At 40.8% G+C, this 288,358-nt stretch overlaps 4 protein-coding genes across 11 annotated transcripts in view; 3 read left to right on the plus strand and 1 right to left on the minus strand.

Moving 5' to 3' along the window:
- The first annotated feature begins 19,533 nt into the window (after positions 1-19,533).
- Positions 19,534-165,679, plus strand: ARVCF (ARVCF delta catenin family member). 2 transcript variants are annotated; one of them, XM_084297219.1, is made up of 17 exons: positions 19,534-19,960; positions 68,477-68,515; positions 76,427-76,585; positions 86,304-86,911; positions 94,547-95,046; positions 103,391-103,574; positions 116,254-116,371; positions 117,654-117,825; positions 124,131-124,202; positions 149,018-149,145; positions 150,124-150,274; positions 151,649-151,841; positions 152,932-153,043; positions 153,650-153,740; positions 154,899-154,952; positions 159,033-159,124; positions 163,173-165,679. In XM_084297219.1, the coding sequence occupies exons 1-17, from the start codon at positions 19,940-19,942 to the stop codon at positions 163,176-163,178; spliced, it is 2,700 nt and encodes an 899-aa protein (XP_084153345.1). In that variant the 5' UTR covers positions 19,534-19,939; the 3' UTR covers positions 163,179-165,679. The 2 variants fall into 2 exon arrangements, with proteins under 2 accessions (XP_084153345.1, XP_084153346.1); XM_084297220.1 differs by lacking the exon at positions 68,477-68,515.
- A 6,220-nt stretch (positions 165,680-171,899) lies between these two features.
- COMT (catechol-O-methyltransferase) lies at positions 171,900-199,698 on the minus strand. 5 transcript variants are annotated; one of them, XM_084297382.1, is made up of 5 exons: positions 199,566-199,698; positions 180,195-180,477; positions 178,242-178,435; positions 176,056-176,187; positions 171,900-173,618 (listed from the first exon to the last, which is right to left on the minus strand). In XM_084297382.1, exons 2-5 carry the CDS (start codon positions 180,475-180,477, stop codon positions 173,439-173,441), a joined length of 789 nt encoding a protein of 262 aa, XP_084153508.1. In that variant the 5' UTR covers positions 199,566-199,698; the 3' UTR covers positions 171,900-173,438. The 5 variants fall into 5 exon arrangements, with proteins under 5 accessions (XP_084153508.1, XP_084153509.1, XP_084153510.1 ...); XM_084297383.1 differs by lacking the exon at positions 199,566-199,698 and adding an exon at positions 199,103-199,243; XM_084297384.1 differs by lacking the exon at positions 199,566-199,698 and adding an exon at positions 191,299-191,393.
- On the plus strand, positions 198,905-232,585 carry TXNRD2 (thioredoxin reductase 2). 2 transcript variants are annotated; one of them, XM_084297379.1, is made up of 17 exons: positions 198,905-198,988; positions 200,101-200,166; positions 200,876-200,932; positions 201,534-201,678; positions 201,992-202,066; positions 202,891-202,969; positions 204,006-204,068; positions 205,192-205,262; positions 209,044-209,063; positions 209,447-209,538; positions 212,066-212,240; positions 218,799-218,935; positions 224,222-224,317; positions 224,527-224,619; positions 225,454-225,525; positions 227,366-227,463; positions 229,705-232,585. In XM_084297379.1, exons 1-17 carry the CDS (start codon positions 198,913-198,915, stop codon positions 229,826-229,828), a joined length of 1,539 nt encoding a protein of 512 aa, XP_084153505.1. In that variant the 5' UTR covers positions 198,905-198,912; the 3' UTR covers positions 229,829-232,585. The 2 variants fall into 2 exon arrangements, with proteins under 2 accessions (XP_084153505.1, XP_084153506.1); XM_084297380.1 differs by lacking the exons at positions 198,905-198,988; positions 200,101-200,166 and adding an exon at positions 200,664-200,745.
- Positions 232,586-273,928: 41,343 nt separating this feature from the next.
- The window catches only part of GNB1L (G protein subunit beta 1 like), a 21,548-nt gene continuing 7,118 nt past the window's right edge, over positions 273,929-288,358 (plus strand). The window contains exons 1-5 of one of the 2 annotated variants that reach the window (XM_084297622.1): positions 273,929-274,026; positions 278,363-278,490; positions 278,732-278,857; positions 280,866-281,028; positions 284,821-284,919. In XM_084297622.1, the coding sequence (XP_084153748.1) occupies positions 278,375-278,490; positions 278,732-278,857; positions 280,866-281,028; positions 284,821-284,919 (504 nt within the window). In that variant the 5' untranslated portion in view covers positions 273,929-274,026; positions 278,363-278,374. Of the gene's footprint in view, positions 274,027-276,487; positions 276,608-278,362; positions 278,491-278,731; positions 278,858-280,865; positions 281,029-284,820; positions 284,920-288,358 lie in introns of those variants that run through there. The other variant, XM_084297621.1, reaches the window with a different exon arrangement.

Below are 288,358 nucleotides of genomic sequence, written 5' to 3' on the forward strand. Positions count from 1 at the left end.
CAGCAGATCTGGAGGTTCTCTAAAACTCAGTTTCCTTAATCACAAGGGCTTTCTGACAGCTCTTGACCATCAGCTATATTAGCAAAATTAGTGTGCTGAGCTACTCACTTTTTTGCAGAGGACCAAGTAACCCTAATGTTTCTAAGAGCCTTCAAACCTGGTCATGAGTTTGGGTATTAGCTGTGCATAGGCCCCCATTTTGGCCTCTTTGCACAGGGGTGGTGTTCATCCCTACTGAGCACTAAAGCCCTGTTGACCTACAGGAGGCCATTTGATGCATTAGTTCTTTATATGAATGGTCAGAAAAAATAGATCATCTTACTTTGCTCTCAGTCTAATGCAACACAATATATTTAGAGTCACATAGACAGAAGGGAGAAGATTCGCTGCTGTCAGCGTAGCCTTTGACACCATGTAGACAAGTGTTTGCTGTGTTTAGAAGTGCAGCCTAAGGAATAATCTTTACCTGGCTGCTATAGGTCTAATATTTTCATTTAGTTGTAGGCTTTTCAATGCACTTTAATTTAGTTACAAATGGTAGCAAATTGCAAGTGGCAGCATGAATAAGTAACTCATGAGTCAGTACTTTTGTTTTCTTCCTCTGGTCTAGACTGCTGATAATGTAAATTGTCGAAACCCTGGGTAAATAATTGGGAGTGCAATCAACAGCAAGCAAGTATTTATCTGTTAATAAATCATTTGAAATGCAGAAGTCGGTCTTTGTCCAACCGTTCTTAAAAGGCAGTTACTGGTTCTGCTGCTGTTTCTGCATAGGAATTAGGATTTTAATGGTCACTAATTGTACATCTGAAAATTTATACAGTTTATTTTCTGCCTATGTTTTTCATTTCACAGAGGAAAGAACCACAATATTTATGGTTGTAAGGAGGTTAACATTATATTTTCTGCATGGAGATCTCTATAGCTCTCTAGAGAGCTGTACCATTTATAGAACCCAAATTTTCTAGGATCTCTCATGTGTGGCATCAAGTTCTTATACCTCATTAAGAATTTTCAGAATGGGATCTTTGTCTCATTCTCAGAATGTGACTTGAAAGTTATACATCAGCTAAGTCATCAACTGTAGCTTTTATTATTCAAGCTGTTACTGCTTCAGAATCAGTATTAGAGGAGGTGTTTGTCAGTTTTACATGCTGCTGTTAGTAATACTCTTCCCTGGAACAGAAACTTGCAATATATATTCTGAAAGGAGTGTGTTTTTCTGAATTTAGTTATTGTGGTTTACATCCTGCCATCTTCTTTCTACATTCCGAATTGATTCATGTTTTGAGTTAGTACATGGAAATATCCAGCTGCTTGGGTTCCCAAAAGATAACAGCTATCCCTTCTCATAGTCACAGGTGAGAGAAAGTTGTTTTAGCTGCAGACAATGAATTGCCTGAATAATCTGAAGGTACTACAAAAGAGGTTTGCAGTTACATATTGTCAGGTGAGGTTCGATTATTTTCTTTTTTTTTTTTTTAAGTGGGAGTTCTTCTAAATCCTTACACTGAACTTTAACCGAAGGCAGATTAATTTATAGTGTTTTTTTTTCTTTTGAGGTGAAACTCTGGTCTCCATAAAGAAACACAGTAGATGGGTACAGCACACATGATTGGCTCTGCAGTGATAACTTTCTATTAGAGCTTAGTTCTGACCTTCTCTTGAGGTGAAAAACCTGGAGGAATGCTGAGAACTTCTATGCTTTGCTTTTATTTCTTTCTGTTGTGTATATATGGGCTTACCACTGTGACATATAAGCTATTTTTTTTTTGACCTGTGGATTTTTTTTTTCTCTTGAGGGAAATTCTATTAGCCAAATCCACTACTTATTAGGATTTCCAGAGGGGTCTTCTGATCATTTCATTTACAACAGAAGCATTTCGTCCTGCCTTGGATCTTTGTCAAAGGTTCACCTGGTACAAATACATCCAAGATAAAATTTAAGCTCAAGGATTGCTACACTGCGCGTTGGAGGAGTACTGTACTGCAGTGCTTATAAGAGATTGGCATAGTAAAGGCTGGAGAAAACAATAGAGATCCTTTCTTACCAGATGAACTACCTACAGTAAGCAAGAGGAGGTGACCCTGCTACTGAGTAGCATTACTGAGCCCTTCTCATCTGTGCACCGGGAGCACTGCGCGTGGCTGTGCTGCACTGGGCCATTAGCATTTAAGAGGACTAGAAGAATGGGGTGGTATTTTTCACATTCTGCATGTAGGGTTTCAGTTCTCTTCAATGTAATGTTTCCCATTTAATACAGATTCTTTGTTGATATTAAAGACTGTTGGTCTTGAGTTGATAAAGCATTGGATGAAAGGACCAGTCGTTTATACCTTCCATGTCATCACAGCACCAACTATGAGACGGCTGTGGAGTTCAGGCTGTTCCTGATGCTGGCATGGCCTCTTGGCTCAGCTGGGGAGAACACGCGGATACATCCTCTGAGTTTGGAACTGAGAAAGCCGGAGCTTTTCTCAGGCTGAGAATGGACCCAGCACCCTCGTCTGCTCAGAGCTAGGCCTTGAAAGTACAAGCCACTTCAAGCTCTTAAACTTTACTCAGTACATTGTGATCTGCTGGAAAAGAAAAAAACAAATGCAAGCTTTAGTAAAGAAGTTGGACTTCTGGGGGGTAATAGCTAAAGTCATTTATTTTTGATTTGAATCCGAGAATGATTCCACCTCTAGTATGCTCACATTTTATAGAGAGGTAGTCATGACTGTCCTAGACTTCTGCAGTGATTTGTACCTTTGATCCTTTAGGATCTTTTTCCCTCTAATTCTGTCATCTAACTTAGCCAAGCTAGTTTGGCCTCTGAGGGCTCCACGGATAGTTGGCTGATAAAGGTGGCCTTGTGCAGAGAGAGACTGAGGAAACCTGAGGTCCTGCTCTGCGGTGCTTCTCAGGAGCATCTCTCTGTTCATTAATCCCTGGCTCATTCTGATACATTCTCCTTGGGCCTGGAGCTTCCCTTCGTCTGAGGTGAGTTTGGGTCAGTGTGGCAGTCAGGCTGTTCCTCTGCTGAAGTGTGAAGGCCACGATAATGTAGTCAGGTAGCTGTCTTTTGGAATATGTTTAGAAATGTCCCCCACCCCAGCCCCCACATGTGTTTTTCCCAAAATACAACTCGTGCCTGGGGCTGCAAAGTCATCCCCTTTGGTCTGGGAGCATGTCTGCGCTCCAGAGAGGAAGGACAACAAACTGAGCTGCCTCCATCTGTGCAAAGCAGGGAAGCACAAAAGCAGAAACACGCAAGTAGGCTGCACGTGAGCCAGCTTAGATCTAGAAAGCCTGGCTGTGTTTGTGTGTAGCTGTGCCAGGGCTAAATCATGCTGAGATGTAGCAGGTGAGTCACGCAGTACCATCCTGCACCGCATGGACTTCTTGAGTTACGCTGTCCTTCTAGATGGTGGGGATTCTCTGTTGCAGAAACCATAACACACTGATGGTTTTGTGGTCTCTTGATAAACTGGCATTGCAAAATAAGATTCTCAGTGGCAGACCTCTGAAGTTGACAGCTTGGTCTGTGTTTGACTAGGATGTGGCGTCTGGAATATCCTGTGGTGGTTTTTGGTTTCCTTTCAGATTCTCAATAGGAATTTAGTCAAAGCTTAAATAAGAAAAGTCTTTAGATTACGTAACACTTGCTTACTGGTCTGAAAGCATGAAAGGCTAAATCATGGTGGTAAATGAACACTGTGAAATTAATACATAGTAGTCCTTGCGACATGATTTCTTACCACCCTGATTCCTTTCAAAAGCAAGTGCTTAGGAGTAAACATTGAACCACACTGCTTATGGCAGGTTATTTCCTATGAAATCAAATTATATATCGTGGGTTTGGGGTCTGGTACTGCTTCTTCAGCATCTTTTGGGCATCTTGGATTATTTCGACCAAATATGACAAAAAAGGGAGACATCAGGGTTACTTCTGAGTAACCCTGACAGAAACCATGTTTCTGTCAAACTGAAAATATGCAGCTTAATATCTACTAACACCTCTCTTTTGGGAACACCACAGCATGTATATAATTGTATCATTAACTACCAAAGAATCAACACAGGAGAAAGACCTGGTAAATAATGTGCCAGTCGTGGAAAATGAATCAATTCAGAGTATGCACCGAATGACAAAATGCAAAGCTTCTGAAACTAGGGTTTAATATCACCAGTGGTCATGGAAATCCTGCGTAATAGTTGGGGAAAACAAAGAATCTCTGGCAGCAGGAAGTATTGCTCCTGATTTGCATATGAAGGGATAATTTCTAGGCAGTATAACTCTTAGCACAGAGTATGAACTTCTCTTGAATTACAGCAGCTGAAGAAAATTTGGCCTCTGTGCACTCAGTTCAGAGGTGCCTTACATAGTTTACTAGTACACAGAAGCAAACTAGTCATTTGTTTAGCTTTAGTGAAAGGATTCTGTTGAAGCCACTATTTAAGCTTATATTACATTGCTGATTTTATACTCTCATGAAAACATTTTAACTGATGTTCAAATGATAGATCTGTGGAACCAATGAGGAGTTTTGCTGCACGCACTATACAGAGGGAAATAGGGTTTTAAATTGAATTCTTCATAACCCTACTAGAGAAGAAATGAGGGAGATGTATCCCAACTATATGTTTTCTGATTTTTTTTTCCCTGCACTGAGAGACAATCAGTCCTGTGTGTTTTCCATTGAAGAAGTTTGATTTGGGCTTTTTCATTTACATTATTAGCAAACAGCTGCATGATGGGCTGCTTCATTGGCTACCATGCTGAAATCATCAAGCACATTTCAACTGCAATTGCACCGTCTGTATTTTAAAATATTTTCCATATTACAGTGTATTCCTGTAATTTCAAAATTTTCAGCTACTATCTGCTAAATCTGGGGGACTTTTGTTTACTTGGAAGCCATGGATGCAATCGTTTTCACGTAAAGTTTGTCTTTAAAAAATGCTAGACTTCACATTTATGCTGTTTAAGTAAAAAATTACAAGTGCCTATAGCAAGAAAGGTTGTGTTCGTCACCCCTCCTAGGTCATATTTCTTTAATATAATTCTTTAAAGTACATTACTATTTGCACAGTGAAATTAGCTCTGCAAGAGGGATGAAAACCTCTGTCAAGCAATTTTAGCAAAAAGATCAAAGGAATTAAATATAAATTCTATCCAAGGTGGGCATGTATTTCTTTCTTTTTTGAACAGGGAAGCATTAGATTAATTATTTTTCATTTAAAATCAAATCAATGAAAAGAAAGGAAGTTTTTTCAAAGAGCATTGGAATTTGCTTCTTAGAATGAATGCTGTTCTATTAGGGTGACTAACAATGTGCGTTTTTATTCTTAACCTCTGACCTGTGCCCTCCCCACCCCTTTACCTAACCCTTTCCATTTGCCCATGTCAGTTAACAGGCAGGAGCATTTGAAAACAATCATGGATGACTATGATATCAGGTCTGCTGCCAGCATTTTAGCATCTGTTAAGGAGCAAGAAGCTCGTTTCGAGCGGCTTACCCGGGCACTTGAGGAAGAGCGGCGCAATGTCTCCTTGCAACTTGAGCGTGCCAATCAGCCAGCAGACCGAATGAGCATTTGCAACATTGGCAATGGTCAGCCACTGGCAACCGCCTGGCAGCAGCTTGTCCTGCAGGTAACAGCCTGCTCATTTTACCTGTTGCTAGAGTTCACCTATTGCAGAATTTCCCATTCCTGACAGTCAGGTGCATCGTGTTTGTCACCCGCATTTCATTCCCTAGGTTGTCTTCTGATACCCCGGAGTCGGTGTGTTTCATTGATTAGTTTCAGAGCTCAGATTTCAGAGCCTTGGCTTGGATGTTGCTTTACTTCTTAGCTCGTGGGATATTTGTGTAAATGTATGCATCCTTGAGTATTAAACCGTCAATAGAAATCTTCTCTGCCCCCTTTCAGTCTGTGCCCTTGATGTGAGTATGGTGATGTTCTGGTGATTGGAAACCAATACTGAATCAAAATCTCTAGAGCAAACAAAATTTCCGTTAGAAATGGTTGGGCTTTGAACAGGGCAAACAGCATGAAAAGCAGGGATTGTCCTCCTGCAAAGTCTCCTTGTTTGTGCAGGGAGGATTTCATAATTTGTTTTCCATATTTGTTGAAATGACGGTTTTTATTTTAATGATGCAAACTTAAGCTTTGTGGTAGCTTTAGATTTCCAGATACTGTTTTGCCTGATTTGTGTTCTTTAACTGCGATGACAAACTACTTACATCTCTAAATTACTTTAACTAGCAAATTCCGCTGACATGCAAGGTAAGTCATGCAGAAGCAATAGAACCATTTGCGAAGGTCTGTTTCCTCAGAAAACACTGTTCAGACAGAGAGACTCCAGGCTATGGGGATTCTGAAAGTTGTTTCCCAGTCGTCCTAGACTGCTTTACAGTGATACCTGCATTGAGCTGCATTCAGGCAGGCTTGGCGTTCTATGAAGTTAGCATAGCTTTTCTGCCAAGCTTCTGTACGTGGTACGTGTAGATGCTTGAGTGTGGGACTTGATGTGAAAGGAGCAGCCTGCACTGGTTAGCCTGAAAGTATGACAGTAGCTGGTAGGAGCTGTAGGTCATTATCTCCTCTTGAGTAGCAGCTGGGCTGGGGAGGGGGGAGATGTGCTTACAGATTTTTTTATAGAAAAGGACAAGCTCACCTTCAGTTTTCTGAATGACTTTGTGCAAAGTACCTGATTAATAGCTTCAGAATGAAATTCCTTATCCACAAAACTGATGAAGCATGGGTTTTCTGCAGTTATGGCTTAAGGTCTAACCACTTCCTAGAAAACTTAATAAAAAGAGTTTAAGTTACAGGCGTCTACGTGACTCTTGTGGAGAAACAGCCCCTGGAGGTGACACCAATCTGAATCTGTGTATGCTCGGCTCCTTGTCGCTCTGGAGCAGGGTGGTGGTGAGGAGAGAAGGCTTTAGTTCATGAACATTGTTGAGGTTTTTAGCGTAGCTTGTATATGACATAGAATGGTTGATTAGCTAAATATGCACAGTTAAGAATTAATGTAAGGTTATTTAAGGGAATTTTCCTAAAATATTCTGAGGGCCAAATTCCTTCCTGACTTAGTAAAATTAATTAAACAGTGTTTAAATGAAGGAAGAAACCAATACCTTCAGTCTTACGCAGGATGTATAGTGATTACATTTTTACTGTTATATGTTGAACTTCATTGTCAAGAGTACAGAGAGCAAAAGGTACGGTATGCTCTGCTCTCTGCAGGGATTGCTCGTGCACTAGTCAAATACAGCTCTCTCTGAAGCTGTGTTTTGGTAAAGACTGACTAATCACTGCCTATCACCCTATTCAACCCGATGTTGTATACGGTATTACAAAATCCCTTCAGTAGGAGCTTTTCCATTTGGAAGTGGTGAGGGTAATTATACATAATCTAGTTATTCTGTGTAGAATTTGGGCAAGAATTGAGAATTAACTCCATTTTATGAGGGTGCTGAATAATCTTTAAAGATCTGCACAATTTGACCTCAGTTTTCCATGTTGTTTGCTGGGATTGTATACAACGTAATGTTTTGGCCTTTCACAAGAAATGTCAAATCTTCAAATAAGGTCAGGGATGTTCTGTAATTGCCAAAAGACTTGGGCAGAGATTTATTTATTTTCTTAATTGTAAGTTAAGAAGGTGTGAAGGATTTTATGAAAAGCATCTTGAAGTTGTTTTACTGGGATAATTTCATTGTTGGACAATCTAAACAAATCATAAGTGGTTTGTTCAGATATTAATTAGAAATAACAGGGACTGTTCTTTAATAAGATTTTTTCCTCCAGAGGATGGATTTCAGGGAGATACTGTCATCACAATTAGAGGTGCTAAATGTTGCTGAAATGTCTCCCATTAATATCAGTGAGAATCTTTTAGTGATAGAGCAGCTGAAGTATTTGTGTTTTCGTAGCCCTTTGTAGAAGGCAGTGCCTGCCAAACCTTCAGACTGTGCAGATGTTTTGTACCCATCTCCCCTGCCTGCAGCAGGCTGTAATTAGCTACTGCTATGTCACAGCTAGCTTTAACCAGTAATTGCTTCTGGTTAATAGCAGCAAAGTGCTGTATTTTGTTAATGCTGTTGAACAACTGGGTAAATCTGTCCTGTGTACCTTACATGGACTTTAAGCATTGCTTCAATTATCGTGTATTGCTGTGTGTATACCTAGTGACATAAATTAGGGTGCTTTAACTCTTAAACTTCTGGAAGACGCACATTGTAGTAGGAACACTGATCTAAAGCCAAAACTGGAAATGTGGACCCCAGCCCTGTGCTTTCTAGGGAAATCTAACTTATTGCAGATTTTGAAGTGGGCAAAGAAAGTGCTTTTCCAGGCTAAGAACCCATTGGACAAAAGGTTGTTGGTTGCTTACTAAAAACTTTTCCACTAGTCTGAAAATGTAACATGTAATGATCTTTTAACCTGAGAGCTTTTATCAGGTTAATAAAAATCTTCTAAAAACCCTTCTATTCTTTAATTATATTCTTGACTTTGCTCCCCACTCTGGCTTCGAGTGCTGGGAGCCATGTAGCTGGCCATCACTCTTAGTTTCTGAAGCTGAAAACCTGGCTATACTAAAAAAGAACAGAACTGTCTGTTAACGTGCCTGCATTTGCTTCCCTAAACTTTGCACTAAACCAATGTAAAATAAATAAATATATTTTTGTTGTTATAGTATCCCAAGCAGTGGGAGTCTTGGCAGCACAGATAGGCCGATAAGCTTTTAAGTCACTGGTGAGTAGCACCTATCATGTGTCTTCTACATATTCAAGTCTCTGGTTGATGATGTTTTTTATGAGCTTGATAAATCTTAATACTCTTCATGTGTGAGGGATTTAGTTTAATCTGCCTGGTTCTGTTTCACTTCTTTTCAAATCAGCCTTCTGCTGCTCTTCACAGTGGGAACTAGAGTTGGGCAGGGAGAAGATATGAAAGTGCCTGGGTAGGGTATGTGCTATAGGAGGCTGAATGCTCAAAGCTGCAATATTATCACTGGATAGTTATTCTGAGCGTAACTTTTTAATAATAAAGAATATTGTCTTTTCTTTTATTAAAACATCAGACACATGACACTTATTAAACACAAGGCTATATCCTGAGTTGGTTTAAATTGGCATGGCTCCACGCGTTGTAGAGAAGCTCTGTCAAATCTGGTCAGCTGGGGAGCTGAACAAAAATGTTTGCATTCAAAGACTGTTTCCCCGTTGGTACACATTGACAATTTCCATTCCTATTAATGTTTCATAACCAAAATAAAGTACAGCATCCAATAAACCTGTTTTGCCAACAAATACAATAAATTTCTGCTTTCAGTGATCTTGAAGTGATATATCATGATCTGAGAGGTGTTCCCAATCACTGTTTAAAAAATAGATAAATAAATAAAAGTAGTTGTTATCCCCCTTCCTGTAGGTAGGAAACCTATGGGTGTTACCAGATCTTACATGGTATTAACAACAGAAATCAGACCCTTGCAATGTGGTGCAGAGTCTTTTCAAACTGACCCTTATGCCTGTAAGAACTACTATAAGTTCATCTGACAAGTCTTTGCACTGACAAAATTATCCAATAATTTTAAAATGTATTCATTTGACTGTTATTCCCCCCCCTTTTTTTTAAGATAACAGGGTATATTTGTCTTAGTAGGTACTTCAGTAGGTACTTGAATAGATTACACCCAAAATTGAGGTTCTCTGTGTGCATGTATTACTATAATATATATTTTAACATGTTTATTACAAAGCTAGTTATTAAAACAAAAAAATGTCAGCATAAAATCACCTTGGTGTACATTTTTTTTAGAATTATATATTTTTTTAAACTTACTGGTGTTAAGCTGATAGTCTTGTTGCAAGTTCCACAGAACTCTGCTGTACTTTATGGAGTAACTTTTACACTTACCAGTCGAGCCCGCTGGAAGAAAGCTGCATTACAGTGGTGCCCCAGAAGTGGCAAAGGCTGCTGAGGAGTCAATAGCGGCTGAACGATGGCTGTAGGTTTTTGATATGCATTCTTAGAGGGTCTGTCAGTCAACAGCACGTGTCAAGAGACCGTGGACAGTAACTCCAAGTTGAATCAGTTTAGGAAATTTTAAATCAGTGACCATTTTCTTTCCCTAAGAGGAGTGTTTAAGGAGCTTATGTTGTTTCCAAGAGTGAAATACAAGCTTTGGATCATGTTTTGACTTCAAACATCAATCCAGCCAGCTTCACTGATAAATTTCTGACTCAGGCCAGCAGCTTCATAGGTTTCATCCTGTCAGTCTCATGTGCTTTTTCACGCCGCATAAGAATCAAGGCTTGCTGAGATTCTTAGTGGTTGTGTGTGTGTGTTGTATGGGCTGAAACATCTAATAAGCAGACCAAGCTGGATCAGCATGATGTGATACTGGTGAGTATAGCTTAATATCTCATATTTCTCTAGCTATTAGGCCTAGTAATGTACATTATTATACAAGCTTCTCATTTGTCACTTGTAAAGCCAGCCAGCCCTGGGTGTGACTGTGCAATTGCAGTAGTTAATAGGGCATGAATATGGTGTTGGAGGCAGATCTGAGCTTGTTTGTACTTTGTAATAGCGTGCACAATTATTTGGTCCCTTAGATGTGACTGAGACAGATTTGTCCAAAATAGGGCTTGTGGGTATGACATCTATAAAAGCTTATTCAGAATTCACCAAAGGCTGCTCTGCAGTTTTCTGGTACTAACTTGACCATTTCAGTACAGATTATTTTTTTGTTTTGTTCAGTTTGTTTTAGCTGCTGTTCTTTAAACCGAAATAACATAACTAGTATGATGCCTGGTGAAGTCAGATATACCATTACAAATGCATCTTGTGTAAGTCGTGTTAGTGGCTTGTGCCCTTTAGAGATGGGCGTCCTCCAAGTGGTGAAGTTAGAATGATGCAAAAGCTGTTCTTTCTGAACTAAGGAAACACACAATAAAATACTGTTTAAATACAGACCAGGAGAAAACAATTTAAATAATTCAAGTGTTGAGGTTTTTGAATCAGTCTCTTTTATTGCTGCCTAGATTATGTGTTCATTTTGAGGTATGGTAATAAACACAGGCTAAAAATTATCTATCTTGTTTAATTAGTGTCCTAACTCTATCACTGACAAATGCTTTTCCGTATGTTTCTCCCATACATATATATGTGTATGGTATATCTATGACCATGATTCTTCATGAATTGATGCATAGTTTTGGTGCAGATGCTCCTTAACTTTGTGTTAGCCGAGGTATTAACAAAACAGAGGTGAAAGGAAGGCAGGCAGTGGGGAAAGAGTGGGAATGAGCAAACTTGAAAGAAATTGCATACTGTTTTTTTTTTTTTTTTTTTTTTTTCTGTTAACACCCTTGTGAGGAGAAAAACCCACAGACATCCTTCCAATAAATAATACCCCAGAAGGCCATCTTGAAATGCCAATAATCCACCAAGTTAAAAATAATACAAAATTAGGCTTTCTTCACTTTGCAAATGTGTTTATAGCTGTTCAAGGAAAATCAAGTTAAGGAACAAAGCTGCAGAATATTTTCATAGTTAAGATTTGGATCCTTTATATTTCAACTTACTTTCCAGAAAAATAGCATCTCTTTTAAAACTGTCAAACACTTTTTCCTTTATTTATATATTTATATTATTTTTAGAGTTATTTCTTAGCCATAACTAAGCACCAGTATTCTTCAATCTGTATGTTAATCTGAGGTACCTGTGACTTCTGCCAAAAATGACAGTTTGTGAATTGAGGGTCAGTTTCCAGTAAAAGGTGAACTCTAAAGCACACCAGAACACATGGTGAGAGTAAAGGAAAATACAAGATTAGCTCAAGTTGCATTTCTAAGAAAATATCGTCAAGTTAACCATTCTAAGTTACAGTTTGGGCAACAATAACTCTTCTGTCTATATTTTATTAGATTTATTTGAGATTCTTTGCTCCACACTGACATAGTGCAGACTGTTAGAACATAAAGACTATTTCCAGTGCTTTGACAGTAAGAACATGGGTGCATTAGTATTGTACGTATGTTGGAATATATGCAGAGAAGAAAGAAAAATGGGATATGAGCTGCACTGAGTGCTCAGCTTCCCCCCCCCCCCCGCATACAGCATGCAGTTTCATCTCTGCTTAAACTTCTATTTAATTACTTGGTTTGTAGTGCCTCTTGGCTGTAGAGCATTTTTTCCTTGGTTATATAATGTATTTGTGCTCATGTTAAGGGACTGACAGCATGGAAGATGACATGCATTGCTTGCCTTACAGGTAAGGTCAGGTACAGGCAACAAGGCTGTAGGTTCATGACAGCTTCCTGCTATTTCCCGATACGATGCCAAATACCTGGAAAAAAATCGTCAGTAGTTAACCTGTGCACATTCCACTTGTGCTGGTACTGAGCAGATCGCAAATGTGAAAGACTTTCTAGGGGTAGTCCTAATTCTTTTATAAATCCATCTGAGACCATTGAAATGTAAGTTCTGATTTGGGGGTGTGGTATGGATGGGACAGACCTCGGTGTCAGAGATGTGCCATGACTGTTCCCCAGCCAGCTGCTGGTGCCCCATCTCTTTGCTCCCCTAGCTCTGTAATTCAGCTCCTGTTTTCTTTCGGCCTGCAGATCACTGTGCAGTTATGCATGCACTAGCTATGCCGTTAGCCTGATCCTGTAAATTCAGTACGTATGAGTAGTCTTACTGAACTTCTAGGAATGACCAGGGTCAGGTTTCAGGTTCTGCCTGTGTGCAACTATTCAAAGGATGCAGGGGGTGGGGACTTGGGAATATGATTCCCATGGGAGAATGAGTCTTTGAGTTCTTGGGTCAGAACTCAGTGTGAGTTGAGGGGGAATCGCTGTACCTGTGAATCCCAGCACAGTTAGGAACCAGGTGCCTTTACTCAGCTGCCTTCCAGGGGAGCATGGTTCTTGCCATGCATGAGGCATGGTTCTAACCCAGCTTCTGCTGTGCTGGGAACAATATCATCAAGTTTAGCTTGGAGGTCAGAGCTTTTGTCTCCTTTTTTTTTTGTTTTGTTTTGTTTTGTTTTGTTTTGTTTTGTTTTGTTTTGTTATTATTATATGGACGTTGTCCCGTCTCTGTGAAAGCAGCAGCTCCAGGTTTACAGTGAGAGTCAGGATCTTTTGTTGATAGCTCAGCAACAGTAGAAACTGGGAGCATCAGATGCTGCTTCTCAGAGGCAAAGTACTGCTGATCGCTTACGACAATGTTGCTAAGCCAGCCTGCATCTTACAGGAATTCAGCCAGAGCACTAGCTCTCTTGGAATTAGTACAGGTGTTCTAAAGAAAGAGCTTCCAAAGTGACAGTAAAACTACTGCACTCCTGTGAGCTCAAGAAGCTCCTGCTGTTTGCCTTTCTTCTGGGATTAGCCAAATTCCAAGAGAAGTCATAGAACCTGCTTCCAGTATTGCAGGAGGAATGTGATGGGACAAGGCTACAAAAGAAAAGGGGTTATGCAGCCTTCGTCATGGTGTATATCAGTTGGAAGCCTTGGAAAGATGGAATCAAGTAGTATTTCTGTGAGAATTTATAATTTCTGGTTCTTCTTTTTCTCATTATAGCTTCTCCCTTATGATTGCTCTTCAGTCTTCATGTGTAAGGCCTTAGATGGCAAAAACATGGATATAAAAGTGAATGGGAATATTAGCATAAATTTCAGCTACAGCTAAGAAGATTTGACCAAATCCATCAGAACCTGTGATGTTCCTTCCCGAAGGGATTTGATAAGGGAACACCTAAACCCCACTTATTAGAGTTATTTGAGACTCAGCTCTGTTGGCATGCAGCAGAATCCACTCAAAAGCTGATGCATTATCTGAGAAGCGTTTGTTTAAAACTTTGTCTGTAAAGCTAATTTAAAAAGTAGATCCCAAAGGAATCATTTGAAAATTAAAACAGGGAACCAAGCAACTGAGAAACTCATCGTCTGTCTGGTGAGGAAGGAATTATTTGATTATTTCCAACAGAATGATTTTTTTTCAAAAATCAATTTCATATTATTTTATAGTTTTACATGTGTGGTTGAAAATGTGTTAGCTGAAAGATGCATGCCTTTGCAAAACACCTCTTTCTTCTCTCTATAATCAACAGTAGCCCACCTTCACATCTCACACTACCTCTCTGAAGTGTGTGCTCTGAAACTTTGTATGGGAACTGCAAAATTCCGAAGTGCCATCTAATGTCTGTCAGCAGGAGAGCAACTGCCTTATGCTAATGATTACAATAGTGCAAAGCAATGACCACATTTTCCCTAATCATCTCAGAAATATTCTTGCAGTTTCATTTGACTTGGAAAGCCTCACCTTCTTTTGTTTTGTGTGAATTTTTATTGAATGAGGTTTTGGAAGCAACTGAAAGGCAAAGATTTTCTTGCTTTGTTTGCCAAGAAGTGTGCAAGTGAGAATAATTTTCCACACCTTTTGGGCCTGGAATTTTGCAAGGTTTAAATCAAAATCATTTAATTTGAATGACAAATTCAGTTTCATAATAATTTTCCTTAATTTTCCATTGCTCTACCAACAGGACTATGTTTTTTTCTAGTAGTACATACAACAGAAACACTAAAAAAAAATTCAGCTTGCCTTGTGCACCTTTGTAGGTAAAGGGGCATCTCAGTTGTTCTTTGCACGATGTGTCTGACTGTTGCAAGCTCAGTCAGTATAACGTCAGGTAATTATTAAATATGTCTTTAAAAGGCAGGAATATTCAATTGTAAACATTAAAACATTAAAGAGTAATATCAGGCTTGACAGGATTTTTTAGAAATACAACTTTCTAGTCACATTTAACACATTTGCTTCTTGCTAATTAACATGAAAAGCATCTTACCTTCTAAGTTGTGATTTATTTTTCATGTTCTGCTGCTGGTTTATTTTTCAGCTCAGACAGCAGAACATGATTAATTGTGCTGGCTTCTTAAGATTTTTATTTCTTCTACATTTCAGTTCCCAAACATACTACTGTAGTAGTTCAGCTAGGAAAAAAAAAAAAGGTTTTAAATCCTCACAAAACCCTTTTGAACTCTCTCAATTTTATGAAAAGATTTTGTTACTAGCACAGGCCTTGATCCTACACATATGAGCAAGGCAGACCTTTATCCCTACAAGACATCGCGCTGTAGTCAGCCGGTCTTCATAAGCTGCTGCCGTTGCTGCTCCACATGTAGCAGTAAGAATGTTTTGGAGAAACTTTAAAAGCAACTTGCAAGCAAACTGGTGATTTCTTCTTCTTCCCCTGAGCCCCTTGAGCTTTGGACCTGACGAGGCTTTTAAAACCCCAAATTCTCTACAATTCCATTTCTGCTGTCTCCGGTATCTATAAGCTCTGTGAATTAATGCTGAAAGAGTACAAGAATGAATGTTGGATTATGATGACATTGATAAATTGCTGAGCCTTTTGCTAGTTTAGGCCCATCCTGTTGATGGTTCAAATTATGCTCTTGTTCGCTTTGTCCCAACTGTGGAGTAATTCACTGAAGTCATCGGTGTGACTGAGAACAGAATGGCCAAAGATGGCCACAGGCTGCCTGAGGCTGAGTGCCAGCTACAATTATAGCCTTTGATTTAAGTGAATGTTAGAATTTATGCTTTATATATACATATATATGTATAAAAGCTGCTTCCCTTTTTAAGCTACCAAATTACTATCTGAAAAGGATATTTTTAAGGTTACTGTCTGAGTTCAGTTTAGGGACTTAAGCTAAAATGTATCTTCAGCTGCTGGCAGAGTGGCATTTTTAGAATTCTGTCATGAAGGATTGAGAAGAACTATACTCTCCTTGGTTCTAACCCATCTCAATTAGCTCTTCTTTCTTCTTACAATCTTATTTTACATATATTTCAAATACAAGAAGCTTCCTTTGGAATAAGGTTTCTTTGTATTTGACATCTTAATTCTCTCTTCAGAAAAAAAAAAAAAGGAAAACAAAAAACAACAACAAACAAATCTTCAGGTTTTGGTTTGAGAAAGATCATAATTAAGTCAAAAACTATCATAAAAAGGGTTGACTGTACAGACATTTATCAATCCAGTAACGACAAAGCGCACCTTTTCCCCTCTGAATGAGAAAATGCCGTAAGTTGATCTTACATCTTCTGAGCAGGTAATGGTAATATTCAGCTTGAAATATGGCACAAATCATCCAGAAAATCCAGGGGTAGAAGGGGGGGTCGGTGGGAAGGGGGATAATAACAACAACAACAACAAGTAAGGAATGAAAAATACTTAATCCTGAATCTGTCTTTCATACATTTCAGTGTCTTGGTATTCCTTTCCAGTAACTACATTATGAAATTAAGGCCACAGTACCAGCCTTAAATTTGATTTGTTTTCCTTGCCATTGTCATTCTGTTATAAATGTAAAGATATCTTAATTTTTTTTTCATAAAACAGGAAGTGATTATTTTTTTCTAGTTCTAAGCCTGTAAAATGTGGTTGATTCTTATCTAAACAAAGCTGCTGGAAAGAAACATAGGTCATTCATTCAGCTGCGCCCTATATGCAGTGACATGTAGCTTCCTTTGTCCTTTATTTCTAATGTAAGCAGTGCTGTCACCAGACTGTCCTTGTTCTCATCCTGTCATATGACAACTTGGATGAAATGGAGTTGACTGATATTAGATGTAGCATGATGGAAGCTGTTTGTATACAAATGAAAATCCTCTGAACTTACTGAAGTGCCTTAAGTCTCCCTCTACAGAATGTGGCTGCTTCCTCTTTGTCATACTGGTCTTCAGCTCTGTGATCCTCTAGACCTCCTCTTTATTACTAAGTTCTTAAATAAGAATGACATAAACCCCTCCATTTATACACAACCTCCTCCCTGATTAAGGCTATCTGGCTTGATCTCTGTTTCTAACCTTGCAGTATCCTACTAGGGTAATGCAACAATTTTGGACCAAGTACAGATGCCCTGAAAAGGTTAATGTAATTTGTAAAACATTTAAAAATGATGGAAATGCTAACAGAAGATGATTTCAAGATTTATGTTTGAGATATAATTTTCTGTTTTCATCTGCCCCTATTAAAACCATTACAGTATGGCAGGCACAGTGACACATCGTGATGTACTCTTCTTTAGTACTCTCATTACCTTGTTCATTTGCTACATGAAATTCATAGAACAATAAAAATATCCTTGGCATGGAAGGTACCTATATGAATACAGGCCAGCTAATAGTGGGAATTGCAATGGGTGATCATTGGGCCTTTGCCTATATGGTTATCTGGGACTCTTGATTCATCTTGTGACTCCTTGCTCTGTTGGCTTTATGGAAGTTACATATCACTGAAGCCATATGTTATGTTTCCAGGCAGAGCTGTAAACCATTTCGTTTTTACTGCCGCTGAGAGCAGATCAATCTATAGTGCAGCACTACTGATAGAAAATTTTTAAGGGTAATGGAAGAAAATAAAAGAGAGAACTTGGAAGATGGACTGGCACAGGATCTCAGCCAGAGAATTAAATTCCTTCCTACTTATCAATTGTTAATTTTTCAGAGAGCAAAAAGATGGTTTTCACCCTACTGTTGCAGCTGGGAAAAATGTGACAAATTATGAAATTGAAGTTCAGCTAAAAAAAATACGGTGGTGGGGAAAAAAAAAGAGTTTAGGATGTAGTCAGCAGTCTGATACTAATGGATAGAGCGTTTGTTGCCAGAATTTGGAAGTTCAGTATAACCTTAGGGATCTAATCCATAACTCTTATTTAGATAATTAGTTCTTTTACTTCAGCATTGCCAAACCCTAGCGTTCAAAATCACATGAGCTGTAAAATATTGCAAGTGGCTAAGAAATAAGGGGACTTGAAATGTACCTTTTTTTTTTTAATAGGGAAAAAAAATCTTTGGCTTTGAGTCCGAACATTTTCAAAACTTACTTTATAGCCAGAAGGCCTACGAGCATCTATTATATTTTTGAGAGGAAAATGATCATTTTAAATAACAACCTGAATCCAGAAGGTGGGACCCTAAAATTCAACAATGCTAATCTTGCATGGCTTGCAAAAACACCTGTGGGTTTACAACGTGAGAGACTTCTCATGTGAGTAAGAATTGGCAAGTCCATCCAGGAAGGTTTTCAGTTTCATCATTTTGCATTCAAGAGTAGCTACTCCAGTGCCCTATGGATATAGACTTTATAATGTTTTTTTCTTTGACAGCGTATAAAGGTCTGGCACATGTCCATGTGCATGCCTAAATTGAATGGTACTTTTCCATGCCAGCATGGCCTCAACAAAAGTTGAGCTATGTTAGTTAGTTAACCGAAGAAAAGCTGGGCAAGGAGAAGGGGGGGGAGTGCTGGACAAGTACAGCAGCCTCATACAAAACTGCATTCCATTCACTTTGCTTTGACTTTTAAGTATTTCATTAAGGGCCGCTACCGGTTGCCTCTAAATTATTCCACTTTAGATAGACTCAGAGCATGTTTTTTACCCTCCACTGGAGCAAATACTTTATTCAGCTAAACCTTGTAGGTTTTGTCAACCTTTACAACGTTTATTTTTAAACAAATTAGGATCAGAGTTGGGTAACACAGTCCTGCCCTTTCCTCTGTCCCTAAAATACAGAGCCCTAGCTCTAACACTCAGCTAGAACTCTGACATTGGCAGGGGTAGGAAAGCTGAAATTAGGGTTAAAAAGGTCTGACACATTCCTGCCTGTCTTGAATGCCCCCCTTTGCATGTAGTATTTTTTTCTGTGGGATTGATATTAAGGACACAGTAATTGCGTTGACCCAGGGCGCGTGTTTCAGGGAACCTGAAGCTGGATGCCAAGATCCTTTTGTGCAAAGGCGCCTATTCTGAAAATTACAGAAAATTTGATTGTGATCTACCTTCCTTTTTTTATTTTTGGCTGGTCTGACTGTCTCTGACCATCCCTGCTTTCCAGGGACAGGCTCTAATTTGATTCCAGTAGCCTTCAGTCCCTAATTACCACTGTTCAGCCACCAGCTGTTACAGGCTCGGATTTATTCCTTGCTGGGGCTCGCTGCTGGCACGGAGCATGAAGGAGGGAGAGGGGAGGCAGCCACTGCCCCGTGCCTGGTCAGGGCGAGCAGTGCTGCTCCCTGACCTGCGGCAAGGCTTAGAGCAAGAAAAAGCCCGCAGGTTGGGTCAGGGCTGCTTTACACCCACCTACCTCGGTCTCGTTGCTGCCCCCCTTGCCGTCCTACCCTTACCACCACCTCCCCGTTTCGCTAACCAGTAATTTACCAGGGCCCTCTTGCAGTGAAGGTGGGACAGGTCTGAAGGCAGGTGAACGACTTGAAAAATACATAAATAAGGCGGCTGGAGTTTGAGCCGTAACCTCCCCGTGGCTGGGTAAGCTCTGGAAGGGAGGAGGCTGTGCCCGCAGCCCGTCCTTCCGCGCCGCTGCTGCAGCGGGGCTGGCCCCGAGCTCCCACAAGTGCCCCAAGTGCCCGAGCCGCCGCCCGCCCTCCCCTTCCTCGCGGCGCCACGTGAGGGGTCCCCTTCCCCTCCCCTCCCCTCCCGGGCCCGGCCGGGTGACATTTCATTTTTCCTCTTTTGTCTCCGGACCGCGGCAGGACGGAGCCCCCGGCGGGGTTGGGCAAGCTCCGGGGGCCGCCGCCGCCCTCCTCGCCCGCCCGGCGGCAGCGGGCACGGAGCGAGGCCGCCCCGCTCCCCTCAGGCGCCGCCGAGCTCTGCCCGCTCCCCACGGGCGTGGCCGGGCCCCGGCTGCCGGGTCCCGCCCTGGGGAGCGCCGTGTGAGGGGCCGCGGCCCCGCCGGGAGGGCCGGGGGGCTCTGCTGCGCTCGTCTTCTGCCCCGGCTCGGCTCGCAGGGGGAGCTCCGCGCAGGGAGGAGGCTCCGGAGCGGGAGGCTGTGGCCGCGGGGGGCCGGCGGGAGGCGCGCAGTGCCGGGCTGGGCGGCCGGCCCCTCGGCTCCATGCCGGCGGAGCTCCAACAGGTGAGCGGGGAGGGCGGCTCGGGCTCGGAGCTGGGACCAGGAGGGGACCAGGAGGGGACCAGGAGGGGACCTGCGCCGCCTTTTGTGCCGGGGCGTTCCGCAGAGATCCCGCTTTTGTCTCCGGTGGGCGAACTGATGAAACGCGAAAAAGGCAGCTATTGTTTGCTGTGACCTTCTCGTCCTGCTCAGTGCATCTGGAGAACTCTTTGACAGGGCATAGCTACAAACGGTGTTTTTTTTTTTAAAAACGGCTTTGCAGTTGTGCTTCTGCTAAGTGTTTGCCTTTCCCATACAGCATGCCAGTGCTTTCTCTCTGATTTTCTTGTTGAACATAGGAGGGAAATAACTTCAGTTTCTGACTCAAAACGTTACCTTAAACAGAAAGCTCTCCTTGCTGTCCCCTCGTTAACTATAACAGACTTAGAGCTCTGTGGGAAAAGATTTCAAATATTATTCCTTACCTTGGAGTGTCATTGGGCATTGCAGAGTGAAGCTGTTGCAGGCTAGATGTAAATAAGCAGAGATCAGGGAGGCTCCCGGGATGTAGCGGGGCTCACCTGGGGAACCCCTGCGCCCACCGGTGAGCCGGGGGAGCCCTGGAAGTGCAGGGGGCAGCAGGGGACAGCTGCTCCTCAAACTTGGCTGAGGTGCTGTAGCTTTCCTTAAATGTTCTTTTTCTTCTCCACCTTTTTAATTTAAAACTGTGTGTTTTGGGAGAAGAAAGTAAAATGCTGTGATAGTACATCCATGGATCCGTGTAAGTTCAGCACGCTGGGATTGCCGGAGGTGCTTGTTTGCTTTAATTGTGGTGTGTGCAACTTGGCCATCTCGGTAACAGGAGGCTGAGCCATTTCTCAATGCAAGGAGGATATTGGTTTCTCTGGAGGGGAAAGTAGCCCTTTCAGCTGGGCCCCTGTGTGGTCATTCCTTTGTCTGTAGCTGGTCCCTGTAGCTGCTGCCCTGCTGCTGGAGGTTACCGAGCACTGGGGTGGTTTGGGTGCCTGTCTGTGTGTTGTGCCACCTGTGGGCTTCTTAAGGAGGAGGGGATTTATCGGTGTGTGGGGGCCTGGTCATACTGCCTGGCCTGAAGTTACTGTACCTGTCAAATTGCATGCAAAGGCTTGTTGATTTTGCATACATAAATAATTAGCAGATTTCTTGGATTTTTTTTCCCTCAATAAAAGAAGAAGAAATGAGGCACAGAGCAGAATGCTAGCTGTGTTAAAAAAAAAAAAAAAAGCGTAATGCATTTGGCATGTGCAGTAGAGCTGTGTTCTTGTCTCCTGGCTTTTCGGTTTGGATAGGAGGAAAAGCTTGAGTGAGTGGAAGATTACCGTTAATCACTTCAGGTCGTGCATTTCAGTTAATTTGTAAATTCTTCCATATCAAAACAAAACAAGAAAAAATCTCATGGTTTTAATTTTCCTGCTGCCTGTCATAGCAGAAGATCAAACAGATGTGTTATTTTGTCTTTTCTGACGGTTCTGGATTCGTTCTGAGGTTTTTCTGCAGTATAACTTATCAGGTTGAAGCTGCAGTAGCATATTAGAGAAGGCTTTGCGTAATGAAAGGCAGTAGTTTTAAACTGTGTTGTCAGAGAAATTTATTGTGCAGTTACAGAGCCTTTAGAAAGTAATCTTTTAGCTTTAATGATCACAATTAAGTAAAACTAAGCCAAATGGATAAATGACTGAGGTGAATGACAAATCTACACAGCCAGTATAGACAAAAACTGAGGGAGATACTGGAAGGGATTTCTGCCACATTAACAGAAGACCCAACGCCTTCAGAGACTCCTTGCATTAAAATCTGAGAAAAGACAGTTATTGAAGCATATTTAAAAAGAACCAGTAACTTATAACTATCCTTTCGACTTCTCCTGAGAATAGTTAGACTTCCTAAAGTTCTGGGCTACAAGAGCAGCTATCTCAGAAGACCGGTAGAAGAAATACGTGCTGAAAAAATACTGTTGTGGCCAAGAGAGTAAAGGTTGGTGTCTCCTTCTTGGTGTTATCCCATGGCTCTTTCCTCTTCTACTGATGAGCTGTCCAAGGATCTGTCCTTAACATCTGCAGTCTGAATTCTTCAGTGGCCTGAATGTAACTACAGAGTTCATGAAACTTTGAAGGATCTCTAAGTCTGGGACTGTTCAGGATATTTTGGTCCACTATATGACATACAGTTTTGATCTGGAACTTTAGCTACTGGCTTGCCTCAGGGCCCTGAAGTTGTGAAGAGAGGACTCTCATAGTGATTTTTGCCAAAAACTATTCAGTTCGATTGTGATTTCTGCTTCAGAAAATATGCTTTGTGAGCATTACTAATTCATGCACCGTGCTGCCCCTCCTCAGCACCTTGTCCCTGAAGCATTGTGCTAGAGGATGATACTGATGTGAGCAAGTACGAGATCTTAGATCTGGCAGGATGAAAAATTGCATAATGCGTTAGTGACGTACCTGACGGAGCCTGTACCAGTGATGGAAATCTTCTGGAAGAAATGTTCTCAGAGGTGCAGCATGTGAAGGCATCATCGCTTTCCAAACAGCTGGGCAAATCGTACTGGAAAAACCAAGTGAGAAGGGAGCTTACTTAGCATGGATGCTGTGTGGATTCACACGTGGACTCGCATAGAACGGGCTGCCCAGGGTGAGGGTAGGCCTGAAACAGCTCTGCTGTGCTCTGGTACCTGGGAGTGAAGGGATGCAGCAGGCTGACGCTGACTCCTCCCCGCTCCCCGAAGTAAAGCCTGTGCCAGCAGTTGTGCAGCAGAGCTGGGCAGAGGGACGTGTTGCCGTGACTCAGTTGCAGAGGCATTCGATGTGCTGGAGCAACTGAGTGCAGGCACGCGCTGCTTTCTGTCAGCCCTGAGGCAGAGGCAGGCGTTCCCTGCCAGAGGGGGGGTGCTGCAACTCCTCAGGCACTTGCTGGCAGGATGGCTGGGGGCTCTGGTGCATGGATGTGCCTTTGCCTCGTAACGCAGGCGTTGCCCAGCCAGGTCCTTTTCCATGACTGCAGCACAACACAGCGTGGGCTGGGAGCACTGAGGTGCTCTCATTCTGAGCATGCTGTGACATGAGCTCTTTTCTTATGAAAGTGCTGTTGTGTGCTCTTGGAGCTGTTGGGACACAAAGGTTTGTAATGTCCAAGTTGTGTATCTGTCTGTGTGAATGCAGCTTCATAACAGCAACAGGTGTCTCGAGCAAGCATTCCAGTGATCGTGTTTCCTAAGCCACCTGTCCCAAAGGCCATGAGGTGAGCTGGTGCACGGGCAGCACTGGGAGAGCTGCATTTTTTGCTTAAGTAGCCCTGCAGTTGCTAAAAATACAAGTTTTAGTGTTTTTTTTTTAAAGGCACATACACTGAATGTCTTTCATAACTTAGAAATATCCGTTATTGTAGATGAAATGGGAAAGAAAATGCTTGGAGTTAAATGAAACTGATGGGCTGGGCATTTCTGACAAGGCTGTTCTCAAACACAATCTGAGGGGTTTGGTTCTGCCTCCCGGGGTTTTAATACTGGCTTCAGCGGGAGTGGGGTCAGGGCCACTGGATGAATGTGGCTGTGTCATGTATAAGGTGTGTCTGTAGCTGGATGTTAAATGTCGTATTTCTCTGAATACGGATCCTGGTGTGTTCTCCACGTGTCTGTCCACTGCTGCAGCTGTTCCTCTGTTATTCTAAGGTAGTTTCTTCTGTGATACAAAACTGTGCAACTATATGCAGGGAAACTTCTTCCAAACTCCTGTTTTGTATGAAGTAAGCCATAAAGATGTAGTATGTGTATCATAACATACTTCTCTTACTGTGTCCTCCTCCTGCAGACCTTCTGAGTAGCCTGTGCTAATTCAGGGCAGTGCTCTGCCCTCCTCCTACCCCCCGGGATACTGCTCTGAGAGGCGGAAGTAAAATTGTTAAGATAATTTGGATTTTACTCGGGAAACAAAAATTTCACAATCTCTGCCAGTTGTTCTTTCTCTTTGCCTGAAACATTTGTGGGTATGGCTGGGGGGACAGGAGTTTTACCTTCACTGGGTTACGAAGGCCCTGGCCTTCACTGCTGCTGGCTTCCCAAGCTACACAGCAGGTTGCCCGCAGTCCTGCAAGCACAGATGTTTTCAGGGCCGTTCTGTGGGTCAGGCCAGTGAACTGGTCCAGCTTTAAATCTGAAATGAGCCATACACGCTTTAGGAAAAGAAGAATTGTCTTTAATGCCAGTGGGTGGCAGAGTATTAAGTAGATTGGGAGGGAGAAAGAAAAGGGCAAAAGCATGCACATCGGATCTCATGTAACTACTCCTGATTAAATATTATCTTGATGTTGTTTCATATCTCACGTGACTTGCCCTGGGAGTTCTGCATATGTTTGGTTTGGTCAGATTTTCCCAAGGACAGAGGGGAGCGTTAAAAACAGCTTGTTCTTCATGGTCTTGAAAATTGCTGTTGTTCCAGAGGTGTCCTTTGTGTGACTGATGTTGCCCAGCAAAGCTCAGCAGTGTGCCGTGGTGACTTGGAGGAAAGTGGCAGAAGTTAGGGTTGCATGTGAGGGTTGATAGTGGATGGTTTAAGTAATTTTTATGGGAACTTGCTTCTTTTTAACTCTGCTTTCCAAGATATTTTTAATAACAGGAGTCTTCCTCGTTATTTTATATTAGGCTTCAGTATTTGTCATAGCAATGCACAGACTTGTTTATGCTACAGAACATAAGAGAAGGAAATTAGCATTGGAGTAGTTTTAGCAGTAATAAGGTTAGGATAGTAAGAGGTGATGTTTAGTTTATGTTCAAAGGTTTTATTTCTAGTGAAGAATGGAACATAGGATTTTGCTTGTAGGTCTCCCTGGTTTTTGTTTCCCCTTTTAAGGATGAGGGGAAATGATGGTTCTACCCTGTGTCCCAACCGGAATAAATAGCAAGAGAAAGGGTTCAAGAGTGAATGGAGTCCCTGAGTTAAATCTTGAGATTAGAGAGGGTATTACAAATGACTGATTAAAGGAAAACTGAGACTCAAATTTCGATAGTTTTAAATTTCACAGCGTCCTTTGTGCCTCATGTATTTCATTAGGTTGCTACCCAGCTTTGTTTTTCTTTCGTTCGCTTGTCTGCATGCCTAAACAGTGAACCGATGTAACAGTACCCGAGAGAGGCTTGGTGAGCACACAGAGCCTAAAGTTTTGCTTTCTCTGGGGAATCGTAATTTTTTATATCTACAAATGTGCAAGCAAGATCTCGTCTGCCTTACTAAGGGGTGGTGTTTCCATGGACTCGGTGCTCCCTGTATACTGCAGTAATGTGAAAATTCATTACTTCCAGTGGTGTTCTCTGCCTCTTTGATGAGTCAAGCCCACACCTGCTTACAGCAGGAAATTGAAATGCCTGAGTTTTCCCTTTTGGCTAATCCCACGCATCTATCCTTCACATCACAACTCTTCTCTTTGGCATTCAAAAAATAAAGTGAAAACTGTTCTAAGTAAATGTGGAGAATGTTTGAGCTTGGGAATTTCTGCCTCTGCAAGCTAAATCTCCTGGCACAGCTCTGAACTCTTATTTTTAGTAAAACTTTCACAGCCAAACTATTGTAATGTTCAGAGAAAGATGTTCCTGAAAGCCTGAAATGAAACCAGAATGTGAGGGCTTAATTTTGTATTGTAGATAACGTCTTTGCTTGGGGAGTTGTGGCTGCAGCAGTATATATTTAAGTAGCATTAATCTGGATGTATGCAGTGTAGCAGTGATCAGAATCATCCTGAACATGCAGAAGACTTTTCAACTTACAAACTTGCCATTCATTAAGGAGCTGATAGGATATGCAGCACAATTTGTTTGTGGATGGTAGAGCCCTGAGATGTAAACAGTTCCATGGTTGATCAGGATTATTCTGCTGTTTGAATTGTAAACTCTTTCAAATTATTTGAGCAAGTTTTGCATCTGAAGCTATTTGCATTTCTCTTTGAAATGATTCTCAGGGGAATTCAATGTTCAGGGAATAAAAGCCCTTTTGGCTTCCAGGCACAGCAGCATGTGGACCTTAGCTGGTTTGTTTTGTGATGCATTTAACCAAGAAATAAACCAGTGTTTGTACCAGCACATTATGCAAAAACTTGAGCTTTCCAAGCTCGAATGAGATGGAGTTAAAGTCCAAGTAGACACGGAGAAAGGTTGGATAAGAAAACCAGTATATAAGACTAAAAGCAATATATAAGACTGCACAGTACTGCATTACAGTAATGCAAAACAAACGGTTGTTAATGGACAAAATGACTTATTTGTAAAACAGATTATGCAGGTGGCTGCATTTTTCTGTGAACACCTCCCTGAATCCTTGTTAATCACCAGCACAACAGACCCTAGCTTTTTAAATGGAAGTGGTGGTCAGAAGTCCCCCTTTCATGCGCCCACTGTTTTCTGTTGGCATAAATTCTGTAGGGCAAGTGCTCTGGTTCTTCATAAAGCCCTGCTGGTGCTCTCCCAAGTATGTGGTTAGTTAATTTGTGTTAATGTGTTGTCCTTCCTAAACCTTTATCTTAATGGAAGCAACGTTCACCAACAATGGGAGGATTATCCTGGTCTACTTTAAATTAGGAGAAATGTGTTGTCATTTAAATTGAATCCAGCAGATGTTTTATGTTACTAACATCAATTACACCGGTTATCAGCTCATCTGGAAGAGCTTGGCAATATGCTTTGGGATGCCAGCGTTGCCCCGTTGGGCTCTTTTGGTGATGTCTTTGCCATTTCAAGTCTCTCATGGATCCTAGATAAGGTTTTCACTCTCTTAAGAGTGCAGCTCTTTATAAATCATTTTTATGACACTGTAATGAGGCAATGGTTATAAATACTCTTTTCCTGGGTCGTAAAAGATTTCAACCTAAATGCTAGATGTTGTGAAAGAGTGACTTTGTAAATAGCGGTGTTTTTATTTATAAAGTACATGTTGATGCTGCTTAAGACTGTAAAATATAACTCTCACTGCTTTCACAGCATCTGTCCATCCGATGTCCCCTTGAACTGTTGGATTGTTGGCAGACCTTCTCTTTTTTAAGAGCAACTAATAATATTAACAGTTGCCCTTAATGAAAAGCAAATGGTTGTTTCTGTGCTTGTAACTTCAAAAGCGGTATCGTTTTGTTACTTGCCTGAAGTGCTGCTTGGCTTGTGCATTCTCATGCCTTAGTTGTTTTCTGTTGTCTTGATAATCTTTTGCAGCACCTAATTTAAAAACAAATAATTTACTGTCTAGTTGCTTTTCTTTTTATTGCTACTAGATAAATACAGGCTTATCATCAGTATTTGAGGAGAAATTGCATTCATATTTTATGAGCATTCCTGCGATTCTTGAATGCTCCTGAGAGAGGTGATTGGACTTCAGGGGTGAGGTGTTTCCCTCTGTAGGGTGTTCTTCTTTGGGTGAGGAAAGGGAGCAGCTGGAAGTCCCTCGTGAAGCCGCAGTTGACTGTCCTGTTCCCGAGCAGCACAACGTGGCAGCCCTCCCACCTCCCTGGGGCACAGTGATGGCAGTACTTCAAACATTCCCCAAACTTAACAATTCGAGATGTACATAATATCTTTTTTACATGATTAGGTCTTCAAAACCAGTGCCATTTGTAGTGTGCTGTTACAGGTGAAGCAGTGCCCACCCCGAGAAGCAGCGTGGCTGTTTGGAAATAGGAGGGGAAGCAGAGTTGTGCTCTGGAGGAAGGGAAGCAGCAAGCTTGGGCTATGGGATTGGTTCCAAGGAAGACTGGGTGGTTGGGTGAGGTTAAGTACACGGAGAGTTGTGGATGAAATTTTAGTGAATCTGTTAGGTGGAAACAGATACCTTAAAGGAGGCTGTAGCGAGGTGGGGGTTGGTCTGTTCTCCCACGTGCCTGGTGACAGGACGAGGGGGAATGGGCTTAAGTTGCGCCAGGGGAGTTTTAGGTTGGATGTTAGGAAGAACTTCTTTACCGAAAGGGTTGTGAGGCATTGGAACAGGCTGCCCAGGGAAGTGGTGGAGTCACCATCCCTGGAGGTCTTTAAAAGACGTTTAGATGTAGAGCTTAGGGATGTGGTTTAGTGGGGACTGTTAGTGTTAGGTCAGAGGTTGGACTCGATGATCTTGAGGTCTCTTCCAACCTAGAAATTCTGTGATTCTGTGAAACCTTGTCCTTGCTTTCTCACGCCGGCAGGCAGGTTGCTAGGTATCGAACAAAATGTATGGAGTCTTTCTGAAGTCTGATAGTTAGGGCATTAATTCACTTCTGCACGGTGATCGTGTCCTAGTAATAACACAGTGTCAGAACCTAGTGCTGCTGCTCCCATCTTCTTTTTTTTTTTTTTTTTTTTTTTTTATTCCTTCTTTGGTCGTGGTTTTAATAAGCTCATTGTACTTTCTGGAGCTTCATTCTGCCCTTTGCCCAAAAGGAATGGACTAAGAAATGTTTACAAGATTTCTGAAAAACTGTGTTGCTCACATTAGCATATGTAAATGGCAGTGAAATTATGTAAATGTATGCATGATGAGGAACATTTCATATTTGTCCTTAGCAATTTCATCTTATCTGGGTCATTCTTTCTCTTCCGATCATGACATGGTGTTGTACTACCTGAGGTTAGAATGTGTCTTAGTTGCGGCGACACATTTATCTTGTTTTTTATGATGTGATCTTATCACATCCCATCTCTCTTCTTTTTCCTATTCAGCATTTCAGCCATCAGTGACAGTCATGCCACCAGCTAGTGGCACAGGAATACCAGGGCTATGCAGTAGTGCATACCTTTGGCGATTTTTAAGGGTAATGTTTTGCTTCTAACGTATGATATTCTTTTTAGCAGGTTATTTCCGGAGGGAAGAGACATTTGTAATTACATCAAAACCAGCCGCCATCAGTCATTTTAGATGTAGAAGATAGCAAAAAGGGCTTCCTTCAATAGTGTTCAGTAAATATGAAGCTGACACTGTTCTTCTCCCTTAGCTACAACAGTAGAAAGAGGTGCAAAGAAGTGCTAATTTGTTATTTGTGTAATAGCAACAGAAAAATCTTTGTACTTGCAGTTGTAGCTTCGATATTTTAATCCACAGGAAGTATTTTCCATTAACTCTGTGAGAATGTAAAGAGAAGGAGAATGCTGTTCAGCTATTGAAAATGTCATCACCCTTTTTAACATGTTGGATTTGAAATATACTCTTTTATACTATTTGTTTGAGGACCGAATCTTTGAAAACTGTTGCTGTACAGGCAACCAAAAATGAGGAGCAGATTTCAAACAAGCTGGCGTACAGGAGGGTTGCAGCAATCCGCTGAACACTTCTGAAGATCTGGCTGCTGGTTTTGGTGCATATATAGTGTTTTTTTTCTGCTGCTTGGTTTTTGGATCTCCAAATCGTCTTTGTGTTTTTGTTACATGGGATCTGTTTATTTTATTTCCTTTCACTAAGCTGACACTTCAAAAATTCAGCTTAATAGCACAAGTTTTTAATGCTCAGATAAAACGTGATTTTCTTCCTTCGCTGCTTCTACCAAGAGGTATAGCAAATATTCCGTAATGCCTGTTCCAGGGCTGGCTGCATTCCAGAGGCTTTCCAGAAGAGACCCTGGCAGAATCAACATCTGCCATGTACAACAAAATACTGAAGGAAGAGTGTCCGCAGCAGCTGAAGTGCTATGTGTGCTTGTATAAATACACTGCAAATGTGTGGGTGTGTTTTGTGAATTGTTGCTCCTTGAATTTTCTTGTTTTCAAAGAAACTTGGCGGAGGTGCATTATGCGGATACTGTTTTGGCAATTGGAGTTGCAAAAATATTTACGAAGACTGATGGGTTCTTCCCCCATGCCCTTATCCCTCCTTCCTGTACTTAAAATTCCCTGAAGTGTTCTATTTTATTTTTTGAAATCCACAGTTTTCTTTTAAAGGGGCAGAGAATTAGCTTTCTTTTGGGTATTAAAATGTAGGTAACTGCTTTTATAAGAAGTCTTTAAAATCTTAAGTTAATGATGGAAACATGCCACTTAAACCCATTTATTTACATTTTTAAGTTTTTGCAGTGGATCCCAAAGACTATACTGCTGGGTGGCTAAGCAGTTGGGAAAAGGTACTTTTACTCCTTAAAACTCCACTTCATATTCTCCTGAGGAAAAATACCAAGGTAGCTCTGGCACTTCATGCAGTGTGTACTCAGCAGAAATGCTATTTTGAAGTTCTGATGCGTTGTACATGTATTTACCACAGCAGTAGTGGGAATGCAGCACTGAATGCCCGCAGACCCACGGGGGCTTGGGGTTTCACCATGAAAGAGTGCAGTTGGTGATCTCCTCGTGAACTGTGCTGGGAAGTGTGGTTGGCAGTGGGCTGCAGCCAGCGTGTGGAGATGGTGTGTGGTGATGGAACTGACTTCTTTGTTGGACAAAATAGCCTAAATATTGACACTGGCAAATGGTGAGAACAAATTCCTCATAAATTTTCGCTCAGGTTGACTGGTTGTAACAGCAGACTGTTAAATGCACTTTTGGATTTTCTTTCTTTCTCTCTTTTTTTTTTTTTAAAAAAAAAACTGGTCCCTGCAACTCTAGATTGAATCCTGCTAACAGCACTCATGGTAATTTAGAGCTGCTGTGCCTTTCGGGCAGAGCTGCCATCTTACCAATTCTGGTAGAAGCGCTATCGCGGTCTGGGCTTCAGGCAGATAACGGGTCCTTCTAATCTCTCTTTGAATTTAGTTGAGAATTTGAAGTGGAAGAGAAGACTGTCACAAGCTGATCCCTTGCATTGGAAATGAAAGAGTTAAGAAGGAAAATCTGATTGCAGAGCTGAAATCTCAATTTGAACTTGTCTCTTGAAAGAAAATGCCATTCAGCACCGTTGCACAGAGTTATTTCATTCTTAATTTTAATTGACATGTCCCAGAATGCAACCTTCTCTTATGAATCTCTTACAGTGCAGGGATGGTTTGTGAGTCAGTGTGTCTGTAATGTGGGCAATTGCTGTGTTTTAAATTCAGGTCATCATTAATTTCCCTTTTGATACCAACATCCTTTCTAGTTAACTTATTCACTCACTAGGTTTATAAAATTTGAATGAATCTTTCCCTAAATAAGATGTTGGTCACCTCTGGGGATTTCAGCTTAATGACCTGAAGCTGCTCCTTTTTTCCTCTGTCTGTCTCTCCCTCGGTGCTGTGGATGCCAGCTGAACTGTTAGTGATGCTTTCATTGGAGTGTTTGCGCCTTGCCTTAGAGACAGGGGTGTCCTGTAGAACTCTGGTAACAGAAATGTGATTGTTTTATTCATGGCTGTAGAAATGGCATCACTGCACCACCTTTATTAGGGAAAGAAGAAAAAATAAGCGGAAACTTGTGCTGGTGAAACATCAATTTTTCATTCCTCTTCTGGGTTTAATTAAAATCCAGTTATTTCTAAATCCAGCAGTAACAGCAGAGCTGTGCAACTCCATCTTTAGGTAGTTATTAAGAGAAGAGATACTCAGCAATGTTTCATGGAAGTATTTTATATCTCCAAGATATATTTCCCAGATAAGTTCTATGGTTGTCCCACGTTGGGTTTTTCCCAGAAATTAATTACCATTCTTACAGGTGTTGACTGCTTTGTATGAAATGCGTGTCAGCTTAAGAAACACTCAAAAATGGCAGAGCCTCAACACGTACAATAATTGCAAGTACAGTGGAAAATTTGTGCTCCAGAACATGAACTTGTGTTTTAGATTTGTTTTAACCTGCAGATGAGGACAACTGCAGGTAACTGCTCACCAAGGACCATTGAAAGTTTCACTGCAATCCAGACTGTGACTGCCACTTCTGCTTTGAAAGGGTAGGGTTGGAGTTACAGGTCTAAATGCCTAAAAAGTGGAAGTCTCCAGTGTAGAATTTGTTTCTAGTTATTTTTTTTATATGGCTTATCTTCTGTGTCTTCGTAGCTGCTTTTGTTGGCACAGTATTCTGCCAGTGTATAACGTCGTAGTTATCATTTTGGAGAACTGATTCTTATTATCTTGCAAATTTTTGTGTAACATCAACTCCATCATTGAAACCATGCATTATAAGCATAATGATCAGGCATACTGCATCAGTGCAAGAATATTTCTGTCTAAAAGACAGTAATTGAAGTCTCCTTAAGGCGTTAGCTTTTTAAAATCATATCCAGTGTTCATCTCTTCCAGATTGATTGGTGGTAATGTAGGTAGACTAAATAGGAAATGACAGGTAAAGGGCATCATGTGGTGCACTCTTAATTTTTAATTAAGTGTTCATTTTTTCCATCTAAGCCTAAATAGGATTTGTATTGTTTTAACATGGGAAGTGGCTTTGTATCATTATTGTTCCTATCTTATTGAAGTTGAAGTAAGCTTTTGTGTGTTACCCATCCTAGTGAGTCTGCATTGCTCCTCACATAGATTTCCTCACTTGAACACAAAATGAGATTGTTCAGCAGGAGCCAGAAGGGGGGAGACTAACCAAAAGGCTTAGTGTTGTTTTATTTTATGGCTATTTTCCGATAAGACTTGAACATCCCTAAATATAAGGGAACAAACCTCCCTGGTTTTGCACATAGAGCTGATGGATCAGCCATGCAGTTCTGTTACATGGACTTCTTGCTTGTGTTCTACTTCCATTTGAAAAAATAAATGTTTTGTTTGAATTATACGCAGGTGAATTAAAAATACTGCATTTTAGTGTGTTTGTACTCTTGTACAGCTGACTGACTGCCTTGGCTAGGGTGGGATCTTAATCAATTATTAAAGCACAGACTTGTTTGGCTTCTGCACTGATGCTGGACAAACCACACTGCTGAAGTTCCTGGCTGGAGGGGTGAGTAAGAGAGCTTTGTGCTCAGCAGCATCATCTCTCCTGTGTCTGTTTCCTCAAACAATGAAAGGATTCAGAATCTGTTAGCCTACCTGTGTCTGTGTCTCAGGAGCTGTACCATAAAAACTTGTAACATCTCCTTGTGTGTATGCTTTGATTTACTTCTTAAATCTACTTTTTCTCTATCCCCCGTAGATACACATATACTAGAGATTTTGGGGAAAAATCATTGGTTTTGTGCTGCCTGTTGTTCAGTCAAGGTGCATATTACCAATGGTCACATGTTCTGCTTAAATATTTTATAAGATCAGTGTGTAGAAGGCTAACGCTGCCTTCCTTCTGTTGTCTGATTTCCGCTTATACCTAGCTAGTAATCTAGACAGGCTTGAAATGTGTATGCTTTTTAGCAGATACTTAATTTCAGGTGTGCTTTGTTCTGAAAGTTCCCTTTTGATGTGCTGAAATGACAGAGCTTTGAGTAATAAGAAACTTTTTTGTCCTCATAAACAGCATACAGTTGTGAAGTTTGGTACTTCTGGTCTGACAGCAGGAATTACCTGACATCTCTGCAGATGGTCTGCTTTCCACTTCTCTGCGGAAGTTTCCAATCAAGTATTGCAGAAATTTACAGGAGCTTTGTCACTAAACATGGCAGAAAAAGGTCTCTGGACCATATGCAGTCCGGTAGGCCTTAAGACTCCTCGGGTACAGGTCCACAGTGGCTGAAGTTGCCACCGATAGTGATTTTCCCAGGATTTTTTTGTCTGAGTTGCACTTCATTCTTATTTGGGCTAATGAAGAACTGCTGCTTGTTATTATGTTGGGGTCGTTACTCTGAGGGCAAGCGAGAACAGCTTATTGTTTGAGTTCGACCTCCAGAGTTTCACAAGTCTCTGGAGACGGTGGTTTTCATGGCAGTGGTTTTCACTTTTCTCCCTTCTGCCCATCCGGGCAGATTCAATAGAATGGATTTTTGATTCTTTTGCTTAGTTGAAGTTCTTCTAGGAATGTCAGTCATTATCTCTGAAGGCAATTTAATTTACAGGAAATGCATTCAGCTTCTTGCAGTGTGTGAATCAAGAAAATTTGAGTAGATAATTAATCTAAGGAACTGGAAATTAATTGGGAGGGAAATTGTTGCTTTAAAGATGTGCGAAATAATCACCATTTTACTATATTTAGCTGTCTATTAAGATTTAGAGAAGATAAACCTCTACGGTCTGGTGCCCCTTAGTTTGGAAGGACAACACAATGCAAACAGCCAAATATTTCTACTTCTGGTTCATTGGATTTTCTGACGTGCAGAAGGTTAGCTGGCAGCTGTCAAAGTTTGACAGCTATTGGGTACCTGCCTTGCTGTAATATACTTTTTAAAATTTCATTTCTCTTTATAACCTTCCAGAAGTGGAAGTCATCCACATGACTACATAAGGACTTTGGAGCTCTGGAGCCTGGAGGCTCTGCTGGTCCTCACATTCAGTGGGGATGTTTGAGGAATGACCACAGGAGTAGTGTGACCCTTCAGGACAGCTGGCTGTAACCCTGCTGGGTTGTCTTTGGGAGGCAATTGAATCCCTAGCAGTGGCAAGGTATTTCTGGGCTGTGTCTTCAGGGGTAAAACGTAATGATGAATCATTTGAAGAAGCGTTTCCTCAGTTTTCTTCTGGACTTTGAAATGGCTGCCCAGTGGGAACTGCCACTGGAATTTGTTGTGCCTTGAAATCACCACTGAGTGGAAAAGCTGATGTTGGAAGCACATGTGGCAGTGCTGCTTAAAGCCTTTTGATGAACAAAGTCTTTTGAAGCCATTCTTTTTGCTTGACATTGCATGATCTTAGCAGTCCAAAAGGCCCTTTATGTGGCTTAAATGCGACAGCCTGTCAGAGGAGATCCAGGCTCTGGGTTATCTTTGGGGGCCAGTGAGTTGCTACCAAAATAATAGCAGGAGGCTGTTAAGAGGAAGGTGTTGATGGCACAGCAAGTTATTTTTGCTGGTGCTGAGTTGAACTTTCAGCCATCTTGCGATAATGGTGCCACTCTTGAATTCAGCCCTTACTTATTAGAGAATTTGGATTGAAATGTGATGAATGAAGGTTGTATGCAATGTATCAGCTGCGTGTTTGTGTCTGACAATGACAAGGAGCAATTTAGTCAGAAGCAAGTTAGTAGTCATAATATGCTCTGATTTAAAATCTAATTGAGGACCTTTTTCCTCATGAAGCGGCTGAGAATGCCTGCTTATGGTGTATAATAATATAGGGCAATGTGTCAATATCATGGAGACAGCCTGTTAGAAACGATAGGGGATTAATTGTAGAAAACTGTGATGTAAAGGTTAAACATGCAAAGAAGTGTGACAGAGCAGGTATTGGTTACAACCTTAAGAATATATTGCAGACTGAAGGAAATGAGACCATGCCTCCTCGCCCACAGTTTGGCACCATGTGATTAAAGGCACCTGATTTAAGGGTCTGATCTGTAGAACTGCGGCCTCTGAAATCTGTTCTCCAAATAAGTCAGGTCAGAGGGTGGAGAGGGTTTGTAATGATGATTGATGAACTGGTGGATTTTAAGGAGCTTTTTGAAATAGAGATTGCAGAGCGTATGCGTGCATGCTTTGGCTCCTTACAGCAATCGTGTTAGCAGGATCAGAGCAGCGCGAAGGTGTGCTGAGACAGCTTCTGCTGGGCCGCCCGACGCAGCCGGGGAGAGCGGAGATAAGAAAATGGGCAGGCTTTGAGGCAATCTCCACTTTTCTGGACAGCTGGTAAAGATAACTTAGAAAAATCCTTTTGCTGTTTCAGCCAAGGGAATGTGTTCTGGAGGGATTGTCAACACCTTGTTAGGGAGAGTGCTGGGGTCCTGGGGGCTGCGCCCTGCAGTGCGGAAATAAAGGAATGTAGCTTCGAGGTTATCTGAGGCAAAAATTCAGTATTTTTGGCTTTTGAGAAATCTGACTTCCAGACCCTACCTAAAGCGTATAGAAGGAGTAAGGGATGTGCTTTAAACTGTGTGGAACAAGTATTCAGGTGAATTTAATGCCTTAATCCATAGCATATCAGTTTATAGCATGTGAACGTCATTATTTGGACAGACGTGTTGTGGGTTGAGTAGGTATCTTGAAAACAAACTCTTAGAGTATTCCTGCCTAATTTTTGATCTGTATTTAGCTTTATGATGGGCAAAAGGAAGCTCATGGTCTTTTTGTGTCTCTGTAAGAAAGCATTACTGAGTCTTTATTTAGCCCGAAGTAAAGATGATGATTGTTTTGTGTGCATTTATAGCTGCTGCAGGTTGGAATGTAGGGGAAGCAATTCAGAAAGCCTTTGAGGTTGTGTTTTTTTTTTTTGTTTGTTTGTTTGTTTTTATCCTGTTGCTTTGCCTTAGGTGGGGATTGTCTCAGGAGGAATTAAAATGCAGATTTATACTTTCAAAAACAGTAGGATATATTTTGGTGGCTAAAACAGAATCACAGCATGACCAGCTGGCTGAGTGGAAGGGACCTCTGGAGGTCACCTGGTCCAACCTCCCTGCACAACCAGTGCCACCAAGAGCTGGCTGCTCAGCACCGTGCCTGGATGACTTTTGGGTACCTCCATGGAAGGAGATTCCCCAGCCTCTCTGGGCAGCCTGTGCCACTGATCAGTCACCTGCACTGTCAACAATTGATTCCTGGTTCAGCTGGAACCTCCTGTGTTTCCAGCTGGTGTTCACTGCCTCTTGTCCTGTGATGGGGCACCACTGCAAAGAGCTTGACTCCTCTGCACCCTCTGTTCAGGTATTTATACGCATTGATGTGATTCCCCATGAGTCTTTCCCAAGCCGAACAGTCCCAGCTCTCTCAGCCTTTCCCCACAGGAGAGGTGCTCCCGTCCCGTAAGCATCTTCACGGCCTGTTGCTGAACTGTCTCCAGTATATCCACGTTTCTCTTGTATTGGGAAGTCCAGAACTAGACCCAGTGCTCCAGTGTGGCCTCACCAGTGCTGAACGGAGGGGAAGGATCGCTACCATTGACTCACTGGAAATGGTTTGTGTGATGTAGCCGAGAATACTGTTACCTGTGTTTGCAGCAAGGGCACGTTGCTGACTCACACTCAGTGTGGTGTCCACCAGGGCTCCCAGGCACTTTTCAGCTGTGTGGCCCCAGCGCCTTCCTCCCCAGGGGCAGGACTTGGCATTTCCCCTTGTTGAACTGAGACTTAAGGTAAAACTTGCTGAACTTGAAGTGAAATTAATTCGGCATATATTTAGATGTTGTTTTTAAGCAATAATATTTGGCTTGAAACATTTAAAAACAATGCTGTGAACATGCCAAAAATGCTGAAAAAATTCAAACACGGTCTAATTAAAAACTAAAACATGCACACCAGATATTTTTAAGCTCAGCTGACATTGTTAAAAACAATAAGCTATTTTAGAAGGATGCTTGTTTATTTCATGCCACTTGGAGCAAACCATTTACTAATTTTGATAGTTTTTATGTTTGTTTCCAGAACCTTTTGTTCTCTTCCTGTGAGATATGAAGACTTTTAATGCAACACCATGAGGTGAAATAGCTCTGGTGTTGCTGCTTCTTCTCTCACCTGGTACAAACAGGGAGAGTATGACTAATTCTGGGACACAAGAAACCTCACTAACTGTTTGTAGGTGTGTGAAGGAGCCGCAAGATAGGAAGACTAAATTACTAACTTGGGAAAACTGCCGGCTGTTTAATTATAAATCCTTGCAGGATGCTGAAATTTCTTTCTAGTTCAACAGAATAAGAAGTCAGTGCTTTGAACACTGTCGTTGTAGACTTCCAGGAAAAAGGTGCAAATGAGTGAAAATGCAAAATGTAAACATCATTCTCAGATTCTGCTTCCTTTTATCTTGATGACAAATAAAATGAAGCTGCATATTTGATAAGGTTTATGCTTGGTTCTTTATCATCTAATCATTGAGTGACTTTCTGTGAAGGTGGATGTCATCAGTGCCTTAAAGTCTGATGTGGAATACTTGTTTTATTTGAATATGGATAACTAGCATGTGTATTTATCAGGATTCCTGCCCTCCCAAATAAAACAATGTTTTACATACTGTTTTAGAGAATGATAAAGAGAACTTTAAATCTGGATTTGCTACTACCAAAACAGGCTAGAATAGCATTGTAAAGTGTGGTTGGAAGCCAAGGCAGAAAATTCAAGCTAAGTTCTACTTCTATTTTTAGTGACAATAAGAATTAAAAGGAGATTAGTCTTGAGTTTTCAGTCCTGAAATAGTGTAACTGACAGAAAGAGTTTGATTTAAATCCATGAGAGTGGTGTTTTCTTTAAAACCGAATGCTGCCTTTTGTTCTCGTAAGGAAGATGTGGAGTGGCAGGGTAAGCCATTTCACCGTGCCTCTCGGATAGACAGAAACCTGTTGGACTGTTTGAGTGAGAGAAGAATTGTTGTCCTGTTAACTAAAGCTTTCCCAAGTCGTATTTTTCACTGCATCTTGAATTCTTTTGGCATCTATCATGTTGACCCCATTTTGTCCTCGGCAGACTATTCCATGGCCCATCTCCTCAGGCTTTCACAGGTTCTCGCTGAAGGCTATCAGGTCGGCTCTGATGCTTTATCGTGGGGGCAGAATGAGTTCAGGTGCGAAACCCTTAACTCTGTGTGAATGATAAGGCACCTTTCTGTTCAGAAACGTCTCGATTAAATTACCTGAAGCTGAAACTGGATCAGAATTGCCATGGGTTTTACAGAGACAGGTTTAGTATGTCTAGCAAAACTTCCCTGTTTCAGTTCAGAAAGCGGTGCCTTTAGTTACACCCATTGCAAACTGCCATCCCCGCAACTGGGGCATGCGCTGTTGGAGGGGCTTTTTTTGCAGAGGGGGTTGTTAAACAGTAATTGGAGAACAAACATTTCATAGTTCAGCAGTGTGGTTGAGTACAAGCCAGCTTTTTAATTGCGGAATGCGAATCCCACTGCTGTTTCCAGAGGCATTTGGAATGGCAGCAAATGAGTTAGCCAAGTGTAGGAGGATCATTTCTGGGGAAATGCTTCCTGTGAAATTTCCAGAGTTTAAGGGAGCGGAACGTATTTTGTCTTCTTTAAGATGTGACAGATGCTGGTCAGGTGGAGAAATGTTGGACTTACTTTGCTTGTTGCTGGAACTGATGTGAGATTTCCGTTCCAGTGGTTCTGAATAATTCCAGCTCCACATTTCTCATCCGACATGATGAGGACGTAGCGTGATGTTGATGTAACCGTAAGGTACCTGAACTGCACCATGGCTGTTGGAATGTGCTCATACGCATTGTTACCGCCCAGATGGATGTCCTTGTTTTTCTTTCCTGTACTTGGAAGGTCTACAAAGAACATTTAGAGCCTCCTGTGCCATAAGGCTCCCTGGTTTTATTTATTTTTCTAGAGAAATAATCTGAGAAAAGGATCCTGGGCTTATCTGGTTTCTTCTCCCTCTCTCTCCATCCTCCATACTGTATGTCTGGTTTTGGTTTGGAACCAAAAAAGAAGGTAAAAAGCCCACAGGTAGTTAAGAGTAGAGTCCGTTTTGCTGCTGAGTGCTAACTCTGAGAGCCTGTTATGGGGCCAAAGAAGGATTTGGTACCAGCTGTCATCCTGGGGAGCCCTGCTCTGGTGTGTTACTGACGGAACAGTCTGTGAGGGTGACTGCGGGGAACTAGTTCGGCATGTTGTGTATTTGTTGACTGTCCATGAGAACAGAATATCCAGGAAAAGTTACCTTCTGAAGTCTGGGATAAATTTATTTAAAATTTTCTTTCTCTTTCCCAATGAGTGATGTGATTTTTCAAAACATTTGCAAAATCTGAAATGAAACAAGTACCAAGAGTGCCGACTTGAATTTCAGATAACACTCCAGAATTCCCAGATAACTTAAGAAAGTAGAAATATAAAGAGGGGGGTATGTTTGTACATCCCATAATGCCAGCGAGCTGGACCAGGAGAGGTGTCCCTGCCATTCATTGCCCCTGCCAGTCACCTCTGGCAGCGCCGTGTTGCTCCTGCTGGAGCTGTTCAGCCGGGCAGGATCCTCACGGAGCCAAGAGGAAGAGGAGCTGCGGGAGCCGCCTGGTCTCTCGCCTTTGTGCTCGGGGAGCCTGAGGCTCGGCTGCTTGCTGTCGCCTCCCTGCTAGGGAGGCAAGCTGATAGAGGGCAGTCCTCGGGCAGGTTCAATGTCTCTGAACATTCTGGCAAAGGGAATAATACCTTCCTGCTGCGGGTTTGGATGAAAGCAGGCGATATGCCAGGAAGCATGGCTCTGGGGCTGGAGATTGGACCTTTAGTTGCAGCTGTGTTGCCAGCATCAGTGATGCTTCCAGATGCTTGTTCCTGTGTATTCACTGGGTGGTAAGAGACATGGCAAGTGAAATGCATGTAGTGAGCATTGCCCACAAAGCACAGATCTAAAGAGCTTTTGTATGTACATGCAGCTGGAGCATGACCCGACTGCTGGCTAGTTTTAAAAAATAAATCCAAACTCATGCTCTTCCAGTCATTAGTCTTCCCCTAATCCCTTTGGAGTTCTTCCACTGTTTTCCTGCCACTCCTTACTCTGCTTCCCCTTCATCTGTTCTTCCCCCAGACTTTGGCTTCTTCCCCAGGCTGCCCTTGCGCAAGCGCTGGCTGTCAGGGCTGGCTTGTGGCCCCTCTTGGGCTCCTCTCGGCTGGGTGCCGTGCCTCCCTGCGCCTTGGGATGCAGTGAGATTCCTCCTTGGAGTGACGGGAGGGTGAATCTGGCCTTCAAGTATGGTGATAATCATCAAAAGGCCTAGTGGGAAGCAGGGAAAGGAAACGCTCACAGGCTGGAAGGCAGGGGGATTTTGAAGGCAGTCTCACAGCCCTGGCCTGGCCTGGCAGTGGGTGGCACCCCGGCTTGTGTGAAGGTCAAGAGCACACCTCTTCTGTGAGCTGCTAGTTTGTCACCTGAACGCTGGGGAAGATTCAAAAGGTGGTTCTGGTGCCCTGTTCTGTACAGCATTTGTAGGTACCCTACTGGAGATGGTGTCAGGCTGCAGTCCTGACTGCTGCTGGCTGGGCTTGTTCAAAGCACCTTGCATTGCCACTCAGCTGAGGTCATGTCTTCTGTACCTACTGCTGTGGGGACTGCTGACATTGTCAATGGTATTGAAGTTGTAGGTGTGTTTTTCTTTTACACGTGCACATCTGAAGTACGTGAGCCAGCAGTGGCGTGAGTGTAGGGTTTTCTCTTCTCTATAAAGGGCCGTGATGGCATTTGACATGTGGCAGCTGCTCTGTACTACAGTGCCTCTGCCCTCTCCATTCTCCTAGTTTATTCAGCAATACGTGTGTATCAGAGCTCCAATGCCTGGGGCTTTGTTTGCATGATCAGATGTTGCCATGCTAGGTCCCCGGGCAGCTCGGAGCCCTGGTTTCCTAAAAGGCATGCCTTGGACCATGAGGCAGAAACAGGAACGCTGCAGAACTTGTAGGTACGCAGGTGAACCCAGTGAGCAGATCGTGACCCTTCCTCCCTGGCTGTTACGGAGCTTCTGCGTGCGACTGCTGCTCCCAGCCTGATGGGAAGGAACTCCTCCCTCAAACACAACTGCTTCCCATGTCAGGGTCTTTCCTGGGGCTCAGCCTTCTTTCTTTGCTGACCAGAAGGGGAAAATGTGGCATACATGACTTGTTGAGGGAACTGGTCAGTGGAGAGGGACCTGCCAGGGAGGTTATGCATCTGGAACAGATTCTTGCCCCCGTGCTCTTTGTCACTAAAAACGCGATAGCCACCCTGTATGGAAGAGGATAATCTGCTGGTGCTGCACAGCTGGCTTCATCCAAGACATCTTTTTGTGGAGCTCCTTGAAGCTGTGGGATGGGGTGATGTTTCTGGAAGCCCTCGCTGAGAAAGGTAGAGTTATATTAAAAAAAGCTGAGGGGGGAAGTATCAAATGCTCCCAGTTTGTTGCAAACGGAAGGCATTGTTTTACACAAGCCCCTTTTCTGTCTATTGCATAATTTCTGACAATTTTTGTGTGCTTAATATAGGCAAAAATAACTAAAGTGAAGAATTTTCTCCTAGTGATGATTTCTAGAAGAGTTCAAAGATGTGTCCTTGATACTGTATTTTCAGTACGTATAATAAACTTGGTGGACTGTTGGAAATGGATTGGTTAGGGTGCTGTTTTCTGTGTAGTGGCATGTCGGCTTTATACATATTCTAATGCTCTTGGCTAGGGCTGAATGGAAGTTACTCGAGTGAGAATTTCCCAATGACACTGGAGCCTGAAAATCGGCATTGTGTAATATGCGTGGTTACAATGAAGCAGCTTTACTGGAATACAACAAAAAGACTATGTTCTTAGTACAAAATAAATAAATAAAAAGCAGCAGATTGGATTGTTTTCCATAGGTGATTCAGAAACTTGAACTTTCCTTTACGTAGAGGCTATTAAAGCATCCTTTTGAAATCATTGTAATGAGTAATTCTTACACTGCATTAACAGTCATCCCAATGAGCGTGCACAAACTAAAATGCATTTTTTAAATGCCTGCATCAATGCTATTTCTGCAATAATGAGAGCCTGTATTTTCCGGAATGGACAGGCTTCATCTGTACAAAAGATAAATGGCTACCAAAAGAAAAGCTAGAAAGAGCTTTTAATAAGAAGATGAAAAGATTTTTGTAAAAGGATCTTGCCTGTTCTGTGATCAAAAACATGTGGGATATAGGAGGAAGAAGCAAATGGGGATCCCAGCACAATGGAGCACTTGGGATGGAGTGTTTTGGTGCAAGATAAAATGGAAAGAAATGGGAATGCTTCATGGGAGGTAATTCCAGTGCCTATAAACTATTACATCTCCATCTGACCTGAGGGCAGAGATGTAATTCGATAACCAGTCTCTGTGGGTTTGCGTGTTCTTACAGCAAGTCCTGCTAAGTCTGACGTGTTTGCTACAGAAAACCCGATGGCTGTTTGCATATTCTTCCTCTGAGAGCATATGACATATATGATGCCTTCCCATTATATGTGTTTTAGCTCATTAGCTCAGGATGTTTCTTTTACCTAATATGTCTGTAAGATACGGTATGGGATACTTCCAAGAGATTTCAGCTTAGTCCCAGTAAACCACTGGATGTCACTCTGTTTCACAGGAACCCACCTGCTCTTGTATCTGTCAGGCTTAATTTTGCAAGCACTGGCATTGTGTGTTTAATTACAAGTTAGGCAACAGCCATTTTTCAACACCCCCAGACACTGTTAAGATTGCATGGCTGCAGTTTGTACACCTCACTCTGGGTGTTGTGCTGGAGCAGGTCCATGGTATTTGGTAGGGTTATCAGGTTATGGGTTCTGGGCCCCTGTTGCACGTCTCTGACTCTTAGATCTGCTGGCGTAATTTATCATTTTTATATGCTCTTGAGAAATACTTGCTTTCTTCATTGACTTTTAGATATTTCTCTGGCATTATAGCTACTTGCAGACTCGAAAAACAAAACCAAAACAAAAGAACAGACCTTTGCTTTAAGGCTAAAGACATAAGGTCATGATTTCCAGAAAGATTGGATGACTTTAAAAGTAAGCAGGGAAGCTTTTTCTTTCATCGGGATGGTCAGCAATTTAGAAAATTCAGCATCGTTTGTCACATCATTTCTGTATGCCTATAGTTTCTACATGGGAAAACAAAACAAAACCCTTCTCTAGCTGAGAGGTAGCCTTGTGTAGCCCCTGGATTCCTGAAACATCCTGGGCTGACTTTTTGTTGTTCTGTGAGATGGCCTCAAAGTGCCAGTCATTGGTACGTTGTGGGCTAACTGCTGAGCAGCAAACCAAGCTAGAGAGAGTGACAAACATCTGAGCCCTGCCTGTCTTTAAGCAGGCTTGGCTGTTGAGTTCCATCTGTTTACCCTCAGGAAGATGGGTATGAGTATCTACGTGGCTTGGTGCAGCGTTTATTCCTTTTTAGAATGCCTTTGAGTAGGTATAAATAACCGCCGGGGTGCAGTGGATCCTGTAACTTGCTCAGCTTGGGATGTTCTGATCACGTTTTTGTAGATAGGTGCACGTAAATTTCTTGTAATCTTTAAAGAGGAAAGTGGCCATAAATAACTGAAGTGCTATTTTGAAATACACGTCTGGTTTGCAAGGAAGCTGTTCTTTGGGAGCAGTAGTAAACTGCGTCATAAGGGAGTAAATTATCAGCAGTTTGTGGTTGGTGGCTTTTTGTTTTGTTTTGTTTTAGTGTAATGAAGAACTCGTTTTGTTTTTGGCTTCCATGAGTTGCTGCCAGGCCCTCCACATTTGTGATGATGTTAATTTTTGTATGTGTGGTTTAATTTGGTTAATTTCCCATTCTCTTGCCATGCTGTTTGATTCCTGCGTTTTCGTGCAGCCAGCTCTGATTACTGAGAAGGCACAAATGATAGCAGGGTTCCCTGCTGTCAACAGGCGTTCTTCCAGCACGATGCTTTTTTTCTGGAGTGAATGCATCTTTGCTAGGACAGGAAAAGCTTTGCAAGACCTGTTCTGCTACTTAATGACCAAGCACTACTACTGCTGAAATCTGGAAGCCAGCCATGGATCCCATGAGCATCACACAGTGTTTTCATGCATTTAAATGCATCTATGAGTTTCACAACTCAAGCAACAGTGAAGTTGAGCCCTGGAACTGGTGAGCTATCAGCAGCCGTGTATTCAGGAGAACGTTGTTTTCATTAGCTTGATGGTTTGGTGTTTGCTTCACTTAGAGGCCTGGCTCTGTGCTTGTTCTCTTGTTCTGACCAGTCAGGGTCACTCTGGCTTGGGCTGGCAAAGAAGCTCTGCGTTTTTGTGAGCTCCAAAGGGCTGTCAGAAAACAACTTGTCACTCTGGGGGACTGCGGGAGAAATTCTTCTGACAATTCTGTTAGGGATGAGAAACTTCCAGGGGAAAAGCATGTGTTTATTTCCAAAAGCATGTTGGTATCCCCAGGGCTGAAGCAATGTATCCTATTTTGCTGGAGCAGCAGAAGGGTTATCGCCTTTGTGTACTGATGGGAGGGAGACGAGGCTGTCTTCATTGTGCTGGCGTTACAGCTGAGCTGCACATCTCCAGTTCGTGGCTGTGCCTGTGTGATGGAACTCCTTTAGCAGACAGCTTACAGAAAGACGTGCTCCTTCCCTGCTCTGAGACTTCTTGTAAAAGGATAGGACCCACTTCTGTTAAATTTTTTAACTTTTAAACATGTTTTTATTCCCCTTGCCTTCTGTCTTCCTCTTCCAGAGGTGGCCCAAGTGTTTTAGAAACAACATAGTCAACTGGAGCTCATTGAATAATTCAACTGTTGCCTGAAGTGATAATAAAAAGAGGACGACCCATTTAATAAATCAACCAGAGCTAAAAGCTCTGTGGTTTGTAAAAATGTTCCTCTGCCCTGCCTTTCAACTATCTGAAATCCTCTTCTGAAGCACGTTTTTCCCCCCACGTTTGGGTTTTGCATACTCAGGAAGGACACCTTCCTGCCCGCTACCTGTGGGTTATCCATGGGAGTTGTTTCTGGTCAGCAGAGCTCTTCAGAAGCATCACCATGGGGTGTTGTGAACCCTTATCTCTATCCAAACTGCTCCTATCTAGCTGTCCTCTGCCATAGTTGCTGCTAGGTATTCTTTCATCAAGGCCACTGCTGCAGCAGGAACTTCTCCAAGAGCTGCTAGAATCACTTATGGGCTTCCTTGACCACTGTCACTTAACCCAAGAAATAAATCTCTCTGTGGCTCCTGATGTGTGCCTTCTAGAGCAATGAGAAGTGGCCTTTCCTTTTCATAGATGCTTTTGCTTTTCTTTGAGTAAGAGTATTTTCAAAGTACTTCTTGTTTCTGCATTGGAGCTCTGTTACCTGAAACAGATCTAAATGCAAACTAAATGCAAAATACTGTATTTAAGGGGCATTGCACAGAAATGTGAGCATCTAGGGAAGCTCATAAACCTTTTGTTGAAGACGTTTTTCTGTCTGTAGCTTGTGTCAGACTTTTTATTTAATCCCTTTGGACAGAGGCTTGGCAGTACATCAGTGTGTTACTGTATAAATTGCTCTTTTCATTGTAACTGTAATTGTAAAGCAGCCTGGCTATCACAGCCACCCAATGATGGCAGCATTATCTTTCTGCAGAGCTGCAACATTTTGTGGGGTGCAGTGGGGTCCTGCCTGTTGAAATGAGAGGTGTTTAATAACTTGGCTTCTCAGTTGTGGCTCAGTTTTAAAACTAGCATAGTGATCAGAGAGCCTTGCGATGTGCCTTGAAACATCATCGTGCTTCTTGGAGCTTACTGCCTTGTTTTTTTTAAATGGGCCCTACTTCAATCTGTGTATGGAGGCTTGTGCTGGCCGTATTCGATTACTGAGCTTTGTGCTTCAGAGGCTGCTGGGGACAAATGTGTGAACGCTGATGTGTATAAATAAATGATTGTAGGTTTAAAATCAAGGTCTAGGGATAAACGATCCATTTGTCTCTCTTGCCTGTTTTGACTGGAGAGCTGAATTAACAGCTAAAATAGGTGCTGTAGCGTGTTGAGCAGCACTGAATAGGAGGCTACAAAATTAATCCCCGGGGGATGGGTCGCTGGGGTTGAAACCTTTCAGCACTGAACCCTGTGCGGGCTTTGCTGTTCTTGCTGTGAGTGCTGAGGTGGTGGCTTTTTCAATAAAAAGTTTGTACCCTTTGAAGCATCCCAAACCTCTTCCTTAATCAAGAGGGAGAGCAAGGAAACATCATGCTTGATAGTTTTCAAGAGCTTTTGGCTATTTTTGTACTCTGCTGTGTTTATTTTTTTATAAATGGTTTGATTGCTTTCTCTCTAGCTGTAAGGCAAAAAGCTTCGTGTTCCAACGTGAAGCTTATTCCTCACCCTCTTCTCACAAGTGTATTCACAATTAAATAAAAATATTAATAATAAAGGCACTGGTGTTCTCATTTGTTTCTCTTGAAACAGTCACATTCAGATGACTTACTCCAGATATAAACTAGAGAGACTGAGCAGCGTGTCTGGATTTCCTTGTGCCCTTCCCTTCTCCCCAGGCAGAGATCTCCTGTGTGTAGGTTCGTGTGCTGTGTCGGCAACCTGGGAATTCAGAAATGACCTGGGTCCAAAAGAAAAGTTGACCTAAGTCATAAGAGTTAAAGCAGCACAAAGAAATTAAAGCATCTGTTCTCTCTCAACATACTTTCTGCACTTGAGCCTTGAGAGATCTTAAGTTTCTGTTTTTGAAGCTTTTTGATAGAAGCACCAAATAATTCAAGTGAGTACTGAGCCCACCTAGGAAGGGCAGAAGGTTTTCCAGCTGCAGCAAGTTGCTTTGTCCCTGACTATGCAAAACTTGCTGCAGAAGTTCTCAAGTTGTCACGGTGGTGTCCTGGCTATGTGGTGGGCAGGGATTGGGAAAATATGAAAAGTTGTGTATTACAAAGCCAGTGATCATGTACCTGTGATTTAAACAGACTTCTTGGCTTGCACGTGCCCACCACCCAAGTAAGTTAGTGTCTACTCTCTCACCCCCAAACAAAATAGTGTGGCTTTTCCTTTTCCAGAGGGAGGTAATAAATAAGGCAAACTGACACTGGAGGAACTTGAAGTCCTAGACCTCTTTCAGTTGTTTTGAGAGCTTCTCCTGTCAATGAAACTTTAAAGCAAGCACGAATAATTTGGAGTTGGTTTAGGGTGTATTTTTCAAGGAGAGGTTCAGGGACTGAGTTTGTTTTTAAGCTCCATTTAGAAGTAAGCCTGCCAGTTTCCACTGATCAGCTTTAATTTTATTTTTCCCACTTGCCATACAAACAGCAAAGTACGTTATCAAATGTATGCCCAGGCCAAGTCAATAAATTCTAAATGAGTCCTCAATTATTTTCTGTCCATCTTGCACATTTTTATGCGGTTATTGAAGAGCTCACTTGATGCATGCTTAGATGAGCAGGGGAAATTAAACTGTTTTTCCTCTTCCCTTTCTCTTCCCTCCCCATGATAGACTAATGTGCTTTGGCTTGAAATTACAAAATGCCCTTTAAAGGTCTCTGAAGTAGACAACAGAAGTGCTCTCCACTATCATTTTTCATAAGTATTTATGTAAATGGTTGTTTTTTTTTCCTATTTAGAAACTGAAAAATTATACATATTTTCCCTTTGAAATCTTACTCTACTACTGGAAGGCAGTTCTGCCTTCATGGGAAGTACTTGGTGCTACTATAGGACAAAGTGGCCGGGTTGTTTGATTAACATGGTTGTATCAAGATGATATGGTGTGAAAAAGGCATTGTCCTCTATACTATTTGTGTGTGGCCATATTGAGCAATCTGGCCCCTGTGGGGTTGGGAACAACAAAAGATTATGTGTTTTAGTAAGTGGTTTGCTGTTGGATGTGTTTATACAGAAGCTGGCTGAAGCACAAGCCATCCTTATGCTGATATTGTTGGGTGCCAGCCACATGTTTGCTTGTGCATATGAATCGCTGGGGGCTGCTGTTGTGTAAGCTCGTTCCTAGACACTCTGCTCCATCTTTTATCACTTCCTTAGACTGTAGTTGCCCTATTCGTGCCCTGTATTGTGCGTAGAAGATGAAATCTCTCATTGCTGTAAGGTTTCTTTGGTTTCTTATTCCAAGTAAAATAACCCTTTTGTGTTGTGCAGGACTGTGTTCCTTCCAGACGTGCATCTCTCAACACTGGTAAGAGAAATACTGGGCATCAGCAGAACTTAGGTGCTTTAGAAAACGTTGCTCAACAAACGAGAAAAACAATAAATTAAGCTTCAAAAAGACCAAGCCAGTAAAACCAGGTCTACCCAGTGACTATTTCATCTGCATCAAATTAGCATCAAATCCAAGAAGTTATACGTGCATCATTCTGCCACTAGGTAAATAACTGACTTGTACAGCCACCCCTCCGAGCAACAGAACAGCTCTTTGCTGTGCACAGCTGGTGGTGGCCCGGGAGCCTGTCAGACTGACTGCGGCGCTGCCCTAGGCTCTCCTGCTGCAGCACAGGAAAATTCACGGGTAGGCTTCTGCATGTAGCCCTTGGCTTCTCCTTTACGTGCAAAACCAGCTCGTTTCAAACTTTGGCATACACCTTTGTGCTAAGGTGGCAGGCTGATTTGAGTGTCCCGCCCGGCCAACAGTTGCTCTGTGTTTGTGGGAGGAGGATGCGGTGTCTGTAACGGGGAGGGATGGCGCTGTTGGCAGGCCAGCAGCGAGCTGGCTGCGTGCCCTGCAGCCTGCCAGCAGATCCTGTTGCACAAGCCAGCCTCACCAGTGCAGCAGATGGCAAGACCAGTGCCACGGCGAGCCGTGTAGTAGCAAGGAATGACTGCTTAGAGTGAGCCCCAGCTATTGATTAATTAATACAGAAATCAGCAGTGAGGATGCGAAGAGGAAAAATGGTGTTGTGTTGGTTTTTGTGTTTTTTTTTTTTTTTTTTTCCCTCCAGAAGGATTATTGTAAAGGAAAGGCACCAGTGAGCTGGTGAGCTATGAAAATAGCTAGAAGAGTCTTCATAGGAGAAGTGCAGAAGCACGTGTACGACATGCAGTCAAATTTAGCTGTAAGGCTAGAAAAATCTACAGAGTGGTGGTGTGTCTTCCAGCTGTTCGTCTAAGCAGGATTCACGTGACTGGGAGAACTCTTTAGGGTTTGTATTTGTGAAAACAGCCATACTTCTCTTCGTGTCAGTGTGAAGAAATAGCAGGGTTTGAGATTTGACCTGTGGGTGTGGAGGGCTGGCTTTGGTTTGGAGACTAAAGGAGAGCTTTCCAGTTTTTGGAGGACAAGATTTTTTTCAAAGCACAGGGATGATCTGCAGGAGGAGAAAATACTTTAGAAGCTCATATTAATGTGGAGGTAGAACTGCAGGATTTTAATCCAGTAGAAAAGGCTTCTCTCAGTATGTAGGCATAAGAAATTTAGGACAGGGAGTGTTTCTGAAATACTTGATCTACCTTTGCAGGTGCGGAGTTTTCATTTGCTTGCCAACCGAAAGGTGAGAACTTCTCTAAATTAAATTGTTATTTCCTTTGTTGTTTGCTGTTTGCCTTTCTTTGTTGTTAGCTCGTATTCCGGAATCTTAGAGGTGATTGTGTTGATACTTCCCAGGAGGAAAGAAGCTGTTATTAATAGAGCTGCTTCCAGCAAAAATCAAGGTTAGGCTTTGTGGAACTAAGACATTACAAATAACCTCAACTTGAACTGTGCTTTTCCAGTTACAGATCATAAAGCTTCTTGCAGAGAAGATAAGTGTAGCTACTTGCCCTGTGTTGGGTGATGTTGGGTCAGTCACCCTTTGTCCCTTTTCCCCACACTCTCCATTTTGCCATCGGTTGAGACAGGGGTCCTGCTTTGGCATCTTGTTCTGTACACCTTAAAATGAACAGTCCTCACAGTACAGCGGAAAGAAGACCCAGGTATGTTAAGAATTGTGATGGACAGCAGGTTGCAGGAGTAATACGTGAGATGGTTTATTTTGGCCTGGTGCCTTAGATTGAAAGGGACTGTTAATAAAAACTGTGAGGCAGAGCTCCTTTGAATTGTATTTGATGTTTGTAAAAGATTGTTGTGAAAGGGGAGGAAGGAATGGCTCATGCTGATGTATTGGTCGAGGAGCTGGCTTTTCAGAGTTACTAAATGGGAAGCTGAGTGCTTCAGGCACGTCCTGAAGGAGATGGATGCTGAGCATCAGATGCTAAGGTAGGATGGGCAATAAAGAAGCAAAGAGCGGATGCTGTTTGAAAACATTGAAGGAGATTACAGCTGCTGTGCTGCAGAAAGGGTAGCTCATGGGGAATCTGAGAAAATCATCTAGATACTGAGGAAAGCAAGGCTTTGGCATGGGGAATGCTTAAGAGAAGTAATGAATATGTCTGAACTGTAGCTAAATGGAAGGGAAAAAATTATGGGGGGAAAAGGACAAGATAAATAAAAGGCTTAGGGGCCCTAGGAAGGTGTGTCGTGCCATAGAGTTGTCTGCTCTGGGTCTTTCACTGCTTAATGCTGCTGTGTTCTCATTGCCCTGAAAGAGCTGTGGTCAGTGTTCACGGGAGTTCTGCAGTCTGAAGCCCTGTATAGTTAATCCATCATATTTTACTCCAACGAGATTTTGCATTACAGCAGCAGCCTAAAATGATACACAACATCTGTGCAGAGCATTGCTGAAATTCCTAATAAATGAGTTCCAGAGGCAACCCTCCATTTGTGGGATGTTTTCTGTACTGCACGTTTTGTGAAGAATTTGACCAGCCTAACTCTTCAGTGGCCTGCAAAGGTAAAGAACTGGAGGCTCCTATTGGGATCACAGGGCAGGCTGGAGGCTGTTTCTGCCAGACACTGATGTTCCTGCATCTTGCTTCGCTGTTGCTGAGAGCTGCTGTGTGCAGTGAGCTCAGCCTAACTGGGGGCACTGACACACTGGGGGACAATCTGTCACCAGTCTGTGCCTCAGTTTCCTCTTCTGTGAAATATGGACCTTTAAAGAAAATACTTCCTGAAATTCTCAGGATGTAGATCTCTACATCCCGATTGTGAACAGCAAAATGTTATTGCAAAGTTATTGAATGATTGCAAGTTATACAGTGTGAATAAAAACAGGGCCTTGGTTTGCATGGGATGTCTCCTGCAGGACTGGAGAGCTGTTGCTGTCCCTACTTTGCAGCAAGGTCACTTGTGTCAATACCATCCAGATGTGTATCCTCAGGGTTCGTCTAAACACAGTTTTCACTGCATGGTGTTAATAGCTCTTACGCTGGCTCCCAGCGGGGTCCCACCCCTGTGCTTTCACCTCCATGTTTATTCTCTTTTATACCCTCCCACTGCTTTCTATTTTTTTCCTTTCTTCAGCTGTCTTATTTTAAAAGTTCTGGGCAGTAAATCTTCTCTCCTTTCCTTCTATTGGAAAGAAAAAAAATATCTTAAAAACCAAGGAGCTAGAAAGCCCGTTGCAGAAAAATGGTGCGTAGGAACAAATCTGAGAATTCCTACCCCTGAGAATCCTTCTAGCAGCAGTGAATCAGTGTGAACTTGGGAAAGGTGAAACAGTGCAAGGGTAACCGCACTGGGAAGTCATCTGGTATTAAGGCACTTGTGGATTGTTGGAAGTGACTTCGTGAAGTGCTGCGGGAAGCTCAGGGCTCCATTCGTGTCTTGTGGTGGAGCGAGGCAATGCCTGCGCTGGCAAAGTCAGGTGTTGGAAGAGAGGAGGTTGGAGTCAGGCTGGGCATGTGCCTGCCCGAGGATGGCATTTCCCTGCTCTGTTCTTGCTTCTGTTGACAGCTACCAGGTGATTTTAGTTAAGCTCAGGAAAAGGTTATAAAAGGTTTTTCCTCTTTGCTGGTGGGCAAGCAAAGGATGCTGTGCATGTGCAAACGCGAAGGGATGAAAGCAAGCACATCCCCTTCCAAGTGCGGAACGTGATAGTGTCACTGCTCAAGGCGTTTAGTACTGAAGTCAGCGTAGAAGATAACTGCTTCAAGCTAGCGTGGACATAATCCAATCAAAACTTCATTTTTTGCCTGATTGTGTTGGCCTGAGCAAGTCAAATGTTACCCAGTTTTCTGACCCAGTTCAGTTCTGTGCCTCCAGGGCAAACTCCGTGATATGCTTCTGTCTTCTCAAATATGTTTTTCAGCGTGTTTGTGTGAGTTCCTGAACCATTTCTGGGCTGTGGGAGAGAAGTATCACATGAAAGAAAAAATTAGAAAAGCATCTAGTTAGATTTCTTTTTTTTTCCCCCCTTCACTTTTGTTTTCGTCTGGTGGCTTTATCCCAGCAGAAGCAGCGATTTGTTACTTCAGTTGTACCCTGGTGGTGATATGGATATAGCAGAGCTGTGCCTGGTGCAACCTAGCATAGGTCAGAGCTAAATGAGGTTGCCTGTTGAAAGGTATCTTGCATCCCTTCTGTTCAGGTTAGGCTTTTCATTTTAGGGTAACTGCTGTGGTATTGGCCATGGTTGGGTTGTTAGAAGTTACTAAAGGACTTCTTAAAATGAGAACTAGACTGAAAGAAAATCCCTTGAGTACCATAACATTTAGCTTTTTGGAAAGGCAAAAATGTGGGGTACCGGAGTGGGTCAGAAAACCGAGAGCTGCTGAGGCAGCATGCGGTGTGCAGCTGCCCGTCTGCAAAATGGGAGCCGATGGTGGTTCTTTTTCTCAGTTTTGTGCAATGGTTGGGAATCTATGGCTTCAGTGTGGTGGAGCTGTAAGTCAAAGATGCCCCTTGTCACTGGGGTTTATTTATTCCAGTTTATAACATTACATCTAGAAAATTCTCTTCCTTCCAACATTCAGCTCTCGTGTAATTTAATTGTGTGCCGGCTGCATGAGCCAGACCTGGCTCTCGAGTTAAATGGAGCCACATCCATTTAATAGAGTTATGCTGTAGATGAATTTTCCTCTCTGTGCTAAATCTGGGACGCTAGTCAAGTAGGTTCTGCTGGCCCAAACATACGCTGAGTCCTTCCCTGCAAGTTCAAAGGCCTGCCTAGAATTGTGTGTGCATAAGAGCTTTTTTTAATAACACAGCTACTCCAAATGATGTGCCTAAAAAGCAGTTGGGAGGCAAAAATGTACAGACCAAGATGGTTAGCTTTTGTTTAATGTTTTAATTGGCATTTGGTGTGCTGTGTGAATTCTCACAGTTGTCCTATCAATATCTGGCCAGATTTTAGTCTTTGCTCTCCCACACCCAAATGGCTGCAATTTCTGAGAGGAGCATATTGTCTCGTATCAAGCTGGCACACGTTGCACGGCTGTGTTCTTGTGGCTGTATCACAGCATCGGTTTTGCTTCCTGTGTAAATCTTCAGGCTGGCATCCCTGGTGCTGGCTGGAAGTGCTGATCTGCAGCCTTTCAGGTGCTCAGAAAACAGTCAAGAGCAAACTGTTTGTTACTTCCTCTACTGTCGCTAAGTGGAAGATGCGTTTCACTGCTTTTTTCGTGCTTTAGTTCATTATTAGCTTCAGAAGCTTTTATTTGTGAGATGCAAAGAGTGGTGCTAGGAACTGCGCTGTAATTGCAGTCACAATGGTGCATGTTCACCCCTTCTGAGAGCACAAATGCTTCCAGGGCTAAAAACCTCTATGCAAAGGAGGACATTTAAGAGGAGCACATTTAAAAGAAGAGGAGTTTATTTAAATAAGCAGGCAGTGCTGAATGCTTAGACTCCTCGTACCCACCCACACTGACTGCTGTTTGGAAACACTTCAGGAAAACGCCACTCCCTTAGCAGGAACTCAAGTGGGGCTGGGGCTTTGTTCTGTTTCGGTTGTTTTTCTGTTCGGAGTGATGCTGTCATGGGGTTGTCCAAGGCAAAGGCTCGCAGTCACTGTACTCTTTATTTTTCTCCAAGCTCCAGCTATTGTGCTCTACCTGAAGATTAGGGTGCTTCTCAGTAGTGGAAGAGAGCAGTGAACTGCTGATGCAACTTCTCAGGCCAGTGCATTTGCTAACTTTAATTACTGTCTCCAATAAAGGATTAAGTGCACCTCAAATTGGGGCACTTTCACGTATGTTAAAATTACCAGCAAAGAGGTAGTTATCTTCTGAGTCTATGTAAATGCCAAACGGAGATGAAGCATAGAAAGGTGAAATGAACTTTGCCTTTTTCTTAAGGAAATCACAAGAGCCGTGCCCTTTTGAAAGGAGTGGATGGAGAATATAACAGAGGGTGTACTCGCAATTCCTCATGCTCTCTTGAAGGTGCATGGCACTTGTTTCCCAACTGAGGTCTGCTGTGTATATTTAAAAATCCTGGTTTCAGAGGAATACCTGTAGGAATAGTTCCTACAGGTAGGGAAGAAGAAAGTGGGTTAATAATAATAATTTATGTCCTCTCCCTTGGATAATGTTGTCCATGGTAGATGGCCAGTTGTTATCCTGAAATAAAATTGGGATATCAGAAGTAACAATCCCAAAAGCATGCACGAAGGCTACGGAGGAGCTAATGTTTGAGGAGACAGGGAACTTCACAGGTCCCTGAGCTGTGCACAGGCTGAGCAGTGTCCAAGGGGCCGGAGCCCATCAGGCTGCGGTGTGCGGCTGCAGGGCACCAACCTGCAGTGAGCAGCGGGCTGGGTTCTCCGAGCGGGTGGATTCGGTGTCTTTGTGAACTCGGCATACGCTGAATGAGCTTATTTGGATGCTTATAATGAATTGGATGAACAGTGAAATAATTAACAAAGTAGACACTTAAATGGTTATTGCAGGTTTTACAGCTGACTTTATTTAGATGAATGAGGTAGCTCATTCTGCTATTAGCTGCACCTTAGCAAAAGATTTTTTTTCTTTTCTCTTTAATGAATAAACACCACTAATAAGGAAAATTAGCGTGGCATTCATTGGAAAGACAGCATAATGGTCGGTGTCCTTTGGATGGAGAACATCAGACTCTGAAGTGACTCACATGCAACTTCTGAAAATATTTTGTTGGTTTTTTAGATGAAGAAATGTTCCCAAGTTCTTTGATACAGTATTAGAGATCATAAATTCATCGAATGTCAATATATGACTTACTGTCCAGTTAGATTATACCCATAACAGTTTTCCCAGGTACTGCGTTAGAGTCCATGTAGAGGCCAGGCCTGCATTTTTGCTGTTCTCTGGCTGCTGTTTTTATTCCCTCAGTCAGCAGAGTTGCTTACACTTGAATGCTCGTGGATTCCTCTTGTATTCCCCAGTCAGCTGTAGGGCTTTCAGATACTTCACCCCAGTGACTGGCTCCTAAACTGGAGAGCCTTCATGCCAGGATTTAGGGCAGGATTTTAAGGCCTTTTCCTGATCAGTGTAGATCAGTATAACTAAACCTAATAGTCAGCCTCTGTGGGTTAAGTGGCTTTTATGATTCTTACTCAGTAGAGATAATTTAGCAAGACTTGCAAGCTGTTTAGTTTAGCTTTCATTCTGTTACAGATACCACATGTAGCTCCCTGACTTTCCCGATGAAAAAGAATAGCAGCTAGCGGTGAAAACCTCTGACCTCAGTTCTGCAGGTTTTCTCTTTATCTGTTGCAATACAGCAACCAATCTGTGCAAGACTCTCATATGTTGTGAGAAACTGCAAGGGAATTCAAGAGGAGTGATTCAGATTACTGCAAAAGCTGAGTTTCTTATATTTTAAAATATGCAATGAATGTATCCCCCCCCCCCCCCCCCCCCCCTTTAAGAACAAAGAGAAAAGACTTAGACAATAGCCTGTGACTACATGTACTGGGACTGGATGCTGCTGTATGTAGTCTACTCGTGGTTTGGTTTGGTTTTCTTTTAAAGGTGTTACCAGAGAGATAAAATGCAGCTGAGATGTGAAGCTTATCTTGTAAAAACATTATTAGTAAGTCTTTAGTTGTGCATTGGTTTTGAGCCTTGCTGAACCATTTTAACCAAGGTAATTTTATCTCCTTCTGTTTGCATTCTGTGTGTACATTTTCACTTGACTTTTTCTTATTGAAACCGTCCTTTATGTGCACTCCAACCATTTGGTACCTGGCATTCCCTAGTCACCGAGCTATTTCTGCCTAAGATTGTTACCTTTCAGTGTTCCCAGCACATCTCAGAAATCTGGAATGGTAATTGGATGGGAAAAACACTTGGTCATTTGTCCTCCTGGATTGGTCCATGAGGAGGCAGATTTCAAGCAAGAAGCAATGCATTTAAGCATGATCGGTAGCACTGCTTCTGGATCATTTTGTTTTCTTCCAAACTGAATTTGGTGTTCGTAATGTGTTGTATTAAAAGCCAATATTTTGATACATAGGATACAGAACATCATACTATGGAAGATTTGCCTGTGTATTCTGAATTCCTATCGCAAGCCTTACTTTGCAAGCTTTGTCCTACTGTTGCATTTGGGGAGATGCTAAGGAAAAATCCTGTGACTTTGGAGAAAGACAGACAAATTAGGATAGCTGTGCTGATCTGTATTTATTTCAGTGTAAATTTTTTACATTACAGATGTCCTTGGATGGATTTTATTATTATTAAAAGTGGCTTCCCTCCAGAATAATTGCTCTGTTCTACCAGCGGTTTAATTTTCTTCCGAAAGAGCACTGTTTTCTCCTTCAGGACTGAGTATTTGCCTGAGGAATTACTCTGAGAAGCTGTAGTTGTTTCTTTCTGTACAGACAGCCTCCAGGTGATCCACAGCTACAAAAGAAATCAAGAACTCATCTGACAGCCTGTACTGTGAAAGCAAGAGCTGGAGTCAGAAACTTTTTGAGAGGTTTCGGTATATTTATATCTTGCAATAAGTCACTAGTCACTTTTTGTCTGGGGAGATCTCTGTGGGAATTTGTTTTTAACTCTGTCTTGAAAATCCTGAACAATATTTTCTGTTTCAAGAGCAGAGAGACTGATAGGGGAAGTAAATCTAAATCAAATGGCTGATTCCACTGACAGCACCGAGCATGGATTTATAGAAAAATGAAACAGTAACTGTGGCCTTTTTCCTTTTCAAAAATCCCTAATTGGTATTTTCCCCCCTCCCTTTGTCAGATGCTTTCATGCTTTGGCGGTTGAGATGCATTAGCTTCTCATGGACTGCTTGGGTTGGTTCCTCTGAAATACCTTGAGAGCACGAGCTGTCTGTAAGGGGCTGAACCTGCTCTTAATGAAGTGAGTGTGCTGCTTCTCTTGTCAGTTGCTTTTTTGGGCTATATTTAGCAGTTCCCCAGAGCTGTGTTGCAGACATGAAAGAATAAATATGACATCTTTCTAAGGACTGGGTGAGGAGTCATGGTGGATGTAATCTTTCACCGCCAACTGAATTGTGTCTGGGTGCAGAGCCTTCTTCAGCATAGATCTCGGCTCTGCGCTCGCTCCTTGGTGTCTGTGCTGCTGGGGGTGAAGTTGGCAGTACAGATCAATGCTTAATATCTTTCCACCCTGTCTGATTTATATAAAACCCAGGTAAAGGAAGGTTTGCAAATTAATCCACTGTGTAATGGTCACCTTGTGTGGGAGAACACAAAAGACTCCATCGGATGTGATTTGAGCTGGTACGTGCTTTGTGTACTTCAAGTCATTTGTCTGAATCCATGGGTTTTGAAGAGAAACTTTGACACCCTGGCTATTGAATGGAAAATGAAAAGTACTGCTTTTTTTTCGTTGTTGTTCAGCTGGATTGTACATGACGTTTCTGTTCCTTTCCCTTAAAGAAAATAATGAAGATACAGAGGAAAAATCCAAGAGCTGTCTGTATTCGATTTGCTTGGAAATTAATCGTTAATGATATCCAGGTGGACAGCAAATGTGTTATGAAGCCTTACGTATTTGCGTGCAAGGTAGTGAAACAAAACATAGTGATGTGCATGGAAAGGATCCCATCAAGCCTGAATCCTCAAAGAGCAAATTGGTGCCTGTAGGAGCAGATCAGTCTGTGTGCAAGGGGATTACTGAGGTTATGCTGACTTGATGTTGTGGGTACTGTGGTTTCTGCTTCTTGAAATCCTGTGTGTAGGCTCATGCTATATCACAGTGGCTGGAAACTGAACCTTTATCATTTTTGTTGTCTTATGCATTTTACTAGCATTTGGAGTAGAAATACTTGCTCCTAAATGAAATGTCAGACAATTTAATCATTGGATGGGGCACACATTATGACTTGAATAGGAGCGGTTCATAGCTTTGAGAAAGATTTGCCAGCTCTTGGGAAGATGAAGTGCCGTAGCCAGTTCCTCATGGCACATTGCAAATCTTTCTGAAGCTCGTCTCCCAGACAGGAGAAATCTTCCCACCTTTTTTATTTGCTGCACTTCCAAGCGGTGCGTTGCACACTAATGTTTTATACTGATCGCTTCAAAAGCCTTGCTTGTCATATGCCCAGTATAAAATGAAAATATGTTTGCCAGACAGGTAGCATAGATCCTGCTGGCTTTAATTTGCAGCCTGCTTCGTAGGAAATGTTATTTGCTGAAGCTAACTTTAATATTTTATAGTTGTCATATACTTGCAAAGAAACAATTATAAGCAAGGGCTCTGATTTAGGAATGTGGTTTTGAGCCTCTTTACAGTCCCTTCTGTTTCTTTACCAGCATGGCCCGGCGGCAGCTCCCTCCACAGGCAGTAAGGCTTGAACACGTTATAATCACACCTGGGTATTCTGACGAATGCGGTGTGCCTCAACTGCTTCCTGCAGCACAATTGCCTTGAAGTTCTATACTTTACTGTTTTCAGCTTCATTTTTTGGCATCTTGAGTGCGGTGCTGTAGCTGCCCCAGAGCTTTGTGATGCTGGGCGAGCAGTTTCTGCCTAAGCAGCGGTCGCACATCTGCTCCTTGGGCCCGCGCAGCTTGTGGCAGACAGCGTGTTATTACACTGGCGGCACAGTAACAAAACCTTGGCACGCAGTGTGTTAATTTAGCTGGGACAGTGCTTTTCTTCTGTCAATGTTGACTTTAGATTATTTGCCGGGGAGCCGGGGAGCTAGCTTGGGCTGCGTTAGGGATGCTGCTGCGCTGCTGTCGCTGCAGTCTGCACTTACCACTGGGTGTGGTAATTATAGTTGGTGTGTTCGGGTTTCTAAGTGGGTATTGTGTACGTGAGGGAATGCTGAAATCGGAGACCTGGACTAAATAAGCATCAAACGCCTTGGAATCAGCCTGCTAGCCTGCCATAATGGGTGCTCGTCCTCCCTTATGCTGGCAAGGGGCTTGTTTGGCCCTGTCACGGTGTAGGTGTGTGTGTTCATGGAGGGGCTGGGAGAGGTGGCACCACAACTGAGAGACAGGGGGGACCTGGTGAGTAACGTGCCCGCATGGACGGGGAGATAACCCGCACTACTGCGAGCTCACTAGAGGCTGGCTGTGGGATGGCTCTCCCGGCCCTCTGCTTCTGCGGCCTGGGCTTACAGCTGCTGAAGGACGGCTCCTGTGCAAGCAAATGAGAGGAGCCACACACCCTGCCTCTGCTGGGGGGGTGAGGAAGGTCTCTCAGGGAGATCAATAACACTGGAAAATTGATGGCACTGTACAGGCTTCTGCCAGGTGTAGTCAGAGTCCGAAAATACCTTTCCTGTCATGATGAAAGGGAGTAGGAGGAGAGGATGTGGTGGATGTTAAGATCAGCTTGGTAGGAGTGGCACCAGCTGCTAGGACAAGTTTGTTGGAGGGAGTGTGAAAGGAGCACCAGGGAACCTGCAGGTAATGGGCTTGCCAACAGGCGGATGGCCTCAGACGGGCATTTTCTTTCCTTCTGCTTCTCTGCTATAAGACGTGCTTACGTCTGAAATGAGAGCACATGCAGGCTTTTTTTGTTTTACATCATTATGAGTTGGGAGTTTTAAATGCAGTTTTACATGACGGTGCGTTGATGGACACACTTGGAATTTGGTGAAGTGGAAGCATGAATTAGTTTGGGATTAATGGAAGTGTCCCAGAGAACTTCCTGAGTAGCCAGCGCACCTGACACCTTTCAGGTGTATCAGTAGGGCCGCAGTCTTAGAAACACAGCAGAGCATATGGGGAACCAATTAATTCAGAAGATATTAATTAAACACTTGTCCTCTGGGGAAAACCTTTTAGCACATCAGCTCTTTGGCCCAAGATCACACATGCATGAGTGGACAGTGAACATGCCTGCCTGGATTGTCACTTGTTACTTCTCTCGATAGGCTGGGGAGTTGCCTCCTTTAGACTACTGCTGCCAGGCTTTTAGGGAAGTAGACTGTAGTTAATGCTTAAGCTGTGTCTCAGCCACCAGCTTTCTCGCATATAACTGATGTTAACACATCCTGTTTTTTCACTGTTGCCCCGTGGACTGTCTGACGAGCTCCTGGCAGTCTATGGGCTCTTTGTTTTGAGAAGCACACTTCATCTGTGGCATGCATGTGGAATTATCGACGCTGAATATAGCTATTTTGTCTGTTAAAGCATACAGAAACGCTTGCAAAAAAGAGCTCTTCCATGAAAGGGTAACGCATTGTGAGTGTGCCTTCCTGTTGATACCAAACAGCTTTGTTTGTGTCTGGGTGGTGCTGCGCTGACTTGAGCATTGTAGACTGAGTGGGTAATAGACACTGCAGGGAGATTCAGCTGAATGACAAGGCTCCACTTAATTTATCTGCTTTTAGAAAAAAGTCCACTGGTCTGTCATCAAGATCATGTAGCTCCATTAGAGAGAACAGTAGAGAAATGCTTGTGTTGTAGTATAGTGATTGACAGTGAAGATCTTTTTTTTTTTTAAAAAAAAATCTCTCCACCTGGTCCTGACAGCTAATTAGTTCTCTTGTGAATCTGTTTTAGTAGTAACAAGATGCAAACGGTTTACAAAAGGTATTTACTACTGACCATTTGAACTTGCTTGATTGCTGAAACTGCAAATAATTCTTGATGTTATAAGCAAAGGATTACACTGATGGTTTCTTCTGCCACGTTGTTGCTGCAGGTGCAGCTCGCTCGTGCTCCTGAAGCAATTCCTTCAGTGATTTATTCTGAAGGTGCTTTTTTAACTGAGAAAAAAATCCTTTAAACTCCTTATGTGGATTTGTATTGATATTTGCTTACCTTCTGCTGAGTGTAAAGATAGAAACCTATTATTGGAATGCAAATATCTGATGATGGAAAATCACCTTCATTGTAAAATACAGCAGTGCTTCAGAATTGGCAACGTGCTGGAGATATGACCTTAGTGGTAGAGGATTCGGCCAGCAATGTTTAACTCAATCTCTCGTTATGATTTCTTATGTTCATCTCATTACATGAAATATTATACTCTTCTTTTTTAAAAAATAAATAAATAAATAAAAGATCTTGTTTCTTGTGGTATGTGTACAACTGGAGAAATTTCTCCTTTTGTGTACAAAAGGAGAAATTTCTTCAGGAAAGACTGCAAAGAAAACAGAGGTTTATCTGAGGATCTCCCTCCTACTCGGAGAAATCACGAGTACAAAATGTTAATGATAACAAACCTATTTTATCAATTATAGCTTTTAAAAGGCAACAAAATTTCCAAAAGATTAGTATTTAAATAGCCTATTTGAACGTGATGAAAGAAATAGTGAAATGCCTCTTCAGGGCTTGTGTGCTCTGTCTTTATATGGCTTTTGTTGTCAGCTTTTCTTTGGAGATTTTTTGAACGTTGTAGGACAGGACAACTTGGTCTTCTCTTGCTGGTAAAATTAATTGTTGTTCTGACAGTTTTCCTGTATTGTAAATGACTGACAGAGTGACTGGAAGCAGTAGGGCTGGATGCAAATACTGTATGAAGGGGCACATTGCCCAGCAGTAGCCGTACGTTATACCTCCCCTGTTCTGAGGTGCCTGGGCTGACATGAAGCTGTGCCACTACAGCATGGCTTGAGGTTGCTGAAGATGGGTCAGAGAAAGTAGAGAGCTCAGTTAAAATACTTCATCTTCGAAAAAACAGCAGGCAGCTGGGTTGGAGAAGGACTGAATTCAGCAGCTTGTCAAAGTTTGGAATTTATGAAGTTAATTAGTTGAGAATAAAGCATCTTTTATTAATGTTTGACTATCTGTGTTCATGTATAACTTAGTATGATAAAACAGCTGATGCATGCCCAGTTTCCCTTTCTAAAGCAAAAACTCTAAATAAGCTTATAAATAGTGAATAGTAAATAAATAAGGAATTATTTGGTTATTTCAGAACATAATTCAGTGTTCTAAGCGGTGCTGTGCCATATTCAGTCACTTCTGGCTTGTTTATGTACTTTTCACTCTTTAATGAAGGACCTTGGTTTTCATTAGTATGATTTATTTAGAATGTCTTTATGGCTATAGTCAAATATCACCTATTAAAATGCCACCAGTCTTTGTCAGACACAGGCATAACCTTTTTCTACTTAGTATTTGCAGCCTATATCCTTAGCAGGGAAAATTATTAATCCCTTATGAATGCAACTGAAATGATACATGAAGTCAGCAGAAATCCTTCTATCCAGTGAGCCAGCAGGGCATGCTTATAAGCCAGCAAACTGCAGTGCTTTGCAAAATATTATGGATTCAAAAGCATAGTGAGTTATGTCTACAAGGTTTACAAAGCTAGGATTAAGACTAGCTAACGTCTACTGCTGAGGGTATATAGAACAGGTTATCTGGCACATTCTCTGGGTCTCCAAACACATTTTAGATACATACTGATGGCCTGCTAGAATAAGTTGGGTAGCTTTTGTTTAGTGAATGACACAGTTACCCTTAAGTTTTTAATTTTCTAAATAGAGCTGTACTCAATTTAAATTTCTTGGCAAGCAAACTGTTCTGTTTGGTTTTGGTGATTTGAGCTCTTGCTGATTAACTTTTCCTTGTTCAGAACAAGTTGATTTAATTTATGCACATGTGAACTGATAAATGGTGGGAAGATGGAGATACTGAGGTGTCTGGTCACTTGACATGGATACCTGTACTAAGTGTAGAATCAGTCTTGTCTTCCTTCCCCCTGTGCAGTATGAAATGTTCATTGGTGGGTGTTGTCCTTTTTTTATTTTTCATTATAGCATTTGCTGTTCAGGATGGGTATCTTTGCTTTCCACCCAGGTAGCTAGATTGCTACGTTTGGTTTTCTGACTTGCTGTCATCCCCTGTAAGCAAGATTTATTCATTTGGCTCTGTCTGTGGTGTCATTGCTGCACTTGCCTGGTATTTGTGGCTAAGGGCTCTTCCTCGATCCTGAGCCCGTGTGTCAGATGCAGCGAGCCGGCCCGCTGCAAGGCTGGAAGCAGTGTCTGGCACATGGCCCTTTGGTGTGGCAGATGTGTCTTGATTTGTGCTCCCTTTGTAGGGTCTGCAAAAGACCCTTTCTCACCTCTCTTAAATGAGTTGCTCACGCATTGGTACGGAACAATTCAGGCACAATTAATTCATCCACCATCAAAATTGACTTGGTGGTGCCCAACAGCCCTGTAATTCAGGGTGGGAGTCTGACTTCAAAGATACGGTCAGGCTTGGTGAAATGGAAGCAGGTCTTTCTACAGCCATGCACCCAAAGGCATGTTTGTGGAAGCTCAGAAAGCTGGTTGTGTTTTGGAGCAGCACTACTGAACAGAAAAGAGCCTTCTCTCTTTCTCATATTCACTGAGTGCAGCTCAGTAGGCCTTTTGGGGCATATGTTACAGCACACTAACATATATAGAAGAAATACCACTAAGTTGCAACCCAGGCATGTCACTATTGCTGATGAGTGTTCACTTGTGTCAGACTGAATGCTGGGCTTGTGTTTAGGTTTCCTGTTTTTTGTGTTCTCTCTCCTGTCTGTAAGTACCAGGACAAGATACGCATCTAATGAGTCCTGAGCAGCAGGAATGTAGGCTAGGCAAACCAAGCAAAAAGCCAAAGAATGACATTGCGTTCTTTGGGAAGTCTTTAAAATAAAAATCTTCATGCTGTAGTATGTGGGGAGAACTGCTATTTATCAAATGATTTATACAGGGAACTAAAGCAGTGTTAACACGCTGGAATTAAAGATTGAAATGTTTCTTGCACATATGGATTCTGTCTTCTCTCCTTTTTTCCTGCGCTCCCCCTGCTCCTTCCCTGCCGTGCTTTTTTGTTTTGTTTCTCCCCTCTGTGATTAGACTTATGCCTTTTGTAATGCTCCTAGCTGTCCATCTCTTCTTGGTGTGCCTCTGGCTCCCTGCATCGCTTTTGGATCTCCTTTCTGCCAAACGTGCTCTCTTCCATGCTTATGTTAGCTGTTGATAGCTATGCTGCTCACAGATTGAACACATGGAGCTGTGGAATATTATGCATTTCTGTCAGACTGGTTTTGAGGATGCCTGCGTTTTTTAAGAATATCATTACAAGTGATGGGTCAGTCCAAACCACCAAGCCTGTCTCACAGCTCGGTGGTACCTTTCTGGAGGTATTTTTGTCCTGCTGGGGACTCCAGGAAGGCATTAAAAGGCACCGTTCTCTCCCTCTCTCTCTCTCTCTCTCTGTCTCTGTCTCTCTCTCTCTCTCTCTCTCTCTCTCTCTCTCTCTCTCTCTCTGTCTCTCTCTCTCCCCCTCTCTCTCCCCCCCTTTTTAAAAATAAATAAATAACTAAATCTGAAAGCTACAAATCAAATGCGAATGAGTCCTGGAGGCAGGCACATTGTTCATTGCGGGCTGTGGGCTCGCTGCCGAGTTGGTGCTGACTGGATCTGTCCGACTGGGTTAAGGGGGGTGAGATGACTTTATTTTCAGATTGCTCATGAAGAGTTGGAAGAAAAATGCAACAACTTCATGTGAACTCTGAGAGAGACAGCTGTGTGTATAGCTGATGGAAGAACTGCTAATGCTTTCCAGAGCGGGCTGGTCCTCTGTGATGCTCTTACGGGAGCCGTGCTGGAAGAATCGGCGTCCTTCTGCCAACGCCTTAGTGGGGGAGATGGGTCTGAGGGAGGCAGTTCCCTTTAGAGAAAGGCAAGAAGGCAAGGCTGGGTACCTGGCTGATGCTTATACTGCCAAAACAGGTGAAAAAGGTTCATTCTCTGCGATCCTAAATAACAAAGGAGGCTGACAGAGGAGGCTTGTTTGAATTAAAGCAAGGCAGTCGCTGCTGCCAGCATGTACACAGGGAATTACGCGCTTTGAAAAGCTCTGGCCAGGGTGTGAGCAAGCTGGCTAGGAGTTTGCTAACACACTGTATGCTATTTGCAGCCTCAGCTTTGCAGGGTTGGTCTGGAAAATTAAAGATTCCCTTTCCTGGCATAAAACCACAACAAAGAGTGAGAGTGAAATGCAGCTGGCCTGTTCCTGGGTTGGAACAGCAGTGCTGCAACTTGTCTTTCTAACTGTATGAAAGTGCAGCATTCAGAACCTGGATCTAGTTTTCTGGCTGATGCTAGGTAATAGCAAGTCCTTAATTTCATCTTGTATCAGGTCTTGTTGTTATCTGGATGCTTAATTGAGAAATGGCTCTGAAAAGCCCTCTGAGAACCTGTTTGAGAGAAGTGACTTAGATCTCTAGCTCTAGGGCTGTGTCTTGTCTTAATCTTTGTCGTATTTGAATTCTATTGTGACGTGCCAAATGCATGCACAACAGAAAGAATAATAAAAAATATGTAATGTAAATTTTTGGGTGGTTGGCAAAGCATTTGAATTGTAAAATCCCATTTAATCCAGAAGTGCTGGCTGTATGCTCAGTGCCAGTAGGGGTGGCCACAGAAAGATGCTCGTTTCCAGAAAGCATGTAGAACGCTTTGCCACAGCTGATGTAAAGTGGGGAGGGGCAACAAAACCCACATTTAATTTAAAAAGAAAAAAAAAAAAGAAAGAAAAAAAGCTATTTTAGTTTGAAGAAGATGTTACATCTGGGCATGTGACTTCCACCTCAGCTTAAATAAGTTTCCCTTTCTGGGACCCGTGCTCATCACACAGGAATAGCAGTCCTTTTGTGTTCTTATTTTGCCACTGAGTGTACACAGTCGTTTACAGTGAATTTTCTTGATGGCAGTGCCTGGATGAACAGTGCTCATTTCTTCTTTTTTCCCTTCAGTCACTTGTTCCTGCTGTTATGCAGCCATCTCAGGCTGACGCGACAGGTTTGGGGAGCTATGATGTAGATAGCGAAGGCTGGGGAATGGGACAGACAGCGATGTGATGCCTCGCTGGCAGAAGGTTCCCAGCCAAGTTCGCACAGTGCTCTGGTTTGGAACTTGACCTTATCTGAAGTGCTGCTGGCACGGCTGAGAAGGGGATTCCCGATGGCTCACCGCTGTGGGGAGAGACAAGTCCCCGAGGCAGAACCACTGCTGACCAGGAAACCTGTTCTGAGCTGCTTCCTTGGCTGACAACGATCCCTTTATTGCATTTAAGTATGATTTTTCTGGGGCTGGGATGGAAGAAGTCTTTCACAAGCTTTAAATGATTTGCTCTTAGACTGGAAAACCTTCAGAGGGGTGGAGCAGTGAAGTCTGAGTACTTGTGTGCAGAGAAGTGAGCACCTCTCCGCCATCAGGTTTCTGATTAAAGAGGAACATGTTGCTTAAAAGGTTAGAATTCTTAATTTTTAATCAGTGAAGGAAAATCTAGCATGAAAGTTTCTGTCATTGTGCTGCCTACTCTTGCTTTCTAAAAATTAAACCAAAATACGTATCTTGCAGATCCTCAGCTTCCTGTCAGTAGCACTACTTAAACCTTTACCTGTGAGTCTGAAGGGTTCTCTTTCAGCTTTCCCTCACTCCTTTAGGCACTTGAGCTGTGATCAGATCACCCCTTGACCTTCTTTTTGAGGTGAGCAGCTCGGACCTTAGGGCTGGATGTGAGATGTTTCTGATCTCTCAGCTGTTCCGTGCTGATGTCTTCCGATGGCTGTGCTGCCAGCTGTGTTCTGAAGCCATCGCAGCACAGCCGCGTCCTTCCAAGCAAGTGCGTACAAGGCCCAAACAGAGTTCTTCCAGCAATGGCCATGCAAATGCCAAAGAGAGGTGATGAAATGTTCTTCCTCAGCGTTTTCCCTGTCTAATATTCAGGATTTATGGGTGTGTTGTTTTTTTTTTTGTCCTTTCTGTTAAACAGGGAGCTCACAAGATGTGCACTGGGAGTCTCCCCAGCTTTGCTTTAGGAATGCTCTTTTTCCTCCCCAATGTTTTGTTTTTTTTTCCCTTCTCTGTCTACAGTTTCGTGCTAGTTTAACACCAACTTAGTAACTCTACCTGCCATCTTTCCAGCCTGTGCCAAGACTGTCCATGTACAGGGGCGTAAGCTCAGTCCTAAGAAATGCACAGAGAATGCGTGAAGTAAACAGACTACTGAAAAAAAGCTGTCAGTGAACTCTCTCAGGCAGTTGAAATAACACAGTAACTGCATCACACTTGGGAAAATTTGCCTTTCTGCTGGAATCTCTTCCGTTGGGAAGATTTATGGTAGATGGAGCAGCCTCTGGCTTTGTTGGCTTGTTTTTGGCTTTTGGTGTTCACATGGAGTTGTACTCATCAGAGACCTCCTGCAAAGTTTTTCCTGCTGTCATGTTTTTAGTTTCTGGGGATACGTAATATTGAGAGCCGGGCCTGTGTTAGGAGCCACTCACAGGTTTCCTGCTATGTTTTGCTTCGAGAATAGCTTTTGGTGAGGGGCTGGAAGGGAGAGGGACAAGGTACAGAGGCAAACAGAATTGATTTAACGTGGATAATCTCGTGGGGAGTTGTTTGGACTGAAGCACTCCTGCTGTCTGGATGCCAAACAAACCTGCTTTTTGGTGCCTGATACTGGGAGATGTTGGCAAGCACGTTCCTATGAGATGGGTGATGAGGTTTATTGTCAATCACTTTTGTATTCCCTAGAATGTGAAATAATTTATTATAGAAGCCACTTCCTTGGAATTCAGCCTTAAAAAATTCATCAGTGGCCAATTTGTTCTTTCTATCTCCCTCAAGTTTATGGAAGCTTTTTTTTTGTTTCTTGTGTTTGTAGCCGTGTTTTGCCACAAAAGCATTCTTGTTGCATAGTTCAGACCTAGGGGCAAAATTGTGGGTGGATGAGGAGATTAGTTAAATTTAACACTGATCTGATATGGCAGCTAGGACACCAAATTAATGTTCCAGTCTTGATTGTAATTTGAAGAATGCAGAGATGGCTTACATCTGCCTTGAAGTTCAAAATGCAATTCTCTAAGGTACTTCTGTAGCAGCGCAAGTAGGCGTGCATGTGTTAGCCTAAAACTGACGGGCTGGTCTAGAAGATTTTGGTTTAACACAGTAGTGGTGTGCTTAGGTGGCTGGGGTAAAGTCTGGGACACACAGACTGCTTACAGAAACTTTTTGCTGTACTCTGCAAAACTGACAGTTCTTTCTTTTGTTTTAGATGAAGGACCTAGCTTGTACTTCTGACTCCTATGTGCATGTAAGTTGATACCTAGTAATACATGCATCAGTTTAATTTATGACCAAAACTCTGTGGGGTCAAGGAGAAATGAATGCCTGTCTTGCAGAAAGGAATGTGCAAATGAGTCATCCCACACCACCGTTAATGCCAGCATTGTAGAGGCAGCAGGTGGAGATGGAGGAAAAAGCTTGCTGGAAAATTGTAGTCCGTGATGTAACCTCATCCCACTAAAAATCTCCCTAATTTGGCCTTGCTTAGTTCATCTGAAAGACTTCAGAGAGGAAGCAAGTCAGATCTGTTCTGGGTGTGGTCAAAGATTAGACTCACACATTTCTGTTGTGTTTTTGGGAGGTGTAGTGACTAAAAAGCTGCAGACCTAAATTACTGCAAATGATAGTGAACTCTCTGTACCAAATCTTGGTGAGAAGCAGTCATTTCCTCCTCATTTCGTATGCTTTCCTGGTGGACAAACTTTCCTGATATACACACTGTTGACAGCTAGGAGAAATAAAGCTACCCCTAACATGTGTTCCAAGTGCTTGTTCTTTTTTTCTTTATCATGTTCGTATTAAATGTAGGACTTACGCTTCTGTTTTACTGCATGATCTTGCCAAAATGCTGGGGAAAAAGAGCTTGTGACTAAGGGATTGACTGACGGATTGTGATATTCTCATCCAATTCTGGGTTTTACTACCTGGGCTGTGAGGCCTGGATCGCCCAGCTTTAATGCTTTCTTGAAATGCCACAGGCTGGCTGTAATTCCCTACAGAATTGGTAGCAAGAGCTGGATGTGTCCCAGGATGCGATTTAGCCTGTGCAAGATCTGAATTGTTCTCTGAAGTTCCAGTTCTTCACTGAATGGAGACGGGAGAGGAGGAATTAAGTTGTTGTGCATTTAGGTACCTTGCTAAGCTGCCTGAAGGTGGGTGATGTGAGTTTGAAGCTATTATGCACCTCTTTGCTACCTGGAAGATGTGTGTCCCCATTCTTTCCTCCCAGAAATGCTTCGGGTCAGCAGATTGCTCTGTCAGAGTGCAGTTGTATCATCATCCTTCGGCAGTACAAAAGCTACTAGCGAGTGCTTGGTTCTGAAAGCCAGTGGGCATGCTTGGTTTGCTGAGCATTACCTTTATTTTGCGGTGGGTCTGCTTAACGTGTAATATTTAAGTACGTATCATATTGCTTCTGCTGAGGCTGAGTGGGATGTCGATGTCAAGACATCTTTGGTTAACACCCAGTCGATCTGAAAAGCAGGGCAAAGCAATACAGAGCCCTGCGAGACGTCTCACTTGTCAAAGTGACAAATTGCCCTTTCTGATTCAAAGGACCAGCTTGCATGGCAGAGCTAAGTAGCTACTGGAGAAAGGGGAGGAGAGCATGGGAAAAATACCCTATTTGTTTAGGCCTTCCCCAGTGTTTTTTGTTGTTTGTTGCCCTGAGTTTGAAGGTCTTTGTTTTCCTTAGTCTAAAACAACTTCTCAGCAGGTTGAGAGGAGCAAGGCCTCTGGGACTCTGCCTCTCCCACTTTTCGTTCTTATAAACTGTTTACAATCTCCCTCAGTTTCCTAGCTTTGTATGGAAAAGTTCAGTGGGTCAGCTTTCCCTTTAGCTTCATCCATCATTCCAGTCAATTAGAAATAGTTGAGGGCCAATTGCCCGGTCTTCCATTAACTGAGACACTTCAGATTGTTTAAAATAGCATAAAAGCCCTCTTTGTTGACCGTTGGGCAGGCTCTGTGGATTTCCCCGTTGACGGGCAGTTACCGCGTGGCTGAACAGAACCCCAGTGTCCCTGGCAGTATTTGAGGGATGACTATTACTACTACAGGCCTTGTCTGCGTTTTGATTCCTTCTCCTTCACCTCCGCCTCTCGCTTTCCCTGAAAGGTGCGATGCCTTCAGATGGTGAATTACCATGCCTGCTTGCGAAAAAAGCTGCTTTGTGGCTTTTCAAAACTTCTGTAGTAAAGGGTGTTTTTTTTTTCCAGTTGCTGAAAAGTTTCTTTTTAACCTTGGTGCTTTAAAAGCTCTCGGCATTATTTGTTAGTTGCTTGTCGTGTGTGTTTCTAAAGGACAAAGGAAGTGTGTAAGTGTTCAGGAAACAGCCAGGGCATTGTGGTGTGCGGCTGAGTTCATTCTGGTACCCCATGCCAGGACAGCCTGCTTTCATTTAGGGCTAACATTTTCCTTATGTTCAGAACTGCCCAGCCTCAGGGTAGGGCTTGTGTGAGAGCTCCAGCAGAGCGCTGGAAGCTCGTCATAGGTTAACGTGTTTGGGTTGACACTGAAGTGAACTGATATGTATAAAAATATTACATTTTGTTTCCCGTGACATTTAACCAGAGAAGTAGGCTTACCGAGAGGAGATTGGTTTATCTGTAGCAATGTAGATATTTATGTATTCTCATCTTGAAACCCTTGTCCATCTTGCAAACTCTTTCTGATGCCACACACTGCTTTGGTTTCAGTATGGCCTAGTCCATGCACTTCTTGTTGTTCTGGAGTCATTTTGCCCGAGTGGTGTGTTATCGTTTGATCCCAGCTGTACTGCAGTATTTCCCCTGATTGTGAAGTCTGGATAGCTGCGACTGAGCAGCTGTGCTTGGGGCTGATGGCCTGGACCTTGCTGTGTCTTTTGGAACTGGAGGAAAGCAGTTTGTGGCCACCTTGAATATAAGGAGGTGCCCTGTCGTAGTAGTGCTAGCATGTGAGGGCTTACCTGTTTCTCTGCCTGCTCATCACTTTTGGATCGTGCTTCTGGAAATGTCCCCTCTGTGGCTGCCTCCCAGATGATAGAGGCTCAGTGATGTGCATGTGCTAGTGAGCTTGGATTGCAGCTCATGCTACTGAGAAGCAGAAGAAGCTCTCTGGACAGCAGGGATTTGGGGTCTTGGATAAGAGAAAAGGGAGCTTGACAGGTCAGGGGAATGTGATGATGATCAGATTTGAGAGTCTTCAGCTGCTGGGGAGCTGGATCTTGTACTGGAGAAAGGTCTGCCACAAATGCACCAAGCAAGCTCCACCAGTGACTTTCTTGCTCTTTGATGTCCTTCTGGGTTACCAACCTGATGTATCTTCCTCAAACAAGGAACATACAGGCTTGTTGGACTGATGTGTTTCTAGAGACCTGCATTTTTTTCCTCCTTCTTTCTCCTCCACATGCTTTCAGCAAATAACAGCCTGAGGACGTGTCTGAGCTAGAAGGGCAGACCTAGGTTGGAAGGAGACCAGTGGGGCAGAACATCAACCCGAGATTTGAGTCTGACAAAATTGATGTTTGTTTGCTTTGTACTTGTAAATTATCTCATGCTTTGCAGAAATTGAAGCCTTAATAAGTAATTTAAACAAAGTATGAGAAGGGGAGGAGAGAGAAAATCCCTATTTGCTGTAATTAGCGCTCTTGTTCAATGCCATTAATTATACCCAGCCTTCTAATGTTCTTCACAGGAGTTGATACACTTGAGCTTTGTCTGTGCCGGGATCAAGTGAGGACGAGTATGTCCACTGATGTAGAATCCAGCCTTTGTGCTTTGCAAAACCCTTCAAATTTGGTATCTAGCAGTAGCCTGGAGTAAGCAGTAGCCTGAATAGCCTGCATTGCAGTCTGCTGAACAAAGGATGTGTCTGGGAGAATGATGATTCGATGTACATGTTTTCCGTGGTTTTGAAGAGGGACTGTTTTAGTGGAAGTAATAATCTACTGCAATTTTATATTATTGCCAGGCTGTTTTAAATTGTTTCATAGGCAGAGAATAAAGAACTTTGTTTACTGTTTTAAAGTAGGATGTCTGATCCTCCTAGGGGAGGTTATTCTTTTATTAAGAAAGATATAAAATAGCTGCTTTGATGGAAATACAAGTCTAGGAATTGAGATGGTGATGATTATAGAAGCTGTAGCGTTCTAATGCAAAATAAGCCCTAGGAGGTATGTGCCCTAAATGGCAAATCACTCTGTTTTTTAACAAAACAGGAATTACTTATTATTTTGATTCTTGCTTATTTTACAAGGTCTTTAGCTATTTCATCTGCACTTAACTTTTACAGGCTGGGGATAAATTGATTGTTGCTGTTGTTTTGCTTTTTAAATAGCTTGGCGTTTTTAAAGCATGCTGGAGATGGTAGCACAGATCAACAGCATCGGATTCATTTGGTACTCAGAAAAGGCAGAGGGAAAAGCTGTGACTACTGATATCCTATGCACTAGCTGAATTAGAATCTGTTCTTATAACCTGGTGTTGTCTTGTGATCTTCCTGGAAGGAGCCAAAGTTCATTATTTCAAGAAGACCTCACAGCTAATGCATATTAATTTCTGGGAGGTAGCAACTTGCCATGTGTTTGTTTATTGCAGGAGGTGTCCTGCAGCCATTTTACAGGGGCAGTGGGATCCCTCGGGGCCCTGAGGATACTGATAGACCTTCGTGGCCCTGACCAACCTCAGGTGGGCTTCCACCCACGTTCCCAGCCCAGAGGCCTGGGCCCTGTGCCCTCAGTCCTGTGGCTGGCCACAAGCCCAGCTGATCCAGACCCTGACCTACAGCCTGCCTTCCTGGCCTGACCTCATGCCTGCCTCGTCATCATGGACTTGCCTGGTTATCACTGGGAACCCCATCTTGTTTGACTGGAGGGACTTGGCCACTGTGGTGGGGAAAGAGGAGTTGCCATCTTGCTTTTTGCTTGGAAAGCTGTTCCAAGCTGGAATTACCTACCTTTAGCAGGCAGGGAATTACCGATAGGATTATTCATTGGGAGTGTCATATTCCAGCTCTATCTGGTAACTTGTGTTTAAGTTTGAATAATTAGGCTCAACTGCCAAATGTTTGGAATCTGAGATGCTGAGATGTATTTAGCAAGAGCGTCCTAGATACTGCCTTAGAAGCCGAGCACAGAGGAAGGTGGTTGAAAGGGGTGATGTGTCCCAGTTTCTGCAATTTGTGATGACCTAAAATCCATAATGATGGAAACTAAAAACAGATAACAACATCTTTGCATCTTTTCTCTGTTAGTGCTAGCTTGTGACAACTACAAGTTAACAATGTGGAGAAAATACTGGTTTGGGAGATCAAAGAACCACCTCCTTAAACTGATTCAGGGAAGAGTAAACTGGATGATACTCTGTCCTCTTTGCGCATTGCGCTCCTCAGTAGCTCATGTAGTAAGAAAGAAAAGACAAGAAAATGCGGTCTGGTTAGTTGTCTGTGTTGGGATATTCACCTCGAACTTGGTAAGCTTTTATTCTGTCTGATGCTTAGGACAGGCTATTGCTAACAATTCTCTCTCCTGCAGACCTGTACTGTATCTGTACCTGGATCTTTATTTTAGGAGCAGCCACATGATAGAAACTGGCTTGGCATTCATTTGAAGTCAATATGCTCTAGTTTGCAATTTGCTCATGTTTAAGTGCCCAGCTTTAAAGGTTTGCTTTGCCTACAGGCAGTCTGAATACAAAGGGATGCTATTTTTTTCATAAAGTAAAAGTTTTACAAAAACACAAAGAACAAGATACTTGATTCCACCTTCCATCTCCTCAGATTTATTATTGCAAAGCAGAGTTTGCCTCTGAAGAATCCAGAGAAGGAAGAAATGTGAGTTCATGCAGTCGTCTCGAGGTGCAGGTAGAAATGAGCGAGATGGGTGAGATGTGTCTATGCACGTACATGTGTGAGAGGAGCGAGCAAGTTGCACCTTGAATCAGTTCTGGCATTTGATGCCACAGAGATGACAAGGAGGTTTACAGGGACGAGATGTAATGGAATTAATCTGTTGGTGTAACTAGTGTCTTTGATGTTGGCCAGACTGCTTGTGTGAAGATGTGTGGAAGTTCTGAGTCTTCACTGTGCTGCAATATTGTGTAAATTCTTCTGTTTAAAGGGAAGCTCTGCTGCGGAGTGGGGAAAACTGAATTGCAGTTGGAATTTATTATCTTTGAGGAAAAACATGAAGGAATTCATGTATTTGTCGCAGGAGCTAGTTTTCCTCCTGAAGTTTTAGGCAAAAGACACCATCTGACATCTGAACTGTACCATAACTGAAGATGTGCTGAATCTTTTATCAGCTGTAACAATGAAGTACTGCAGACCGAAAGGGGTGATTTTCATTAGGATTTCAAAAGCCTTATTCTGTTGATAAATTCTGTAGCCTGAGTTACTTTGTGATTTCAATAAAATGAGAGCAATGCCTGCTTATATCACCTCTGGTGGTCTAGCACGTGCTACCTTTGAAGGCTGTCCTTGTTGCTTTTTGACTGAGATGATTGCTGAAGGCTTATTGTCATGGTCTTGGTTAATATTAGTACTTACCTGAAAATGAAAGCAGCTGCCTTACTAGAGCCCACATTCCAGAACGTCAGAATACAACTGTAGATAAAGGAGACTGAGCAAGGGCATCTTGGCTTGTTTCAAAGGAAATTATAGATCGCACAGGAATTAAATGACAAGTTTTCCCCGTGGAGCTTAATGAGACCTCAGTACCCTGTTCCTGCTCACTGGTAAAAAGTCACTTGGAAGGATAATGTCCTTCAGAGCTTACACTAAACCACGGCACAGCAAAAAGGGCAATCCTAAAATTCATCATCAGGATGAAATACAATTTTTCTAAATAACGTTTTGCAAAATAAAATCTTGTAGTTCATGGTGATGAGGCTTCTCACAAGTACAGGGTATTTAAACCTTGAGGTGATTGGATTTGATTCCCACATGGCAACAGTTTCATCCCAATCATTTTGTTTTTCTGTGATGTGAAAACATATACTGAATTTGCCCATGGTGTTTTCTTTAGAAAAAGTGTATTAACTTTGCAAGTTAAGGCCCTGTGTCATTCTTCTCCATTAAAAGAAATAAAAAAAAAAAAAAGTGTGTGTGTATATATATGTTCCTTAATAAAGGCTCCTCTTTGTATGCCTGTTTGACAAGATGAGCAAAGCTTTCTTTGGCTTTGAGGCTTGTGTAGCCTGATAGCTTCAGGAATTATAATGAAATGAACAGTCTGCCATTTCATTTCACATAGTTGAGGATTCATAATGCCGGAGAAAAGTCTTATTTCTCAGTATGTAAGCCAGGTCTTTATTGGCCACTTGCTGTGAAACTTCTAAAATACATTCATATACCAAAGGGGAGCTTCTCTGATTTCTGTGCTGAGACACACAATTGCATAAGAAAAAGGAAAGTTCAGACGTTTGTGCTGGCGAGAAGCAGAAACATTCTCTTTGGGCAGTATTCCTGCGAGAACTGGCCTTTGATCTAGTTTCATTCTGTTTAGTGTTTCTGTGTGTTGTCTATCTGTTACAAGTTTTAAACGAGCTTACAGCCGGTTAGATCTTACCCCCTTGGCGAAGGGAGGATGTCAGAAGGGTGGCATTGCACGTAATGCAGCTGTTAATCTCTAGCTGTCCCTTTTAGATTATCATTGCTGTGGACAGTTTGAGACAGGTGTCAGTTTAATGGTATGTACTGATGCTTTATAGTCTTCTGTAGTCTGCAACTGAGTGGATTTTATTAAATGGAAATAAACTTTTAACGATGTGTAAGATAAACTGCTTGGAAACCCAGTGGTCCTGTTTGCTGCAGAACAGAATGAATGTTTTTCTGGGCAGAAATTCCACTTCTCCTAGAGTGGGCATCGAAGAGGAAGCTTAAAGCAGGCTTAAATATAAGGCAGTAGTCTGTTAGTCTGTAATAGCTTGCCTATATGAAGTTCATTGTAGCTGCTTCACATGATTTCCATTTACTGAGCTGAGCCCAGTCATACCAGCGTAGTTACAGCATGTTTTTCTGAGGCAGTAAATTATTCTTTTCTCTGAATCTCTATTTGCAAGTTGTTGAGTAGAGTGTGTTATTCAGTTGAAAGAGCTGAAATCAATAAAATATTTATACCGTGATGGTAGAAGTGAAAAATTCATTTTATTTTATTTTGGCTTTTTGCCTGTTTCTTTAGGAACAAAGCCCCAGTAACCAGACATCAATTGCAATGATGCAAGAACCTCAGGAAATGGTGGAAGAAACAGTTACTGTGGAGGAAGACCCAGGCACTCCTACTTCCCATGTGTCAATTGTCACTTCTGAAGATGGAACCACAAGGAGAACTGAAACCAAGGTGAGAGGTTAATAACCAATGAAGAAAATGGGAAACCACCACCTAATCACAAAATAAAAATAGCAGGGAGTAGCACGAGTGGTGAGAATCGTGCTATTTTGACCCTCAGTGATTTTTTGAGTGTGTTCCCTTTGCCAGCAAAGCTGAGATAAAGTTGTTTTTCAGTTTTGTCTCTATGTCCAGATTGCTCCCAATTGGTTGTGCTGATACAGGTGTACACGGAGCTGCAAACTGAGCAGCAAAAATTATCTGGGTTAACCAAACAGAAACACTGGCACCCATTCCCAGACTGCTCTTTTAAGGTTCAGTTTGTTTTATTGACACAATTCACAGAATTGCTCTGCAAACACGTACAGTGATGTGAGAATTAGATGAGATAGAAGGGCTTGGAATAAAAGACTTTTGCAGCTGAGGAGTATGTGCTTGGAAGCATGTCTTCAAATTAGTTATAATCTGTAACAACAATATGCAATTATGCTTTTGTCCTTTAGAACAAGAAGCATCCTATTTAAATGAAGCCACAACATTTACATTCTGCAACAATACGGTGAATGGGAGTTTACTCCTGATGAGTAGGGAATGTTCTCAAGCAACCTGTACCTCAGGTTCCGCTGGATTACAGACGCTGCAAGTTGTCTTTTCCTGATGTCTTTTCGCTCCCTTCTCTAGGCTTTGTGTAAGATAATTTTGCAGTCTCTGATGAGCAGGTGCTGCATGTTCATGGTTGTATTGCATGCTGTTGGTACAGTTTTTGGAACAGTAATATGACTTGACGTTTGGGTCTTGAGTTGAGCTGACCTCTTTGTTAGGTTTTGGTCTTGTGAAAGATCAAGGGTGATTCCTTTTTTAAAAAACTTGTAAACAGCAGTGATTTAAAAAAAGGCTGTCCAGCTGCTTCCTATGTCAGAAGGAGTTAAATAGAGGTTGGTGCATATATCAGTGTTTATTTTTACTGACATTCCAGAATTGCAGTCCTCTAAGGTTTGCAGAGGACATTGGAGTCGCAGGTTAGAGTGAAGGAGCATTAGTTTCCTGAGATCACAGGGCCTGCATGCATTGGTATAAACTGAGTATCTGCTTTAAAATTTGTTAGTTAAAAGATAGATTTAACTGGCCTATTTTCTCCTCCTTAGAAGGAAATGAAGGTCTTAAAAAGTAAAACCTAAAAAGCAACAAAACCCATTTTGATTAGTTCTTCAAATAATCTACTGTATTTCATTTGTGACTTACTTGACAGAAACGCCGTTTTGTTTTTTTCTCTTGGCAACAACTGTTTACAGGAAGGAAGTGATAAAATTACAGTGATGATGGACACCTTTTTATATGGACTAACAGTAGTGCATATTTTTAGGACAAAGTGCAGCTATGTGAAGGAATAAAATGATAGCTATGACTATACAAATAGAGTAGAGGCCATGTAGCAGTCCCTAGATAACGGAACTACACGGAATGAAATAGTTTGTCTGAAATAGTCACACCGCTGATAAATCTGCATGTTTGTCATAACAGACAAGGTGTGTTCTTCTCCTGTGTGGCACAGCTGTTGTTTTACCATCTGCCCACAGAAAAGGGCAGTGGCAGCTCCAAAAAAGGCATTATGTCTGCATGTGGGGAAAAACAGTAAAAAGAACAGCTCTACAACTGCTGTTCCATTTCAGAGCAATGTTTTCCTGCTACTCTAGTTCATTCCAGGCACTGAGACGCATTAATAACAGGGGGAGGGAGGGTGCACAGTTGTCAGATTCTGGTTTTATGTTGTTTCAAATAATTCCACTGATTTCTACTTACATACTACCTGGAGGTGTGTCATAGTATTTCATTAGTCTCTTTAGCAACTCTTTAATAAATAAATAAAGAAAAATCCAGCTGTTGAGAAAGTGGCTCTGAAATGTCTAAACGCAGGCCGGCATAGCCCTAACTGTTGAAAGAAACACTGGGTCTTTGCTGAGGTTGTTGCTGTCTCTGAGTGGTTTTGTTTTGACTTTTCCTTATTGTGATAATATGGTGTAAATTTAACAGCACTTAGAGATGAATCCGAGGTCAGATTTTTTGTGTTTTTTTTTTTTCTTTAATCACATTGGTTTCAACTTATGTTTTGTTTTGGTAGTGAATGTGAAAATGAAAACTGTTGTCATTGGAATTCCATAGCATTGGTTAAGTGTCCTGCAGTTAATTGGCATTGACTTCCTATCACTTCTAATAGGTATCATCATGGTGCTTTTATAGGTCATCCTATTACACGTGAGTGCCTTACGGAGAAAATGAAGCTTCCTAGTACCTTTTGTGTGGTGGCAAAATTCTGACCTTGTTGCTCAGATGAGGACAGCGAAGGAGAGTTGCTGTGGGATGCGAGATGCAAATGTGTCCCCTGGGCATGCAGCGTGCTGCAGGAGCACTGGTCCTCCTCTTGACTAATGGCTGCAGATGGGGCTATAGTTGAGGTGTTTGACTTGATCAGTACTGTCCCGGTGCTCTGCTGCAAGTGCATGAGTACTTGAGCAATTTTAATCTCCCTGGGCGAGTGCTTCCTCTCTGTAGACAAGCACACTAATCAGTACATACCCTACTAACTGTTGGTTTGGACCTACAGAATTTGACTACCTAGAAACTGGCTATCTCAGATCAATTGCCACTCGATGGCAACAATAAAATACTACTTCAAGGCAAGAATGTCACCTCTCTTAGTTTAGAATCTGCCTGGTAGAACAATCCAATACAATTCTGCCTTTTAAGATTTATTTCAGGATTGTTCATTTGTATGGCTGTATACATAATGGCTTTGGGTAATGAGTGGCACAAGTTGCAGCATGTGCCTACTGGCAGGAGTAGGGCTGGAAGCTGTGGTAGTGCTGATGCCAGGGGACTGTCCCCATGTCCTGGCTGTGATGGGTTTGCTGGCTTTGCACGTGGTTTGCACATCTCAAAGGGGTGTGCTGCTGCCTGGAGAGAGTGGGAATTGTATTGTCAGTGGGCTCGTTTTAATGAGTTCTTTAGTGATGCTCCCGCTAGTAGGTTCTTTTAAAACTACTGTTTGGCATCTCTCTGCCTGTTCCCTCCTAGATTTAAAAAAAAAAAAAAAAAAAGGGGGGGGGGGGGGGGAGTAAAAAAAAAAAAGAAAAAAACACCATAAATCTAGCCTTGCTTTTGTTGTCTGTGCCTTTAATTTTTGTAAAGGAACAGCATCTTCTGTGGAATCCTAACATCTATTTACAGTAACAATCTAATCCCTTACTTAATAAGGGTAATAGTTAAATTTGGGATAGTCACACTGTGTTTGTTCAATGTTAGGAGGTTAAGTTTATGTTCAGCTTTTTTTTTTTTTTTTTTTTTTTGAGCAAAAAAAAAAAGCAAGTTAGCACAACATACAAATAAAGGTTTTTATGCTCTGTTTCATTTGCTCAGGGCTTCCTTGGAGAAGGCCTTAGAACCTCTCCTTGTTACCTCTGTAACCAGACGGTTTTTCTGGACAGTGCCAGTCACGTTTTCCAACCCTACTTGTCTTAAAAAGCAAGACAAGTTGCTTTCTCAGTCAAAATAACACAGGTCATGTTTTTAAGAGATGAAGAGACCAAAGGAGTTTTCCAAAGGTGTACTTTCTTGTTACATAGCTTATATGTGCATTAGTCAACCCTCTGTGTATTTTTGGACACATCAAAAGAAAACTGTTTTTGCTGTGTTGTACAACTCGCTAGCTTGCTGGAGAGTGATGTCTACGAAATTATTGCACTGGAACTGGAGCATAGCAAAAGCTATAAAAGTGGATGCTCCTGTATGCTGCTGTTCCTTGTTTTCTTTTATAAATCTCTCCCTCTCCCCTTTCCTTTCCCTTCCTCTCTCCCCCTCCCCTCCAAGCCCTTCTGTATAGAGGTTATTCTTGCCAATAATACATTAAGTAAACAACCTCAACGCAGAAACATTGACAGTTTGGTGTGCTTTTCCCCCACATCTCTGATGATGCCTGTAGCAGTGAAGCAGGAAGAAGGCATAATAGAATTTAATATTTGACATATTTTAAATAGAGAACATCTGCCTTCTCAAAAATGAGATATCTGAGTAATTTTCCCCAAACTGTTATTATCTTAGTACTGTGCTGGCTAAGTCCCTACATAACATTCCCTGCACAAAAAAAAAATTATCAGATAATGCTTCATTTCAGCTTTATAATCTCTCTGGAAGCCAAATACCTATCGTGCTAAACCAGTGAAAGTCACCTTGGGGACAGGACTACCACTTTTCAACAGTAGGCTGGAATGCTGCCATGTGTCAGAGGAAACCTGTTTGTAAGTGAAGAGAATGGAGTAAAACAAACTAGATTTCTGTGTTTATGTTAATGCTTGCTTTTTTTTTTTTTCTTTCTTCAGGCACCTTTTATTTTTGTCTTTGTTGAAATGCTGAAAGATTTGAGAGATCTAGGTCACTTCTCTTCATCGAAAGTGATGTTTTATGATGACAAACTGTGAAATCAATCTGTATACAAAGCTCTTTTATTTCCAGTCCATCCATTTGCTTTGTGCTCTCTAATACTCACAAAGTCCAGGTCTTTCCCTACAGTGATTCCTGCTGCTATCCCTTCCTAGCACCAGTGACTGGGAAGTGCTTGTGGCTTCAACTCCTCGGTTGCGTTGGTGCCAGTTACCCTGGGATGCAGGTCTTTGAAACTTTGCAGAAAATTCAGGGGGAGTTAGATAATGGAGCAGGAATGGATTTCAGCTGAAGTTGAGGGCCCTTTGAAAATGTGAAACATTAAGCTTAAAATTAAAGGGGAGAAATTTGAGCTGTTGTTTTGAAAACCTGTGGGGTGAGTTCTTACATAGCATTTAATAGAAAGGTAATAGCTTCAGCCTGCTTGAGCTGATTATTTTTTACAGTCCATAGTTCAAAAATAAGCTCTCAGAAATGTCAGAATGCTTTTATCCTTGCACATTCTTTCTCATCTGTTTTTGTTTTATGACATAGTCTCAACAAATTTTTTAGCCCTGTCAGCTTTTATAAAGTACTTAGTTAATCAAAAAAAAAAAAAAGAAAGAAAAGGAAAGGAAAAAAATGTGGGGGACAAAGCAAAACTGAAAAACAAAAGCTCTCAGTAACAAGATGGAAGGCAGGAATTAGGAGTAGTTGTTAAGTTGACAGCAACTGCCTGTGAAAGCAGGCTTCCATTGAAATCTCAGTACTGTCTTTTCTCCACTGTCTGAGCACTGTGCACTTTGATAAACCTTCTTGTACCAGCTAGACATGCATCCAGTAAGTCCAGTCACTATTTTCCCATCACTTGAAGAAAAATAGAAGGATAAAAGACAGAAAAATGCCAAAGCTGCTTCAAATGTGTGAATATTTCCTTTGTGTTTTGTTGGCAAATGGCTTTCCAGAGATGGAACTAATGACTAACGTTATCACGGAGCTCATAGGGTAATTACCGAACAGGATAATTGCAGTGTGGGGTTGGAAGAGAACAATGGCAAGGTCAGGAAACCTGCAGTGTGGTTATATTCCTGTTTGGGGGGCAGGTGAGTGTGTTGACAGCACCCACATGCCGTCCCTTTAGAAGACAGATGATTGCTTTAGGATTTTGGCTCCAGAGGGCCTGAATAAGTTGGTATGTTGGAACTTCTTTTTTTTCTTTTTTTCTTTTTTTTTCTGTGGCTGAAACCTTAATATAATTTACAGGAAATACACAACTACAAATATATTTCAAGCGTATTCAAATAACCTCTTCCTAGAGAAGCAGTTTGAAGCTCTTGTCTGGTAATCTGTGGGATTGTGGCAGTGAAGCAATTGAGCACCCTTTGATTTGTAATCAGGCTAAAAACCTCTCTAAATGGATTTTCTTTAGATAAACAGAGGAAGTCAAATTGCAGTACCTCTGAGTAACTTGTATCTCTGAATTGTTCATTAGAACGTATCTGCGGTGCAGAGTTCATGCTAATAAATCTTTGTGGAGATCGGGCGCATCTGCGGGATCAGGTGTCTCGCAGATAAGGCACTGCTGGGACTCCCGTTTGGAACAGCTTCGTTTTCTCTGGCTAATGCATCAGTATTAGGAAACCACAAAAATGTTGGGAGGGAAGATTACTGTGCTGTCAGCTATTCAAGAGTGCCTCTGTCCTTTTAAGAAATATAAATGAAACATTCCCTTGAGCTGAGTTTCCTGAAATAAAGGTTTATTGTTTTTTTTTTTTTGCTTGGAAGCCTAATAAATGGACCTTCCTCTGTGTGCTGGCTAATTGCTTCCAAAAAGCTTCCCTCTATTGTCCTGTAGGCAACAACGTCTGTTTATCAGGTGATAAATCTTCTGTTTCGATGCCTGCCCCTGAGAAATGAGGCGTAGTGCAAATACTCCTTGTCTCTCAAAGTAGGAAGACTCGCTTTGATTCCCCCACCGTAACACCTGTAGCATTATTGAATGCTTTGATGCTAGGAGAAACGTGTACCTTAATGCTTGAGTGAAATGTTCCTTTTTATCTGTCTGACAAGGGGTTTTGGTTTTGCTGTTTCTTTCTGCTTAGGGGCAGCATTCAGCAAACAGTAGAGGTGAAGCTGTGCTAATGGTGTAAACTTGTTCTCCCCCGTGTGTCGGCTGATGCTGCGTCTTTTTGGCTAGCACAGATGTGGAAAACTTGTCTATGCTCAGAGATGAAAATGAAGCAAATTGGGAAAAAAATGCAACTGAATCTCCTGCATTCTGTATTGGTGATAGACATCTCTGTACTCTGTAGAGCACCAGAGCATGGTGAAGTTGTCCCAATTGCCATTAAATGTAATGGTGAAGTCACAAATTGTGTAGGAACTGTTCTTCAGAAAGTTATCATTTTCTACTTCATCATCTTTTGTGTATGTGTACTGAATTCTTGTAGTCAGTTGTCCTTCCCACGGTGTTTCTGTGCTGTTTTACCCCATTCTGTTTGACAGTGAGAGTGATTCTCCACAAAAGTAAATGGGCAAAAATGCCTAAGTGTCCATACTGGCAGGAGAAGTGGTGGCTGAAGACACGCAGCAGTGTGGCTCCTCTGCACAGCCCGTGTCCGAGGATCTTGCAGGTCAAAGCTTATTGCTTCTCTTGTGCTGTTGCCGCAACCATACTGTAGTAAATTAGGTGTCTTGCCTTGTCTGATCTAGAAAATTTTGTGAAAAGTTGCCTGACCAACTATACGTGTACTGCACCACGTGTCTTGAAAAGAGGAACTCGGAATTAGATTTAGGATATCTGGCTTCTGCTGAATAGTGCTGAAAGAAAGAGCTTTGTGAGGATACGCGAGCCCTCTTCTTGGCATTGAGAGAGCTACTTTTTTGTTCTTTACTGTGCAAAAGTATCGATTTCTGATTCATCAAAGTGTAGAAATGCTACCTGACTTCCTGTTATTCAGGTTACTGCTCCCCCAGTTCAAGAATGCTGAGTCCCAGCACTTAGTGTCCATTTTTTTCAGGGCTTTGCAAAACTTGCATATTTCAGGCCTGAGAAATGTTGCTTTTTCTACTGTTAGAAGATCACTTCTGAGCACACTGCTTTGAATGCAACTTTTGTTTCAAACTCAGTAGGAGAACACTGAGCTGTATTCCACTTGTTTATGTCCACATTACAAAGAGCCACTGTAAGCTGTCCCAAATCTTTTTTGTCTTTTAAATGCTGTCTAGCTTTATAAATGCCATGACAGCCGTCATGCTGATGCTGAATGGAAAGTTGGAGTATTGTGCACAGGTAATAAGCAAAAAACACTGTTGGATGCTGTCACAAAACAAATTCTTGTTTCTAGCTTTTAATTCCGTTATTTTAGTTATTATAACATGTGCCTTTAGTTCAAAAGGGATATTTGGAGGGCTGGAAACTAGCATCTTTCTTGAAGTTTACTTGGTAAGGAAATCCTTTTGGGATTAAGAGGAAGATGTTCAGCTGTGGCCCAAATTAGGTGATAAGATAAAATAAGATTATGTTGGTACCTGGCTATGCTTTATTCAACATCATGGTGCTGCTTAATTATGCTGCTGGTGGAGAGCCATTTGTGCTGCTTGCACTATTGCAGGATTTCATCGATTCATTAGGCTGAAGTATCATTTGCTAATGAAGAAAAGAAATACTGCTTGGGTGAAATTATTGTTTAGGATTTCTGTGGGAAACCATCTGGCTAGAGGACGTGTCTGGAGCTGCTTCAAGAGATGTACCCTAATTATTTTGTTTAGCAGCAGTTTGGCTAATCTGGTGCCAGTCTGTAGGTGTAAATCAGAGGCACAGGTCTAGGTATCGACATGGGCTTCAGGCCCAGGGAGCAGTTGGGAATCCCTGCAGTAGTCACTGTTTCTCTTGATGGACACATTTCACTCTGCGGCTTCTGTGAAGAAAAGTCAGTTATGTATGCTCATTTCTCTGTATAATGCTTGCTTTAGAAACCCAAAGTAACGGTCAGTAATTGTGTTGTGTGTTCCCCTCCTGTGCATAATCCACTCTGGTGTGTTCACTCTCCCTCTCATCTTTGTGATGTGCTTTACAAAGGACACAAAGTCAGCATTTTCTTGACGTAACCATGCTTATACATAAAGGTAACTTTATAAGTCAGGGTAACCAAGGGTAGCTTGGCTCCTGCTGGATTTCTTGTTCTCCCTAAAGCAGCTTTTGCTGGTCGCTGTGGAAGACAGTACAGAAGTCGGTGGACTCCACGTATCAAGCAAAACAGAAATTTCTTTGGTAGCTTGTAAATAGCAGTGGCTTTTGTCCAGAGCCGTCTTACGCAGATTACCAGACTTTTCCCATGAAGGGCAGAATGCTCTTGGAAGCTCTCGAGGAGTCTTTGTTTCTTACCCTTTAGCAAGAAATCCCGAACACAGTGCCCTCCGGACACTTCATTTACAGCTGTTGTCAGTTATGTGATCTAGTCTGGTTCTGTCTGTTGAAACATGCTTCACAGAAAAAAGAGATAAAGATGTATTTGGGGTCAGGTTTTTTGTTAATATTTTAAATAATCTTGTCTAGGCCAGTATGTTTAAGGTAACTACAGTTGCAAGAGCTGCGTGGAGCTCGTGTTTGTTGTTCAGCTGTGTTGGTTTCAAGACTCTCAGCACCAAACTAATGGAGTGACACCAACAACTTTTTGGGTTTGTATGACAGTGGTTGGATGTGAGCAGATCTTCAGAGGGAACGTGGTTGTGTTGTCTAAGAGCTAGAAGACTGTTCGAGGTCATGGTGTTCCCTAAATGTTATTACCAAGTTTGAGCTTCAACAGCTACCCCATGGGACAAACTTCTGGATCAGGCAGGAGCACATAACTCTGTGTGTCAGACTAGAGGATGTGATGTTGTATTTATGTCAATAGTGGGGAGGATAGGCTGTGGCTCTTCCACATCATAAAGTCTTTTGTAGGAAAGATACCTCCTGAAAACATTTTGGGCAAATTTGATCTGGCCTGATGCCTTTGGACTGCTTCTATGTGCTGTCACCTGGCTGCAGAGTTTTTGATTTAGTAGTAAGAGTCCCAGAATGCACTTAACTCTGGATCTAGGACCCATCTTTTCAGTTCTGTGTAGAGATATTTTCGCACTATTGATACAGTATACTAAACCTAATATGTGAACTTGAAATAGGAGTACCCCAGCGCTTCCATTCAACAGGCTTGTCGCTGTTGTATGTTTCGTGGTGCTTTCTCCCAGTTTTTACTGTTCTGGCTCTCCTTGTGTCTCATCACACTGTGCAGGAAGGAGAAAATTAACATATTTATTCACTACTAATTCACAGGTTACCAAAATGGTCAAAACAGTCACCACCAGAACAGTACGTCAGGTCCCGCTTGGACCCGACGGCCTGCCGTCGATGGATGGCTCGTCTCCCATGGGCAGCTACACAGATTCGATCGACAGGAGGTACATGAAGAACGGGGAGCGGTACATCACGCCACAAGCATCGTCCACGTTAACCAGATCTTACAACAGCTACAATGATTCTTACCCTGACAGCCACGAGGGCCAGTATCGCCCTTATATCAGTCACGATGGCTACGGAGATCTACCAGACAGCTACGGCAGCTTGTCCCGTGGTGTCAACTACCGTCCTCGCTACGCCTACGTGCCAGGAAACAGTTACCGGCCAGACGATGGTAGCTTCACTTTGCCAAGCAGAAGGGATAACTACGGGCCGGTTGCCCAGCCTCAGGTGCCAGTGGGCAGCAACGTTGACTTGAACCGCTCTCAGCCAGAACGCTTCCAGCCAGAGCCCTACGGACTGGAGGATGATAACCGCAGCCTTGGAGTAGATGATGAAGGATATGAACTGGATCCTGATTATTCTACTGTGAACCGAAGGACATCTGCAGGAGTGTCAGAGAGAGGAAGACCTCATAAAGGAAGGTAAAATTCATGTTCCTTGCAATGCTATCAATGGTTGTTTTGCTTAGTTAAATATGTACATCTGAACTCTTAATGGTCTGGAAAGTTCAGGAATTAATTGTCACAAAAAAAATGCAGTGGCTGTGGTCGATATAAGCACTGTAGTGAAATAAAGATCTTAAAATCTCAAGAATGGGAAAATTGAAGGATGAAGTGGGAAAGGCATTACGCAAGACACAAAGAATAAACTGGTTTGGGACTGCAGTGCACTTGTGATCTTGGCTAGGGAAACAATCATTTCTCAAAAGCAATTGTAGGAAAAAACATGTCCTAAACATAAGAGCGGGAAGAACAGGTTGTCCTTCTTGAGGAAGAATTTTCTTCTAGGGAAGGGGAGAGCTCCCTAGCCTACTATGAGCAACATCATTTCGTTAGCCGATAAATAACTGCAAAATGCACATGAAGTACAGAAGGGAGTGAGTGTAGTGCTCAAAATCCCTTTCGTCTGTGTTTCTGGACCACTTTAGTGCATGTTTAATTTAGCAAGAAAGAGGCAATCTGGAAGAGTGCTCAGTGATTTTTTCTTCCTAAAGTGTGACTGCCCTGCGTTCTCCCAGTGCTGTCCCACACTAGCAAGGTAAAAAAAGGGAACTGTAACCTGTGAGACTTCTGACAGGTCTGGTTATGCACACATCTGCCAAAGAAAAATTTTGAACAGCTGTTTGGTTGCAGATGAGCTGATACCTGGTGATGAAGGGATGCCTCATTATATAAAAGCTGTCTTGTGAGGTGTTTGACAGCCTCTGCTCCTGGGCCTGTGTTTATTGTACACCGTCAGCTGTGTGACAAGGCTGTGCAGAACCTCACTGAAGTACTTCAACCATTTTGTAAGATCGGATTGTTATTTTATCCTGTCAGTCTAAATAAAGGGGAGAGGAGAGCATCTGTGTTTGCCCTAAATGTAACTGAAGAGACCAGTCACAAATTACTTCTGGTTCAGTCCCTTCCCAAGGGTCATTTCTGTTTTGTGCCATATTTTCTGGTATTAGTTGTTTATGCTGTGCTTGCAGCTATCAGCTCTTGCATTGGAGGGAAAAAAAAAAAAAAACAAGCTTTGGAGTAGTCTTATTACTCGGCTGAAAATCATCTTCTCTGAACCTGAAAAAATTCTATTCTTGTTCTTCAAGCTGTGTTCAAATTTTGCATATGTCTTCATGAAGTCACAGCCTCGTCATTTGTGCTTTGATATGGATTTAGTTCAGATGATTTTCTTGTAGTTTGGGGTAGTTTCCAGAACGTTAAAGAGTGGCTGGAACCCAGCAGCCTCTGTGTCTGTAGGTTGTCCTTCGACATGACACCTCTGTCCAGAGGCTTCTCTTCAGCAGCAGCAGGAGTTGGTGGTGGGATTTGCGTGGGCCTTTTCCTTGTTTTTTTTTTTATAGCTCCACGAAGTAGGAGAACTGCAATGCTGATGATTCATTCACCCTTTCATAGCTCTATCTTCCTTCACGTTTCTGGAAGTTCATTCTAAAGTTAAATGGAATCACCAAGCACCTGCAAATTGTCATCTGTATAAAAAAGAAAAAAACACAAGGTGGCAAGGCATATCTGCCAAAACCTCCTGGAAGTCCCTTCTGTCATCTTTGCTCTTGCCAGCTTACTAACAACTGGGACTGTGTTGAGGGTTTTCTAGGTGACAAAATACCGATTGATTTATCAAACTTTAGGTTTTGTACCCCTACATCTAAGCAAAGTTTACAGTGCTAGTTAAGAACAGTCAGGCAACAGGACTTCTAAAGTTTTTATTAACGTTTTTCTGACTCTGTGCATGATGAATAATTGAACGCATTCCTCAGAAACTGCCTATTTGCATTTTAAAAATATATTTTTAAACATCCTTTTGATTTATTGTTCCTTGCAGTTTGGATAGGACCGATTCACAATTTTTGTTGTGCATTCCTTTTGTTGTGAGTTTTTCCATGTTTAATATGATCAAGAGGATTTGACAAGTAATTAGCCTGACTGGCAGCAAACTTTAGCTTGTGAGCACATAAGAAGATTGTTTGAGGGGCCTCTTCAGGAGTAGTTACTTTTTGACATTTCAAAGAAATACTTGAACAATTCAATAAACCTGCGTTTCAGATATGCTACTGATCTGCCAGGAACTAATGACAATAAATAACGCTTTGTACTAGGTGAGGGTAATTACTACTTGATTATTTTTCTCCCTAGGTTTATTTGGAAGAGGTTATTACTTGCGAAAATGATGAAATGAATGTGATCAATTGGTGGAACCTTCACTTTTACAAAGATTTTGTGTAGAGTAGGTATAATAATAACACTGTTAGAAGGTCTTCTGTCTCACACCGACTTTCAGGTAGGGCAACTTAATCGAGTGGTGCTGGGACGGAACTGAATCCTTCTGTTAGCTGATTGCTGTGGAAATTCAAGTTATTCTCTCTTTCTCTTCCTTTAAAAAAGTTTTCTTCCCAATACGATGCTCTCACTTTCCAGTAGTTTAAAATAGAAAAAAGCATCCTTCCTGTCCATTACTGCTTGTGATGGTGTTGTGTCTCAGCACAGAGGGAAGTTTCTCATCCAAATCCGTGGCGGTGAGTTCTCACCCGTATGTGATAGGCAGTGTCTGTAGGGGATCCTAGTCAAGGGAACTGCAACTACAGATTGTTCTTCCCACTCCTTTCCTGCTGCACCTGATTGATCAGAGAGACGTGTATCCATTGTGCTCTTCTGTCATCACCAGCCTTGTTTTAAGCTACTTATGTTTCGTTTAAATTTGGGGGAAAATGTGCCTCTTCACCAGCATTTACAAATCCAGACAAGTGCACAAAGGCAAATATCCCATCTGTTTGCTCTTCAGTGCATGTGGCTGGGTTTGGTCCTCATTTCTTTTATATCGAGTCTCTGCTCTAACCTATATTATTTTCTGAAAGAGGAATACCTGGCATCTGATGTTCTTGTCCTCAGTGTGTGCTCTGATTTGGATTAAGTCAGATTGCATAACAAATCAGGGTGAGAGGAAAGGCATTTGGGTGTATAATATTGATCTAATAGTGCTCAGATTTACTTGTGAAGGTATTGACACATTTTTACTTGGGTTTGTGTCCTTTTTTTCTTCATTGGGTGGGTTGTCTTTATTAAATAATGAGTATTTTATTATAGTTTCTAAAAATACATAGTCTCATGGTGGTGACAGGTGTTTTGTATACAGCCATTTTAAAAGAGATGCAGGAATTACTGAATATTTTTCATTCACAGAAGACATTCCTAAAATTATTTGAATATTTTTTTGTCATTACATTGCAGTTAACACAAATGAGCAGGAAAAAATGGCCACTCGTAGTTCATCCTTTTTTTAAATGGTCTTCTGTTCTACTTTTCTTTTGCCTTTGTAGTGATTTCTTTCCATAGCACATCGCTACAGTTTGCACTTGTATTAGCATCCGTGGGACTTTTTTTCCCTTAAAAAACAGCAAACAAACACACACACACTCTGGAGCAGCTATTGCTGCTGTGCATCCCAGACTAGACAGGATGGGAATTTCTAATGTTAATGGAAATCAACAACAAACCAGTTTTCTGCTGGTAAATTTCCTGTCAGAGGTCTGATTTAAGAGACTAATGCTATTTGTTGCTGGCTACTTCCTGATCCAAGTTTTTACCAGTAGGAAATGGGCCAAATTTTAGATTCAGTAACTGTAACACTAGGTCTCTTTTGCTTCTGTTATGTATAGATCGTGCAAGAATATGGGTACCACACATTTCTTATTCACATTCTACTTGTGGTCTCTTTTTAAACTAGAATATAAAGGTTTATGTTTGCAGATTAGCTTTCAGTCAGCACTTCAGGCCTAACTCCACCCGCTTCGAGTCTGGTCTTCCAGCAGCATCCATGCAGGCACCCTTGAAGCTGGGGAAACGTCTGTCATGGTAAATCAGCCTCTTTGATTTAGAAGCCAACTGCAAGAGTAATGCCAGGATGTAGTTAATGCTGGGACGCTGTTTGGGTCAGACACGCCTGGGCAGAATGGGGTGGAGCCCAAATGCAGTCAATTTGGAGAATTTTGGTGGTGTTTTGTTTTGTTTTGTTTTGTTTTTTCTCTGAGGCTTCTCCCTAGAGTGAATTTGTTTGATCCAAGTTCATTGATCTGGATGCAGGTAACAGAAGATTGATGTATGGCTGAGTTTTCTGTGGCAGCTGCAGCCTGAGTCAGCTCGTCCATTAGCAGCGTTTAGGTGGTTCCAGTCAAGGTGATTTCAGTGTTAGGGGCCATATGGCCCCTAACTCGGACTTGTCTCAGCAGAAAATTCAATCCAGTTTTTGAATCCTCCTGCACGTCCTCCCATCAGGGAACAGAGGCTGGCAGAAGCAGGAGCTCATTCTGCAAAGCCTTTAGATTTCCTCTTCGGTGTTTTGGCACAAAGTTCACTACTGAAATCCCAAGCCTTTTTGGTCTTTTATCCAAAAGCAGACACCAGCTGCAAACTGTGATGAATGTAACTCTTGTATAAATTGCTGGGGATTAAATGTGTAAATCCTTCACCTGTTTACTCAAATGTGCCTGTGCTGAAGCCACAAGGAAGATGATAAATCCACAAGCGCTCTCCTAGTTTTTATCGGTGCTAGAATGTGTTTTGATCAATTCCCTGAGACAGGTGATCAGTGAGACCCACAGCATCCTATAAACTCAGCTGCCTTGCTACAAGCAGATGGAAGTCAAGATGCTCATTCTCAGCAACCCTGGCACGCTACCAGATCTCTTCGGTCCCACAAGTAAAGAGCCTTTGGCCACCTGAGCACAGGTGGCTATCTACTGAGGTTCTCATTACTCCTCCTCCTGTGTTGAGTAGCTTCTCTTCCCAGTATAGCTGCTCAGCCTGTTAGTAGTGAACAGTTCATGTGAGAATGGGACTGGCTTGAAAATAGAACAGTTGTAAAATCACTCGTCAGCATCCATATCGTTCAGGTTCTGTTTCTTTGAGGACACTTTGCTTCTGCGGTGGATTGGGGCCAGCAGTACGTGCTGTGGTCACCACTTCACAGCGGGGCAGTACCTGGTGGGTTATAAACAGTGCTGCTCTCTCCATCACCTGTGCAATTCATCCTGAACCATCCATACTCACAGCACTCAGGAATGCAGCCTCTTCCTTGCAACATGAAACACTCATCATCATCCTATATTTTGTTCTAGCACAGCTTTGTGTTCTGGATACTACATCAGAGAGGGACCATCAAAGCATCAGTTTTTGTATCAATTTAATGGAAGGAGAAACTTCTTTGTTCCAGTAAGCAGAAAGTTAGGTTGTGTTCCTTTTTTTTTTTATGCTTTATTTCAGACATTTGACATTCATATTTAATAACCTGATTGACAATTAAAAAAAAAAAAAAGGTAGTGTAGGTATAAGAGTTATGTGGTGTGCTCTAATGTCATGACAGCATCACAATTTGCAGTCCAAATTTTGAAGTTTTATTTCTGAGCAAATGTTACAGAACCACAGAACTCTGTGTGGCGCAGAGAAGGTATGGCATAAGGGAGACTGACCCATCTGCATGGTTCTTTTTGGAAGGCTTCATCACAATAATGCAAACAAACTGCATCCCAAGACATTAATTATCTTTGTGTATTTGCATGGATGCCAAGGAGAGAGATACTTAACTGTGCAGGTGTAGGGAGGTAGTGTATGGTTACCTTGCAGACAGGGCTGAGAAGTGCTGAATCGTAAGTTACCAAGTCAAGCATGCAACAGCTGTGCAGAGGGCAACTACCAAAATTAATCTTTTACTTTTGTGCTGTCAATAAGAATTTAACTTCAGGAGGTGTTTGAGAAAAGAATTTCTTTTTGTTGTAATTTTAATGCTGGTCGTGCCTAATTTGCAGATACAAAAACAAAATGTAGTTTGAGTAGCAGTTTAGGGGTTTTGTTATTACTTCTTTCCTATGTATACGCACAAAGTAGATCTTTTCAGTGTTGTTGCTTTCTTTTCGGAAGGATGGAAGCAGCTTTGTTCTGCAACAGAAAATAAAACAGCTGTCCAGATGTTGGAAATGGCTGTGTAGGGCAAGTACTGAATTATACATACACAAATAACTTCAGGTTCAGCTTCATTCTGAGCTTTGGATACTGGCCCATTTTATCCTTTCATTCAGTTTATGGTTTAGAACAACAATTAAAGCAACTTAAGGTCAGTAGAGGTGCTTTTAACATTAAAAGCATTAATTGTGCAATACTAAGTCCTGTCTCTACCTCCGGTTGCTTCTCTCCCCTGCATCTAGTTGAATGAGCAGTCCCTTTAGGATAACAGCGAGCTCCATTCTCTTTCTGAGTTCTAATGATCCCTGTCTCCTTCTGTACGTTAGAAACTTTTCAATAACATCAGACAGTGCTTAAAATGAAAGTTTTATAACTCCTTTTGCAGCGATTAAAACTACTTGCCTGACTGGGATAACTACAATGCCCTTTGAATAAAGGATCAGGTGTATCAGTGGGTCTCAGAAACAAATTCACAGGTTGTACATTTCTTTCCGTATAAATCTCGTGCAGAAATATTCTGCCTTAGTGGCTCATGGTAGGAAGTGATCTGTGTGGATTTTTTTGTGAAGGCTGAGGATTATAGTTGCAGTGGTTGCAAATAAAGAACAAGAAGGTTGTATTTGGCAAACACTGATTTATTTATTTTTGGTAACTAACGTGGACATTTGTTGTGTGCGAATATGCTGCCTTTGTATATTTTCAGCTGTGTAGACCGTAAATTTGCACTTTGTTTGAGCAAGGACAGCCGTATCTTAAATAGGTGTGTTTGCTGGTTTTGGCTGCCCTTACCTCAGTTCAGTACAGGGAAGGCACAGCAAGGTGGGTGCCATTCATTCTAACCCTACAAATGATTCGAACAGCGTATAACATCCAGGATGGTTGCTGAGGTGGAAAGGGGAGGAAAGCTCAGAGTTCTGGACTTGTTTAGGATGTCCAGCAAATTACTGTGGTGTTAGAAGTTGGACCCAGCTCTCCTGACCATCAGTCTCTTTCTTATCTTTATTCCAGCTGATTCTGTGCAAGGTGGACTTCTGCGATGTGCTTGGATTCAAGCCTTAGGTTTTCAGTCATCTTTGACAAATCCTTATTTATGTAGATGAATTCAGTATGCTCGTGTGAGCATCAGCTCTGTCATGGAAGTGCAGTGGATCTTCTCAGATTTGCTGAAAAGTGTCTGTGGTGTCTTTCTGCCCAGGCCTTGAATGCCTTTAATTAGAGTTTTGGTTTGTCGCAGAATTAGCGGCATTAATGAAGCTCAGTGTTTCCTACTAAATGTATTCCAGCTCTATCATAATTGCTTTGCTAAGTGACCAAAATGAAAGCAATCTGTTTGATGACTTGCAGTTCCTGTCATCATTTCATTGCTAGCCAAACAAATACAGTGCTGTAGTCCCATCGCTGCTGAATGCTCAGCTACGCTTTAATTTTCAAGTTACTACAAATAAATTATTTGAAAGTGTAAATAGGTTGTTCCAAATGATGTTTGTGATATTAAAAGATTTGATCACAGCTGAAATCTCCATACTGACTCAGGGGCACAGAATGTTTAAATGTGTTTTCCCCCCCCCCCCTCTTTCTTTCTCTTGGGACCGTTGCTTTTTACAGGGGCTACGATGACCCCATCGAGACAGAGATGGTTGAAGAAAGGATCCCTTACCTTCATGGTGGCTACGCAGCACCGCTGGCACAGCCGGAGAGAGGAAGCATGGCCAGCATTGACCGCCTGGGGAAGCGCTCCCCCTCGATCGACAGCATTCGCAAAGACCCCAGGTGGAGGGACCCCGACCTCCCCGAAGTCATCGCCATGCTCAGCCACCCTATTGATCCAGTCAAGTCTAACGCTGCGGCCTACTTGCAGCACCTGTGCTATGAGAATGACAAAATCAAAAAGGACGTGAGGCACCTTAAAGGGATACCCATCTTGGTGGGCCTGCTCGACCATCCGAAGCCAGAGGTCCATCGTAAGGCCTGCGGGGCTCTCCGAAACATCTCCTACGGGAAGGATAATGAAAACAAGGTGGCTATAAAGAACTGTGACGGCATCCCCGCTTTGATCAGACTTCTGCGAAAAACAAATGACATGGAAGTCAGAGAGCTGATTACAGGTCAGTGTCTGCATTTTCTTTAATAAGTTATTCTTTAGAGGAGTTCTTTCAGTTTCAGGAACAAGAATTTCTGGAGACTAGAAGATTGAATTTAGATCACTGGCTGCCGCTGTTTCTTAGGCTGCTCAGTGTTTGTGGTATGAGAAAGCCTAAGGCAAATGTGCCCTTTAGGAGGAAATCCAAATCATCTGTATATGTTGCACACACTGGTTTTCGTGAGTGCTGAGAGATAGATGGTGCTTCTTGGATGTAGCGTGCAACTGCATGTGGTTGAGTTACTGAAGCTGAAATGAGTTATAGCAACTCCACTGACAGGTAATTTGTACTGTGCCTGCCCTCAGTGTGTTATAACCATGAGGTAAGATATGCTAATCTAAAACTTTCCTTGTTAATCTCTCATAAAGTGATCCCGCTGCCATGTCCCAACTCCTTTATATTGATAGAACAGTCAGGCTCCTCAGGAGCGCTTCCTACCCTGGTGCCGGGGCGTCTGAGGCTGTACATAAATTGCAGCACTCCTGGAGCTGAGGGTTGGGAAATGCAAAGAATTTAAGGAGCCTGCTGCAAGATGTTCTGGTGGACGCGTGGATTGTCCCTTACAATCGGAAAAGGGAGAATTACATTTTGAAGATACTGAGCTCTTGCACGCTTTCCAGGGATTTTTCAATCACTTAGAACTCCATTATTCAACCTATTTTTATTTGAACTTAGTCTTGGACATCATCCAAAAGGAGTAGTAAAGTATATGCCAAGTTTCAAAGTTCAGCCACTAAGTGGAAGAGGGTGGAAAAGTATGTCAGCTCCTAAACTAAGGAGAAAATGTATTGTTCTTCAGTCTCTCGTAGCTCATGAGGAGTGAAATGGATTTCCCTGGTTCTTCTCAGAAGCAGCAGGGGAAAAAACGGGAACTGTGGTGGATTTCAGTGCCAGAATAAAAAAAAATTTGGAGAGTTTTTTTGTATGCAGAATTGGGTCCAGGACTGAAACGTTTTAGCTACCTTATCAGTGTAGGACTGTCCAAGCAGACCCTATTACAATGTGGATTAAGCCATTTGAAGTAAACATCATAATTCTATAATCGCCTCAAAAGTATGGCAGCTGTCCAGGTTTTTACTGGTAATCAAAATTCTCTGAGATGAACAGTGGCTTGGGGTGTTCCGACCGTTCTTCCCCCCACCATTATAGCATATTGAGAATACTGGGTCTAAATACACAATATAGAAACCAGATATTTTTTTCCAGTCCTTTTCCAGACAGCTGCTAGAGGAGAGCTCTGTGGAGCGTGTTTTGGTTTTGCCTTGATTGCTGTGTGTGCTTGGTCTCCTAGCGTGGAAGCTCTGTAGGTAGTATTTATGTTCCATTTGTTGCACTCATTTAGTATGATGGCTGACTTGATTTTATTTTTTAAATAAAGAGTTTCTGTTTATCTACTGTTCTAGTTTACTCAAAACTCATTTCTGGAGTGCTGAGAAGGAATAAATTTATTTCTGTGGATTCAAGAAAGGAGAAACCAGTCTGTAATTTACTCTGAAGGAATATCATTATAATGCTAAATGGTAATCAGTCACTTTTGAGATGGCAAAAACAAACTGGATGTTTTCCCTTTTCACTCTAAATGGTGATTGCTTTGATTTCCAGTTGATTAATTAGATTTACAGTTCAAATAAATTTTATTTGACAGTACCTCCTGCTAATTAAATATAGTATTTTTGTTCCACTTCATTTTATGCTATTTAAAGATCTTTATTTCTTTTTACTGAGAAACACCAGGAATACTGAGGGCATTAACCTAAACAGATGTCCAGCAACAGATGATATGCGTTTAATCTCCACCTAACTAGGAGTGATTTCATTCCACTTCTAAAACGACATCACCAGATCCGGTGTGAGACATTGAAGCATCAGAATAGAAGAGAAGAGTATTCCAACAATGCCTGTGTGGCTGATGCTAGCGTACTTTGCAGCCAGTGTTCAAAGCTTCAGCTGATAATGTGGAATTGTTCACTCAGAAATACGATCCACAGGACAGCAGAGAGAGAAACTCAAGAGCCAACTTAATGGCAAAGAGAGCATTCAGCCGGGGCTGCTGCAAAAAAAGATGGTGTTTTGCAGCCTCAAAAATTCAGGTGACAATTCTGGCATTCTTGTGGTAGAAATCTTGACTTCCTACCAGCGAACTTTTCCCAGGTGATAAGCCAAAGATAACCTTTGCCATGGAAGTTTTTCATTCTGTCTAGCATGAAATCTCTGGGGACTTCTGCAGCTATGCAAAAAAAAAATAAAAAATAATCTTTTTGAGATCAAAATGGAAGAAAAGACAACTGTGTACAGGGTTTGCGTGTTTATTTCTTCTAAAAGGCTACACACTGAGGTTTGGTATGAGGCATTGCCTTTCCTGTGCTTTGCTATTTCTGTAATTCAGCACTGGCTGTTTTTTGAAGGCTGGATAGTCGTAATCAGCTGGTTATCCCAGATGTGGATGGCTGATGAAATAATCCTGCTTTCCTAAGAGATTTAAATAATTTAGATGCCTGAATTCAAGAGCGCTTCCAGTCTTGAAGTTTTGCTTCTCCGGGTGTGGGGCACTGCCTGCCTGCAGGACAGGAGCTACATGGGAGCATCCAAGAAGCCCCATCATTTGCAGCTGGGGAGGGTGCTTTCTGGCAGAAGTGTGCATTGTTCTCTCATTTGTGAGAGTCCTTGGCTGTAGTACAGCTCCAGGACCTCTCATTAACTTAGTGATCTGACACAGCAGCCGCAGCTGTCCAGGGCAGGATGAGCCCAGCCAGCCAGCTGGGCCTGGTCAGTGGGTTAATGGAGTGGGGAAAAAAGGCACAGCAACATGTGGAAAATGCAGAAGAAGTAGATGCAGCTGCATGGAAGCACGAGGAAGGAATTGGATGTGTGAAGACCATTGCTGAATGCGTGATCATGAATAGCATGTCAGAAGTGTGTTCACTTGAATGTTGCCCAGAATATACTTTTTTTGAAGAACATAAGTTAAATGCAATTTTGGAAGCAGGCTGAATATACTGATAGAGCACTGCTGCCAGGTTAAGCAAGTCTGTAGCTTTTTTTCCCGTTTCAGGTAATGAAGTTTTTAGTGGAATTGAGAACCTCTGGGTTAATGTCACAGCTGTTTCACCAGCCGGTCTTGATATAACTGCAAATGGCACTAAACTATGATGTACATCAGGCTAATACAAATTTGTGAGGCATGTAAAAAATACCTTCAAAACTCAAGATACAATCATACGGTATCACAGATCTTCCTTTTCTTGCTTTTTAATGTGTGGAGTTACAAAATGGCTCCATCAACTGCACTGAGGGAAGCTTGATTTAACTGTCAGTGTCCATAAGTAAATCACAACTAGCATTGTGATGAGAAATATTCCACAGAGTTCTGCGTTGTATCCCTCTCTAATCTGGGACTATAGTGCTGAACTCTCTGTGGATCATTTTCTTGATAAATGGAGGGAAATGAGGATTAAGCTGATAAGGAATGAAATCTGTTCTGATTGGGAAAGCTGCAAGAGTTTTTTATCTTGAGTGATAAGGGTTTTTTGTGGAGCAAATGTTCCTATCAGATATGCAAGACCAAAATTCTATTACATTCTTTGAAAAGCAATCAGAAGTTGGTAACATTAATGAATAATTTTGTTCTTTGTGGGAAAGTTGAAAGTAATTTTGTTGTTTAACGACATTGCACAGATTTTAAGTGGTGCAGAACGTGATTTTCCTGCTGCTGTATATTGCCAAACTGATTTTAATTGAAAAATGATTGACCTTCAAAATGCTCTGCGGAGGATGTATTTTGATCTAAGACTATAATAGAATCTTTCTGATTGATCAGCTCACTCAGAATTCACAACTGCTGGGCATTCATGTATGTTAAGATGCTGTCAGCTGATCCAGCACCAACTTCTCATTGAAGTACTGTGCTGTCTTGAACTTTTGGATTACATTTTCTATGAGAAGGCTTGTCAGAAGAATGTCCCTCTTCCAAGTGTGTTCTGCAACACAGTAGTTCATGTGGAGGTTCTGATCTTGACCATCATTCAACTCCAAGAAGCCCAGCTCCACTCTTTGGGACTTGGAATGGTGCAAACAAGGCTATATGTGTCCAGTAAATATGTACAGGACCACCATACAACAAGAAGTCCTTGGTAAATGTAATGCAGAGTGCTTTTTTCCCAAACGCTGGAAGATTTAGAATGGACCAGACACGAAGAGTTAAACAGCTTCAGGATCTAATTTTGTGGTGACATTGGATTTTTGCAAGTAAGCAAGCACAGCAGGAAAAGATGTGCCTTGGATTTTGGAAGGTAATAGCATCATTGTGCTCTGGCAGAATTCCTTCAGAGATCTTCTTTACAGAATTAGCTCCAAGGAGGCGGAGATTTAGAAAATTATGGCTGTGGCCCTAATCGCTTTTAATATGACATAAATTGTATAGCTGTTTATAGCTTATAGTGATTTTGATATATTTGTATGATAATTAGTACTTCTGAAATAAAAATATGTAGCTATTGTCCCTGCTTAACATGCTGAAAGAGTAAGGTAATGATTACAGTTAGAACTATGTAAGTACATTGCAAATAGTGCTTATGAATAAAATAAAGAGTTGATCATGATTGTGATCATCTTCTGAAAAGCAGTAGCTCTTTGTCAAGTCCTAAAATTCATTCAACCTCTGGTCAAAAAGGCAAATACTTGTGAAAGCGTATGGAAAACTTAGATAACTTCATTTCCCTTACGCTGCTGTTAGCGACTTAATTTCTCTTGAGTGCTATTCATTTGAATAGAGTAAAATTAGAGTTTTAAAAACGGTGTTTCTAGCTTTTTGGATCATTAGTGTGTGATGCTAATAGAGGCAGGGAGTGATTTTTACAAGATGAATGTCAAATTTACAGGGATTTTTTTACTCAGATTTCCCTACACTGCTGAAACCTACAGTCTGATAAGAATTTTTTTTTCACTTTTTTTTTTTTGGCGTGTATATGGCTGTCATGTCTATAGTTCTACCATTTGTTTCGTTTCCTCAAGAGCTGAAAGGATGCTGGGATTTAGATCTCTTTGTTTTGTAACTTTGAATAATAAAAACGTATTGTTGCTTTTTATTATCTTTATCTCCTATTATGGACTACTTTCCCCATAAAGTCGAGCTTGAATCTGATTTTTTTTCTTTCTCTCTGCCTCTGGAACCACAGGACTCCATCATCACTGTTTATCTTGGGCTATCTGTCTGTGAAATGCTGCTGTGCATTTTTCTTCAGTGAATGCTGCTCAGCAGCCAAATTCCTTTGGTTTTCCCCATGCGTCAAGGGGGACATTATAAATATAAGCGCTTTGACATTTTTTGAATATTTTGAAGAGCTTTCTGCTGTATATTTTTCATAAGAAGACACTTTTTATTCTTAGTTTGTTAGTGTTTCCTATGAAACATTTGAGAGGTGGGTGAGAAACTGAAAGGCTTGCAAACTGTTTTTTGTTTCTTCGGAGGAGATGGAGGAAAGGCATTCTGTTTAACGTCAATCCCCGCTGTCTCGTAGCCACTCGAGGGCACGGAGACTGACAGTCAAAATGTGTTTGCTTCTGAATGGTTTATTGCATAAATTGTATTCAGTCTTTTGTTAAAAATTCAGGATGAGTATGTACAGGAGATCCTTTTGTTAGGCGTGGGCATCGGTGAGGTTCACTTGCGTGGTGTAGATTGACAGGATTGCAATGCTTCAGTTCTGCAACCCGGGGAGAATACTAAGCCCAGCTGGATTTAGTCTCTTGAAATAACTACTGCTGAGTGAGAACATAGAACAGAGGGAGTTTGGAGAAGATGATTTTGTTTTTGCAGATTTGGGTTGAAGGTTGAATCTAGATGCAAATCTTTAAGTCTGAAAAATGGCAAAAGATTTGAGCATTGGAAAACTTTTGGGTAGTTCTTTAATATTTAGAGCTCTTGGAAATTTTGTAGGTATTTTTGTCTTTTTAAGTATTTATTTGCCTGATTGTTCTTAAGCACTGAAATTTGCCTTTGTAGTTCCCTAGCACAGACAGCACATTTTGTCAGTCCTCCAGGAACGAGGAAAAGGCAGAATCTCATTTCAGATGCAGAAGAAACATGTAAGAGCTACTTCCTGAAATGCACATACAAAGGGCTGTCAGATTTTAAAACTTAACTTTCCCACATACAGATGACTTCTAATCTTGACACTGTTTCCAGTAGAAATATCTTCCATTTCAAAAGGACAGAAATGCAGGCTCCTTACAAACACCATGTGAGGTTCCTCAGTTTCTCTTTTCCTGCTTTTTTAAGCAAATGCTTCATCCATGTTCCATGGAGGAGCCCTGACTTACACTGTATAATTTTCTGGGATTTATCTGTCTAGTTCAGTGCTGGATGTTCTGATTTTGCATCTGAATTTCAGAAGTACTGAGCCAGCAATGCATTTAGGGATCTACTTGTAGTTGTTATTTCTATGTCAGTGAGTCTGATATGCTTAAGGAATTGGTGTACAGTGACTAAAGAAAGACCGTCTAGTGAAGTATTTAAAATTAATCTGATAACTTACATGTCAGGCTTTATAGCCTTATTATGAATATTGACTTAAATTTGTTTCTTATACCAATTTGTTATGAAAATTAAAGACATTCTTCCACAACAAAACGGGACCAATTAGTGTTTCCAGCTTAGTTCTGTTTGTTTATTTTTATTGGTTGTCATGTTTCACAATGACAAAGGGTAATTATTATAAAGGTACAAAGAAAACTAATTCATACTTCACCTATACTATCTTGTTGGAAAGCATAAAAAAAGTTATGATAAATTGCAAAGTATCTACAAATGGCAGGGTTAAAAAAAACACAAACATGGCATTCATTCTGTTGTCTGCCTCTGAAATTCTGTAGTCTCCAAAGTCTGAGCAGACACCTGGCTTTTGTAAAGCCCACTGGGAATCGGAGACAGCCCAGTGTTAGACTTCCGAGGCTCTGCTAAGCACCAGCCTTTGAGGTTATCGTGTAAGTGCCACTCACTGCTCACATGCAGATAAAATTCCTTTTTGTACACGGTACTTGCCATGACCCTATACGGATAATGCTCTGATATTAAAATAGGACATTGGGCATTTGACGCTTCCAACTTGCAGCTGTGAGAGCTCGGGTGCTAGGAGAGTTCCCACGGGGCAGCCGTGGTGCTCTCCTGACCGCCGGTGCCTTGTGGTGGCTGGCAGGGCTCAGCGAGGCAATGGGCTTGTTACACCATTCGACAAAAGTCACAGATCCAATGTCGTTTTCCAGTCATTTTTGAAGTTTGAAAATTGTAGGTTTTAAAACTTGGAGTGGTTGAAAGGGACTGAAACAGAAGTTTGCACCTTTGTTTTTCTTTTGTGTTTTGTTTCAAATACGGCTAAGAGGCAGAGCTCTCCAACCTGTAACATGCACAAATTCACTTAGAAAAGATTTTCTTTGACTTCTGGGGAAATCTAGCTTTTCCAATCAGTCTATCTGAAATTTTGTGCATCCTCACACTTCTCCTTAGAGGTCAAAAATCTGCATTTAGCTCCCACCGAGTGTAGTTACCCACTGTTCTTAAACCTTACAAGGCTGGGCCTATGTAGAAATTCTCCATTTTAGTCCAAACTTCAAAAGCAGTAACTACCAGACAGTGTTACAGGTCTGATGGAAAGTTGTGTTGTGTATCTAAGACCAGGTATTTTTACAGTTGTGAGGCTGTTCTATTGTTTTGATACTTGACATCTGTCTATTTTAGCTCACAAGTGAGGTAAAAATGGAAAGACTTGAGGAGGAGTCCTGGTTTGCAGCTTCTTCAAGGAACCGTATGCTTATGACACCAGGTGATTTGAACACAGATATTGTCTGTGACAGCGGAATGTGAAAGTAAATAACAGAGAAGTCTTGTGTGAAATACTGTCTGGTGCAGAGGATAAGCATAAGATCAATAATCCTTCATAAATTCAGCCCTGGTTTTAAGGCTTGCTTCACTGGATGAATTCTGCTTTTTGAGACATAGCTGACTTAATAGTGTAACAACAACACATTTGTATATAGTAGAAATATCCTGTTAATCTCCACATCACATGTATGTACTGTGTATTACAACTTGATGACTTCAACATTATCCATATCTTGATAACAGTGATTCTGTGTCTTTGGAAATGCTTCCATTGCAGCAACTGTGGAGCTTTCCTTGAGCTACCTGTGTAGTCCGGCCTCTCATCAAGTGATCACTTAGTTTTGTGATTTAGCCTTCTCGTGATCCTATTTAATCAAAAAAATAGTTGTTATCCTCTTGTTATTTGTTTAATTATCCCTGTTTCTCCTGAAGGCACCCTATGGAACTTGTCTTCCTACGAGCCCCTGAAGATGGTCATCATCAACCACGGCCTGCAGACGCTCACCAACGAGGTGATCATACCCCACTCGGGCTGGGAGAGCGAGCCCAACGAGGACTCGAAGCCTCGCGATGCCGAGTGGACGACTGTCTTCAAGAACACTTCTGGTTGTTTACGGTAAGACAGAGCTGGGAAGTATTCCTCGGTTGTTCACCACACCCTGTGTTAAGGATTTCCTTAATTCTTTTGATTTAAAATCACGTATCATATACCTTCTGTTTTTGCAAAGAGATCCCCATTTCAGTGGCCACAATAGCAATGCTGGCTTTAATTAGCGTGCCACAGTTTCTTGTTGTAGAACCTTGTTGGTGTAGGTCTGTCCAGTGAGGTCTGTATGAAGAGTCGGTGATTTAGGCAGGTTTTGTGGAGTGGCCCTCTGTAGTGAGGTGTGCAATGGGGAGTGATCCAGTTAAGAGGTTAACTGCCAAACTGAGCACAGAATAAGTATCTTTCAATGCAACCTGTGCCATAAGTACCACGAATCATGCTTTCATTTATCTATTGTGCTGTGATTAGTGGGATGTTTCTATAAATTTTGAGTATGTTCTTTGCTTCCCCCAGTGGTGCAGTTTTTATTTATTTTAAAAGCATGTTTTGAAACAGTTCCCTTCCTGTTCTTGGACTTCCTGCTATCAAAAAAGCATTTTTTGCAGGTGCTAGGAAACTGATTTCATGGAAATATACCTAGCCTGAAACATGCGTCCCATTTTAGCCACAGATGCTTTTGTGGAAGTTACTGAGATGCTCCTATTTTAAGTTCAAGTGGCTGAGGACCTATGGGAATACAGTTAAGAACCTGAACTACTGAACAATTCTAGTATTACTGGTATTTGCTGAAAAGGATTTTTTTCTGGTTAGAAATGGTATTTGAATTTCTGAGGGCACCTCAAGAGTCAGATGATAGGTGCTAGAAGCTGGGGTCAGGTAGAGTCAGAAAAACCCGAAGAACCATGTGCTCTAAATACTGACTCCTTTCACTTTGCTTGTCTCTGAGATAAAATAGTGGAGGTGTCCTGTTAGATTCTCCAGCTTCATGAAGAAGTCAATTAGTTTGAATGAAGCTAATAAATATTTGGCATTGTTCCTTCTGTTGCTCTGAAGTATACTTCTGTCAGACTTCTGCTGATTAATGCTTCTTCTGAAGTTGGTTCATTTCTGTTCCTTGGACTTGTGGTCTCTAAATTGCACAAACTATTCCCTTGAGTAACATCACAAATGAAGGAAGTAATGAAAACTGTTCTGAAAGGGCCCATTACTGAAATTATTTGCAGTCCCACTGGAGACTAAGGTCCTTTAAGTAGGCTCCAGACATCATAGGTTTTTCCTACTAGTGTCTCATTTTCTAATGGTGTTCCACAAGAGGAAATTAGTCGTGCTGGGGGATAAAAGGTTTATCTGAATGAATGTGAGATTCTCCAAGAAGTGTAGACAATAAATTGATCATTAGTAGACTAACCTAATCCGCATCATAAATTTTTATTAGTCTGTACAGTGCCCTAATCCACTCAAACTTCTAAATTCCAGGAAACTTTTTAATGAAGAAAGGCATTGGCTTTACAGGACGTGAAAATAGCACACACCACTCAGCCATTTTATTTTCCAAAGGCTAGTGAAGAGGGATGCAGAGAACAGCAGTACTGAGATACGCTAGTTAGAGAATTCCACTTTGGATAATTCAAGTGTCCTGCTTTTAAAAAGTCACTTCAAAAGCATCGAGACAGCAGTTAGAGAACAGTGACTGCTTCTGTTGTTGAGAGGGAAGATGTATTTCAGTCCATAGTCGCTGTTGTCTTAGTCACAGGGGACTAAGCAACTTGCAGAAAATTCGGAGCTTCATTCAGTCAGGTGTGGGGCAAGGTGATTTCACGCCTGAAAGTGGCTGCTTAAGGTAAATGGAAATGTGTTGGCAGATCAGCAGGAAAAGGTAATCTGTAAAAGGTATTTTACTGGTGTCTCTGCTATGCTGAGGAGGGAGCAACCCCTTGTGTAGAGAGGGGGAGAGTTGCCTTGCTGTCTCCTCTCTGCAACAGAATGTGAGCTAAAACAAGTCTAGGACAGCAGAGATGCAGAAGTATGAGAGATACAAGCTGCCCTTAGTGTTGCGAGGTAGGTGATACTACATATCTTTTGCAGAGCATTTGCAGGTCTAGGGATAAAAAAGAACACATCAAAAGTAATTATCTTTATTTCTGTTGGAAATATTTTTCTGCTATTTGTTGAAATCCTCTGCAGCTCATCCTTAAAAGCACCCTTCAGATAAGACAGTTAATGCCAGTAGAGAAGAAATGTTTTCAGCCATCTGTCTGACAGACTTCAGTGTTTAAAAAATCTTTTGCCTACTCTTCTCTTTTTCACACAGTAGCAGGTCCCAGAAATTCAATTTTCCATGAATGGAGCTTACTGCAAACTACAAACTGTGTACCAATTTGATATTTAATTGGGAGGTTAGTCCTCTTGATGATGTGCCAGCCTCCTTTGTCCCCTTTGGAATCAATCCGAAAATATGTGCTACGTTGTCTTCAAAGATGCTGTCAGTTCTTTTGGAAATTCAGACTTCTCAGATGTCTTTGCAGTTTGGATATCCAAGCACAAGAAAGGCATTACGCATGCAGGACTGCTTTCATTTCAGTATCTTTTTTTCAGTAATTTTGATGAAGTTTATCAACAAATGTGGGCGAGTTGGTTTCAAACTCGTTGATTCACAGCATGAACTGCTGCTTAATTACTTGTTGTTTTGTTGTGTGTTTTTTTTACACTGCTTTCTGATCTTTACTTTGTTCTTAATCTAGGTCTCTTCTTTGATAATATGGAGTCTTGAGAACACTTATTTCAAAATAATTGAAAACAAGGATTTTTTTCCAAAAAAAACCACTAATTTGGCCTTCTTCATAGAATCTTGATTTATCCCATTTTCCTTTCCAGTCCTAGTTTGTCTACAATACCTTGATGAATGGATCTGCAAAGCCCATAATCACTTTACTTCTTAAATTTTTCATGTGTCTTGTGATAGATGATAGGTTGCATGTAATTTTATAAAAAGAGATATTTTATATTCTGTTGAAGCTGTTAAGAGAAATAAGTAAGTAGGAAAATTGGAAGGGAACAATAAAGGAAAAACAAATGAACAAATGAACAAAAAACCTCACAGATTAATTTATGGAAATCAAGTGGATTTTGGTTTTAGAAAAGTAGGACTAGGGAAGACGTAAGAAAGGTATTTGACGGAAAAATCATAAAGTATTCACAGGTGTTGCTTTATCTTACTTGGAATACAAGTTTCATGTCTTTGTATTGTATTCTTTTAGGTATGCAGAGTATATCTCTTTGATTACTGTCTTTTTATCTTTAAGCCCCTAAATCCCTATTGGGGTTTGCAATCCAGAAGCATTCACTTTTTAATTGTACTCTCCACCAATTTAATATAATGATCTGGTGCATTTTTAACAAGATCATTTTGTGATCCTTCCTAGAACTCTGCCCAAGACAGTAAGGTGCTTTAGGACGAGAGAATGAGATGAATTGCTTGCGGGAGTGCCGGAGCTGAGGCTAACTCATTGCCATCCAGGTCTGGTTTCTCCCAAGGTGCTTCTTCCTGCTTCAGCGTGGGAGTGCTGCTCCGTGGGTCAGAGAGCACTGCTGCAGTCACATCACCATTTTCATTTTCTGTGTAGATATCCACCATGATTCTCAGTTTTCCAGAAGCAGCAAGGATTAATGGTTTAAAAATTAAATTCATTCTGAGCTTAATTGCAGTTTTCTGCCTAATTACTTTTAATTCTCTCTTGGATTTTTTCACTTTTTAGAGGGCAGAGTAGAACTTAGTTTCTAAATTGCCAACTTTTTAGCCCGATTCCTGTTCTAAACTGACCTGCTGTCAAAAAATGTTAAATGAATTAATTTGCATAGTAAACAGATGCAAAGTGCCCCTTTTTTCCAGGGTACCATCTGTACTTGCAGCGTTTCTTGACAATTCTCCAAGTATACAGAAATTCACATTCACAAATAGCCACAAGGTTCAGAGACCTGGCCGTGGGTGTACAAACACAAACAAACTGCACCCACTTGACTTCTACTAAAAGCATGCATCCTTCAGATCGAAATTGCACATAACAGCTTGTCCAACATCAGCTCCTGAGAAGAGAAGGGATGACCTGGTGGCTAAAGCTGTGACAAGTGACTTGAGAAGCATGGATTTAATTGCTGTTCTGCTACTGTTCTGACATAACTTCAGGCAAGATTAACTGTGTAAATCTTTCTATGGTCTAATTTTTAATAGCCCCTCTTCCCTCTGATTTGGATGAGATTTGGATTCCTAAGTTCCTGAGTGGATCTGGAATTCAGTCAGTCATCTTCACTTCTCCTGCCTTGATATTTGCACCTCTGTCTTACCTTCCCATGAAGATGGTAAATGCCAGTAGTTCAAGTATTGTGCAGTGGTTGGCCCAAGCAACAACAACTGGGAATCGATCCGTCCTGTAGGTATAAATTAAGAGTGCTGTCCTGTAAAATCAAAACCTGAGAGTTATGGGAAGTGTGAGGCAATGTTTGATGACATGAGATAAGGACTCAGTAGATTCAGAGCCAAAACAAATATATCTTACTAGGGTGGGAGATGATGTGTAAGTGTGTGCAGGCTCCTGTTACTTTTATTTTACTTCAGAGGAAATTGGACCACAGAAGCTTGATAGTAAATCATTAATAAGCAGGATGTGCCAAATAGAGTTTTTATATGAGCGTGTTTTAAACCTTTTTTTGAAGAGGACGGAGAACATCAGTGTACGTGCACATACATCTTGTCCTGCAGATATAATTTACTGTGCTTCTGTCATATTTAAGCAGCAGTGCTTAATGGTAATGGGCTCATTCCTCAAGCTGTAACTTCTTTATATGTTTGCAAATAGATGTGTGCACACATACCTCCAATACACGCTGGAGCATGTGTGTGCACCTGTAAGACGCAGAGGTAAATAGGGTTTGGCAAACCAAGTCTGTGGTCTTGTGTTGAGAGAAGAGTTCTCCCTTTGTACCTGAGAGGGCTGAATAGGTCTTGGTGACAGCGGTGTTCCCGTTTCTTTCTTCCCATCTCTGCTCCTGCAGTCTCTCCTGGATTTTTTGGAAAATTGACAGGGATTGTGAACAGAAAGTGGGCTTGGACTTGGGCTGTTCGTGTTTCTGCGTTGCATAGTATTTACTAGTAGACCTAAGAGGAAGAGTGCTATAAGTAGAAACTTATTAGTTGTTATTACTTATTCAAAACTGTTACCTTAGTTGGGTGGGGAATGAGAATCCCTTTATATTGCATTCTATTCTCCTTAAAGTCGCCATGCCTCCAGTCAGGGAAATCTGTGGGATCTAGTAGTGCTGGGCCTTGGTGTTGCTGGTGCTGTTTGAAGGCCTCCAGCATCCTGGCTGCAAGGCTTGGGGCTTGCTTCCCCTCGTGCCTCTGCATGCTGAATCTGAGGTAAGAAAGGCTATGCCAAAAGCAGACGGTAATGCCCTTCTATCTTCTTAATGATTAATGTGTAGCTTTCCTCTGAAGAAAAGTGCTTGGGAATAAGAGCTTTCGAGGTGAATTACCTTCAAGCTCTACCCACATTTAAATCCTGCTGCTGTGATGCAGGGTATGGTGACAGTCACATAATATTTGTCCCACCTGCACTCTCATCTACGTGAGGTAGCCTTGATCTGCAAGTGACTGAAGAAAGAAGGCACCTACGTGCGAATCCTCGGCCTGGAAGCACGGCCTGGGTATGAGCAGGGCACAGGAGGTGAAGCTCAGGTGATGCCACCACAGTGCCACCCACCGAGCTGCCCTGGCTGTCAGGGGAGTTTTGCTGACTGCAGCAGGGCAGGACTGAGAAGGTACTAGATGGGAGTTTTCAAGAGCTGGCTTTTATTTTCTCTTTGGAACAGCAGCAAATTAGTAACTGAGCTTACCTAGTAGAGCATTTTTACAGAGCCCTGTCATGCTGCACAAAGGGTCTTGTTGGAGCAGCTGTGTTTCCTCCCCACCCTCAGAAAGATTGTTTGACAAAATCATTTGGCTGACTTTTCCTTTTAACTAGCGTGCCTGCCTATCATAGTTCAAGTAATCCTTCTCTATGTCTTCGTACAGCAGTCATTTAATCAACAAGGCCTGCAGAGGACTTGGTACAGAGCTCACCCCCACCCAGAGGAGATGAGGGCAGATGCTGCCTTGTCTCTGGCCACCCACCCACCATGCCTGGAGCTGCTGCACGGGTGTCTTCACACATGGGTACAGCCTCTGGGAGGCTGCTGCTCCAGAAGCCGGAGCTGACGATCCTGTTTGTGTTTTGTTGTGTCATAGGCACTTTTGAACTGGACTTTAGAAAGATAAAACGGAGCAAAAATTTGCCTGTGAGTCTTGATTTTGCAGCACAGAAGAGGGAGAAGCTTATCTGCCCAACCCAGACTGGAAAAAAACAACTCAAATTAAAAACCCACACCTCTCAATACAGAGGAGTGAGTGAAGGCAGTTTCTTAATTAGCTTACTGAAACTGTGCAGGATCACAGCATATGGCTGTCCTGGGGCTTATATGATGAGCAGAGCGTTTAATTCGTGCTAGTAAGGAGCCGTTAGGGTTCTTCCTGACAGTTCCTGATGTTTAGCTTGTAATATAAATAAATTATGCATAGATTTTAGCAGCAGAGACATAACCTAGTTACATGCAACCTTAATGCTTTACAATCAAATCTGAAGTATAAGTGTAAAGTTGTGCGCTTGCTTATTGCCTTCTGTCATTCTTCAGGAAAAAATGTAGGTCCCTTCCCCCTGGGCTATCAATGAAGGCAATCGACAAAACCGTCTGTTGCTGTGGTAGGGTGAGGAGTGAGATCGAAACAAAGCACGCTGCGTGTAATGGGCATAGTTTGCTTTGGAAGGCACGTGAGCTGTGATCCTTTATTAGATAACAACTACCTTATTTTTTGTATCTTTGAGATTCTTTTCACATTGCTGCGAGAATACGTGATAAAGCAGGCAGAGCCTCTCAGCCTTTCCTCCAAGCAAAGACTGAAATAATTTGAGAGCGAAGTAGCTGCTGGGTATTGTGGAATTCTTGTCTATTGCATTTCTGCATGGCTTTGTGTTATAGGAGAGCAAACTAAGGCCCTCCAAGTAGATCATGCAGGAGGTAACCAGTCAGCGTTTTACTAAAAAGGCATTACATGGTATTTTGGATGTAGAAAGCCACAAATAACAATGGATGGAATTCACGTCTGTATCTTGTTAAACTTTGCTGCTGGCTGTTGAGCCCTGGCTTATTGCAGGGGGATCTTAGAAACAATCCTGATGTGATCCTGAGATGTGCCAGCATGCCCTACAGATGCGTTGCTCCACAGAAATGTCTTCCTGGAGCACAGGCTAAACTCATGAAGTCTGTTTTCAGGGGTGGCTTATGTTATGTCCTGTTATTGGCATTTGGACAATTAAACAAAACCAATCCCTTTATTTAAGTATCTGGAAGGGGCTTAGGTGCAAGGCAGTCAGAGCTGCTCTGCTTCTTTCTTGGGTCTGGCCAGTAAGTGGATACTGAAATGGAGCAGCAATCTCCAGTGAGATCTCCTGCCCAGATCTGATGCACCTTTTCTCAGCTGAACAGCTGCTCCCTACCAAGCATCACCCTCAGTAGAGCTTCCCTATCTTTTCTGCTTATTTCATTTGGACTTTGGCTTTGCTTGACTTTCATCTGCTTTGCTTGATTTCTGATCCAGCTGCCTGCTGCCAAACTCCGTCACGTTGTATAGGTCTCTTTTACCAATGTGGATCAGGCTATCTTCATGTCACAGGCAGCTTTTTGCTTTTTCTCTTATTTTTGGAACAATGAACTTAATACCAATAAAACTTTTTGGTATTTCATGTGAACTCAAGTATGGAATTCATTGAATTTCTGCATGAAATGATGGAATGATTTTAAACTGCTCTATATTCCTCCTTTGGGACATTTAGTACCTAGAAATGCACTAGGAAATAGAGTACGCCTGCTGCAGCTGTTACTTATCGATCTCCTTCAGCTGACATCCAAATAAAAATTTCTTAATAGTGAAGCAAACCATGAGTGCAGAAGAGTGCTTTTATAGCAAGGGATACTCTGACTACTGTCAGAGTAGGTGGGATATTAACGGCTAAAATATTCAAATTAAACTTGGGTAAACCTTACAGTATCTTATCAGATGAAGTAGAAAACTCAGCGCCTGGTCAGGGAAGCCGAAGTGGTTGTGGTAGTCAAGGTTTAGCAAGGTGTATGTGCCGTCTGCCTGCTCAGCCCCCTGGTGAAGTGCCTCTCACTAAACCTGCCAGAAAACCCCTGTGCTTTGGAGCTCTCTGGCTTGCAATGATCACAGGGAATTCACCTTCTTTACCTTCTTCTCCAGTGCTGAGATAGGAGCCAATGTTCCTTCTTGGCTTGGCAATACAAAAATCACTATTGGAAGGTTGGTTACAGTTTTAAAAAGTAGTTAAACTTATCTGGACCCTGTGGTATGCACAAAGGCTACTGAAACGAGCTTTCCACTGAGCCAGCTTCAGCTGCTTCCAGCGTGCTTCTTCTAGAGAGAGATGAAAATCTTACTAGAAACATATCTAAAAAATTTCCATTTCAGCTGTTTATATTAAAAAAAAAAAAAGGCAGTCCCCATAGTCCCCAGCCTGTTGCCTTTGTCCCCAGCTGGGTCTCTAAACAAAGTGCTTTTTATGCCTGGAGAACCGAAGTGGGATGGTGAGTGTTGGGTAATGCTCTAACCTCTGACTTTTGGCTTTATCTGCAGCACTGTAGGATAACAGCTGATGGCCCTTTCCAGCCAGGTGGCAGACATAGCAATAGTCTGGGAAATACTAGTTTAAGTGTTCAAAGAATAATGTCTCCCTGGTGCTTGTATTTTCAAGTTCCTCTGTGTTTAAAACAAAACAAAACAAAACAAAAACCACCTCAGAACGCACACAAAACCAAAAATGCAAGCTCTCAGCTTTAGCTTTAGCATTGTTAGAGAAAGCATAGTGGGGGCATTGCTACATGATTCGCATTGAAATCTTGCAAATTAAGTGCCATGCATTTAATTACTTCTAAATCTTCTCTCTTGAGGATAATTCTGGTGTGTGGCGCTGATCGTAGTAATGGCTCACCTATCCTAGAGGTGATGCATGCTGCCTGTTCTGTAAATGTAAATGTTACATTCAGACTTGCATGTCATTAAGAAGACTATTTGGTGCTAATGATAACCTTATCTGAAATACGAACAGATTTCTCACACACTCCCCACCATTTTCTGAAGTCTTTAATGCCAACAGACTGGATTCCTAGTCTGATGCGTTTCCATGCTGGTAGGTATTTGCTTTTATTTAACATTTACTTAGCCCTCTGTTTTGTTTTCCCAGGAAAAGCATATATTTAAACATCCTTGCAAATCTTCTTTCACTAGTCCTGCCTACAGGCTGGACTGCAAGAATTCGAGGTAGAATCCAGGATACTCTGCCCAGCTAAAGGCTGGGGTTTTCAAATCTCTGGGTGAGATGTGTGCTTTGCTGCTTCACGTAAAATTGGTCATAGAGTTGGTTTCCATCCTACATATTGACTAACATGGACAGTAATTTCATGTCTTGCTCTTGGAATTGCTTTTTTTGAGTGCATTGTATATATTTATGGCAAACACACTAAGCAGCTTTCTGTTACTCTTTGCAATACGATGTGAGAAAGATACTATTCTTGTTTTTAAAATATATTTTTTGTTTAATGGACCCTTGGAAAAGTATTCAGAAGTGGGTGTTAAAGCAGTGGGGACCTCTCTTGGGGATGAAGAGAAGCAGACTGTATGGAACAGCAGAGGTGAATTTTCCCCTGAAGACTATGAGGGTATTAGTTTTATAGGCTAAAAGAGACCACCAAGCAATGTAGTCTGAGGTGGTTTTGTTTTTGTTTTTTGCCTAGGTGCCTTCTTTATCTAGGTGCCTCCTTTGTCATATGAGGAGTACACTTTGGTTTTAGCTGTTTATTTGCAGGCGCTGATGGTGTCCTTTTTAACGAGCAGCCTGCAGGACATGGCAGGCCTTCCTGCACTAGCTCTTGCCCAGGTGATCACTTCTGGCTGAGCACTGCAGCCCCTCCTGAATACCCGAGGTGTGAATTTGACCGATGATGACCAGGTGATCATCAAGGAGGCAGGCTGTGGTATTAACACCCCAAGGCAGAAATGCAAACTGGCATTTTCCTGGGTTGCAGGACCCCTTGGCTGTTTTGCTGAGTTCAGCTGGGGATCGTAGCCTCAGCTTAACCAGCTTTCCAGCGTTGCTCTGGGTGATGGACTCCAACCCCGGGAGCTCTTCTCCAGGGGCTGCCAGATGACAGCTCACTCAGAGCCCACCTTTCTGTGGTGCTTACGGATGTTTGGTGTATTTGTGCATGTGTCTGAGATGCAAGTATTCCCTTGGGAGCAGGGAGCTCTTTGCTGCCTGGTGCAGTGTCAGAGCAGCAGAAAGAGCAGGTTCTGCCAGGCAGGACCCATCTCCCTAGACGTAGTCTCTCTGAGATTTGTGTTGCCCAGACTTCTGTGTGTAAAGGATGTGGGCTGAGCTCTCTGGTATGTCTGGGCTGTAATTACAGACAGGGAAATGGGTTTTGTTGTTCCACGTTAGGTAAATCCCATGGGCTGCAGGAATCTTGTCACCCAAGGAGGACTAGCAAAATCCCAGGAGCATCAGGTGTTTGTAGGGCCGATGTTTCTGCACGAGATGCTCACACGGATGTTTTCCAGTGTATTAGTTACGACATTAAAACTGCTAAGTTTGATGCCTGGGTAGCTTATACACAGTATTAATTAGCTATTAATTTGATCCTGCAGAATTTTCATGCTCATTTATGTCTGATATATGTGGGAATCTTTTCTTGAGGCATTAATTTTCATTAAGTTCTATAGCTGAAGATACTCCAAGAAAGTGAGGTTAGCAAGCCACACTTACTGACACACTTTCTAATATCTTTTTCAGTTATAATCTTATCAATGTCTACCTTCATATTCATCCTATAACAGATCAAGAAGTAAGACAGCAAGATAAAAAATTCTGTGATGCAGTTGATAACCAAAGCCATAAAACAAACGTTATTAAACGTGTGGGAGCACAAATGAAAAAAAAAAAGAATCTCTTGTGTATGGGCCTTGAGGGCAAGAAAGGTGTTAAGGAATATTTTTTGCAAGATTTGATTTATTTATTTCTTGAAGTTTGAGAGTGTTTCTCATGTATTTTAGTTGGCTATTTCTAAGGCTTAATGAGTGAGTAAGAAATGTGATACACAGCTCCACATGGACCATTTTTAGAGCATTTCTGCCACCCTCAAGCTCAGTAAGTAATGTTCCACTTCTAATAAATGTACTTGGAGGTGGAGCACCTGTCGTTTATTATTATAATGCCTGAAAGGTATCTCAGAGAATTCTAATTCAACTTTCAGTTTCATAAAAACTTTACATTAAAATTCACGTTTGATATTAAAGGATTAGTACAACAGGAAATGAAAAAACAGTGTAGAATTCTTGTCCATATATCCTGTGGAATCATACGTTAATATCCACTTTATGTGCTCTGTATCAGCCATTGCTAGAGGTGAGACTGTGTTAGGTTTTAGAGAAAGGACTCGTTTGTCTGTGTATCTCATTTGTGATCTTAACTGCAAGTCAGTGTGCTGTTACAGCAACCAGCTCGCAGTTAAGTGTCTTCAGATTTTGATAGGTCTCAGAAAGTTTTTTTTCTAGTTAAGCGATTAACATACAAACTTGTGTGGGTGATGGGGGGATGGACCATGGTTGGTTTGTTAATTACTTTGAGATTGGCAGTCCCTATAGTTAGGTAAAAAGAACAATTGGACACATTATCCTGATAGCAGAAGGTAATCACTGCGTCCTGACCTTTTGAGAGCTTACCTTACATGGATCTGAGAATTCAAAGACCCTGAAAGCTGTAGTGTTGACTGTGATATTGCCAACATTCGTGTATTTCAGCTTTGAGAAAACTTGGGCGTAGGCTTGCCAGTGAACACTATTGAGAATTGTTTTGTCAGCTCATTCCCCCCCCCAGAACATGGCAGAGTGATCATAGTTAAATGAACTATAGCTTTTTGATTATCTGTTTTGTTTTGTTTTTTTCATGAAATCAAAAACATTTTTGTAGTTTCTGTGGCCAGTAGCATACTGCTGCTGAGTAGTCTTCAGCTTCCGAAAAAGTAACTTTATATATATATACATATACATATGTAACATATGTATATATGCACACACTCATATACACGTACATATATATATATATATTACATATACATACGTAAGCTGTAATAACTGTGCCTGACTATGCATTTGACTGTTTTTATGCATTTATTTTTTATGCATTTGACTATGCATTTGACTTGTGATTTTGCCGTCCTGTGTAATTTTCTTTAAAAAGGTGAAAGTATTTTTCAGATGAAAAGTTCTGGCTTTAAAAATAAATTTTTAGATTGGGTATTGTTTGCTACGAGAATTCCTGTCCACTTCAAGGTACATGGCTGAACTTGCTAGCAAGGCAGAAAAATGTGTGCATAGGCACCTCTGCAACTGCATTTCCCTTTTTGTTCAGATTAGGGTCATTGCGGATGCCCGCGTTTTACTGAGGTATAATAGTTTGTCAGGCTTCTTTGCCTCCAAATTGTTGATCTGAGATAATGAGTTCTTAATAATTGTATTATAAATCAACACACCTTCAACCTTGCGGTGAAGGTTAGAGGGCTAAGTTTTCTTTTAAATCTCTTCTATTAGGAACGTAAGTTCAGATGGAGCAGAAGCACGCCGAAGACTAAGAGAGTGTGACGGCTTGGTGGACGCCCTCCTTCATGCCCTCCAGTCTGCAGTTGGCAAGAAGGATACGGACAATAAGGTGAACTTGAGTATCAGAACTTGAATGGATGTTTCCAGTAATTTAAGCTGAAGTGCTGCACTGGGCTCTGACTTCTATTTGCTAGTATTAGAACATGATTATGCTTGCCTCAGAAAATATAGTAATTACCTTCCTTTCATCTCTGTCATGGTATCGATGGTTCTACTGATGGGTTATCAGCACGATGCTGCTGTGTTGCCTTGTCTGGCTGTTGAGGTGAGCAAAGACAAGTGGCTGTGATGGGTGGGGAAGAGTAGTCTTTTATTCCTGCCACTGGCATTATTGCTATTGTTCTGCATTACTTAATTGACATTTTAAGTGCAGTTTGCAAATCAGAATTGAGTCCCATTGTGTTGTACTCTGCACAGTGTCAGCAAAGGAGTCAATTCACATCTTAAAGACTATATTCAACACCATCTTAGAAGAACGTAATAGTAAGACGTTAAGATGTCTTTAGACCTGAAACAATTTGTGGCTTTTTCTTGGAGGTACAAATGTTGATTCATCTGTTTTCATCGTCATCTCATCCTGTAGTGTTTAAAACAGTATTTTTACACATAGGGAATATCTTAAGTTTAACCTGTTTAAAAAGTGAAGAGCATACTATTGCTTTATAACACCAATAAGGCTTTTTAGCATCTTTATTTTATTCTTTCTAGTCCCACCATGTGATGGATTGTAGAAGGGAATTCTAAAGCCCTGTCACTTAATCAGATAATTTTGGAAGTGGATTTTGTAACCACCTGGTGGCTTCCATTGCAACCTACAGAGCATTGCTCTTGTCAGAGCCTGATGTGCTATGAATGAGCTATTCCTACAGAACAATAAGCGTTGTCATTGAAATCCTCACATGCCCTTAATTTTGACCTATAGAAAGTTTAATAAATAGGGTATCTTGGGGATTGTAAAGGTTGGAAGAGTGTGACAGCACTGTATTAAAATAAGAACCTTAAATGATCATTTTCTGCTGTGTGTTTGATCTTTTGGTGAATTTGTCATCTTTATGCACGATTGGGTGCTATTTTTGATTAGAGAGTTTTCATTTTGAATGGGTACTATTTATAAAACACTTCACTTTTAGTAGAAAAGAAGTGGTTTTAGAACAAGAAAAAACCTTAAATAAGGGTATTTTTGACAAAATTTCCTTGATCTACATTCTTTTCCTGGTATGGGTGGCTTTTTTTTTCTCCTTTTCCACAAACTTCCACTATGTGATGTAAGAGTTTACAAATTGGAGGGTTCCATACATACTTGTAATGTAATTTTTTTTTTTTTGTTACAGTCCGTGGAGAACTGTGTGTGCATCATGCGGAATCTTTCCTATCATGTCCACAAAGAAGTCCCCGGAGCTGATAAGTATCAAGAACTAGATGCCAGTCAGACTACTAGCACAGGCGGCTCTCAGAAAAAGAAGAAAGATGATGCTGGTTGTTTTGGTGGAAAAAAAGCTAAAGGTATGTCTTGCAGAGAACTCACAATTGGAAGTGGATCTGTGGGTAAATTTTCTGTGTAGTCCTGCTCTTGCAAGCTCTTTCATCATGCAAGAGTGAGGCAGTTTGTGGAGGTACCTGTCTGTAGTGCTGTGGATTGTGGTCCACAATTGCGATCCTTCTGCTTGGCTTTAAATAGGCGTGGTGCATGCTGTTGTAAGACACTATGCTGTTGGGCAGTGGTGGATGTGCTCTGCCTCTCCTCTGCTTGTCTGTGTCCTTGCATCTGTCAAATTTACTCTTAGTCCACTTGCCTGGCTGTACAGCATGTGCCATAGCCCCACAAGCCAGGCCAGCATGTGCTTGTCTCCATGCATGGTAGTTCTGTCTGTTCCATGCCTCCATGTCTCTCACATCTGAATGCAAACTAAAAGCTTACATCTCCCACCCACTGCCAAAACATACAACCTCCCAATTCTGTCACTCAGTAATTTAAATTGCAAACAGGATTTTGTAGCTTTTAATTGTCAGTCGCTTTTAGACCTGTTCTTTCCTTTGGGGCATGAGTGTTGCAAATGAGTTTCATTACAAGAGAAGATTAATAGTCTCAGTGACCCCCCTTCCATCTTCCTTCTAAAAAGAGACACTTAAATGTGTTTGAGTGTGCAAGAAACTTATATGCATTCTCTTTGTTGTTTTAGAGAAATGACTCTTATGAATTCGGAGATAGCAAAGTTAGTTTTCTGTCTAGGCTCCATTTTCTGCATTCGTATGTACTCACATCCTGGCTTACTATTTATGCCCATGGTCTAAGGAAGGTTGTGATGCTGAAGAGCAGACAAGGAATTGTTTGAACTTGAGGGACTGTGTGCTGTACATTAATCTTCCTCTGATGTGACCTGTACATGTTAGTGAAATGTTTTGTTTCCATATGTGCTATAAAGTCATCACAGTGTGAACTTGCTATTGCAGACTAGTCTGTCACCAGAGAGGTTTATCATGTGTCTAAAATATAAAAAAAAAATAAAAAAATATTGAGGGGAATGTTTTAATGACTGGGGGTGGGGGGGAGAGGGCGGAACTGGAAAAAGAATTTTAGCTGCCTGGCCAACCTGTTCTCACAGTGAATGACTAAAGCTATGCTGTGATACCCTTTGGAAACCCTGAACATGTGCTGACTGGTTAGTTTTCTGCCACTTGTCCATGTTGTTTTGCTGCTTGAAAGCAATGCAGTCAGTTAATTTTTTTTGTTTTGTTTTACGTAAAAGCTGTGTGTGTGCATTGTGGAAGAGGGGAGTGTGATGACAGAGAACTGTCCTCATCCTCTTGATGACTGAAAAGACAGCGCTCTCCGGTGGCTGCCCGTTGCCAAGTGGCTGCCAGTTTCCTATATTTCTGCATCTGTGCACCCTGATAGCTTCAGTTTAGCAGCCACAAAATCTGATTGTGTCTTTTTCGATTAATTGATCTCAAAATCATGTGACGCTGGATGAAGCCGCGGATTTCAGCAAGTAGTGCAGGCACTCAGTGACAGCTTGGGTTTGGCCCTGTGTGTAAATATACTTTTAAAGTCATAAATAGAAGATTCCTTGTCCCATTACTAAATTTATGTGAATACCTAGGCTGAAACTGTATTAATTTAGTCAGTCTAGGACTTTAAAATAGGTCACTTCATTTCCCTCCCTCTCTTGTTCACTTAATCTTGTAGTGTTTCCATATTTATTTTATTTCATGGTCATTGATCATAGCATTTCAAACACATCCACAAAGGGCTAGTCACCCTTCTGTCCCCTCAATTCCTGGAGCACCTTTTTTATAACGAAAAGTGAAGGGGGAAAAAAAAAATCTGCAGGGAAAGACTTTCCAGCAGGAACAAAAGAGATTAAGTGGAATATCCATTTTTTGTGGGTCTGTTTTGGGGTTGTTTTAGGTGTTGGAAGTTCCTTGTTCTTGTAAATCTCAGGCTTTGAACCTGTCCTGTAAAATTCTGCCTCTTTGTGACTGTTCCTTTGTATTTTCTTTCTCCCTGTAAATTTTTGTTTTTCTTTTGCTGCTTTTCTGGTAATTAGAGGAATGGTTCAATCAAGGTGAGTCTTTGCAATACTTTTTTTTATCATCACCATAATCTGCATTGTTCTGCTTTTACATGCAAGGCAAAGAGCTGACATCAAAGTCTTGCTCATTCGCCTTCTCTGCTCCCCCAGTGCATCCTCCTGTTCATTTCAGCAGGCATGGAAATCCGCTGTCTAATTGAGGGAGCATTTTATGTTTGGTCTTCTCACATTGCTAATAGAAAAGACATTTTTATTCAGTCCTGGTGCAAGTGCAGTAACAGAATTGATTTGTGACTGGCTTGATAAACCCATGAGGGAGGGCACAGGTAAGTGTGTGAGCTGCCTTCCCAACCCTGTCATGCCAAAGTACAGCTTTGCTAACTCACCTGCGTAGCGATAACTGTAAAGACTCAGCAGCTTGGATGAGTGTTCTCAGAGAGCCTTGGCATTTTGTTTGACTGGGCCCAGGTGCCTTGGCTGCTGCGTCTTTATTACAGACATTCACACTAGCTAGGTGAAGACACCTCCAGTAAATTGTTGGGGGCTCTGCCCTTCAGTTTAACATCCTAACACAACAGGTGAAATTGCAATTGAAATGTCCAAGCTTCCTTCCCTCCCTCCTCCTTCAGCTGGGAAGTTCAGTTAGTGGAGTGCCCTGGAGTAATTGATGGTGCACTGTGTTATCGATACTGATCTGGGGGTAAAGACGGGCTCGTTTTCAGTCTGTGACACTTGCTTCAGATCAATGAGGTCTGGAGGGCTGAGCCAGAAGAGAAATGTTGAAAAAATTGCTCCCCGCAACAAAAGCTGCTCGTTAGCATTCCGTGAGATGCTGATTTCTGACTGTGACTGGTGAGGCCTGTGGAGGGTGGGCATGTTGGCAAGGCAGAGCTCAGCCCTTGCTTTCTGTTACTCCACCGCCGTCCAGCTCAGGGGGTGTATTAACGAGCACAGTATTGACTGCTGGGGATGGTGCTGGTGTCATGAACAAATCTCTTTGCTTTTAATTTATTTTCTTTAACCAGGAAGGAAGTGTTTGGGAATTAATCCTTCAGCAAGAGTGGTCTAGCTGAATAGCTGTATTGATTATCCAGGAAAACAGAACGACATTTAAGGAAGATCATAAACAACATTAGTGGTTAATAACACTGGGTCACACCTCAGGGTCCTTGCTGGCAGAATGAAAATGCAAAAGGTCATGTTTTGGTTGTTTCTCACATAGAAGAAGTGGGGGGAGAGGCAAAGAATTTTAATCCCACTGTTTCAGAGACTGTAAATTGCATCTTGTACAAGCAAGTCTCGTGTCAGGCTGTTTTCCCAAACCCAGTTGCAGTGCCAATTCCTACAGCCAGGTTTCATAAAACAGACCTGTCAGCAGGCACATTCAGGGCTGTCTGTCTCTTGGCCAAGTTCGAAGCTCTGCTTGTAATCCAACAACATCGTCTTTTGTCTAGTGTTGCTAGGTCAGGAAAACTTGGGAAGGAGGGAGACGCATAGAGCAACAGAAATTGAGATGTCCAAAACCAGTGCTTTCAGATTTTTAACTGCTAGTGTGGTCATTTAAGCATCCCTGGGCACCAGCGATCCTGGCTGGCTTGAGGGATAGCAAGATGTTCAGAGCTCCGGTGGCTGGCAGGGAAGCTGTTTTTCTCGTGATATCAGGCAGGCTCAGTGATGGCTGAGGGCTGTGTAATTGATTGGCTCTTGAAATTGCTAAATTCTGTCACCTTTTTAGAAAATCCAAATCAATATTTTGGGTCTCACGGAAATTAAATGGAAGAAGTAGCAGCTGGGCCACCTTTGTCTTCCAGATGGATTTCTGTGGAATCATCTTACAGCTTATTCCTCATGCTCCGAACCCTCTCCCTGTAGGAAGGCTCTGGAAAATGGAGGTGCTTCAGGTATTTCTGAACCTGGCCTCTGCTCAATTTGATTAACCAAGCAGTTTGTAGAGTTGAGATCCCCATGGTCAGAACTCTGTCTTCTGAATTTCTTCCATTTGTAAACAGCTGGCAGCTTCTGTTTTAAACAGATGTGGTTTTGCCCGAGGGCTGGATTAGTTCCTCTGGGGGCTGCGAGACAAACCAGGAAAGGTTTCACAGAAGAAGGCCGGTACGTTCAGCCTGGCCCTGAAATTGTGAGGCTGGAAATGAAATTCACAAAACACAGGTGGACCGTGCTGTCTTAATGAAAGATGGCTTAATAAGCAGGCAGCTGCTTCCGTGCTGCCAGCTCAAGAGCTGTAGCAGCCTGCTGTGTTCTCCTGGACAGTCCCTTACAAAGTGCTGCACGAGTACGTGCTGCTCACTGACCAGTGCACCCCAGAGAAGGGAGTCTGGCTCTTCCTGCGCCATCTCAGTTCTGCAGGGCTGGTAGAAATAACAAACTCCGATCTTAAAATTGTAGGGAGAACTTCTGAAATGAATAGCTGAGTAAAGCCTGGCCCTCAGTGCAGTTATTCTGAGGTTTTTAACTAGCTAATGCCAGAGACATGAAATCTGGGGGCATGTGAAAAAAGCTTGTCATACTTGTAGATAAGATGCAGTCACATTTCTTGGTTTTAAGTCTGTAATCTTTCCTAAACACCGACTTCATTCCTCCAGTGCTCCTTTTTTAATCCCTCTGGCCTGCTTTTTCCTCTCCCTGGTCTGAGGGTCAACGAGGGTTTGCAGGCAGCAGCAGGGCTCAGCTGTCGTTTCGAAATGCTGTGACCTTCGCTGTGCGTTTTGTTCTTCCTGGTATTCAGTTCCCCGAGCAACATGGTTCTGCTTCTGTCACGGTGCAAAATCTAGATGGAGGGCTGCAGTGTAGAAAGATGACTTTTCCATGCTTTAACCAAATTACTTCAGATGAACAGAACTTCCAGATCCATGCTTTGTTTTGTTCAGTACTTAAAGGTGGTGTTGGTGTGTTTTGTTTTTCCAAATAAAGGGAGAGAATGTATTGCTAGCCTCAAGTTTTTCTTTCTTTCCTCTTACTGTCATTTCTAAGTGTTCATATTGGTTTTTAAAAGTTGTTTCTCCACCATACTGCATGTTTGGTCTCTTGTCAGGAAGAAAGGTAGAGCAGCCCAGTGACTTCCCCATGCAGAAGCTGCACCAGCAGCCTCCTATAGTGGGGCAGGGATTGGCCTTTCCTCTTCTGTGACCTATTCATAGTCAAGACAAGTCTCTTGTAACTCTCCGTGTTAGGTTTTCCAAGGACTGTTTTCCTGTTTGCTTTTAACCATCCCTACTGATGGAGCTTTTAGCCCTTCCTGTAGACCTCCAGTGACAGTCTGGTAGGGTCCCTGGCCAGAAGCCGCCCCTGAAGCTTAAATCAAGTTGTTCTGAATTCATCTCATCACTCATCGTTGCACCTTCTTCCCCTGCTCTTGTGCAAAAGGGACTAAATAACTGACTGGATTTTCCCCTTAAAATAAATTGGAAAAGCTAAATTGTACAATGCTGTCCTCAGAAGCCATGGGGATTCCTGCACTTCCTTGAAAATCTGCTGCCAGGGCTTCCAGCCACAAGGAACTTGGTTCTCCCACAGCATTCAAGTGTGCTTAGCCAAGGTGGTGTGCCCCTTTGGTCGGGGAAGAGAAAATTAACACTTCTCTCCCCAGCTGTGTACGTAACCTTGCATTTCTAGCCTAAAAAATAAATTAAATTAAATAAAAGCTGATGAAAAGGTTTAAAACTGTCTCTTAGCAAAAAATATGAAATTGTTTCCATCAGTTTCTACTAAGTAGCCAAAATTGCACTTCATTGATTGAAGGGCAACTGAAGGTTAAGTTGTTGGTTGCTGTCTGTACCGTTAAATCTAGGCCTCCCTACCTGGCAGTCACAGTGAGGATAGAGGCTGCTAAGCAAGCCTGTTGTATTTTCCTCTGCTGCTCTGTTTCTTCTTCAGCTAAGCCTCAGGTCAAAACTTCTCTGTGGGAATAATGAGGAAATCCTGGGTCTCTGAGGGAGGACTGCAGCTTTGCAAAGAAGAGAAATGGCACAGCTTTTGAAGATTTTAAGCACTCTCAAGGCCCACTGAATTGCCAGTGCTCTCATGTTAGCAAATCAACCTGAAAGTTGCACAGTTGTTTTTGTTTTTTTAGCCTGCAATTGCTCAGGCTAAAAGCACAGCTATGCAGCTGGATTGCAGGTCACACATGTACAGATTCTTGTAGTAGTCTGATTTATATTCTGAGTCAATATCTTCTCTCACAGATGCGCATGACAGTAACTTACCTGTCAGTATGCTGATAGTCTTTACCATCTGTTGTCTTATTTTTTTGCACAGGAAAGAAGAATGGAGATTTGGACAGGAATTTTGATACACTTGATTTGCCTAAGCGGTCTGAAACAGCAAAAGGTAATGCTAATGTTTGTGCTTTTGGAAATAACAAGTAGCATGGGAGCTGGAGGCTCTTAAAGGGACTTGAGACATGAGCATATCAGGTTGATCTTCCTTTTATTTTCAGTTAATTGAAATAATAGGTGTGTCAGAGCTTATTTAGTATTTAATACGGGATATAAGCAGCTTTTATATTAAATTGCTAAATGGGGAGAATCTCAAAGAGGCCTGTCTGATTTGGTATTAGGTGGTGTACCTCCATAGAAGGGTAAATGCATGCAGTTGTCTTTTACAACTCCATTTGCAAATTGCCTGCACTGAACCTGAATGTAAGGAATTAAGCAATGCATTAGCTGAGTGTACTTATCACTCATCTTTTCCCTTTCCTGGCATCTCTATAGTTCTTCGTTTTTTCTGCATTGTGCTTTTGCATTTCAGCTTCTGGCAGAGGTGAAATCTTGTACAGATGATCTGCATCCCACCCTGTACGTGTGGTGCTCTCTTTCCTTGATTGGAGGTTAGGAGATGATTTGGGTCTCATCAGACTTCTTACAGCATTGGACAGTGTTTTGAAACTTGTACAGGTTTTTGAAGTGTGTGCAGTATCACTGCAGATCCAACCGTTGTCGTGGCAACTGCTGTGGTGCCACCCTGTCAGCCTGGTCTTGCAGGAGAAGCTCTTCTAGAGCACCCTCACCTTAATGATCTGTAAGTGCCAAGGACTACCGAAGTATTCTTCCAAAGGACAATTGAATTCTTCCTGTATCACATATACAGTTCCAGAGAGTATAAAGAGATCTCTAGATTTTCTTTGGATACCTGAATTCTGCCACCACAGTGACCTTGATCAAATCAACTGATTTGTGCTTCAATTTCATTTCTGTAAACTGAGGGCAGCAGCAAAGGCCACATCTAACGTTCTTAGAGATGTAATGGTGGTCAGTAATGGCACAATAATTGTACGTGTGAAGTGCTGCACTCAGTTAAATTCATGGGCAGTGGAGCTCTGTTTTGATTATACAAAAACTAATCCTAGTATATAGATGGATCTAATTTATTTACAGACACCATCTACAATGGGTGCAGTTTCTAGGCTGATGTCTAAATACAGATTTCCATCTGGTGCATTATTGCATGAGATACTAAGGCACCTCCTATAAGGTACAATACCATCGTGTTATGGGAGCTGCAGGAAAAGGCTCTTAACCAACTATCACTTCCATGTCTTCAATTCAGGGCTGGGCACTGATCACATTGCAAAGCAAGGACACTTCTTAAGGGTGTTAATAAAAAAGAATTGGGGGGGGGAGGGCAAAATATAGCAAGGGCTTCAACTCTTTAATTGTTTTATAAATGTGATTGGAATGTAGGTGCCAGTAAAGGAAAAATGGAAATTGAGGATTTCTAAAAAGGAATGTATCTTGAATAACTTCATTTAAAATAAATTTGAAGTCTTTGATGTGGCTTTGCTAATGGTAGAATTTGTGTGGCGTATCTGATAGGAGCTATGTCGTGCTATCAGAACTTACGCAGCTCGTTATCATTTTCAATTGCCAGAAATGGCACACTCTTGAAGAGGCTTTGTTTGACAATTCTTGAGATACCCTAATTTAATCTAAATGGAATAGATTGTAATCTAACTACATATCTCATACTAGATTGGGTTAGGCGATTAATCCCCCAGTTTTGAAAGAAGCCCATTTGCATGGGAAAAGGCATGAGGAACTATTCATTTGTGTGCGTAAAGGGAGGACAAAAATTGTGACACATTTTTGTTGTCTTTTACCAGTAGTTTCCTGCTAAGCGTCTAGTTTACATCCTGAGTATTAAAGGTCCTAACAAGATTGCTAGGACTTTGAATTGTTCAGTAAGATAAGAAAAATAAAATTGCAGTCTGAAACCCCTTAAAAGCTCAGGTCAGATGTATGCCATAGAGTATAATTGGTTCTGATGAGATCAGCTCTCAGCTGAAGCAGAACCTCGTTACTAAGATTGAAAAATCATGCAAGTTTTAATGATCAAAAGCACTCAAACAAAAGTTTGAGTGACACAATGAAGTGCTATTTCAAAAATCAACAATTATAGATTAATCTCTTTCATGTATTATTAAAGCCATATTAAAGTGAGTTTTCAGCTGGAATCTTTGTGGGCATATGAAACTGGGGTAATAAGATTTGTTCATGCAGTGCAGCAAATGAACATTGTGGTGGTTACCTAAACATTGGGATGCAGTGTTGTAAAGTTTCCTGTAATCTTGCGTCAACATCCATGATGTTTATCTGGTGGATCTAAACAGGCTTTAGGAAGCTGATGACATGGTTTCCTTATAGAATAATTTTAGATGTGATCACTGAGCTTAATTGAGGCTGTGCTTATGATCACTTGAAAAACTGCAATCTAGAAAATGTGAACTAGTTCAAACCCATTTTCTATCATCTCTGGAAATTTTGTTTGGTCTCAGAATGACTTTAATTACAGGAATCTCTGCTTATCACACAGGTGAACATCATAAAAGCAGAACCCTTTGGGAGTTCTAGTTGTGGGGGAATGGGACAGGTAAATGTCTGTCTGTATGGCAGAGATTTTTTCAGTCTCTTTCAAGACAGCTTATGAACATGTTCATGTTCTGAATAGAACAAAGGGAATTTGGGTTATTACCTGGTTTAAATACTAGTAATTTCTTCCTGGAATTTGTTCGCTCTGGAGAGGAAAGAATGAATGAAGGCAATCTTTTTTTTTTTTTTTTTTTTTTTTTTTTTAAACTAAGGGATGATCTAAAGTCCTCTTTCTTTTGATTGCTCTTGTTTCTTTTTTTTGTTTTGTTTTTAATGGAAATCAGATTTTGCACAGCACGGCATTTGAGCAGCCCTGAAACCATTTCTAAACCTTTATTAACTTTATGTGCTAGGCGTTCTGGCAGGGGGATGCTTCTAGTGCAGGGTTATCATTTGTAGTAAACTGGATAATGTCAGATGAGAGATCTTCTAATGCTTTCAGAAGCTGTCTCATCTGATATAAAAAAATAAATATATTTGCTCCGGCAGCGTCCAGAGTACTGCTGTCCTCATGAGGAAGAATTGTGGAAGAGATGCTTCTTGTTTCCTCTTTGTTGAAAGGAGCATTTTTTTTTCCTGACAGACAGGGAGAGAGGATAAATTTGGGGGAAACGATAAGAGCTTGCATAGAGCCATATGAGAAGGAGACAGCACTGACAAGAAATTACAAATGCTGTCCCTAGGACCTTGCTAAATTTAGTACTTTCAAAAAATTCCTACTTCTGGGAGAAAAAACAGTCTTGCTAAAATCCCTTCCCCGATATAAAGTAGGTCACTGACAGCAGCGTTGGCTGACTCCTCTGCAGACTGCTCTTTCTGTGCTACCTTGGTGTGAATGTTGATTTCTCCTGTGTGCACGTTTGATACGTAGCGTAGTACAGTTCCTTGGCTTTGTGAGCAGAGCCCTTATTTCTGAGCAGGACTAGTGACAGGAGGCTCGTACAGTAGGGAAAAGATCCAGATTAATCATATCTGTGCAGTGGAAAGCAGTGTCTCAGATGGCAGACTGGCAGATTGTGAGATAAGGTTTTCTGAAAAGAATCAGCACTGATCTGTGTCAGCCCTCTGAAGATGTTAGGAAGGTTGTAACGTTTGATCCTCCTGATGGGAGGGTGCTGGATTGTCCACCTCTGTTCATCAGAAAAGCAAGTCTGCTCTTTGTAGGTAATTGGTCAGTTATTCATAATTAAGTCCAAAGCACTACGCTGTTAGTTTAGACAAATCTCTTGGCTTCTTTCTTATGCTTGCATATATCTAATAGCATAAAAGCGGATGCTCTAAGCTGCTTTGGGTGTTGAAAATGAAGTTAAGGTCTAGTTTCAGTTCATCTCATTCGGGAGTTGAAATTTTTCAGCCAAAAGGACATGTGTTCAGGTACATCTCAGCCTGGTGGATGAGCTAACTCATTCTCTCCTATAAATTAGTTAGTGTTTATTATTTTTTTCTTTTCTCTTTTGATTATTTAAGCTTAGTTGCATTTTAATGGGAACATGGGCATAGGAATAGAGTAGAGTAGAAATACTGGGCTAGCAATAAAGATGCTCGTATTTGAACAAATCCATTTTGTTGTAGCAGGGACCTGAAAGAAAAGCTGCATATATATTCAAAAGCTCAGCCTTGTGCGTACGCTTACGCTGGTCAGTAGCCTTTGTACGTAGGGAAGGAGATCTTGCATGAACTTTAGTCAGCAGGTGAATTTCCTCTTTCTCTGTTATCTCAAATACTCAGTCACTTTCCATGTAGCCCAGTGCTGATGATAGATTTTCTATTCCAGAAGGTGAGTGTTTAAATTCACTTATAAATCTGTGTGTTACTGCTCCAGGAAATTAGACTTCCTGGCACTGTCAGGGTAATGACTTTAACTTAGTAGATTACCAAAATGCTAGCAATTTGTCTTCAGCTATAGGCAACGCTGTCGTGGGGGAGAGAGGAAACTTCACTGAAGCTTTATTCTGACTTTGTTTGTAATTAAGATTAGCTTCTGTTCTCATTTCACTGCCATTTTAATTTGCTTTCTTGAAGTCCTTAAATGTTGACACAAGCTCTCACCTGCCCTTTCCATCTCCTTTCAATCATTAATTTTGATTGTTGTATGGTGAGTGAGTGGAATTGCTTGATTAATGGTACATCCACATCCCTCCTGTGCCTGCTAGGGAAAATTGAGGGGCTGAGAAGACCTCTTCTGTGAGAGCAGGTAACATGTTCTTGTATTTTAACATCTTTTAAGTGTTTCATGCATGGCGATAGAACTCCTATCAGAATTAAGTATCTTGTATTTCTGTTGCTTTACCAGGTAAAATGTTCTTTTTGGCTCCCATGTGGTATTGTGGTTTTGGTATATGTGGTGGTTTTTTTTTGTAATTTACGAAGCAGTGAAATCTCCCTCATCTGTCTTCCAGTGCTTTGAGTCAGAGAAAATTTATTATCTTAGATGGAAAAATTCCCTTATGCAGCCTGCCCTTGCCAAACTTCCTCCAGCCTTGTACCTACAAATTCTAATCCTTTTTCCCTAAATCTGCTAGGAATTCAAAACGGACACCAGTGGATTTTTTTTTTCCTTTCTTGTGCGCACATTCATTCTGTAACTGACTGCTTGTAGTGCAGAAGTTTAATTGTTCTGGAATGTTCTGCTTTATTTTCATCATCTTTTACAGTTCTTACGTTGAGTCACTTGTTTGATCAAAGCTGGGTTGTGAAGCATGGCTGTGGGATTGCTTCCTGGTCTTCTGAGTTATGCTCTACAGCGGGAAACTCTTATTTGTGATCTTAATGGGTTTAATTTTATAGAATGTAAATCTTAAGTTCAGGGCTGAGACTGAAGGGTCTGAAAAATCATATGGGGAGCTGGAGCTGGAATGTGGATTAGAGGTCCAGGAGTGGGTTGCGGTGACACTGTTAGACCTTGCATCTTGTTTCTGCCCTGACACATCTTCCACCAACGGAACAAATGAGTCTAAAATAAATCCTTGTTCTTGACATTACAACTCAAGCAACTTTAACTAATACCAAGTGCTTTATAGAAAAAAATATTTTAAGTTGCCTGGCCGAAGCCTTTGAAAGTCGTACCCTGCCTTAACACACATTTAGGGTTTAAAGGCTGGTTTCTTAGCATGGATTTTAAATTAAGTGCAAAATCCTGTCACCAGCACTTAACTTGACAAAACTCTTAAAACAGAAAACTGTCACGATAGAAGTGTTCTTCTCTTAACAGTGGTGGTTTTTGGCTTTGTTTGTTTATTTTTAAAAAGTTTATAGAGAACTTGTGTTGTTTGTAAACTCTAAATGAGGTGAGCACTGATGGGTGGTGCAGTGGTGAGAAGATGTTTCTTTTACTTCTGTCTCTGAGTCCCCTTATATGCTCCAGGGTACCTACAAGGAATTTTGCTGTAGGTTTGTGCCAGAATGTTCCTCAGTACCCGCTTGAGAATTTTTATGTAGGCCAAAAAGGCAGAAGAAACAAGTGGAAGGAAGAGTCTGCATCTCTTTGCAGAAGCAGCTGGCTTTGAAACCTGTTGAACAAACACTGCTCCATTGTCACGATGTTCCTTCTCGCTCGCTATTCTGTTTTGCTGTCTGTTGCCAGGATCAGCTGTTTTTTTTGCTTGTGGACTTGTCACACACATACAGAGCTGCTGGACTTCATTGTTAAAGCAGTCCTGGTAGTTACTGATTCACCTGCTGATAAGCTCACCTTGCTGCACAGGTGTTGCATAAAATAAATCATTAGCACAACTCTTAAGGGTTGTTCTTTTCGTTTTGCTATTGTACAACTGGTAAGCCTTGAACAGCCTGGCAATATAAAGATTTTTAACCATGGAGTGACCTCTGTTTCCTTCTGCATAACTCGGTAGCATAAGGTTAAAAATATATATATCTATATGACCCAGCCTATTTTTAACAGCTATTGAACTGGCTTAGTAGTTAACGTGGCAGATTTTCCCCAGGTATCTTGTTTTGCCTACTGGTACCTACGGGCTTTTTTCTAGTCTGTTGTTATTTATTCAGATGACAGTTGGAAGTCAGTGGAGTCTGATACTCTGGTGCAAAATAGAGAGCAGTACAAGGATTTGGGAACACGTGCAGCAGCTCTTCGGTTTAAGAAGAACAGTGGAGAGTAGAAGAAAAAAAAAAAACACCTCTCTTCTAGCTGATTTCTTGTATTACTGCATTATCTTGGGAGCCTTGGGTTGGGAAGGGGCAAGTCAGGTGCAAGTGGCTGCATCCAGCAGTGAGGTTTTAGGAAATATTAGTAGTGGAAAAATAACAGATGAGTTGGTTTGGATGTATTCATTCTATTATCTCTGTACCTTTGCAGGACAGCTGCCAGATATCAGATATGTGAGACTTATAGTGCCTGCTTTGGGGGTTTTAACAACGTATCTGTTTATTTCCAGTCCAGGAGTGAAAGCATTCTGTTCTTTTTTCTTGTGCTTGTGCGAGAAGCTGGCTTCGAGTTCTGGTGGATTTCTGCTTCAGGAGAAAAGGAAGGCTAGGTTGACTTTGATGTTGCTCTCCAGCTCCTCATCTGAAAGTAAAGTATATTTAGGGTTTTGTTTTGGGGCCAACTTAGAATTGTGACACCCAGGACTTTATCTTCTACAGCTGCTGTTGTGTAGGTGTAGTAGGTGGACAGACGGATTATTTTTGTCATCCTGTCTTCGATTCTAGCCCTGTGTGTGGGCACTCAGTGAGGACCATAACTTTTTGAGAAGGGTACTGTAAGTAAGGTCAATTCTCAGTAGTCCACAAAGGGCATCGAGAAGATTTGAATCAGGCCACACAGAACATGCTTCCATCTGCAGAGGTTCTTTCTGAAGTTGAGGTCTGTTTTGTCTGTGAGAGATCACCATGGCAAAGCTTTAAGCAGGTGGATGTGATCACTTCTCCCTACATCCAATATGGACACTTCATAGCACAAATGTCTTTTTCAGTTTTAGATCATGTAGCTTTGAAATCTAAGAGGAGCAGTGGAAACAACTGCTGGAAGGGGGAGGGAACAGGAGTGATTGTAGTGATACGGGAATTTATTTCAATTCTATATTTATAGGGAGCTGAGAATGTGAACATCTTTATGAAGTCGTGACAGGGTTCTTCATGTCCATCACTACTTTTGGCTTCGTTGTAACTTGTTTACTTCTAGAGCTCCTCCTTTTCCCTTAGTCTTCCTCTGTCTTATCAGCTAGAGGGAGTATGTATGCGAGATGAGTCAGGAAGACAACTTGCTTTCTGAACTGTTTAAAACTCTTCCTTACGAATGAGAAGAAACTGACACATCAGAAGGTCCTTGGTTATCCCAGAAACAGTGGATGAACGTCCACAACTATTCCTCTTCTTTATCCTTCCCTTGCATTCTTGAATGTTCAGACTTCCTCAGCATGTGGAGGGGAGAAGCTGGCAATTGGAGACAAGATAGTCCCTCTCCATCTTTAGGTCCTTTAGGATTAAAATAATTCCTGTAGTCAGTTTCCAGCTCCTTCTTGCTTAGGGCTAACACCTAAGATTATTAGATCTGTTACAACAACTAGCTGTATCTTCAAAAGACAAGAATCCCTGGTGGTAAATTCCCTTTCCAGCTTGTTAGGAATCTGTGGCCAAGTTACAAATGCACAGAAATGAGATTTATAGTGTATGTGGTTATAACATCTTCAACTAGAACAGCCTATACATACTTGCATAATAAAATAGCCTATGAAAAACTAAACAGTAGGAATTCCACTGAAGCACATAGTAATTATGGCAGCTACTGAGGTGATTGAGTGATTTGAGGTTTCAGCAGAAGACAGAGCTGGAAGTAAGGAAGTCTCATTTTCACGTTCCAGCATTGCTACTGACTTGCTGAGTGGCCTTAGGCGAGCTAATTGCATTCAGATGCCAGAGCTGTAGTGGACTCATTCATGATGTTTAGCTACTTCCACTGCTTTCAGTAGAATAATTACTGGTATTTTCACTGCTGCTGTGATAACCAGTGCAGAATGAGTGTACATGATGTGTTTGTAAAAACAGCAAATTTGGCCAAAGTATTGGTATTATAACTGTTGCTAGCACTGCAGTGATATGAATATTAAATAAAAACAGCTTTTGTTCAAGGTGTGTGGTAGTGTCTTACTCCAGTGGGACGTTTTGTGAATGGAAATTGGAATATTTTGTGATGACTTCCCAGTGCAGAGAGTAGTTTGAAGATACATAACACTGGGAATTGCTTAGTATTCTTGTTACTCATGCCACGCTTTGTATTTTTATGAAGTTCATCTGCCTTATTTATGGTGCTTTGCATAGATAAATGCATTGAGAAACCATTACATAACTTGCTGTAACAGTACTTGTTGTAAAACTCAGCAAGTTTTACAGCTCAGCTACAGCATTTACTTCAGTTTCAGCGATGTGTTACTTGGCAATTCGGAGGCAGCTAACAGGATCTTAATCCTTGAATCACTGACTGGACTCACATGTTGGCTACCATTTCTCAGGATAAAGTAGTTCATGTTGGAATGTGTTAGTTCTCAGTTATGTTTTCTGTGCTCGCAACCTTCCCTGCACTGTTTGTCCCTTTCTGAGATTAGTTAGTATTCTTCTCCCCCTTTTGGTTTGTGTGTATGTTTTTTTATGTCTCACTTTGTATTTCTATTTGACAAGCAATGCTAATTGTTACTCCAAAACAAAATGTCTGTTATTACAGGGCGTAGCTCATTATACAGATGCTGATCAAGGACTATTTATAAAATGAGAATATGCCAAGAAAATTTGCCCAAAACAAAGGCAGAAGTTGGTTAAAGGTTAGACTAGATGATCTTAGACGTCTTTTCTAGCCTGAGTGATTCTGTGATGAGGCAGTGTTTATCTCACATAACTTGACCTGCCTCAGCCTTGGGACTTAGTCACTACAGTGAGATCTCCATCCATCCATCCATCCATCCATCCATCCATCCATCCATCCATCCATCCATCCATCCATCCATCCATCCAGAAGTGCTGCTTTATGTTAAATTTGTGCCATATTACTTCAGAAAAACAGCAATGAAAGGTTACAGACTTCTTCCCCTTCTAGCATAAGTGTAAAAAATGAGATGTTACACTTTGAAGAGAGGTGCAAATCAGAAAATTTTCCTATTGCCTAGCTAGTATTATTGTGAAAAGCAAAAAAGAGCAACTCCAGAATTTATTATATGACCAGAATTTAGAGGTGAAGTTTCGTGTCAAAATCAATCACAAAAACCTTGTTGCACAAAGTTACAAGTGTCTTTGGTGTCCGTCAGAAGTTAGGGCAGCAAGGTTCTGCTGACAAAGCTACTTGACAAGAGGCCGGCAGAAAGTTTCTGAGCAGCTGAGGCAGAAAGCTGGTTTAACGTGGGGTTTAAGTCCCTGGCCAGACTTCCAGAAATAGTCTGTGTGTAAGTAAAAGGAGTAGTTAGAGCTCTGCGTAAGTGGTCTGAAAGCTGTGCCTTCGGGAGGAATAGGCGAGTGGATGGCTTTCTCAGAGGCCTACATGGCTCAGGTGTTTTCAAAACTCAATGTTAGCCTGATATCTCTTGAATCTTACTTAAAATTCTGTCTTGGATAGTCTGGCTATCGTGTCTAGTACTTATGCACACAAAAATGCAGGTTAAGCATTGGAACAGGTTCACAGAGAAGCTTTGCTGGGTTTCAAGGCCTGGCTGGACAAAGTCATCACTAACTTGGTGCCAGTTCAGTGCTGAGGCTGCTTTGAGCAGGGGGCAACCCGTGGGACCTCCCACGCTCTTTCTCATCATAGTTTTTCTCTGTGACTGTTTTTGCTAACTGATTACAAAGTCAGCCAAGAATTGTCTGCGTGCAAAGAAACAGTGTATTTCTTTTTCTTAGGGACAAGTTATTTTCAAAATGGCTTAATCCACAGCAGCTAGCTAGGCAACTGAGATGGGAAAAAGAGAGAGCCCATTTGCCCAGGTTACTTGGGGAAAAAGGAGCATAATATGCAAAATGCCTCTTAATTGTTGGCTCTCAGGTTGATCACACACACACACGCACTTTCAAGGTATGTCTTTTTTCAAAAAAAAAAAAATAATCTATTTTTATATTTTTTTATTTTTTTACAGTATGCACTTTCTCTGGTGTCAGCACAATAAACCACAGATTCCTCGTTACACTGTTAATCAGTCATTGGTGGTATGCTTCTAACAGCTAATGATGGAGGAGAGAGAAAGGGACAACAAAAATGAAATAGTTATGTGTTTCTGAACTAATTGCAAATTGAGGTACTAGAGATCAGGCCAAGGAGGCCTGCCTTGTAGTACAATTAGTACAGGAGAAGTACATGCAGTAAGGTGGCTAGTATTTTTCCACTTCTGCTTGAACAGTATTTATTAGAGTTAATGGAAAGCTTTAATCATGGAGTTAATCTGAAAATTAATATAAACTGGAATGTCATATAACCTGTGAATTCTAAATTGCAGAAGTTACTGGTGCTCATTAGTCAGGCTGAAGCTGCAGATGTGTTTTGCAGAAAGGCAAATAATCAAAAAAATTAACTTCTGTTTTCTCAGCATTAATTTCTGGTGCATTTACCTACACAGTTGCTGCAGTCATATTATCTGACTCATTACTTTGTAAGCCACTTTGAGATCTTGAATGTGAAAGCTGCTCTCCAAAGCCATATTTATTTCTACAACCCTGAGTGCTCTACACAGGCTTAAAAGCTCCCCTCTTCTCCATCATGACAGGGCAATGACATGACTTAATGTGCCGTATACATCTAAACTGTGGATTGAAGTAAAATGACCTTGAACTACGAGGCGGGCATTTTACATCATACAGTAGACACTTAAATTTACCTGTCAACTTTGGAGGGGAGTGGGAGAGAAATCTTACCTCTGCGTGGTTTGGAAAGCAATGTCAATCCAACTGTTATTTGCTCTGAACCCACTGAGAGCTTGATTGCTGACCCAGGCATTTTCAGATGATCTGTGTGAATGTTGATCAGTATGTGGTAGAAAGGAGAGCATTTTTATTTCAGCCTTTCAGACCATTACTTTCAGCCCTGAATTTTCTCAGTCTTGGTCATAGGGAAAACTAGAATTCAACACTGGCGTGAAATGTTATTCGTCTATTTAGGAATGGACTATGGCTCGGGCTTATCTGGAGTGAGGACATGAAAGAGCAATCCTTCCATCTCACATCCAGTTTAGTCATGTTTTGCATGCCTTGAGGTGTCCATATTTTACTGAATGTATTGTTGCTTTTGTAGGAGCCATTTAGAGCAGCTTCACAGCTTCTAACTTTTACCAGTAGCCTGACACTATGACAGTGTGCTTGAACAGGCCACGTTTAGATAGGCAAGACAGAAATCATGTGTGAGGGAAAAGGAGAATACAGATTGCTAAAGCAGCTGTACAGAGTTACAGAGCATTTCAGTGGCAGAGCTCAGAAGAGATTGCTTCATGATTTCTGAAGCAATTTCTTTCCAGCTGGCTCATGGTAACAAGCAAGGTAGAAAAGCCACTCCATTTCAAAATGTCGTTCTTCATGTCCATCTCAAGCAAAGCCAGGAAGAACATTTAATCTAATGTAACCCCTACAAAATATGAAGGGCCATGAATAGGAAAAGATCTACAGAGGGTTACTTCCAGGAGACTGTTTGCCTTTGGGTTACCGCTAGTATCTAAAGCTTGAGACTTGGTAAAGCCACGTATGTCTCAGTTTGTCTAGTTCTGCAAGTTTTTGCTTAATAGCTAAATCCCAGCAAAAGCAGGTCCTTTACAAGTCCTACATAGCTGCTTGCTGAAATGAAAGCAATACAGAGATTAAACCCATTGAAATTAAACTGTATTGACAGTTTTCTGTGAGATGATTCCAGTTTTCCTGAACACTTGGAATTTGGTGTCCCACACCTCACTGCAGCCTGGAGTCCTATTTCAAGATCCAGCTGTGGGCTGAGATGGCCTACGTGAAGTTAGAGAAGAACACTGTTGTGTATATATGAACGATAAGAAATGGGTACACCCTGTAACATGATGGAAACTTCAATACTCTTGAAGAAGTACCTCACCCCATTTGCACTTCTGTTGGCCTTTTCAGAGTTTCCACAGACATGAGCAACCTCTGCAGTATGTGTCAGCTTCTGCTTGAAAACTTTTCATGAGTAGTTTTAAGCTCAATTTTTAATTGCATTATGTTATCATAATAAAGCTGCACTGGAATTGAAAATTGCCTTAAATGACCTGTTTTCCAGGGTTAAGGACCTTCTCGTTATTTTAACAGCGATGAAGTGGTTTCAAGGAAGTTGTTGGAATTGCTTTGAGTTAGTGTCTGTTGTTGTATTGATGTGGAATTTCCCATATGACTCTGGTGGTTTGTGAATGTGGGCTGTGCCTGTAGGATGGTTGAAATGGGGACAGGCTGCAGTTGGATGCTATCTAACATTCCTATGCTGTCTCTTGAAAAATGTCTCAGTGCTTACTCTATTCATTTCAACTAAGTAGCTCATTCATTGCCTCCTACGAGCTGGGGCACAAATCTTTTATTTTTTCCCCCCTTTTTACTTACAGATGGATTTATTTCTGGTTGTAAAATGTGTTAGGACCGCTAAGGCTTCAGAGAGCTACTTCTGTCCAGATCATGTTGTTGTATCTCACAATTCAGTCCAAATTCATCTTTTATAGCAAGATTTGTGTTTCTAGGAAACCTATAATTTTATGGGCAAAACTGTTAGTCAGCTCTACCAATGATTATCAGGCAGTCAGTACATCAGACACATTTACATTTAATAGAAATTTCTTGCTTTTCTAAGAAGTTAGCAAGTGGTTGGCAGAAAAAAAGACTATCCCCTCCCTCCACACATTTAGTGTTGTGTATTGCAGCTCAATGAGGGAGGAGCAGCAGCACCTTCTCTTGCCTCTCACCATCTGTAGCCCCAGAGTGGGTATGGACAAGGTGCTTTGAGGGTGGTTGGAACATCTCTGTTCCTGAAGTCATTAGGTTTTCCAGCTGAAATCCATGAGAATTAACTACCCAAATACTGCACCCTGAAAACCTGAGCTGTAAGGTCAATTTTTGTGTTAGAGAACTTGAAGAAAACCTTCTGTTTGTGCTGCTTCCATTCTGGCCTGACATTTAGCTGACATTGAAAATATCAAATTCTTTTTCTTGGATGCTTGGGAGATGTTTGAATTGCCTGACAGCAGCATAGTGACTGTAATTGAGACAGATTAGAGGCACTGGGCTTCCTTTGGGTGCATGTGGCAGCTTTCATGAAATAGAGAGAGAAATTGAAACACACTTTTGACTTTGGAAGCTGCAGCAGGAGCTAATTAGCTATTTCAGAACACAAACAGGATTGGAGGGATGTGTTTGCGTTTGCATATAATAAATTATTTAATAACGTGAGGGAGTCTTTCCATATGGTACTTGCCTATAAAGTGCTTTTAAAGACAATATTGCAGGACTATGCCTGGAATCAACTGAGCAGGCTTCCCATGTCAGTCCTGCTGATGAGGAATCACTGACCTTTTATTTCTCTAGGCTGAGATGGGATCTGCTAGCTTCTTCTTGGCTTGGATACTGCTAACCTTTCCTTAGGAAAGGTTAGACATTTATACCCAAATATTTCCTTCTAACTGGGAAGTACTTTGAAGTGTTTGATGTTTCCATGAGGGTAGATACACAGGAGAATAGACAGATTTATTCCTCCTTCATATTCTAGCAAGTCAAGCTGGGGAGTTCTGCTGCCCTTCACTGCCTTAAGCAGACAGGCCTCTAGCAAGCAACTGAACTAATAAGAATAACCGTACCTGTGTAATGGCTTCTGACCATTTAGGAGATTTTTATATTAAAAATCATGATGAGAAGTGGAAGAATAAGTAGACTCAGTGAAGCATGAGTAACCCAGAAAAAAGCTTTCAAATTGCCTTCCAAGTAGTTCAGTGTGTGAGCTGTGAAAGATTTGTTGTGTTGTTTTTTTTTTCTTGAAGTTGTTTTTCCCTTGGCACTGAAGATAAGACTCTGCAAAGACAGACTGCAAAGGGGAGAACCTGACAGGTGCCAGCCCAAGTGGAAATACTGTCTGTCGATCCTGGTCTGTCGCAGCTCTGAAGCAGTACCCGTTGCTGATGCATCCAAATGCTTGTCAGGGATGTGCAGGCTTTCAAACCGGAGCTGGAAGTCCCTCAGCAGCAGAACTGTTTTTTGAAGCACAGTCAGTGGAAATCCCCCTAGTCCCATACCTGACAAAGCAGTCCCATTTCTGTAAATTCCCCAGTGATGGAGAATTTGTTTTTGTCTCGCTGATTAAGATTCAGTGGCAGCATCCACTATGTGTAAGAGCAGACAGGACCTGATCCACAGGGTGCTCTGGGTCCTCCCCACACCCTGACTCTCCACAGGCCTGGTAGAGAGAAATCACATCCATGGAGTGCTGGAGAAGTGGGGCTATCGATTTCGTCACATCCTGTGGCTGCTGCATCCATGCCAAGCCCTTCCACCTTTCTTGCGTAACTCCAGTACTCAATATCTGAGGGTGGGTGGATATTTCAACTAAATAAGCACTACCATATTGTGGTTTTTTTTGTTTGTTTTTTGTTTTTCCCTTTGGTGCCTTCCATCTGCCTTTTGTAGTCTTTCTTCCCTTTCTTCTGTGCTTGCTTATTTGCTGGAATTTTATGACAGCAAGTTTATAAAGCTTTTCGACATCTGAACAGTTGTGAATAAAATCAGAATCTAGTCCATGACTCCTTTTGCAGTAAGCATTTTTCTACAAACACGTTTCTACTACTGAGCTGGGAGGAAGCTAAAAGCTCATTAGCTTCCTAGAGTCAGAGCATCTGATTGGCATCTGGAACTGCAGGGCTGAATTGGACAGGGGCTCGAGGCCAGAAAAAAGGCAATTTGGAACACACGATCCTTAGTTAAACACACACCAAAAATTAGAGGAAGGAAAATGGTGGGTCCAGGCAGCCAGAAGGCAGAGGAAGGTGTCCGTTAACAGTGCTGTTAATTTGCAGTGACGAGTCGAGTTCTGAGACGTTTCTATGTTATGAGGTTCTTGAACTTGTTGATAAGGTACTAACAGCAATATCTTGTATTTTATTATTGGACATGGCTGTGGTGTGGTATTTCGATGGGTGTTCCTTCAGGGAATCACTCAGTATCTCTCTCTCTTTAAGAAACACATTTTATGCAGTAAGCGCAGACCTGACAGTTGGGCTGGACTGTTAGGCATCTGCAGCAGTGCAGGCAGTGAACAGTCTGTCGTAGATCTCACATCTGTTCAGCTGCATCACGTAGCAGCTATGGTCTGAGGAGGAATGGCACACTTTTACTGAGCTGGATGTGGGTTTTGTAAGGAAAATATTTGTATCCTGTTTTGGCTTTTTTTCCAGCTTAAGGAAAAGTCCCTAAAAACACGCATGTTCTGGCGTGTATACACAAGTATGCAGTTGTAAAACCACATTTGTTTTTGTAATGTGAAAAGTAACAATTTTCCTCAAGCTTCCAGTCCTCATTAGCTTTACCAGCCATCTCTCTATTCTTCTTGCTCCTTTGGGAAAGCTTGGCTAAACAGAAAAGACCTTCGCAATATGCTTTGAAAAGCAGGGAGTTCAAGCCCTCCCATAGTGGAGAGTAAGCAAATTCCAGCCTAGAGATTCCTTCATTTAAAAGCTTTGTATATTAAGAAGTGGGGTTCATTTTCACACCTGCTTGTATCAAATGAGGCTTTCTGTAATGTCCCCTCATTGCTGCATCTGTCCAGAGTTGCAAATGGGAACCATCTTTGGCTGTGCTTTGGATCTTGACTGCTGTGGCATCCCCGCGTGTTCTTGGCTTGTCCTTACAGCTCTGAGGATATTAAGTGGACACCTCCCTGGGCTTCCACGTTTTCTACTCATGTAATCTGGCCCAGAAGCCAGACAGACCGGGCAATGTTCTCATTTCTACCTTGGATTGTGCAATCCGTGTAATTGCTATTCGGAGGGGTGACAAAACAGAGCTGTTTCTTACCACACACTAGGAGAGACCCCTCAGGGCATGTGAGCAGTCACCAAGCTCAACCGTCTGAGCCCTTTTAGGGAGGAAGAAAGATCAAGTGAAATTCTGGACCCTTGTGGAGGCAGGAACAGATGTGTCAGAAGCACCCGTGGTCAACAGGAGCAGCAGCACCCCTGAGATCTCAAAGAATGAGCGTGGACATTTGACTTGGTCCACTGTTGTTCAAATATTCTTATTATGTAGCAGACAGCATCTGGAAAGTCAGCTTTTCCCTCCCAGGGAAACAACATGATCAATGACACGCTTCGCATTGATCTTGTGTGCTTGGGCCAAATTGCTGTCTGTTTAAGGAGTCCCCAGTGCCACGTGCATCATCGCCATGCCCAGTGTCCTATTGGCATCAGCTGTTGGAGGCACGCGTCCAACCTGAAAGCTTCAGGAAGAAGCTTCCCTGGAGGCAGTGAGCAAGACTGTCTGCATCTAGGAATATTTGCATTGCTGCTTTCCTAGCACATCGATCTGCTGTCAGTGAGATCACCGGGCTGATAAGCCTAATCTGTCTTCTGTCTTCAAATAACAAAGCAGTTGAAGCAAGAGTACACTGTAACATGCAAGACCACCAAAAATGCACAGAATCTCTCCAAGCAAGAGAAATGTTCACCTGCAGCTTGGAGTCTGTGGTGTGCCTGAGCTACCACGAGTACACTACCCTGCAAGGGTAGCAGCATTGTGCTCTGAAACCCTGCAGAGCTTTGCTGAGAGTTAGGTTCCTATTCACTTGCACACGTGAACCAGGATTGTGAACCAAGCTCCAGTTTGAGATTTGGCATTGGTGTTGCAGGGCCTGGAGTGCTTTTGGGGGCTTGCAAACTCCGTGGTAAAGTGGTTATGGAAAAAGGCAAACCTGTGCTTTCAAACAGATAGTGTTTGGTCTGTAGCTCGTGAAGAAGAGACTCCAAGGTTTGTGTTGTGTGTGTGTGAAAGAGAGAATGGTATTTAGTGGGTGATTTTAGGTAAAAATTGCATTTCAGACTGCACTCGTTTTTGGAATAGCATGTCTGTCCATTTTCTTTAAAGGAAAATGTATTTAGTTATTTCTGTGAAGTAAATAATAACTTTGGATCAGGTGAGGTAGCAAAAAAAGGAAGTATTGACGTTTCATGTACTGTGTCTAAAGTCATCAAGGTCAGATACAAGTCTTCTGGGTCTGGCATCAAGGAAGCTATTTACATGCATCTCCCATTTTAATCATTCGGCCAAAGGGTTTAATATTAACTTTAGATCCATAGCATTGTTGCTTGTAATGATGGTTTTTATCAAAAAACACACCAGAGGTGACCTACAAATGCTTAAATGTGCAGCTCAGCAGCATGCCTGCTCTCCCTCTCAGAGGAGACCCTCAGCAGTTCTCCCTTCCCTGCATCAGCCTTGCTGCCAGGTATTCCCTGCCCTTCAGTACCAGGCCTTCAGGGACATCCCATTCCCCTTTCCAACTAGTAGCTTGGGTAGTGCTCTAGTTACCAGCAGCAGCATTCGGATCCTTATTAAGTATTGGTCCTCCAGAGCCTTCTCTGCTGATTAGTGAACAGAGGAGAGAAAGTTGTTAACTGAATATCTCCAGCTGCCAAGAGACTTCGCTGCATAGGCTTGAAAAAAAAGCCTTTGTTGTTGAGCAGTGTGTCGGATGCTGTTGGGAGAAATGCTGCTTGCAGGTTGCTTGGAAAGGAAGATCTGTTATAGCTTTAAAATATCTGCTCGTAGAAAACAGTGTGCTGGAACTCACACAAGGTCAAAATGGGTTGTGTTTAATTGAGCTGTCTCTTTGTTAAATTGCTTATTCTTTGATATGAAACGGAATACAACTAATCTCATACAAAGCAATCTCTGTAAGAGGAGATACCCCGATGACAGCTTGTGGAGCTTGGGAAACCTAAAAAATAATAGAAAAGGCAAAAGACAGTTTGCTTTCTCAGGCATCCTTATTTCTCCTGTGCTGCCTTGCCCTCCCATTTCCTCTCTTGCTGCCCTTCTGCCTTCCCTGAGACTAGCCCTTTGTTTTTTTTGCATACCTCCAGGCTTTGAAGTGCTGATAGCATTCCTGTTACATCCTTGGCAGGGCTGGGGGACTGCTTCCCTTTTGAACTCGTGAGCCATTGCTTTTTTCATTGGGGGAGTAGGTGGTAAACTGGGAAGAGTTGACATAATTTTAGAACTTGAGTGACTTGGTAGATTATTTGGAAAGGTCACACACTATGGCCGTATTCGTTTTCTAAATAGAAAACCTCCTCTTAAATATTCCCTCAAGCCTGATTTGAGTCTTATGTGTCCCATATTATTCTGGTTGTTCTTTTCAACACCATTTAAAGGCAGCTCTGTCTTTCTTCAGTGCTCCTGCTCAGCGGTGGATGCTGCATTCTTGGCTGAGTCTCTGCAATAAGCATAATACCTGCCCTGACTTGTGCTCTGCCCTGACATGAAAGCTAGAAAAACTCTTCATAATGTTCCACCTATTATTTCTTCTTCATCCATTGGAGAAATTTGCGCTGCCTCTGTTGTATGACATTCAGTATTCTACGTGTATCTGTATCGAGCTGCATTCACCATCGATTATTCCAAGCGGTTGGCTCTGTTGGAGCTGGCTGCGTTTTCGCTGCTGTTAAGCCTTTCAATTAGAATAATCTTGCAAGTTTATATTGGCATTCAAGCTGTGCACCGGGTGCTGAAGCACAGCATACAGATGGAATGGAGCTGATGGTTTTTTTTGTTTGTTTTTTTATTTTATTTTAAGGCTCTGATTACTGTTTTTATAAACTAACCAGATGCCTCCCCCGGCCTTCTGTGTTGTTTTTGGTGTTTTTGTTTTTTTCATGTGGCGTACTATGAATCTGCAGGGTGAGGCTTCCTGGAATGGGAGGTGTTGTGCTGCTAGACTGACTTGCTGCTTAGTAATGAAAATATATCTGTAGAAAATGATTATGAATTTTGGCTTGCAACTGTTTAACTTGCAAACAATGAATTGCATAGTTTTTAATGAAGTTACCAGCCTGCTGTCAGGAGAGGGCAAGAGTCTGAGATGTGTGGAGCTTTTCTTTCTTGCAGAATCAAATTGCTAGGTTCTTTTACTGACATGAGGCTTCTCTTTTGGCTCATAGCTTCCTAGTTGCTTAGGCAGCTGCTTTCTTTTCCTACAAAGTCTGTTAGCGTATGACCTTGCAGAGAAGTTGCAGTTTGGGCTCCACTCGCTCCATCTGCTGGTAGCTGTCACATCTTGCGCCCTGAATTGGCCGGCACAGAGGATGGGTGTATTAGCAAGTGGTGCAGCTCTGTATGAGGAGATCAGCCCTTGAACTTCCTCACGTTGCTGGTCAGCACACCCTCAGTGCGGTCCTGGAGTGCATCTGTTGGTTTAATTTCATCCCAAGATGGGTCCAGATGGTGCTCTGACTGCTGTGTGTTGGGAACCAAAGTGCAGTAAGTGCAGGGCAACTGGGAAATTTATTTCAGAATTGGACTGTATTAAAACACTACTGTAAACGTGCCTGTGGACACTGCAAGAACAAGCAACTGTAAGAGTTTGTTTTAGTGATTTTTTTTTTTGTTGTTTGGGGTAAGGTTTTTTTTTTGGTGGTGGTGGTGGTTTGTTTTTCTTATGGTAGTGTCCCCTGCATCTTTCTAGCTTGGTATGAAATTTGCTTCTCTTTTTAAACAGTAAGTCAGAATTTTTGTCAAAATAGAAATAAAGCAGCATGTCTGCTCTAGCAATAGGACTCTAATCTGACCAATGTGTGCATGTATATAATTTCCCATGCCTGTAGGGTGACAATAAATCCTAAATGATGTGAGTGGGAAAGGGAATTTGATTTGGCCACCTTGCTCCAAAGAGAGATATCTGAATCTGGGATTAATCTGGTATATCAGAGAGAGGCACCTGGTGCAATAATGTGTGTTATTGCCAGAATGTAGCTAAGTATAAGCATGGTATCATCACTGCCAAGATGAAAGCAAATAAGTTTGTGGATGAGATGATCCACAAAGTGCTGCATCATTCTCAGCACACTGAACGCTGAATGGATCAAGATGGCTATTCACTTAATTCCTCAGGTCTTTTCCATGCAGGATTGAAATTGCTGTCTATGCTCTTACTGTTCTGTGGGTGAATAAAGGATAATTCACTTGGCAGCATTTGGTGGGGTGAACTTCACACCAAGCTAATCCCATTGCCAGTCTTGAGCAACTTGGATGGAAAGAAGCTCATCTTCCTTTTTTCCGAAATTTGCAACCACAGCATGTTGGTGAAGATAGTCTAATGTGCAAGATCTTTCTTTGTATAAACATTCATGCCAGTGGTTGGGGGGAATGTGTAGATGCTGTCAAATGTCTGACACTCACAGTGACATCAGTGTCCAGGGCATTTTCTGCTTCTCTAAAAGGGAAAAGCTCGTAGAGCCAAATTGTTTGCTTTGCATTTTGCAGATGTGTGTGTGAGCAATAAATGGCTTATTCCCAAGTGTAGATTGCAGCTCAGCACAAATCTATAACCTCTGGAAAAAGGCTCATTTAATCTGGGAGAAATTATCTTTTTAAAAGGCAGTGCTGAATCTGGGCTGTAATTGCAACAGTTTTTAAAGGAAAAGAAAAACAGTGGGTGTTTTTTCTCATTTGATATATTACCTATTACTAATGACCCTCTTTTCTCTTTTCCATTTAAAAGATGGACATAAGCAATTAGCCATATATTGCACAAAAGCGGCATTACCTGAAAAAATAATTAAGATGATCCTGAAATTAAGGAAATCAGTTTAGAAGAGAAGCAGGTGCTTAATGGAGGTGAGACCAGCTGTGCTTCCCAGGAACGTGCTTGAAGCGCTTCGTGGAAAATGTGCAAGGCCTCCACACAACGCTGGAAGGGAACGTATAATAATTCAGATAAATTGCATTCTATAAATAGCAGAGCTGGACTCATTAGGACAGGAGACAGATGGAGAAAAGACAAAACTTGTTTGTTTCTTTTTAAGGGACTGTAATGCTTATGGGAAGTGTCAGCTTGTCGTCAGTGAGGGAAAAACCCTCCGGTGCAGGAGCAAGTTTCTTGCTATTAGGTTCTCATCTCTGCTAATGAGCAGCTATCCATGAGGGGCATTCCTAATACTTTGGTTTAGTAATTCCTGCATTTTTCGGGCATAGGCAGACTTACACAGAAGTGTTGCAGTGCTGGAAGTGCGCAGCAGGTGTGGAGCCCCCAGCTGGGGCAATGACATGATGGAGGACAGCATCTCATCTATGGTGCATAGCACTTGCTAACTCCTTTTGAAACAGGTGTTAATGGAGCAGAGGCAGAAAGGTAGATGGAAAATGGGGCTGTGTGGAATGAAGTGGGAGTCATCCACCAAGCTGGCTAAGAGATTATGCCCCGAAGCAAAAATGTACTGGCAGTTGGTGGAAGAAATTCTGAGTTTTATTGAACAGAGAAGGTGGGAGACACGGAGACGTTTCTGAGATGCTCTTACATTGGTAAGTAGGAAAAAGGAGAGGCTTTCATGCATGAAGAGAAGTAATGACAGCAGGCAGGTGGGGGGTGCGTGACTGGAATGCAGCTCGAACTGCAGGAGGTAAGCGGAGGTGAGAGGGTTATTGCTTCTGTGTGCATCCGAGTATTCAAACCCAGGGAGGTGCTGAGAAGGAAGAAGGAATCCAGCCAAAGTCCAGCCAAAAAGGAACAGACAGGCTGACAGAAAGGGCAAATTGTAGACTGCGCTGAAATCACAGAAGAGGGTGAACTTGTGGGGATGTTTCCAAGTGTGCTGCAATTGTGACTAGGCAATTTAAAATGAAGCCATCAGAAGAGGACTGCAGAACTGCCTTCTGTTCACAGTCACACACAGTTCTGAACTCAAATACAGATGCGCTAAATGTTCTGTATGAATATTCTGTTAATTAACCTACCTTCAGCTTTTTGCTTATCTGATTTGTGTTTCAGCAAAGCTTCCTTGAAAGATAAGTTTCCAAATTCCAGTAAGCTATCTGAAGAGATTTTTTAAGTATTAGTGTTCCGGAAAGTAATACTACACACTGCTCAGGCAGCACTGCTTTTTCTTGAGGAGTTCTTAGATTGCCAATTCACCTTGTGAAGTGGCAGAGGAGAAAGGGGATATGAAGGTCATACTGGAGTCAGATAATCACAAACTTATTCAAGGAATGGAGAAGAGCTATACAACTGTTCGTGCTTCATGTATTAAGTAACTACAGTTTTTCTCAGCATTCAGTATAGGGGGCAATGATCCCAGGGCAAGAAGAGGACACTGGAGAAGAGGAAAATAAGTGGTATGGATTGGCAGGATGCCTTTGGGGATTGCCACCTGTTGCAGCTTGCACATAGCTGTAGGTGTCATGTAACAAGCAAATGGTGGCATTAAAACCAGCCTCAGACGGTGGAGCAGGTTAACTATCCAGTAGATTAAAAAGAATGGAAGTGTGAGTGAGGAAGCTGAGCTGGGAGAGTGTGAGACCACACACCGGAGCTCAGGGATCCTCATGCATAGATCACTTTTCTGGTACGGAGCAAAGAAACCCCTGGCAGATGAAGTGTGTTTCCAGTGGGATAAATGAGCCCTGTATATCAAGAGGGGGTGGCATGGCCTTGAGTTTATGGTTAGCAGTACACGTGGTTTAGAGTTCTGAGATCTTGGCTTGCGCGGTCCCACAGCTGTAACTACCATGAAAACCAGGGAAAAACAGACAAAATGTAAGGCTTTCATTTCAGAAGGCCTTTTTATCCTTCTTAGCAACAGACGATTTTTAAAAGGAAAATTCTGACAAGATATCCATTTGATGGGGGAGCATTGTTCAGTTTTCAGTTTGATTTGAGATGTCTGAAATATGATAATTTGTGATATGTGCTGAAAAATATGTATATGAGAGATGGCTGATTTAGAAGAGAGTGCTGAAGAGAGGAAGTGATTTATTTGTGTTTGTAGGTTTCTTGTCTTGCTAGTGGAAAACTTGCTTTGAATTATGCTACACTTCTGGGACAGCATCTTGTTAATGCAAAAACATTCTTTTTGTGTCTACAAATACCTTAGTTTTAGTTCTTCTACTAGCAGGCAAGCTTCACACTTCCTTACCCACCTCATTCATACCTTCATGCTTTTTTTCACAACGTCCTTTTTTTTCCAGAAATGTTTTCATAGATAATGCCTGCTTATCACAAACTCTCCAAAAGTCATCAATCCAGGAAGCACCTTCCAGCTGCAGTCACTGTAGATGTGTCTTTTTTGACCGTAGGTTGTTTGTGCTTTCCTGTACTCAACAAAACATTTTTAGGGGGATTAATTTGTTGTTGACAATCTGAACAGCACCGTGATCTCCTTGATCTTGTTTGTCTGGCAAGCGCTCTAACGGGATGCTCACATACTCTTCCCTCATCAGTGCAGTGTGGTGCCACACCTAGTGAAGAAAGATAGATAAAATCGCTTCAAAATGTGCAACAACTTTCTACTAATGATGTGTCCTTGCCGAAAGCAGGGCCCCTTTTTACTAGGGTAGATGGATAAATCCTAATCCTTTGAGATGAGGAAATTAAGACACGGATGCTCCTGTCAGTTACTCAGCATCGCAAAAGGAAATGGCAGAGCTGGGAGTAGCTCCCATTCCTGACGAGCTTACATTGCAAAGCCGATGCAGTGACACTAGGGATACTTTGTTAAGACATGTCTGTTGCAGCCTTGTATTGATGTTATGTATGTTGATGCTGGTGTATTTCTTTACCTAATATTTGAATGAGAGTCAGCATTTCTCCCTGCCCATTCCAACTGGGGATTCTCGTCATTCTGACATCTTGCATCTTCCTTTCCTTGCGTAGGAGTTGTGAGAAGGGGGTGGGTGATGGGATTGGAGCTTGCTCTCTTTGGCCCTGTTGTTGGTGACTGTGAAACTGAGATAATTTGAATGAAAACAGGAGTGCAAGTTTGCATCCCAGGCTACAGATGCAAAGTAAGAATTGTAGCAGACAGTCATTGTCCCTTGTCACCTTGCTATTACCTGATAGACAGGCATATAGCACAGCACAGGTTTCAGAAACAATTGTCCACCCAAAGACGAGCCAAGGGACCTTCAGCGTAGCTGAATGTCCTGTAGATGAGTTCCCACGTGCGCTGCTTTCAACAAGCATGGGTAAAACATCATGGACATGGCAGAAGCCTTTCTTTTTGTGGCATATCTTTCTCGTGGCTGTTCTCTTCTGTGATTAAATAAATAAGTTACATGTTCATTCATACGTGCCTTCTCTGCTTCTCTTGCTTCCATTCTCCTCTTCCTCACCTGCAGGCTTTGAATTACTGTACCAGCCAGACGTGGTCCGCCTGTACCTCTCCATCCTCACCGAAAGCCAGAACTTCAACACTCTGGAAGCTGCAGCAGGGGCTTTGCAGAACCTCAGTGCTGGCAACTGGATGGTGAGTGCAGACTCTTCTCTTTAGTCTCTTTTATTTCTTTTGTGCAAGCAAAGAACAAAGCTACATCCATTGCAAGTGCACTGTAACCTTGTACATTTATGTGTCCTTTAAAAAGGAGGGAGGTGGGAACCTTGAAGAAATTATTTCCATTTTATTTGTCCACTTAAGATGCTTTGCAACTTCTGGACAGATGGTGTTTACATAGTGTCACTTAGCTCATGACAATTTAACCATGAGCTGGCTTTACTACTTAAACCACTTAACCGTTGCCACATCCCTTCAGAAAAGCTTGTTGTTAGATGTTTGTGTTGTGAATACTGAATTCATTGGATTGTCAGATTGCTCAGGAAATGTACTCCAAAGTGTCCTCCGCTTTTTTTTTTTTTTTTTTTTTTTCCTCTCTGAGCCATTCCTAGTGCTAATCAGGCAGTTCTCAAACTAGAAGTGATCATGCCTGATCACTTCTAGAGCCCTATAGCTAAGTGGGACTGAGCAGCAGCCTGAAGATCAGGAGGGGGACACTTTGCAGCTGTCTTCAATACAGTTTATTTTAAAATCAACCATGAAAAAGAGTAAAAGTATGAAAGTGGAGGTGGGGAAAGATAGCATGCTTCGGATGTTTTGCCATTCCCTCCAAATGACCTCTTTTTCCTAATCCAGAGGGATGTGTTTTCACACTGAGATGTTTACAGAACAGATGCTAGTGGATGATACTCCTTCTTTCTATTTCTGTTCTCTTTCTCCATCAGCTTGCGAAGTTGCAAGGTGAACTTCCACATCCTTTCTTCTTGGTGCTCGACGAATTTGAATGATGCATTAAAACTGTAGATACATCAGCACGATACCCCCTAGCTAGTCTTTGTATTTCAAAAAATAATGAATTACAGCACTGAAAGAAATGCCAGAGGCAAGGCAAGGGTGGGTATGTGAACTCACAATGCTTTGTGTTGTTTCTTTTTCCTTGTGTGTTCTGATCAGTGGTCCACGTACATCCGTGCAACAGTGCGGAAGGAGAGGGGCTTACCGGTGCTTGTGGAGCTGCTCCAGTCGGACTCCGACAAGGTTGTAAGGGCTGTGTCAATTGCTCTGAGGAATCTTTCAATGGATCGCCGCAATAAAGATCTTATAGGTATTTTCTGAACTTTTCTTACCAGGCTGGGATCTTGGATACCCTTGAGAGATCTCATGTTTTTTTTGGTCAGTTTGAGGGCTCATTTTGCATGCAGTTTCCATCAGTGCTCATTACTTTCTGTAGCCACCAAGTGAAGAGTTGTCAAATCAGAATGTATTTCCAGCTCATTCAAACAGGCCATGGCTTAAGGGAGGTTTCTAACTCAGGATTAAAAGTAGATGTGGAGTTTTGCAGGAGAGGGGAGTGTGTGCGTAGCTGTGCAGAGGACTGGGTGGGTTAAGAGGCCACTTGTCTCCTCCTTAGCTCCAGCTGACATGGCACGTGCGCCTGGCTGCATATGGTGGTTACAGATGTGTTGTTCCTCAGGTCTGCTATTAAAGATAGAGCGGCAGCCTTGCACTTGGTGTGCTGAGCTTGCCTGGGGAATTGCAGTGGGCTCTAAAGTTGTCCCCTCCCTTTTTTTTTTTCTTGTGTTCTCCCTCCCCCCTCATCCTTCTGTGTGGTAGTTGCTGTAGAAGCTGGATACCAAAGAACTTACCATTGAGATAGTCTCCTTCAAATTAGTTCTTCTGCAGTGCTCACTAACTCCTATCCAGTGGAGTAAATATGCATTTTTTTTAATTTTTTTTTTTTCAGAAAGATTCATCTGTGAGCTGAGTTTTCCTCTGGATGCCTCTATATGTTTAATTAATATATGTTTAAACTGTGACCTTGTTAGGCAAGGAAATATTTGGGACATATTTAGGGCCATCATTCCAAGCTGATGGCAACATGGAATCCTGCCTTAATACATCAAGTTTCTCTTCTAATAGTTCAGAGATGTAGCTAGGCAAATGGCAGAAACCAACACCTGGGAGTGATAAACTCCTGGCTCCCTGTTTTTTCTCCAGTACCATACAATGTGAAGGCTATCTGGACCCAGGAAGAAATACTTTTACCTTTGTTGGATGAAGGTTAATAAATGCATGGCTGCACACCTTGCCCCAGAAGGCCTATTACAAGGCTAAGTTGAGTAAACTGTGTGCGTGTATTAGCATGAAGATGTGGCATTAGCAGCAGCTACCGGATGCTTTTTGCCTCAGGCACTGCAAAGTATGATAGATGCTGGCTGTAAAAATACCAATAAAAACTGCATTTTTTCTCCTCACTACCTTTTAACATTCATGATGGAGGAGTTTGTCTTGGATATCAACTCTCAATCACCTTGAAATAATGAACGATAAATACACTGTTAAGTTACAGTCTTGAGGTTCAAAACACTTGCATTATGAAGTTTTTTGATCTGGCAAGCACCCTTGAACTTTATCATTCAGGATGGGAAGCTGAAATGATTATTAAGGCTGAGTAATGGTATCTCTTCCCCTTATCTAGGTAGTTATGCCATGGGTGAGCTGGTAAGAAATTTGCCCAGCAGGCAGCAGAGATCCGCAAAGAACCTGGAAGAGGATACAGTGGTTGCGGTGTTGAATACGATCCATGAAATCATTACTGACAGCTCAGAAAATGCAAGGTCTCTGATCCAGACACAGGGCATTCAGAAGCTGGTAGCTATCAGCAAGTCAAGGTAAGTGACAGTTGAAAGCAAAGTGCACAAGAACTCACTGCGAACCTGAAAATGTTACTATGAACAGCAGTGGTTTGCTTTGCAGAAGTATTTAAGCATCCTAGCCTTTCCTAAGTGTAGCTAAAGCAATCAATATATACACAACATAAAATCATACCTTTAATAGATTTGTGACACACACACACACACACAAAAAGTGAATTGGGTGAAAGTTTCTGCTACGTTAGGACAGGACATGTTAGAACATGGCAGCATTCTTTTCCGGGAGTGCCAGTGATGGAATCTGCTCCTTTTAAATAAAATGGTTAATGATATTCAGTAATTATTCTGGCCAAGGGGCTGGTAGTGTTAATTCAAAGTGACAATCTTTCTCTGTGTGATATTGTTGAAAAACTGTTCTGACTCTTTTACAGAAAAGTTTGTTTAGCCAAGTTAGACACAAGCTCATTTTTTCGAAACATATTCAGGAAGTTTTTGGGAGAGTAACTGAAGCCTTTGCTGGGTTGTATTTTTATGAAACAAGAAAGCCAAATATCTAGCCCTGTATTATTTTATAGAGCTTGCTTGTGTACCGCCTTAGTAAGGAATGGCTGGAAATTAATTTGGGGATTAAAATTTACTTATATTGTGCTAACTCAAATTGCTTTGTAAGGTAAAGCAACCTCATCAAGTTGTGAGGTATATATATAAGTTGATGTGAAGGTTTGAAAAGCAGCTCAGAACACTTGGGGGAACGGGGAGGGGTGTTCTCTAAATACATCCAGGTAGAATTGGAATCCATCTATTTTCTGTTAATGGCAAATACAGAACAAAAGGGTCATCCTGGCCTCAGTGCTTGCCTAGGAATGCAGTGTTGAGAAAACAGAGATCTGCAGAATTTATGACTTGTTGGATTTCTCTTTTTCTCAACAAATACCCATATATGTGAAGAAGTCACTAAATGATTTCACATACATTCTATAACTCATAGACTCTAAGCACAGCTCTGTGAAGTACTAGGTACCAGGATCTTGTTTCGGTACAAAGAGGTAGACATGAATAGACTTATGTTGCTTGATATTTGACATTCTAATTTTGTTTTGCAAATCAGCCAGTCTCCTAGAGAAACAAAAGCAGCATCTCACGTTCTTCAGATGATCTGGAGTTACAAAGAACTACGAAATGCCTTGCAGAAGGATGGGTGGAACAAATCACACTTCCAGGTAAAGATGCTGGGTCTTAGGTTATAGAAATACCCGAGTGGAATGCGTCCTAAGTTAGTCTAATACTAATGTCAGGTAGATTTTGCAGGCTTTGATTCTGTTCCTCTAGGTGATAAAACAATATACAGTAATCTATCCAGTCATAACATCATCCATATATACTTGCTGAGTAGGTTTTTCAGTGGTCTGAGAAATGCAGCTTTTTAGTTTTTGGAAGTGTGCCACCTTGCATAGGTCAAATGCCCATGCTTTACTCAAGAATTAGCATGTCTTTTCTCCTTTGAAATGTTTTATTTTTATTTAGCAGCATAGGGCATATACCTGTTCTTGAAGTGCAGCTTCCTCACCTTCCTTTGTGAAAAGGCTGAGCTCCTTTTACAGACCAACAATGGAGCCTTGTAGATAATGCAAGAATAAATAAATAAATCCAACAACAAATCTATATGAAAATAATTTAAAAAAAAAATACTCCACTGCCATATGATCAACAGAAGTGGGACCTAGCAGTGTTCCATGATCTTATTCCATACTGTTGGTTAGGTGATTTTTTTCTAGTTCAATTTCCCAGAGTGGCAATTTCATATTTGTGTGTTTTTTGTCTTGCAGTCTGTTTCTACAACTCCGAAGGGTTCCAAGGGTACTGCTGGCAGGTCTGCCTATGACGACAGCACTTTGCCTCTGGTGGATAAAAGTCAAGGTCAGCTCTGCTCATTATCACTTTTTGTATTGTGCTTTGCTTGCTTGCTTGCTGAATGTGCCACATCTGTTATAGAAGTGAAAAGGAGGGCAAGGAGTAAGGGGGTAAACATATTTTATTTATGTGCTACTTTTTTACTCTGCAGTCACAAAATGGGCAGTCCTATTAGCTGGGTATAGGTAGTATTCCTTCCCCTGTGAAATGCACGCTACTGATATTGCATACAAGTTGAGAAAACAACATAATCAGTTAAGTCTTCTTAGGAGAATTTTGGATAAATGTGAAATGGAATATAGGGGAGAACAGCTTTTTTTGACCACGTTATATATTAGTAAATCTCGCTTTCAGCCAGGAAGTGGGCTTGGAATCTTGGTACTGGAGTTTTTCCTTTCTAAATAAATGTGGCTGCTTTGGCAATGCTTCTTCCTCTACTGTGCAAGTTTTTTCATTTGAGATGGTTTATCCAAACGCTAGTTAAATCTAACTGCTGTTTGTTTATCAGGTCTGACACAGCTGTACCAACACTGGTGTATAAAGCTTCAGCTGTAGTTTCATTGTGACTGCTTTGTCTCTGAGTCTAGTTCTGGTTTCTAATACTCAGATATCTAAATTTCTTTTCAGAAATCTGTAGTCTCCCTATGATAGTGTATCATATTGCACTTAACCCTGTTTAACTGCAGATTACTGCAAAGAAAAATACAAACACTGTCCTGCCACCTTCTGTCTGTTTGATCAAATTTGGCAGATTATACAGACAGAGAATGACTATGGTCAGATCTGCAAATGGATTGTAAACTTTTTATTTTCTTCGTGGGTTAGCTTTCTGTTGGCTCAGCAGGCTGCTTGATTTGTTCCTGTGACTCAGAGAGAAGCTTGTTAAATGGTAGGTAGTCCACAGCAGAAATGGTGTTTCTGTTACCGCGTGGAGAGAGGGAGCTCTGTATTGCAGTGCCAAAGCAGAAAATAAGGGTTACGTGTGCTGTCTGGAGAGCTTAAATCAAACTTACCTTTCTGAATGGATAGCAGTTGATTGCAGGCTTACTGTAAAAGACTATTCAGCACTTTATGGACTTCTCTGTTCTGTGACTTGTATACAAGTATCAGGTGTTGAGAAAAAACAAATGTAACTCAGGTAGTTTCAATGTTTCTGTTTTATAGATAACGAGAAGGCTGGGAGTCGTGATATGATACCTATGGATGAACTTGGCCCAGGTAAATTCAGTCATAGATCAAACCCTCTGTCTGTTTCAGTAGAGCACACTGTCACTCACAGGAAAGTTCAGCTATTTCTCTGGGTGATACTCTTTCAAATGGATAAAGTTGACATTTAAAAACAGAACATTACCTTACGAAAGATTGGTCACTTTCACTTTTTTTCTTTCCTTCTTTTTCTTTTAAGTACACCTATTGTGTACACACCAATTTCTCCACTACTTTAAGCATAGAATGGAGAAGTCTTGTCCTAGCTTTCATTCTAGCTCCTGGCTCTTGAAGCAGCTGCATTCCATATTCCATATTCCTTCTGCATCTCCAGGTTTACAGATCTGTAAACCTGGAGATGCAGAAGGAAGAAGCTGTAAATTTACTTCAGCATGACACCTAAATCCATTCTGCCTTTGTTTTCTGTAGGTAATAACAAAAATGTTAGTACATACAATGCTCTGGGCTCTGCCTTTTATTTACCTGCATCTTAAGTGTGCATGTATTTTTCTCCAGCCAGAGAACAGACAACTGCTGTCAACTGAATGCTTTCAGACTGATAAACTTTGCAGTTTACAACTTGTAGAGTGGTGGTGTTTGTTTTTTTTTCTTTACTTAGGTAGGTAAAGGTGCTCTATGTTCTTAGGAATTTGCTTTAGTTCTTTTAGTTGATAGTATTTGTATTTAAATGCTTATATGAATGCCTCCAAATCAAAGTTTTCTATACTGCTATTTGTAGCAAAAAAACCCATCTTGTGTCACTACAGAATTCAGTGGGTTTCCATCTGTTCAGCTGGGCCCTTCCAGCCAGGGTGTTCATCCTCCTCCCCTGCATTGTGGAAGACCAGGCTTGTTCCAGAATGCAACCATCTTCCTGCTGCTCTTATATTGCCTCTTTTTGTTATGGTTCAGCTCTCTTCGAGCCTGTGGCTTTACTGCTAACCCATGTTTCCTCTTTTTCAAGACTGCAAGAAGTAACATGCTGTTGTGATCTCAGCTTGTTTCCAATGCCATGGACTCATCCTTCTCTGTAAATGAAATTAATTTGCTATTAGTGTGGCAAGGGAGGCAGAAGAATTCGTTCCCCATCAGCTGGCAGTACTGGGCCAGTCAGTTTCCTATTGTTGGAGAGCCTGGGCAGAGTTTGGTTGTCCTGAGCGATGGAAAAAGCGTGTATTATGAGTTACTGTGGGATGCGGTAGACAGCCCAGCACACAGATACCTCAGGTCTGTCAGACTGTATCAGCTCCAGATAAGTGACTCTGTGCACGGTAATCTGAAGATCATCAATGTATATTGTCACAGTGCTGCCTTGGGGTGGCTGTGACCCTGAGCTGTCTGGAGAAGCAGCAGAACTGTGATCTCAAAGCTGTATGCCAAATTTTCTTGGTTCTCTAAAACTGTATCTGTGCCGTAATTAACCTACAGTCATTCAGACGAGAGCATTTGAGATTTCAGAACTGTTCAAAACAGAGACACAAAGTTCAGATGCACCTCTCTTTAGGCATAACTTCTTCTTTCTTCTTCTTTATGATGGGTGTAGAGGTTTGATCTTTAAAAGTTGAGAGCTGTGTGAGGGCATAGATGGACTCGCATTCAGCATGCATTCGGTTGTGTCATTTGTGATGACATAAAAATGTCACTGCAGAATGAATGGCAGATATTCAGTAAAGCAATACAGAAGACAACAAGGAGAAAGTTGAGACAAGAATAAAAAAGCCAAGAACGAGAAGTGCCTCTGCTGCCAAATATAACTTGTCTATAAACCGCATTGTATTAACTCAGAAAAATGCATTGATACTGTGGAACAGTAGGATCAGCATAGGTCTCCTTCATGCCACAGAAACAGAGGTAATTCTGTTAACTTATTTGGAATTAATCTGATTCCTGGGAGAAGCAGTGCTCACTAGTTTCATTGGAGAGCGCTGGACCTTGAGGCCCTTAGGTATTACTTCTCTGATGCAGCCTCCTTCAAGATATTTTTTATTTTTTATCTCATTTTATTAGGTGAAAACATGAACTTCCTATCTCTGCCACTGCATATCTTGACAGAATTGTAGCACAGAGCTTGGTTTTCAGAAACACACAATCCATTACTGCTGATGTGTGTGGCACCATCAGCATGCAGGCCACACAACAATGGGTTTACAGTATGAACTACAAAATATCGTGGAATTTGGATATGAAAAACAAAGTTCTTGACTATTTGTTTTTAGTAGTATTAAGAGACTGTTGTGCTTTTTTTGTGTGTGTGTGATTACATATCCCTTATTCTGACCTTGCTCACTGGGGTGTATTACAGCTGCCATACTTTACCTCAGTAGCTATTGCTTTCTGGGGGTGGGTTAAAGGTTTCCCTCTGCATCTTAGCAGTTCATTTAAAAATTTGTTGGGATCAACCATGATAGCAGTACAGAAAGGCAAAGTGATCTGGTACATCACAGGGAGTATAATTAATATCTGACTGCAAAGAGCAACCTCTCAGTTCAGAGTTTGCATTGTTGGGAGTCAGGATGTTTCCATCACTTAAACAGACATACGTGAACTATTTACTCCTAAATGAATGACCAATCTGTAGTAGCTGACTTACTAGCAACATTCATGCCAGTCATTTTAATTATTGGTCACGTGTTCCTCCACACATGCTGGCTGGGTGACTGGATGCAACTGGAAGGATTTGGGTTTCTTCTTCTTTGTTCAAAAGGAATAGCCAAGAGTGTTAGCTGTCTTTGTTGTCAGTATATAACTGTAAGTGAAGTTCTGTGTAGCACTGATTTTTATGCTTTAAAATCTGCATAATGCATGTGTAACTCTAATTCCTTAATTATTTTTAGGCAGCATGGGAAAGTAGTCTTCTACTATCTGTAATGTCAAAAATATACATTACCTCAGGTGCTTCTTGCAGGTCTGTGTGCACTTTGATCCATGAGACATGTAGGAAAACTTGAGCTCATTTCAAACTGACTGTGACCAGCACAGACACCGTTCAGGACCTGGTGCTGTGACTGATGCAAGTCGTGGTAGCTGCATGCACTTCTGTCATGCGGGCAGGTGAAGCCTCTTTCTGACAAGGAAGCCCCACAAAAAACTTGATTTATTTTTTTTTTAATGACCTTTTTCAGGCAAGTAATACACCAAGAGATGAGCATTCTGGTAGCTTTGTAAAAACATTTTAGTGGTATTCTAAGAACCTAGTTCATCAGAACATGAAAACACTAACGATCCCTCAATTACATAAAGGAAAACAAAAGCCTATGGGGAGCTGTGATTGTTTTTACTCCATATTACAATGCTGCAAAAGCAGAGCAGGACAGGATCTATTTGTTACTGATAATGAAGGAAATTTGGTGCATCAGGAAAATAAATTAAGATTGCATTGGTGGACTGATTCAAAGCAGAGGTTAGGAAATAATTAGAGCTGGGTCTTCATAATACCCTCTCACACTTTTCCTCTGTATGTTAATTGCACTTTAATATTGTTTTTAGTTGTCAGGAGAAAAAGCACCAACAGGTGCTACTTTGTAATGAAAGACAGCCCTAGCACAGCAGGATTCGCATCAAGATTTCTTCCAACTTGACAGTCTCCTTTTCTCAGTGCTCTGAAAGGGACTGTTCCAAATTACTGTTATGTCCTGGTTGCAGTCAGGCTCAGGAAGAGTGGGAACATGCTGCAGAGCATTCAGAGAATGAACACAGCCAATTAATCAGGCTGCTAAGCAAGGAACACAAGATTTGAGCTGAATTTGGAGCTCATTAGCCACAGGGCGTGAGATGACAACTTGCTGCTTTCCTTGGGCACGCTACAAAACTGCAGCAGACTGGGATGAAAACAGTGCTGCTTGCTAATGAATGCCAGCATCTGGCAGTGATATTAAAAAAAAAAAAAAAAAAAAAAAAAAAAAAAGGCTTTTCTGTTTTAAGCTGGTAAAAATAAAATTTCAGAGCTGAAGCACGTGTGAAAAGTGGGCTGCCAGCATCTTTGGGTGTTGATAGTTTATTTTCCCCTGTTTCTTTGCTGAATACTGCTAGCATCAGCTCTGTTTCTGCTCTTAGTAGTGTTTCATGCCCGACTGTCATATTATTTCTCCTCAGATGGGTACTCCACCATTGATCATCGGGACAAGGAGCGCAAGTACAAGACCACTGATAACACAGGAGATGCCTCAGAGAAAGAACCTTTAAAAGTGAGATTCCTCTTACTGCTGAATGCTAGTTAGTCCCTTTAAAAGAAACAGAGCCTGGTGTCCCCCACAAGAAATACATAGTAGTTAATTACAAGGGGACTTTTAAGGTTGTTTTTTTGTGTGTCTGTGTATGTGTGTGTTGTTTTTTTTTGCTTGTTTGATGTTAAGTTAAAGGCACCATTTTATAATTCAGCAATTGGATAACTAGAAATAAAACCAAAAAGCTGTTTTCCATTGCAGGAGAAAATGCAGGTAATTGGTTAATTGGTTATTGGTAAAGGGATGAGGCTATAAAAATAGGAGGCATTTGTTTTTCACTTTTGTGCAGGCAGCATTCCCTAGCTCTAAAGTGAATAGCTGTGTTCAGACTTTATTCCGAGAATAGCCCCTGCAAACCATCACACTGCTTTATTGTTTTCACCACGAGAAGTACGTGTGAATTTGTGTGTCTGAGTAGAGCAGGGTGGTGAACAGCATTCGTTTCACCAACACTCAGGGTCCTGACAGTAGACATTGGGCATGGGCCAAAAAGATGGAGAGGGAGGGAGAGATGTGCATACTTAGGAGTGTTGTCTTCGAAAAACAAAATTTAGACAACCTTCTAGTTGGTGGAAAAAAAAAAAAAAAAGAAAAAAACCTTCACAGCTTCACAGAGCCTTTTGCATTGTGTGCAGATGTCGCTTAGTGGGTTCTGTTTCATTTCTGTTGCATTGCTATGCCTTTTCAGTAGATTTGTTTATTTTAAAAGCTGCTTAATGCTTTTAACAATGCTGTGGCCATCACTTCTCCCTGGCCTCAAAACTAGCTTGTATTTTCTCCTGGGTAGGTCATTCCTGAGGGGGGGTGTTCCTTCAGTGAACCAGGAATCCATGACAGGAAACACTGCAGTTAGTCTGTAGAAAGCTGTCCTTACTAACCTTCAGCACGTTGCTGATAATATCTGTAAATCCAGGTGATTTGGGTTCAGTGGAAACAAACTTCAGTCGATTGAAAGGAAAACACACTACATTGAACAAAGGAAATAAAAATGTGATTTGGAGAAAAATCTTCCCATAGATTTAGGAAGAGGTCCTGCTGTATCAGTCTGCCTGTGCTAACTTGCCTGCTTATGCATTACCTGCTGTGTCCTCCTTTCCTCTGAAGGTATACCCTGGAGAAAGGTTTAAACCCAGATGCACTTCTTTTAAGCACAGATCACCCTTTTACCATTTGCCAGTTCTGGTTGTAACTGCACCTTGTTGGAGGCTGCCCAGTTAGCTTTTTTAATATAATCACTAATTGTCTCGTGACAACTCCACAGTGCCAACCAGGGCTTCCTGTTTTGAATCAGCAAGTGAATGCCCTAGAGTAATGTGGCTGATACGAAACACTGGCCTGTTTGCTTCAGCTGCTAGCTCACTTTTCTCCTTTGGCCAGTTCTAGAAATAAGTGAAGATTATGGCTGTGTATTGTTTAGGAGGCCTCTGACACCAAAAAAGCTTTTTGCAAGAGAACAGCCACTACAGTTTTCCCATTTAGTCACCTTGCAGCTCCTTTGATACGTGTAGACGTATGGTGACACCTATTAAAGGAATCCACTAGCAATAACGTTTCTGCTTAAACTTTCCCAATGCATTTCTGCTTGACAAAGTGTAGTGAAGACAAGAGGAACAAAATCTCTCCACTCCCCTTGGAAGTGGTTGTGCTCTTTCAATTGTTTTTTGGAGCTGATACAACTGAGCTGATTACTAAAGGCATGCAGCATGCCTCCCTGCTCCAGCGTTACTCGGAAGTGGCAAGAGAGAGCCCAGCTTGAACCAGTGCTAGCAGTATGGACTTTCTAGTCCCCTCATCACAGTTCCATTGTATTATAAGGATGCAGTGAGAGTGGATGCACTAAGCGACATAAGAATTTTGATCAATAGAAGCTTGACAGAAAATGTATTTATAAAGAAAATAGGCTAAGGAAGAAGTAGCAAATGCTTGTGTTATTTGCCACTCGTTTCATGAAAGTGGTTTAACACAATCCTCAAAATTGTGTAATTCAGCCCAAACTCCCAGTGTATGTCTGAGGTGAAGTACAACCCAGAGCTCCAGGGAGCAGCTGCTTTGCTTTCATAAGAAAGGAATAAAAAAAATATTTCACCTCAGCGATGTGCCTGCCACACACAGTCTGTACTGCCTCCAGGTTTTAAGGATAAAGGATAGCCTGAATTCAGCCTGTTGTGTGCCTCAAGGGTCTGCACCGGTGTGTCCTCAGTTAGAGCAAAGCCTGAGCAGCTGCTACTCTTCCTTCTTCCTATCCTGTGAAAGAGAAATACATCTGTGGGGTCTTCTGGCTTGTGAACTGTTCAATAACCATGGCTCTGAGGCTCAAGAGTGACCAAGAATTGTGAATAATAATGGCAGGGAAGTGCAGCCTTTTGGCTGCTGCAAGTGCTCTTGTCGGTATTGTGCCTTTGCTGATCTTGTTTCTTTCTCTACCACTAATTTTCCCTTGTGCTCCTTTGAGCTGACTTGTTTGGTGGTTTTGTTTGATTAATCCGCTCTGTTTTGCCTTTAACTCCTCACCCTGTGCTGCAGAATGACACAAATAGGAAAAACATTAACAGGAGTAACAGGGCTTCGGTGAATCTGGTGGATGCCCGTGACATTAAACCCCAGCCTGTTGACTCTTGGGTCTAATTTGCATGCATGGTAGGTTATTTCAATGGTAATTGGTGCTAGTGATTAACTTGTCTCGTGCATGATCTGTATCACTGTGGAATCTCTTCATGGCTAACTGCTAACTGGGTCCTTTCAGACAAATGATAATGCATTTGAAAAAGCGGTGTTTATATTATTCAGCATGTCTTCAATGAAATGCAATCAAACACCACTGTTTGATTAAAAAATAACCTGTCAGATAACCAGACAGCAAATTAGTATCTTGAATGATTGGTTGTCAGCTGAAACATGAATAATTTCTCCTTGTTAGGCCATGGGAGTGAATTTGAATAGTGTGTTCCTGATTCCAACCATTTTTCCCCTCCAGACTCATTATAAGGACTAGCCTGAGACTTAAGGAAAACTATCCTTGACTGTTCATGGATGTCCCCTGAGGTTCCCATGAATTACACAGCCCTGCCCACCTGCCAGAAAGCTGCTGCCTGTACAGTGACTTTGTGAGGGGAGATGATTTTGGTTACACAAGAATCACTTAGCCACAACTCCCACTTCCTCATTCTTTCTTTTATTGTTGTTATTAAAAAAGGCACCTTTCTGTCACTTTCTAGCCCTCTGCCTTCGCCATGTGCCCAGTTCCTCTGTAATGTCAGTAGCCCTTCTTTACTCCTGCCGCTGCTCATCTGTCTCCCCCTGTCTTGCTCGGCAGCCCTGTGCTCTGGTACCTTCCACCACTGTCCGTGGAGATGCAGTGCTCCGTTTGGAGCAGCAGGTTTTGTGCCCCTGGCTATCACTAAAGGAATACCAAAGTGACAGTTCATAAGGCACTGGGCAACTTTCCCAACAGAGTGGACAAGCAGGCCTTTAAGGCCTAAATTCCAAAACACGAAGCATCATCCACCCCCGCAACTGTACGTGGAAATAACTTGTATTACTGCAAGTATGTTCTGGGACTTTGCTGCTGGCGTGTCCCCCCCCTTCTTCTTTGAAGAGTCTAGTAAAGGTGCTGTGTATTTGCATCTTGTTTCTGTTCCTGGGCTGGAAGCAGCTGGCCAGAGCAGTTTTGCAACACCACCAGGTACCCTCGTGCAGCTAGGAGCAGACCCAGCACTGCTGGCCTCCCGCAGCTGGTCAGCACTGTGTGCTCAGCCTTGTGGGCCCAGCCAAATCTGTGTGTAGTGCCTGTATGCTGCTGTATCTGTGTCGTTCCTCTTAGCAGTGAAGGTGTATGGGTGGAACTTTGACAAACAAAATCTGTGCTTGTTTTCACCCAGTCATACCCTTCACCAAACACATATACTGGGGATAGATTGGCATTTCCAGCCATTGTTCTACCACTGGGTGATGGAGATCACCGATGTCATGTTACTTGTTGGTATTAATCAGTTCTGACTTTATTTTGCAGGGCTAGAGTCCAACCACATTTTTTTTAATTGAGGGGGAGGAAAAAAAAAGATTGAATTGACACAGAGGATCTCATCAGTCACCACTGCCATTCAGATCTGGAGGGCGCTGCATCACTGACAAGGCTGCGGATTCTAAGAGGATGGGGGGAGAAAACACAACTGACTGCCATTGCCAACCCCAGAGCACCATGCCTTACAGCGAGACGATTTGCTTTTTAAATCAGTTCTATTCCCACCAGACATAGCCGCCTCCCCTCTCCCTCCCACTCCTGCAAGAAGAAAGCACGCAAGAACAGAGAATCCAAGCTTCCATCTAGCTGCCTGCACTCTTAGGTGACTCTTACGTGCGGATGGTGTCGAGTATGAGAAATGAAGGTCATGCAGCAGCAAAGAGGACAGCTTCACAAGGGAAAGAGAAACTGCAGAATATTTGAAATAATATCATAGGCGTAGTCATGAAGATAATAGCACTTTTCTGCTTTGGGTCTCATTGTTTTGTTTTATTTTTTTTGGGGGGGGGGATTTATTTGAACTGTGAAATCTAACATTTTTTAAGAGTTTTTGAAAAATGTTGAGGTTTTCTTCATTATTTCCACAGGAAGTGCAGGAATGTTGAGTTGGATTTATTGAATTTCAATGAAGAGAGAAAATACAGAACAAAAACTATTAAATGCTGGTCAAAGGAACTGGAGAGTAGATAACAAAATTGATGCAAGCTGTATAATCTGCTTTTAGAGTAAGCTATATCAATCACAGTGCTATATTATTGTTATAATCTGGTGTACGATACTTCTGCCTTTTGAATTCTGTAATGGCTCTGTTTTTATTTCCACATGCGGAAAACAGTTCATTGAAGGTTTCAGTGTCCCCGGTTCAGAAATCTATGCTGAGAAGTGGAGTTGGCTGACTTTTAATTTTCTTGCTCTCAAAGGTTGCAGTAAGGAGCTTATACATTTTAAATGTTGCATTGATAACAATTAACAGTTTCTTTTGCCATAGCTCTTAACACATTGGAAGAAATAGGAGCTTCTTTTCAGGATTATTTTGAACATGCTATAAGTTTTAGATGGGTCTACCACTTACATTTAATGGTAAATTTATCACTGTTGGATCCATGTTTGCTTTGGGTTGTGGATCCTGATGAAAAATGCCACAAAGGGAACTTGGTTTGGCGTTTTTTAAGTCACCATGATTTCTGTGTTCCTTCGGTTTTGTTTTGAGATTACATATTTTAGTTGGTATGAAAATCATCCATGTGCAAAAGTTCTCCTCTTAGATGCCATGGCATGCTCTGGACAGGGAGGAATTTTTACCTCATGAGAACATACGCTGCATATACCACATCTGGTAATACAACGAACTAAGTGACTTCAGATCACTGATTTTTCTCCAGGCATTGGTCAAGGGAGGGCAGCAGAAGAGAGTAAGAACCAAGTGTCTCACTAGTAGCATCAGAGGACTTTTGCTGGTTTTGTTCAGTTGCCGCTGTTCTTGTATGCCACACTTAATTCTCAACAAGCTCCTAAAAATGGTGCGACTGGAAAGCACATTTTTGAACCTAGCAAACATCATTTGGGGTTTTCAGTGCCTGCTGTTTCCTTTGTAATTAAAAAGGAGAAATATTCAACAACCTTGCATCACCCAAAATATTACTGTAATAGTAAACGTCTGAAGCTTTTGTAAAAAAAAAAAAAAAAAAAAAAAAAAAAGCAAGTACCAAGAGCTTTGTATCTTCTTGAGTATATTAAAAATTTGACATGAATACATATATATAAATAAAAAAAATCTATATATCTATATATATATATTGTTGTGCAGAGGATAGGTTAACAAAAACATGTAAAGTAGTTTGCAGGAGAGGGAAGCATTTGTTGATTCAGGGAAAAAGACTGATGCCAGAAGCTGTCAGTGATTTGGATGACACACGTGCTCCTTCGGCCCCCTCTCTTTTGACCCTCATCTTCTACGTACATTACAGTGGTCACTTCGGGATCCTAGGGAAGGTGAAGTCGCTTGGAGCAAACTAAGATAGCAAAGATGGGGGGGGAGGGTCACCTGCATGAGAGTCCTCTTGGACCAAAGATGCTTAGCAGATCAAGGGAAACAAAGAGATGCGTCTGTGATTATCTGCATTTGTGTCAGGGGCAGTGTCTCTCTGTGTGTAGACATAAAGTGTGGCAATGAAACCAGAAACATAGTCTGACTGTATATTAATTATATCAATGGTGCTCTTTTCATACTTGTTCTGCCAATACGCGGAGACCCTTTTAACCAAGCTACACAGAAACGTTTTATATCACTTTTGGTTATGTATTTGGTGTATTCTTTTTGTATATGAAAGGATTTTTTTAAAAACGTTCAGTAATTAGCAATGGAACCTGCTTTGTAGCTAATTAGAACAGTGTAAGAGAAGGGCCATGCTGTCAGTCTGTCCCTGATCTACTTCAAACCATATATTTACCAAAGGAGTCTGAGCAAAAGTTCACTTAAAATAAAGACCTGACTGTTGAAAGGAGTCTCTGCTAAGACTTTGTGATTTAGTGGTTGTACAAATATTTCAAAGCCAGCAAGAGGTTAATAGAAAACCGCAGGAAGGGGGAAGTGACATGACTAGGGGCTGATGGTGTCCATGACCTCCTGTCCCAGATAGCACGTGGCTCTCAGTGGGGCACTACTGGGACATTCAACATCTGGTTGGGAATCTACTCTGGGCTCTGTCACTAGTGAGCCAAACACGAAGGAGAAGGAGCAAATTCAGACCCTATCCAACCCTCCCACTCCCCTTCCCACCCCTTACCTCCCCCCCAAGTGCATTTCATATTTATACTGCATCTCGTGATAAGCAAACAAACTTCCCTATCAGGTGAGATGGAATTGGCTGCCCAGGGTCATTGTAGCAAACTGTTCTTCTTTCTTTTCCCTAGGATAAGTGTTCTTGGCAGCCAGGGTTCTTGAGAGTTGACAACAAGGTTTACTGCAACAGGAAAGCAGAGGATAGTGTACCAAGAGGTGAAATACCATATCCATGTGCCAAGACTTCCCCTGGGAATCACGTCTTACCCTTACCCTTCCCATGCCTTACAGTAATGAATGATTCCAAGGTATGTAGCAATAACCAAGAACCCGTCATTTACATTACTGTGTTTTTCTCTTCTCACCAAACTGTTGTTTGGATGTTAAGGAAGGTAAACGGACTAGGGGTGACTTGCACATGAGACGATCACCTTGTACGATCAGCTCACCAGCCAAAATCTGTAGCAAGATATGCCGAACCAGGTCTGGTGATTTATCCGATGCCCTTGTTATCTGTGGCAACAAGCTCACTTCTGGAAGGCGCTGGTGGGATGTGTGCCCCCGCCTGCCCTTACCTCTCCCCTTGTTGATGTGAGTGTGACTGGGCCGTTTGAGCTGTTCTGGAATGTGGGTAAATAAACCAGTAATTGTTGAGTTTATTTTGGCAGCAGGGACTGTATGTTAAGAAGGGAAAGTGGCAGTGTGTGTGACTAAAGCTGCAGTAGGGTCTAGAGCCTCCTGCTAAAAGGTAGGCAGCGCTTTTTAGGGCTCAGGAATGTGACCTCCTCTTTTTCTGCTGGCTCCACTGTGAAAACTGGAGGCAATCTGCCTGCAAAGGGATGGGGTAGAAGAGATTTCTACCTGAAGAAATTCTAGTAGGAGAGGTGGTTGTGGAAGGAAAAGATGATGTTGCAAGACTCCTAATAAAGAGGAGGAAGAGATTTGATGGCCCAGTGAGGGCTGAGATAACACAGGGGAGGGGAGAGACGTCTGATGGCAAATAATAACTGCAGAACTTTCATGCCAGGGAGGTGGCTTGCACGTCTCCCAGGTATATTCACTGAACTGTGGAGGTTAAGAACAGATAATCAAAAACAACAAAATCATTTAATGCTGATGGGGCCATTATGTGTTAAGACTCCCCTGGAGAAGCATCAAGTTTGGCTGCTAACACATAGCAATCGTGTTTGTGCTTACAGCTTCCCAGGTTGGTCTGCCCGTGCAGAATCCAGCACAAAGGCAAGGCTTTAGAACATTTTGTTTCTGTCTTAGAGCTAAATAGCAATTTAGCCAAAGTGTAACTTGACAAATCAAAGATGTGTTGCCAGCTTGAAATGCTCCCCAGGGAACGGTTTGTGCAGCCAGAGGTCCCGATCTTCCATGTCCTATGGGCAAAACACCTGCCTATCTTAGTTCTTCTCTTGTGCACTCAGACTTGCAGATTCTGAATGTGTGCATCAGGAAAGTAAATCATGTCCCCTTTGCCAAGACATCATAAAAGGGATTAACTTTGGGACTAGGACCTGACTTGCTGTAAGTGATGCATCAAGAAGGCGGGGTGGCTTGTTAGAGTCAGTCAGGAAGTTCTTGCCAATTCTGAGGAGTAGTTTTCAGAGACGCTTTCCAGCATGCATGGTTTATGCTGGGCAAAGCAGTTTTCACACCTGCAGCAGTTTTGTGAGCTTGAAGGTGGTGAGTTTCCTTCTGCTACTTGCCTTAAAGTTGAGCTTACAGGTTCAGCTACCTGTGAGAGAGGCACATCTTAAACCCTTAGGGTAAGCAAAGCTTCAGAAGCCAAACGGGCGCATTAGAGACTGATTATAGTCTCTTCTGCTAACTGCCCACTCAGTGAAAACTATAGTGTGCCAATAGGTTCAGACAGCAGTTTTGTGCTGTCGGGGCTGGATCCTGCTCTCACAGCTTTTGGAAGTGTTTATGTAGGCATAGTTTCTTGCCAAGTTTGTTTATTTTGATGCCCCTAAAATCTGGTTTTTCTTCGACAGAGAAATTCTCGGATTTATTGGTACAGTAACTAATCTAGTGCATTTAAAGGGAAAGGTGTTACAAACCTCTTTTATTCTGTCTCGTTTTACATCAGGGTAGGATGTTAGGTCCAATTGCAAGGTGAGGAGGAAGATAGTGCAGATACTACAAGGCCTGCCAACCTGGTTCTTACTGTTCAGAAAAGTGAAGTAACTAGACTAAGAAGCTTACTGGTAATTAGTAGCTAATGTGTTTGTAACTATCATGTGCCTTAAAATTTTCATGGTAGGAGAATAAAAAACAAATGAACGATGTGTTTTCTGTAATACTACTCAACATTCTCTCTGTAGTTTAGACTGGTGGGGTTTTGCATTGTATTTACACTGTACTATAAACTGAAACACTTAGAATGGTTTGATTTTACCAGTATGGAGAGGAAAAAAAAAAAAAAAAAAAGGTGGATTATGCTTTTCATAGAACAAATGTTACCGTGACAGAATGTATGATTATTATAGGATCTTTCCATAATGCAGACAAGTAGAATGCTTGTTAGAAACCAGGTATGTAGGATAACAATTTGGTGTGTTTTCAATAAACCATGCCTGGAAAGAATACATGTGCCATTGGTTATCTTTTTGTTACAATCAGGTATCTCAAATACTCTTTGGCTTTGCAACAGCTGTTTTCTGTGGCAGGGAATTATTCAACACTAGCTGAGGTCGGCACTCTGTGTTAGTAATAGGTCAGTGGTAATGAGGGCAATTGGAATATCCTTTAAACTAGTACAGCTGAAAATTTTTGATTCATTGCCATTTGGTGGAGTAGTAGCAAAAAGTCCTGTAAGGGCCTTGGACTCTAGGTCATGTTTTTTTTCCTTTTTAATGTATAAGCACATTTCTATGAGAAAGAAATCTCTGTCACTGTTCAGAGGACTGCACATTTAGGACCACAAGCCTAACTTGCTGATGGTTTTTCATTTTGAGAAGCTATTAACCTTTTCCAATTTTGTTGTAAAATTTGTGTAAGTTTACAAAGATCTCGCATCTCTGAAATGTCTGCAAGTACTCTCACAAATATAACTGTAAAAGAATAACAGAAGATTTTTAAGTTTGTCATAGCTATGTATGCGATTTGGTTAAGATGAGAAATTGTTATTTCAGGGATGTGCCAAGTAATTTACTTTTGTTGCCACGCTGGGGAAAAAAATCCCGATACTGAAAAGTCAGACATGTACTTCAAGAAACAGCCAGTTACTGACAAATCTTTTCTGGGTGATTATCCTGAGGACTGCCTCTCGTAGTGAGACTGATCACCTGAACATACCATGCTCACTGATACACCTTTGTGAATCATGACAAAGCCCTGTAAATCTTGACGTAAGTGTTGTGCAAGGTCTTAGAGTGGAGGTCAGATTTTCTGTGATTTAAAGGTAGTCAAATCACTGCTGGCCACTAGAGTTTGCCATAAGTTAATGCCTGCTTGTGCTATTCATTCACAGGACTGTAAGGTTCCATTGACTTGTGGATGCTTGCTGACAGCACTGGGAAGGTTGTCTTCAGCTTGCCTTCCCTCCTTATTTCAGATATCGCGAGTGCATCCCCAGGAGTTTTGTCAAGTCACCTACAGGTTGTGTTCTTGCAGCTGGAGGATCTGTTTTCACAAGTGTTGGTGGTAAGATGTGGACTCCTGAGCTTAGCCTTCCTCCTAGGTATCACCACTGGTGTTCTACTGCAATGAGGAATCTGATTTTTTTCTTTGTGGGTGCACTAATATGGCAATGAATAGCAGATGTTATAGGTAAGATACTGAGATAAAACAAGTACGTTGTTTCTCCAACTGACCTTTTATAGCTGTCAAAGTGATTTCGTTTCCAGCTTATCACAGGTTGGGTAAATGGAAGCAGTGAGTCCTGCGGGTGAAAGGTTGACCTGGTAACAACGGGCAAGAAATACCACAGTCCTCGTCTGTTTCAGGTTTTAGCAGTGTCTTAGGGGAACATCCTGTCATCACTGCTTCCTTCCCCAGTGTCATCTCTGTGTTATTAAAGCACAGCAGTGGCAGAATCTCGGTGTGGTACAGGATGACCGTGGGGGATTTGTTAAAATGGGAAGTTGTTGTGTTACAATTAGACCATCAGCTGAGCTGCAGAGGAAAAGACACTAACATGCTTTTAGTATGTTTAGTATGTGTGCAAAGCAAACAGTAAGCTGTTACTCATGATACTTTATTTACTGATTCTTAATTGATGGCTCAAATCAACCAAACAAGCACACATCACAGCCCTGTGGTGCCATCTCTGTTGGGAGAGGTCTGATCTCGGTCACCTCTTGCTGCTCTTGCAGGGATTTCTCTATGTTCGCTTCACTGCATCTGATGTTTATGACTCACTGCTCAAAATATTTCAGTGGGGTGCTTTCACTTCCTGGTACCAGTGGGAGAAAGCAGTAGACCCTACGCAAACATATGGCTGCTGTTTACTCTGCTGTTTACTCTGGTGAGTTATTTCCTCTGTAAGGACTGCTAGATGGGTGCTGTTACACTCATTTTGGTATTAAAGTAGAAAGCTAAAGGGACTAGGGGTAGGTTTGACTTCCTCATGAATCCTCCACCTCCCTGGTACACTAGAATAAAGAATCAGTTTTAAAAAGACATTTTAAAAAACATCCTGTACCTTTGAGGTAACAGAGGCTGTGGCAGAAATCATACTTCACTTTCATGTGTTGCTTGAATCCCTAAGACTGCCTAGAGAGTAGCTGTCACTTGGCTAATAAATCTTAATTAACAGTGTTTGGTGGGATCAATCATTTGTGACGTGAGTTACAAGAATGGGTTGAAGGCTGTGTTGTTGTTCGAGGAGAGATTTTTCAATTGGGTGCTTTCTATCAATGGTACGCTCTTAGCAGTCTTTGTTTTACGTACTTCCAGGTGCCCTGTTCCATCCCTGGGTTATGCAAGAACAGGTTGTGTCTTCTAATTGAAATAGGTTGATACTGCAGTAACACTTAGTAGGTTTTCAGAATATATTTGAATTAGAAGATCCATTGCCTTTTGCTTCTCATAGAATTCAAAGCATGACTTTATTTTAAAAAGTAACCCTTCTTCCTGGGAGATCTCTAATTTTTATGTCAGTGACTCAAGATCACATTTGCTCAACTGACCAAAAGCCTTTTTTGTAATTGCCAATCATCCAAACAGTCAGGCTTTTTCCTTTTCATCCCTTGCCACTGATAATTAAGAGCATTTCAGAAGTGTTGTCAAGCAGAAAGATTTGTCTTGCATGTGGAATTTTGTAAATAATCTGATGATACGTACACTGTGTTTATTTTTACATCTTGTCACGTGGGAGAAACCTTTTTTATGCTACAAGGCGGCTGTTACATTTGCATATATATTGCACATTCATTATTCACTAATGCATCTTTTGAAATACCCAACTCTGTAGGTTTCCTCCATTCCTCATTTTCCTGATGGTGTCTCATTAATTTTGGCCACACATAATGGTATTAACTAGCAGTAGAAATTTATTTTTCTGATCCTCTCTTGTAAAGTGCAGAAAGTCTACCCATACTTAGGCATCCTTCAATGTGCATCTATGAGACTGGTTTGTTCACTAGTATGTGGTAAGTGCCCTGCTATGGCAAGAGTGTCTGTTCGGGTGCAAAGGTGTGTCAAGCGAGAAATGAAGGAGAGCTCTTTGGAGACATGGCCTTAGATGCACAGAAAAAAAATCTGGTCACCTGCAAGTATCCGGAGTTTCCACTGTGCTCTAGAAACTTGTGTATGCCAAGTGGGCTTGAAGATTTTCTTCTCTGCAAATTTTACAAAAGTTGTTTGGAATCTCAGTGACATTGAGTTGACCATGAATGCGAAGAGGACCGGGTGCTAAGCAAGCTTACAGAATAAATCATTGATTTGTTTTACAATGTGAAATAAAATAGAGGTGTCAGGACACAAAGACTGCTCCTTAGCAGCGCAACAGAATCGTGAGAGGCTGCTTCTGTATGATCCAATCCTGCATAGAAAATCTTGTCTTTCCCAACTGTGACTGAGTTTAAATTGTTAAAGAAACCCTGATAATATCTTCTCTTATCCCTGTGAAATGCACATGTTACAAGCCAGCTGGGTCACCGTGGTTTTCCTGGTCCACTTTTGAACTGTGTCACCATAGCCTATTACATTTTTCTTTTATAATGTGGAGCAATTTTCTATGATGGTCATTGTTGGTATCCTCAAGATGAATTCATCGAGGCCAGGGCAGATATGCCACTTCAGTAAGGTGGTCTGGTCTATAAAAGGAAGAAGCTGATAACCTGTTTGAAGTAATGCCTGGTGGAAAAGACAAGGAAACATTTATCCCCACTTTTCAGCTGTTGGGTCTTTCTGTGGTTGTTCCAGGGATGGAAATCTGCAGTGCAGAATCCGTGGGAAAGAAAGGAAGTCACTTGCCTGCTCTGTTATTTTTTGGATTTTATTTATAAATGCAACCATTGCTTCATTATATAATCACAGTAAACATGGCAGAAAATACCAGTGGGTATTCCAGAGTTATAAGTACAACAATCAGGTTAACCAGGACCCACCTGATAAAAACCCATTCTTTCTGGTTTTTATTTTTGTTTCTTAAACATACACAGCACTTTAGAGTAAGCAACTTGCCCTGCCTCTAAAAAGCATACACTATGTATACACTCTATAATAAGGGGATAAGTAAGCATAATAAAGGGACAAACAATATTTTCTCAAGATCTCAGTGACTGTTGTTTTGGTATTCTGTTAGAAAGAACCTGTTGCTTTTGTTATCTGTCACTGCATTTACTTTAATCTGTTTACTTCTTCAATTTTCTCTACCTCGGCACATGCAGATTAACAAATTTGTTTCCTTGTCCTGTGCAAAGTTCTGATACGTTTTCTTATCACTGCATGGGTCTTTCTTCTTTCAGTACATACCCTTTTCTCCAGCATAGAGATAATTAACTCGTGCAGTAACAATGAAAAAATGCATCTGACATCACTGTAGGAACTTTCAGTGCTTGAAGTGGCATGCTAACAATTTAGCAGAATCAGTACTCCTGATGTGCTCTCCTTGCAATGTGCATGCTTTTTTCACTCTGGACAGTGATTAGTCAGTTTAGCTTTGGGACACAAGTTTTCAAAAATTGAGTGACCTTTTCCACCATGCCCTAACCCCAAACTGTGGTTGTTTGGGTTCGAGCTCTAAGTAATGGATTATGTTTTGACAATGTGTTGGTCAAGGCAAGGCAATTTGCGTTACCTTGAGTTTGCTGAGCAATGTGTAACAGCCTTGAAGCAGTTACCCTACTTACTTCAGATCTTGGTTTCCACCTGATCTAAAGTGATCTCCTCTAGAATTTGTTTTAATTACAGTCTCCAAAAGAAGAAAAGAAAAAGGCAAAATTTAAAGCATATACAATTCACTTGTGCAGTCGCATTTATGTTATTGGAACCAAAGGTTGAGTATTAATGGCTCTCTATCCCAAAAACACAGCCTTTTCCATAGCATCCTGCACTTTCATATATTCCAGATGAGATGGGTAGTTAGTGCATTGGAAACGGGGGTTGTTGCGGATATAGTTAACAAATTCTGGAGCTCCTGGGACGATGATGTTGTCGGCCAGAAGAACTGAGCCCTTTCTCAGCAAGCTGCATTCCTAGAAAGAAGAAAAATTGCTTCATGGTGGCTGTTAAGTGGACATTGGCCTGAATGTAACATGCTTTTCTCTTAATCATATCGTATTCAAGTGCCTGCATCCCAAAACCCATTGTACTTTGAAATGGAAGAATAGACATGGGAAAAGCTGAAAAACTCTATCCAGTCCTTTGTTGCCATGTTTAACATGCTGACTTTCTCTGTTAACACAGTCGGTGGAACACAGAGATGCTGATAACGTATTAGGTCATTCAGGTTCTGAAATAACAAATCAAGTGCAGTGGAGGAGTGCAGTTTGCTCATATTGTTTCCAACCGTGCTGTTCATATTGTTTCCACTTTTATTTAATACATTAAAATGTTGTAGTAGCTCTTACGGTCACCCAAGAGATTGGCATGTACCAGTCTGCTTTGGCTTGTCTCAGAACCACTAACTGAATAAATGACTTTCTGAACTTGTTTTCCTTTTATCTTGTATAACTTTATGCTGCTTTGTTCAGGAGCTGGGCATGAAGCAGAGTTTGTGCACGAGAAGATAGCTGACAGATTTCCACAAGGCATTATTATCTTGCAATAGTCACTTCAAATTCAATGTTTATCCTCAGCAAACCTACAAACCTAATTTTTACTGGTAATTTTGTCCACTAGAAGTTGCTTATCTGAGCTAACCAGCTCTTTTAGAAAAGGAATTTTGAGTTTTATCAGGCCCATTATTACCCTGTGGTAGCAGGCAGCAGTCGTAGCTGGAACATGGTGGGTTTTGTCATTCCCAGCATTATTCCCACCAGATAAGTCCTGCTGATGAGTGTGCTGCTGAGGCTGTTCAGCTGTTCAGCTTACTGCTCACGCCTCTGGTGACTGAACATCAGTCAGCACACAGAAGTGATTTTTTGGCAAATATCCTGTGGTCTGTTTCTATTGTGCAAGTTACAGAAGCTTGGAAGTGACAACATGCTGTGTTTCCCACTGGTCACAAGGATTTCAGACAGTTTGTGTCAGGCTTTTCTAGACGTGCACGAAGAGGAATGCTGTCTGGACCATTCAAAATACATACCAAACTTGCAAGTTTTAACATCTGAGAAAGCATGGGGACTCCTGTTATCTTTCTCCTCTGAATTTTGTAAGATTTTAAGCAAAGCAACTTTGTGTCACAGTTGCATCAGACTAACCACAAACTTGGAGCTAAGCTACATGTTTGTTTTGGTTGTGTTGTGAAGGTTAAGCTCTGATAAGGGTACAGATATCTCTTCCCATGGAAAGAGCTCAGTCATCCTTACACAGCCAGTATAAAAGAAAACATTCTCTGGATACACATAACAGGCAGGGAACATTTTCTTCAGCTACTTCTGTGTAAATTCAATACTGGAAATTTGAACCCCAAGTTTGAAACCGCTATCAGGACAGGGGTGAAGTTAAAAAACAGGAGAGCCTGGATGAGAAAATATTGTTATAGGCCTCAAGCTGGGGTCAGGAAGTAGATGGTGGGCTTTCAATGTAAGAGGCAGTCTCAAAAAAAGTGGATTTATTTGTGAAGAAAATAATTGCAAAATGGCACTTCCATGCAAATAAGCAGTACTAAGAAGTTTTATCAGTCTGCAGTATCAAAGTGAGGAGAATATCTGTATGCTGTGTTAATAGATACAAATGCTGTGAATCTCGGTTAACACTGGAAATTATCTTCCCTTCCTCTAGAATATAGTTAACTCACTTCCAGTGCTACCCCATCACTGCCTACTGCTGTTACGGACAACTTGTTTTGTAATGCTAGCAGTAACTGTTAAGGGGAGTTGGGAAGAAATTAACACAATTTTTTCCACATTTAGGGCTGGAGATAGTTTGACAGCACTTCTCCAGCAAGTGCTTGACTGGGGCAGCCTGCACTCTTCTAAAGGTTGCTTTACAGCTAGTTAATTATGTGGAGTAAAGGCTCCCAGAAAGATGATACCCAGCTGCGCTACCAAAATTTGATTTCATCAAAAGGCTTTGCTTGCATAGCAAACACAGGCAGAAAAAGGGATACTGAAAAGTAAAAGGAAATCAGAGAGGTATAGGTGGAGCTGAGATATGCAGGTCCTGAGTCTCACCTGCTCCCAGGACCAGGATGTTTTTGGGTCAAGTTTTCCAGTTCAGTGACCATGCAGATATTCCAGTGGGTGTAACACCCAAACCCTGCTCTCCTGCAGCTGGGATTTCTACTGCAGACCTGTTTGTTCAGTAAACAAAATGGCTTAACGCTATTTGCCAAGTCCTGAGCTGTGTACTGTGGGTAGTTGTCCCAGATAAAAGTTTGGGATCCTGTCCCCAAATCCTCTTTTTTTTCGTAAGGTTGTTATTTTGGCTGCCATTCTTCATTTTACAGAGGATGAGGTTCTTCCGTTAGAGGAAGGCCTCACAGACATCTAGGTATTTACTATTTTAAGACAAATTGTGCAAACTGACCTGAAGCAGGATGGTGTCTGGTGTGTATCTATCTTTCCAGTGGTCCACAAAGACAAAATCCAGAGTATCCACTTCATATTTTTTCTTCAGCTGAGGGATAATTTCCTCTGAAGGTCCTTCTATGAGTGTTACCTGAAAAGCAAATCTACCTGATGAATTGTGAGCCATAGAGAAAAGTCATATAGAATCATAGAATCATAGAATATCCTGAGTTGGAAGGGACCCTTAAGGATCATCAAGTCCAACTCCTGACACCGCACAGGTCTACCCAAAAGTTCAGACCATGTGACTAAGTGCACAGTCCAATCTTTTCTTAAATTCAGACAGGCTCGGTGCAGTGACCACTTCCCTGGGGAGCCTGTTCCAGTGTGCAACCACCCTCTCTGTGAAGAACCCCCTCCTGATGTCAAGCCTAAATTTCCCCTGCCTCAGCTTAACCCCATTCCCGCGGGTCCTGTCACTGGTGTTAATATGCCCCTATCTTATTTTAAATCATGGCAAGACATCAGTGATCCTTTTATAGTTCAGTATAGCCTTAGTTGATCTGATACATTTGGATCATGTGGGCTTTTCTTTTTTGAGGAATCAATCCACATGTGTTGCAAAATATTTTTCTTCTCTATTACTATTAAAAAAAAAAGTGGTCTGTTGCTTCTGTTGGATAATGATTTTTAGTGGAAACAAGGGAATCTTCTGTTGAAAACAGAACTTATATTATTTTTGTAGTTGTACCTCAGTTTAAATAAGTAGTCCAAAGGGAAGCAGAAAAAGCTACAGGTTACTTTAGAATACAGCTGGAAGCTGCTATATGTCAAATTGATATGGCCGGTAGACAAGGCAGGACAGAGTCTATTACATCTCACTTATAGGTTTAATGGCGTAAGTACTGTTAAACTGCAAAAAGCTGCTACACACTGACTTGTTAAGCAAGTGCCATATTCTGTAAGTACAGGAGGAAAGTAGAAAAGAAATCTGTCTGGTCTATGACTCACAGCTGATCAGGAGATTAAATCAGATGCGAGAAATGCAATTTTAGATGTCACTGTTACTTCAGGTTCTCATCAAAAAGTTAAGAAACACATTTGAAGACTTCGTGGTGGGATTTGGTTCTTCAAGTTTTATCTGTGTTGAAGTGAGTTGGCTAGTCAGTAGAGAGGCACTTCTCAGGCAAGAGACCTGACCTGCTGTAGATGTCTGCTCTGGGCTGAGACAGATTATAGACTGAAAATACCTGCAGCTCAGCCAACTGTCTGGGGAGCAGAGACACCTTGCACTGTACAAAATTTAGATATGTATATTGTGACTTACTAGATTTGAGCAAATACATCTTATCTGAAGTCTGTTGCACATAATGCAACTCTCCTCTGTGAGATTCTGTAACAAATTATACTTCAATTTTCTTTTGTATTCAGTAATCAGTATTCACAGACCTGAATGTTTTAGTTTACACACAAAAAAAACAATACTCTAGCTTTTGGGAGGTAATGTTGTGAAGTCCTGCTTCTGTAAGAGGGACTAATTGGGCACAGAGCTAGTTTAATTAATAAGAGCTGTCGATGCACAAGTAAAGGAAAACAAAATGTCTATGAATAAATGTGGGGTAGAAATCATAGAAAGGTTCCTGATTATCAGGAGGAGTTGCCTGTGAAGTTGTGTTGTCTAGTAGTTCAGTAATGGCAGTAAATTTTGCCAGTTTTGCAATGTGGTTGCTAATTTTATGGAAAGAACTGGGTGTGCTGATGTCCTGTGACTATAATAAATGAAATAACTGACTCAGGAGCCTCCTTTCAGGTCCATATTCTTAGAGTCACCATGAGCTTTGAAAATAGCTCTCAGCAAATAGTGTCTATTGCAATAACCAGTGAATAGTCTTGACAAGCCTTGACAAGCCCAAGACTCTAACCCTAACTCTGACCCCCAGCTGGGTCTGCATCATACCTGGGCCTTTGACTGGTGCTCACACATCTAGCTCAATTCCACCATGCAAAAGAGATGACAACTTTGGTCTTCCGTATGGACAATGATAGCTTTCCCTGTGATCTAGCCTGAAGGTTACTCTGCTTGTTCCCAGACACAGTGCTACACTTGCTTGACAAGTAGAATAACAAATTTCAACCTATTACTGTTGCTTCTGTGCATAAAGTCCCATTCTCCATGTATTGCTTTCTGAGAAAAATGGTATTTACCTTATCTTGTACTCCAGCAAACTCAATCATCTGTTTAGCTATAGCAGCAAATTCTGGGTTGAACTCCACAGTGAGAAGACGAGCGCCTGCTTTCAGGAGCCGAGCAATCCTGACTGCTGAGTAGCCGCAGTATGTTCCTAGCTCCAGTGCAACTGATGGATTGATCTCTTCCACTGTCTTGTCTAGAATTAAACCTGAAAAAATGAAAACAGGTTAACTTAAACTAGTTTGCATGCTGAGGGGTAAATTAGTGATGAGAAACTTGCAAAGTCTATGTGCTCAGGTGCTCGGGACATTCAAAATATAAGGGTTGATGTCAAATTACATACTGTTTCGTTTGCAAATTGGCTTGTCTGTGATTAAGTTGATCAGGGACATTCCAAGATTCAAAAGGCACACTTTCAACTAAAAAAAATCTTCCTTAGTTTCACAATTTAAATATTTATGAGCTAAGAAGTGCCTGAGTTAACTAAAATATTTATAGTGTTACAAGGGAAAAATGCAATGTGTTTTTCCAATAACTTATTGCAGAAACTGGAGATGTTTGCGAAATACATAAATCCTGACTTCTAAGTGCTGGTATTTTGTTGCAATGCTACATGCAGAAGTCTGATACAAAATGTCTCAGTCTAAATATGTGTCTAAAGGGAAAAAGACAAGTCTAATTATAGGTTGCAAAGTATTTGAATTCACCTGATGAACTGTTTTGTTAACAAAAAATACTCTCAAAAGTGAGTGACAGTGTACTATATCTATTCCTGAAAAAAAGGGAATTTAATTGTTACAAAGCTGTCTCCTTTTACTTATATGCTTAGAAACTAGATAGCTAATCTTAAAAAGTATCTGAAGGGATTTTACTCAGAGCCATGGACTTGCTCAGGACATGCACACATTTCATTATGTGAATTTTCCTAGGTGTCGTTTGTTTATGCATTGTCTGAAGATAATGCTTGCATCTTGAGATCATGTAGTTCTTCTAGAAATCTTCAGAACTAAAGATGTATTAACTGTGATGGCTCTTCTGAGGAAAGTTCATTTGTTAGAGAAAAATTAGAGTGAAATTATTAAAAATGGTCAAAGGTTAGAGTTTTAGGATTTCCTACTCAACTGTTACCTACTGTTCTGTTGCCCTAACTACCCCCAACTGGTATGCAGAGAAGCTAGTTTCAAAAAATGTACCCATGACAGAGAAGCATTTTTATTACAGTGCTTGTAGTTGTACTTCATTAGGTGCATTAATCCCAGGCTAAGCTAAATTTCCCTGTAATTTCCCAGTAAGAGGTACTTCTGTGTCTAATTCATAAGGGAATGTGTTAACATTTTGCCATTACAGTTTTTTGAACAGACTCTCATTTCCCTGCAGTTTCCTTTAGTAGACAAGAATAAGATAATTTACTTGCCTAGTAGCAAAAAGACCTGATAGCTGCTTTTGTGTATTACATGGGTAGGATCTTTCCCTTCAACAGTAACTTGTAATTTATACTTGTAGATACAAAGTTCATATAGTTTAAAATACTTCCCATGATTGCTTGTTTTCTTTTTTTTTTTTTTTTTTTTTTTTTTCATATTCAGTATCTTTCCATTAAGGATCTAAAAGTCCTTGATGTAAGGAGTTATTCCTCAAGGCCACTCTGTATGGGAACTAAGACACAACACAACCATAGATTTCTTTCCCATAACTTGTCACCCTCTGCTTAGACACTTGCACGCACCACACAAAACTAGATTTGATCCTGTGACTTCCTGGATTACTCACTAGATCCTCCCCCTCAAAGACATCTGCACAAGCGTTTATTACTGTTTACAGAACTACTCTGCTGACCACAAGGGTGTTATAGATGTGATTTTTTTTTCCCTCCCAGCAGATGGGAGTGACCACGTGAATACAATAAAATGTCCGATAATCTACTAGTCTTGAAGGATCTTTCAAGTGCTGATCCCCGCTGCAATTACCTTTCTCATTGCCCACATTCATGGCCCACTCTTTCTGGGAGCAGTACGTATCTATAGCATCTATCACGCTACAGGGGTCCCCTCGGACTGCATTCTGTAGCACAAAATTTAAAATCCTCTGTTCTTTGCTCTGGTTCATGATGAAATTGGTTATTTTCTCCCGGATTATTTCATTCCAGATAAGGGCAGCAGTGCCGTTTCTCCTGATGATCACCACAGAGAGCAGCAAAATGAAAAGCAGGACGAAGACAATGAACAAAGGGACTGAAGAGCTCTCCAGCATCTGGAAGGAAAGAGAAAAAACAGCCCAGAGTTAAGGTGGCCCAGGAGAGAGCTATTGTTTTTTGTAAATATTAATCTGAATCACCCACAACCCACCATCCCGAACAGCAACACACACAGTTTAATTATGATATTGTACAGAGAAGCTGAACACGACTCTGTCACTCGATAATGGATGGTGCTCTGTGGCACTCCCTTTAGAAGCCAATTTTACAGGCAGTCAACAAGTAGCTTTATTTAATGCTCTGGTCCCTTCCCCCACACAGCTGCTCAGTCCTGGCTCCAAGCATGCCACTGCACAAGGAGCCTCTCAGCATCAAATCTGTTCTAACTGTCTTCAAAGGATTCAAAATCTTAATTAGACTCTGCATGCGATCTCACTCTACTCATTTTTGAACACTGGGAAACTTCTGAGCCTTGGTAAGAAAACATGGAACTTTTCACCCTTTAATTTTGAACAAAGCATCAGCAGAAGCTGGACAGTGTTAGGCACCATTCTGTTTGAAATCAGACTGCAGGTCAAGTTACTCCGTGGCATGCAGACCCCCTTTGCTGGTGCCTGCCCTTCTGGCATGCTCTGCAGAGAAGCTGAGCTGGACGTTTCAGAAGGACTTGAGCTGCCTCCCTCCTCTGACAGCCTGCAACAGAGGTACCCAGGTGGAACGGTTCACAGAAGATGGTAGCCTCTTTCTTGCTCATAAACCTTTTGACACGAACCATCAATCTGACACTTTTGAGAACAAAAGATGTTTTTTTGTTTAAAAGCGGGGAAGTTTTCGCACTAGTTATAAAAAAATGTAAAGCTAAATCCCTGAACCAGAGAAGAGCCCAGGTTCATGCAATTTGAGAAATGTAACAGAAGGGAACATTGTATTACTCCGATGGGCCAGCTCAAATTATCTGATGGAGTTGTGCCTATTCTTCCCCTGAAATTTAGTGTCAGCTGCCAGTGCCTATGTTTGCACAGCATGGGTCATGTGTGCGAGTTTCTGTTCATCTCTGTGAGTTCAGGGCATCTGAATGTAAAGCTCAGCAGATGGGATGCATGTCACCCTGTACAGCTCAAGCAATAAATCCTATCAAAGCCATTTACTCTGATGGATTTCAGACAAGCCAGTATAAAGAAAGGTGCATTTATTTCCATGCAGGAGTCACAGCACAAAAGATGTGGTAAGTAAGGGTTCTTAAAATTAAGGTATTGATTTAGCCTTTGAAAGAGTGCCAAACTAACGGTCGTGAGTCACCTGAGGCTTCTCTGCATGAGGAATTCCTCTCATCCATCCCAAAACACAGCTCGTCTCTGCTGATGTCCCTTAGAGCACCACGTTTCCACCACTGCTGCCCACAAGCAGGGGCTGACAGTTTTTTACTGGGAGGGCAGCACAGGTTGGAATGCACTGCAGTTCGCATTAGGATGAATGAATGCCAAGTTCATTTGTTCTTGAAGTCTGATTTGGCATGTGAGCACAGGTCTAAAGGACTCAGAAACTATTTCTTAACCGCAGCATGCTGGCTTGAGCCGCAGTGTTTTTTAAACTGTTATTTTTAAAGAATGTGACACTCAACACTTTGTAGTCTCTACTTCTCTCTACGGACTCTTCCTCTTCCAGCTTGCCAAAGATGGTTAACAGCTTCCACTTGTAATTGTATTAATGTTGCACCTACCTGGTGGAACATTCAGCAGAACCATTGCTGCAACTGGAGCTACAACATCCTCAAAATTTTTGCCTAAATTGCCAAGACCAGACGTAAAGGGGCTACACGACTAACCAAGTATTCCCCTAGATCTATTCCTACCTATTCTTGCTTCCTTTCTTTGTTTGTTTCCCCAAAAATTGTCCCAGGAAAGTCCTAAATTTTATGGGTGGTCAGACCTCTGTTCTGCAGTGGGACCTGGCACACACATCACCCATGGGAAAAATCTGCAGCATCTCCCTGAATTTTGAATCACCATGCAGAACACATTTCGAGTTCAGAAGATGACTGAGTTGCCATGGAGACATGCTCAACCTACAGTGCAGCTGATGTTTGTTCACCCATCTACTTATCTTAGTGGCACAGCAAGTATAATTTCCTTGGAGCAGTTAAAAGTCTATTTCTAACAAACAGTCACCAATGCTAATACTTTCCTTTGTAATGCTTTTTTTGCAGACTGACCTGACACTTCTTTTCAGGGCTCACCAGCATCATTAGTGCATGAAAATCTTGTTTCTTTGGCATTCCAAATTTTGTTTCCTAGCTAATAAGCACCTGTTTCTTGACCTTAGCAGGATCATGAAGGCCTAGATGTTAGTTTTTCTTCTTCCCTTCTAGGCAGTAGTACTTCTGCTGACTTAGAAGTCCTAACTGTCCTGTGCCTTCCAGATAGGACTGCTCAGGAAGAACAGGGCTACAAAGATGCTGAAGGCTCTGGAGGACAAGACGTGTGAGGAGCAGCTGAGGTCCCTTGGTTTGCTCAGCCCACACAGAGCAGGCCGAGGGGAGGCCTCATGGCGGCCTGCAGCTCCCTCACAGGGAGCGGAGGGGCAGGCGCTGAGCTCTGCTCTCTGGGGACAGCGACAGGACCCGAGGGAACGGCATGGAGCTGGGACAGGGGAGGGTCAGGCTGGGGGTTAGGGAAAGGTTCTGCACCCAGAGGGTGGTCAGGCACTGGGACAGGCTCCTCAGGGACGTGGTCACGGCCCCAAGCCTGCTGGAGTTCAAAGAGCGTTTGGACAATGCTCTCTGACATGCGGTCTGATTTTTGGGTGGTCCTGAGTGGAGCCAGAAGTTGGATTCAATTATATTTCATCCCTTCCAACTCAGGCTATTCTGTGATACTACGGCCATTCCAGTCCTACATGAAGATGTTCCTTCCATATGACCTGTCCTCTAGAGATTTGGGTTGGGTTATGAAAATGTCACTGGTTTAATAGAAAAAAATCTCTAACTTCACTTAGCTTATCTTTGTATGACTTTCGCGACTTGACTGTATGGCCATTGTTGGTGGATTGGGATTACTGACGGTTGAGAGAGAATTATTCAGAACCATACATGTGGAGCCCAGAAACCATTTACTGCTGCCATCGAACCTTCCTGACTCTGGACAAGGGAAGCCCTGATACCACCAGCCCACCTGGTGGCAGTCCAACTGTACTCAGGTCCCTCTAGAATTGAACTGGGTGTTTGCACCCATTTCAGCTTATTGCCAGACATAATTCCCTGGATACAATGGACATTCGGGCATCCTCTGAGTACAACCTGCCAAAGGCTGTTGCTTTGGCACTGGAGATTCTGCCAGTAGATTTGGGGCTGTCCTTCAAAGATGTCAGGCAGCAAAACTGGATAGGTATAGAATGAACTAGGTGGTGTCTTGTGAGTAACTCCATTACTGCCAAGTATAGATATAAAACCATTTGGTGAGGGAAAGAGCGTGTCTGTAGGCTAACTTAGCCCTGTTCTCTGTCCTGCAGGAATACTCAGGCTTTCTTTTCGTGGACAGAGAACAGAGCGTGAAGAGTTGGTTTTCTTTGTTGGATTTTTTTTTTTAGTTGTTGGTGGTGTTTGTTCCAGTTTGGTATTAAAACCTTAACAAAAAGGACCTGTTTGAAGGTAAAAATCTGTCCACTTTCATATTGCTTCCCAGGCATGCAACAGGGTAAGTCAGCAAACCAGATTTCCTTTGTCTTATTTTCCCGCACTGATACAGGTTTTATACACCAGAATTACAGAACATCACATGCTCAAAAGCCCATGTATTACTGAAGGGCAGCTTCTTCATCATCTGTAGGCTGTGAAATGCTATTTCATAACACATCTCTGTTACCCAGTACAGAGAAAACACTCAGCTTGGATTAGGCCTGCTGATTTTTAGTAACTTTATCTGATCTTGAACGCTTCACTTTCATGCTTACTTGGACAGCAGTATTTTCTTAAAGATGTTGTTGTTTTAAGAGAGTGAACTTAGTGGTGTAGAGCAAGACAACTCATTTTACAGATATATGACATGTTTTCAAAGGCATAGGTTGTATTTAGGCTGCTGCCACCCTTAGCAGGTATTGTAGTGTGACATCCTGATACCAAGAAGCAAGTAGCTTGACAAAAAGTGGTAATTCGGGATATACTTCTGAATCACACAGTGAGCCATTGCCTTCTGTCTCTTCTAGCCATTTCTCACTCAAAAATATGATTCGGTTAACAGTCTTTTCAGCTTGTCTCTAAGGGCAACAACTGCTGGTTCTGCTGGGCCACCCACAAAATATTTTTTTTTATCTTCAGCTATGAAATCTTACTGCTTCTAGTTCACCCAAGGATCCTCCTGGAGAGCAAAATACAGACCTGCATTTCTCTTCATGTCATAATGGATCTAGACTGGTGAGTGGCTGTTAGCACAGAGTTGTGTGTAAACTTTGTCTGGTATTTGTCAAGTAGACAAAAAAAGCCAATAAATGGAAACCCAAATGTTTATAATTTAGGGATGATTTTAGATCTAAAACTAAAGTAAGGAGGTAATTCACCTTGGCCATTCCTATGATCAGGAACTATTCCTATGATCAGGAGGATCCATTTCTTACAGTGCATCAGTCAGATCTTTGGACTTCTGAATCCCTTAGTTGATGCTACTAGACATAACAGCAGAGCCCACCTACCTCCACAGATCCTTAAACACTCACTGGCAGCAACAACCTATTCAGTACATACTCTTTTTTTCTTCTGTTAGACCAGTTCACTTGTTTTGCTGTATCAAGGAGTATTTCTCAGTTATTATTTTGTTTTTCTTTGTTTGATTTTAATTACTATACAACATCCCAGCACCTTCTAAAATTGTCAATTTCAGTTGTTCTTAACAAAACCTCCTTTAGGAGGCAATTATACTGAAAAAAAACTTTCCAGACTAATCTGGTTCCTGGTTCCTTTCTTTTTTTTTTTTTTCTTTTTTTTTTGAACACTGCTTCTTTTTTCAAGGTGGTTCTTCCTTTAATTTCTGTCTTCTTGGATGTAAAAATAAATTTAGTGATGGCAGTAAACTGTAAAAGTAGCCTGCCAAAGGCAAGATGCATCAGTGATGGTCATGCACCAGGAAGAGGGGGAAAAAATGTATCAAAATAGGTAATTGCTTTCGTATGCCTAGCTGGAAAATATTTGATATGAAAATTAAGTGCATAATTCTACCAATTTCAAGCTACCACTACATAAGAGACAGTCTTATGACAGCTGTAGAAAATGCAACTGTAATTTTAACTTTAATGTGGATTCATGGGATTCATTAAATATGCAATAAAACTGAACTTGTGCACCGTCAAGCTTCCCATTACCACTTATTACAAGACAGTCGCTTTTATTAATCAGTGAGGTTCCAAATGCACAGGTTAGCACTGCAACGTCTTCTGTGCATTACAAATGTCCTGATAATATGACCCTTCCCTTTGAAAAATGTGAAAGTGAGGAAGGAAATAAACGGAAAAGTGAATGGATAACGTTACAGAAAGGGATGAGTAATACTTTTAACTAAATCTGTTTTTAGTAAGACAGAGTTTAAAAGAAAACATATAAAAAATTCATGCCTAAACCTGTCAAACTACTGGCAAGTCTTTCTAAGGCACTGGATTATTTTCTTCTGCAACTAATCTTACTCTTTCTGTTGGGCTTCATGAGGCCAAATTATAACTCAAAGTAGTTCAGTAGTTCTTCCCCAATGCAAACTGTAATCAAAGTATCAGCATTTAAATGGGAATTCCTCTGTTTCAGATTACAGGGATTTGGAAACAAACAAAAAAAAAATACAATAAAAATAAAAGAAAGAAGCAAACAAAAATTGTGGGAATCTGTTTCCCTGCCTTACCTGTCTTGACAGTAGTATGCTTAAGTCATTCCAAAGGGTATAAAAGAATTCTCAGGAGACTCGCTCAGACTTAAGGATCTATTATTGTGGCAATAATTAAGTTACAGGATTCCTACCCCCACCACTATTATAGGATCGCCAATTTTTCTAAAAATATAAAAATACCTGTGTGATGGAGCACAAAACAATACATCATATTCTACACATGTACATTTTTGCACAGGTGACTCCTGCCATTTCACCACAGATTACAAGGGCCTTTCAGTGATACTATTCATCAGTCCTTCTGGTAAGTTTTTCCAAGCACTGTTAAAAACTGTTTGGTCTTATTATTCCTTGAAGTGAAAAAAATAAGGGTTAGAACACTTGGTAACATCAATTTTTCAGGTAAGTCTAGGTAACATGGTGAATTCAAACTGAAGTTTTTTCTTAGTGTTCAATAAAAACTGCATTAAGTCTTCTTAAGAGTGCTAGAGCAAGGTGTATGGGGATTTGATCTAAATTACTGATTGCTGCTGTTTCTCTCTCACATTCTGAAACAACCTCCCTCTGCTAAATATATATATATATATATTTACTGAGAAGAATAAACATATTGAAAATAAGCACATTTATATACTTGAGTTTTAATAAGGACATGTGCCTTAATGAGCATTACACTTAGTGGATTAAGAAAGTATCGAATTTGATTATTTAACTAGTCTGCAGCTCATTTCATTATATTATGAATAATTAACAAGAACTCATTTCCTACAGAGATGAGATGCAGAAATAAGAGCTGGCAGGTATTAAAAATACTTGGGAAGTTGAAAACTTGGATAGAATATTTTTCTTATCAAGGTGAATGATATCCTACAAGCATATTTATAGGATAAACTGATACTGCTTTGCTTTGTACTGAAAATGAAGTCCTGAACATAATCACAAAAGTCTCTTCTACAAAGAGCATGTCCAGCACGTACATTAAACTACCATTCTCCAGGACTGCCGTGAGAGTAAATGTTGTGATCCTGAGTCAGGGGTTTTAGCTTTGAATCTCATTTTGGCAATAGTTTCCTGATCTGATCTTGTGTGAATTGTCTTACCTACACCTTTGCTGCCATGAGTAAGTTAACGTTACCACGACTTCTGTAACTTTCAAGGTGCTGTGAAGCCGAATTCATCTTTGTCAGAAAAGTCTGTGCTATGGATATATGGATAACACCCAAGGAAGAACAAAGTGATTTTATCTCTGTTAAGTAGACAGATTCATTCTGGGATACCAAAGTAGCAAACACCTACGTGACATTGCTGTTCTTGAGTTTATGAAAAACAGGGGAAATGTAGAAACAAAGAGGGCTTCAAACACCTTGCTTAAGTGATTTCAGCCCACTGACAAATCAGGCGTCTGCGGAAAGATGATGTTACATCCAACATTGCTATAATTTTGCATACATTTGATCTAACTGCCAAGTACGAGTTGGTTGTTCAAGAGTTTATTACCAGTCTCCAAGCATCCAGACAGTACTTTTGCATTCTCATACCAAAGGGTTCAGACTCTAATTTAGGTTTTATTAGCTCACGTAACATGGTGAATGGGGAGTGCTTGGTAAAGTTATACCCTTCAACCTCTTTTCACAGAAGAATCTCTCCATCAGTCCAGTGATGTTGATGGTAATAGAAATGGACGACAGTAGTAGAGTGCCTGGGGGCACTGGGGCCCGAACTTGCTGAGACACTGCTGCTAAGTCTGCAAAGAAAATGTAATAACAGTTTCCCAGAGCTTTTCTACTAAGGCCATACAAATTAACAGATTAACCCCTCCACACACACCTTTGTCAAAGAGGTAGAAGTACTCCCTGTCTTTAGAAAAGGGTTGAAAACATTTTTCAGGAGGTTTGAATTCAAATCTTTTAAACACTTTTGCTGAAATTATGCCTTTAAATAGCTAATGCACTAAAGTACACGGAGGATTTGCATATTAGTGAAGATATATTAGCTGTTTAAGAAGCATTGAAAAAACAGTGCAGAAGAGTTGGCACATTTCAAGAAAATCTGTTTAAGAAAAAATCTGATACCCCACGGTAGGTCAGAGAGATCTGTGCTGGGCCATGACAGGGACAGGAATTTCTGACTCTGTCCTGTGCTCTCTTGACTGAAGCAATTTATGTTTTGTGACATTTTGCTTTTCTTGATCTTTTCCCAGAGCACGAAGGCAAAGTATTTTCATCAGAAAGCCTAAACTAACTTCTGCCAAACATGTTGTACCCTGTTGCTGTAGGCAACGCAATTCAACAGCTTCATATTTTAGGACTTTTAAAGGTCAAAAAAAATATTCTTTTTACCTCTTATTCTTTCAGTGTCATGTATTTTCAATTGAGTGCAACACTGTGAAGAATAATCAGCATATTGCCAAATGTGAATAGCTTGTATTTCAATGGAAACTTAGTCTGGGCATTCAACATTCAGATTTTCCACTGACATCATGAAAACAAGCTGAACAGACTTTATATAATTTTTCACTAAGTATTTCTTGCATGAAATCTAAATTTCTCTCTCCCTAGGCTTTTTCAAGCTACTCCAATTTAGCTTCACTACTGTGACTACAAAAATTCAGACTTCTATAAATGCAAAGTTCTGATTATTTTTTTTCCCTGGTCCTCTGGTGTTCTGTGTTTTTTTTTTTGTTTGTTTCTTTGTTTTTTGGTTGTTGTTGTTTTTTCCTTTCAATCTCAGGAGAGATTGAAAGGAAACAAATAGAAGTTTCTTGTTACTGAATGAAAGGAAAAGAACAGAAAAGTGTCTATTGCCTACCAGAGACCCCATCAGCTAAGCTTCATGAGAGTGTTTAACTCCATTCTCCCTGGAAAGATTTCAATTAGGATAATTAGTATGCACTTAAAACTTCCTTTACAGTAGCTATTGTCTGAATGGTAGTCAGTACTATCACCCAAAGGACAAGGTTTATGTAATGGTTATTGGCCCCATAAAACAGAGTGGGGTTCAGAACAAACTGGCCTCACTCATCTCCACCCAGCAGGAGCCCCACAAGGAGCTGTAGAATTCTGATTCAGACTGGCCTAATGAACACAGTGCGCAATTAATGCCAAAGTCTGGGGCGAGGGAATTCTTCTAGGCTAAGAAAAGCACTTTACTTTTCAGGAATGATCTCCATTCAAGTACCCCTAGGAAGCGTTTTTTTTCTGACAGTCCCTATTCCCGCTCCCGAGTGCTAGCTGTGTTTGTACTATTTCTCCCCGCGTTTGAAGCTGGTTGGGTTGTACAAATCCCACCTGGGAGGCAGTGGACTCCTGAAAGAACAAAGTGCTCTGCTCTGTCAGCACAGTGTGAGCTGGCCTGGAGAAAGTTTTTCAAGCTGAGGTTTTCACATTGCCCAGGGGGTGAAACGAGCTCCTTTTGAATGATTCTGACCCCCCACCCTCAAATGGAGAAAGGGCTGAAAGAGGAAAGACCAAAATGGCTAGTTGACTTCAGCATAACCACCTGTGACAGCCCTATTTTGTGTTCTCTCCTTGTATCACACGGACCAAGGGCTGAATCCTCGGTGTCCCAAATCCCTACTGCACGGTCCTGTCCTGCTTCCAAGGCTACCAGCTAATCCAGTGTAAATCTGTCTCTCTACTAGCACAGCTTTCTGCTCTGCACAAGCTGCTCTTCGGGCCAGGGAGAATGAATGACGGAAACCTGGTACCGAGGACACCCACTGAGGGATCTAAGAGAATAGGAAGGAAATCGCTGCTGAAATGAAGGTTTATATCCATCAAAGTGAACAACTCTAACAGGCCAGGCATGATGGGATCCACCACAGCACAGCAGGTAACCAAAGCACTGCGTTCCCATGGCAGCCTCACAGAGGAGGACATGGGACCTTGGTCTCCAATCTTGAGTAAATAGCCCCAGAAAAAAAAGTAGCTGGAATGAGCACAGAGTTTCTCATACTTCAGCTAGAAATTGCCTTCTGAGAAATCCCTCCTGAGAGAGTTTTAGTGAAACTGGTATGGATGGCCTCACACAATAAGATTTGGTTTCAATGACCACTGCCAGAATCATGTTTTTTCAGAAAATTCCTTGTCAGTTCCAATTCCAGTGATCCTGAAGGAATGCTGAAAGTGTGGGACTGGCAGATAAACATGATACCAGCTCCAGGCTGCTAAGAAGTACTGTTAAACTTGAATGACAAGTAAATTGTTTGCTGTGTTAATGTGGTTAAGCTCTTTTTCCACTTATGCAAACTAAAGCTGTAAATCAGGTAATTTTTCTTTCTCATTTAAATACTGCAGTGCTGTGCAAATACATGAGGTTTGGAATCCGAGGGCTTTGTTAGGGGAGTCCATGCCTCCAAGCAGAAAAAAGTAAGCTTAAGTGCAGAGATGAAGCACAGGTTGTTTATAAAGATCACCAATCTGACCTGCTGTTGACAATACACGTAAATATGAGTTTGTTTTTTTAAAGAACAGAAGATAAGGGATGTCCATAAAGGACATCAGAAAGATACTCTATAAGCAGCAACAGGGCTAGCATACTAGCTTTTGTCATTATACTTCTTCACAGACATTTTGCTGTTGCAGAACTCCCTATTGAAAATTTAAATCCCCATAAAATACAGCTGCAGCCACACATTTATAAAAGCAGCTATTCATAGTCAAATATGAATAAACTGAAGCTTGACTTGCATTCAGCTTTTTCTTGAGTACAAATGAGTACCAAATTCTAGCATACTTATAGCCATAAATTACTTTTCCAATTTAGTTGGGGTTATCTCATCTCACTTCTTTCAGCTGTCAAGGTTTACAATGCAGTAGAAATGCCTTCCACACAAATATGTCCTATTCTTTCTCTGTGAAAGCTGTAACTGCCCACAGACTGGCTTCCTGACAATGAGTACCAGTCAAAATGTGGAAAACATTGCTTCTTTCGTATTCGGCACGGTTTAAAATTGCGGCATTATCTAACACAGCAAATCATGTCAAGTCTGAGAAACAGAAAAATATAAATATGTACCTTTCTCGGTACAGCAGAAGCTGTTCCCTCCAATCTTTTCCTGTGCTGCTGTGATGTGGGCTTTGTAGAATAAGAGTCCAAGAGCCTGCAGTATTCAGTCACGTTCAATCACATCAGAGGAATAGCTTATCGGTTCTGTTACACGGACTCTAAAAGGAGCGGTGTCCTTTTCCCCAACTCCTCCTTTCACAGATTTCTGCCCTCCTTAAAGGTGCTCAGTGCTCTAATAACCTTAAAGAAAGCTATTTGTCTGTCCCCTAATGACAGTGTTCTTGTTACTTAGTTACAGCACAGTGAATGCTGACAAAGTCAGGTATGAGCCAAATCTGTGCTCAGTGTAAATGCACTGTGTTCAATCAAGCAACTCCAGGAATGAATTTGGCCCAAGGGATTTAGTTTTTTTTTCAGCTCAGACGTGGCATGTACGGCCAGGGCAGAAGTTGTAGAAACAAGACCTAAGCATGTGGGTTAAATTTAGAGTGCTGCTGGAGGGAGGTGAGTGGAGATATGTATAGCAAATTGCTTAACAACAGCTACATTATAAATAGCATATTTGAATTTCTATAGCTTCTTCTTGAAAAAAAAAATCCAACTAACAGCTGTATGATAAAAGAAGAGGCTTATTCCAATAAATTTTGGTTTTGGCTTTACTGTCTATCTTGTCACCTTCAAGGTGGAAACAACGTAATCAAGCTGCAAATAGATTACACCATAAAAGAGAAAAAAAGAAAAAAAAAGAAAAAAGAAACCAAACACAACATTATAATAGTTCTCTGCTGTATTTACTTTAAGCTCAGACCTAGTCGGTGAGTTTTTGAAGCTCTAGCCTAGAAAATATTTAAAGGATTCAAAGAAAGGATTTCTATAAAACACAGCAGCAACTGGAAATGAAGAACTAAGACCAGGTTTTGTCATATGAGGGAGGAGGTCCTTGGAAGTATTAGGGGGGCTGCCTCAGAGCATGACAAGAAAAGAATAAAAATATGAAGTGGATGAAGTGAACAAAGAATTGTATGAAAAGGAGGTAAGTGAGGATGAAAGTGTTTCTAGTAACTCTAAACAAAACACGATTAGGACCCTGCAATATAGCACAGTGCCCAATGTCAATACAGAATAACTTTGAAGTATCCTTCCCACATATAACAGAGCTTTAGCTCAACAAATATTTTCTTATAATCTAAACATCTAGCAGAACAAAGAATGAAGAAAGCAATAGCATTCTCTAGCTCCACCAACAGTAATTTCCTGCCTGGCCAAAAGCTAGTTCAAAAAACATGACAGGTTGCCCCTGCACAATCCCTGATGCCACCCACAGTTAATCTTAACTGAGAATTTCTTTAACTGTGGGGCTGTGGTGACAAGAACTTAAAACAGTAAAACTTACTCTATGCACTGACCTAGTCCAGTAATCAGGAAGTTGTTATTTGGAGATGTCCTTGCAGTTAAACAGCGATGGTTGGGAACTGGTGGGTGGTATCAGCCCATGCTCTGCTTAGCAGAATAAACCAGTGCCAAGACTTACCAGACCGAGCAGCGTCCCATGACAACACTTTAAAAGTTCTAGTTTTGAGCTGAATCATATTCTTCAGGCTAGGAGCATGGGAGGAGCAAACTTGCTTCTGCCTGCCCACAACTGTTTACTTGCATGATAAACGCTACGCCTGCAAAAGTAACCCTTTATCTTGTCTAGATACTCCATTACGTAAGAAAAAATTGTGAATGGCAATAACTGCAAAACCAGGTAAAGCTATAGGTTCAGTTAAACCACCCAAACTGTGTGATAATGTCAGTTAAGTTGCTTCCAAGTAGCAGCAAATTGGAAGTAGAAATCTTGTAATAGGTTATTACAGGATAATTTTTTATGTAAGAGAAATTTCTTTGAGAGGCTGATTAAACATTGGTTTATGCCTTTCTGTAATTTACCTTTTTGCCACAGACAACTGTAGGGACAAGATCTTAAAAGGTGGATTTGGTATTGTAGAGCAGTAGGATATTTCATTCACAGGGCATCTCTATGCAAAAATGTAGACCCAGATGTCTGAGCTTTTTGTCTGAGCTGCATTAATGGCAGCAGGTAGGAATAACTGGCTGGTTCAGACTGACTTGCTCAGACAGTGACAGCACTGAGCTCTGAGCTGTCTGCACAAACTTGACCAGACTTGCTCCAGAACACTGCTCCCAGTCTCAAACGGAGGCTACACAGCTGCGATCACAAGATGCGGTGTGGCAGCATTATCCCCACTCTGCACAGCACAGAGCTAAAGCTTTCCCAGTAAATCCATGGCTGGCATAACAACAAATGGCATTCCCTGCTTCTAACAACCCTGGCCAAAGACTTTTTAAAAGCCTAAACAAAAGAAGACAGGGGAGCTAGCACATCATAAACCCCACAGATCATGTGAAACACTGAGCGGAAGAAAATTCTTTTGAGCTTGCATTTTCAGAATAGCAGGAGGGATTTGCTTTTATGTGCATTTGCTGTTTTCCACAGTCAAATTAGTTTCTCTTGCTGAGAAACATGCAAAAGAGAAATTTTGAGAAAGGAAGCACTACTCGTATGAATCAGGAAACTGCCTGGAGATATCTAAAATAAGAAACAGATAATAGAGAAGAACAAGGGCCAGCAAAGTTACAGTCTAGAATTTAACAGAAACTACACGCAGTTAGGCTACTTTGCGTTTACTGTGTATCTTAAAGGGTTACCACGTGGACTGGAAACACTTCGTGCTCTCAATGACTTTGAAACTCCTCATGAAAACTTTGGAGTTCTGTTAAGTCTATCATATATCTGTATTTTCTCCACACATTTCTTAATATACCTTAAAGCATTTGAATGAAATCAAGAATTTGTGTTACTTAAAGCTTTATTTCTTCTTGCTGTTTTTTGTCACTCATAATCAGTTGTTTAGGACAAACTATGAGCATAAGATTCTGTAGGGTTAGAGAAGGAACGAAAAAAAATGGCAGAGATGAATTTCTGAAAAACGAGTCTTACTCTCAGACAAATTTCTGAAAATAATAATAATAAAAAAGAAAACAAAGGGGTAAAAGAGCAACAAAGCTGAAATGTTTAACTATTTTTCTGGTTTATATATCTATGCACAAATATTTCCAGCAGAGGTAATACTGTTAGCTGAAGGATAGATTCTTTGTGACAAGATGTCTTTTTGGGGTGCTTAGCATACATGTATATTAAAACAGCTATTTTACTTTTAGAATAGCATTTTAAGATGTAATTTAAATTATGACCTTATTTAGAGTAATTCTGTGATGTGGATGCTTTTCTTAGCTTTCTTCTTAATGTAGTTGTAATGTAGACATATTTTCAGGCCTTACATTGAAAAAAAAATATTAACTAATGGACGTGATATTAGTCCCATGTTAACACAATTTTGTAACCTTTGTAGACTTCACATGGAAATCTGATCTCCACTTTGATATCTCATAAACCAAAATTAGTCATTTTCTTCCTTTACAAATTTAACTTGTAACTATTTAAAGACTGATTTGTCAAAACTCTTAGAAGCAGAATCTCAGTGAAAGATATCTAAAATACAGAAGGCTTTTCTATTTTCAGGTACGCCAGAGTTTGGTTGTAAGCAAACAGTCACAGACTCATTCATGCCAGTGTAAAGCAACATCCAACTAAAAGTAATATTGGAAAACACTTGCTACAGAAGCCAGGTAAGAAGCCTTGTAACAGAGGTAAAAATACATCTATTGTTTACCCAGGATCTGTCTTCAAGCAAGTGTCCTCACTTGTCAGCATAAACCCCCATGCAAGAATACTATCCATGATTTGTGAAAAGGTTCTAACTTGCTTTGGAAAAAGTCTAGGAACAGTTAACCACCCCTCCTCTCCTCTGCTACCATAGATTATGCCTTTTTTGTAGCTCTGGCAGGCAATTCTCTCAATTGCCAGGGCCTGTCATGATATTGATTTCTGTCTTAACCACGTGCCATGCCTTTCTTCCATGGTGCTTTTCTTTCCCTCCCCTTTCTTCATTAATGATAGGGACACCATGTCACACACTAGCAGAGGAACAACTAGAAAAAAAAATAGGGTAAAAGTAATCACAAGAGAGATGGAATGAAACGAGAAAGTCCTACCTCACTGTGGAGACCTCTTAGTTCAGTGATCCAGTATAGTTCATTGACACTACCATAAATGATTAATTAGGTCACACCACAAAATGCAGCCTCTGATTTAACTCATTTCTCACCCCACCCACTAAGAAAGAAACAATGTGATGACTTTCAAAGATGGTATCTTCCTGACACCTCTCACTTTTCCCCACCCTGCCAGGTCCCTAATCCAGGAACATTAAACATAAAGCAATCCATGCCAAGAAAAACAGAACAGACAAAAAGCGCTTGAAAAGTCAGAATTTCTAAAGTATTAAACAGAAAGGTGTTTTATTCTGGTTGTTTTCACTTACTCTTCATGAGGAAGAACTTAAATAAACCATTGATGAATGTAACAAAAGTTACTTCTAATGAAGAAAAATTAAGAAGAAAATTTCAAGTTTTCCTTACAATAAATTCAAAAGCAGAAAGTCTGCCTGTTAACAGAACCAATTAATGGCCTCCAAAACTCATATTATTGTTGACTGGATTTATAGACATTTATGAAACATATCACCTTGGCATTTCCTTTGCCCTCTTAATACTGCACTGTTTACAGAACACCAAATAAATATCCCCCAGGAAATAAACAAAACCACATCCAGCTCAGGATAGTCTATGATTCTAATGTATGAAATTAATTTACGACTTTAAATATTGCTAGCTACAACTGATACAAATCCACAGAACTAAGATGTTCAGTCTGACAGCTATCTTCTAAGAGGTTTTTTTAAAACCCAAGTATCTAAAAAATACTGTTTCATTGCAGAAACACAATACTTTGTGTAAATGTTTCCTTATACAAAAATGTATTTGTCACTAAAGGACTTCATGCTTGCTTTCTTTATACATATATTAATACACATAAAATATGTATAACACTAGTTATTCTGATCAGCTTAATGATAACCACAAAATAATGGATAGAATAGGACAGGATAGGATAGAACACTGTAAGAGATGAGCCAAATATACATTTGAAACCATACCCGAGGACCAGAACCTGTTTCTGGTCCCTGAGACAGGCTTTTGAAGTGTAGTGCAGACACACTGACTGCACAGACACAGTGCTGACTGCAGCAGGTATCTGTGGCTGCTCTACTACCTGATACTGTGATCATGGGCAAAACCTACTCACCGCGGCTGATATTTGCCCTTTTTGATCTCAGTGATCATACTTGTGAGAATGTTCAAGAACAAGCAGAGTGGCATTACACAAACTTTGTTCTTTCTTTTGAAGACAGCAGTGCTGATGAGTAAACCTTTGCCTGTGGAACTCCACGGTGCTTTATCATGAGCTGTGAGATCCAGCCGGAGGGCTTCACCCCAGCTTTGCGCAGCCTGCCAGCAGCAGCTATGGATAGCTTCCTAGATGGCTTAAGGTGCCAAGTGGCAGCAACTGACTCACATTCAAAATAGAAAAGAGCGGGCGTGCTTGGGAAAAGATAAACATCTAAAAAAGCTAGAAACTCACCACCGCTGTGTAGGCTGCAGTTCATACAGATTCTGAGCTTTAAAATAATAAAAAGCAGCCAGGAATGAAAGGAATGCTAGTATATGATGTGGCTGTTACACAGGGCATTTGGCCAAGTCCTCTCCTTAAACAGTTTAGAAGCACTATTCCGAATTTATTGGCAATTCTTTCCTAAATTGCCACTGATATTGCTGTTTAAGGTAGTGTTTTATATCAACAGCTTTGCCACATCTAAGGCCTTTTCTTAATAACAAGATAACATAATGCTGCTGGAACATTTCTTCACATAAATTTGCTGTGTCTTTGAGATTATTTAATTCTACCCTTGATTCTACTACCGCTGAACTAAATGCTCTGTGAAGAGCATATGCCCAACACTGCCTGATTCAATTCAGCATAGTGGCTAAACTGAACAGCTAAAACAACTTTGCATGCACATACCTGAAGAGCATAAGTGATTAGCATCTGAATATGCTCGAGGTTTTTTTTCATGTATAGGTCTCAGTGTGTTCTACTCATGTCTTTCTACTGCTGTTGCAGTGGGTAAGGAGTATCTTTAGTGATTTATTGATTGTACTGCTGTAGAATACAAGGTTTTCAGCCTTTTATTTCCAGCAGTGATACTGGACAACTCATCGACTGTTAGTAACTCCCGTTTCATGTATTTGCAAACATTAACTGAGAGGAAAAAAATATAATTATCTGACCTATACTAGGAGGTGATACTAGTTATGCAAAAAGTTTCTTTTGAGCATTTACTGCCACTTCCCCTGGACTACTGATCAGATGGATGTTTCTGGTACAAAATGGTTAGATGCTGCCCCCTTGTGAGACAAGCCCTTACTCCAAAGCCAGCTGAACAGGACTGCCTAGAACTGTTTTCTGTCACCAGCTCCTTCTCCCTAAGAAGAAGGAGCTGATTCTTTGTCCTAAATTGATTTGACCGTGGTGATATTTATTATATGCGATTCACTTTGTACAGCAGCAGGTAGGGTTACTACTATGCTGCAGTAAAGACCAACAGCCAACACTTCTGACAGAGAACAACGTTGTTCCCTGTGGTATGGTTTTGCTCAACACCTACTATGAAACCTTTTACCTTGGGCTGTCAAAATACATTACAAGCATTAATAACTCCAATCTGAAGCAGGTCAGCAGTTTCACCCCTGTTTAACCAACAGAAGATGTGGGGCACCAAAAGGGTCATCCAAAGCCTGCGAAGTCTTGGTGGTGCTCCGACAGGCTGTGCTGTGTGGACATTTGCCCTGTCGCTGTTAAACCTTGCACTAAAGCTGTTGGTGCTGGTCTCCCTCACTGACACGTGGCGTGGGCCCAGCCCCACCATTTTGGCTGAGGTCAGCCAGGAGTCCCTTGCTCCTGCTCACAACGCTGGAAGCACTTCAGTCACAGGAACCTGAGCCAACACGACAACTTGACTGTAATGCCTCGTGGGAAGGAAGGACTTTATTCACACTGCTTTCTCAGGGGGTTTTGTCTGTGTACAGCACCTGAGGCACCTGTGGAAGGGGTTCTGACATCACGCACCCCTCATGTCTGCTACAAAGGGATGTGCAGATTCAGAGGAGAAAACAGGACTTTGGGTATCAGTAACGATTCTGGGCAGCTGTGTTCCTCTTCCTTCCTTAAAAACCTTCCCTGACCCCCCTCTGCAGCTTTATGTTAACGGCAAGCCAGGCAAGAAAAGCACTGTGTGTTTTTTTTCCCCCCTTTCCAAAAAAGTTCGATTTTAACTCTAACTGGAGCCGGTGACCACCTGCTAAAAAAAAAAAAAAAAAAAAAAAAAAACTGCAGCTCTCGCAGCGGCTGAAGAAGCCGGAGCTCGGGGGCGAGCAGAGCGGGCGCCCCACGGGTAGGGGAGCAGCGGTCTCCCCTCAGGGATGCTCGCCAGGGCACCGCCATCAGCGCCCTCCGCTCAGGCGCTGCTCGGCCGCCTCCGCGGGGTCCTGGCGCGGCGCGGCGGGGCGGCCCGTTGCCGCCTAGCGTTGCCGTACAGCATGGCGGCGCTGTGGTGGAGGCGGCGGCGTCTCCCGGGAGCGGCGGGGCTGTGCCGTACGGCGCGAGCCCTCTCAGGTACGGGGCGGCCGCGCCTCTGCCTCGGTTCTCGCGGCGGGCAGCGGGCGGCCCGCTCCGCTCCGCTCCCCTCGCTGCCCGGTGTGAGGCACGAGAGGCCCGCGAGCGCCTTACCTGAGGGGCTGCTGCCGACAGCCGGGGCCGTCGCCGCACCCCTGAGGCGCCGCTCTGCGCCCTCAGCGGCCCGGCCGGGGCGGCTGGCGGGCTGCTGCCATCCTCAGGGGCTGCCGGAGCCGCCCCCCGGCTGCCGTCCTGCTGAGGGAGGTCCTTCTGGGAGCCCTGCGGGCGCAGGTGGCTGTGAAGCAGGCGAGGCCGCCTGCCCCCTGCGCTGCGGTTTGTTGGGGAGGTCCCGAGGCGGCACAAGAGAGCGCCAGGGCTTTGCTTTAGGCTGACCCCGCCGTGACGGGGGGCTGCCAGCCGTCCCCGGGGGGCTGCACCGCCGACAGCGGTCCCCACCCTGCGCTCAGCACACAGCGGCTTAGGGGCTTCGAGGCTGCTGTGGGCTTGGCTGCCCTCCCCGAGCCGCTGGCAGCTCTTTGGAAGCCCTCCTGCCCTCGCTCAGATAGTTCTCTCTCACCTTGGCATTTCTTCCACCGCCTCCAAGCCGCTCCGTTAGAATGGGCTGAGCTGTGGGGAGCCCGAGGTGGCAGAAGGGGCCAGCTGCCCTCAGCTTCACCACGCCTCTGCAAGTCCTGAGTTGCAGCTGAAGCTTTCGAGAGCGATAAGGTGACTGCTGAGAAATGTAGGGGTAGAAACTGCTGCGGTAATACAGGAAGGGAAGGCCCGTACCAGGCTCCAGCTGCAGCTGTCAAAGTACGCAGGAATTGCTTCGCAGGACATTGTGTAAAATGTAATTATTTTCCACTGTTGGATTGCTTTATTTCCTGCGTTTCATTTACAAAACCAGCCTCATCAGTTTTCATCATTTTTGGAAAGTGCTTTGGGATGCTGAAGAAACAGTGCTCTAGTAAAGGAAACACAAATCAACAATGATCAGTTGTGTAAAAAAAAAAAGCATACCGTTTTCTATTTGCCTTTTAACATACCTTGCCTTTTAACATACCTTGCCTTTCTTGTCTGTTACTTTTCCTACATTTCTCACATCTTCACAGGAAAGCCTGAGTATGATCTTCTGGTAATCGGTGGAGGATCTGGAGGCCTGGCTTGTGCAAAAGAAGGTCAGCATACATAAATAAGTAAAAGTTTTCTTTTAGCTTAAGTGTTTTTTAGGGAAGCTAAGAGAAGCAATACTGAAAATGTTAAAGATGTCTAAGAAACAGTATCCTGTGCATAAGCCCTGCGCTTTAATCATTAACTCAGCTCCATCTAGTTAATCTGCAAATTATTCACACCCTCAGGTGTGGTAATCTTACATGGCTTTCCAGTTACTCTTTTTTAAAAGTATTTCTTCTGTTATCACAGGAAAATCTAATAAACATTTATTTCACTGTTACTGTGTGCCTCTGAGTGCCTCCATATATTTTCTTTGTTACTTATTATACTTTTTCTTATTTATGAATTAAAACAACAGTACTTTCAGGCTGTTTGGAATTGTTTAACTTCTGTAGAGAACTTTTTCCTCTTTGTAATGCATTACCCTTATGTAACATGTTCAGTAACACACAAGGTTCTTAAACATCTCATTTGGCATCACATTGTATTTTTAGGGTTGGCAGAAGCTGGAAGCTCTAGTAAGGGTTATTAAGTGCCTTCTGGAGAATCTGCTGACTACGTGGGTAGCCTGGGCTCTTAGCCTGGTATCTTGAATTGGTATAAACCACCAACTGTCATCTCCTGTATTCTTAATCTGTGCTTGTGCTACTGAATGTATTTCAATTTGTGCATTTCTTCGTCCTCTAAGTGCCTTTTCTTGTTTTTTGCTTAAAGCTGCTCAGTTTGGAAGGAAAGTGGCCGTTTTGGATTATGTGGAACCTTCTCCACAAGGTATGGAAAAGAAATACTAGGATACTTGGATACTTGTGTAAAGCCGTGGTCTGGCTGAGCAGGTTGATGCAGGCAGCAACGTGGCCAAAGCCACGCTGCATGCTTTGCTTGCAGTAAAGTCCTTATGCTGAGCTTGCTCGTTCCTTCCCAGCTCTACCTCCTTTTCCTGCATGCTGAGGTTGTTAGCAGTGTTTGATTTGTGATAGACTTTGGACTTAAATGTGTGAGAATATTGTCTGTCAAAATGTCATTACAATTTCTGAAGCGTACGAATTGCGTTATGTTAAGGCTCGTCATGCACAATGTGTAAAGTAAGATCTGCAAATGCAAATAATAAATGTGAAAGTGTAGTAATTGGATCTTCTGAAACCTGCAAAAAATCTTGAGATGCTTTGAATTTTAGAAGAAAAATACTTAGTTGGTCCTTATCAAAACGTTAATGTAAACATAGTCAAAAAGTGATCTGTAGGAGTAAATTGTGTGTTGTTTCAGAACATCTAATACTAATTGCATGAATAATCTAATTCTCTAAATAACCTAGTTGCATTAAGTAAAACTAACATGGTATGTTTACTTTTTTTTTTTGTTACTTTTTTTTAAGGAACCAAATGGGGACTTGGTGGAACTTGCGTGAATGTTGGTTGCATTCCTAAAAAGCTCATGCATCAAGCAGCCCTTTTAGGCAGTGCCCTTAAAGATGCTCAGCACTATGGCTGGAATATAGCCCACCCTGTTCATCATAACTGGTAAAGAATATTGTCCCTATCTGCTCCTATGTTCTGCAAACGCATATGAAAATCTTTTCTTGTTGATATTTATTTACAGACAGAGAACTGAATTTTGGGTGATGCTTTTTAGTCTACTCCTTGTTTTAAACACAAAACTGTAATTAATAGCTCATCAGGGCAGATATTATGTCAGTTTGCACTTGTTAACTTACTTTCATAACAAAAAAGTATTACAGAACATCATAATTTGTAGCAATTGCCTGTAAATTGAGTTGCATTATCTGAATTTGTAACATGATGATTTTATGTTCAATTTCTTGGTTTGTGATAGGTCAGAGATGGCTCAAGCTGTTCAGAATTACGTGAAGTCCTTGAACTGGGGACACAGAGTGCAGCTACAAGACAAGTAAATAAGACTTGAAGTTCATCTGTCCTCCCATAATCAAGGAGCTCTTGTAGAATTGTTGAATTGCCTTTGGAATTTCTCATTATAATTAGTATTTTTAGTTTGTAAGTCCTTTCTTCTTAGGACTGTAGGTGCCCTTACCAATGTAAGTCGTGTTTCCCTTTCCCTTCTTCTTTTCTGGAAAATATTGGTTGAAAATGGCCCCAGGAGAAAACTTTCTAACAGTATAGCGATCTGGGTATGTTCTCTCTAATCTGGAAAGATTTTCCATTAATATTAAGTAGTCTGGGTTTATCAAGCTAATTTTGGGCTTCCCCACCAAAGCTTACGTGCCCTGCTTACAAGCCTACAGATAACACTACACGAGAGCAGCTGATTTTTTTTGCTTTCAGTGCAGGAATGTTTCCAAGTTTTTCAGCATGCAGTTCCTTTTATAGAGAGATCATATTACTTTAACAGGTACAAGTCTTATGACTCATGCTGAGTCACTCTTGTATGCTCTAAAAGAAGCATTGTAGTAGTAATGTTATAAATAGTAATGCTACGGATAGTGGATCATGTATTGATTGAAGAGGTTAATAACCTGATCCCAAAGCATGCCATATACTTTGCTGTACAGGGAGATGAACTGTGACACAAAAATTAAGTCTGTGATAGAGCTGCACACAGTCCTATGATATGAGATGCTTCCTTCCTTTTCTATGCCTGTTTGCCTTTTTTTTTTTTTTTTTTTTAACGGATCAAATAGGGAAAGAAGAGCTGTTTTTATTTCATTCCTATTCTTCTTCATTAAACATACATTTATGTTGTTTTCTTCCAAACAGGAAGGTGAAATATTTCAATGTCAAAGGGAGTTTTTCAGATCCACATACAATCCGTGGTTTAACAAAAGGAGGTAAAGAGGTGAGCTGCTTTACAGTGCACCTCAGTTCTGCAGTACTTTTTGCTTCAACCATCTCAGGTCTTCTTGTGTTGGTTTTCAGATCGGCTGGGATCTAGACAATACTTTTCCAAACTGCTTTAGGTATTCGGTATTGTTCCAGTGAGGGAGATTTGTTTTCCCTCTAGAGAAGATGTTTATGAACTTGACCGTTGCCTACTGTGCCCTTAGCCCCTAACCTGCAGGTTAAGTGCTGTTGCTTTTCCTTTGAAGACAAGCACTGAGACACGGGGTTATTCATTGTATTCAGATTCAAGTTGCTTTGATGGATACTGACAGAGATGTAAAGAAAACCAAAATCTCTTTACTGCTTTGGGCATTAAATCAGTCTGAGATGATTTCTTCCTTCAGATGAATTGTAAAGGCGCTTAGCTTTCTAATACAAAGTGGTGTGTGGGAAGCAATTATGCTGAATGTACCAAATTTAACTTAAAGCAGACAGGTCAAGTAATAAAATGGTGACTATTTCTGCATATTTAACAAAAGACTGAAAATGCATTTTTAATGCCTTTTTGAGGGTAATTATATAATGTTACTGGTTAATATCAGCCTGAGAGAGCAAACGTTTTTTGAGGTAAATGCCTAGCATTGTCTAAAAACAGATCCTTTTTGAGGTACCTTAACTCTAGGCCTTAGAGACAGAATTCGCTTGGTGTGATTTCTGTGTTTTGTCCTAAGATAAGCTGACTTTAATAAACTGCTGTTTGTGTACAGCTGTTGTTTCCAAGCAGTCCTCCGAATCTTGTCCAGTATAGGAACAATTGTAAGCTTAATATTAAAATGAAAAATGATAGAGAATGTGTAGGAGAAACCTTCTGCCTGTATTCATTTGTTTTTATCTCCAACCTTTTTTTAAAGTATTGCTTATTATTATGTCAGATAAACAGCAGATGGTAGTGCCAGCTTTCTCACATATTACTCATTTGCACATAGCTAAGATATAAAGACAGATAAAAGGATATCAAATGCTTTATTTTTTTTTTGTATTTTTGTTTGTAGACTATTCTTACTGCAGAAAAAATTGTCATTGCTACTGGAGGAAGACCAAAATATCCTACACACGTAAGTTACACTTCCCATCTGACAACTTCAATGGCTTTACTGTCTTTGTACCAGATAATTAATGTTTAGAGAATTAAGGATGTCAACAAACTAACACAAGGAATTTCCGTACCTGAGTGTGAAAAAATATTTTTTGCATTAAAATTTTCAGAAAAACACTTCCCTGGAAAACTATTTGCATTAATTTAGTATGTTGATGTTCTTAGAATCATGGAATCCTCACATATGTTGGAAGAAATCTTCAAGATCATCAAACTGAACCATCAACTTGAGCTACTGAGTTTCATCACTAAATCATGTCCCTTAATGCCATGTCCACACATGTCATATCCCACCAGGGATGAGGACTCTACCATTTCTCTGGGCAACTTATTTCAATGCTTGATCACCCTCTACATGAATTCTTAATATCCAATCTGAACCTACTCCGGCACAAACTGAGACTGTCTCCTTGTGTCCTGTCACCTGAGAAATGAGACTGGTGACAGTCTCCTTGCTGTAACCTTTTTTCAAGTAGCCATCAGCCTCCTCTCCTCTGGATTAAATAACATCAACCATTCCTCCTAACTTGTTTTCTACTCCTTTCACCAGCTTCATTGCTCTTCTCTGCACACATTTGAGCAGCTCAATATCATTCTTGGTAGTGAGGGGCCCACTTCACTACCAAGGTAAAAGGCAGTGATACCTTTTATCAGCTTGGAACCTTTTCTCTTTCAGTTTGTCTGTTGTCTCTTATCCTGCTGTGCACCACTGTGAAAAGCCTGGCTGTCTTTTTTTGATAGCTTCCTCATAGCTTTGGAAAGCTGTTATTAGCCACCTTTACTCCTGGCTGAACAACGCCAGTTCCCCTCAGCCTTTACTCATTGGTAGTGTGCTCCACGAACTGGCCATTTTCATGGCCCTCTGCTGAACTTGCTTCAGTCAGTCAGGTTCTGTGTTGTATTAGGAGGCCCAAAACTTGACTGTGTTCTCGATGAGGTTTAACTAGTGCTAAGTAAAAGAGAGTACTTACTCCCCTTGATATACTGGCTACACATCTGCTAATACAATCCAAGGGGCTATTAGCTTTTTTTGCTGCCAGCACTGGCATTTTAGAGTCAAGATCTTACCTGTGTGTTCACAGGTTGCAGGTGCGCTGGAGCATGGAATCACAAGTGATGACCTGTTCTGGTTAAAAGAATCTCCTGGAAAAACGTAAGCTACTCTACAATGGCTTTAATATATGCCGTCATTCATACTTTTTCATTACAGCAAGGTGAAAAATGTACAAAATTGCCTTTTATATTACCAGTTTTTCTCTCTTTGTGTTTTCCCTCTTGAGAATCTGTTTTGCCATGCAGCAACATCATGCTGTTAATCTTCATAAGTAACTAATACGTTTTTTCCCCCATAATATTCCAATCTAAAATCAAGTTATATTTAAATTTTTACCATAGGTTAAGGTGACTTATTTGCTGTAGCAAACTTCCTCTTGGAAGTCACAAGAGGGCAGCATAAACTTAAATGAAGGCTCTACTGTCCCTATACTCTCCCTATTCTTTGCTGTGAGTATATGTGAAATTGCTTCTCAGGTAGAAACTTAGACATAATTTTGTGTTCTTTTCAGTGGTGACTATTGATAACAAATCTGATGAGACAAGAAAGGACAAAAGTACCCTTATTATGGCTTGGAAGCTATTGATTAACTAAAATACTGAAAATTGTTTTTAGTGGAAATATTAAATTACCACAGTCTGTGTTTCAGAGTGCATAGTACAGTAAGATTTGGAGTCAGCGCTGCACTACAAAGCAATTTCTTTATGCAAATAACTGTGATAGGAAATGTGTATTTGCTGGCATGAAAGTCAGCTAAGGGTATTTTTACTTGTCTTGTAGTTGCAGTCTGTCCCTAGATCAAGGATTTCACACAGAAACACAGTAATTTAGGTTGGAAAAGACCTCTAAGATCAGCAAGACCAGCCGTTAACCTAGCACTGCCAAGTCTACCACTAAACCATGTCCCTAAACACATCTATATGTTTTTTAAATACATATTTGTGAATGGAGAAATTGTGTTTGTTGCAAGTATCTTTTATATATATATATAAAATACTGGTGCTTTCAAAGAAAATAGAGCTGCCATTCATGGCCATGATTTGCTAATATAAAATTGCAACGTGTGTTAAGCTAAGCATCAAATAGATAAAATAGGGGTTCGTTGGTACAGTTTAAAAAAGCAACTAAATTTCCATTTGTTTGCAGTATATCAGTCACCTCTTGAATTTTGAGAGCGTGATTTATGTGAGGAAATTATTAAAAAAAGAAAAAAGAAAAAAAAAAAAGATATATCCCTATAAGACATTTCTGTGAAAATGTGGCTTTTGTCCAGTCCCTGCTAATGCAAGTTGTAACAGTGTAATGTGGGAGTCTAGTGTTTATATGTTGCATTCCTAAGATTTAGTCAAAATAAGCCCGCAGGGGGTACAGTAGCATTTCTGTGCTTTATCAGGCTGTGTCCTAGCAAATGAAGGAGGGAGTTGTTAAAGGTTTGTTTCTGATGGATTTGTTGCTATTATAAATACTCCCAAGGTTCAGTTTAACACCTTTTGTTTTTTAGTCTGAGCTGTGTTCTACTTCTTTCTTTCCCATTCCTCTCCAAATGTGCATATGTCAGCTGCAAATTATATGGCTGGGGGTTGTAGAACTGTCAGTTCTGTAGTTATTCATACAAAGCGCGTGTGTATGTGTTGTTTTTTTTTTTTTTCTTAAAAGGCAAACCGTTAACCGAGCAACCGTTAACCAACTTAAAAGTCCCTTAAATACACAAACACTGATGAAATTCTTGCTACTGAGATGAAGGATTTTGGCAGAGTGAATTAGAAAATTTGCCTTGAAATGTGCTCAGAATGAGTGAGAGATTGAGCAGGTGCGGTGGATGTTAGGTTCTGCTTTCAAAACTTTTCTGTTAGGCTCTGACGATGCCCAGGAACACTTTAGTTTTTAGAAGGCACTGTGAATAATGTGCTGCTGATGTTATGAGTGGGTGCCAGCTGGCACCTATTTCTTATCTAATGAAAAAGAAGAGCAAATGAATGCATAAATTTTGTATGTTCTTATTCTGTTCCCTGTAACTCCCCTCAGATATTTCTTTATGGGCAGTATATGGCTTTTTGCAGCACTTCCCTGGAGCTGGAGGCTAAAAGAGGGGATGTTCATCCATTCACAGATCAATCAGATGTCCTAATGCTGTAAACATTATTTCCCACTGTGCTGAATTGTTTGCCAAACATAAAACCCAGACCAGGAGACTGGTAGATATTTATCTCTTGGTATGGCTTATGCTTATAATGCTTGTGCTTCATTGCTTATGCTCCTGACTTTAAGTAACCTACTTAAACTCTGTGATTATATGACTTTGTGATTTGAGTTTTTAAAGTAATTTCTAAATTTAAGTAATTTTCTAAAATCTACAGCTTTCCAAATGCAATTAGCAGCCTACTTTTTCCATACCCCGAACCCCGATTTTTTTTTTTAACTTTTGAATATAGAGGAGAGAGCCCTGCATTAAGAACAAAAGAAATCCCCAAAAAGTGGAAGCATGTTTCCATAGCTGAAGATCACAGTCAGAAAGAGCCTAGCATTCTATACAAGCCTCATAGTAACTAGAAATGTTGGTCCTTATTGATGTTTCTCCTAATTTAAAAATACAAGGAAAAACTTTCCTGTGGGTGGAAATACTACTTGGAATGCATCTCCAAGCTGTGAGATTTTAACAAGCCCGAATAATACATGGGTAGCAAAGAAATGTGGGTGCAGCTTGTCCAGCAGCTGTGTCACTGACCGGCCAGTTGGACCCACTTTTACCCCTGGAACAGGGACTGAGTGCTTTTAGGTACCCGGCACATGCAGGGAATTGAGGATATGGTCAGAAGAGAGAGGAATGCTGCAGCGTATAGGCATCTGGGGACAGGCGTAGAAACTGCTGTGCTGGAGAGCTGATAAACCTCATAACTTAGAGGTGTTGATGGACAGACAGCTTTAGTGGTATTCATGGTTGAAAGAGCATAAAATAGAGGGAGAGATGGGAACCGGCGTTTTATTCAAGATCTCAAATGGATGTATGTGGTAAACAGTAGTCTAGTTAAGTCTATTAAACAGATCATCTATAGCTGTGTACACAAACTTTTAAAGTTAGCAAGGGCAAATATTTGGCATTTGGATAACATGATGAAAAAGCAGATGGTTATAAATCAAATTGAAATTTAGCGATGACTAAAATCTGTAAGTTCTATTGAGAACTATAATCTACTTGGTAAGAAGATGGTGAATTTAATACGTACTTAACTTCTGAATGTCTTAAGTTTTATTAAAAATATTTTGCAAGTTATTTAGTAGCTAAGATACATCTAGAAATTTTGAGATATATTTTTAATTCTGGTAAGGCTGCTGCATGTCTGTATGTTTATACATGTATGTTGTACACTGTGTCAGAGGCAATGGTGTCAGGAGGCCCTGTAAAAATGAGGCATCAGAAGCAACAGGCAGTGTGCGGAGGGTGAGGGGGGAGGAACAGTGTCAACTTCCACACCAGATGCTTCCAACTGAGGTATATATCACAGGGCACAGTTGAAGTATTTGTGATGCCTCTTAACTTTGCTAGTTGTCCTGAGTTTTTCCGTGGCTTTCTTCACCTTGTCTTTCAGATTACATGTTTAAATGTCTCTTTACAATATAAAAACAATTCCTTTTGTCTTATAAACCTTTGTTTGTTTGTTTGTTTTTGATTCTGTTAATAAAATAAGTTCAAATGTTAAAAGGTTCTCTTTGTTGGAGTTGACAAGCCACGTTCTTTCTTCCTACCTAACAGTATCAGATCCACTGCTCAAACCTGTGATCTTATAACTATACATATTTAAAAAGTAATTTGTTGGGTTATGCAGAAGTATGCGCAAGCTCATTCCATTGCTTTATTCTTTCTTTTTTTTTTATGCAACAGGTTGGTTGTTGGAGCCAGCTGTATCCTTTGAAAAATCTGTGATTTATGATTATAAGTAGCATAGTTGCCTTTCCTGTGAAAGCTTAATTTTCTGAATTTCTTTGCTCATGCCCTATAATTAATAATAAATATAATTTGTAATATAACAGGAAGAGTTTTATATGCAGTATCATTGTAGGACACTAAGGTTAGTTGAGGATGAATTCTCAGGATCTTGAAAACATTCTTACCTATTAGGAAAGAATTCTGAGGCTTTGGGTTTTTATTCTGTACAACAAAAGTAAGCTAGAGATGTGTAAGGAAAACGTGGTATCTCTAGATAGAAACACCATGTGTATATTACTCTCCATGTTGCATTTATGTGAAATTATTGTTTATATTTCTTTAATTGATACTTCACCAGATATTTCACTTGAATGTGCTGGTTTTCTAACTGGCATTGGACTAGACACTACGGTCATGATGAGAAGTATCCCACTTCGTGGGTTTGATCAGGTCAGTGTGGAACATCTTGCATTTCCTCCTATATCACATATAAGGTATGTTTGGTCAGTTTTGTCTCCTAAAGAAAAAGTGGCGTTGGCTTCTCCAGACATTTCCTGGCATACAGTTTCTGAAGAGTAACTAAATAAATATTAGCTCATGTTTTCCTATTATATCTCTTGATCCTGTATTTGGAGAATTAAACTTTTTTTTTTTCCTTCACTTAATTGAAAACAGGATTGAAAAGATCAGGAAGCAGGGGAGAGATTTGGATTATGCCACTGCTAAAAGTATTAGCCGATTTCTTTAAAATAATCTAGAGTTGCTAAGAGATGCAGATAATGACTTTTAAAATAAATTACTGGATGTAACATGAAGTAGTTCAATGTGGAGTTCATTATGACAAATAAATAAATCACTAAGCTGAAAGCTTTTAATGATATAAGAACTGGAAATCTTGACTTTACTGCTTTCATAACAGTGGCAGTTATAACTAGGTTTTTAAAAAAAAGGTATGTAGAGAGAGTGTGAGTGATTTTGGTGGAGCTATCAAGCTGGAGAAAATTATAAGCGAAAGAGAAATGTTAAGAGAAAGAATTGTGTTTCAAGATCAAGAACAATTTTGAGGAGTTTTCTTCAAGTGTGAGTGATCATGATTGTGCTGTCAAAACAAAAAACAGTTTTGGCTAGAATTCCGTTCCTGTATAAAGACAATAAAAGGGAATAGAGTTAACAATGAGAAAAAGCAACAAAAACGAAGAATGTTGTTAAACATTTGTGTTAAATACAGAGTTGCTTAAAGAAGCAATAGCAGGTAGTATAGCATGTTTAGGTTAAAGACAAGTTATTGGATTTAGTAAAGGCATTATTTGGATGTGATTTTTGTAGGCTTTGTTCTACCAGTTAGATAGCCTTATTGGTTGGCTTGATGGTCCCTAAGTCTGTAGGGAGAGTGTTTTAAAAGTGATTGTAGATCTTTGTCCCTGAGAGACTTGATGCTAACATTACTTTGAAGGAAAAGTTTCTGTAGCGTTCTTAGGAGAGTTACAGGTTTTCACTCACTGCTGCGCTGAACTTTTTGTTTTTAATTTTCTAATTATTTTTTTTTTATAACTTTGGAAAATTTCAGCTTTAAGAATGAAGACTCTGTCTTGTTAATCTCTTGAAAATAGTGTTTCCAGAGTGGAAATGAATGCACATTAATTGTCCCTGGTAGCATGGATCAGGAGTGTGTTTTTTAATGCTAAATTGCAGTACTGCAAAACATTTAAAGACCAAAGTTGATCAAAGAGTGATAGAGCCTATGGGCTTGTTTTCAAGAACTGCTTTGCATACGTGGAGTGTAGGAAAATATTTTAATGTGTAACAGTACCGTTTTTGAGGAGGGAACTTCACTGTCAGAAGTAGCAGTGATAAGTAACGAACGCAGGTAGTGACAGCTCCTGGTTGCATGCCAGCTATTCCCACTTTGAAGTCTCTTCCTTAAAGCTAGTGGTAGGTGTACCAGTTTTGCAAAACACCATTTAAGGATGTGTCTTGGGAATTGCGTTCATCGTTGAAGAAATCTACACCTGGAACAGCATGAGATTTGAGCAAGCAGGGAATAGTGCTAAGAGTGTGTGGGTGGCACTTCATAAAACAGTAGGGCTTTCTCTGAGAACATGATCTACTGTAATATATAAATAATACAATGGAAATTTCAAGGTTAAGAAGAAATAGAAAAAATAATTTTATTCAGTATGTAGTCACACTGAGATGGAAACTGATTAGTGAGTTGTCTTGTTTCTGGAGAGATATAACCATGTTGTTGTTTTTGTATTAGTTAAAAACAGCTTCAGAAATAAAGTTGTATAAGTCAAGACCTTACACGTAGCTCTTCTGCATGAGTGGTTTTGTAATAATATCCTTTAAGTAATAAATATATCCTTTGACAAAGTGTGACCTGAATTACTGCAGTCACGAGCAATGACATCTTTGGATAAACCTGTCAATTCAACACATTACTAATCAACTGTAGTGTGGCATTATTTCAAACAAGCTCTTAGGACAAAAGCATTATTTCCTTTTGGTAGTAGAACTTTTCAGGAAGCCTTAGTGATTCATAGTTACTGCAGAGAAATGACAGGTGTCACGGCAAAGGGAAATATTTTTCTTCATTAACTTTATCAAAGCATTTAATTCTTTTTAAGCTGCCAGAAAATGGTAATTATGGTAATGTTAAACTAAATGTGCTCTAGATTCTATTTTTATATATGAATCAAATGACTTACAAGCAACCTTTTTTTAAAATGCTATTTCAGTTTCTTGAAAAAAGAAACTGAAAAAATTTGAATATTCAGATGCAGATACCTCTTGGAATAGAGTTGCAGGCCATAGTAGCTTAATGAATTATCATGTGTTGACAATGCACAGTAGCTAAGTGACAAGGAATGTTTGAAAGGCATTATATTTTTACTGGATTTCATAAACACAGCTGAATGAGAGTTTTGCATTAAAAATGCCATACCTAAGTATAAACATTTTTCCTCCTACTCAACAGCAAATGGCATCTTTAGTAACAGAGTACATGGAATCTTATGGCACAAAATTTTTAAAGAAATGTATCCCAATGAAAGTTGAAAAATTGGAAAGCAACAGATTACAAGTCACTTGGAAAAATACTGACTCGGGCACAGAAGAAGCGGATTCCTTTGACACAGTGATGTGGGCAGTAGGTAAACTTGATCATCTTATTGTTTATTTGTAACGCTTTCTGTTCTGAAAACAAAGCTCCTTCGTGTTCTGTGGGGCCAACCATTTTCGTAAGTTTAGCAATCTAAACATGGATATAATTACAATCCACATTTAGAAACTGCAAAATGAATGGTTTGGGGGTTTGAGGAGGTTGGTTTGTTGTCTTTTTTTAGTGGACTTTTTGTGTGTGTGTTAAAGTTGGCACTCTATCCTTAAGGATTAAACACATTAACAGTTAAAGCTGGTTAATTGATGTGCAGTCGGTATGATTCATTGTTTTTCTCTGTATCAACACACCCACACCAGGTGTCTCAGATAATAGACTGGGAAACTGGGTAGTGTTGAGGATTTCCTGTCTGCAGATGTGCCAGTTACAATACTGATTGAAGAAAGTCAGCTTGTAGAGTTAAAAAGCACCCGCTGTTAACTACTTGTAGCCTGAGTTATACTAGATATTTCCTTAATTTTTGTGAATGCATCTTGGAATTTATAATTACTAGGATTTTCAAACCAATCAAAACATTTGAGGCAACAAAATTATTTGGATATATTTTTAATGTAACTTAAAAGTTTAAATCCAAAGCTTTTGTGGGTTACTGTTACAGGGCTGTGTTACCTTGCTGAGTGAGTGTACTCAGTTATGCACCGGGTCATTGAAACAGTTCTTTCTTGGCCTTTATTTGGTTCTGTCTGTCATGTAATGTCCTTCTGTCTTTTACTAGTGCTCTGTCTTCTACTTCTGTGAGAATTCACCTGAATTAAGCTTCTGTGTATTTTTTTCTATATGGAACCAATAAACTTTTAATATTATATAGTATTGCCCCTGCTCTTAAGGACACACAAAAAAAACTTTATATGATAGATGCCTGATGTACCCGAGCTACAAAGCAAGGGTAAGCTTGTGCACGCACAGACGGAATGTAGGGTCTTTACCCAAAGAAAAGGGTACAGACCGATACCTTTATAAATAGATGCAACTGCTGATCTGCAGGATGAACTTGCAGGAAATCAAACTTTGTACAGAGCTTGTTTCAGGTATTGGAGCACTAAAACCTGTATATTGAGTTCTGCAGCTGTAACACAGCTAATATAGAACAGGAAAGGACAAATAGTATTTCCAGTTGAATTTGTGATAGATGGCAAAATATTAATGCTGTAACTGGACTTTGTCCAGATTATTCAATATAGTAAAGATATTGGATTACTATTTATCTGATTGATGTCTGACTGTGTAGAGGAGCATCACTGAACTGATAATTAAACTATGCAGGCATTTATAAAGTATTCTGGAGTGAGCTTGACAGAGAAAGTGGGATAGAATACTAGTAAATTGTTAATAGAAAGAGTGAAGGCCAGCAACAGATCTGAAATTTAGCTTTACGAAAGAGTTGCCTCCCTAATGAGGGCAGTGGAACAACCCTTCTTCAGTTCCCTTGCATTCATAGGTGTAGAGGAAAGCCACTGTGCCTTTGAAATAATATTGTCTTTGCTATAAATATATATATATATATATATAAAAATATATATATATATACACCTTTAGCTCCATGTGAAGTTGAACAGGTATCTGTTTTTGCACATCATGGTATGAAGCATGTTGCCCTCTTTGTCAGATTGGATGTGTGGCAGATTTATTTTGCAGTGCAGTAAAATAAGATCGTCGCTATTGAATATCAAGAAAGGGTTAAGTATGTACATTTTTATAGTAGTTCTCTTGAAATCTTATAACCAAATCAGTTTGGATTAATTAAAAACAGAAATGTTGTTTGGAGTTTTTCTTTGAAAAGTCCCACGTGGTGAAATATGTGAGAACCTTTCTGCCAGCCCCAGTAGGAAGGGGATTGGCTTTAGATTCCACTTTGCGAACAAAACCTTGCCATCCAGTTTTTAACCTTTGAACTGTTCAGTGAAAAATAACACATCTTGGTTGATCTCAGAAAATGGTTAGTGCTAATGTGGTGTGGTTTGCTGAGGCTCTGGTTCTTTGTTCTGAACTCCCCATGTCTATTTCTCATTAATTTTAGTCCAGGACTTTCTTGATGAGATATGTTCTCTGCAGTCCTAATGAAAGTAGTCACTCCTGTTACATCAGCCAGTGCTTCTTTTCCCAGTGTATAATTCTAGTGACATTCAGTCAGCCTTGCTTAATGGCTGTTTTTAATGTGCTGGTAATTTGTTTGCGTTAAAAGGGGTGTGAATATATGTGTTGCTTCTGGTTTTTGTTTAACCCACCCATAAACTTTGAATGTAACTCTTAAATGCTGCTTATTTTAGCAGCATGACTACAAAAATCACTTCATGTTGAGGATAAGTTAAACACTAAGCTATGCCTCTGATTGCACATGAGAGAACATTTGGGAACATGAAGTATAAAGCAATGTTTTAGTTGGTATGTGATGGCTAGCATTTGCCTGGGTGGTGTTATAAATAAACAAAGAGTTGGCAGAAAATGCTTCAAAGTAATTTTATGTAACCAGTATAATTATTTCTTCAGAATACTGGTTCCGTTCACCTATCGGTGTGTAGGAGAGATTGAAACCCATGACCTCACTTGGCAGTGGCTGATGGGTTTGTGAAACTGCAGAGCCAGCCTTTAAGCCTCCACAAAACCTTTGGTTACTGCAAGCTTACTGTGGGAGAACTGATGTAAAGGCGAACTGCAGCTTTCTTTCCAGGAAGTATTTCTAGCACGCTTTGCCTTGCATGGGACCTTGAGAACAAAACAAATAACAATTGTTAGAAGTCTGCCTCATGCTGTAAGGAAAACCTCACAGCCACCCATATAACTCACCTGTGTTGGTTACACAGCATTTGGAGCTGCTTTTTTGTTGTTCAGGTAGGACCCAAGTCAGATATCCTTGGCTTTTTGTCACCAGGTGCAAGGAACTTCAGATGTACGTTGGTTGCTGCTGCCCAGGGCCATCTGCAAGCTTTCATCTGCTATTAGATTTTATTTTATTTTTTTCAAATTGTGGCAGACGTGGTGAGAATCTATTATTAATGGATGAAATGTTCAGAAATGGGTTCTGAACTTTTTTTTTAACCCTAGTTAATCTTTCTGTAGCCTTGTAATTGGAATATAGCTTATGCTGAGTTGGTCTTTATTTGTCATTATCAGTTGACTGTGTTTTTGTGAACACCTTGGGTTTTCAGGAGGGATTTGAAGGAAGAGGGGGGTAGTGGTCTTGAAACTGTTCTGGTGAATGTGTCAGGCACCCAGAACAAGATGAAAGAGAACACCAAGACTGGGAACACATCACATCTTAATTATGGTCAAACCAAGGTCAGTTTTGGTAAAGTTATGAAGTGATGTGTAAAAATGAAAATGTGCAGAAGGCTTGGGCTTAGGTTTTATGCCAGAAAAGCCATCCTGCCACCCTGTCGTATCCTGACAGTGGCCATCTGTGGTATCATGCCTAATGCGAAAATACTCAGTTGGCTCTAGTTTGAATTTTTCAAATGCTAGGGGGCAAACAGACATTCCAGCTTCTGTGATTAAGAAACTGCAAGAGACCTATTATAAAATTCTACAGGGTTGCTGTCAGCTGCACCTTTATCACCCTGGGAAATCTTACTGTACACAGGAATATACTGTCACACATTTGCTGCTGATATTTGACTATGTCTAGTGCTATGGTTTCTTCTCAGTTCAGCTGCTTCAGCCTCTATCATTGTAGGTCCTGTACCTAAAGGTCACGGCAGCCTGATACTGCCTTCAACTTACTGTGTTTGGAAGCATGACTACCAGAGCCACTCCACAGATGATAGCATGGAAATGTCACATCACAATGTAACCAGCCTGGTTTGTGTCTGAGACATGTGCTTTAATGAGACTCTTCTTGCTAAGCTGGCTGACAGCCCCCTCAAGAAGCCATGTTGCTAGGTTTTACAAAAACGGATTAAAAGATGTTTTCTATTTTAAAGTTAAGCAAATGAGGGCAGGCTCCTAGAACTGGTTCTATGTGGTTTTCACAGCTCTGTGGCTATTGTATAGGTCTGAGATTATGATGTGGTGTTAAAAGTGCTAGAGGTCGGTAACCTTTTTAAGGTTTGAATTGGCATCATTCTTTCTTCTAGATGTCTGGCATAATACCTTGCTGTTTTGAGTGAAAGCTAAAGCTGATCTTGTGTCTTAAATAATCATACGCTCCTTATTCGGGAGTTTCGGGACAGTGGGCATTTTCAAACAAACTGTTCAAGTACCTTTGTGTTCTGAAATGCCCTGTGGATTGTAGGAATAAGCTGTAAACTCTCAATAAACTCTAAATAAGCTGTAAACTCTCAACAAGCTATAATTGTTGTTGTTGTTGTTTGTTTGTTTTGTTTGTTTTTTGTGTTTGTTTTTTTTTAAATAGGACTTAACGCGTATTAAACAAATGTTCTTTTTATCCAATACTATTGAAAAATGGTGAGAACTGGTTCTACAACACGTGTATGTGAATGTTGGGAAATCTGAGAATTTCCTAAATTTGGCTTTAAAACTTACCAAGCCACTTCAGCTAGTCATGAACCTAAGCTAGTGAATTTGAGGTGAAGTAAGATCAGTAATTGTAATCTTGTTTTATGGCTGTGATTCAGAATGGGTCTAAAGGCCAATAAAGGTCCAGTTTATATTCTAATGTTTTATTATTGCTTTTAAAAATAATATTTAGACAATAAAGATGAGAAATTTCACTAAGTAGCAACACCTTTTTGTAACTCTCAGCTATTAATACCAAACTGTACGCATGTTAAAATAGATTGGAATTGAAAGGTTAAGTGTTATCCTGCAGATTCGATAAACTCAGCTGCTGTTGTTGTCACAAGTCTTTAAATGACTCTATTGACGGGTTTTTCTTTTTTTCCCTATTTCAGTGCCTTCCATTGCGTGCTAAGCGTTCTCTTGGCTCTGCCTGGCAGGAAAAAGGGGAAACTAGAAAACCCCATTAGCTGTCCATTTGCAGAATATCCAGGCTTTACTCTCAATACACAAAGAAATACAACGGTAGGAAGTTGTTTCACATCCGAGCCAAGATAAGGTCCTGGAGGTTTATTATTTTTGTTGCCTGATAGCATCAGGACTGGGGAGCAGGGGGCAGAGAAGGAACAGCAGATCAACATCCCATGGGGACAACAGAAGGGAAGACAGACAGATAGCTGAGTGCCGACAGCTTCAGTCAGTACTCCCAGAGGAAGTGTTGGTTTCACCAGATGAAATTAATACACAGAAGTCTTTACAGAGGCATTCAGATGTGACATTGTTTGGGGGGCCTGCCTATATGGCAGATGTATAAAGCAGTGAATCATATGTTTACATATAATTAGGTCTGTATTGACAAGCCAGGTTTTCCTTTTGTTTAATAATTTCCTACATTAACATCAAAGAGCTTGTTTTTATAATGAAAACACATTTCCCTTTTTGTTTTGCTTTGCTATAGCTCTGTATTAACTTCAAACACAAAATCATGAGTCACACGACGGAGATATATATATGTAGATGTCGATATGTCCATATCCATTTATAGCCTCTAAAAATGAGTGCAATGTTATTAAGTTTCCTTCATTTGGATATACTCAGATAATCTCTGCTATACAATCTTGTGTGCCCCTAACAACGAGTATCTGATATTTTCACTGTGCTTCTTAAACTTCAAATACACTTAAAAATTATTTGTATTTTTAAGATTCAATTTCTGGATCAAATAGATACTCTGTAGACAGCTCAGTAGAGCTTGCATCAAGACTTTATGCAGAAGATACTATGAAAATATTTTTTGAAGATGTGTAGGTTGAAAAGTAATTTAGAGAGAGAAAAGTCATATGGAAAAGATATAACTTAAAATCTTTGGAAGGGGAAGCTCTAATAAAATCCAAGTTCAGTAGAACTTTGCCTAATTTGGTTTTTAAATGCATTGAAATAGTAGTTCTAAATTCTACAGAATGGTTATACAGAGCTTGAGCTAAATATTAAATATTTCAGCATTAAGGACTTGAGAGCAAAGTTGATAAACTTTATCACCGGGGCTGAAGGAACTAAAAAAGATTTTAACAAGAAAAGAGGACTTCAGGGATGTTTGACACTGAATGGAATTACTAATCATTTGTATCCACAAGTGTGCACAACAGGCTATTTGTTAGTATTGAGTGCCATTCAGTTAGTGTTTGTTAGAAACTTTCATCATGAAGTTGCTTTATTACATATATATATTTATGGTACTTTAGAAAATATTGCACATTTATAATGTGCAATAAATTTTAAACCGTCTGGCTTTTTTGCACTTTCTGCAGTGGATGGTGTCCTGCATATTTTTAAAGAATAACTTTTGCTGAAATAATCTGAGCAAAGGCAATAGTAATAGATCTGCTTTCACAAAGAAATTGGTAGCCATACTTTATACTCTTATGGCTTTTTCTGTGTCAGATATATTTTGTCTTCTTTGTACTTGGACTATCAAATCGCACAAAGCTCTTGGAAATCTGCGTTGGAGGATGCCAGCTTTTTAGATTAACACTGCTAAAGTTTTCCAATAGTTTTTACTTTAATTTCTTTCGTCCTTAAGGTCGGGCTCCTGACACCAAAGCTCTCAATTTGGAGGCAGTTGGAGTGAAAACTAATTCTGAAACTGGAAAGATCATTGTGGATGCCAGTGAAGCTACTTCTGTTCCTCACATTTACGCAGTTGGAGACATAACAGAGGTACTGAGTCTACATAAACTATTTTACAATAACAGGAAGCCAACTTTGTTCCTGACTAATAACTAGTCCCCAGATGTCGTCATGCTCTAGCATATATCTTAGTGTTTTGCTCTTTTTCATTTTGTACAGCTGTAGTATTTATGCCCGCCACCTGGGTCAGTAATTTCCTTCACATGGATCTTGTGAAATATCAGCATTAGAGATTATTACTGATGTTTATCAGGGAATGCATCATTGGTCAGAGGCTCATAATAATGTCTTTATCACTTCAATTATCTTTCTAATGAAGTTTTTATCACTTCAGGTGTATGACTTCATGCTGCCTTAATGCTGAGTGAAAGTAGTTCTTACCTTCTGATGTTGAATACACTTTTGGGGAATGACCACAACAATTCTGCTGAGATTAATCATACGATAGCATTTCTGCTTCCTGACATAAAATGGTCTGGACAAAAGTATATGCCTCTAGAACAAGAAAAAGCCATTGCTTCAAAGGCAAAGGCGTTGACTTCTGTCAGATGATTCACATGACTTGTGAATGTTTATGCCAAGTAAACATAAGTGGTGGTGGTGTTTTTTTTTGTTTTGTTTTGTTTTTGTTCCTTTGTTTTGTAAAAAAATTAACTTATTAACTTAAGCAGAACAATTTACTACTTGTTGCAGGTGCAAAACCAGAATTTTGTGACCTTAGTCTAGCACTCTTGTTGATGTACAGTTATCTGTAATAAGAATATTTTTCCCTGATCAAAGTGCACTCAAATTCTTTCAATCCCTATATTTTCAGTTTACAGGTGAACTCAGAATTCCTACTCTTGAGTTGGGCATCTTTGACAATGTTATAATATAATGTATGGCTGGATTGTGAACTGTACAGGTACAAGGAGGATGTTTTCATCAGCTACTTGCTGTTCCCAAAGAAATTGTGCAATAATACAGAATATTATTGGGGGCATCACAAGATCTCTTATCTGTCACTTAACTTAATGGAAATGAGCACATCCCTTCCTATTAAAGTTGCTTTTTATATATAGCGTGATCATCTTTATAGAAGTCTGGTAAATCTAAATACTGTGGTGATACCCAAACCACATACATAGTATGATTTGAGAGATCTTTTAAAGATTTCACATTCTGCCACACATAACACCCCCCCCCCAAGCATTCTTGAGTTTTTGAAGAGATGTAACAGGTTACATGTCTTTGAATAGCCTGCAGATCCCTGACTGGATGCTGGAACAGTCAGAGACACTTAAATCTCATAAATCTATTGGTGATTCCTGACCTCTTTCCCTCTTTGTAGACATGTGTTTCTTCCTGTCTGTCTCCATCTTCATGTGAATGACTTGCCATTTCCTTTTAGACTGTGTGAAAACTCTTTCCTGTTCAGCTATTTCTCCTTTTATTCTTTGCTCTCCACAATTTCTCTGTACTATCCAGTCAATCAGAGAGAGCTTTGGGGTTACGTTCAGTTCTCCTTTCTTCTCTCCACGTAGAGGTTCCCTCTGTGTTTGTCACTTCATGCTCTGGGATATTTCCCGAAGTCCACTTTCTTCTCAGTGACCTCTAATGCCTGCTCATCCCTGATATATGCCTTGGTTAGGCTTTTTGCTTTCCAAACGATTCGTTTTAATTTAATCCAATTGGCAGTTGTTAGAGGCAATGCTGGCAAGGTCTGAAGTTCTGTTGCTCACTTTGCTGCCAATCTGCGGTGTTATTTTGGGCAGGTCATTTCCGTTTGGGTGCTTTTGGTATTCTGCCTTTTGAGGATTTAGTTAAATAAGAAATGTAAAGTTGGAGGCAGGATGCTCTCATCTTTCCTATTCTGCATCTAGAAAGTCAGGTCTACATTTATTTGTCATTTTCATTTTGTTGTTAAAACCTGGATTTCCTTTTCCTGTTTTTGTTCTTAGTAGTGCAGATTTCTGAACCCAAGTTGTGTAATATGCACTTCTAAGTGTGTTAAGAAAAGCAACACACTTTTCTACTGTGTACAGTTGGGAAAATTGGACAGTTAATTCAGTGCTCTGTAGACATATTCTCTTAAGCTTTTGTCTCCATATGGGCTAAATATAGGGAATTAAGGGAATCACAGTATAGTACTTCCGCATTTATGGAGTTTAAAGATGGAAGGAACTATCTTGTCTGACTCCATTACAATATGAGCTATGTAATTCCACTTGTTAAGCAATGCAGTTATTTTGTTTGAATATCCAAATGAATTTTGTCTTTTTTAAAAGCAGAATAGATTTAGATAATAAATTTTATTGGCATGGGAATCAGCAGTGGAACAAAGTTCCCATTGTTGGTGTTGGTGTACATCTCAGCTGGATACACTTGATTCTTCTGTGTGTATTCTTTCAGAACCACAAAGCTGTAGAGCTTGGCATGTAATATTGTCTGGGTGAGACCACTCAAGGGGCAGGAAAGGGAATTTTGTTCCATGTGAATGAGCATCAGTGATCCCTAATATTATTTATAAAACAGGATTTTGTCTCTTGTGTCCCTGTCAGCATCTCTCATTGGTCTTCTCTCTACCTGCCAGATTTTCTTTGCTGCCATAAAGTGCTATTGCTTATATGTTTGCAAGTAGTTCTCAACCTCCCCTCCTTCCTCCTTTACTAGGCCACACTGAATAGATGCTAAATTTTTACTGAATAGCAAATTTTTTTTTTTTGTTAATTCAGTGCCCTGGCTGGAAGGGGAGTAGTGAAAGAAGGGAAAGGGGAGTTTCATGATATGGTTAGAATGAGTGTTTTCATTTGGGAATCATACCCATCTGGCACAAATGGGAAACTATGTGTGCATGGGTGTCTTGTTGCACCCTTGTATGAAAAATTAAATCCTAATGTTATGCAAGCTGTTCATTTGGAGAAAGGGAAGGGGAAAAAAATACAACCTCCCAGAGGTTGGTCAATCTGTCTACCCTCAAAAAAAGATTCTCAGGCTTTAGCAAAAAGGTATTTTCAACTGACAGGTAAAACTGTATTTAAGCATTTTCATTTTCTGTAATCAGGATGAGGATGACCAGGCTGGAATTTTAATGTGATTTTTTTTTTCAGTGATAATATAAGCTCTGTCTATTAAAACCCTTCCTCTAGTGGTATTAATGTTGAAAAGCATGGCACACAGCATAAAGAAGTTCTCTTAGAAGGAGGTTTATCATATGTATGTGTATACATCTGCCATATTTCAAAGGGTGTTGTAACAAAGATGTGTAGAGAAGGTGGAATGTACCGTATGTTTCTTTAAATAGAAATAAGACCAAGAAAGAGTCGTGTTAGAACAAATACACAGTACTTCAAAGCTTTTTAAACTCTCTTAGGAGCCATCTCGTTTAAATGTATAATACATTGGAGGATTCTTATGAACTATTTGTATCCATAATAATCATGAGGGTAGTTCTACACATGACTGCAAAGTGAATGTTCTTTTCAAATATTTACCAGGGAAGGTCTTTAAGCCATTGTTTATGAGAAATTAGACTTTATCTGCATGGATGTTTTTGTAATTAGTTGGGTTTTATGGAATGCATAGCAGTGCTTTCACAATTTTATCTCTAGTTCCAATCTTCTATTCATTTCTGGAATGCCAAAACAACATCTGTATTTCCTGCTACAGAAATGATTGGCAGCCATGTTTCAGGCAAATGTGTGCAAGAAAAAACAAATGGCAAATTTCATCTGCTAAATGACATTTACAGACTTGAAAGTCAAAATGCTGTTTTTGAAAAACCATGACTTGATATATCTTATGGGAAAAAGGCATAGACTTACAGTTTTATCATTTGTCATGAGCAGTGGGGAAAAATAAGTTTGTCTTTGTAAACAGAATAGTAGTGTCCGTTAACAGGTTAGACATAATGTTTCGGTTTATTTTTTGCAATGAAAGTTTCAGCATAAGGCGTTATTAGTATAGATAAAAACACGAATGTGTTTTAATATGCAGATAATTGATAGAGTATGTATAATGTAGTAAATGGTAGCTAACACCATGTACAGAACTAATTAAAGGGAATATATAGAAAAGAGAAGCTGGGAAAGAAGAATGGTTTCCAGTAAATGCTCAAAACAGTCAGGTTAATGAAGAAACATTTGAAAAACTTCAATGTATGTGGTGGGAAATCCTTACTTTGTTTTCTGCTGAAGACTGTTTTTGAGGGCTTACTGAATGACCAGCTCCAAAGTGGAGCTTTGCATAAATGTGGCTAGTGTTGGATCTAGATAGGACCTGTATGAAGCAAAATTTCAGTCTTTACAAAGCATTCCTCATTGTCCCACAAAGGTGTTGTTTTTCAGTTATGGCTTTCTTATGTCTCCAAATCTTTCCTTCTAGACTTGTGACCCCTTTCCTAATCGCAGACAGGCATCTTGATGATACAGACTTAGATAAACTCTTAAATAACTCTTTTTGACTAGATTCATGAAGTTTTCTCTGGCTTATCACCTTAAATGGACTATTCTTCCGCAGGCTTCAAAAAAAAATGCTTTGAAGATGCCATTCTTCAGTCTGCAAAAACTTCCAGCTTCTTTAAAACTAGCATTGGAGTTCTGATGCTCCAGTGGCATTGTGTCAGCACTACAAATTAGGATTCTGGCACATTGCTTGACCTGTTTGGATGTAAAAAGTAGTCAGGACTTGTGGCTTGAACTGAAGCATGTCCTGGCCATATTCTGCTGTTATGTCATTTTTCATTTGCAGGACGTTAGCATTTGCCAACAGCATCCTTTTCATGCCTCCCTCTAATGCCAGAGTCTGAGATTAGGACCAATTCAAACTATAGGTTGCAGTGTGGGCAAAATAGCGTTCCTTTTTCCCAATCCAGGGAAAAGGTCCATGAGTCCAAAGGTCCATAGAGAGTCCATGTCTACAAATAGCAAAGTTTGCACCTGTTGACTCTGTGTTCTGTAAAAATGCATCAGGCAGCTTTTTTTAAAAAAGTTCTGGTAGATTTTAAAATGCTGTTCCTTATACTAGTTTGTTTTACTTCCTGCTTTAAAAAGACCAGCTGGTAAGCTTACTGAGGGCTTACTATGGAAAGAGAGGGTGAGATGGATGGTTAACATGTTAACAACCTCTGCTTTTCAGGGAGTGACATCAGATGTGAAGTTTTTATATGTTGATTGTAAGCATGTTTGGACAGAAATTATTAGTGCCTTCTCCGTTTGGAGCACTGGCTGCTAAGCTGGAATTCCAAAGATTTGGCCTTCCTCTGCCCGTTGTCCCAGGAGAAATCCTTGGATGATACTTCTCTTTTAGATGAAACAAAGCTTTGTGCTCTTTTCTCAGGGCCGTCCTGAATTGACACCCACAGCAATAGCTGCAGGAAAACTGCTGGCTCAGCGTCTTTTTGGCCAGTCTTCAGAATTGATGGACTATGACAATGTGAGTTCTTTTTTCAGTAATAAAAACAAATCTTTTTTTTTTTTTCTTAAAAGAATATTTAAAGAAATTGTATTTTTTTTCCATCTGGAATCTAGTTTTGACAGCCGAAACAGATGTGTGTGACAGAGCTGCTCTTCTCAGTCATGCAAAATTCTCCCCTGCAGCTGCTTCATATGGTTCACAGTAACATTTTGTTTCCTGATGAACAGGTACCTACTACAGTTTTCACTCCCTTAGAATATGGTTGTGTTGGGCTGTCGGAAGAAAAGGCCGTGCAGCGTTATGGATCAGATAATATTGAGGTATGAAAATATTTTTAATTTATAGCTTGTGTCGGAGTTGCACTATGAAAAAATAAGTCCTCCAAATGCTGTATTTGCAGCTAGGGAGTTGGTGTCTTCAGAAGAGCTCAGGACTTTAAAAATATTGCAGTATGTCACAATGGAAACTGTTACCTAGTGGGCTTAAAATTATTGGTTGTCAGATGGTTTTAAACTAGCTGCCATCTCCATAAACGATATTGCACAGCATCATTAAATAACAGTTATGTTCCTTTTAATTGTCAGAACTGCTGGTCAGGTTCTTTAGTCTAAGTTTTATGGATGTCCCCAGAAACATTCTCACAAGTTGTTCAGTGTTATCTTTGTGGCTGAAATATCTTGATATGGTGCGTGTGCATTGCATTTTGATGAAGAAACATGATATGCCGTATATTCACACCCAACCTTCTGATATGAGGATGAGATCAAGGTACATGTGGTGAAGAAATTCATAAACACTGTGTAATAAGACAAAATTCAAACAAATCACACTTGAAAAGATATTTTGTGTTATCTTTATTCACTCATCAAAAAGAATGTCAGTATATGATGCAGTAATTTATGGAAATACAAAGTGCAGTACTCCGGTTTGTTATTAGTTCTGATTTTAATGCTTTTGAAATATACTTCACATTTATACTTGAGTGTTCCAGAATTGTTACCTGTTTTTTTTGTTTAAAATGATGAACGTGAATTAATGTTTTTTTTTTCTATAACATTATCAAATATGTAGTAATAATAATGGTTATAATATAAAACAGCATTTTTTAATGTATTAGTACGTTCTAATACAAATGGTATTGTTTTCCTTACCAGGTGTACCATGCATATTATAAACCTTTAGAGTTTGCAGTGGCTGAAAGAGATGCAACTCAATGCTATATGAAAGTGAGTGTTGTGGACTTTTAACTTGCTTTTAACTTAAAACAATACACGTGGTACAGCCAGCTTTGAGGAAGACTGTCTAGCAAAGAAAAAAAAAAACCACCTTTCTGAAATGGTTGAGATCTTTTTTAATGATAGCCTGTTTCTCTAGCATAACTACAAATATTTAATATTAATTACTTACTCCATTGCATCTTGAAAGTGCTTTATAGGTATTAGCATTTTTCAGAGGTGATGTTCTACTGATTGATACCATCTATGGGCTGCTGTTAAGGTCCAAACAAATATTCTAACTTCCATAGAGATCAATCTCTGCTTCTTCCAGTGAAATTCTTAACTAGCTCTAGTAATATTTGAGGCCATCTCTTGTGAAAGTATACTACCATTTAAAATAAAAGAAGCACAAGGCTAACAAAACTAGCATAACTGTTCCCCGTCTTAGTTATGAAAATAAAAAACACCTGGTTTAGACCAAAGTATTGGATTTGAAGCATGTCTTCTAGAGCAGTCCAATTTCTTCACTCTTCAAAAGTTCTCTGATATACTTGCCCATAATAGAGGATCTTAAATAAGGTGAATATATCTGATTGGTAGAATATATCATATTTTTATTCTTCATTCTTTTCTCCTAAATACTAGGGAGCTATCTTGCTGGAATGAATGTTATAACTGCTGCATGTCCATCACAAATTATTATGGTATTATGAGTGTGTTAAGTAAGGAATATCCATCGTTAATAGCTGTAACCAGTTTTTCTAATAATATTTTGTCACATCTGACTTTTGCAAGTAGCTTAGCAGCTTTGCCTTAACTATCCCAAGCACCATTGCAGCTAAGGTGATGCTAGTTCTTTTAGCTATTCCCTTTGAATTGTGTCAATGAAGGTGAATATTTGAGGACAAAATAGTAATGGCATAATAATTGTTGACTGGCATTGAATATGGTTCTTGTTAAACTCCCCAAACACACAAATGTTGAACTTAAAATTTAACACTGTAGTGCAAGAGGGCTTTTTCTTTAAAACTTCTTCTATATTTAAACTACCATGTCAGAATTGCTGCTGTTACTGGGATTCTTAATGAAAAAAATCCAAGTCTTTACTGAGTAGCAGAACTAAACAGATTAGTAATGATGTAATGTTTGATGGGATGGTATAGGGATAGACTGATTTTATTCTCGTAACAATAAACATGATGTCCCTAAAGGAACAGTTTTATCAGAGAACTTACTAAAAAAAATAAAAAGTTAAGTGTGTACTGACTCAGGCCTTCACAGGTGCTTAGTTACCTTCATCTTTGCTTGCTTCCAAGACTTGACTGTTGTTTAGGTTATGTGGCTGATGTGGTAAAAGCGTCTTGCCAAGCTGGCTTCCGTAAGTGTAAGGAATTACAAAGGCACAAAATATCTTATAATTAGTAGCGGTCTTTGGAAATACTGCTGATTAGCTGCTAAGAATACATGTACCTGCAAAAGCTCAGACACTAAAGGTGGTCCTTCAGTGTCAAGATGTCTGTAGTGTAGCAATCAAACCAATGAAGGTATTTTGAAATTTTCATACAAATGACAAACAGAAGTATTCAATATACCACAAATTGTTGTTGTCAGTGGCTCCCTGAAGTCTGAAAGAAATATGCTAATAAAGCTTTGATTCAGGAAAGTGCTCAGGGACAAGCATAAGATCTATTGAAGTCACTAAGATTTAAGCAAGTGCGTAAGTTCTTGGCACACTGGGAATCAACAGCTGAACTAGGATCTTGGGGCACTTCAGTTTCATTTAATGCAACTTCGTGCCTTATCTTTAGATGTTCTAAGAAAAGATTTCTATGTAATGTATTGTTTTCAGATGGTGTGCTTACGAGAGAGGGAGCAACGAATCCTTGGCCTTCATTTCATTGGACCAAATGCAGGCGAAGTTATTCAAGGATTTGCTCTTGGAATCAAGTAAGTACAAAAGAATGTCTCTAGCTTCTAAAGCCTGCTTTTTAAGTTATTGTAAGATTATAAAAGATAGCTGCCTAGTTTTGGCAACACTATAAAGAATCCTTGCTTTTTGTTACTTTATGTAGTATTGCACATATTTCTACTAAAATACTGTGGTTCTTCATTAAGATACACTGGATTTAGTTATTGTAATACTGGATATAGTTAAGGAATGACTGAAAATACATTGTTGGCTTGGTATTGTTACAGCAAAAAATATAATTGTGCATTAACAAATGAATGTTAGTTTTCTTGAAGTGTAGCTGCTTTTGCATCCTATGCACAGGATAGGAGATTGCTGCATAGTTTTGCAAGTCCCTTAAAAAGGGTATTTGTGTTTTCCATAAAAAGCTTTCTTACACCTGCCAATCATTTCCTTTTTTTAATCTCATCTTTAAATGTGCACAATTTGCTTCTTAAAAGCTCAGCAAGGAGTTGCATGAATTTTAAGCTTCTGTTTATAAACCAACCAGTATGTGATAAGGTAAGAAGCAATATCTGTAGGATGATGGAGAGGGAGTTACCTTTTCTGGAACTGTCTGATAATTCCAATAAGAAATTTACCCAAGTAGCTGAACTTTTGTGATTTGTTTACTCAGATTTAAATGTAGGAGTGCACTTTTCCTCACTTGTACATCTTTATTTTCACTTTGAAGGAGTAAGAATGACTCCTCGTCCTCTGTCGTTAAATGGAGCTTTTTTGCTCCCTCTCTTTTGTGCTAGACCTGTTTGTTTTTCATTTCCCTTCTTACTGCTGGTTTACATCTTCAGAAATGTTGATTTGTATATTTACATTATAGTTTTTTAAACTCATCTTTAAAGACAATAATCTGGGTTTCAAGAAATGCCCTCCCTATTGTGGTACTAGCTCATTGTCCTAAATATCATCACTATTTTATTGCAGTTTTAGTCTTGCTACTTTAGTCTTGCATTTATGCTAGTCACTCTTCTGAGTGACTAACATAAATGAAAATCAGAAAGGATTAAGAAGGCAGGACCGCAACTATCATGTGAGCAATATCTTGGAAATCATTGATAGCAGTGTACCCTGAATACACATTTTCAACATGTGTTTGTAGTCCATTAATTGCCAGTGGTATAGATTTTAGAACTACATTTTTTAGGATGTCATTGTTTTGAAGTTTTATCCAAAATAACCAGTGAAAAGGAAGCATATGAAACTGGAGTGCTTTTCTGCCTTGCCTGAGGGAAATTAAAGCTTTAGCCACAGTAAGAGGTTTTCAGCAGGTCAGATTCTTGTATTGGTTTCTATTGTATTTCACAAATCCGGAGTTTTCAATGTGGAACACCCACTGTAAAAGCTGCTGTTCTCCATTGTCAAATATTAGGTCTCACTTCTGTCTCTCCAAAGGATGATTTTTCATCTTCACTCTCCTCTTAGCACTCTGGTAACATCTATGCTCAGCAGTGGTTTTTGCTTGTTGGTGCTTTTTTGGATATATGTGGGACAGACTTCTGTGACTGTTTTCCCTGTATTTTGTACAGACAGAGTACGTTATTCCATAGAGAGCTTGAAATAATTTTCACATTTAAGTCCATTTCAGCTATTCTTACAGCATGACCTGCCAGGAATAGCAGCTCAAAGGAAAGTCATCAAATCTAAGAATGTTATTGGACAAGGAAAGGAATTAGGCTAGTGGGATTTTTAGCTCAGCTTTTTTTTTTCTCTCAGATGATGGAATTTTTCCTCCTGCCTATAGCATTGATAATTTAAGTGTAAGCAATAGACTTTGTTAACAATCATAGAAGAATATTCTGGTATTACTTCCTTCATCAGATTGTTGCCTGCAGTCCTAATTTAAGATGTTCTTCCTGTGTATGTGTGGATGTGTATGTATGTTTTTCCATCTGGAGTTGTTGAAACACATCTATGTACAAGAAAAGCTGAAGGCTGCAGTTTTGTCATATGTTTTTGCCATAGGCTCAGTTCCTACTTGGGATAAATTGCTTAATTCTCTCTGTCTCAACTCTTAGGACAATTCTTCTGTGCCGAACAGTGTAGTGCATTTAAATTTTGTTGTGTGAGTGCCTAAGAAATAATAAACAACACTGAAGAATAAATGCAACTCTTCTACCTGATAAAATCGACATGAGTGGGATTAGCTTGATGTTTTAGGACATTCTACCTGCTTCAGGTGAACAGTGTATGACTTTGTGGGTCTTTTTTTTTCTTTTTGGTAGATGTGGTGCTACCTATCCTCAACTAATGAAGACAGTTGGCATTCACCCTACCTGTGCTGAAGAAATTACCAAGTTGCATATTACAAAACGTTCTGGCTTGGATGCAACAGTCACAGGGTGCTGAGGTTAAATACCATCCCTGGAAAGAAGGAAAAAAAGCACAAAGTATATCTGAAAAGAAAATGGACACTTGAGTTAAAACAGATGACTCAATGAAACCCAATGACTTGAGTTCCAGAAATCTTTCTCATTCTTCCTGTAGACAGATTTTACTCACAGCCAAAGAAATTGTCTTCACACCAGCAGAGTTTTAAAGCCAATGCAGTCGTGCTGTGACAAATCTCTCTTCCAAAGTGCATATAACTCTTCTCTCGTTAGGAGCTTGGGAATAATCACAGCTTTATGTATAAAAGTATATCAGAAATCATTAACATCTTGAGACCTTAAATTTAAACAGTTGTTGTCTGAGTTTGTGTTGGCATGGCTGACTGCCAACAGAATTTTCTCGCACTGTTTGGGTACAGATGCCAGGCATCAAACAGGGCTTCCCTTAGAATTTTGTTGATGGTCCTTTCTCCTAAGTACTTGGATAGTTCATTACTGATCCTAATATTGAACATCAAATCTTTTTGCTCACTAGCAGAAACGAGTTCCCAGTGTATGCAACAGTAGGTAAGCAATCATCTCTTTTTTTAACCTTCAAAATGTAGTATAATATCTCACAAATTACTGCTTAAACACAGTATATTAAGCAATGTTGAAAAGTAGAATCAAAGCCACTAATAATCCAGCTCATGTAGCATTTGTTGCTTCTTTTAGAATGTGTAAGTTTGCCCGATGAAGAGGTGTATTTTCATTGGTTTTGTTTTTAATACTTTCTAACTATGAGCTGGATTCTGCTTTTAAGTGGATTTAGATAAAAGCATATGTTACTGAAGGGAACTATATTAAACAGTGAACTCAAACAGAAATGGCCCCGCTCAGAACACACATGGAAAATAATTATCTGCAAACTTTTTTCAGAGTATTGGCCAGAGTAAGAAAGCATTAATCTATTGCAAGCTTCTTAATGCAAGTTTCTGATTATTTTCCTGCTGTCCACAAGGGGGAGATGCTGGCTAATTTGTGGCAAGGGAAAAACAAATCTGATAGTGAAACTTGTTCTGCAGAAGCCTGTTAAATAGGTAGTGTGACAAAGACAAAACACAAAACAAACTTCATTAAATTTCAATCTAAGTTGCAGTTGCCATCATGTTGATATGTATAGTCATTTTCTTGCATAGTAGAATTGTACACATGGGAAAGGGAGAGATCAGAATGTATACTTCTAGCAATTAATTTATATCAGTGTTTTTGCATGTGTAATTTGATGTTTTCATAGCTGTCCTATGTTCTGCTCGCTACACGTTTTGGAAGAGCAGTCTGATCATGCATATCTTTTACTATTTTTTCACTGACTATTTTGCTGGTACAGATGGCAGCATGGACAAATGATTGATTTATTTCAAGTGTGAAATAGTTCTTTACTGTTAAAATTGTACCTGTCAGAGAAACTATTGCACAAAAATTGATCAGACATTCTAAAATATGCAGTAATAGCATTTATCACACTCTTTTTTTCACTAGAATACTGTTTTTGAGGATTTGTTCTGACTTTAACAGCGACAAAAGAAATACTAAATGTTTTCTCTTCAGAGTTTCCTGAAATTTCTGATCCATGAGAAAGGAAGGGCTGATGCAGTTTGACTGCAAGTGGCATTCCCTGTCAGGTCTGCTGTTGCAATTTTTTGTCTGTGAAATCATCAGTAAGCTTGTAATAGGAAAAAAAATTTCTTTGAGTGGAAGTATAGTCACAATACTACCTAAATATTGCTTTTAGAGAAAATGGTATGAAAACCCTACTAGAAACAAACAAACAAAAATTAATAGATTTTCCAAGCTGTAAAAATGTTTGTAGTAAATTTAGATTTTTGAAAATATTTAAAAATATAAATATAAAATATAAACTAATTACATGATATTTTGCAACATTGAGATACCGAGCATCTCCAACTACACAGATTTTGTGTTGAGAAACATCCCACATCTGACTAAACTCTAATGTGATGTGTGCAAGATATTTTTCCTACTGATTACTTATTACAGATCCTTTTGCACCGCTGAATGAATATTAGTGGTCAGTCATGTTAAAGTGGCTTCTCTTCCCAGTCCTACTAAAGACTTTATCAGCCCCCACAGACATATCAATGGAAAGATGAGTTAATTTCATTCATCATAAAGTTGAAAATAATTTGAGACAACTAGTTAAAGAGATTTCAAGGAAATGTGCCCTCAGTATATTTGGTATTTGAAACTAAGGCCTCTCAGCATCTTTGAAATAACAGGAACTCTCTTGGTTTTAGAATTGTTATGTTGACTGCATGAAAATTGATCCTGTATCTTGAACTGCAGCCTAGTTCTCTTCCTCATTTAGTGGAAAATGTTGTCACCTGAAGTAAAATTAAATGTACATTCACACTTACAGAACTCTAATATCAGAATCAACAGTAAGATAGAAAAATGACTGCTAATGTGCTTTGTGCTTTTTTTCCTGAAGGATTCTTTGAGGAACTCTCCAGGGATGGTCCTTAAGAATTGTTTTTAAAAGCCTGACTAATGTCAATTGGAATGGCTGATGTATGCCACAAATTATTATTACATGTGAAAGTTAAAAATAATTCTAGTCGGGCTTTTTCTCAGGATGCCAGCTGATGAAGTCTTGTTTGTCAAACCACACCATGGTGCAGACAAGTCTGAGCATTGCTGGGTCCCTCATATGTATTATCCTGATATTTATTGTGATGTGAATTAACAAATTAATAAACATTGCATTTTTTAGTAAGTGCTTGTATTTGGTTAATTTTGCACATATGGTTTCAGCTTGTAAAAGATTTCTTTTTTGATCTTAATGCTGTTCCTCGTGGTTGAAGTATATGTTAAGGAAACTAGTAGTAGTTGACAGACTCAAACCTGTTAATAAGGAAATGTTGATACCTCTTTGTCTCTGATGTGTAAACTGAATAGCCATTATTCTGGGCTGGGTGACCTAAACTATTCTAAATTTAAATTAAGAGCACCTCTGGACACAGTAGATATGCTTTCAAATATTCTGTTTATTCCAACTAATGAGGTCTAGCAGGTATGTTCACAGTCCATGTGCATTGACGTGCTTTGTGAAGACTCATCGAGATGTAACTCGGAAACTCCCTTGAAATGCAGTGCAGTCAGAGTGTTGTGCAGGTCTGTGCTATTATACATTTAGCTGTTTGGGTTTTAAACTAGAAAACATAGTGGAAAAAATATGTTACAGCAAAGCCAAATAATAGCTGTGGGTATTAATAGATAAAAACACTGGAAAATGAATGAAGAAATGCTAGCAATATAAGTTTAAAAACTCTGAGATTCTGTCAGAAAAGAAGGGGGCTGCATTGTTTGAATTAACCTCAGGGTTTTTTTCTTTACATTCAGTTACTTTGATCAGATGTTCCCATTAAGTTGGGAGATGCTAAGCTTCTGAAAACAGCTAGTTTAACGTTATTTTAGTGGCTTTCCTGGATTTGATACTGAGAAGGAATATGGACTTAACTGCATTTAAAGTTATTTTTACTTCTACATTTTTACTCTGTTCTAATTTCCTGGAATATTTCGCTACAGGTTCTAACTATTTAGGATAGCTAGGAACAGTGGCTTAAAAGGGAATAAGGTAAGCATTGTTCTTGATTTTTTTCCTCTGTATTTTCATGTACTGTTTTAATCTTGCAGCAAACAAGAATAACAGACAAGTATATAGACAGTGATCTTCATGAATTTATAAGATTGGGAATTGAACATACCACATTACTTACACGTAATGATAGCTTGTTCTCTACAATTAAGTTTTGCATTTTCCCATTTATGCATATACTACTGCATGCCACTATACCTATCAGAAAACATTTCTGCAGTTCAGATAATTCCAGATCAGGAGCTAGAAAAGTTTCGGTACAGCAGACATGTTGCAGTATGGATATATGTTGTTACGAGAATAACCATGCTAACGAACAAGTGCATTTCTAACCAAAACAGTTATTGTACAGTTTCAAGTTTGAAGGCTTCTTTTCAGAGGGTCACGCTTATCCAACAAAGTAGGCAACTCTGTGCCCATCTAAATTGCCATTTGTCTGAATTCCAGTGAAATCAATGTACTAAAAGTTAACGTTAGCCGTTAATTCCAATGGGATGCAAGCATGTGTCTTAAGTGCTTTGTTAAAGGGGAATCAATATAAGCATATGCCAAAATGTATTTCATTATTACAGTTGGGGAACAGGCTGCAATTATGATTCAAAACATAAAAGATACAATAGACATCTATGATTAGGCAGTGAAATATGCCTTTAATAAGCATAGTGCAGACAGTTTGTTTTGCAATAAGTAAACTTGTATAAAATTCATTGACTTTTTCATTCTTTCAGATGTGAGCTCTCTTTTAAGAGTTTTTTTTTTTTATTTTATGCCCAAAGTTTTCCTGATGTTATTCCAGCAGAAAGGCTAGGTTTGCATACATTTATTCTAGTGCCAAACCTGAATTTTACTGGCAGAGGAGAAAAAAGAAGAGCGACCTTTTTTGGTTTGCAGTATTTTTGTTTGTTTGTTTGCTTGCAGGGGCAGCATGCAACAGATTTGGTGTAATTACCCTATCTGATTTTTAAGAAATGGAATGCTTCTGTCCACTGCATGTCAGAGAGCTAATTATGTTTCCGTTGTGGCACTCAAAGTCAATATTGTCAGCTCTTCTTAGTTCTAATCCTCTACATTGAATTTTGATGGGCCAGGTGAAATATCCCCTTCAGCACCTTACTGCAATTCTTGTCAATCATCTTGCCATGAAAAACATGCATATTACAAAGGCTTTGGCAACACTGCATCTGATTTCAGTCTTTAATCTAATATGCACCTTAAGAAAACACCATTCCAACTGCTGACGTTCTGTTTGGGACATGAATGGGATTCTGTTTGCTGTGAGAAACAAAAGAAAATGATGAAATCTTTAAAGGATATAAGGGAACTCTTAGGCTATCGCAGCATGTAAGCTCAGTACTAAACCACTGGTCTAGGAAGAAAGCAAATAGGATGGTGGATAGGTACAAAAATTAAACAAAAGTTTTCATTTAAGAAGGAAACTGCAGATGTTTTTAATTTGTCAAGTGATTAAAAAAATACCTTGTTTCAAGCACTACTGGAGTTTGGAAGATTTTACCCGTATCTTTGAAAGCAGTGCTGTTCACTAAAGTCCATTTCTAAGCATGACATCTGAGTACTGTGTGCCATTTTCTTGTTGTTTCTTATAGAAAAGATCTAGCACATTTAAAATCTGCTGGTCCTACTGTGGAAAATTAACATCATCCCTTAGAAGCTGGAATATAAACTAATAAGGCACACTTCCAGAATCTGATTGCATCAGTCAGAAAGATATAGTACGAAGAGAAAAGTGGATATTACCTGGGGGTGTTGTGTGAAATGGAGACCAGTCTTGTTTGAACAAGGTGCTTTGCATTGTTAGCTAGGTAGAGGTATTGGGAGTTGCAGCCTGTCAGAACCAGCATCTCCAAGGAGGGGGCGGGGGAGAATTTTTCCAGGCAAAAATCTAAGCAGTTTGTGATAGGGTATGTCTAATGCATTAAAACAATTTAAGGAAACCCTCTGTGCTTCATGAAAGATGAATGCTCACCCGCTCTGTGTTTCCTCTCCCATTTTCCTTCAGCATATATGAAGACCAGAAAGCGTTGCGTGGATTTTTTTTCTGTCCTTCTTTCCCTCACCTTTAAGCAACATGGGAATCAGACTTGTTCTTCCTTGTTTTGGCAGAAAACAGAAGAACAACAAGATTCCTCTTAAATCTTTCACAAGGAGACTTCTTTTTCCCAAGGCTCTGTTAGGATTTTGAATTATATAGGTGGTAACAAATCTAAGGCAAAAGGACTACAGATACTTGTTTATTATATGTTTTTTAGAGTATTAAATAAATAATATAGTAAAATAAGGAAATAACTAACATTTTCTAAAATACCAAGGGGAAGAAAACTGAAAAAAGAAAAGACAGCTTTTAGGCTTTACGCTTTAAAAATAATAAAGAAAATACATTAATACTTTATTTTCTTTGCAGTGTTCCTGTGAGGCAATACTCAGATATTTTATTATGCTGTGTACTTCTAACAAAAAAGTCAGAACTGAATGCAACCAAACAATATTTTATTCACATAGTGTCAGAGCAACAAGCTATGTTGTGGCTTTTGACTTTATGCAGGAGGTTGAGCTGTCTTACATGATGCCTTAGAGTTTCTAACACAATTAGCGATGCTCAGGAATCTTTATTTAAACACTTTTGTTCAACAGGGACAAAGGATTGAGCTTTGGCATTTTTATTAAATCCTGATAATCTTCCTTTTTGTGTCTCAAAGGATGAAGAGGAAGTGCATTAATTTTCACATGAAGGCAAATTGTACAAACACAGCTGAAAATATCAGGAAACACAGGGATTTTCCTTAGAGAGATGTAATCAACTAATGTTCTGCTGGAAAGAGACTCCTAAATTATTGGGCACAGTAATTCGGGCAGCAGGACACTCATACTCTGATAGCACTGTTCAATTCAGCTTGCTTAGATGAATGATTCCCGATTCAAGTAATATAGAAAACAGAGATTATTAACCATATAACAGGAAGTAATTTAAAGAACACAGGCTGTTCTGAAGACCTAAGAAATGGGTTTCAGATTATCAAAGGATTTAATTAATTTACATCAGACCGAGATCTAATTAAATCATGAGAGACCTTTTGGTTTTTGCCTCTTCAAATTCTTATTGAGTGTATTTTTTAGATGTATTTCAAACACAAGAAAAATAAGGACAATTCTCTTGACACTTTGGATTTTGCTTGCATTGATTCCTGGCCATATATCCCAGATATATGTAGAATGTGTTAGGTCAAAATTTTGATCTTCTCCTTCAAATATTTTTTTTTCTTTTTCTTTTTTTTTTTTTTTTTTTTTTTTTTTTTTTTCCTGCAAGATCTTTATTCTATTTTATTTGGTTACATTTAGTCCTGTTTAAGTGTTAATGAGTGAATCCCTTTTGGATGGGAGTCCAAAGAGTCCAATGTATTCTTAAGAGAGCATTTAAGGATTTTCTGCTTGCCTCTTCCTTTAACTCCCCTGTACTTTCTGAACCTGGTAATGCCACAGCATCAGAGGAGACCGTTCTAAGTAAGTCCTGTCCTTAGCTGTGGCATAGTCTTTGAAGAATAAGAGATCATCCATTTGAGAGTGTTTATATTGTGACCTTCTGAAGGACGTCATCCTTCCTTAATGACAAAATGCATCAGATTCATAGGTTGTGACAAGTGCCTCAGGGTTTGCCCGACAGTGGCAGAATGGAGAATTGAATGAAATCTGCCTGTAAAATGCAAGGTGGTTTTCTCTGTTGCTGCGGTTATTGAGAGCTTTAAGGTCTTGCACTTTTTGTATCGAGTAGCAAATTATCGAAGCACGTGAAGTACCCTGGACTGTGTTAAGATTGTCTGCAAGTGGGGCTTAAACCTCTTTGTGAAGCCACCTCCTTGTCTTGCCTTCTGGTTCTGGAAGTCCTAACATTTCTCAAGTTCACAAGTTGGAAGAACGCTTGCTTTAAGCTATTGAGTCGATGGCTAAGAACAGCAGAAGGGGGTGCTCACTTGGATCTGCATTATTGATTGAAGCACTCTCTCTCACTGTACTTCACTGAAGTGTAGCCAAGAACAACAAGATAAGAATTAATAAAAGTGACAAGGGAGTTTCTCAGCCGGAGCTGGTGCACATTAGCCTGGATGAAGAGAAAAAGAAGCTGATACTTGAGTCCTTTGAGTTGTGAAGGATCTGGTCAGTCCTTGAAGGGGAAGCACATGAATGGCCTAGTTGTCATCGCATTTTATTTTTCCTCCAACTTTGACTAATGGTGCATTTCCTCTGGCCTCCTACGGGCCGTCCGTGCCTGACTTGCTTTGTCACTCTTCACGTCTAGTCACTGCCTTTACTGTCCACCCTGTTCCCATGGCAGGAACCCAGTGTCCTCTAAAAAAACGCACAGGCACAAACCATCTGTCATTCTTCCCACTCCTCTTTCAAGCGACCACTTCCCATATTGTGTGGCCTTGCAGGCTGAAAGCAGTCTGCCTCCCCACTGCGTGCTTGGAGTACATGCCAACTCTCCCTGCTTGATAAGGGAGCTCTTGGCATTCTGCCTGTAAAAATACTAATGGGCATCTCCCTGTTGATAACCAGCTCTGCCTTTATTGTGTTCAGGGGGTGATAAGTTGTCTGGACCAACAAGAAATTGCCCCTTTTGCTTCTTTGCAGCCGAAGCTATTAAGGTCAAATTAGGTGTGAGTTGTGAAATTAATCATTACAAGCAAAAACAATTTGTAGTGTGATACGGACAAAGGAGAAAAGAAGCTGAATTATAGAAGGGGAAATTATAGTAGACACAAAAATGGTCAGGAAGAGGAGGAAAGAACAGCTGGCAATGATGTACAAGGATGCTGAGCTAAGTCTGTAGGCTGTGCTGGATTTCTTCTGCTGCACCTGAGGACTATGAAATCGTAGAACAAGGTAGTTTTTTATGTCACCTGAGAGTCCCAATTAATCTACACACAACATGTCATACAGAGGAGAAGATACCTGGCCTCTCTTTGCATAAAAGCACTATTTCTAGTGCATGCATTATTTGCTGGCATTCCTTGTGCATCTCGAGTTGTGTCCCCACCAGAAGCATGTTCATGGGGCTTGTTACAGTTAGGCACCCCAGGAGAATCTGCAGCTCTGGCCACTGACGCAGTCTGAGCTGTGTCCAAGCTGCATCTGCCACGTGGGCAACACTGATAGTGTAATTAGATACACATTTATCTATGAAAACTCTCCACAAATAATCAAAGCTTTTTTTTATGTTCACTTAAAAAAAAAAAAAAAAAAAAAGTTTTCTTCCACTGGCTTGTGGAAGATACGATCTGAATCACTACTCTGAATTGCATGGGTGTAGTTCTTGCTGGAAATGGAGTCCAGCGGATCTAATTTATAACTGGAAATTTGAAGGAGAGAGTGTAGTCCATCCTTCTGAGGCAGCACCTGACAGTTCATGTGTAACCTATGTATAGGAATGCTGTCCGCTGATTCACATATTTTTCCTTAGCGACAGCCCCCTCCTCATATAGCAGGACCCATGGAACTGACTGACAGTAAAAGAGGTTATGGGAGTGTGTTTTATTTCTTCCTTTCGTTTTGCCAAATTCTACAAAGTCTGTTACTGACAGCGGGAAATAATAGCATTCAGAGCAGTGACTGCTTTCATCTTTGCCGTAGTAGACTGAGGCTTTCTCAAAGAGCATCCTGCTTTTGACACACACATGAAATTCTTGTGTCTTGACCCCATGTAGCTGTGTGCAGGACCAGCCCCAGACAGTTCTGCCCAGGTATGAGCAGCAACAGGAGTTCTCTGAACCACGGAGTACAGCCACGCTGTGGCTGGTTGAGGTGTCTGCTGTATTGTCTGACCCAGATGTCGTACATCGGAGTAGGGGCTGTGCCACGGAGTGTAGTTCCAGTGTGTTCCCTTGAACTGCTGGAGACCAGGGAGATCCCACGTAGTTTGCCCAGGTACATCAGGACTTGGACTTGCTGCCTGAGGATACAGCTTTTTGGGTGAGTTGTTGCTAGGACTGCACTAAAAGCAGTATTTAAGGGAGTCGATTAGAAGCAAACAATGTAGATAAACCTTCAGGCTGTGCATATGGAACAACGTTGTTGGTACGACAAATTTTCTAGTCTTAATTTCTGTGTCTATTTTTCCAGAACCATTAAACAAGTTTGGGAGAAGGAAGATTCACCTCAGAGGTCTGAAAGCAAAGCCAGCTTGATGCACCAAGAGCTTTTTTTGAAATTGATTCTAACATCAGAAACTGGGGAGCTGTGAGGGGGAGAAGGGCTGAGAAAATAGTGCAGCGCCCCCTGAAATGCTTCCATTTTGTTTTCTGGGGTGAGAAACCTGAACTTTGTGCCTAAAATATAAAGCTGAAGGTGTGCTGGATTTGCTTGGAAATGCTGCAAAGCTATTCTCATTTCCTGTAACTATTGCGAGATTGGCCTTCTTCCATGGCTAAGCTCTGGTTCTTAGCTAGCCAGAATGAAGTGGCAAAAGAAATTCATTCTCTTTCATCTTATAGTATATGCACCAAGGCAAGAACCAGAACTTTGAGCCGTTAATTCCTAAGTCTGTGCCTTGATTTCCTGCAGTAGGAACTGTGTTAAGGTTTTTGTCTTCTCTTACCAAATCTAATTGTTAATTGCATCTTCTTTTCTCTAGCCACTGCCACAAGGAGTGACTGCCTTCTGTGCTGATGACAGATCTGCCCTTCTGTTATCAGGCACTGCTCTTTTGTCATCTCAGTTTCATAACAATTGCCTTTGCCTGGGAGCCAGTGGATCAGCCATGTTGGGCAAAGTGATCCTCTGAGGAGAATGATGGATGACACTGATTCCCTTCGACATAGCTGGGGCACTGAGGTTAATTTTTTTCTGTCTCCCCATATTCACCCTTCTCCTGCTGTGCATTCTTAAAACGAATCATGATGTAACTGTATGAACAGCACACCCAGGTGATGCTACGGTAACTTGTAAGAACATTTTATCATGCTGCTCTGTGTCACTTTTGGCAAAATTGTCAGGAAAGCAGTAATTGCTACAGGTGGCAGAGGCTTCCAGATGACCATCATAGGGCACATAGGGAAAAAATTTGACTGTCTTTGCCAAGTTTCTGGTGTTTATGCCAACAATGCTGCTTCACTTTTTCCCACTATGCTCACGTATCATTTTGCTACAGCTCACATATTGGCCTCAATCCTCTGCCTAAGAAGGAAGCAGGTCTGGCATTCATACTGTGCTGTTTCTGCTGAACTCTAGAGGATGAGTTTGCAGTGATGCAGTTACACTGGCATAAAACTTGGGAGATATCGTACCAGAACAAAGCATAGTGTGTCTGGAATCAGCTAGCCCTAAAAATTGTCTACAGGCAATACAGATGTCCTCATGGAGATAAGTTCTCAGAACTGGATCTCAGCTGTATTGAGAATCAGCTTTGTATTCACATCCTTCCCTGAAATATTCTCTAATAGTTGATTTAAGCAGTCTTTAGCAGAGATCATATTTCTAGTTTGGGATTCCCTTTATACATCTTTCATTAATACAGGGATTCTCTGCACTCAGAGACCAGCACCGCAGAACAGCTGGATCCATTTTGGCTTGACAAGGGGCATGGACATTTTTTTATATATATATTTATGGCTCTCATGAATGTTCAGAATGCTTTTTATAAATATTAAAAATAATCAAGGGTTCTGGAAAGAATTCATACTGCATTGCCATCATCTGCAGGAGTTCTTCCATCTTCCTCTAGAATATGTATTACTAGATGACACTGGGAACTAACTGGTCCAGCCTGTGTATTTCTAGCTGCAGCTACAGGAAAAGGAGGCTACAAAGGGAATTGGTATCTCTTGATCATCAGAGAGAGCAAATATAATACAGGCGGCAGCCTGACTGCCCCTGGAGCAAGTCAGAAGCAAGAAGCTTTCAAGCAGGCACCTCAGAAAGTTCCCCAGAGTTTTACTCTGCCTGCTGTACCCGCTGTGGTTATTTGGTAGGTTGCTTGCCCTGCTTGTCTTGAGGTAGCTGGAGTTGAAGCATGTGTTTTCCATTTAGAGCTTGGAGGATGCCCAGGTCTGACTTGGCATGCTGTCTGCACTGGGCATCAGCAGTACAGATGTGGAAACCACAAACCCGATTAATATGAGCCTAGGGTAAAGACTCAAATAAGCTTATAAATAAAACCAGACTTGCAGATTATTTGTTTCCATATTAGTCTATAATAGACCCTACTCAATATGTTTGTTTTATTTGGTTTGGTGACCAACGTAGGTATTTATATTTCTAATAAAAATTTAAATCAGAATAAAACAGACCAAGTAAGCTTAAATTATTTGTGCAGAAGATGATTGCAACTGTCTGTAGCATGTAATTCCTTACGTGAAATGCTAGCATTCTTTGAACAGAGATGTGACAAATTCCTCAGTATTTAATTTACTGTTCCTTCCTGGCTCCAAATTCTACATTTATATATTAAAATGGACTCCTAAACCTCAATGAACAATTCAGAGGTGTTGGATGGCTTGGTGGGTCAAATTCTTGATGTAAGCACCATATGTATGATCTTGTGTGAGTCATTAAATGATCCTCACATCTTAGTTTGAAGTAGTGATCCTATGTTAATGGCAGAGGGTGTACAAGTACCTGTTAAAACTGGTGTTTTTTTCCCTGCCAGTCTCCTGCAGAGCTCTGGGCATACTTGAGGACCTTTGCTCCTTTTCACTGTAACTTCAGCTGCTGCAGTGAAGCTAATGAAACCATTCAGAGAAGAAAGCTCCAAGGAAACATCTAAGAAGGTTCTTCAACAGTACTGACACTAGTGGAGATAATCTTATCCTGGGACCTGCTGGCCCTTTGTTCCAGGTGAGATTGCCCTGACTCAGCTCCCTTGAATCACAGTTGTACCAGAATTATCTATGGTTTGGCAGCAATAGGACATCTGTTTTGTTCTGCTTGTGCTATGACGCTTAGGATGGGATGTCTCCACAAGACATAACAAGTCTCTGAAGTGAGACTTGTTGTGCCAAGGCTTTGCGTACACCTGTGGTAAGTAATATCTACAACTGATCAGCTAGGCCTACCTAGTTTTTAGACCATGTCAAGGTGACGTAACTGGAATTAATGCTTCTGTCCCCTAGATCTCCTGAACAGACAACAGAGGGAAGTAAGTACTTCCATGTGCTGTTTGGATCTCACATAGGCTATCAAGGGAGTATGGAGTTCTTGCATCCCAGTGGAATGAACCTGAGCCTTGGGTAAGTGTTTGCAGTGACTTTTTTGTGCTAGCGTGGCTCCAAGACAAGTGAATAAACAAACGGTGCTCTCTTCCCATTTTTGCCTTGCAAAAAAAAAAAAAAAAAAAAGGAGAAAAAGTGCTCACACCCTTTGTTAGTTGTCAATGCCAGAGGAAAGACACCAGCAGTTATTCCATTCAAATGTCCAGTTTTTCTTTCCAATTGTTTCTTTGCATTCCTTTTTTATTTTTTCTCTTCAGCTGGTTGAGCGATGGCCTGTTCTTATGAAACAAATTTTTAGCTTCACAATGGTCCTGACTTCTCATTGTTTGAAAAGCAAGAGGGTCACTCAAAGTAAACTGTGTCATAGACAATGTTTTTCCACGTGGAAATGTCGGAGGGCCACTCTGTCCTGTCAGCCCAGAAAGGCCAGAAGATGCCTTCAGACTCCCCAGGTGCATCTGTGTTTGTTTTCTAATGTTATTGCACATAAGGTATCATTAATATTATGTCCAAAGCTTGTCTTTTTAAACAGAGTCAACACATCTAAACTATTAGTCAGCCACAGGGAAAAAGGAAAGGATTAGTCATCACTGTAAGGAATTAACCCTTTCCATTGCCCAAAGAAGAAGTTAAAGATGATATGACATCCTTAAATTGCAAAAGGGACGTGATTATTTTTTCTCACAAAGTTATGGGAATAATTTCTCTTGCTTTGGCAGTCAGAAATAAAACGCAACAGCCTGTACAATGTGGAAATCGGACAAGACTGCTTGGTGACTTTCAAGACATCATTCTCTTTCCTGTAGCACACGCCATTGAAAGGCAGGAAATTTCCCTCCCACCCACCTTTTTCTTTTTTTTGAATCTCCTTTTCCCTGTAGGCTGCCTCAGGTATTGGGCTAGGCTTGGCATGTAGACACAACTAGAAATGTAGGCGAGACATCATGGAGCAAAGTGTCCAAGTGCTGAGTGAGCATCCAATGGGCCGTAGCAAAATGCACAACCAAGTCAAAGAAAAATGGAAAATATTTCATAAAATTCATCTTTGCATCCCTTTTTCCTCTCTTGATATATGGCCTCTTATTCACAGCTGCCCAAGCCCCGGCCCGTGTGTAAATATGTCAGTGCACCAATGAGACGGAACACGGTCACAGAAATGCTGGCGGCTGCTCCCAGATAAAAACGCTGAGCTGGAGCCGAGGCGTTTATTGTAAATAAAGATCAAGGCAAAGCAGCAACATTTCTGTTCAACTTGAGCCTGCCAAGGTTGCTAGTCCAGCTCCTTTCACAACTACCATATGTCCACATGGATTTCCCCTTCCAGAAAGTGACAGCTCTTATGACAGCTCTGTAGCTGTTGCAAGTTCCTCGATACTTTCCATGTGTTGTTTTGTAATAACCTGGCAACACTGATGGCAGGTGGGTCAATGGGTGCATGTGTGTGCATGCAAGGGAGAGGTAGGCTTCCAGGTCTAATACTGCTGTACCTTAACAGCAACCGTGCAGGGCCTGGGAAACATTAATGCTTTTTTTTGTTCTTCTCAGTAGAGGGCACTGGATCCTATAAATAGGAAGTGGTACAGTGCAGCGTAAAGAGCTTGATAGCTTTAGCAGATGGGCTGATTTTTTATTTTTTTTTGGAGGGGGAGATACTGGTGGTGTGGAAGAGAAGTCTGTGGTTCTGTCTGCTGCACACCAGTTGAACAAGAGGCATCCAATGGCTTGTGTTAGCTGATACATTTGCGTTTTTTATTTATGTTTTATTTTAATTAAAGCGGCAGCTAAAAATCGGTCAGGAAACCAGGTTGGCTAAAGCACTAGCCATCTGGCATCCTTCTGAACAGCAGCACCAGCCAGCTGGCACAACTGGGGAAGATGCAAGCACCTACAAACTAGAGCCCAAACAGCACAAGCTGGCATGGAAACTGCTTGAATTGTACAGGCTTGTTCCTACAGTCCAAAGAGAAACTGTAGGAGTGGTCTGTGAGGAGTTGGTTGAACAAGGGAGTTTAGCCTTCTTCATAGCTGTTGATCCAAAAATGCCCAAAATTTCAATTATTTTTTTTTTCCAGTGAGTGTCCTGTTCTCAGTAATACCTGTAAATGCTGTACTGTCAATCTGCTCTACTCTCCCTTTTTTGTTGCTGAGGTTTCCTTGCTGTGTGGTGGAGTTTGTATTGTCTTCACTGATGGCTCAGATGAACTGTAAGCCAAAAAGACTAACAAAAATATTAGGAACATAGCTTTTTCAGATGATTTTTTTAAGCTTAGATGGATCTCACACATATCTTGTAACAATTCTTTTAATGGAAGTTTTAATGGTCATAGATAATATTTATTAAAAAAATCTTCCTAAGCCTTCAGCTGGGACTTGTCTAATATGCTGAGGATTTGGCATAATTAACTCATATAATTCAAGAATAAGAGATTGAATTATTTGTTTTCCACGCTAACAGATACTAACCTATGTTCTTGAGCTGACCTAGGGTGCTTCACTTAAATTGTTGGCTCCACATGCTCTACTAGGCAATAAAATTGAGTGCTATCACAATACATGTATGTGCTTCAGCTCTGCTGAAGAAAACTGCGTGGCCATGCTGTTTCCTAAAAAACAGCTGGTTAGTTTATTGAGGCTTTTATACTTCTATAGCTTCACATCTCACCACACCTGGGCAATTGTCAGACTCAAGTTGGAAGTTAAATTTGCTGGGGAATGTGGCCATATCTTCCAGCATTTGCTGATTCCTGAGCTTAATGGGACTCAGGCTTATTTGCCTTGCATAGCAGCAAGATTGGTCTCAGAACAGGGAGAGAGAAGCAGCTTTGCTTTCATATTCCCTCTCTCTCAGAAGTCTGAGCTCCTCGCTTTTCCTTGTCAATATAATATGGTTCAAGAGCTGCCCATGAACCACAGGTGGCTAGCCTTTGGCCTGTAGTGCTGTGTACCGCTGTTCCCATTTAAAGCAGGTAGAAGCCACGATTGCTGAGGGTTCTGGGTTTGTTCTTTTATTAAATAGCAGATCCTAACAGTTGGCAGCGTTCTTCAATCCAGAACCTGTGTGATGAAAGGCCATATTATGGTAGGCTCCAGTGTATCTTTTCATCTGTCCTACTTGGTACGGCTTGTTCCAGGTGGAGACTGGCAAGACGTTAGTGCTAAAACCTGCTGTTCCCTAATGGCAACAGCAGTATCCTGGCTCCTCCTTGTCATGGGTTCAGATCTCAGCTCTGTTTGACTGCCCTGAAAAGTAGTGCTCCCATCAAAGTTCTTTGATATGTGAAGACTTCCTGACTTGGGCACTCTTCTGTGAAGGGAGATGAATGCCTTTTAACTCCTGTACAAACAGATGTGCTCTTGAAGTGACTCCTATAGTCTGCATTTTGTACCCAACTTCACCTTCCACTGCAGAAGTGTAATATTGTACCTTCATTTCTGGTACTGTAAATCTTTATTCCTTAACCGCTATTCAATAGAGAAGTAGGTAGATGATAAACTTGGCCATTACTTGGTTCAGTAGCAATTTCCCTTGGAAGTTTTAAAGTGTGATTTTTTTTTTCCAACAGTTCTCTGACAGGTTAATGGGGTACATGGACAGGAGACTTCAGCTTTATCCCCTGGAGCCGTGACAGTCTGAGGTGTTGCCTGGCTCAGCTCCTAGATGTGAAAGGAAGGAATAACTTGCACTTCTCCGCAGTCATTTCCTGAAGCTCACTGGTAGAAAATAGATATGATTCACTCCAGAAGGTACTGTACTGCTGAGTGCTCCCAGGTGTCTGATCTACCAAGCAAGGTTGGTAGCATCAGCTGTCTCTAAGGTTTCCCTTTCCTGAGGAGAGGCTAGTGTCAGCCTCAGCTAACTCGCAGAGGCCTGACATCAAACTGCATAGAGTTTTGTTAGAAGCTGACTGAAAACGTGGTGCTGTTATTATCTGACACTGGCTGAAACAAAAGCCAAATGTTGATGAATGTCTGATCTTAAAAGTAAACAGTTTGATTTTTTTTTTCTTTGCGAGTCAGGGGCCCTCTAGGGTTTTATCTGATTTTGGCAATCTGCTGCACATTTTGGGCCTGGAGCATGGTTTTAATTGTTACATCACAAAAGTTGCCAAATAATGTTGAATGCTCCTTAAAAACTCTCTCAATTTTATGGAACTTCTCAACAGCTTGACTAATACAATAATTACTTGAACTCGGCTATGTTGCCTAGTGGCAAATGGAATTTTTTCATAATGATGCTGTCTGTCGTTAATAACAGGATTTGTTCTTTCTCTCAGCGGGAGAGAGGCCAGAAAGCCATGGTATCTGTCTTTTTTAATGACAGCCAACAGCAAACGGATAAAATAATCAATTATATCTACAGCTAGGTAGATAAAGTATAATTTATCATGTCAAAAACAAAAATGTTTTTAATTGGGCTGTTAATCATTTTGTAATTTTAACTAAAGAGATGAGGGCACTACTTTACGCTTAGACATCACTAATATTTCATAAAACGTTAGCTGTTCTTATTATAGCTTTAATAATAGTGTTTACTACTAACTGCCAAATATAAAATGCCATTTTTGCTTTCATTAGTGGAAGCCTTGGCGATTATAAAGGACTGTCCTTTTATTTTTCTCTTTTAGAAGGGTGCAGGAGAAGAAAAAGGATCCAGCTGACTAATTAGCTCTAACAGTTTTGAGAATATGCAGATCTTTCTGTTTAATTAGGAGTACCCATTGTAGTTACCACCAAACAGGTTAATAAAATTGCTTTGTTTTGTTTTTACAGGAAAGCATAAAAGCAGATTAGTTTAACACGAAAGACTGAAAGTTGGGATTTTTTTTTTATTTTCAGCCACACCTGTGCTGTCTTGTGGGAAGCTGGGCAGATCACTTAATCCATCCTAACTTGTTCTCCCTGTCTGTAACATAAGTGTTAGGTGCTTCATCAGGCTTCCACAGAGTATGTTAGTGGTGCACCACCAAAAGTGGTGAAAAATTGATTAAAAAATAGCAAATATATGGGGGGTTGGCTGCAATAGGAGCCTCTCCAACACCCTTTGAGGAAGGAAATAAGAACTTTACAGCTGGAGCTAAATCTTCCCCGTATTATAACTAAAAATGTCCTTGTGATGCCTAATTTCAGGATCAGTGGGAAATAACCCACCAGAAAAATCTCACAGCACTGGAATACTTTGGCTGTCTACTCTTTTGTTATTATTCCTATTGATATCATGACCAGATGACCTGTTTAGTACCGGATCTCTATTTTTCCTATAAATTCTACGTTTAAAAAATGCCAGCCATGCTAGGAAGAGAAATGTTGTGACTGTTGAGAGGCCCTGTGCCTGAAATACAACAGAATTAGTTCCCTCCTTCAGAAGTGTCTTGCAGAAGCAAATGAATCTCCATTTCTTTTAACTTGGTTTCCCTCAGAAAAGCTCTATCTGCTTTAAATCAAGAGGTGATCTTTAAAGTACCTGTTTGGGAGTAGAACATGCACTTAATGTTGTTTGGTAAGGGCAGATTTCACTTTTGCTGTTACACTGTTCATTTTTTGTTTTGGGGTTGTTGGTTTGATGCTTTTTTTTTTTTTTTTTTTTTTCTGGCTTTAATTTTATGTCCACAGCATCTCCCAGTGATGCATGTAACACAGAGAGGGGCAGAACTGCCTTTCCTGTAACTGGATCTTCCCTAAGAGTGGAGGAAATTTAGTTGGATTGAGTAGGTTTTTTTACAGGTCTAATGGCAGGATTGAGGCTGTATTCATACTGGGAAATAGGGAGGAGAAGCTCTGGGGCTGACTTGCCCAAGCATAAATAAATTGGAGGTACATGAACATTCAAAAAATTCCCAGAGAGTCACATTGCACAACTTAATGGGCCTGGTGCCTTCACCTGTGCCAATTTTATGTGACTCTTAACTCTGGCATTAAATAAAAACGAGACTTGCTCTAATGACATCAACAGCCTGTGGTGAAGAAAATATGCTGCTACTTTGATACAGATCCCCTTTTAAGGAGGACACAGTAGACAGCCAAGGCACTTTTTCCCATCTGTTAGGTAAATGTTACGATTCCTTGCTCAGAAACGTGCTCTCAACAACACCCCTCCACTTTCAGTGTTACACTAGATGATTTTTAATAAGAATATGGTTATCTGCTGCCCCTGGCTTTGCCACCTTGATTTTACCCTCCTTCTCCATTACATGAAAGGATGGAAAAGGAGGACATACATTGGCTGGGGGAGGGGAGCAAATAGCATGGGGAGGGTGTTAAATGGACCAGCTGTTATGTGTGAAGTATCTGCTTTCTAATTGCTGCTGTTGGAATTCAGGGTAGAAAGGCACTGGCTACACTTAATTAATAAGGCAGGACTCACATAAACTCCAGCTGTGAGCATAGGACTGGTCTTTAAAGAATAAGCTCGGGAGGTGGGACAGAGAGTTTGATTTCCTTGCACTAAATCCCATCACATGCTGCTGGTAGTGTGTGTGTGTGTGTGTGTGTGTCCACTTGAGCCCTTTGGTTGGTCTGTCTGAACCAGACATGAGGTATCTGTTGCTGTTCATGTACCCCCACCCCAAGAAAAATGATCTGTCCTCAGAAATCAAATGTGAGAGGCTGTGTTTCATGCTATGGTGGAACTGCTGTGCTTTCACTCTGCCTTCGAATCCCTAATAAGTGGGGATGTTTGGTTCAGATATAACAAGAACATTGGCTTTTGCAGATGGACCTTGATTTAGGTTTGCTCCTTGGTCCTCTTTTCTGGTTAGTTTGGATTTTGCATCCTGCCAGTATCTCTTTCTCATCTGAGCTCTCAGCATCAGCAGTTTTGCTGCAACAGTAGCACTGGTGGGGTGGTTGTACAGCTGATGTCCCTGGACAGTGTCCCCAGGCCATTTTCCAATGATCCCTTTGAGGAGCACAATGTCCAGCTCATTTCTCTCTTTTTTATTTTTTATTTTTTGAGAAGGGCTCAAAAAGATCACTAGGAATTTCCCTGAGCTATAGCCAAGGCTCCTAAACCCCACATGAAAACGTGAATGGCACAACATTTCTTCTGTTCCAGTGCTCAATACCATAGGACACCCCATGCCACCATCAGTGCCAGGTCTTCCCAGTCAGCGCACGGCAGCACTGGGGGCTGTGCTGAGACCAAAGGTTTCTTCCCCTTCCATGGGGTGCCACCTCTGGATTCCAAAGCTTGTTTATGTGCGTTACTCTAGGAAACAGTGGAATCAGAAACAAAGGTGAAGGGGATGTTCCCATGTAGTTCAGTCTGTTTTTACTCACTGGCTGTGGAGGGAAATGAGCTTCCTGCTTAAGGTGAGGTGTCATTTGCTGGCCGGAAACCTCTGCGTCCCAGCTGGCCTGCTCCTTTGGGTGCCACCAACCAGGGCAGGTCTGTTCCAGTGCGATTGCTCTCCTTCCCAGGCCCTCTCCTTTCCTGCTCCATGTTCCTGCCTCGCATCAGTCCTTATGCTACTCAGATGCATGTTAGGGTCAGCACAAGGGAGGGGACACGGCCATGTGGCTGCAAAAGGGCTGGGAAAGGAGGAGTGCGCTTTTTTGGCATGGAGAGCCCTTGGGTAGGCCCAGCTGTTCGTTCTCACCACACCCTTCTTCCTCAGGCTGGAGCTGAGCAAGTCTGTGATGTTTTCATGCCCCTTTTCCCCCCCACCTCTTGGACTGAGATCACCCGTTGCCTTTCATGGGCTCCAAAAATACAAGAACTCTTTAGATTTCTGGTCAGAGCCCTTTATTGTTTTTGAAAGGTAAAATAATCCAAGACTCAAGCATCCAGGAGGATTTTGGTGATTCACTGCTTCTGATTTCAGTGACAGCCAGGCCTGATGTGCATCTGAACACTCAGATACACCAAGGGCCCCATGGTCCCTTGAGGTAGCTGCATGAAGCTACACATCCCACACAGAGAAAAACAATTACCAGGTGTTACTGCAGGTTTCTGAGCAAGAAAGGAGGGGTCTTGCTTCACAGTGCTCTATACACAGCAGCTCTTTGTCTCCTCCATTTCTCTTTACCCTGAATGTGTTGCTCTTTTCAAAAGTTGGTTTCGAAGAGCTGATTCACAGCCACCAGCTGTATTGTTTTATCTGAGGGAGATTAGGACTGAGAATGTTGTGGTTTTGTAGTGTAAAGGCTCCATTGGAAATAGCAGCGTGTTTGACATGAGACTGTTATTTATGCTCAAATAACATCTCATTTAAGGATGAGGAGGGTGTCTTTTTTTCTTTTCTTTTCAAGTATAGATCAATCGTGTATGAAAGCAAACTCCCACTAAGCCTCCCTTGGCCCCTAATACTTTCATTTAATTATTCTTCTGCTCTTTATTTTATGGTTTTGTCCTTGACTGGTAACATCTCTCTCTTGTTCTTCCTTACGTGCGCCACTAAGGATGGGAGGAACTCATATTTAAAGCTCAAACCTTGTCTAGATTTAAGCAGTAAATAATATTTTATACTGATTCTAGGATTATTAAATCCTTCCAGTTTGCCTCCCTCTTATTTTTACAGTTCATTGGATTAGAGCGGACATACTCTTTTGAAACTTGTCTTAACTATTTCTGTTTTGATTTTTCAAGCAGCCCTGAGAAGATACAATCTAGATGTATGCACTGTTAATTGGAAGACTTGCCATAGGAATCCAAAAAAGCTGCCTGCAAGAGAACTGATTGTTGGCGTGGAAAAAAAAAAAAACAAAACCATCAGAGAAACCCTGTAATTCCGAGATGTGGCTGACTTCCTAAATAGGTAAGTCTACAGTTGTTGAAATTAAAATTCAGTTATTTGGGGACAGAAATACATTAAGAATACAATTCTCTGAAGAGGGCTGACAGGCCTTTCATCATCAGTGAAAGAAATGAGTGTGAGGAGATCGTTATGCTCAAGTAGCAACCCATTTTGGACAGCTGCAGGAGCAAACACTGGGCTCGGTGCATTGCCTTGAAGTAACAATGTATCCTGCTCATCTTGATACCAGGGCCAGGCATTGCAGAGCCAGGCATCTGAAGCTTAGTTTTCCCTATAAATGCAGCTAAATCAGCTGCTGGATTTTGCAGAGATCCTGACACCATAGTGCTGAGCTGCTCTTCATTCTGCTTGATGAAATCTGCTCACCTCAGCCTGTGTGTCACAGGTATGGCCAGTTAGACAGGCCTTGCCAGTATTACAGACTGGAGCTGAGCATGTCAAGGAAAAATATCCATACTAGAGATAGGTACTGAAAAGCTGCTGAAAAGCCTCACGGTAGACAGCCTACACAACTAACCTATCTCCTCCAATTAGTCTACGGTCATCAATGAGGTAAATGTCTCTGCCTCCTGACCCAGACAGGGTGGAGTTTTAATAATAGGCATAAATCTATTGTGCTTCTCTCCTCATGACCTAACATATGCTGTCAGGGCAATGCATACCTCAGAGAAGGAGTAGAATTTATGTGTACAATAAAACAATAGAGCTTCAGTGGTATCAGCTGTTTGATGAACTTTTATATATATTTGCTATAAAACAGGCAGCAATTACCAGAATGTGATACCCAAATAAAAATCCTTGATCCATTTGCATGACAGATCTTCAATTTACTCACATTCGTGTGAGAGACACACATAAAATGATATCCATGCTTAAAATCACTTAGAAGCAGTCTGAAAGACCCCACAGTTGCAAGTGATACTGCAGTACTTAGCTAATACTCATGTTTCGATGGCTTTGCCTTCATGATTCTTCCAGTGGTTCCTTAATGTTTTCTGGTATTTTGCCAAACACCTGTGAATCAGCGCACAACAAATATTCCTGCCATTTAATTTAGCCTTGCACAGAAAGGCTATATTAGGCCTGCTGCAGACCTAATCCCAAACCTCTAAAGAGGTTTAAGGCACTCTGGTTTCACCTAATCCCGAAACCTAAACCAGAATCATTGAAAACCTCCATAACACCACAGGAATGGGCAAATAAAGGGTTTCCACTATGAAATTATTAAAAGGACACAGTGTATCTTTTGGATTTGAGACCTAAAGCTTTACCTAAGGAGCTTGGACTGTCCACAATAAAGTGTTTATTTTGAAGATAGGAGTTTGAAAGGTTTATTTAACGAGAGGGCTGATTCCACCCCTCCTACCCAAAAAAGAAGAGAGGTGAGCCCTTAGAGGAGTGAAGAATGGGGAAAAAAGGATGATCAAGTAACAGGCAGTCAAAGAAGATGAATCCTGGTTTTCTGTTTAAACCTCAGTCATGGACCTCTGTGAGAAAGAGCAATAGCAAAGCCCCTGGCGCACAGCCGGGCTGCTAGTCCCTGATGTTAGTCCCTGATGTTCTTCACAGCAGATGTGTAAGGAAGAGTTATGGGCGATACAGTAAATACATTGCTGCTGTTCAAAATGGAGAGTGTTTGAGATCTCTTACTGATGGGAGATAACATGTAAAAACGTGCACTGTAATGTGACTTTCAATTACAAATTGCATCCAACTGTAATAAATTTGATCTTGCATTAATTCATGTTAAATTAATTGGATTCTGTCATTCCTGAATTCTGGTAACCACCTTATCTTGCCATATAACTCGTTATCTTTATGTTGTGAAAGGGGTATTTCATTGTCAAGGTGACTGCAGGGAATAGTAACTGCACCATGCTCTAATAAACATCTAGCTCCTAACAACTTAAAGACCTGAAAGTATGCTGTACATGTGTTTTCACTAGGAATTGCATTTTATAGCAATGATCTGCTGTTCTAAATCTCTTAATTTAAATCATTTCAGCAAAACACGCACAGAAGTATGGGGCATTATAAAATACTGAAGGTATTTGTTGGTGCTTAGGACATTTTCCGTGCTAAGAGGCATCATACAGTCCTCAGTGTGCTGTGTGCAAGAATCAGTGTTCCTTCTGATGACGGATTTGAGAGAATTTCAGTAGAAATACAAATTCTGGTAGGCATTTAATAGCAGTGTGGCACTCCGGGTGTAATTTAGCTTTGAAAGGCTCTTTGGCTCCACGGTCAAAAGTGGCAGAAAAGTTGTGAAGGATGTTTTATTGCTCCTTCTAGCCGGCCTGGCAGCAGCACAGCCCTCTGCCAAGGTCCCAGGTAGGGCAGCCTTTCCCTCGCGGCCGGGCTTTGCTTCCCCTGAGCACCCCTGGGTGCAGCCGGGCCCCTGTCAGCGAGCCCCCTCACCCCGCCGGCAGCGCCCCGACAGCGCATGCGCGGCCCCGGCCCGCCACGAGCCGGGCATCACGTGGGCGCTCGGCGCTCCTCTGCGGCCGCCTGGCCCCGTGCTGCGGGCTGCGCCGGCCCAGCAGCGCCGAGTCAGCGCCGCGCCGCGGCCACGCCCCTCCCCGCCCGCCCGGTGAGAGACTGGGGGGGGGGGGGGAAGGAGCGCCACGGGGGGGGCCCGGTGCGGCCGCTGGGGAGGGGAGGGGAGGGGAGGGGAGAGGGGGTTGGGGCAGTGCGCATGCGCGTCGCCATGGCAACGCCTCGCGCCCGCTGCCTGAGCTGAGCTGAGGTGAGGGGGGGGGCTGCGGGCCCGGCCGGGCGCTGAGGCAGCCGCCTGAGGGGGTCCCGCACGCCTCAGGGAGCGCCTCGTCCGTGCGCTGCTGCACAGCCCAGCCCGGCTGTGTGGCCGGAACGAGGAGCGGTGCTGAGGCGTTCAGCAGGCAAGGAGCGGTGCTGAGGCGTTGCACGGCACGCGGCGGTGCCGCCCTGCAGGTGGCCGTGAGGGGAGCGCGGCCTGCTACGCCTGGAAACCGGCCCTGCCCCGGGCAGCCTGGCTCTGGGGTCGTTTTCTTGCGTGCTCCAACTCCCCTCAGTTGAAAGCTTTTCCTAAAGTAATCCGTGGTATTGTTATTTAATGCGGCATACAGTAAAACGAAAAAATAGCACACTATTTATTGCCTGGATAGAGCGCTGCTCAGCACGGTCTGGTCTCAGCTGGCCCTACTGTGAGCTGGAGGCCCCCTGAGGCCCCCCCATCCAGAGTGACCCGAGGCTTTTATATTTAATACATCAACGCTTTGTAGTGCAAACTTTAATTCAGAGACAGCCTGCAGAAATGTACAGAACTAGCTTGTTATAAACAGGTTTTATATCAGAAAAGAGTAGAAATCTTGCCTTAATGGATTTCGCACATATTACTTCATTAAAGGGAAAGGGGAAAAAAAATAACACTCTTCGTTAGTCTGCGTGGTACCTGGCATGGGTGTGCTGCTCCTCATTCACTGAGGGGCAGCACCAGTATTTCCACGTTTTGGGTAGCAGGGTTTACTTGCTTTTGCTCCCTCTACTGGCAGCCTGATTCTGCCGCGAATTATTGCAAATTCATGAAGTATCTGTAACAGTCTGTTACAGATATATTTTCAGCATGGGCACTCTGTGTTCTGAGAAGCTTTTTGTGGACCTAGCTGTCATTCTGAATGCAATCTTGCAGTGTTTGGATGACATTTGTATGCTGATAGCTGAAATTTGATTCTTTTATTACACGTTTTTCTTGTCAGTAGTGGTGGTTGTTTGAAATGAAGCAAATGTATAAAATTCCATAATATGCCACTTTACAATAGAAAATCAACCAATGTCCAGATGCAATAACTTCATTTTGAAACAACAAGGTAAAAGAACAGGCAAGGCATTTTCTAGTGCTCTAGAAAAAATAAAGGACGTGAGAGATCAAAATCACTAGTTAACTTCGGCTCTCCTTCTGAGTTGTTTGAAGAGCATTTCTGCATGCTGTTTAGTACAGTTTCTTTGTGACCTGTCATTCATATAAAGCTCCCTTCACCAAACCTCAGTTTTAGCAGTATTTCTCTGAGTCTTTTAGAGTGGGCTCTGTGACTGGGAAGCATTTTATTAATAATTCGCATTGTCTGTGTAAGTTACATGGAATGCAAAGGATGTTTTATTTATTTCTAACTAATTTTCTATATTTTAAAGAAACTACTGGCATAACTTTTTTTTTTTTTTTTAACTTGCTCGTGTTTTTTAATTATTCCTGTTAATGTTTTTATTGATTTGCAGGTAAGCTTGTTTTTTCTTGTTCGTGTAAAATATCCTGTGATCGGGAAATCTAACTTGGTTTGTTCTGGCTCAGATGTGTCATTATCAGTTATAAAGATTCTGCAGATGGAAATTATGTTTGTGCATGCACTGGAAGAGCTGCCAGCTTCTAATTTCAAATAGATAGTCTGGTTTTAGTTAATTGGCATAAAGATTATTTTTTTTTAAGCATTAGAATTACATACAGCATGAGAATGTGAATGTACTAAGGAGCAAATCTGTTGACTTAGTATGGCCGTAACTTTCCTGAACCTATTGATCATTTTAGAATGCAGCAAGTTTCTTTTTGCAATGCAGCCCTTAACTACAGACCCTTGTATGTTCGTACATTTGAAAGAGACATCTGTTGGCTCTGTATCCTATTGTACATCTGGCTATATTCTGTTTTGTGTTTGCATACCTTTTATTTTTAGTTGGAGCACTATTTCTCTGCAAGCTCAGCTTATGTCACAACGTAACATTTCGTTGGAATAGTAAGAACTGGAAATCAGTCAGTTGTAGCTAATTAGCGTATATGGGGAATCTAATACTAAAGATTCTCATTTTCTAATTTGTCTGTGAAACATTGTTTTCATTGCAGAAAATAGTTGCTGTGACTACTCTTCTATAATAAATTGTTTTGTTGTAGGTAGGTTGGATTATTTATATGTTAGGTTTCCAAGGTTGTGAAGACAAATTTAGTAATAATTAAAAAATGTTTGAACTTTCCTTTCTGAACACCTTTTCTAAGTTGTGGTACCGATACGTTACTTCTGTACAAACTTGAACCTCAGCACAATATTACATGTTTGTGGGTATGTCCTATAAAGAGAAAAGGTCAGCTTAGTGGCCGTAGTAGCACTTGGATGTGAAAAAAAATCAGTGTGGATGGATTTATGTTTTCTTTGTATGAATGCAGTTTAACTCACTAGAATATACTTGGTAGTACAAATGAAGGGTTTCAAATTAGTAATAGCTTGAAAACTTCTTTAACTACTGTTTTTTTTTTGAAAATATTGGTCTCTGTGGAGCAGTAAAAGTGATCACAAAGCAGTGAGAAAGAAATAAATCTGCAAAAAAAAATGCACATTTTTTGCCCAAGCAAAACAGCTCCCTTTTGAGCCTTGTGCTGGCACAGTTGTATAACAAAAAGTGGACTCTTTGCTTTTCCTAAGCAATATATATGTGTGTGTGTATATATATATATATCACAACTGTAATGAATGTACTTCCTATGGTACATTTTAATTATATGCAGCTAATGATGGCATAGCTCATCTTTTCCAGCATTGTTTCAATGGCGTTTATGACTTGGTGTAAGTGTTCTTATGTTGTGGGATTATTTGAAAGAACTGGTACTTTGAGGGATGTCAGGTGCACTGTGCTGAGAAAAGTGACTCATTAAACAATAGGTGCGTGTTATCAAAAGAAGATTGTAGGTCACCTTTAGGTGACAAATGTTACAGAGTCCGCAGAGTTACTTAAAAGGGTATTACTGGATATCATTTTAAAAGGCATATATCAGCCTTGACAGTTTCCAGACCACTAAGCTGGAGAAGCCGGGCTGTGTCGTGATTCAGAAGCATTTAAAATATGAATCAGTCTCTTCTGCATCTCAAAAGTGGAAGTTACAGGGAAAACCACTGTAAATGGATTTACCAGCACTGCTCTTCAGAGAAACTTAGAATTGTTATATCACACTAAGCAAATTAGGAGTGTTAGGAGCAAAAAATCTTTTAGTCAGCAAATTAACTCTCTCATGATTTATTTTTAAAGATCTGAATGTGACTGTTAGAGTCAAAAAAAAAGTACAGGAAAACCTTCCCAGGTGATATTCAACCCTGTCCTAAAACTCTGAGATTGCAGTGTTAAGTTTTTCAGAGCTAGTGGGCAAATGTTGGGTGTAAGGTAAAGCTGAGCAGGAACTATTTGAAAAGAAATGTAGAACAGAGGTAGGTTGTGTTGTTATTGTTGTTTTGTTTTTAAGCTTCTTTGATTTAGGGAAGGGAAGGATTCTGCTTTAAAATGTACCAGATAGGAATCTTAGGACAGATTTTTCACACTCGGACAGCTGGAGCAGCTGTATATTCCCCACTGAAATGAAAATGCTACACTTCAAGATTTAGAAAGGTAAAAAGTGTGACGAGAGCATTAAATAGAAGGGCCATATGATACCAAAATTTAGCTCTGTGTTTATTATAAAGAAAATCCTAGTTGTAGAAGGGAAAAAATGAACTTGTTCCACCACTTTCTTTTTTTCCTCAGGAGAAAACACAGAATATATCCTAGGTAATAAATCTGTTTTATGGCTCACATGAGAAAGGGTGGAGAAACTCCCATTATTTTCTTCCCAGAAATTGAAATGCACATGAGCTAACATGGGAGACACTGGGATTTTCATCCAACAAATGCACAGCTGGCTTCTGCTTTTATTATTTTTCTAAGCCTAATCATTTTTCATTTGATTAGCTGGTGGCTGACAAAACTATCACTTGCTCAGTGTTTTGTATATTTAGTAGACTAGGTGTGATGCAAAAAAGATATTGTAATACATACCCAGAAGCATAGCTCAACTTGTTCAGTTGATGAGGAATTTCTATGTCCCTCTCCCTAAAATGCAAGTTTCTATCATCAGGTTTTGAGTTTGAGTATCGAAAAAGTAACTGCTTGAGAACTAGAGACAGGAGAATTGTGTAAGCATTTAAGACTTTTTTTTTTAATTCACATTATAAAATTGCAGGATGCTCTATGCATATAAATAGATCATCAGGAATCAGTTGGAAGTCTACAGGGCCAATTTTGCTATGAGAAAGTGGTGAGATGATTTGAGGAAGGAAAGTCCTAGTTAGTGCTAGGAGGTGGGGGAAGAAGAGCTGCAAACAAGGATTTCAGTGTTCACAGGGTGAGCTGTGCTTTATTGGATCAGTAGGTTTTGCAGAATGCAATTTTGGAGAAGACCTGTGGACACAGTGGGGGAGGGGGAAAAAAGCAGAGTGAGACAGAGCGGCAAAGTGAGCACGCACGTAGATGTGGGAGAACAGGAGGCACGTGGGAGTGAGGTTGCGCTGAGCCATGACCGCGCCTGGGGTTGTAGGTAAAGCCCTGGATTCTCAGTTTGAAATCAGGAGGGAGAAACGGCCTATCGCTAAACTCCTTCTGCATGTTCTGCAGGATCAGGAAAACACGTTAAAGAACCCAGTATCCTGGTCCATTTTGTGTTGACCCTTTATACCAGTGGCAAAGCAGACTGGCTACTTCTGAATTTGTGCTTTTGGTATTTAACGCGCTACGCTGTGCCAGAGCTCGTTATCATTGTTCTTCTGGGCAAAGCAACGCTGACACCTTCCTTAAGTAAGAAGAGAAAGAACACAGTTTTATCCCAGATTGGTTGGTCTGTGTTGTCCAAGTGTTTGGTGTGTTTCTAATTGTTATTGTCAAAAATTCCAAAACAACTTGACATGTTCTGGGGGCAGGAGAAGATGTGGTCTATCTGCTTCCACTTCAATATTTCGTGGTGTCTTCTCTGGTTTTAATTTGTAGGCATTTTTAAATGGTAGATGTTCAGAACCGTGTTCGAAATTTTAAGTGAAATGAAGTTCATTAGAAATCTTGTAGAAGGAAACTTCAGCCTAATTTAAGGTCAGTTCTGTGTTCTTTTATATCACGGTTGGCTGGGAAGGAATGGTTGAATGATTTTGTCAGGACTGGTAGAACCTATGTACCGTGTATCTACATTCTGACCTGGCTCTGTTGCACCCACTGAATAATTGTTGATTAGTTCAAGCTCTGTAACAAGAAGATTATGACTATGCTGAATGCCATGAGCCAGTATATTTTCACAGTTAAGGAAAATGGCCTTAATGGAAAAATACAAGACTACTGAAGTGTCAGTAAAGCATCATGGGAGCTCTTTTTTGTATAGATCTCCCTCAGAGACCACGGATCAGAGTACTTGGTGTATGGGACTGCTGCTTGGGACATGGAAATGCATGAGCCTGTATCCGTGGTGGCTTGCTCCTGTTGGGTCTGTAGCAGTCTCTGCAGAGGAGGTGCCATCGCGCAGCCAGCTTTGCTGCCCTACTTTCGCGTAGCCTGCCATGTTGGGATTTACATCTCTGGCCTGCCAGTTTAGCCATCTGATCTAATACATTTTCTTTCCTGCAACGGGCCTATGTGACTGAAGCTGTGCTTTGACTCCTAGCACCTGCATTAGGCCCTCAGATTCCTTCATCCTCTGGCATACGAGGCATGGCCACATTGACTCGTGGCTGGGGGAGCTGCTCCTGGGTGCCTGGGGCAAAGCATCCCTGGCGTGCAGCTGGGCACCCACTGGCTAGCAGCGGCCCTTGGAGCCGAGGTCTGCCTTTTGCAATCTGATCCCACGTCCCAGGTGCTGAGGGCTCGCTACCTAGCTGCAAGTAGGGGGAGAGAGCTCTGGTGTTGTGTTGTATAAATGTGTGGTGCAGTCTTAGGTGCAGAAACGTCTCTGGCCTGGTCCTGTTACACTGCATTTATGCTCCTTGCGTGAGATTTGACAGGTCTGCTGCTGGTAACAGTTTGACCTTACTGAACAAGACTCAAATTTGAGAATAATTGGGAACATGCGAGACATTCAGGACTTTTTAAATTTTTCTCCTTTTTTCTAGTTTGTTTAGGCCCCCCACCTTTCACTTCAACAATTGAGGGTGTTGGTTACTTCCTCCTGTGTTTATGTAAGAAAAGCTTTTTATAGTTCATTTTTCCAGTTGGCCTATGTACTTCCTCCACGGCAGCCTAACACATAATTCTTCCCACTCCCTCCCAACCACTGAAGCTAATGGAAGACTTTTTTTTTTATTATTATTATAAAAATGGGGCTGTGGGATTGGAAGTGGTGTTTATTCTTACTTGGAAATGTGTTTTTTGACAAACTGTATTTTGTTATTAGTCAAGGAAAAGCATGGAAGGTAGCAAAGAATAATCAGCCATGTTTTGTTCAGAGGACATTTAGTTTGTACTGGACATTTCCAGATCAGTTTTTGTTCGGCTGTAAATCTACTTAGAAAAACAGGTGTTTGTCAGAAACGTGCGTGGAAGTGGGCTACATTCTGTTTTTATTTTTGTTTTTTGATAAAAGTTTCTTAATGCAATGCAAATTGTGCAGAATTGTTCAGTATAATCCATTCCAATTTATGCAGGGCATGCGGGAGGGGTGAAGGCACTGTAGGAGCTCCACATCTACCCATGATTTTCTCCTGTCTGGATGTCTTGCACACCAACAGCACTTGAGCCTTGCAAACCGGGATCTGTGCTGGAGATCTTCTGAAAGGCCCATCATTTGCACCAAGATGGGAGAAGGTGGCCTGGCCACTTCCCCTCACTGTTCTCCAGAGGCATCGCTGCTCAGGACTGCATGCACTTCTCCCTGCTTAAGGACAGGTGCCGCATCTGGTTTACCAGGGCTTTACTCCTGCTTGCTGAAAGTTTTTATCACCATTTGTCCAGGACTGTTATTTAGCCCCCAAATAGAATTATTAATATTTAATACTACAGTATTTTCCCCCCTCTATGACAGACAGCTTACTGAGAATATCTACTGGGAATATCCTTAATTTCCTATAGTTTGGATGCTACTTCTCAATAAAGGTTATGTTTTGGAACTCATTTTACAATTAATTTTTTTCTTTTGTTGTCAAATACAATCTTGAAAGATTTTCCAACACTAATACAGGTAACCTTCATCTGTCAGTGGACATATGTGTGCAGACATAGCCCCTGTCTAGAATAAGTTTAATTTGAGGTAGACTGAACTATCTCACTGCTTCAGTTCTTTAATATTGTTGGTCTCTATATAAGCCTTTGTTTTTCCCAAATGACTAGTTTTAAGGTGGCATGATAATTCTGACTTACATGAGACAGGAATTCACTTTTTCTTCTGCCATAAACTAGCCACCAGCTGCACTACAAACTAGCAGGAAAAAAAAAAAAATTAGATCTGAGGGATGCAGAGCCCGGAACCTGAGAATCCTTGCACCTTAAATCTCATGTCTCTCCCTGGGACATTTAAGGTCCTGACAGGTCATTTAGCCCCTCTTGCATTGTCTGATTACGGAAATAACATCTTAAAGGCACTTGCTTATTTTATTGCTCCATTGCTTATTTTATTGCTCCATTGCTAAATTATTGAAATCAACAGTTAGCATTTAATTACAGTTATTTTAGGCCATAAATATAGCATAGTGGCTGATGATGTAATTGGGCATTTTATAATACCTCCTATTTTAAAAATAAAGAGAAAATATCTGAAATTCATGTCTTCATGCTTGTGCCCATTAAATGTGGTTATCATTATCTAGTGACGACATATGCTCTTCCTAACTAGGATTCTCTTCTCTTTCATGCTGATACTATCTTCGTGCTAGATTATTCCTGTCCCTAGAAGCACCTCGGGGCAGGAGTGGGAAACGAATGTGTCCCATATGGCTGCTTTGGGAAGCAGGTTTGGGTCTGGGGAGGAAGGAAAGGAGATGCAATGGGGTCTTCATGCCTGATCCTTCCCTTGCTATGAGCAGGGCACGCAGTCGGGGGGAGCAGGGCCATGCCTTCCTGTACTACGGAGCTAGCTAGGAGTGATGTGGGAGTACATTTCATTCAGAACGGGTGAAATTATTTGTTCTCCCATGCAAGAGGAAGGGAGCCAGGGAGGAACGGTGTCTCTGAGTCACCCGTTCTTCCTGGAGCGCCTCCTGGGGTGGTGCCACTACATGCAGCCCGATACAAGACTGAGCCTGAAGGCTTGAACTAGCTGATTGCAAATATTTTACAGAAGTCTTATTTTCTGGTAATTACTTTAATATGATTCAGTGTCTTCTCTTTTGTCTGATCTTGTTGATGAGCCTTCATGCCTGATCCTCCCCCACTGCTGTGGGAGCCCAGCAAGCCTTCCCACAGCATCTGTACCATTCCTGCTGTTTCTCCCCTTGGTTCGGTGGCAGCAAGCGGGTACATGGCAGCATCGTTGGCAGTGTTGCTGCTTAATACAGTGGACCTTGTAGTTTCTACTGATCCTGGACCTGGTCTTGCAAACCTGGTCTTAGAGCTTCTAAATCCCCTCAGATTCTGTGGGTAGAGCAGTTTGCAGCCTTGGGGTCATGGTGCTCTTTGCCAGTTGACATTCGTTGTGATAGCCCGAAGTGAGAGCTCCTGTGGAAACCTGGCACTTTGCTCCTGAGGCAAGTGTGTATGAACTGAGTCCAAAGCACCCAGTGTTGAATGGATATATGGAGAACGGCTGGGATTTAGGTTCCAGTGGGTCACCAACTGTATTTACTAGAGACTACTAATAATAGTGAACAGACTCATTCCATTCCCACATCTCTAGGGTTTTAAAAATCCAGCAGAACCAGCAAAATACCTAAAGCTCAGCCAGTGAAATCCAGCCAAGTTTTGTAAAGATTACAATGGTAGTTTCAATTAAATATAAATCGTGCACTTTCAATGTACAATTTACTTAAAAGGAGTTATTTTGCCAAACCATAAATGTACCAATAACTAAACCAAAGAAATAGCAGTTTAAGAAATCTAAGTTTATAAGGTTTAGAAAAAACTTTCAGATATTTTTATTGCTTTTATTTAACCATGTGATTCATATTTAATCCTGGTTAGACTTAATTCATACATACATATCTTCATAGCAGGCCGTACACTTCTCAGAAGCGAATGACTGGTCTATGTTAGCGCATTTGTTCAATAAGGGGCGGAGAGGGAGAGGTGTAGAGTACAACTCACTTGCATAATCTTTTGCATATATGAGAAAAAGTCTGTCTCACATTAGACCTACAAGAAAAACATGGGTACTCATAATTCATATTATCCCGTAAAATTTAGAAGAGCATTCTGAGACTGTAAATGAAGGTAATTTATGTATAAAACCTCATCCATGAAGAATTTATTGCTAGAGTAGGTATAATATGCTTTGGCACAGACTTCTCCCCTGAAACTAGTACTTGCAGATTTGAAAAAGGAACATACCTCGCAGGTTAAATTATAATCTGGTTTTATAGAAAACACATTATTATGAAGACTTTTGCATTTGAGAGTGCTAAAGACAGTTAATAAGTTATTGTTCCATGGCTGTTGCTCACGGATGTGTGTAAACATCTTCACTATGTGAGCAGTCTCATTAAAATCAACAGGGAGAGGTGGCTCTTGTGTCTTGTAGATTTTTGCTGGAAGACTTGGACATGCAGTGGTAGAAGTGAGGCCAAAGTGGGGCTGAGGTTGTGTTGCGGCAACGATGTGTCCAGTATTGGGGAGATTTCGGCACCATCTCCTCAATGATTGTGCAACTCATGCAGTCGGAACAAAGATATGCTTCCTTCTGGTTGGATATGATTTTTTTTTTTCTTTTGAGCTTATGTTGTGTGTATGTGCTTTTATAATTGTCTCTTTTTGACCTAAATGCTTTTACATCCATGAAAGTTAATGATATGATATGAAAATCAAGGGAAAAAAAAACAGCCTGTTGCTACTACAACTTTTTCAAATAGTACAAAGTAACCTTAAAATAGGGAGTGATCTGGTTAACTGTAGAATGTAACACTTAAATGCATGTATCTGGGAATAGAAAGAGCTGCTAGCATGATGGGATTAGAGCAAGAGAAACTACTGAGTTTACTGCCACAAAAATGGACCAAAGCTCCTGAGCATTGATATAGAACAGATAGGACCTTTAAATTCTCTGAAAGATACACAATTGTGTAAGAAAGCAGTCTGTTAGGCTTGGATGGACAGCGAACACTATCAGTTCCTCTGGGATTTAAACTAGGAATTGTAGGAAGTGTAGGTGTTTCAGGAAGTGCTTTTCTAAAATACGGTGATATTTCTTCCGGAGGTGGGTCCTTGGACAGTACACTTACACTTAGTCTTTTTTCTGTTGGCTTGCCCTACAGAAGAAATTCTAAACTATTGAGAGCAAAGACAGCTTCCTCTGCCAGGTGTATTAGCCAGAATCGCATCTCTGAAGAAAGAAGTAACTTCTCTCTTTAAAGTCACATGATTTTTGAGGTCACTGAAAATTTATCACATCAAGGTATCACTTTGCTACTAAGGAAAGCCACAGTGGGCTTGCATCTGAAGTACTATGTTCAATTCTCTGCTTTTCCAGATGGGTTTAGTGGAGTTAGAAATGATACTGAAAACTACAACTGAAATGACCAAGGGAAATGGAACAACTGCCTTTTGAGGAGAGAGAAAAAAGGCTGGTACACTTCAGTTTTGAGGAAGATAGATTTATCACTGGGGTTTACAAAATCATGACAGTGATGAAAAAGCTGAATGTGAAACTGTTGACCTCCAAAGCCTGTAATGCAGGAACTAGAGGGCACTCAATGAAGCCAGTAGGTGATCAAGTTTAAAACAAGTAAGATAAAATACGCCTTAATTTTCTGAAACTTCAGATAGTGAATTTGCTCCCACAGGAGGTAGTGAAGGCAGTGGTGGTATCAGCAGGTTCAAAAGGGATTAGACAATTTCACAGACAGGAGGACTACAAATGGACAGTAAAATTGCAGTGTCTTGTAACTTCATTAATGTAGCAACTGTATATGGGGAAGCCTGTGGGGAATGGACTGCCAAAGCAGTCAGCCTTTTCCCTAGCTAGCATCTCTAAATTTGTGCCGCTGCTGGAAACGGTGTTGGGCTAGACAGACTGCTTGCCTGACCCTGCTGGGCATTACTTATGCAATGCTAGCACCATTGAATTCTTTCCTTTGGATGCTCTGTTTGTTAATATGCTGAGTTCTTATAAGATAATCAAGAAAAATCGGTAGCAAGCATGTTAATACTGCATTGTTAGTACCTGAAGTATTAACGTGCTTCAAAGTCTGATCCATTGATAATCAGAGGCCTGCCTGCTACTATGCATGTTACTAACATGGCATTTATTTGGAAAATGTACAACTTGGAAAATGAATTTTAAGTTTGTGTGTAAGTTTGTTTATTTTTCTTGGCAGTGAGTTTTAGTTATCTGTGAAGTGAAAAGCCGTCCAGGTGCAGTGAAGCTGTATGGTGCCACGAGTACTCCAGCAGGAAGGTGTACAGGACAGGTATGCAGGAAGCTGAGTAGGAGCAGTTCCTTCACGGTGCCATACTGTGTGCTACTGAGATGTCTTTGTGCTGGTTTGAAGTAGGCCAAGCTGAGAAGATGAGACAGAAGAGGGACGTTGTGCTGACCACGTCCATGGGTGGGGCCCAGAGCCTGGGACTTGGTCCCCGTTCCAGGCCCTGGGCTTTAGTGCCACCAGAGCTGCAGTGACAGCCCTGTGGGCTGGGGCTTCCTCCTCTCACACTGCTTGGTGCCTGCCCCTCTCCTGATCACTCAGTCAAACCCAAAGTACTTAGGCTACTGCTTTTTATATAGTGCTTAGCCTTTTTATTATTTACATCAATTTATTTGTAAATGAATTTGGATATTGCCTCATTGTCAACATCTGTAACATTTAGAGGGGTCCTGCAAAGATGGAAGACAACACTAATTCATTTAAGTATAGTATACAGAAAAGTTCTTCAAAAAGTTTTGTCTGTATATGTTTTATTTTTTGAAACGTTAAGCATGTCAACAAAAATATGCTCTGTTTTGATTAGAGGATGTGTTGGATTTTGGGTGTTTTTTTACATACAGACCTTTTTGTGTAGCTCCTCTGCTCTGGACACTTTCAGTAGAGACTTACAAAAGCCATACCGGTGCAGTTCAGGTCAGTTCATTGTGTCTGAGGAAACTGGTAGTGGTGTTCTGTTGATGAGAAATCCAGTGTAAAGAAATCTGCACTAGTGGTCTCAGATGTGCTGTTGGGAAACATGTTTGGGTTTTAATCAAGAGAAAGAGGGTGCTTGGTTCTTAAAATTATATATATATTTTTTCCATGTTAACAAAAATGAAGAGCTTAAAACTGTCTGACTAAAACCTCAGCTAATTGAGTCCTGGTTCTGTGAGCATTTTGATGTAATTGTCCTTTTTGTTTTTCAGTTTTCCGTGGAAGTACTTCAGCTGTAGGCAAAAATAAACTGAAAAAGCCTTTTAAGTCTTCTTCACACCTAAATATATTTATGCGTATTTTTAGTCACTATTTACTTTTTGCAAATTTATCTTGATGTGAAAAAAAAAAGTTTCAGATGTATTGTTCTCTTAGCAAAGATTTGACCCTCATCTTTACAGACACAATTTCACCGTTTTCCTATCAGCCTTTAGTTCAAAGGAGCACTTCTAAGCATGCAGGCAAAAAACAGTTCTATTGTATAAAATAGAGATGTGTGTTTTATATCACGGGAGTTTAGAGAACAATGCAAAGGTCAATTGTGTTGCTTGCTCTCCTGTCACATGATGTGGGTGTGTATATGAATGCATCCCTGGAATTCCACTGTGGGATCTGCATCTTTGAAGCTGATGCTAAAATTACTGCCGAGGCTCTTCCAAAGGCGGATACTGATAGAAGATTCAATGAAATCGAAGGTCGCCAGTCTGGTAGGCGTTGAAAGATACCTGGCTATGATACTATTTCTGATTTAATAATGCGAATGGGAGGCTAGCCCTTTGTAATAATTAGGACTAATTACTGAAGAGGTGTTGACAGATGGGCTAAGAGGAAACAAACTGCCTTTATCCAGTGGCTTAGAGTCAGATTACTAGTCTTGTGTTATCTGTTTCTCAGAAAGTAGAAGCTTCAATCATTCACTAAGTCTTCAAAGGGGAAAGGGATCCTAACAATATACAGGATTTGGGATGAAGCTATGAAATACGTCTTTGACTCAAAATGGCTAAATTAATCTCCTTTCTGTAAATTATCATACTTTTAAAGTTTTAGTTACAGATGGAGAATCTGATTATAGTCTTGAAAAATAAGTGAAATCAATATTGATGACTGTCCTGTTGTTGTTTGTTGTGGCTGCTCCTGCTCATGGATTAGCCTGTGCTCGGTTCCTTGCTCTGTTAATAATCTTAATATGGATTCTTTGTTTCCCTCTTATGCTGTGCTTATTATCCACCTGAAAACAAGACAAGGGAAAATACTTAGTAATCTCTCACATTGTCTTTGTTTTATGCAGATGTCATATCTGCTTCTCAGCAGAAAATACGTCTGTCAAATGACTACGGTTATTTACCTTTTTAGGAGACAAGATCCTGGATATTTTAGGAAGAAAAACAATTACAGATATAATTGTGTTTACTGAGGAATTACTTGTTGATGTAGGATTTCCTTTAAAGTATTTTTTTTCTCTCCTTAAGGAGGTGATGTCCATGCAGTACATCTGGGTGAAGTAGATGTGTATATCTGATATGAATGGAGTTAGCAGAGACATTCAGGGGTTAATCCTTTGTCACTAGAATGAGCGCTCAATGTGACTTACTTTGCAAATGATTTAGAAGTCCAGCAGCCCTCCATCTTCTCAGATGACCACTTTAAGTGCATTTCTTCCCACCCTCCACCATATATAGGTCCTGTTTGTTCTGAGAAGTACCAGATACATACAGTTGCCTTGAATTGCAGTTATAAGATGAGGTAGCTTTCAATTATTTATTTACTTTTTTTAACAAAAGGGGCCTTTTAATTAGTGTTTAAATATTTATAACAGTTTTCTTGTGCTGTAAAATCGATTATACTTTGATCTAGATTTTCTGGTTTGAGATAATAGGGCTGGTAAAAGTTTTCCTAATGAATTTGGTCAGAACATGACATAATCTGATTATCTGACGAAAGACTGACACTTTAGTTCCTGCCAGAATAAAAGTGCAGTACAATAGGGGGGCTATTCAGCACACATTCAAAGTCTGGGAGTTCAAGTTCAGGTACTGCAGAATTGTTCAAAGTTTCAAATTAAGGCGGTGAAACGGTTTTGCATTTTCACTATATTTTTGCTCAGGAGTAGTTTATCTTGGATGTCAGGAGTAGTCTGAAGTTATGTGTGTAAACCACGTAACTCTGTTCTGGAACTTTGGTTTTATTTTTCTCCATTTGTGTTATTCCTTATAACAGAGAGACGAACTGATCAGCACATCGCACATGTAGCAAACAGTCAGTACTAGAGACTGGGAACTGAGCATCATCAGCATTCAGCTGCTGTTCAGCTTGTGACCAGCTTTTGACTGGTATCCACATTTTAATAATTTAACTCTTTAATGTATGATTAGCCTTATTTCAGAGTGTTGGAGATGAGAATACATTTAATTAATGCATCCTACATGCTTATGCAAAATGGATATAGACTTACATGATCAAACTGGCAGAAAAGAGCAATTGTGGGTTTGTATCTAAAGCATAAGCTTAGCCTAAACTGTTAAAATAAACATTTTTTTATTATTTGATATTCAGGTAATATTTGCCTTGTAAATGTCATTCCTGTTTGCACTGGAATTATAGTGATTCTTACTAGATTCCTAGCGCTAATTTTCTCTCCAATAGCTTGGCTTATCCAAATGACATTTGTTTATACTGTATTGGAGTGGAATCCTAATAAACAAGTTAATAATCAGGCTTGAATTTTGGGGGGTGTTTCATAGCATAAAAATACTTCATAAAGTGTAACTCTGACTCGTGTATAACTCTAAGGCTTTCCTTTGTTTAAATATTATATTGAAAAGGTTCTTGGAAAAAATAAAACGTACGTACCAAATGGTATGGTCTTTAGTGAAGCACATATTGAGAATATAAACAAAGGAGGGTGGGTGAACACAGGTACAATATTCTGATATAAATGTATTTCCCACTGTGGCAATTCTGGTAAAGTATTTAGCCTGGTCAGGTACGAGCAGAATCATTTTTGATTCTTTTAATGAACATGCATTTTGTGAGCGTAGTGAGTAGTTTTCTTTTTCATTCTATGAAATGTAAACTGCCTGATTAAATTAAAAGGAATGATTTCGGAAAGCACTGTCAGAGCTCAACTTGCAGTGCATTTTAATGTAATTGATTACCTTTGTGAGGTTTCTCACTCTTGGTAAGGCATATAGGGAGTTACTTCACAAGCATCAGGAAGTGTACAGACACGAATGCGAGAAGTAGTAATTTTAAAAGTACCTAAAAAGTACATTGTTTTCATTTTTGTCTTCATAAGAGATGCTACTCAGTATCTCCTCCCACCAAAAATGCAAGAATTGAATTTCAGGGACATTCTTGTTCAAAGAAACTTGAGGACTTCAACTGCAAGTGACAGTAATTTTTACTTCAGGTGTGGCCAAAGCAAAATAAAATACACTTCTAATAATTCCGTGTGTAATAAAATATTTGTATGCATTTCTGTTTTACCATAGTTAAATCCAAACAGAATACTTATAGAGTAAGGAAAGGTTTAATGTTCTTTTGTTCTAGTTGAATATAAGGTAATGATGCAAAATTAAGATACAGTGTCGTGAAAAACTTACTGAGATATTAAAATGGATGTAATTTTAAGATAAGCATGAAAATGGGTTTTGGCCTCTTTCTCCCTTATTGTTGAGTGTATCAGGCCAGATCCCGAGCAGAGCTCAGTGCCAATGGAAATTACTCCATTTCTAGCAGCTCTGGACTTGGTTCTCTACATCAGGAATCAATTGATAAGTCATGTGCGATGTATATTAGATGTATAGGTTAATTTCCTATAGGTTATTTTTTATTATGCAATATCATGTTACATATACATTTCCTTAATTCCAAAACCTCTTAAGTTATATTTCACACTTTGATGAGAAAAGTATAGAAGACAAAATGTCATCTGATGTGTATTGTATTTCATGTTCCTATGCCCTGTGGGAGGAAAAGAAAAGTAATAGAACAGACAAATAAATAAACGCGGTGTTGAAACTGGCATGACAGTTTCTGCTCTTACGCAACGGAACTGCAATCAATTTATTGTCTTCATTGGTCAAATGCCAGAATAACAGTATAATATTATACAAGAGTAGATTAATTAAAGTAATTAGAACAGAATAAATTAAATAATCATAAAAGTTTGTCATGGGAAAAATATGTGTTTAGAATTAATTAGTTTTCAAATAAAGTGATATTTTAATTGCTCAGAGTTACAGAATCTTTAATTGCAGACACATAATTCTGGCCCGAGTAACTTCAGTTGCTGTAACAACTTGATATATTTCTTCTCTGTCAATTCTTTTTAATAGTTTGTTACTAAACAAGATTATTGCAGGAAATGTCTGCTAAAATGTCTGGAAGATGTTTAATTAAGCCCATGCTATCTGAGGACATTATTAGCTCTTGGAACCAAAAGATTTGTAGCTGATGCTGCACTAGGCAGCACCCCTAATTAAGGAGGAAGGGCAGACAGAGCCCTGTGGCTGACAGATCGCTATGCATGGCTGAACTAGAGGCTACTCAAAACACGCTTTTGATGGTCCTTGGCTTATCATTTTTCTGCTAGGTTACCATGATTTATCGAGTGTACAAACATAAATTCGTTTTAGGTCTCATGGTATGGTACAGGAAGGCTGTTGTATAAATTCTTCTTTTCACTTATATTATGCATTTTCATGTTCTTTAGATCTGGCATTTGTAGTCCTGTATGTTTTGTTTTGTTTTGTTTTGTTTTTTTTCCCCTTCACCTTACCTTTATGGGAGGGTGTGTCGCAGAGCTCAACTACTGTGTGTTTTTGTGTCTGCCTGCTTTCTACAAACGTGGTTGGCTGTAGTTACATCATCGCACTTTATCAAGCAATTAATGGTTTCAGAAAGTAAAACACATGGGTGTCTTCCCTTTTCTGCAAAGTGAACCTGTTTATGAAACACTAGAATTTCATCCGCTTCAGCTGTATTTCAATGATGTATTTTTGACTCCTTTATTAAAAGCTAGTGCAATGACATTGTGAAGCAGGAGCTCTCATGTTTTCAGTCCCCATATTTTTGGCATAAACGTATCCATGATATTTTGCTGTCTCCAAAATGTTTACTTCAGTAAGATTTGCAGTGCCCAAAATGTTTAACTGTGTTAAAAAAGGTCAACCAGCTGATAGCTGAAGGCGAATATGTCAGAATGAAAGACTGAAAAAAAATTATCAGTCCGACACAGTGGGAGTATTAGAATGATTAATGTTTATGTTAATTTATGGCTTTTACATATTGATTAATAGCTTTTTGTTTCAGTGACCAAACTGTGTAAGTGGCAATGAGATCCATATGCTAACTCAGTGTCTTTCAAATAATTACAGTCATTCTTAGTTTTGTTCCCATGTTGAATCTATGTTTTCATATGGAAGATAATTATTATACAGTGATTTTTTAAAAAATTGCAGATGGAAGTATTTGAAAGTGAACCTTAAGACAAAAAGCCTAGGTTTCAGTCTTCCTGAAGGCTGTACACTGACACTTATATACATTTTTCTTGCAAACTTCATTACTTAAAATCATAATATATTGTGGTTTAGCATCTTTTAGTTAAGGGATGCTTAGAGACAGAAAAGATGCTAACGCTTTGTGAGGAGCTATTATCTGAGTGGAAATCATTAAAAATGTGTTCCATTGCAAGATGGTTATTAGTCATTTTCTCTTCTGCTCCCATAAGATTTCTTGGCATATCACCAATTGCTGATAAGCAATTTTGTTTTCTATCTGTCCGTTGATTTTTACAATTAAAATGTGGAAACTTCCATCATTCATTGTGTAAATGTTAGGAGACCAGGCAAGTTTGGGGAAGCTCCTGAGAGAGGATGAACTCCTAGCCTCCCTCAAAGTCAATGGGAAATGGAGGTTCTCAGCACTTCTCAAAATGAGACTTTTTCTTGAAGTGTGTTTGTGAGCAGGCAGTCACTGTTAGCCATTAGAAATGACTTGGTGACCATGCAGAATGAAGGCCCTGACAGCATTTAGTGTTCCCAGCCTGTACAAAGTAGGACAGGGCTCTTGTCAGTTGTAATGCTGCCCATGTGGCAACAGGCTTATAATATCAGTTAATAGAAGATTGTATACGTTGCATTCTCTTTGACACTGAGGGGTCTAATAAGTTTTGCAAGCAAAAGCGTTCTATGTAGAACTCTGTCTACACCGTGCAGACACTATATTCTTCAGTGCAGGCACACTAGTGAGTGCTTCCAGTCCACTCTTGTGATTTTTTTTGTTGTGTTAGTTTTCAAAGACAGTTACGAATACACATCAGTATGCTTAATTGCTCCTTTGGTTGTCATAGATAGGAGGCAGTAATATGGAAAAATAACCAATTTTAATAGAAAAAATAGATTATTCTTCTAAAAATTGAGTGCTTTATTAGTACCTCTTGTTGGTTAAATCATAATTTTCTACAAATTCTAATTTCTGCTTGAAATCAATTTCTTGATTCAAAGATATCTACTGATTTCTATTTCCCAATTTAAATCAGCTATTTTCTTTAAAATTAGCTTTAAGGAAATCATAAAATTACAGTACAGTTTATATCTACATTTAGCACCAAAGATTGCAAATGGAGCTTTAAACTGAAAGAGTAACGCTGGTGTTAGTTGACTGATGAGTGAATTTTCACATATATTCTGAGGCTCTGACCTGTGCAACAGTTTGTGTAGCACTCCCACATCCCTTGACCTGTGCAGGCAGTTGCTGTATGAGATTTCCTTCTGATTCTGCTTTTACTAGTGTGGGTTTCAGCCTTTGCACACAACAGGCACATCACGTGTTTCAGGACTGGGGTCCCTTTCAGAAATCAGGCTGCCTGGCTTTTGATTTTGGATTTTAAATGGCCTTTTCATTTTTCCCTAAGTGTTTTGTACATGCTAGCTTGCTACACGATCCAAAAAGGCATTTCTTTGTACAGTCAGTTATTTTTTACTCAGGTGCAAACAGATTTCTTCAGAAAGTTGTCTTGCAAGTTCCCTCTTTTTTGCTGCCTACATTGCAGCAACCAGGGATGTCTAAGATGTCTCCAAGACCAGCTGTGCTGTAGCACTGTAATCCAGCGCGGCGCATCGGGTGCTGCAGGGCCGCCTGTCACTCTGGCTCGTCAGCAAGGCAACAGTTGGCTGGACAGGGAGCGGCCACGGTGGTCCCAGGCAGCCCTTACAAGGGGGTTTGCTGGGCAAAGGATGTTTCACTGCTGTGAAACTCAGCTGGCTGCAGTGGCTGGAAACCTGGGACGACTGTTTGGGAAGTTCATACTGCAAAGGCTGCCTGCTGTATTTTAACACTGGAGATTGTAAGTGTAATGGAATGAACAAAATTTTTTGTGCTGCACTATTAATTTGATGGAGTCTTTTATTTCCACTGACTTCCTCTACAGGCACAGCCAGTGACCCACTCTGAAAACACAGCTGCGCACTAGAACTAAGCTATGGGACGCGGCAGAGTGTCACAAAACCTCTGAGTGAGTGCAGGTACGCGCAGAAGTGCAGGCTAAAAAGGGGCTTTGTATGAATGAAAAAGAAACAGCATGGAAAGGGGGAAGATCAGTTTATTCACATCTTTCCCAACTCATTCTTTGCTTTGATTTTTCCTTTGGGAGGGTGGCACCTGGTAGACCAGGAATTTTCAAAAAATAACAGGGATTTCAAATATCTGGTTGTGAGCACACCTGGATGTGTTGAATTTTTGCAGTAGTAATTATGTCTGCACACCTGCTGGTTTCAGTCCCAAATCAGTTTGCCAGACATGCCTAGAGAGATTTATTTCCCCTATACCTGAAAAAGTTCTTACCATGGAGTTTGTACTATCGTGAATGAGCCTACAGAAAAAGAGGATTTTTTCTTGTCTTTGTTTGAACCATTGGTATCTCAAACTGAACCATGGAGTTTGCAGGGGGAGGAGGGTGTTTGGATGATATTTTAATAGCAATTTGTTTTTGCTTCTATGTGTGATAGAAATGCTAGTGACAGGAGTGGGAACAGGAGAGTTGCTGAATTCTGCTGGAATTTTTCCTGTGGGAATCTGTTAATGTTTTTAATTCTCTGAGAGATTTTTCTAAGGTAATCCTTTTGACATTTACATATTTTAAATGACTCTCATTAAATAAAAGCTTAACTTTTTTATATCAAATGCTGAAGTGATGATACTGGAATACCACTGCATAGAAATTCAAATGGCTTGAAGATTATTCTAATTGCAACCTAGACAAAATAAGCTTCATAAAGGACATAAATAGTGAATTGTTCTCTAAAATAATGTAATTTTGAAGGAAATTCAAATGTTCTGGCATTTTGCAGAAGCATATCTTGCTGTACAAAACCCTTTTTAGTGCCTAACAATTGCTGTGTTTAGCCATTTGCTAACTGGAATGCTGATTTGAACAGCTGGGTTTTCCAATCGTGGCTTGCTTAGCAATTCTGTGCAGGAGCCCAGGGCTTTGCAGCACACCTTGTGAAAAATACCTTCAGTTGTTTGTATCATACTGGAGTGTAGCTTAGCCTCTAAAAGAGGATCCTGCTACCAGCACAGGGAAGGCTAGAAGAAATCAAAAGTGGAACATCTTTTAAGAAACAAGACAAGAGAATGGTGATGGGGTATTTCATCTCTTCCTGGTGATTTCCTCTTGCAAACAAATTATGCCTTAAGCAAAACCATTCATATATTTTAATGCGCTTACATAGGCAGCAGGAACCAGAGCATGAGGATATCTCAGGCACAAACATAGGATGCTTTTAAATGAAATTTCTTCTGTAGGTTGCAGTTTTGCTAGTTCAAGCCCTTGAGCCAAATTTTGATCTCAGACCAGCCTAAATACTAAGTAAATTCATTTAATTAAATTCACTGTAGATATCCCCAGTTAACAAGAACAGATTGGTCTCCCTGAGGCTAGATGGAGTTAACAAGAAAATAAACGTTGTGCTAATTAGAGAACTCATTTTCAGACACCTGGGGTTAAACTTTAAAAAGTCCTAGAGATTGAGGTTTGAATGTTTATTTGGAAATGAGTCTTTTGCTTCTAAATCACTTGGGCACTTTTGAAAAATTTACCCAGGGGCTTTAATGCTCACACAGGCATCATATTTAGCATGTTTGGAGCTGTCTGTCTTAGCAAAGCATGCTATAAATATTGTCTGCTAGTATCAGTATACTGCAGTGTAGTTCCTTATCCATAAAAGTAAATTGGAGACAGTGAGCTGCCTGGTGGTTGAAGGTAGGCTAAACGTCCTGTTTCTGAGGCGGCTGATGTGTCAGTAAGAACAGATTGATGCGTTCTCAGGGGGGTTTAAGGCACCAGTGTAGAAAATTCCCATCCATCTGAGTCCTTGGGGGACTGATTTAGGTACCTAAGAACTTTTATTAAAATTTTGCTCTTAAGTGACTTGTCCAAGCTTCTACATCCATGGACGTAGAAGGCAGCAGAGATGCATTTTCATAGTTGCAGGAAGAAAAATGAGACACTTAATACTGTTGTACTGCCATTCATTTGCTGATTCATGATAGGAAGTAATAACAAGTCATATCCATCACATGTCCCATAAAAAACAAGATAGGTTTAATATTAAGCTCAGTTTCAAGATTTGCCTTTCTGATCAGTAAAACAGCAAGCAAAGATCCAGGCTGAAAGAAGTAAAAAGTCACTTGATTTGCTTATAGACTGAAAATACATTTTTATAGTTGTTGCTATTTTGTTTTTTGCTTTTCCTGTAGCCAGTCCAAAGATTTTTCTGACAGACTATCCTTGTAAAGACATGCATTCATACTGTGTTTCATGCCAGGTAAAACCCTCCCCATAGCCAGGCACACACTTGGTATCTGTCAGCAAAAACTTCTGTGTCAGTAATTAGGAAAATGCTATTAAAAACCTGCCTTGTTATCCCAGGCAGCCTCTGGTTTGACTCAGTTTTGTTTTGTCTTCCTTGCTAGTACAGTAACCCAGGCTCGTTGCACTGTGAAGAGGGACCTTGCCTCTCTGACAAGCCACCTAGCTACTACATGTGGTTCTCCAAAGTGTCATTTTGAGGATGACAGCATACTGCTGGAGTGTCGAAAAAGGTGACCTCTGGTGACAAAATACATAATCCAACAGGTTTATAACACACGTGAAACATGTTACTGACAGCCACGTGGGAGCTGGATCTCACCATGGGGGCAAACCTGTGCAGCATGTACATGTAATCATCTGAAAATCTGCTCCAGCTGAGCATCTAGATCGTCAGACACTATCATAAAACAGATGAGTCAGGGCACTAAAACATGGAGGTTATCCACATCACTAGTCCTAAAAGATAATTGTGTTTAATTAGAACCTATAGATACCATGGTGATTAATGATCTGTAAGCACCAAAGGTAGACGTGCAAATGAGGTGCAATAGCAAGTGCATCCATTAAACACAATTCAAAAGTTGCTGAAGTGAATTGACAATTGAAAATTGAGCTTTTACCATGTAACTTGTAGCTCTACCACTCTGTTCTGGTTTTCTGCAATTCCTTTGCTGTGAGCCAGGAGGCATAAAATCACCCTACTGAATTTGGAAAACTTCTTGTTTAATCTGGTCCAATGCATGATAGGAAGTAATCCTATCATTCCCATTTCATGGGAAGGAGCGATTAAAGTTGGCATCAGCTGTGACACAGCTACCCTTTTCTGTATGAAGCCAGGACAGAAAGGTAGAAGCACAAATATAAGCACAGAGAATAAATTCACAGAGAAAGCAGAAAAAAAATTAAAGGTGAAAACTCTTCTTGTAATGCATGCTATAATGCAATTTCCAATTAATTGCAAATTAGAGTTGTAGCAGCTGCTGGTTACATTGCCCCTGCACAAGTCTGGAGGGTCATTTGTCACTAGTCAGAACACAGGGAAGTTGTCCTTGTCCTCTGGTGACTGTGCAGGAACTGCCTGCAGAGATGCGAACGTGAATGGTCTTTTTTCTGCTGCAGAAATCCTTTGTAAAGGTGCCAAATCAGTAAGTGTGTGCCTAATCAGATCATGCAAATTATCTCTGTTAGTTCATAATACATTGTTCTTCACATTTCCCATGTTAGACTGGGCAACATGCTTCCCCAAATGCTTGTCTTTTTCTTTGCTGACTTGGGTCACATTTGAACCAATGACATAAAGCTGAAAGCATCCTTTGGGGAATACAAACCCCTTGGAATAAAATGTATAACACAGTAGTCAAGTTAGGGTGAAATAATGCATTTCTTTTTTTCAAGTAACCATGCTTGGAACCAAAAGTTCAAGCACTTGAGAGTAATGGCAATCTTGTGTAAAAATGATGGTAGCTCAGATCTCATCTAAAATTCTTTTCACTTGACATATTCGCTGCAGTGATCTTCTGCAAATGGTTGTGGGTACAAAGCTGAGAAATAGCATTTTTATGGGGAGGAAAGGGTAAGACCTGCCAAGAGGCTAAGTGGAATGATAAATTGCTTGCCCACTGAAATTCTGGATATCCAGTTTCTTGCATTTAGTACCTGCTCCTTTTTGCAGCAGGGAGAGCAGCTGAACAATTTTGTATTTACAAGTATGTGCATACACAGGGACAGCTCAGCACTTAGCTAGCTTAAAAGGGGATCATTACCTAGTGTCAAAAAGCAGATTTGATAGGTGCTTGATCAGTCAAAGTTAGGAGGAAACACTTCCACAGAACTTCGTTGGAAATAGAAATAGCATCCAGTAATGGCAATTTGAAGAAGAAGGTAACTAAGCAAAGCAAGTGTCCTGGTCAGAATATTTTTAGAGTTAAAATTTCACTTTAGGCTGTCTTACCCTCTGTAATACCTGTGTCATCTTGCTCCCCCAGTGCATTGCTTGGATGGCTGCACCACCTCCGGATCCGCAGTTTGTGCTGCGAGGCACCAGTGCTGCAGTCCATGCTCTACATTTTTCTTGTGGAGGCCAAGAGCCTGATGTCCCTGTTCTTTTCTCTGGGTAAGTAAATCAGGATTTCTAGCTACGCTGAGCATCATACAGACGTGTCTTTTTAAAATAAAATATATTATTTAGATAAATAGTATTTGGAGAAAACAACAAAATGCATGACTGGTGAATGATGGGCATATTATATTTGTATATACAACTTCAGTTTTAAGGTGGGGGGAAGAAAAGTATCAGACAGTCTTATCAGATTGTGTGCAATGGTCACACTAAAAATATCTGTTATTACTGCCAGGTCTGAGAATGGGCTTATCAATGTCTGGAACCTAAAAACACACAGAGTGGACAAAGCACTGGATGGCCATGGAAGAAAATCTGTCTGCTGGGTGGAAACAATGGATGGTAAAGACAGGCTCCTCAGGTTAGCAAAGGCAAAAAACAGTGGAAATTATTCTTGCTTCTGTTATGTACCTGAGTTATAAAAAAAAAAAAGAAGCAATTTCTCATTTCTGGAGTCTGTTCGACACATACAGAAAATGTACAGAAATACAAAAATCCAGAAAAGATGAAGAACCAAAGGTGGAAGAAAATATACAATTGATTTCTTTAGATGTAGTATGTGGCTACATCTGTATCATAAAGAAATTAATTCTATCCTTTTTCATTGTAGTTTCATTGGGTCCGTAGCATCCTTGTACTGAGATCATGTGAGGTCTCTGGGTAAAGGAAATGAACTTGGATATGAAGTTAAGTGCTTCACAACTGGTTCTCAGGGAGTATCAAATTTGATACAGTTTATAAGTAGAGGAGAGAGGGAGAAAAAGTAGGGAAGGAAGAGAAGAACCAGAGGTAGAATGGTGGAAAATGAGCAAGAATGCTGAGTTGCATGCCTGTGTTGCAAAATGTCTTGCGTTCTCATTTAGTGAGGGAAGGTTGGGAAGATTTGTGTACTTTGGATTAGACAGGTGATCTAGAGCAGAGTGGATGCCAAAGCGTCTGTATGACTGGGAGGTGTTCTGACATGTTTATCTAGAGAAGACATCTCTTATAATATACAGTGGAACTCATTAGCATTTATATTTATCTACTTAAGTACAATTATCAACACTCTCCCCCATAAAATCCTAGTGAATGAGCATTGTTTGTATAATTATAGTTTTTCATTACCTCTATTTTTGGTGTATATTTATAACAGTTCACATTGCAGTGCAATTCTAGGACAGTACTTAGCTGTATTTTTTGTTACTCTGTTCTAAAACTAAATTACCACAATTTCTTGCAGTACCACATTATTTGTATGCCCAGTACCTGAAATGTTTTCAGTTTGTCACTCAACTGAGCAGCAGATGGGAGTTCCTGTACTGATGTTGAAGAAGCCCTAATTGGTCAGATTCGCATCTATCCCTGTTTTGGTTACATACTTCTGTCAAGTGATACTGCTAATTAAAAGAAGAAATAGTTGAGGGATTTTTGATGACTCTTTGTCCCAGGTGATGAGACAAGGACAGGCATCCTGTGCTACTGTAGTCTGTGAACTGGGAAAACCAGAGCTTCTCCAAAGTGGTAATTTGTTCCAGAGAAGTGGAATCACATAAATATGTAGCAACTGATGCTGCACCCTTTAAGTGGTGTCTTTGGCTTTACTGCTTGGGACCAACCCATGGACTTTTCTGTGGCATGGAGAGGGGTCCACGAGAGCCTGTGCTTGACTGGGCTGCACTCGTACATCAGTGGTGCCGCTGCAGCCACTGTTTTTTCTTTTTTGGATGTTTCAGCTGCAGTGTTTTATTGTTTAATTCCTGCTGCTTGCCAGTCCCTCTCCTCACAGACAGTTACAGCAGTCTTCTCTGCCCTCCCTATGGCTGTGGAAGTTGACCACTGAATGGCTGTTGCTTTTCATTTACCTTTGTGGTCTTTCTTGCTATTTGTCTTTCAGCTATCAACATGCCTGATAATTCCATTTCATTGCTAGAGTGAAAGAATATTAAATGTGCTATTCTGTAGATACTTTTGATTCCCTTTAAATTAGTTCTAATCAATATTAAAATGTAAGTATAATGTAAATATTCAAATAATCATTAAAAATGATAAATATTTGCGCATATAGCATAACTGTGTTTGATCAAGTGTCTCTTTGTAAGGAAACATGGCTAACTGTGACTGCCATGTATCTGACTGACTCAGGTCCTCCCTCCTGCTTTAAAAACTTTAATACCTACTGTCCTGTTTTGCAGCCAGTAGAAGTGTAGAGTCTCAGTGACACCGAGTTAGCACGCATTTCATGAAAGACCCTATTAATAGACCTGCAGAAGCCATACTAAGCTCAGCCCTTACTACATGTTGAACACCCAACTTTGAGATACCAACCTACAGGAAGCCAGGTTTTCTCAGTCCTGCTGCTCACAGAACAACTTGTTTTATTGTAAAAGCCAGGGTCGTGACCAGAAGATCTGCCTGTGGGACTTGGCAGAGGGACGGGCTTCAGTGACGGATTCTGTCTTCACGGAGAATGTGGGATTCTGCAGATGTTCTCTGTTAAAGGTGGCACAGGGACGTTGGCTAATGGCCATGGCAGCCAAAGCCCTGGACGAGGTAGGAAATACTTCTTTTTCTGGTGCTTGGGAGATTGCTTTTGTTTCTTAAATTGGAAAGTTCTGAAGAAAGTTCAGAAAGTTCATCACTGCTTTCAAATACTCTGCTCAAGAGAGGACAGCACAAGGAACCTTCAGGGGTTCTAATCACTAGTACCTGCCAGGAAGATGACTGAATTATACAACTCACACTCCAATAACAAGGATACCACCCCAAGTTTTGTCTGACATTTAAGTATTTGCAGCTGCTGCTGGTCTTTCACGTGCATGAGTTTTGAAAACTCCTCTGGTGCTGCTGCTGAATGCTGTTAAAGGGGAAAACAGTCCTTCTGGGGAACTAATGGTCAGAAAGTCTGTCATCAGGTGGCGGTACTCATCTTCCATCTCTAGCTGAGAGTCGTGTCTGGTGAGAGAAGCGGAGGTACAGGTGATTTGTAATGTGATACGTGGTCTTTCACCTCAGGCTAATTCTTTAACTGGTACTTTGGCTGGAAATAGTTGAATTACTATTAGCGGCCAGAGGTTTGCATGGTTTGAAATAATTGTAGGGTTCATTTCAGTTCCTACTGGATAAGTCCACATCTAATACCCATTATCACACCATCATTGACTGACAGCTTTATTGGCAGCTTCCACTTCTGTTTTGTAGAAATTGTATTTTTTGTTTTCTTTGAATTATTATTTAAGGACATTCTGCAAAAACAAAATAATTCAGATGCTTGACATCAAAATACCAAAAATACAAAAAATAAAATGAAGAAGTGGCATAAATAAATAAGAAAAATATTGTAATTTATTGCAAGCTGTCTGTGAATATAAAAAGTCACGAGCTTTTCTGGACCCTAAGATGCATAGCTTGAAACTGAAAGTTACACTTTCTATATACTAAGTACTATGTGGGAATGATGCCTGTATTGCAAGAAAATAAGAACTTTTTATTGTTCAGAAGCTAACCATATATTTAAGTACTTTGTTGGATCACAGCCAGGATGCTCAGCATTTTACAGAACCAAGTAAGCCCATAAAAACAACCACTGTATCTGTAAATAAAACTACTCAAAGGCCCATATATTGTTCTGATCAAACAAGGAACTACCTCCATTTTACAGAAGTGTTCAATAATATTTAACTTTAGCAAAATTGAAAAGTGCACTCTTGTATCAGGTGGAGAAGCATTTGTGTCAGGCAAAGAGTACACACGTTCTGTTCATGAAGAATTAAGTAGTCATCTAATCCAAAGAGATGTTTTACCCCAATGTCTCTTACAGCTCATCTCTGTTTTATTTTCATTTGTTCGCTTGGGTCCTGCAAACTGATAATGATTTGCTGTCTCCTGAAGTAAAAGAATCCCACTTTGTGTATGAACCTTTACATTAGAACTGTGTCAGGTTTCAATAAATTCGCGTACTCCCATAATATATAGTGCTTCCAAATAGGCAGCACTGTGTGAGACACAGTACATTTGCAGCTTATGATTAAAATTAAGACTTAATAAGTGTTTATGTTTGGCTGGTGCCCAAAGAAGAGTAATTTTGTCTTAAAGCAGGTTCAGTCCATAAATAATGAGATCTGAACAGGCATTTATTTGTTCATGATTGCATTTAAATCACCAATTATGAGTTACACGCACTTTTCTTGCCAATTTGCCAGAAACATGTTAAAAGCTTTATTAATGTGAAAAAGAAAAAGGGTGTGTTTCCTTGTGGCCAGTTTTAGCCACCCAGGAACACTATTAACCTCAGGCAAAGGAAAATCTTTCTCCTATTAAGCAAAACCAATATAAACACAGAACTTCAAGTTTTAGGTTACAGTTGTCAAAATATATGAAATAGTATTTATTTCTAAGGCTCAGTTGCCTCTAATGCAGACAATCTCTGGAACTGTCAATCTAGCACAGGCAGCTCATGCCTGACTGCCTTTTGCAAAAAACTTTTCTCATCTTTGTGTTTTTCTTTGTCCTTTGAAGCCCAACTGTAGCCCTTGTACTAGTTCTTCCCTTTTGAATCAAGATAAAGCAAAGGAATGGCTTTTTTATTTTTAACCTGCAGAAGTGCATTTATCCCAGTGTTTACCCTTCCGTATTAAATAAAAGTTACAGTTTTGGTTTTCTTGTGATCTAGCAAGCAATGCCCTTTGGAGAGCCAGTGATGAAAGACACGAGATGAGAGCGGGTCATCTTCGTATTTATAGCCCATTTCCTGTAATAGCTAACTTGGTCGTTACATTGCTAGCAAGAAAGTTGCCAAGAGAAAAGAATCTTTTGTTAAGAGCATAGCTCCAGAGAACCAGAATTCCCAGGTGATAAAACTTTGGTCTTTTAATAGGTTTGGTCTACACATTGGATGGCTCTGTGCTGTAGTCCTCATCCCTCAAATCTGGAGAATGGTTTCCTTCTCCATTGCTAACTGGCTTTAGAAAGTGTTCTGTATATTGTGTTTAGTACATTGTCGACTTGCAGTCCTAGAGTGCAGCTGGCTTTTGGCAGGCTAGCTGACAACCTCTAGAAATAGGAAGATGTTCTGGCAAGCTTTGAACTAAAGGTATAGGATTGGAAAGCCATTGCAGCTGCCGTGGTCTTGATTGATGACTCCCAGAGGAGCCATATTTGTGTAATACCTCATCTCAGATGCTTAAGGAAATTCGCATGACTGGGGCTGTTCAACAGCACTATTGGGCCTTTGCACATTCTGAAATAGCCCAGGATGGCTGGTGATGCTGGATTTATCAAATATTTGAAGTCCTTTATTTTTATGAGATAATGTAGACCATTGTTTGGTTAATTAAAATAAAACATCACCTGAGTGATAAAGGAAGCATCTGAGAAAGAGCAATATGAAACAAAATGTTCCTCAAAGCAAGTTTTTGATAACTAAGAACTTACCTTTCTCCATAGTTCCAGGCTCAAGAGTCAGTCCAGAGACACTTTTGTGTCTGTTAAGAGACTCAAAACCTTCCAGTGCCAAATTGCAAAGGCAGACTCCCCTGATCTTGCCTGCCATCATCCTGAGGTGGAAATGAGCTACTTCCTTGGCAGAGTAAGGACTTCTTGCCCCATGTTTTAAAAAAAGAAAAGAAGACAGAGCCATAATTCATTACCATCAGCGCAAGCAAAAGTAGAGGCTGCTATGTAGACAGAGCAGGTGTTAAATACAGTATTGTCTGACCCTATTCAAAGCAGGGTTAGACAATATTGTAGTAAAATACCTGTATGCCATCAGTGCTCCAGCTTGCATTAGCAGATGATTCTGGGGTTTAAATTTTGATATTTTGCTCATGCATTCAGCCAGTAAATAAAAAACTCCATCCTAGATAGGTAGATAAATAGTGTCTATATATCCACACAAGCTCTGTGTTACCATGCCACAACAGAGGAGATAATGGAAATGTCCACAACTGAATGTAACAAAAAACTTAGCAACAAAGATGGAAAAAGAGGAAAGGGAGAAGAAGCAGGGTAGTGTTTTCAGATTAAGCAGTCTGCAATATTATGTATTGTGTGCACAGTATCATCCAGTCTATGTGAAGAAGACTGTAAAATACAGACAAAAACAGAAGAGCAGAAGATGAGGATGCGTTCTAGCAGTTCTGTCTGGTCTTTCATTAAACAATGCGTTTATTTAGATAGCTGTAGATTCCCCTACCGGTCCAGCTTAGCATGTATTCCCCAGTTTCCTCCAGACAGTTTTTACTGGAAGCGCTTACACTAGCCTTAATCACCTTAAAAGACTTGTGTTTTTAGCAGCAGAATTTTGACCTGGAGCCTGACCAAATTCTCTTGTTTTCCTGATGTCAGGTTCAGGTTTTGGAGCTGCCATCCAAGACATCAGTCTGTACCTTGAAGCCAGAGGCGGGTGCCAAGTTGGGCATGCCCATGTGTCTGAAGTTATGGCAGGTAAGGCAAGAGTGCCTGCTAATTGTGAAATGTTTTCCCTGTGATTCATTTTATATGAAGCACATGAATCTTTCTTCACTTGGATTTTGATTTATTATCAAACCAATCAAGTAATTATACTATTAAAGGGGGGAAAGATTTGTGAACATCCTTAATGTAACTTTCAGAGCTTTCCAAGCCTTAATGGAAGATTTGCAAATACTCAGGGAAAGCTTTATATCCTTAGGATAGATACAGTTTTTGCATCAATCAAGAAGAAAATGAGTGACTTACTAAACCCAGTTGTTTGATATGGTTTCTCGCTGTATTAAGAATGATGAGAAATGATTGGGTTACTTAAAAACAGTGATTTTAATGGTAGGTTACATTCACTTCAGTGCCCTCAGGATAAGGAAGCACTCTATGAACATTTCTATTACAGGCATACAGTAGGAACAAATATTTATGGTTGTATTGGCTTTGGACAAAAAGGTAAATGAAAACAGTTAATGAAAAAAAACAAAAAGCATTTGCAGAGCATTTAGCAAATAATATTTATGGGGCGACAGTAGTGAAAGGCAAGTAATACAAGAAGGTGGCAGTAGAGGGAGGAAGGAGTTTGTGATTGGCTTTAAATCTTGAAAGAATTGGTTGCAAAGCTGATTCCCTATTTTAACTCCTGACCACATACCACAGGTCTGCAGTATCATTTGAGCTGACTCCTGCAGGTTTGTCTGAAGATTTGTATTGGTCTCAGCTGAAGAAAGTACAAATCAGTTGTGAATTTGAGGCATTAGTGTCTTCACTCAGAGCCCTGGAACTGAGTGAAGTCCAGAGGAATTCAGTTGCTGACTTCAGGCAAAAATAGGAGAGGCCACAGTTCAGGTCCCATGGTGTAATTAGCAAGAAAAAAAAAAAAAAGAAAAGGCAAATGAAATAGAGTGATTAGGCTTTTATTAAACAGAAAGCTGTTTATTCTAAAAAGGCAATCAGTGTTCAGTACTCTCTGCAATAAATGTGGCTGTTTCCTGGACATGTTTTAATAAGATGAAGATAACTGAGGAAATATTCAGTGTAGAAGATTTTGTAGCCTGTATAAGAAGTCCTCTGTCTTCCATCTTTTCTGTGAGCAGTAACATTGCTATTCCTCTAGGAAGCAGAGCAGGTGGAGAGTCTTAGTTAGTTAGTTTTTAATTTTGTTGCTAGTGGGGATAAAGCAGAGGACTGGGAATTATGAGGGGTAATTTACTTCATGCAGATTCTGGCTTTGGGAAGTCACCACAACTTCCGAGACTGCAACAGGCAAGGACAGATAATCCCCTACAGTCTCACAGCTGTATTTGTTCTTTTACAAATATGTGCAACTCAGTTTAAAAGCATGGGGGAGGAGGATACTTTTAAGGGCAAATGATTACATGTGGTACACCAAAGTGATGCTCTGTGTTCTGTTTTGTGGTTTCACTTCGGTGAAACTATAAAAGCAGCTAACCCAGCTGCTCCCCTTCCTGAATATAAGCAGTTCAGGATTTCTTTCTATGTTGCTGCATTGGGCAATATAGACATACCCAGGAGATGAGCACTCCCCAACCCATCATTTATGGGCAATACGTTGCCTAAGAGACTATTTGATGTTGCTTATGGCACAGCAAATTAACAAGTTGAAACAGAGGCTGACACAGAGAAAGCCACATAATGGTCTGAAGTAAGTATACTTAGGGTTGTTGTCCAACATGAGCTTGGGGACTACAGCCATGTGTATCATCATAGTTTTCTGCATGCCAATAGAAAAGATCTATGTATTGGGGAAACAATGCACCTTACTAGCAGCAGCTTGAATTACAAACTTTACTATAGAGTGGAATGAAGCTGCAGCTTATGTTAGACTTGTGGATTAAGCCTTCTCTAAGCAGTTAAGAAGCTGGCAGCAGTTTATTTTGTTGCTTGTAAACATTTTTTTCCCTCTTATTTTACTAGGTCTGTCCTTAAATGTATTAGTTCATTCAATTTTTTTTCCCTTGTGAAGGTTCATATTCTTAAATACATCATCCCTTCAGCTTTACACCTTCCTGCTATTACTAATTGGGTGGGGTAGGATTTACAGGAGTAAGGATAGTCTTCCCTTAAATTTTTTGCACTCCTTGGGGAAGGCATCATGTTGCGTAATGGTGCAAACAAAATAATTCAACAGGAACAATGCATGTAGAAACTGGAAATGCAGAGTTATTACTTTATATAAACTATACCAATTATTCCTGTTGAGCTGACAGCACATCACCTTTTCTTCCTTCCTTGACAGTTATCCAAATGCAACAAGAAAATATTCTGCTTAGGAAGAACAATGATTTATAATTTAAATTTTCCAATGAAACCAGAACATGGCTGGTGAAGACTTTTCTCCAGATGTGTTCATTACTAGCAGCTGAAATAAATAGACAGTTGTGAACCACTGCTTTGTAAGCCCAGGCATCAGTCTGAGAGCTTCCATGATCCTTCAATAGCTGTTACTGTTTAAGTTCAAGTATATGTATTCATTAAAATATTATACGTTTCATGTAGTTTGGACAAATCAAGAAGGAGAATTGTGGAAGGCCTTGATTTCACAGAAAACAGTACTTTGTTTTCAAGATAGACCAATCTTACATCTCACCTACAAATTACTGCTTTTCAAATCTAAGCTAAGATGCCCACAGCAGAAAAAAATGATTTTGCTTGGCATTTGCCATGATGCTTGAGCACTCACCTGTCACTCTTGTCTTAATGAGGGCTGCTGGGTTATGAGCATCTACAAAAAATGGCCACCCCATTTTAATTGAGGCAGAAGACCCAACCCTGCCCATCCATATCCTGTTTCATTGGAAAACGAAAGCTCTACCTTCTGCAGAGCCCCAGGGCCCTGGAGGGGTAAGGTGCTCATAGAAAGAGTACAAATAATTGTTTTTTTGGTTTTCTGCCCAATCTGGGGCTTTTTTAAACTTAATTGAAGTACCTATGAAATACTTTCTTGCTTTGAAGGTTTTAATCTTTAGTAAGTATGAAAAAAAATCTGGAATGTTTGTTTAATTGAGATTTTAAAAATACAATTCCCCAACATTAAAAAAAAAAAAAAAAAAAAACAACCTCTCCATCCAAAATAGCTGATGATTTAACATTTTAAGTCGCATATATTAGAGACATATTCATTGCTCTGATGTTACATTATTTTGACGGAAAGTTAGTGTCCACTTCTGGGTATTATGAAAGACCTCTGAGGGCCTTTCTAGCCAAAGCGCAGTCCCAGCCATTTCAAAGGAAAAGCGACCTTCAAGTAACAGATGAGCTCGTGCAGGATTCAAGGTGTGAGCAGACCTGCTTAGAAAGATGTAGATTTTTACCTTGGGTTCTTCATTTTAACGAGCAATTTTGTTCCCCACACAGTGAGATACATTCCCTGTTCAAACACTTCTTCGGGTTGAATAAATCT

Source organism: Netta rufina (assembly GCF_964035555.1).
Source record: "Netta rufina genome assembly, chromosome: 17".
In the NCBI taxonomy this organism is placed as follows: domain Eukaryota; kingdom Metazoa; phylum Chordata; class Aves; order Anseriformes; family Anatidae; genus Netta; species Netta rufina.

Bases quoted from the DNA above. Each gene is read 5' to 3' on its own strand.
- ARVCF (XM_084297219.1), top strand. From the start codon at position 19,940: ATGCCGGCGGAGCTCCAACAG. The intron at 19,961-68,476 runs GTGAGCGGGGAG...CTTTTGTTTTAG, and splicing joins TGCCGGCGGAGCTCCAACAG to ATGAAGGACCTAGCTTGTAC. The intron at 149,146-150,123 runs GTGAGTGCAGAC...TGTTCTGATCAG, and splicing joins TCAGTGCTGGCAACTGGATG to TGGTCCACGTACATCCGTGC.
- COMT (XM_084297381.1), bottom strand. From the start codon at position 181,753: ATGAGAGGAATTCCTCATGCAGAGAAGCCTCAG. The intron at 178,436-180,194 runs GTAATTGCAGCG...TCATTTTTTCAG, and splicing joins GAATGTGGGCAATGAGAAAG to GTTTAATTCTAGACAAGACA. The intron at 176,188-178,241 runs GTAAATACCATT...TTTGCTTTTCAG, and splicing joins TTGCTGGAGTACAAGATAAG to GTAACACTCATAGAAGGACC.
- TXNRD2 (XM_084297379.1), top strand. From the start codon at position 198,913: ATGGCGGCGCTGTGGTGGAGGCGGCGGCGTCTCCCGGGAGCGGCGGGG. The intron at 201,679-201,991 runs GTAAAGAATATT...GGTTTGTGATAG, and splicing joins CACCCTGTTCATCATAACTG to GTCAGAGATGGCTCAAGCTG. The intron at 218,936-224,221 runs GTACTGAGTCTA...CTCTTTTCTCAG, and splicing joins CAGTTGGAGACATAACAGAG to GGCCGTCCTGAATTGACACC.